Genomic DNA, 288,358 nt, shown 5'->3' with positions numbered 1-288,358 from the left:
TGTGTCAGCAGAATGACCTTAAATGGCCAGAGGCTTTGCCTCCGGTAATGTATGCTTAGCGAAACCGGAAGAATAGGAGTACGGAGCTCACCCCACATGAAATATTGATGGATAGATCAATCACAACAGTGCTGAAGCCCCCGATGCCATCAGAGAAAGTAGCTTTGATCTGGAATGATGAAAAGCCCCTAAAATATGCGCAAACACTGTGTCAGGAGGTGGAAAAGCTACATGGCCAAGTGAGGGATGCCCAAATTCCCCTGACCGAAGGAAATGTGCACCCCTTCAAACCACAGGACTGGGTATATGTTCGAGCTATGATAAAAGATTCTTTCTCTCCTACGTGGAAAGGACCCTATCAAGTCCGGTTGGTCAATCGGACTGGAGTGAAGGTAGAAGGAAAACCTGACTGGATACACGCCACTCGAGAAAGGAGAGGAACAATAGACTTGAGTTCAGCTGCCAAGTAGAGTAAATGGAGCCACACCACCATGTGGTCCCACTCACTGTTAATAACTGCACTATTACCATTGTAATCAGAGGGATCGGCGTTGAATACAAGAATACCTTCCTCCAGTTGGCATATGATTCTGTGAATAGCATTACCAATACAAGCTGTTGGGTCTTTATGGTGATACCGATGCATACCGGAGGAGGAGGAAAGATGCACTTAGTAGCTATACCCTTCGCCAAGAAAGAGGAGGGGAGGACTGATAGGAATTGGATGGGAGGAGCAGGCCCTGTGTTGAGGGGATACAATTTTACCCACAGCGGTACCACCCACAGCGGCCCTGAAGGATGGACACCGTGTCGGCTAGGCAGCAAGGGCACAGGGGAATGGGGAATGGGACTGAGGAGACTAACGGGTCTGCAAAGGGGATCCTACTTCCCATGTTACCCTGACATTTCAGACTCACCCCCCAATGGTAGTAAACAGACAGAGGAGACTCCTGTTGGTGTGAGGAGAATGGGCGATGGAAGGCCGGATGGAGTAAGTGTACGAAGAGGAGACTCCTGTTGGTGTGAGGAGAATGGGCGATGGAAGACAGGATGGAGTAAGTGTACGAAGAGGAGACTCCTGTTGGTGTGAGGAGAATGGGCGATGGAAGACAGGATGGAGTAAGTGTACGAAGAGGAGACTCCTGTTGGTGTGAGGAGAATGGGCGATGGAAGACAGGATGGAGTAAGTGTACGAAGAGGAGACTCCTGTTGGTGTGAGGAGAATGGGCGATGGAAGACAGGATGGAGTAAGTGTACGAAGAGGAGACTCCTGTTGGTGTGAGGAGAATGGGCGATGGAAGACAGGATGGAGTAAGTGTACGAAGAGGAGACTCCTGTTGGTGTGAGGAGAATGGGCGATGGAAGACAGGATGGAGTAAGTGTAGGAAGAGGAGACACCTGTTGGTGTGAGGAGAATGGGCGATGGAAGGCGGGATGGAGTAAGTGTACTGAGAAAAGGAATAATTGGACCCGCCATTTTTGTACTGCCCTTCCCCCTCCCCCTCTGCCAAACAGCACCTTTTGGATCTGTGGGGAGTGAGCTTACCCATGGCTAAAGAATGACTGTTACGGTTGTTGTTACCCCGGGTTTGTAATACCCCCGGTTAGGAAGTGCCCCTCTTTAAGAGACCACCCATATTGGAGGAAGGGGAAAAGCAGAAACAAGAAGAGGCCAATCTCCGAAACTGAGCAATTTTGAATGACAGCAGTTCCTTCTATGGGGTCGTGAAGGTGGCCAGGGAATTGATCAACATGGCCGCTTCCCTGGAGAAACTGGCGTATGCAACAGCAGAGGGGTTAGATGGAAGGGGAGGAGGAAGAGGGTAGTAGTGATAGCCATGATGAGGAGGAATGTCTGAAAATACGCCTCTGTGTTGCCCTTAAGGCATTTATTTGACTTTGTTGGGTCTACGCTTTAAATGATTTGTAAGTAACTATTTTCTAGCTAAAGTTTATAATTATGTTACAGTATAACAAAGGTAAATTCATTGTCTATGGTATATCGCGACGAGTGATGACGTCACCTCCGGTTTCGCCGCGTCTTGGTGTAACTTTCGGTTCGGGAAGGTGTGAAAGCGGGCGCCATGCGTGCGGCATGAGCATGAAGAGCGCCGTCTCCACCCACAAAGAAACGTTATAGAAGCAACGCCATAAGTTCATAAGAATGTATTTGAAGTAAAAATATTAACGCGGTTTCTGTTAGGGAAGCGGCGGTTGGGGCGGCGCGCTTTTCAATTTCAAACGCGGGGTGGGCTCGGGCCCGGCGGCGGTTTGACGCGACCCCGTCGCCCGCTACTCGGGGCGGCTGGAGACACTCGCTAAAAGAAGAGAGCACGCCTGGTCTCCAGAATGAAACAGACGCTGTATGTGTTTATGTTTTTATCAACAGTTTTCGCCATACGATGCTAATGTGGAAGTGTGAACAGTAAATGGTTAACCTTACTACGACTCTGTCTTCGTTGGCTCCGGTTTAACTTGGTGTTTAGTCAGAGTTTCAACACGCTGCGCCAGAACACTACAGCCTCTTTCCTGAGGGACAAGGCCCCTTTCCCAGAGGTAGATCATTGAGAGAAAAATGTGAAGAGGGCAAACGATATGACTGTTGATCTAAAAGGAGGAAAGGGGCTAATAAGCTACGTGACTGGGGACATTGTAGACTAAAGCAAAGACCCTTGTGTGCAAATAGAAGACAGTACGTGCTAGCTCTTGCAAGATAAGGTATGAGTCTAATCTGCTGCAACCACAGCAACAGGAACTTATGTGCTGAGCTCTGCAAGATAGTTTATCATGTAACTGCTCCTTTAAGTTGTTTTTAGTGAATGGTAACATTGCTAGTGTGGTAATGTTTCTATACAATGATTGGATATATTATACTAAGTATTCTGTTACTGTACTGAACTGTATAAAAAGACACTATTGTAACAAGAGAGCAGAGTCGGTGCTGGTGGAGACCAGTTCTCTCTCTCTCCTTGGTACCAAGTAAAATAAAGATCCCGAAATGAGACTCGGCAGTCAAGCATTCTTTTCACCTGAATAAGGTCAAATTTCCACGACAGGGATGAAGAATGTAATGCTTTATGCTCCCAACGACAAATGTCAACGTAAATGAGCACATCCCTTACATTAAACTGAGAGCAAAACTCCTCTGTTGTCCCTAGCAAGCTACTGCAGGAACTCTGTCATGATAACAAACCTGGTTGCATCTGCTCTGCTTCAGAAATACCAATAACAGATCAGAGGTTGGGTATCCCCTGGAGAGTGTCTGACATCTTTCCACCTTTCCTCCATCTGCAATGCCCAATCCAGGACTGCAGTGGCACTCTCTCCACTTGCCTACAGTGAGTGCAGCTCCAACTGTACTCAACACTCCTCAGGACAAAGCAGCCATTCACTGTGTGCCATCTACAATATACACCACAGTTACTCACCAACAGCACCTCCCAAACACAGTCCATCGTCACTCAGACTAAATCCTGGAACTGCTTCCCAAAAGGCACTGTGCGATCACCTTCTCCAGAACAACTTCAGTGATCTCATTGGCTTGTCACGTGGCCTTGGAGCACTTGGACAATACTAATTCTTCTGTCAGGCTGATGTTTATTGACTACAGTTTGGTGTTTAACACAATCATTCCTACAGTACTCATCGAAAAGCTCCAAAACCTGGGCCTCAGTACCTCCCTCTGCAACTGGATCTTTGACATCCTCACTGGAGGACCACAGTCAGTGCAGATCAGTAATAACATCTCCACCTCACTGACACACCTCAGAGATGTGTGCTTAGCCCTCTGCTCTACTCTCTCTACACCCACGACTATGTGGCTAGGCACAGATCAAATGCCATCTATCAATTTACTGATGACACAGCTATTGTTGGCAGAATTTCAGATGGTGACAAGAAGGCATCCAGGAGTGAGATAAATCAGCTGGTTGAGTGGTGTCGCAGAAAACAACCTTGTTCTCAATGTCAGTAAGACTGAAGAATGTCAGTGGACTTCAGAAAGGGTAAGATGAGGGAACACACACCAGTGTTTAAAGGTGAACAATTTCAAATTCCTGGGTGTTAAATGTCTCTGAAGATATAGATGCAATTACAAAGAAGGTGTGACAGTGGCTATATTTCATTAGGAGTTTGAGAAGAATTGGTATATCATCAAAGATATTTTCAAATTTCTACAGATGTACTGTGGAGAACATTTCAACTGGCTGCACCATCTGCTATGGGGGGTGGGGACACTGCACAGAATTGAAATAAGCTGCAGAAAGTTGTAAACTCAGTCAGCGCCATCACAGGCTCTAGCTCCCCAGCAACCAGGACACCTGCAGGGAGTGATAGCTCAAAAAGGCAGCGTCCATCATTAAGGACCCCCAGCACCCAGGACATGTCCACCTCATTGTTACCATCAGGGAGGAGATACAGAAGCCTGAAGACACACACTCAGCGATTCAGGAACAGCTTCTTCCCCTCTGCCACCTGATTTCTGAATGGACATTGAACCCATTAACACTACCTCACTACTTTTTTTTGCATCACTTATTTAACTATTTTATTTATATATACATACACACAGATTATTTTGTTTTGCACAATAAATCTCACAACATATGCCAGTGACATTAAACCTGATTCTAATTCCAATTTGGATTTGGATTCGGATTCTGAGGCAGCTCAGGTCTACCTGTCATGTGAAATCAATGAGTGATCAATCCTGGCCTTGCTCCAAGCTCCTTGTTAACCTGATTCCATATCAGGATATTGATCAGTTACAGATACGGGTGGAGAAATGGTAGATTATGTTTAATCTGGCCAAGTGTGGGAGCACAAATGTAAAGGAAACGTACACAGTGAACGTTAGGAACCTGAACCGCATTGGTAAACGGGGATTTTGCGTCCAAGACCGAAGCTCTCGGTGGCAACACAAGCAGATAGGATGGTAAAGAAGGCATGTTTGCTTTCCTTGGTTGAGGTATTGAGTATCAGAGTGGGGAAGTCACATTGCAGCCAAATAAAGCATTTGTTAGGCTACATTCAGAGTATTGTGTATGATTCTGGTCACCACACTGCAGGTAGTATGTGGAGGTTTGGCACAGTTTACCAGGGACTGCCTGGATTACAGGGTATAAGCTACAAGGAGATCAGGCAAACTTGAGATGTTTTCTTTGGAGTGTCAGATGCTGATGACAGACCGATAGAAGGTTTAAAAGTTATGAGAGACATAGATCAGGTTGACAGAATTTTTTTTCCAAGGGTAGAAATATCAAAAACTAAAGTACATGTATTTAAGGTGAGTGGGGGAAGATCTGAAGGTCTTGTGCAGGGAATTTTTTTTATACAGAGTAGTGGGTGTCTAGAATGAGCTGCCAGGTAGTGGTGGGACCAGATACTGTAAGAAACTGTTAGATAAATTCATGGATTTTCAGAAGGCCTTTGACAAGGAGCCACAAATGAAGCTGCTGAACAAGAGTCCATGGTATTACAGGAAAGATATGAGCATGGATAAAAGATTGGCTGATTGGCAGGAGACAAAGAGGGGGAATAAATGTGGCCTTTCTTTGTTGGCTGCTGGTGACTAGTGGGGTTCCGTAGGGATCTGCTTTTGGACGATTTCTTTTCAAATTATATTCCAATGAGCTGAATGATGGAACTGTTGGCTTTGTGGCTAAGTTTGCGGATGATGCAAAGATGGGTGGAGGGGCGGGTAATATTGAGAAAGCAGAGAGACTGCAGAGGAATTTGGACAGGTTATGGCTTGCAGAGAGATCTGCATCAGCTAGAAAAATGGGCTGAAAATGGCAGCTGGAGTTTAATGCAGACAAGTGTGAGGTTTTGCACTTCAGTAGGAGCAACCAGGGAGAGTGCTAGCGCACTGAGGAGTGTGGTAGAACAACTTGATCTGGGAATACAGGTCCATAATTCATTGAAAGTGGAGTCACAAAGGTAAAAGGCCTAGAGTTCATCTCAAAACTTTGCAATTAGCCAAAGAAAAGGGGGGATGAGGTCTACCTTCTCTTAAAGATTACTATTTTGCAGCATAGTTGAATGCTGTGATATGTTGGTGCGACCCATCATATGACGCTTAATGGAAAAACATTGAGGAGAGGATACTTTCCATCCCCATACAGGCAATTTTGGCTGATGGCAACCTACAAAGTTACATAAATAATATTGACAACCCATGGGTGAAATGGACTCTTAAAATATGAAAAACTATTATAAAAGAATATAAACCAGAGAGGGACATTGTAATCCTTAAATGGTGTGCATATGACTCGGATTTTACACCGAACAAACTGGATGCTAGATTTAAGGACTGGACAGCTAAAGGAATAACAGCTATTTGCAATATAATGAAAGAAGGAACACTGTTCAGTTTTGAAATGCTCAAAGAAAAACACTTATTAGAAAAACAAGACTTTTATCAATATTTACAGATGCGACAGTATGTCAATAGGACAGTTAAAAATGTAACCAAGGCAAGTACACATTTGAAAGAGCTATTTAGAAAAGTATATAACTCAGATAATGGTAGTAGAATAATTTCAAGCGTGTATAAGGGTTTGTCAAATCTTAAAACACATTCGACTTCATACATTAAAACAAAATAGGAGAAGGAAGGAGGGATCTGAGGAAGACTGGACAATAATATGGAGGTATCAATGGAAGTGTACCAGTTCACAGAAATGGAGGGAGTTCAGGTGGAAAAACTTTGTAAGATATTTTATTACACCCTCTCAGAAATCCCATTATGATAGTAACCTCCCTGTTTGCTGGAGAAACTGTGGAAATCAAAATGTAAACCATTATCATATTTTCTGGAAATGCCCTGTTATCAAAGACTATTGGAGTGGAATACACAATGCCCTACAAGACATCTTTAAATGTGAAATACCGTTAGAAAGTAAGACCATATATTTTGGGTATATACCTCAAGAATGGTTGAAAAGAGATAAATATTTAATGAATATACTGCTGGTGGCTGCTAAAAAGACCCTTACCAGGAAATGGTTATCACAGGAGAGCCCAACTTTAAATGTATGGATGGAAATTACAATGGACATTTACAAAATGGAGAAGATAACAGCATCTGTTAATCATAAGTTGGAACAATTTGATTTGTATTGGGAAAAATGGTTTAACTACATAACACCTCATAGGCCTGATTTTATTCTCACAAGTCAATGAATATGTTGTAAAAAAGATCACTCCCTACTCTGTACATAGTTTTCTTCTTTCGATTGTTCTTTCTTTCCTCTCCTTTCTATAAGCGTATACCTCAGATAAATATTATGTGGAGATTTGTGACAAATATGACTATATGATATATATGTACAATATCTGAAATACATCTTATGGAAATGTTTGTTTGCTGATGAACTTCAATAAAAAATAAATTACCAAAAAACAGAAAGTGGTGTCACAGGTAGATGGGTTTGTAAAGAAAACTTCTGGCATATTGGCTTTCGTAATTCAACGTATTGAGTACAAGAGATAGGATGTTATGTTGAGGTTGTATAAGACATTGTGGAAGCCTAATTTGGTGTATTGTGTGCAGTTTTGTTTACCTACCTACAGGAAACATGTAAACAAGGTTGAAAGAGTGCAGAGAAAATTTACAAGGATGTTGCTGGGTCTGAGGGACCTGAGTTAGAAGGAAAGATTGAATAGGTTAGGGCCTTTTCCTTGGAACGTAGAAGACTGAGGGGAGATCTGATAGAGATATACAAAATTATGAAGGGTATGGATAGGGTAAATGGAAGAAGATGTTTTCCACTGAGGTTGGGTGGGACTACAACCAGAGGTCATGGGTTAAGGGAGAAAAGTTTAAGGGGGACATAAGTTTAAGGGTAACTTCTTCACTCAGAGGGTCATGAAAGTGTGAAATGAGCTGCCAGAACAAGTGATGAGCTCAATGTTGACATTTAAAAGAATTTTAGAATGGTACATGGATGGTAGGGGTATGGAGGGCTATGGTCCTGGTGCAGGTCGATGGGAATAGGCAGTGTTACGTACCCCGTAACTGGGTTGCCAAACCAGCAGAAATGGATCACTTAGTTGGAGTCTAGATTACTGGAACTAAGAAAGTTTTATTAAAGAAATAAGCAACACAGTACTCTAATCATAAGGATATAAATGCAACAGGTTAGCAATGGTAAAACACACATGTACACAGAACTAGGATAATAGGATCAATCAAGCTCTTTCGCAGTCTAGGGGTAAAATGATCAGAGTCAAGTGACACAGAGTTCAGTTCAGTTTAGTTCAATTCAGTTTAGTTCAGTTCGCTTCGCAGTAATCGCTGTTGTGCCGTTGGGGAGAGAGAATGAATATGCAAATCGGATTCAGACCGACCTTTGTTCTTCGCAGTTAGCTTTCAGTGTGAGCCCTTTTTAATGTCTTCTGAGGTCACCGACTGTGACCCCTCCGTTCCGGATACAATCGTTCTTCTGCAGTGAACCCGGCACCCAGGCAAGGGCGGATACACACACCAGATTCCCGCCGATCGTACCTTTTCACCCTGTGCGTCTATGGTCGGTCCCGCGACCAGACCTCCATAACCCCCACCAACTTGTGGGGGGGGGCACCGCACTTCCAGGGTCTCGTTACCTCGTTGTGTCGTGGTGTCCCTTGCCTTAGCGAACCTGTTCCTTTTATCCCCCTGTTGGGGTATCGCCTGTCCATCAAACTTCAAACAGTTCAGGTTCAAAGCAACCGGTCTAAACAATACTCGGAACTGTGTCTCTTTTCGTTAATCTTTCCCGTCTCTCTCTTATTAGCATTTTGAATCTTTCCCCCATTTGTCTCTCTCCTTTCCCTCTTATCGGCATCAATCTTCTGATAACTTGGTCATTTGGTCACAGCAGTTTAAATGTTTTTGGCATGGACTAGATGGGACAAAGGGCTTGTTTCTGTGCTGTACTTCTTTAAGACTCTATGAGATTAGGAGAAGGGGCAAAAGGTGGCAAATAAAATACAGTGTCAGGAAATGTATAGTTAGGCACTTTGGTAGAAGTAATAAAGGTGTAGACTATTTTCTAAATGGGGAGAATATTCAGAAATCAAAGGGACTTGTGAGTCCTTGTGCAGGATTCCCTAAAGGTTAATTTGCAGGTTGAGTTGGTGGTAAGAAAGACAAATGCAATGTTAACATTCATTTTGAGAGGACTAAAATATAAGAGTAGGATATACTACTGAGGCTTTATAAGGCATCAGTCAAAGTAAAAGTACATTTACTATCAAAGAATGTATAAATTATACAACCCTGAGATTTGTCTGCTTACAGGCAGCCACAAAGCAAGAAACCTGTAGGAATCCAATTTAAAAAAAAAGACCAACATCCAAAGTGCAGCAAAAGAGAAAAAAAAACACAAAATATGCAAGCAACAGCATTCTGAACCAAATTGAGTCCTTAGATCCAAATCCCCAGAGCAGTGGAGTGGGCCCAAAGCCTTGGTCTCACTTCATCATATTAGCAGGGCAACTGGCCGCAAAGCTCAGACATGGAGCTAGGACAGTCTCACAGACTCAGCACCGTGGAAAGAGAAAACAACGCAGGAGAGGGGTGAAATCAGCCTGACCCTCGCCTCCAGTCCCGCCACCCTGTCGTTCCAATCTATTTGGGCCAGAGTTTAAATTGTCCCAACACTGGGCAATTGTCAGACCACTCGGAGTATTGTGATCAGTTTTGGGCCCCTTATCTAAGAAGTGTTGACATTAGAGGGTCCAGGGTTCACAATCATTATTCCAGGAATGAAAGGGCTGATGAAAGAAGCATTGGAAGGCTTTGGGCCTCTGTTCACTGGAGTTTAGAAGAATAATGGGGGATCTCATTGAACTCTATCAAATATTGAAAGGCCTAGTTAGAACAGACGTGGAGAGCATGTTTCCAATGGTGGGAGAGTCTAGGACCAGAAGGTGCAGCCTCAAAATGCGAAGATATCCTTTAGAACAGAGATGAGGAGAAATTTCTTTAGGCAGATGGTGGTGCTGCTGTGGTTGTGGAGGCCAAGGCACTTGGTATATTTAGAGCAGAGGTGTATGGTTCTTAAACAGTAAGGAATCAAAGGTTATGGGGAGAGGGCTGGAGAATGGGGTTGAGAGCAAAATTAAATCAGACATGTTTGAATGACAGAGCAGATTTGATAGGCCAAGTGGCCTAATTCTGTTCCTATGACTCATGGTTACATAAAATGCTTGAATGAAGAGATATGGATAATGTTCAGGCAGTTGGGATTTAAATTAATTCGACATTATGTTTGGTACAGACCTCCTGGGCTGAAGGACTTCTTCCTGTGCTGTACTCTCCTGTTCTAGCATCTGCAGCCATTTTTATTGCTGGCAAGTCCAGTGTTTACTGCCCATCCCTAATCAGCACCATTTTGAACTGCTGCTGTCTCAGTGAAGGATTGAATTGAATTGACTTTATTACACATCCTTCATATACGTGAGGAGTAAAAATCTTTATGTTACGTCTCTGTTCAAATGTGCAATTATAGTAATTTATAATAAATATTATGTACAAGATAGTCAATATAACATAGAAATACAGTTGCGTCAGCATGAATTAAGAGTCTGATGGCCTAGAGCCTGTTGGTCCTCACTTTTATGCTGTGGTATCGTTTCCCGGATAGTAGCAGCTGGAATAGATTGTGGTTGGGGTGACTCAGGTCTCCAATGATCCTTCGGGCTCTTTTTACACACCTGTCTTTATAAATATCCTGAATAGTGGGAAGTTCACATCTATAGTCGCGCTGGGCTGTCCGTACCACTCTCTGCAGAGTCCTGCAATTGAGGGAAGTACAGTTCCTGTACCAGACAGTGATGCAGCCAGTCAGGATGCTCTCAATTGTGCTCCTATAGAAAGTTCTTAGAATTTGGGGGGCCATACCAAACTTGTTCAACCGTCTGAAGTGAAAGAGGCAGTGTTAATGCCTTTTTCACCACACTGCCGGTATGTACGGACCACGTCAGATCCTCAGTGATGTTTATGCAATGAACTTAGGGAGAGAGTTCCAGGAGTTTCGAGCTAGTGCTGACAAAGGAACAGTGATATATTTCCACATGAGGATTGGAGGGCAACCTGTAGATGGTTGTGTAGTTATGGTCCTTTTGGCCCTGTCCCACTCGGTGTAGAGGTTACGGGTTTAGGAAGTACTACTGGAGAAGTATGTGTGAGTAACGGAAGTGCATTTTGTAGATGGTACAGACTGACATCTTGGCCTGACACGTCAACTGTACTCTTTTCCATAGATGCTGCCTTGCCTACTGAGTTCCTCAGTATTTTGTGTGTGTTGTTTAGATTGGTGGTTGGGATGCCAATCAACTGGGCCAGCTGGCATTTAGCTTTAAAAAGTAGTTGGAGCTTCACTCATCTGGGCATGTGGAGTGTGTCCCACTACTGGCCATTTTAGTTGCTATTGCAAACCCCAGACAAGAACACCACCAAGTCTGGCCAGGTCAGATCCATAAATCAGCATTGCCATGAAGAACACCAGTGAAATCAAGTGAACTCCGTAAAATACATGCAACACACATCAAATTTGCTGGTGAACACAGCAGGCCAGGCAGCATCTCTAGGAAGAGGTACAGTTGACGTTTCGGGCCGAGACCCTTCGTCAGGACTTGGCCTGAAACATTGACTGTACTTCTTCCGAGAGATGCTGCCTGGCCTGCTGCGTTCACCAGCAAATTTGATCTGTGTTGCTTGAATTTCCAGATCTGCAGAATTCCTCATGTTTGCGTCTGTAAAATACATCCTCATTTTTCTCAAATCTTACTCTTCCAGTTGCTGAGATTCTTCATCTACCTCTGGGAAACCCTCTCTCAGTCACAGTTTTGAGTCGGATGCCTTTGATCCAAAGGGTTTGTCATCACAGACATCATTATCTGTATGTTGCAAATGTTAGTGGAAATAAATGGGAACTTTCCCCGGCAGTCAATCACCAGGAGCAGAGCTTCATATCAGTTCAAAATACTTCCCCAGCACTTGTTTCAACCGATATTTTAAACAGTTTGGAGGAACAAAACTGTCAAACATACCAGAGTGAGGGAGTAACATCCCAACATCAGAGTGTAGGTGGTACCAGGATTGTGAGAGTTCCCTTCCTGAGAACTGTCCCCAAGCCAATTCTGTACCACAGAGAGCATCCGATCGGGATGCTCACAGCTTGGTATAGTAACTGTTCTATGAAAGAAAGTAGAGAGAGTTGTGAACACAGCCCAGTCCATCATGAAAATCAGCCTCCCCTCCATTGACTCCTTTTCTATTTCACACGACGTCAGCAAAGCAGCCAGCTCTCCCAATGCACTCATGCTCTCTTCTCTCCCCCTCCTATCAGGCAGAAGATACAAAAGCCCGAGATACAAGGTTCAAGGACAGCTTCGATCTTACTGTTACCAGACTCTCGAATGAACCTCTCAAATGCCAGTGGATGAACCCTTCATCTCCGAAGGTGGTCCTTGCACTTTCGTTGTGTATCTACAGTGCACCTTCTCTGTAACTGCAACACACAATTCTGCATTCTCTTTTAATACAACTATCTGACTATGCTTATGTATGGACCAATCATCTGGGTGGAGCACAAAACAAAAACTTCTCACTATATCTTGGTACATGTGACAATGATAAATACCGAGAAATTCTGCAGATCCTTGAAACCCAAAGCAACAAACACAAGATGCTGGAGCATCCATGGAAATGAATAAACAGTCAACATTTCGAGCCCAGACCTTCATTGGGACTGAAAGGAAGGGGGGAGATGCCAGAATAAAAGTGGGGGGGGAGGGCAAGGAGGATAGCTAGAAAGTGATAGGTGAAGCCAGGTGGGTGGGAAAGGTAAAGGGCTGGAGATGAATGAATCTGATAGGAGAGGAGAGTGGACCACAGGAGAAGAGCAAGAAGGAGGGGACCCTGGGGGAGTTGATAGGTGGGTGAGAAGAGGTGGGCCAGAGTGGAGAATAGAAGTGGGGAGGGGGAGGGAAATTTTATTTTACTGGAAGGAGAAATGAATATGCAAACAAAGACGAGGAGTCATCAAAGATTTCTCTCATTGCCTTTTAAATAATATTTTTAATTTTTGAAATTTTATTTATAAAATCAGAAAAAGTTTATAGAAAATTTCACTATGAATGGGAACAACTATTTCATGTCCATAAAAATACATGAAAAACTATACTTGGAAAAATTTCTTAATGATAATTTTCATTCAGATACAATCATTTCTTTCTTCAAGTGTTGCAGTCACCAGAAAAAACTTAGGAAACAAACAATTAAAACAGAAGAATGGTCGGTTCTTCATCGCTGATCAAAATTGACTTCTCTCCGTTGTAAGATGAAGGATATCAATTAATTGGTTCATTGACTATGTACTGACATTCTGATTTGAAATTAGTGATCTAAGATGGGCCAGTGATAATGCCTTTGGATTACCGTTTCTCTCCAATGGTGGAAAAGACCGGAGTAAAAGTGCCCAATGAAAGTGGACTAATGAACTCCACAAAGAAATGATTGTGCTACTAATCTGCACTGATTATTCTTACCCATCCTAATTTAATCACACTTGAGAGACTAAAGTTGCTGCACCAAGAAGTTACTCAGAAACAAAAAATTCTACTTTTCAGTTTTGCTAAATAATAAAACCAGAGAAATCACAACAAAATAAAACAGTGGAGGCCAAAGACCCCATCATCATCCTCATGAAAACAGTATCAAAAGAAAACTTGGCCCAAGTATTTTAACAGGAGGACAATATTCCTTACTAAACCACAGGCAAAGCTCAGTCACTTTACTCCCCTGATGTGGAACAGAAATCCTAATTTCCCCAGAAAAAGCTGAAACAATGCTTAAAACGATTCAAACACTGCGTGCTTCTTCAAGCACAATATACAGTATGACACAGTTACTTTCTTGATGTACTATGTAGGGATGGGTCAGTGTACATACGCCTATGGAGGTAGATATTAATTATCTTCACTCGTTGCCTTGTACGCAATCCCAGTGTAGCTGAACACCAGCTGAACAAACTAGACCCTGAGAACATATGTACAACATTTTTATCAAATGTAATTTGCTTTGATCAGTCACTGTGCTGTTCTGATTTAAATATTTTATAGGACTTCAGTACCTCTGTTTTGCATTTAATTTTAATACAGAACTTGGAAGAAAATGTGTCAACTAAAGATATCTGAGATGAGGTATTCGATTTGCTCCTACTTAGTCATTGGTATTTTGACTATATTCTATATTCTCTGATAAATTGGAATAAATTTGGAATGTCTTCTCCAGCTTTTGATGCATTTATTTCAGATTTTTAGCATTTTTTTGATTTTTTTTTACCTGTCGCCAGATAATTTACCTGCATCTTGATTAGTTAAGGACGTCGAAGGTTACAGGGAATGGGCAGGAGAATGGGGTTGAAAGGCAAAATTACTCATTCATGATGAAATGATAGAAACATAGAAAATAGAGCAATTCGATGGATCAGATGGCCTAATTTTGGTCCTACATTATTTCTTAGGTCTAATATAAACCAATATTTTGAAAACATTATTAACTTCCCAAAAACATTCATGAAAATAGAACAAAAATCTGCAGATGATGGAAATCTGAAATAAAACAAACACTATTGAAACACCTGTAGAGAGAGAATTTGGTGACAAATTTACACAATTGGATTCCATCATAAAAATGGAGTTACACATTCTATAGTAGGAGGATAGAAAAGGTGTGCAAGGCAATGTTATTGCCAGAACTCAAGGCCCTGTGTTGTAGAGTTAGTTTGAGCAGGCTCAGACTTCATTCACTGGATGCCTGTATAGAGGTGTAGTAAATCATGAAGAACATAGATAGGGTGAATGCACACGTTCTTTCTTCCAGGGTTGTGGAATCAAGAACACGTAGGTTAAGGGTGAGAGGGATAATATTTAATAGGAACTAAAGGGACAGCTTTCTCACCCAGAAGGTGGTCTGTAAATGGAACAAACTGCCAGAGGAAGTGCGTGGAGCAGATCCAATGACAATATTTGAAAGACACTTGGCCAGGAAAGGTTTAGAGGGATATAGGGAAAATATGGAGAGATGGGACTAGCTTAGATCAGCATCTGGGTCAGCATCGACCAGATGGGCTGAAAGGCCTGTTTCCATTGCTGAACGAGTCTGTGCTCTGCAGAAAACAGAAATAATCATCTCTAACTCTCTTACAGCTGGGTATTTCCATCACTTTTGAATTTATTTCAGATTTGTCACAGTGTGGTCGCTACTGTCTTATGGTCTGAAATTTAATGTGGTTTGATGAGTTTGCACAAGCAAAGTGCAAGGGCAATGGAGACTGAAGTACATCTGCACACACTGGCCCAACATACCACACCCTCTAATGCCACTACATCTGAAAACCAGACGACGGCTGACTTTGTTACTTCAACAGCCACTAGCACAAGAGAGGATGCTAAACAGGCTCCTGTTTTGACTTGTCGTGCAGGAGCAGATAATTGAGCTTAATCACAGTTGTAGCAAAATCCACAAGTTCCACAAAGTCTGAGGTGATGATATTGACACCATTGATGCCCGGCTTCTGACATTTCACCCAGTTCATTATCACAGGAAGGTTTCTGTAAGAACAGAATCAGTTATGTGAATGTTTGTCAGCATTTAATTCACAGATCTTCACCAAAACAGTGGAATGGCTAAGGGAATTTAGCACGCTGACCCTCACCATGTTACACAGCTGACGGACCATGGAAAACATCATACCTGGGTGCATCTCAGCTTGGCATGACAACTGCTCTGCTGAGAGAGAGAGTCTTTGTCACAGCCCAATCGATCATGACTACTCTCCATAGACTACGCCCACACTTCTCACTGCCTCAGAAAAGCAGCACACCCCTCCCACTCCAGACTTTCTCTTTTCTCCCCCCTCCCAGCAGGCAGAGGATACAAACACTTGAAAACATGTACCACCTGCTGAAGAACAGCTTCTCTGCCACTTATATAAAAGCTTATAAAACTATTGAACAGGGATCTTGTATATGAGAGATGAACTCATGCTCTCAGTCTACCCCATCATGGCTCTTGCAATTTCTTTCAAAATTCACTGCACTTTCCCCAAAATTGCAACATTCTATTCTGCATTCTGTTCTTGCTTTTCCCTTTGTACAATTGGATTGAATTGACTTTATAACTTACATCCTTCATATACATGAACAGTAAAAACCTGTACGTTCCATCTCCGTTCAAAAGTGAAATTATGGTAATTTATAATAAACATTATATACAGAACAACAGGACAGTCAATATAACAGAAATACAGTTGAGTCAGTCTGATGGCCTGGTGGAAGAAGCTGTCCCAGAGCCTGTTGGTCCTGGCTTTTATGCTGTGGTACCGTTTCCTAGATGGTAGCAGCTGGAACAATCCAATCCCGATTTACTGATGTTTGAAAATAATCTGTAAGGAACTTATGCAAAACTAAGCTTTTCACTGTATCTTGGCATGTAATAATAATAAATTAATTTTAATGATATACCTTAATCATAACATTCACATTCACAAATCCTTCCTTTGCCACCAATGTAATCAGAATCAGTTCAGGGCAATAAGTAAAAAATCATAACTAAAGAAACCTATATTTATATACAGTGGATTCTGGTTAATTGGGACAGCCAGTTATTTGGGACAATTCTTAAAGAGCAAAAACTAATTGAGAAAATAGCCGGGATTCCCTTCGTTTATTTGGGACATTATGTGCTTAGTTGGTAGAGAAGACTGTTGCCAAAAAGCAAAAATTAAGAAGTTGTGTTTATGGGTTCAATGCCCATTCTGAAATCTGAAGGCAGAGGGGAAGAAGCTGTTCCTAAAACATCAAGTGCATGCCCTGGGTGACAGGGGTCCTTACTGATGGATGCTGCCTTTTTGAAGCACCACCTTTTGAATATGTACTCGATGCTCGAAGGCTGTGATGGATCTGGCTGAGTTTGCAACCCTCTGCTGCTTTTTCCAATCCTGTGTGGAGGGCCCTCCATATTAAATGGAGCTGCAACCAGTTAAAATGCTCTCTGTGGTACATCTGTAAAAACTTCCTAGGTTTTTGGTGACCTACCAAATCTCCTCAAACTCTTAATGAACTATAACTGCTGGTGTGCACTCTTCATAATGGCATCAACATTTTGGGCCCAGGAAAGATCATCAGAGATGTTGGCACCTAGGAACTTGAAACTATTCATTTTTCCACTGCTAATTGCTTGATGAAGACTAGTGTGTGTCCCTCGATTTCCCCTTTCCAAAGTCAACAATCAATCCCTTGGTCTTACTGACAATGGGTGGAAGGTTGTTGTGACACCACTCCACCAGCTGATCTGTCCCACTCCTGTACACCTCCTTGTCCCGGTCTGAGATTCTGTCAACAACAGTTCTGTCATCGGTTATTTATAAATAGCGTCAGAGCTGTGTGTAGCCACGCAGTCGTGGGTGTAGATGGAGTAGAACAGTGGGTTAAGCACCTCATTGAGGAGCACTAATGTTGATTGTCAGTGAGGTGGAGATGTTATTTCTAACTTGCACTGATTGTGGTCTCCCAATGAGGAATTTCAGGATCCAGTTGCAGATGCAGTTATGGAGGCCCAGGTTTTAAAACATTTTGAATAGCATTAAGGGTATGATGGTGCTCATCAATAAACAGCAGCCTGATGTAGGTATTGCTATTGTCCTAGCCAAGTGGAGAGCCAGTTAGATTGCATCTGCTGTAGACCTATTGTGATGGTAGGCAAATTGCAGTGGGTCCAGGTCCTTCTTCAGGCAGGAGTTAATACTGGCCATGACCAAACTCTCAAAGCACTTCATTGCAGTAGATATGAATGATCTTGGGCGACAGTCGTTGAGACAGCTCACACTACTCTTCTTGGCACTGGTTTGACTGACGCCCTTTTGAAGCAGCTGGGAACCCCCGACTGCAGCAGTGAGAGATTGAAGATGTCCCTGAACACTCCTGCCAGTTGGTTGCCACAGGTTTTGAGACAAGCAGGTACACCAGTGGGGGCTTTCATCTTACGAGGGTTCGCTCTTTTGAAAGACTTCTGATGTTGGCCCCCGAGACAGAGACCACAGGGTCACCAGATGCTTCTGGGAATTTTGCAGAGATGTAGTTTCACTCTCCTTTTCAAAGTGTGCATAAAAGGCATTGCGCTCATCTGGGAGAGAAACATCATAGTCATTCATGACGTTAGGTTTTCTTTGTGGGAAGTAATGGCCTGCAAACCCTGCCAGAGCTAAGGTGCATCCAATGCCGTCTCTAACTTCAATTGGAATTGTTTTTTGCTTTTTAAATCTGACTTGAACAGCTCTTCTCATCACCACTCAGGCAAGGCCGTGACATTTGTAAGATCTGGCAGTGAGGTATGCTGCCAAGGATACAGACAGTCAGCTCAGGGAAACTCCCCACAATATTGAAAGGCCTGGAAAGAGAGGACATGGAGAGAATGCTTGCAGTAGTAGGAGAGTCTAGGACAAGAGGGCATTAGCATTGATAGGATTGCAGGGCTGAAGGGATCCCAGGAAATGACTGAAGCGAAGGAAGAGATTGCTGAGCCTTTGGCAATGACGTTTTGCATCCTCACTAGCCACAGGTGGCTTGCAAACATTACCCCTTTGTGCAAGAAAGGGAAGAGCGATAACTCTGGGGATTATAGACCAGTAAGTCTGATTATAGACCATTACAGAGACTTGGCTGGCACCAGGGCAGGAATGGATTCTCAATATTCCTGGATTTCAGTGCTTTAAAAGGGATAGAGATGGGGGGAAAAAGGGGAGGAGGGGTGGCATTACTGGTCACGGATACTATTACAGCTACAGAAAGGATGGGCAATGTAGCAGGATCCTCTTTTGAGTCAGTATGGGTGGAAGTCAGGAAGAGGAAGGGAGCAGTTACTCTATTGGGGGTATTCTATAGGCCCCCTGGTAGCAGCCGAGATACCAAGGAGCAGATTGGGAACCAGATTTTGGAAAGGTGCAAAAATAACAGGGTTGTTATGATTAGTTCCAATGGTTTACACGGGGCAGAGTTTGTTAAGTGTGTCCAGGACGGATTCTTGTCACAGTATGTTGACAGGTCGACTAGGGGGAATGCCATACTAGATCTAGTATTAGGTAACGACCCGGGTCAGGTCACATCTCTCAGTGGGTGAGCACCTGGGGGACAGTGACCACCGCTCCCTGGCCTTTAGCATTATCATGGAAAAGTATAGAATCAGAGAGGACAGGAAAATTTTTAATTGGGGAAGGGCAAATTATGAGGCTATAAGGCTAGAAATTGAGGGTGTGAATTGGGATGATGTTTTTGCAGGGAAATGTACTATGGACATGTGATTGATGTTTAGAGATCTCTTGCAGGTTGATAGGGATAAATTTGTCCCGGTGAGGAAGATAAAGAATGGTAGGGTGAAGGAACCATGGGTGACAAGTGAGGTGGAAAATCTAGTCAGGTGGAAGAAGGCAGCATGCATGAGGTTCAGGCAGCAGGGATCAGATGGGTCTATTGAGGAATATAGGGAAGCAAGAAAGGAGCTTAAGAAGGGGCTGAGAAGAGCAAGAAGGGGGCATGAGAAAGCCTTGGCGAGTAGGGTAAAGGAAAACCCCAAGGCATTCTTCAATTATGTGAAGAACGAAAGGATGACAGGAGTGAAGGTAGGACCGATTAGAGGTAAAAGTGCCTAGAGGCTGTGGAAGTGAGCGAGGTCCTCAATTAATACCTCTCTTCGGTATTCACCAATGAGAGGGAACTTGATGACGGTGAGGACAATATGAGTGAGGTTGATGTTCTGGAGCATGTTGATATTAAGGGAGAGGAGGTGTTGGAGTTATTAAAATACATTCAGATAGGTAAGTCCCCGGGGCCTGATGGAATATCCCCCAGGCTGCTCCACGAGGCGAGGGAAGAGATTGCTGAGCCTCTGGCTAGAATCTTTATGTCCTCGTTGTCTATGGGAATGGTACCGGAGGATTGGAGGGAGGTGAATGTTGTCCCCTTGTTCAAAAAAGGTAGAAGGGATAGTCCAGGTAATTATAGACCAGTGAGTCTTACGTCTGTGGCGGGAAAGCTGTTGGAAAAGATTCTTAGAGATAGGATCTATGGGCATTTAGAGAGTCATGGTCTGATCAGGGACAGTCAGCATGGCTTTGTGAAGGGCAGATCGTGTCTAACAAGCCTGATAGAGTTCTTTGAGGAGGTGACTAGGCATATAGATGAGGGTAGTTCAGTGGATGTGATCTATATGGATTTTAGTAAGGCATTTGACAAGGTTCCACACGGTAGGCTTATTCAGAAAGTCAGAAGGCATGGGATCCAGGGAGGTTTGGCCAGGTGGATTCAGAATTGGCTTGCCTGCAGAAGGCAGAGGGTCATGGTGGAGGGAGTACATTCGGATTGGAGGGTTGTGACCAGTGGTGTCCCACAAGGATCGGTTCTGGGACCTCTACTTTTTGTGATTTTTATTAGCGGCCTGGATGTGAGGGCAGAAGGGTGGGTTGGCAAGTTTTCAGACGACACAAAGGTTGGTGGTGTTGTAGATAGTGTAGAGGATTGTCGAAGATTGCAGAGAGACATTGATAGGTTGCAGAAATGGGCTGAGAAGTGGCAGATGGAGTTCAACCCGCAGAAGTGTGAGGTGGTACACTTTGAAAGGACAAACTCCAAGGCAGAGTACAGAGTAAATGGCAGGATACTTGGTAGTGTGGAAGAGCAGAGGGATCTCGGGGTACATGTCCACAGGTCCCTGAAAGTTGCCTCACAGGTAGATAGGGTAGTTAAGAAAGCTTATGGGGTGTTAGCTTTCATAAATCGAGGGATAGAGTTTAAGAATCGCGAGGTAATGATGCCGCTTATAAAACTCCGGTTAGGCCTAGTTCTGGTCACCTCACTATAGGAAGGATGTGGAAGCACTGGAAAGGGTACAGAGGAGATTTACCAGGATGCTGACTGGTTTAGAGAGTATGGATTATGATCAGAGATTAAGGGAGCTAGGGCTTTACTCTTTGGAGAGAAGGAGGATGAAAGGAGACATGATAGAGGTATACAAGATACTAAGAGGAATAGATAGAGTGGCCAGCCAGCGCCTCTTCCCCAGGGCACCACTGCTCAATACAAGGGGACATGGCTTTAACGTAAGGGGTGGTAAGTTCAAGGGGGATATTAGAGGAAGGTTTTTTACTCAGCGAGTGGTTGGTGCGTGGAATACACTGCCTGAATCAGTGGTGGAGGCAGGTACAATAGTGAAATTTAAGAGACTACTAGACAGGTATATGGAGGAATTTAAGATGGGGGTTATATGGGAGGCAGGGTTTGAGGGTCGGCACAACAATGTGGGCCGAAGGGCCTGTACTGTGCTGTACTATTCTTTGTTCTATACTCTATGTTTAAGTCTTACTTCAGTGGTGGGGAAATTATTGGACAGTATTCTTAGAGAGAGATTATAGAAATAGTTAACATGGTTTGGTGAGGGGCAGGTTATGCTCAAGCCTGATTGAATTCTTTGAGGATCTGACAAAGCACAATGATGAAGGTAGAGCAGTAGATGTGTTGTACATATATATTTTAAACATATGCATACATATACATACATATATATATAATATACACACACACACACACACACACAGGCGCGTGCACACACACAGGTTTCCCCCGCCATCCGAAGGTAGAGCGTTCCCATGAAATGGTTCATAAGCCGCAATGTCGTAAAGTGAAGAAGCAATTACCATTTATTTATATGGGAAAAATTTGTGAGCATTCGCAGACCCAAAAATAACCTACCAAATCATGCCAAATAACACATAAAACCTAAAATAACAGTAACATATGGTAAAAGCAGGAATGATATGATAAATACACAGCCTATATAAAGTAGAAGTACTTTTCCACAATTATTGCCGCACTGTCCACCGCAGTGAAAATCTCACGCTCTCGGCAAAAGCACGACGCAAGCGCTCTCCAGTAACCTTTAAGCTATGAAGCTGCCAAATCATACCAAGTAACACATAAAAATACACGGCCGATATAAAGTAGAAATAATGTATGTACAGTGTAGTATCACTTACGGGAATCGGGAAGATAGCGCAGAGCACACTGATGGTGGTGTGTTCGGCTGAGTCGTCAGAGGTTGGGGTGGTGCAGGGCCCCCATCCTCCGGGCAGCGAACCGATACTGATCCGCGAAGCATGCAGGGGTACAGCGGTAGCCGGGAGGCACCCAGCACATCTTTAAGAAAAAAGCCCAAATAAACAAGCTAATTAATTAGGTTCCGCCTGGCACGTAGATGTCGGCCCAGATCAGAGGCGATGCAATTGGCAATCACCTCTGATCTGGGCTGACATTTACGTGCCGGGCGGCACCTAATTAGCTTGTTTATTTCGGCTTTTTTCTTAAAGACGTGGTGGATGCTTCCCGGCTACCGCTGCATTGTCCACAAATAGGTATCTGTCCGCGGCCCGGGGATTGGGACCATTGAGGTGGTGGTACACGGGGGTGTCATCTCATCGTCGATCAGGGCAGGCAGGTCTTCTTCTTCTATGTCTGCCTGCCTCGATGTCGAAGGTCAAAGTCCGTCGTCTGCTGTGGCTGATGTGGAAGGCTTGAAAAATGACAGTACGCTTGACTGCTGAGCCTCGCGCATTTTTCTATCATACAGTTCTTTGTAAGCACTCAAACCATTCGGTCCATTTGGTTTCGATTGTTATCCTTTCCTCTTTCAATTGCATCAGCTCTTCATCTATCAGTTCTTGGTCATGGGATGCTAAACCTCTTCAACATCATCTTCGTCAACTTCCACAAGCCAAACTCACTTTGTCCTGACTTCGTTCACCGTGATCGAAACACTTAATTATGTCTAGTTTTATGCTAAGTGTAACACCCTTACGAGCTCTTTCAGGCTTTTCCAATACCATCTTGCTAACGGCTGCTCACAGGCATGTGTTTAAGCAATGCCGGCAAGAATGCCGTTCCGAATCCGGGGGACAGCGGCTGCTCGGGGCGCGCGCTGCCTTTTTTCGTAACAGTGAAAACACCTTCTGTTAGCAAAAACCTGGAACTAATGTAGGTCTTTCGTAACAGTGAGGTTTCGTAAAGCGAATGTTTGAAAAACGGGGGACACCTGTGTGTGTGTGTGTGTGTGTGTGTGTGTGTGTGTGTGTGTGTGTGTGTGTGAATATAAAAATATATATATATAAAAAAATATTAGTAAAGCATTTGATAAAGTTCCCCATGGTAGGCTCACGTGGAAGGTCAGGAGGCATCAGATCCAGGGAAACTTGTCTGTGTGGATTCAGAAATGGCTTGTCTACAGAACACAGAGGGTGGTTGTACATGGAATGTTTTATTTCGGATACTGGGGTCCCTGTCTGTAGCTCACTGAAAGTGGTCACACAGGTAGACAGGGTAATAGAGACAACATACAGCATGCCTGCCTTCACCGGTCAGCCCTCTGAGTGTAAGAGTCACAAAGTCATGTTTCTGCTGCGTAAAACTTTGCTCAGGCTGCACTTGGAGTGTTATGTGCAGTTCCGGTCATCTCCATTACAGGAAGGAAGTGGAGAGGGTGCTGAGGAGGTTTACCACGATGTTGTCAGGGTTAGAGGGTTTCAGCTTAAGGAGAGATTGGACGAACTTGGGTGGTTTCTGTAGAGAGTCATAGACTTGAGAGAAGTCGATAACTCTTCAAGAAGGCAACATCTATAAATGTCATGATCCGGTCTGTGAGGTCCGCATTCCGGTTCACAGTCCAGTCCGTCAATTCCTTATTCCGGGTGTTCCAGTTTTCCCTTGTTCCATTGGCCTTAATTGAGGCACCTGATTTTCGTTTTGAGCTGGCACATAAATACCTCACAAACCAAGGATTCCCTGCTGGACTGTTCCCTTCCCCTACCTTATGAAGCCACGCCTGCATCCCCATCCAGTTCAACCGCTGGAGTGAGACCAGAACCTTGCCATGCCAAGATAAGGAACTAGAGTTTGGAACTACCTCTTTGTGTCCCTGTGTTTAGTGTCCGTGTCAAAGAAGAGTCCCGGCCCTAGATCCTGTTCGCAAGGAGGGGTCCTGACTCTGTGTAAAGCGCCGGCCCTAAGTCCTGTTGCCAAGGAGGAGTCCCGGTTCTGTGTTCCTGTGTTCCAAGTTCCAGGCGCTGTGTTCCAGTCCTGTCCGAGTCAAGGCTTCATGTTCTTGTCCTGTCCAGTAGTCCCTCATCCGGTCCAGGAGACCCTCAGCAGTTTACTTCAGCAGTTCCTCGGCAGTCATCCCGGCCCTGCGTCTTAGAAAGGGTCCCAGCCCTGCGCTTCAAGAAGGAGTCCCGGCTCCGTACCCAAGAGCCGAACCAAGCTGAGTCCAAGAGCCGAGCCAAACCTAGTCCAAGAGCCTCATTCTGCCCTGGAGTACCTTGTCCAGTCCACGTCCAAGGCTCTGTGTTCCTGTGTTCCAAGACCAAGTCCAGGCACTGTGTTCCAGCCCTATCCAAATCTGAGCTTCACGTCCTCATCTAGTCCGGTTCCTTGCCCTGCCCAGTGCTGGAGATTCCTCATACTGTCCTTGCCAAGATCCAAGTCCCAGCCTAGACCCGGGTTCTGGTTCTGAGTCAAGACCCAGGTTCCGATTCCTAACCAAGACCCAGGTTCCAGGTCCTTGTCCAGGCTCTGGTTCCATAGTTCCGTGTTCCTAGCCCAGACTTCTTGTTCCAAGTTCCTTGTCCCGGTCCCGCTTTCCTAGTCTTAGTCCCAGCCCAGGCCCGGTGTCCTTGTCTCGTCCAGGGCCTGTGTCCATGTCCAGCGTCGTTTCTTCCCGACTTCCCTTGCTATCTCGATAAACCTAGTACTTCAGTGAAGTTCCTAGTACTTCAGTGTCTGTCTCTTGCACTTGGGTTCGCTTCATCGCTCCCTTATGACAATAAAAGATGCCCACCTTCTGAGCCATGCCATCTTCTCATGGGAACCACTGGGCAGAAGGTACAGAAACTTGCAATCCCATACCACCACGTTCAAAGACAACGGCTTCCCCTCAACTATTCAGTTCCTGACTCAACCTGCACTACCACAGTACCGTGACGCTCTGAATGCTTTGCACTACCATGGGCTTTTAGACAGACACAATACAGGATCATGCACAGAAAGAAGAGATTTACTTCAATTCAGCTTGTTGTTTGGCAGAGACAACAAAGGCTGAATGGCCAGGCCTGTTCCTGTGCTGTACTTTTCTATGTATTACTCAGAAAATTTGAAATAATACAATCCTGGAAATGACCATTAATCGAATCCAACATATCATAGAAACATAGAAAACCTACAGCACAATACAGGCCCTTCAGCCCACAAAGTTGTGCTGAACATGTCCCTACCTTAGAAATTACTATGGCGACCATAGCCATTTTTCTAAGCTCCATGGACCTATCCAAAAGTCTCTTAAAAAATCCTATCGTATCCGCCTCCACCACCATTACCAGCAGCCCATTCCACGCACTCACCACACTCTGCGTAAAAAACTTACCCAACATCTCCACTGTAACTGCTCCCAAGCACCTTAAAACTGTGCTCTTTTGTGGCAACCATTTTAGCGCTGGAAAAAAGCCTCTGACTATCCACGCGATCAGTGCTTCTCATCATCTTATACACCTCTATCAGGTCACCTCTCATCCTTCGTCGCTCCAAGGAGAAAAGGTCAAGTTCGCTCAACCTGTTTTCATAAGGCATGCTCCCCAATCCAGGCAACATCCTTGTAAATCTCCTCTGCTCCCTTTCTATGGTTTCCACATCCTTCCTGTAGTGAGACGACCAGAACTGAGCACAGTACTCTCAAGTGGGGTCTGACCGGCGTCCTATATAGCTGCAACATTACCTCTCGGCTCCTAAATTCCATTCTACAATTGATGAAGGCCAATACACTGTATGCCTTCTTAACTACAGAGTCAACCTGCGCAGCTGCTTTGAGAGTCCTATGGACTCGGACCCCAAGATCCCTCTGATCCTCCATACTGCCAAGAGTCTTATCATTAATACTATATTCTGCCATCATATTTGACCTACCAAAATGAACCACTTCATACTTATTTGGGTTGAACTCCATCTGCCACTTCTCAGCCCAGTTTTGCATCCTATCAATGTCCCACAGTAACCCCTGACAGCCCTCCACACTATCCACAACACCTCCAACCTTTGTGTCATCAGCAAACTTACTAACCCATCCCTCCACTTCCTCATCCAGGTCATTTATAGAAATCACGAAGAGTAAGGGTCCCAGAACAGATCCCTGAGGCACTCCACTGGTGACTGACCTCCATGCAGAATATGACCTGTCTACCACCACTCTTTGCCTTCTGTGGGCAAGCCGGTTCTGGATCCACAAAGCAATGTCTCCTTGGAATCCATGCTTTCTTACTTTCTCAATAAGCCTGGCATGGTGTACCCTATCAAATACCTTGCTGAAATCCATATACACTACATCTACTGCTCTTCCTTCATCAATTTGTTTAGTCACATCCTCAAGATCTTCAATCAAGCCCGTAAGGCAGGACTTTCCCTTGACAAAGCCATGCTGACTATTCCTAATCATATTATACCTCTCCAAATGTTCATAAATCCTGCCTCTCAGGATCTTCTGGATCAATTTACCAACCACTGAAGTCTCACTGGCCTATAATTTCCTGAGCTATCTCTACTCCCTTTCTTGAATAGGGAACAACATCCACAACCCTCCAATCTTCCAGAACCTCTCCCGTCCCCATTGATGATGCAAAGATCATCACCAGAGACTCAGCAATCTCCTCCCTCACCTCCCATAGTAGCCTTAATATCTACATGCTCAAGCTTTTCAGTCCACTGCAAGTCATCACTACAATCACCAAGATCCTTTTCCATGGTGAATACTGAAGTAAAGTATTCATTAAGTACCTCTGCTATTTCCTCCATTTCCATACACACTTTCCCACTGTCACACTTGATAGGTCTTAATTCTTTCATGCCCTATCTTTTTGCTCTTCACATAAATATATATCCTGATATATATTTATAGTATTTACAAAATATCAACATAACGTCACTCAGTGATGAGCTTGAGAATGCACTCCTGCCTCGACATATCAGTGTCACAATATTTCCTACACAGGATTGTTTCTGTCTCCCTCTCCACCGGATCAGCTGTGCCCATCTGCACCACAGAATGGCCGCAAACAGTGCATGACCTCCTCCTGTTACAGATGGTGAAGGCATTTGAAAGACTTTGGATCCTTTATTTTCCAATCTTGTTTTATTAACGGCTTGCATTCTATCTAATGGAGACAGGAAGAACTAACGGCCTAAGAGAAAACACAAGAGATTCTATAGATGCTAGAAATCTGGAACACACAAACTGTTGGAGGAACTCAGCAGCATCTGCAGAGGGAAATGAAGGGCCGATTTTTGTGGGCCAAGACTCTTCATCAGGACGAGAAAGGACGCAGTTAGAAGTCAGAATAAAAGGGTGCAGGAATAGGGAAGAGCACGAGCTGGTAAGTGATAGCTGGATCCAGGTGAAGGGGGAAGGCTGGATGGTGGCAGAGGATGAGAAAGGGAATGATGTGAGAAACAAAGCGAAAGGTGGAAGAGGCAAGAGAGGATAGTGGATCGTGAAATGAAGGGAAAGATGTGGGGTAGCAGATGGAAGGGTTGGCAAGTTTTGAGGGCAGGGTGAGGGCAAGAGAAGGAGTAAGGGGCAGGAGGAATAAGGGAAAACAAAGGCAAGGAGAGCAGGGAACAGAGGGGAGTGGCTACTGGAAATTGGAGAAATTGATGTTGATGCTTCACCAATGTGCACTTTAAGAGCCAAAGCTTAATTAGGAACAGTTAGCATGGCTTTGTCAGAGGGATTTTCTATTTGACAAATTTTTTCCAGAAAGGTAGCAATGTCTATTGATGAGGGCAGTGCGGTAGATATAGCCTACATGGACTTAGTAAAGCCTTTGACAAGGTCCCACAGGGTCTAACAGGTTAGAGCTGATGGGACACAGGGCGACTTGTCAAATGGGACCCAAAATTGCCTTTGTAATAGGACTTAGAGGGTGCTTCTGTGATTGGAAGCTTGTGACCAGAGGTGTACCACAGGGAATGATGCTTATTATTGTTATGTACATTCATACTTAGGATATGAAATAAGCAATATCCACAGTCACTTTTCAGGTGGTATGAAAATGGTGGTGGTGGTGATGTTGTTAGTGATGAGGATTGTCTAAGGTTAGAGAATGATGTTGGGTAGAGCAATAGTTTATCCCTCCAAGTCTTTCCAGGTTGCCTAACGAAGCTCGTCCCATTTGCCTGAGTTTGTTCATTACCTCCCTGAACCTTTCCTATCAATGTACCTATCCACAGGTCTTTGAAATGACGTAATTGTACCCACCTCAATACTTTCTTTTGGTAGCTCACTCCCTATACCCTGTGTGAGGTTATGCATTTGACTGCGCTAATGAGGGTAGAGTATACACTATGAATGGTCAGACCATCGGGAATACTGAGGAACAGAGAGACTTTGATGGACTGGTCCCAATTTCTTTGAAAATAATAACATGGGTATTTAAGGTGATGAAAAATATTTGCATTAATTAGCTGAGGTACAGAATACAAGAGAGACAGACATTATCATACAACAGATGAGGAAACAGATGAAATATTGTGTGCATTTCTGGTCACCAAACCACTAGAAGGATGTGGTTGTACTGGAGAAGATGCAGAGGAGATTCTCCAGGATGTTGCCTGTGATGGAAAATTTCAGTTACGAGTAGAGACTAGATATATTTTCCTTGGAACAAAGGAGACTAAAGGGAGACTGAACAGAGTTCAAAATGATTTAAGGCATGGATTCTATGGATGTTTGGAGACTTTACCCCAGGGCAGAGGTGTCCGAAACCAGAGAGAGGGGGTTTGGGGTAAGAGTAAAGATGTTTGGAGGAAAACTGAGGAGGATTCTTTATACCCAGTGAAAGGCTGCAATGTGGGAAGCACTGCCAAATGGCGGAGGAGAGGGGTGCATCCGAGATCTGTGAAGCATTTCGACAAGCATTGAATTACCAAGGGACAGAAGGCTGAGGGTTGAGAGCTGGGAAATTTGTTTAGTGCAGATTAGAAACTGATAGTCAGCATGGAGACAGTGGGTTGAAAGACTTGCATCACTACTATATGATGCTTATTTTTCCTTGTAATACAGAACAAAACGATTAATGTGAGCACCAAAAAGACAATTAAAGCCAACCTCACAACCAGAGAGTCCCGCAGTCCAACAATCAATCCCCGGATGACAGTTTTGGCTTGTGGAGTCAAGATGGCCTGTGAGACGTGGAAGGTCCCGCGCTTTGCTCGCTCACTCAGGGTCGTCTCCAGGAACTGCACCAGTTTCTGAGCATCGGTGGTATTTGCCCAGGGTGCTGGGATATGATGTCCAGGCCAGAGGAAGGGGAAGTCGTAAGCCATCGCGTGGTGATAAAACACCAGCACCTGGAAGTTATTGTGCAAAAGAAAACAGGGGAGTTACCAAAACAGAACATTTGGAAATGGTGTCATCGTTTCTAAGACTGGGTGAAGGAATACTTGCCCCATCTCTAAAACAGAACATTTGGGAATGGTGTCACCATCTCTAAGATTGGGTGAAGCAATACTTGCCCCCATATCTCTAAAACAGAACATTTGGGAATGGTGTCACCATCTCTAAGACTGGGTGAAGGAATACTTGCCCCCATATCTCTAAAACAGAACATTTAGGAACGGTGTCACCATCTCTAAGACTGGGTGAAGCAATACTTGTCCCATCTCTAAAACAGAACATTTAGGAACGGTGTCACCATCTCTAAGACTGGGTGAAGGAATACTTGCCCCCATATCTCTAAAACAGAACATTTAGGAACGGTGTCACCATCTCTAAGACTGGGTGAAGCAATACTTGTCCCATCTCTAAAACAGAACATTTAGGAACGGTGTCACCATCTCTAAGACTGGGTGAAGGAATACTTGCCCCCATATCTCTAAAACAGAACATTTAGGAACGGTGTCACCATCTCTAAGACTGGGTGAAGCAATACTTGTCCCATCTCTAAAACAGAACATTTAGGAATGGTGTCACCATCTCTAAGACTGGGTGAAGGAATACTTGCCCCCATATCTCTAAAACAGAACATTTAGGAATGGTGTCACCATCTCTAAGACTGGGTGAAGCAATACTTGCCTCCCTCTACATATCTCAAAACAGCTGGCAGAGTGTTGAGAGATTTGTTTCCAGATAATTTAACTTGAACTTCTTAAGAGTCAGAGTTGAGCAGCACAGATGCAGGACTAAGGAATTAATTATGGACTTGAGGAAGGAGCAGTTGAGGAACACACACCAGTCTTCACTGAGGGATCAGCAATGGAAAGTGTGAGCAGTTTCAAGTTCCTGGGTGTCAACATCTCTGAAGGTCTCTCCTGGGCCCAACATATTGACGCAATTACAAAGGTGGCATGACAGCAGTCGTATTTCATTAGGAGTTTGAGGAGGCTTGATATGTCACCAAAGACATGCTCAATGCACTATGGAGAGCATCCTGACTGGTTGCATCACTGTCTGTTATGGAGGGGCTGTTACACAGCATCGGAAAAAGCTGCAGAAAGTTGCAAACACAGCCAGATCCATCATGGGCACTAGCCTCCCCAGCATCAAGGACATCTTCAGAAAGGCAGCATCTGTCACTAAGGACCCCCATCACTCAGGACATGTCCACTTCTCATTTCCACTATCAAGGAGGTGGTACAGGAGCCTGAAGACACATACTCAATGTTTTCAGAACAGCTTCTCCCCTCTGCCATCGGATTTATGTCCAGACAATGAACCCATGAACACTAACTACATTTTTTACACATACAATACATACATATACACGTACACATATATATAGCAGAGTTAGGCCATTCAGTCCATTGAAGTATCCTTTGATGCCCTGACCAATCAGTAAACAATCAATTTCCACCTTATATATACCCACAGGCTTGGCCTCCACCACAGTCTGTGACAGAGCATCCAACAGATTCACTACTCTCTGGCTAAAAAAATTCCTCCTTCCCTCTATTCTTAATGGTCACCACTCAATTTTGAGTCTGTGCCCTCTACTTCTGGATACCCCCACCATAGGAAACATCCTCTCCACATCCACCCTATCTAGTCCTTTCTACATTCGGTAGGTTTCAATGAGATCCCCACGAGTTCTTCTAAAATTCCAGTGAGTACAGGCCCAAAGCTGCCAAACGCTCCTCATGTTAACCTTTTCATTCCCAGAATCATCCTTGTGGGCTTCCTCTGGACTCTCTCCAATGACAACACATCCTTTCTGAGATATGGGGCCCAAAACTGTTGTCAATACTTCAAGTGCGGCCTGACTAGCGTCTTATAAAAGCTCAGCATTATCTGCTTGCTTTTATATTCTATTTCCCTTGAAATAGATGCCAACATTGCATTTGCCTTCTTTACCACAGACTCAATTCTATAAATTAACCTTCTGGGCGTCTTGCACAGGACTTCTAAGTCCCTTTGCACCTCTGATGTTTAAACCTTCTCCCCATTTAGATAATAGTCCGCACTATTGTTCCTTTTACCAAAATGCATTATCATACATTTCTCAACACTATATTCCATCTGCCACTTTTTTGCCAATTCTTCCAATTTGTCTAAGCCCTGCTGTAATCACATTGGTTCCTCAGCACTATCTACCCCTCCACCTATCTTTGTATCATCCACAAACTTTGCCACAAAGCCATCAATTCCATTATCTAAATCATTGACAATGTGAAAAGTAGCAGTCCCAATACTGACTCCCGAGGAACACCACTAGTCACTGGCAGCCAACGCTTGCACATTGAAGTCCCCATTACAATGGTGTCATTACCCTTATTACATGTGTTTTCCAGCTCTCTTTGCAATCTCAACCCCACATCCTGGCTACTATTTGGAGGCCTATAAATGATTTCCATAGTTTTTTTTACCCTTGCAATTTCTTAACTCCACCCACAAAGATTCAACATTCTCTGACCCTACGCCACAAGTTCATCCACATTCTGAATACTACATGCATTTAAATACAGCACGTCAGTCCTGCATTCTTCGCCCTTTTGAATTTTGCCTCTATGGTACAATTTAACTCCTTGCTCCATCTACATTTGTACCCAATGTTTGGCTTGTCCTTCCTTACATTCATGTTACACCCATCATGTACTAGTAAACCTGCTGGCTCATCCTCAGCTCTATCACACTGGTTCCCCTGCCATATTAGTTCAAACTCTAGTAAACCTGCCCACTGAATCCCTGTCCCCCATTCCAATCCTTCACCCATACTTTTATCTGCCACCTCATTCTATTCCTATCCTCAGCATTGCATGGCACAGACAGCAATCCGGATATTACTATCTTTGAGGTCCTGCTTCTCAGCTTCCTTCCTAACTCCCTCTATTGTTTTCTCAGGACGGCCTCCCTTTTTCTTCCTGTCATTGGTACCAAAAAGTACTACGGCTGCTCACCACCCCCCCTTGCAGAAATGTGTCCAGAAACACGTCCCAACTCCCCCGAGCCCAAGATACACTAATCCTGCCTTCTAATTCCCCCACATTCCTGATTCTAAAACCTAAACTGACCCTCTAACTCCCTCATGCCCAAGAAACACTAATTCTGGCGTCTAATTCCCCCACATTCCTGAAACACAAATCTGACCCCTCCAACTCCCCTTTCTGAGCCCAAAAAATACTAAAAAAAATACAAGTAAAACTGAGTCATGCCCTCATGGAATTTGCATGACCAAAACCATACCCAATACTCCAAATATGGTCTCACCAACATCTTGTATAACTGCAGCATAATGTCCCAACCCTTACACTCATTGCCATCCTTGATGAAGGCTAGCCTGCTAAGTGCCTTCTTCACCAGCCCATTTTTCTGTGATGCTATTTTCAATGCACTTGAACACCTTTATCCTCAGTTCCACAATGTTCCCCCAGGCCCCCACAATTCACTCCCAAACTCCTACCCCGGTCCGACTTTCCAAGATGCACCATTTCACACTTGTTCAAATTGTACCACATTTACACCCTTACCTAGCTGATCAAGATTCAAGATTCAAAAAACTTTATTGTCATTCTAACCATACATCAGCTCTGCAGGCAGAATGAGACAGCGTTTCCCAGGGGCAGTGCAATCATAACATAACAAACACAACACTAAATAATAAACATAACAATAAATAGTAAAACACAACAGCCACATGTCAGTTAAAATCAGTTATAAGTGTCCAGTGCAAGTTAAAAGTGTCCAAAGCAGAGTCAGGTAGAGCAGCTATTTAGCAGTCTGACTGCCTGTGGGAGGAAGCTGTTTAGTAGCCTTGTGGTTTTAGTTTTGATGCTCCTGTAACGTTTGCCTGATGGCAGAAGAACAAACAGTTCATGGAGAGGGTGTGAGGGGTCTTTAATGAAGAGTGTAATACTTAATGATCTTCTTCATTTTCTACGTTATCACCCATTTTAATATCATCCACACTTTCTGGACATTCACATCCAAATCGTTCATGTAAGTGACAAGCAACAAGGTTGTCAGCATCGAGCCCTGGCGCACCACTAGTTACAGGCCTCCAGTCCAGCAGGTAACCTTTGACTATCACTCTGCTTCTTAGCATCAAGCTAATGATGAATCCAATAATCCTACCCTTACCCTTTCGCTGATTTCCCGACCCGTGCACTGTTACATTACACCTAAAGCACTGCCACTCTATCACATTGCCAAATGACTGTCATTGTGGTGCCAAGACATCACTCTGTGGAAGTAGATTATTACAGCATTCCACTTTGCTGTGTGTTGCAAAATCATAAATAATAAAAAGCTAAAGCAGCAGTGTGCTATAGGGCCACCACTGACAGTAGTCACAATGCTGAGCAAAGCATAAAACAGGAACTCGGAGGAGCAATATTATAAGAAATAAAGCAATCCTGGAGATCGGCAACCTTCAGAGAGACTGGGAAAATGATAATTGACAAAGGTAGAGTCAGACAGTCAGAGAGCATAGATCAGGCGCTTCGGCTCATCAAATCTGTACTTGGGTATCCGTGTACGTCAGTCCTATATCAGGCAACACACATAAAAGTTGCTGGAGAATGCAGCGGGCCAGGCAGCATCTCCAGGAAGAGTTAAGAGTCGACGTTTCGGGCCGAGACCTTTCGTCAGGACTATATCAGCCCTGTTTTATTCTCAATGCATTCCTATCACCCAACCCAGATTCTACCACTCACCCATGCATGCACTAGAGTAATCTACAGGTGCCAAATAACCTACCAACACAGAAGTTTTTGAAATGAGGGCAGAAACCCCCGCAGTCATGGGAAGAAGGTGCAAACCCCACACAGTCAGGATTGAAGCCATGTCTCTGGAACCGCGAGGCAGTGAGTCTACCAGTAGCACCACTCTTGCCCACAATCAGTGAGGGAAACAAGTTCCTTCTAGACGGTCATCAAGTCAGCACAGCAGGGGACCATTCAACACATAATCTATGCTGCCCCACTCATCTGGTCCACTTCTACAGCAATGCAAGCTTATTCTCCACAAGAACCTCTTCAGACCATAAGATATAGGAGCAGAAGTAGGCCATTTTGCCCATCGAGTCTGCTCCACCATTCAATCATGGCCGATCCAATTCTTCCAGTCATCCCAACTCCCCTGCCTTCTCCCCATACTCTTTGATGTCCTGGCTATTCTGCCTTAGATGCATCCAATGACTTGGCCTCCGCAGCTGCTCGTGGCAACAAACTCTACAGATTTACCACCCTCTGACTAAAGTAGTTTCTCTACATTTCTGTTCTAAATGGACGTCCTTCAATCCTGAAGTCATGCCCTCTTGTCCTAGACTCCCCTACCATGGGAAATAACTATGTCATATCTAATCTGTTCAGGCCTCTTAACATTTGGAATGTTTCCTATGAGATCCCCCCTCATTTTCCTGAATTCGAGGGAATACAGCCCAAGAGCTGCCAGACATTCCTCATACAGTAACCCTTTCATTCCTGGGATCATTCTCATGAATCTTCTTTGAACCCTCTCCAATGTCAGTATATCCCTTCTAAAATAAGGAGCCCAAAACTGCATGTAATACTCCAAGTGTGGTCTCACGAGTGCCTTATAGAGCCTCAACATCACATCCCTGCTCTCATATTCTGTACCTCTAGAAATGAATGCCAACATTGCATGCACCTTCTTCACCACTGACTCAACCTGGAGGTTAACCTTTAGGGACAAGGGACAAGGACTCCCAAGTAGCTTTGCATCTTTGCATTTTGAATTCTCTCTCCATCTGAATAATAGTCTGCCTGTTTATTTCTTCCACCAAAGTGCATGACCATACACTTTCCAGCATTGTATTTCATTTGCCACTTCTTTGCCCATTCCCCTAAACTTGCTAGTGACTCCCCTGTAATTCCATGGTCTCTTATCTTGCTAAGCAGCCTTAAGTGTGGCACCTTGTGAAAGGCCTTCTAAAAATCCAAGTACAGTTGGCCCTTTGTATCCGCGGATTCAACCAACCGCGGATCGAAAATATTCGAAAAAAATTCCAGAGAGTTCCAAAAAGCAAAACTTGAATTTGCCGCGCGCCGAGCACTACGCTGAATCCACATGAATGAAGTGATGTGTAGGCATCAGTGTTCCCAGAAGAGCTACGATGGTTGCGTCTGTACTGAACTTGTACAGACTATTTTTTTCTTGTCATTATTCCCTAAACAATACAGTATAATAACTACTTACATAGCATTTGCATTGTATTAGGTATTACAAGTACGTTTGTAATCTAGAGATGATTTAAAGTATACCGGAAGATGTGCATAGGTTATATGCAAATACTACGCCATTTTATATAAGAGACTTGAGCATCCTCGGAACTTAATATCCGCGGGGGGTCCTGGAACCAATCCCCCGCTGATACCGAGGGATGACTGTACACCACATCCACTGCGCCTCCTTTGTCTACACTGCTTGTTATTTCCTCAAAAAATTGCAGTAGGTTAGTCAGTCAGGATTTTTCTTTCAGGAAGTCATGCTGGCTTTGGCCTATCTTATCATGTGCCTCCAGGAACTCCGTAATCTCATCCCTAATGATCAATTCCAACAACTTCCCAACCACTGATATCAGGCTAACAGGTCTACAGTTTCTTTTCTGCTGCCTCTCACCCTTCTTAAATTGCGGAGTAATAATTGCAATTTTCTAGTCATCCGGTACAACGCCAGAATCTTGTGATTCTTGAAAGATCATTGTTAATGCCTCTGCAATCTCTCCAGCTACTTCCTTCAGAACCCGAGGGTGCATTCCATCAGGTCCAGGAAATTTATCCACCCTCAGACCACTAAGCTTCCTGAACACCTTCTCAGTCGTAATTTTCACTGCACATATTTCATTTCCCTGACACTCTTGAATGTCTGGTATACTGCAGATGTCTTCCACTGTGAAGATTGATGCAAAATACACATTCAGTTCCTCTGTCATCTCTGTGTCTCTGATTACAATATTTCCAGCGTCATTTTCTATTGGTCCTATATCTACCCTCAACTCTTTTTTACCCTGTATATACTTAAAAAATTGTTAGTATCTTCTTTGATATTAGTCACCAGCTTCCTTTCATAATCCATCTTTTCCTTCCTAATGACCTTCTTAGTTTCCTTCTGCAAGTTTTTAAAAGCTTCCAAATCCTCTATCTTGCCACTAGCTTTGGCTTCCTTGTATGCCTTCTCTTTAGCATTTACTTTGGCTCTGACTTCACTTGTCAGCAATGGTAGTGTCCTTCTTCCATTTGAAAATTTCTTCTTATTTGGAATATATCTGTCTTGCACTTCCCTCATTTTTCACAGAAACTCCAGCCATTGCTGCTCTGCTGTCCTTCCTGCTAGCGTCCCTTTCCAGTCAACCCCGGCCAGCTCCCCTCTCTTGCATTGTAATTTCCTATATTCCACTGAAATACCCACACATTAGAATTTAGTTTCTTCTTCTCAGATTTCAAAGTGAACTCAATCATATTGTGATCACTGTTCCCTGTGGGTTCCTTAATCTTAATCTTTCTTATCACTTCCGGATCATTGCACAACACCCAATCCAGCACAGACAATCCCCGAGTGGGTCAACAATAAGCTGTTCTAAAAAGCCATCCCTGAGACATTCTACAAATTCTCTCTTCTGAGGTCCAGTACTGGCCTGGTTTTCCCAATCTAATGTTAAAATCCGCAAACGATTATCATGACATTGCCCTTCTGACATGCCTTTTCTACCTGCTGCTGTAATTTGTAATCCACATCCCAGCTGCTGTTGGAGGCCTGTATACAACTGCCATTTACCCTTGCCATTACTTCACTCAACCCATAGAGACTCTACACCTTCCAATCCTGTGTCATTCCTTTCTAAATGATTTAATATTATTTCTTATACACAGGGCCACACCACCCCCTCTGCTACTAACCTATCTTTCCAATACACTGTATGCCCTTGGACGTTCAGCTCCCAATGGCAGTCGCCCTTTAGCCAAGTTTCAGAGATGGCCACAATGTCACACTTGCCAATCTGTAGCTGAATTTCAAGATTGACCATTTTATTTCTTATGCTGTGTGCATTCAAATACTGTACAACACTTCCAGTATTTGTTGCTTTCTGTTTTAACTGCACCACACCACTATTGCCCTGCAACTCATCCCACTGGCTGTGATTATGCCTCATCTCCTGTCTGGCCTTTCTATCATCTCTGTTGGACTCTATCTTTGATTTATTTCTGTTTTTTCCTTCCCAGCCCTATCACTCCGGTTCCCATTCCCCTGCCAAATTAGTTTAATTTCAATTTCCTTTCAAATCTTTGATCACGTTTCTTTTCATTATCTTTAGAGACAGTTCTAGGTCAGTAGCAATCACTGAGTAAAGAAGCTCTGTCACATTTTCCCTACATCTTTGCTCTCTAGGCCCTGTTCCCTCAGCTGACGGAAACAGCTGTTCTATATATCTCATCTAAACCTGTTGAAATCCAACACTGCCAAGGAGAATGGTGTCCCCGGTAAAACCTTGTAGCTGAAGCCCTACAGTCTGAGAGACAACCTGGTAAATCTCATCTGTAATTCTTCTGTTCTAAAGAGCAGTGATCAGGCGGGATGCAATGTTCCAGTAACAATAAAGCCAGAGCAAACTTCTGCACCAGATACCATGCACACTGGTTACGGCATTACCAAAGTAACCGGCAAGTTTCCTAATCTCCTACCGCACTCCAATGTCCATGGTGTTATTCACACTCAATGGCCACTTTATTAGGTACACAAGTGGAACCCAGTGCCATCTTCTGTAGTTTGAACATGTTGTGCATTCAGAGATGCCCTGGGGGACATGACTGTTGTGACACATGGTTATTTGAGTTACTGTTGCCTTCCTGTCAGCTTGAACCAGTCTGGCCATTCTCCTCTTGACCTCTCATTAACAAGGTGCCACTCACTGGATGTTTTTCTGTACTATTCTCTAAACTCTAGAGAACATTGAATGCAAAAAATCCTAGGTAATCAGCAGTTTCTGAGATACTCAACTCACCCTGTCTGGCACCAACAATTATTCCACAGTCAAAGTCACTTTAGATCACATTTCTTCCCCATTCTGATGTTTGCCTGAACAACATAACCTCTTGACCATGTCTGCGTGCTTTTATGCATTGAGCTGCTGAACATGATTGGCTGATTAGATTTTTTCATTAACGAGCAGGTGTACAGGTATAGCTAACAACGTGGCAACTGAGTGTACATGAAAAACATGGAGCACTGAGGAACACCACTGTCTCCCAATCCATCAGCCAGGAAAATTAACCCTTTACTGCAAATAAAAATAGGAAATTGCTGAGTAGGTCAGGAAGCCTCTGAGCAGAGTCAAAAAAATTAGTATATCAGGTCATTTCCCTGAGATGTTAGATGTTCCTCTCTCTACAGATGCCATCTGATCTCCAGCATTTCCTTTGATTCAAGATTTATAGGACCTGCATTTTTTAACCCTTTACCATGTCTTGATACTTTCTGCTTCAAGGCAATGTTTTCATTTAAGCTAACTCTAGGACCTCATTTAAAGTTCAAAAGTTTAAAGTAAATTTATTATCAAAGTACACAAAGTCAGCATAAAAGCCTGAGATTTGTTTTCTTGCGGGCATACTCAGCAAATCCAAGAACCATAACACAATCAATGAAAGACCGCACCCAACAGGACGGAGAAACAACCAGTGTGCAAAAGACAACAAAATGTGCAAACACAAAAGTAAGAAACAATAATAATAAATAAGTAAATAAACAAACAATAAATACTGAGAAAATGGGCTGAATAGTCCTTGAATGTAAGTTCATAGGTTGTGAGAACAGTTCAGTGATGGGTCAAATAAAATTGAGTGAAATTATCCCCACTGGCACAAGAGCCTGATGGTTGAGGGGTAATAACTGTTGAGGTGTGAGTTCCTGAGGCTTCTGTACCTTCGTTCTGATAACAGCAATAAGAAGAGAGCATCTGATGGGCGGTGAGGGTCTTTGATGATGGATGCCTCTTTGCTATGACAGTGCTCCATGTAAATGTGCTCAATGGTGGGAAGGGCTTTACCTGTGGTGGACTGGGCTGTGCCCACTACCTTTTGTAGGATTTTCCATTCAAGGACGTTGATGTCTCCATTCCAGGCTGTAATGCAACCAGTCAACATACTCTCAACCTCACATCTATGGATGTTTGTCAAAGTTTCAGATGTCATGCCAAATCATAAGGAAGTCAAAGTGCTGTAATGTTTTCTTTGTAATTGTACATGTGTGCTGGACCCAGTGCAGGTCCTCTGAACTGATAACATAGAGGAATTTAAGGTTTCTAACCCTCTCCACTTTTGATCCCTCAACAAGGGCTGGTTCATGGACCACCACTTTCCTCCTCTTGAAGTCAATAACCAGCTGCTTGGTCTTGCTGACATTGAGTGAGAGGTTGTTGTGGCACCTCTCAGCCAGGTTTTCAATCTCCCTTGAGAATCAGTTGTGTTAACTGTCTCTTTATGTTGCACTCTGTGCTTCTCCAATCCAGTTGAATTTTTCAATGAAAGATCAGAGAAAATTGATGTAGCTAGTACAGTTGTTAGGTGGCTAGCAGATGACAGTTTTGTACACATCATTGACATACTACTCAGTTGAACACAAACTTGTCCAAACAATGTTATTTTTTCCCCTTTGATACTAAAAGTACAATGTTGCCCACATCTAATGCTAACCTCACCATCCAGTAGTTACTTTCATGAGAAAGGGGACATTTTACAACTCGAAAAGTTAACTGAATTTTGGATGGTTGGTTATTTTACTCTAAATTTTGATTGAGGCAAGATTAATTAGTAATTTTAAAAATGGACAATTTAATATGATTGGAAGACTGACTAGTGGTGTATTACAGGATTGTACTGAGTACACCACTAACTGCTGTTTGTATGTACATGAATGATCTGGAAATGACAGGAACACAGGAGGTATGGTTAGTAACTCTGGAGATGAAACAAATATTGGAAGCATTGCAAGGAGGTTCATTTTGCCATATGGAATTTAATCCCTTTCAGTAATGTACTCTGGGAGGACTAATGAAAGTAGAGCACATGCAATGAATGTTTTGGCCCTCCATGGTATTGGGGACAGAGGGATCGATGAAGGTGCAGCATAGGGTGGTGATGTGGCATACTTGCCCACCTTTGCCAAGGCGTTGAATACATCATGTTACAACCTTCTAAAAAGTCATCATACCGCACCTGGTGTTCTGTACACAAAACATAGTATTACTCTTTAGGAAGGATGTTTCAAACAGTCCAGGGTTTACAGGAGATTCACCAGAATGCTTCTTGGCATGATCAGTTTCAGTTAAGCTGGGTTTATTTTCCTTGGGGCAGAGGAGCCTGATAGAGGCTCTGCACAGGACAGGTGCCAAAAACTAGAAGGCAATGAGCATGAGGGTTAGAAATGATCCAAAGAAGAATCATTTTCCACCCGTAAAGTGACTGAAATCTGGATCACGTGCCCAACAGGATGGTGGAGGCAGAGACCGTGACATACCTAGAAGTATCCAGCTGAACACTTATTCTGGCAATTCTGGACAATGTTTCTCACCCTCTGCATGCCACCTTGGCTGAACAGAGGAGCACTTTTAGTAACAGACTAAGACAACTGCGCTACTCCAAATGTTTTTTGATTTCTCAAGTGCTTTCAATTTCATACAGCCCTCATTGTTGGGGAAAAAGCTCCATTCAATGCAGGTTGGCACTTCCATTGTATCCTGGATAATGGACTACCTGACTGGCAGACCACAGTTTGTGCAGCTTCAGAGCTGTGTGTATAAGCAACACTGGGGTCCCACAGGGGACTGTATCGGCTCCCTTCCTGTTTACCCTGTATACCTCAGACTTTAGATACAACACTAAGTCACGTCATCTGCAGAAATTCTCTGATAACTCAGCAATAGTTAGATGTATAAAGGAAGGATGGGAGAATGAATACAGGGTCCTGATGGGGGACTTACAAATGGTGCAAACTGAATTATTTACAGCTCAATATTAGTAAGACAAAGGAGATGGTGATGGACTTTAGGAAGACCAAGCCGGCACTGTCCCTTTTACTATTGATGGTGAGGATGTGGATGTGATGAGGACCTACAAGTACCAGGGGTGCACCTGGATGACAGACAAGTGGAGCACTGACACAGAATCTGTGTACAAGAAGGGCCGGGTCGCCTCTACTTCCTGAGGAGACTGATGTCCTTTGGAGTAGGCAGGTCTCTCCTTCACATGTTCTACCAGTCTGTGGTCGCCAGTACAATCTGGGGCAATGGCACCAACACGGGTGATGCCAACAAGCTCAATAAACTGATTAGAAAGGCTGGCTCTGTTATAGGAGTCAAACTGGACATACTGGAGGCTGTGGTAAAACAAAGGACCCTACGGAAAATCCTGGCAATTCTGGACAATGCTTTAAGAAGCACTTTTAAGAATAAACTAAGACAACTGCACTGCCCCAAAGTGTGCTATATGAGGTCATTCTTACCCTCAGCCATTAGGCTCTATAATGAATCAACCTATAGCAGGGGAAGTGATGACCCTCTTCTGTTAGACTGTTTGTGGTAAATTATTTTTTTTTTATTCTTTCTACTTCTCTTCTAATATTTATACCTGTGCACTTGTAATGCTACTGTGACACTGTAATATCCTGTGGGATCAATAAAGTTTCACGCTATGTATCTTAACTTACCAAGGCATACTGAACACCAGGCCAATGTGCTGATAAATGGGTTATATAGGGCAGACAGGCCTGTGTTTGCACTTTTGGGCTCTAAGACTTGCACTTCCTCATGAAAGTGATTTGTAGTACCTGTATTGGCTGATACTGTAGTGTTCAATTTAAATATAGACAATATATTAACTCCAATCAATAACCAATTAGCTGACAGCATATTGCAACACCTAAGCAATGCCAAGCATATATATTTATTTTTACAAGATATACATTACTTTCAGGAATAAATACTCCACTTCAAAATTGGCACAGCAATGGTGAACAGGATTCATTAAGGCAGCATTAAGAAGCAGCTTATAATGTGGACAATAGGATTAGAGATTGTAAAGCTAAAGAACATTCACTAAATGTGAAGGACATGTGAAACTGATAAACAGAGAAATGAGTAAACTGAAACCTCTTGCAATCTGTTCTTAATAAAAAGCAAGCAATCAGTAATAATTAACGTGGCAGAAAAGGAGATTACAAAAGTGAATAAGCAAAGAGGTTAAACTAATACTTTGGATCTGTCTTCAATAAGGTCATAAAGGACAGACAGGAATGACTGTAAAGCAAGGATCTCATGAAAGGGAAGAATCAAAAGTATGTCATATTAGTAGATCATTGAAAGGAGTGACTGGGGCTTAAAGCTGGCAAACCCCTTGATCTCCTCACCTACATTCTTGGCCTTTCAAAGCACTGGCTACAGAATTGCCTAGATTTTGGAGAGTCTCCATGGAAAGTGGCAAGTGCTCCATGTTCAACATTCAAGAAAGGAGAGGGGGAAATGGAATCAAGAAGTAACTAGTCTGATGTCAGTAGTTCAAGTTTAAAGTCAAGTTTAATACTGGGGGGCAGTACTGACTCCAGCTTGGACGCTGTGCCATACTCTGGTAGAGCACGCTGACTCCAACACCTCTCTCCTGGGTGGCTGTAAACAGGCGACACTGCGGCTTCAGGCCAAGTCCCCTCTACAACCGAGACCACGCAGCTCGCCCACCGACCACCATAAATCAGTGAATCCGACTTGCAGCATTCCACATTAACAGTAACTAAAAAAAGCTGCAATTAGTTACTAAAAATGTGGCACTCCCCCACCAACCACCATAAATCAGTGAATCCGACTTGCAGCATTCCACATTAACAGTAACTAAAAAAAAAAGCTGCAATTATTACCAAAAATGTGGCAAAGTCTATGCAAAATTTCAACATTGAAAATGTGGCAAATTCATGGAGTTAGATATGGGGAAGAGCGGACATAGTAGTTGGATATTCAGAAGGCATTCGATAGTGTTGATCAAGTTAAGCCTCATAAGGATTGGGGCAGATTAAATCTTGGCTGCAGCACAAGGAACAAATGGGATATATTCAAGAGGGCAGGATGTAAATACTGAAATGCCACAAGGATCACTGCTTGTAGTCCTGCTGCCTACAGTCTATGTCATCAAACACGGTGAGGAGACCAGCTCCTCAGCTACTGACAAAATTGGGTGTTACATCAGCTTAGAGAATAAGAAGACACAGGCCATTTAAATGACTGCACGTCGAAGTGGCAGAAGGAAGTTGTGAAAAAGGTTGCTGTGAAATTACAGCAAGAACAAAAACTGTGGTACTTTTGTTAAAAGGCAAGGTGCAAGTACATCTGTGCAGTTGTAGAACATGGAAACAGACCAATCATTCACGTCAATCAAGCTTCCCAACTAAGCAGGTCTCGCTTGCCCACATTGACCAATACCCCTCTAAACTGTTTCTATCCAGGTACCTGACCAAATGTCAATTATATATCTGTCTCAACCACTTCCTCTGGCAGCATGTTTCATATACTCTGTGTGGAAAGGTTGCCCCTCAGGTTCCTATTAAATCTTTCCCCTCTGATCTGAAACCTTTGCCTGCTAGTTTTTGTTTCCCCAGCCCTGGGAAAAAGACTGTGCATTCGTTAACTCTATCTATGCCTCTCATTATTTCCTACACTCCACAAGTCAACCGCCAGTCTCCTGTGCTCCACGGAATAAAGTACCAGGCTGTGCAAGCTCACCCCAGTCCCTCGAGTGGACAGCATCCTCATATTTTCAGTACTCTTTCCAGCCTTATAGCACTTTTCCTCGAGCAGGGTGACTAAAATTGAGCACAAACTCCAAGTGTGGCCTTGCACAACCGTAACATAACATCCTCTCGGCGATACTCAATGCCCAACTGATGAAGAACAGCGTGCCAAAAGAGATCTTCACCACCCTGTCCACCTGTGACACCATTTTCTTGGAAACATGTTTTTAGACTCCCTGGTCTTTCCACAACACAACCCAAGGTTGAGTAGATGGACCAATATCCTCTGGGGTTTAGAAGAATTACAATGTTCCCTTTAAATATTTAACGTTCTTTGAGATTTGAAGGGAAGATGCTTTATCCAGTCTGAACTCTAGTCACTAAACAGGGATAGAATCTGCGGCGTGAAAAGGGGTTGATATCTAACTAATCCGACAGAGAACTATGAGAATTTTCTAACCCTGCAAGCTGGGGTACACAGTCATTGAGAATATTCAACAGGATTTTGGTCACTACAGCAGCCAAGAGAAGAACTATAGGTAGTCCACCCATGCCCTCCACAGCCCCTCGAAGGGGTTGAGCTATTGAGTATGTTGGCAGGCAGCATCCCTTGATCAGCAGCTCATCCCCCTTCTTTCTGTCACTGCACACGTCGTTCTCTCAAAAGGGCCATTTTATGTCGGTCTTCCTTTCTCTCCTTCCCATACCATCCTTCTAAGGACCCATAGGATCTGTATAATCAAACACATCTTAGCCTCTTCAGTACTAGGAAAACCAGGATCCTAAGCCACATTCTACTCTGTTGTTGAGTCAAATTCCTTCTATCCAGGACCAGAAACGCTTAATCTTGCGGCAGATGTTGAGGGATCCAGCCTTTTTGCTGCCTACACTTGTGCAGAGCCTCCACCAGGTTACCCTGATTAACCGCTACAGCTTCTGCCAAAACCGCCTGTAAATCACCCAGTCTCCTGGGCTAGTGCCAGCTCTTTCTGCAGGAGTGAATGCAGCAGTGAAGTTATACAAGGGTTACGTTCGCTCCTCACCTTCATTCAGACTGTGTATTACCTGCACTATTGAATACGCTGATGAAGTTCTCTAGGCTTGTCCCCCAGTCCACGTTTTGGTTCTCTTACAGCTATGGTGCTTAATTGGGCCACATCAAAAGGAGTAGAGTACCATGTCACAGCCAGTCTCCCTGACAACAGTGTCTCTTTCTGTTATCACAAGTGCTACTGGGGCCAGGGAGGGGTGTGTTGGGCACCCTGAGGAAGCCTGACCATAACGCTAATCATCCTCACTACTGTAGTTTGTCGCCTTTGTCTGCCAAATCACCCCAATCGATACCATCATCATTAGTCCTTTCTCAAATACACATATCACTCCTCACTAAGCTGCAGAGCAATCTTACTGTTTTTCTATTCATTTCATACACTGGGTGTGGTCAGCACTTCTCCTCTACTCCAGTGCCAACTCTGCATGACGTTCATGGCAATCCTTAAACCCTGACTCTACCATTTCCATTTCTCTACTTCCATATTTCCCTTTCTACACTCCACACTGAATTTTACTAAATAGCTCCTGCAGCATTTCATTCTGTTTTCTCTTTCTCATTATTTCCTGTAATCACATCTGCTTCCTAAATAACTATACAAGTAATTTCCTATTTTAATATCCAAACCTGCTAACCAACTCCAAACATGGCGCTGGACTATCTCTCCTTTCAAGCCCATCCAGGGATGCCAAATATGATAACCATTAACTTGGTCACTTAAGTTAGGTGAAGAACCATACAAACTAATTCAAACTACTCAGAAGTTTAATATATCAACTTACCAAATCAAATTAAAATATTTGCTTAATTCCTGAATACTACTGTTCCTCATGGACAGATACTCACCCAAACTCACTTACACCAAATAGGGGATGACTTCTTGTCTAACCAACAACTTTTCTTTCTCTTCAACCTAGGCACTATGGTCTTTCATGTGATTGTTGGTCTCCCCAGAGTTCTCACTCGTTCTCACCTCCAAAAACTTTTATTATACTTTTTCCTTCTCAGTTCTACATTGCTCTACTTTGATTCTGTCGACTCGGATTCATCAAGCCAGTCCCTTATTGGCTCTAGCACAAGGCTACAGGTAGCGCCCCTTCCCCACGTACCTTTGATGCCAGTTCTTCATTGTTTTGTCGTGAATCAGACCATTTCACTCTAATTATAGCCTCTTCAAATCAGGCACTAGGCTCTGGCCATTTCAACTCACAGACACAGGCAACTCCTCTTATCAGCCTGTTTTCTTCTGCCTTATCGAGGAGCTTCTACAAATAATTTCTTATTTGGAAATGATCTCTGATTAGCAGATTATTGTTAGGGAATTTGTTATGCCTCCTTCCAAGTGCTTCAATGCTGAAAAAGTAAATTCAGGAAACGACAGCCTCCACTTCTTGCACCACCTAGCGAAAACCAAGATATTTGTTTTGTCCACTGGTCTTGGCATATTCCAGATATCTGTCTTCAGAATTTTACCCAACAGTAGGGTCTGAAAGATATCTGTCTGCAGATTTTTAGCCACTAGAAGGGTTAGAGCCAGGGTTAGACAGGTTAGACATATCTGTCTGCAGATTTTTACCCAACAGTAAGGTTAGACAGATATCTGTCTGCAGATTTTTACCCAACAGTAGAGTTAGACAGATATCTGTCTGCATATTTATACCCAACAGTAAGGTTAGACAGATGTCTGTCTGCAGATTTTTAGCCAACAGTAGGGTTAGACAGGTATCTGTCTGCAGATTTTTAGCCAACAGTAGGGTTAGACAGATATCTGTCTGCATATTTATACCCAACAGTATGGTTGGACAGATATCTGTCTGCAGATTTATACCCAATAGTAGGGTTAGACAGATATCTGTCTGCATATTTATACTCAACAGTATGGTTAGACAGATATCTGTCTGCAGATTTATACCCAACAGTAGGGTTAGACAGATATCTGTCTGCATATTTATACCCAACAGTATGGTTGGACAGATATCTGTCTGCAGATTTATACCCAATAGTAGGGTTAGACAGATATCTGTCTGCATATTTATACCCAACAGTATGGTTAGACAGATATCTGTCTGCAGATGTATACCCAACAGTAGGGTTAGGGTCATAGTCATACAGCATGGACACAGGCCCATCAGCTCAATACATCCATGCTGACCAAGAGGTTGCATTTGGCCGACATCCCTCTAAACCAGGGGTTCCCAACCTTTTTAATGCCATGTACCCGTATCATTAACTGGGCTCTGTGGACCCCTACTTAAACCTTTCCTATCCGTGTACTTGTTTAAATGTCCTTTATACATTGTATTATACTTGCCTCAACCATTTCCGCTAGCAGTTTGTCTCTGTATGCACCAGGCTGTGCGGAAAACTTTGCCCTTCCAGTCTCTTTTACATCTTTCCCTCTCTCCTTAAACCTAAATGCTTTAGTTTTGGACTCCTTTACCTTGAGGGAAAAAGACTGGAAATCTACCGATGTAAAAATGTTGACATGGACTGCAGAACAGCCTAATTATGCTATGCTTTGGCGTCACATTTCTGTGTCTCTACATACCTACATCACGTTGTGTCACAGCTCCACTACTTTATTGCATTATTCATTGCTCAACACTACTCTGCTGTGTGGCTAGACACATATCTGGATGATTTCAGGTTTTAGTACCATACCGTCTGATCGGGCAGAAGACAGAAAGGTCTGTGAACATGTACCACTAGGCTCAAGGGCATCTTTTGAGACACTTTATCAAGTTGACAAGTGATAAAGTTGAACTCTTGATCTCCCAATCTACCCTTGCACTTTGTCTACCTGCACTACACAGTTTCTGTAACACTATATTCTCCACTCTTTTATTGTGTAAGAAATAATCGGGCTGGATGGAACACAAGCAAAAGCTTTTTACTCCATCCTGGTGCAAGTGAAAATTAAAAAAAAAACACAATTACTAATCTACACAAAAGCTGCAAGGACAAACCTGGTACTTGTGTTCCCATAAATACTGAAGTGTTATTTCCTGAACCAGACTGGCCCTGCAGAGTCTGGATCCAAATATCTTTTTAAGCATTTCGATGAGGTATTCATGATTTGAGTCTTCCATTGCGTAATGGTGATTGAAATCCAGAAAGATTACCTCCTTGCTGTGAGATTTCAAAAAATTGTTAATTTCTATCAGTCCATCATAAACCTTGTTGCCAAACAACCCGTGGATGAAATAAAGCTCGCCCTCTTCTCCTGGTTTTGTGGAGACTCGGAGATCAAAGTAGCGGATGCCGGCTTCCAGCTGCTCTCTGAAAGTCAAGCTCTGTGTCACAGACCACTTCTTCATCGTTTTCTTCCAGAGAGAGCGGAAGATTCCAGCCAGATGCCTAACCACAACTGGCTGATCCAGACCAACAGGGGATGTCTCATCAATCCAAAAGCTGAAGGAGTCATGCGATCCTGTGAAGGAAACGAGGAAGATGCAGCTTACTCTTGGTACACAACACCTGGTCTCAATTTAATAATCTTTCATTTTCTCTGTGACCCAAAATCAAAACTCAACATGGACTCAAACTGCAGTAAGATGCTCGACAGAACCCCGCTTTGTCAGAGTCACCTGACTCCAACCACCCCGGAAATTCACTTTTCTCCTCACTCCCATTAGGCAGAAAGCACAAAAGTCTGAAAGCATGTAACTGCCGGCCTCCAACCCAACGTTACACCTTAATGTCTATTAGCACTGCACTTTCTCTGTAACCATAACTCTTTATTCTGCATTCTGTTACTGTTTTATATTGTACGCCTCAATGCACTATTGTAATGAATTGATCTGGATGGATGGTGTTCAAGACAAGTTTTTCACTGTACCCCAATACACATGACCTTATTTGTCAAAGGTCAGTGGAAAAACATAGATGCAGCAACTTGTGGAGTGATGGAAAAGTTGTAGCATATAGAGAGAGCCAAAACCTGAGGTTACACACACACTCAAAATGCTGGAGGACTCAGCAGGTCAGGCAGCATCTATGGAAAGAAACAAAGAGTTGACTTTTCAGGCCGAGACCCTTCATCCGGACCTGTGGTTTAAACATCAGGACAAATTCAGCGAGTTCTACTCTAACTCTCCTCAGAGCTCTGCAGTTCCTTTACCTTTCAAACACTTGTCTATAAGTGTAAACTATGAAAAATAAGTACAACTTTACATATAGTTTGTGTGTACTTATGTCTGACATGTTTGCACTGCACTGTGCTGCTGCAATACAGTAAAAAGTTCATCAGCTGGGTAAGCATGCCCATGACAATAAACATGAAATTGATTTAGATCACTTTTGAAAGCCAAATTCCACTCCTGCTCATTATTGGGTAGCGTCCAGTGGATCTCCTTTCAACTGTTCTGTACAGCACAGAAACAGGCCTTACAGCCAAACTAATTAAGTTAGTGATTAAAAGCTTAACTGAACTAACCTGTTCTGCCTGTGCAGTGTCCATGTATATCTGCTCACATCCCTCTATTCTGTGCACATTCAGCAAACTTTTAAATCCCTCTAGAGTATCTGCCCCCAGCACTAACCCTGGCAGCATATTCCAGGCACCCACCACTCTCTATGTAAAAAATACTTGCCTTTTCAATGTTCCCTCTCTCTCTCTCTCTCACTATCAGAACATGCCTTCAAGTATTAGACACTTGTGTCCTGGGCGAAGGATTCTGCGCTTCTCACATATTACAAACTTCTATCAGGCCTCAGCCTCTGCCACCCCAGAGAAAACAACCCAGATTTGTACAACCTCTCCTCATAGTAAATGCCCTCTAATCCAGGCAGCGTCTTGGTGAGCCTCTTCCCCAAAGCCTCCACATCCTTCCTGTAATAACACGTTTGCCTGTATTAGTTCAACTGTCAGGAGTTGAATGTTACACTCCAAATGTGGCCTAACCAGTTTTATAAAGAACTTATAGAGTTTTGAACTCAGTGCGTCAACCAACAAAGGCAAGCATGCCATATGCTTTCCTTATTATCCCAACGAGCTGTGAGGCCTCTTCTGGACTTAGCTTTATACTGCCACTTCTCATCTTTCTGGACAAACTAGAAGATTTTTTGCATAAAGTTAATCTGCCATTTACCCACCAATCTGCTGCTAAACTCTTGAAGTCGATATACTTCTCACACTCCAATATGCTTCCGAGATTGCAGACGAATATGAAAATAGCATTCTGAATATCCAAGCCCAAGTCATGAAATAACTTGGATCCTGGGGATCCACAACACACTCCTACCCACCCCTTTCAATCCCAGACTGAAAAAACAACCATTCACTGCTCATCTCTTTTTCTCCTCATTCAGCCAATTTTCTATCCAAGTTGCAACAACCTTTATAATCCACAGGCTTCGACCTTTGTAAAAAGAGGTAATGCAACACTTGCAAGAAGATTTTAAGATTAAACTGACTCTCCTGGAGTTGCTGTATTTGAAAATAACATTTTCTTTTTAGCGTTCACGAATTGAATTTCCTTAAATAAAGCCTTCAGGTCAGCAGATTTGAATAAGTAAAAACCGTCAAAAAAATGCTGCCAAAAGTTATTCGAACAGGGAGGCTTTCATCATTGCAATTTGATGACAGAGTATCTCAGTGAGGCTGCACCCCTGATTTAAATCTTCAACGGACAGGAATGGCCATCAGAAAAGGACTTACAAAACCACGGCCTGGAACCAGGAACACAATCAGGCTGCATTTTCCTCATGGAAATATGGTAATATGGAAATAGTATGTAAAACAACTGCAGCCACACTTTGTGTTAACCTACATGAACTGAGGCTTCATTCTGTGTGAAGTTGCCACAACATACAAACATGTACATGAAAATACAGATTACATTTAATTATTTACACCAAGCTGTGCTGCCCAGCAGCTCACCGATTTAAATCTAAGCTAATCACAACACAAATGACCCACTAATCAGTACACCTTTGGACTGTGGGAGGAAACCAGGGTGTTCTGCATTCCTCCCAAATGCAGGTTAACTCAACAATGTACTTGCCCGATGTGTGCAGGGAGTTGATGGGAATGTAAGATGAGTGGTCAGCACAGAGTTGATGTGCTGAAAGGATTGTTCTCATGCTGCACCTCTCTGATTCCACTACCTTTGGAAGGAAGATCCACAACCCATGGAATTCATACACGCGCGCGCACACACACACACACTCGCTAACAAAACATAACTGGCACCTGATGCAAGAGCAACTTTAAACAATTGGAAGATCAGAACGCAAAAAAATAAGAGATTTTGAGTAACATGACAAAATATAGGAATTTGAATGATTGTTTACCTGCTACAAATTATTGCATTGTTTCGAGTTTAAAAACACTGAAAACACACTGACTTTTGATATAAACAGGCTGTGAGTTCAGTCGAACCAGACCAGTGGGACTCAGAGGTCTGACAGAGTGGAGAGAGCCTGGCATCAAGGTAAGTCATTCCCCCTTCTTCATTGGGAATGACTCATCCTACACTTTTTCCAAAAGGGAGTAGATGCCTGCTGACTAAATGTGGCATAACAGGTGTGGATGGTTGAGACATAAGTATTATTCCATGGTCCAGACGCGTTAATTAGTGATTTAAGTGACTGCACATACAAATAATGGATGAATGACTACAGCTGCATATGGAAAGTTTGCACACAGGTTACAAGCAGACACCACCTTACATTTGTCAATGGAATGTAGCCTAATTAATGTGATAGAAAATAACAATCTCACCGGTCTTTATTGGTCCTTGTTTTCTGCAGTTACTGTCTAATAAGGAGTTGGAGAATACAGTGACCTGGTGTCAAACAAAACACATTCCCTCAATGTCAGCAAACCAAGGGAACTGGTCATTAACTTCAGGAAGCAGGTAGGAGTAGACATCTGTCTGTATCAATGCCTTGGAGGTGCAAATGGTTGTGATCTTCAAGTTCTAAGGTGTAAGTATCACTTACAATTGTCCTGGTCCGACAACAAGGATGCTATCTCCAAGAAAGTGTACTAGTCTTTCTGCTTCCTCAGAAGGCGAAGGAAATTTGGAATGTCTCCAATGACCCTCACTAACCTTGCACCACAGAAACCATCTTATGGCAAAACTGCAGTTATTTGCATTATTGTAAGCAAGTTCAGGAAGCTTGCAGACCAGACTTATATTATCACTAAGCACATCAAATAGCTGATCTGATCCCAGCTCTACTCTTTCCTGTTTCTTCACCTCTCCCCCTCTCTGAGTCAGAACGTTCAGTCCTCACCAAGCGCCTTACCCTTGGCCCCCTTCACCCGCATCTTACTGAGTTCCTCGCCCGCCATGATACTGAGTTCTTCCATAGCCTGCATCTCCAAGCCCACTTCTTTGGCAAGAATTGCCCACCCCACACTGATGATCCTTTTTCCCATCTCCAGTCCTCCTCCTCTTAGACACTCCACTCTGACTCCCCGCCTGCTGTGGATATTTTCATCTCAAATGACCAACAAGACATCAACTGATTTGCCTTCAGCACTTCTTTCTCCTCCCCCAAGCCTATCCCCCTCTGAACATACTGCCCTCACTGTCTCCGCACCAATCCTAACCTTACTATTAATCTCATAAACAAAGGGGTAGCTGTTGTAGTGTGCCAGACTGACCTCTACCTTGCTGAGGGCAGGCGGCAACTCTCGGACACCTCCTCATACCTACCCCTCGAAGGGGACCCTCCTCCGGACCATCATATCAGACCTCATCAACTCTGGAGAACTCCTACCCACTGACACCAAACTCGTAGTCCCCTTACCCTGCACTGTCTGATTCTACCCCTACCCAAGATCCACAAACCTGACTGTCCCGGTAGGCCTATTGTCTCCACCTGCTCCTGCCCCACTGAACTCGTGTCCTCATTCCTCGATTCTGCTCAATTCCCCCTTTGGTTCAGTCTCTTCCCACCCACATCCGCGACACTTCTCATGTTCTCCATCCCCTCAGTAACTTTCCATTCCCTGGCCCTGACCGCCTCATTTCATCATGGATGTCCAGTCCCAATACACTGGATACCCCATTTAGGCCTTGAAACTCTCCGCTTCTATATCAATGAAAGAACCAACTGGGTCCCCTCCACCACCAGCCTCCTCTGTCTGGCAGAACTGGTCGCCACCGTCGACAACCAACGCAGAACCGGTCCCCACCCTCGACAATGGTCACGGAACCGGTCCCCGCCCTCGACAACGACCACGGAACCGGTCCCCACCCTCGACAGGGATCGCAGAACCGGTCCCCACCCTCGACAATGGTCACGGAACCAGTCCCCACCCTCGGCAATGACCACAGATCCGATCCCCACCCACGACAACGATCACGGAACCGGTCCCCACCCTCGACAACGACCACAGAACTGGTCCCCACCCTCGACAACGACCACAGAACCGGTCCCCGCCCTTGACAAGGATCCCTTTGGCTCCTCCCACTTTCTCCAGACTCAGAGGGTAGCCATGGGTCCCAGATATGTCTGCCTTTTTGCTGGCTACGTACAACAGTCCTTGTTCCAAGCCTTTCCTGGTAATGTTCCCCAATTCTTCCTCCACTACATTGTTGACTGCATTTGTGCTGCTCCATGCACCCATGCAGAGCTCGTCAATTTCATCAACTTTGCCTTCAACTTCCACCCTGCCCTTAAGTTCACTCGGTCCATTTCTGACACCCCCCTCCCCGTTCTCGATCTCACTGGCTCCATCTCTGAAAACAAACTGTCATCCAACATCTTATACCACAGTTATCTTGATTATATCTCTTCCCACCCCATCTCTTGTAAAAATGCCATTCCCTTTCGTCAATTTATTCATCTCTGCCGCATCTGTTCCCAGGACGTGGCCTTCCATTCCAAGGCATCAGAGATCCCCTTCTTCTTCAAAGAACGGGGTTTCCCTTCCTCCATCATTGATACTGTCCTCACCCACATCTCCTCCATTTCCTGAACATGGATGCCCACCCCACCTTCATGCTGCCTTAATGGTGATTGAGTTCCCCTTGCCCTCACCTACCATGCCATGAGTCTCCGGATTCAACAAATCATTCTCCACAACTTCCGTTGTCTCCAAAGGGATCCTACCACCAAACACATCTTTACCCCTCCACCCCTCTGCTTTCCACAGGGATTGCTTCCTCCGTGATTCCCTTGCCCCTTTCTCCCTCCCGGCACTTATCCACGCAAGCAGCCAAAGAGCAACAACCTCCTTCACTTCCATTCAGGGCCCCAGACAGTTCTTCCAGATGAGGCAATACTTCACCTGCGACTCTGCTGGCATCATCTATTGTATCCAGTGCTCCCAATCTGGATTGGTGAGACCCATCATAAATTGGAGGATCTCTTCATCAAGCATCTATGCTCCATCTGCCAAAAGTGGAACTTTCTGGTGACCAAACTTTTTTTATTCCCGTTCCCATTGCGACATGTCCGTCCAAGGCCTCCTCTTGTGCCACGGTCAGCCCACCTTCAGGAGGAGGACCAACACCTTATACTCCATCCAGGTAGCCTCCGACCAGATGGCATGAATATCAATTTCTCCTACCGGTAAAATTATTTTCCCTCCCCCCCCCCTCCTCCTTCTATTCCCCAATCTGGCCTCTTACCTCTTCTCTGCTGCCTGTCACCTTCCCCTTGGTCCCCTCCTGCTTCCCTTTCTCCTGTGGTCCATTCTCATCTCCTATTTGATTCTTTCATCTCCAGCCCTCTACCTTTCCCACCCACCTGGCTTCACCTCTCACCTTCTAGCTATCCTCCTTCCTCTCCCCGTCACCTTTTTATTCTGGCATCTTCCCCCTTTCTTTCTGTTCCTGAAGAAGGGTCTTGGCCCCAAAAGTTGACTGTTCATTCATTTCCATAGACACTGCCTGACCTGCTGAGTTCCTCCAGCATTTTGTGTGTGTTGCTTTGGATTTCCAGCATCTGCAGAATCTCTTGTGTTTATGAACTGTGAATCGTTGGGGGGATTTCAGAACTCAGAGAGTCAACCCTCACAATAATCTCAGGAGTCTGGATCTGTGTCCTCAGAACTTTTAAGAATATCTGTGTGAATTAGTTTGTCCAGGACAAAGGCGTTTACAGAGGTGTCTATCGATTACAACATGTTTCCACTGTAAACATGTTCCTCAAAGGAACAATTTGTATCTATGGTAATTGTATTGGATCACCTGTCATACCTTTGATCTTAAGGGTATAAGAATGTGATATATGTTGAGTTTGGGAGAAACCATCAAGAAAGTCTCCAAGAGAATGTCTGTTTGTTGTGATGAATAAAGACTTTCATATCCACCAGCTTCTCCAGTGACTTACTCACAGTCACAACACTTCATGTTGCCCAAGATAATCAAGGATCAGCCCCACCCAGGTCATTCTCTCTTCCGCTTCCCTCCGCATTGGGCAGAAGATACAAAAGCTCGAAAACACATACCACCTGGCTCAGGACAGCTTCTATCCCACTGTTCTCAAACTCCTGTGCAATGAAAATGAACACTTCATCTGCTAATCTACCTACTCGTGGCTCTTGCACTTCATTTGCCTAACTACACTGCATTTTCTCTGTAACAGTAACACTCTATTCTGCGTACTGCTTTCTTCCCTTTTATACCACCTCAGTGTCATTTATGGAATAGTCTGTCTGGAAAAAACACAAACAAACAGCTTTTCACTGTATCATGGTAGGTGTGACAATAGTAACCCAATACCAATGACTGACTGGTAGGCTGTACTGTAAGTGTCTTAATTATGAGAGACAGTTTACAACTCAGATTGACTGAACCGCAGAGACGAAAGCCTACAGAGACACCTTTCTATCTATTACATCACCATTCAGGCTTGGCAATTATTGAGAACTATTAGCTGTAGGATTGTGGCTAACCCTTCTTGTTTTGTTAAAAGACCATTGACCTGAAAATTAAACTCAGTTTCTTTGTCACACCTGCTGAAAATTTCCAGTTTTTTAAAATCTTATACTTATCAAATTTGGTTGTGAAGTTGTATTATTGTAGAACATGTAGATTAGAAAACTGACTAACCTCAAGGAGGATACTGGCTCGTAGAGTTTAAGTTGAGGTACCAAACTGAACTAGGAGTAAGTACAGACATTTAAAGTTCACAATGGAAATGTGGGAGGTTATTTCGAGGGGACTTGCATAGGGTTCTGGACAGGTTTGTCCCACTGAGGCACAGGGTGAAATCTTCGGAAGCAAAAATTGGCCATGGGTCTGGGGTTACAAAGTAGCTAGGAAGAAATTTCACAGTACACCTAGGAGAGCTAAAAGGGGGCAGAAGTACGATTAAGGACACCACAAAATGTCTTACATGTATGTGAAGAACGGAAGAATGACTAGAGTGAGGATATGACTGATCGAGGATAAAAAAGAAAATGTGCCTGGAGTCAAAGATGATAGTGGAAGTCTGTAATGAATACCTTGCTTCAGTATTCATCATTGAAAGGGACCTTGACATTTGTGAGGACAGCATAAAGCAAAATGATATGCTAGAGCAGGTTGCTGCTGAGAAGGAGAATGTACTAAATTCCAGGGCTGAATAGGAGATGCTCCAGGTTACTACAGGAGGTGAGGGAAGAGGTTGCTGCACTTTTGGCAATGATCTTCAGTGGATTCATTGGTTCCATTTAAATTCAGAGAATGTAGACAGAATACAACCTGAAATTCTTACTCTTCACAGACATCCACGAAACAATAAAAACCCCCGAAGAATGAATGACAGAAAAACATTAGAACCCCAAAGGCTTGTGTCCTCACTGGTCATAGGAAGATTGGAGGGTAGCAAATGTTATTCCTTTGTCCAATAAAGGGGATAGGTATAACCCTGGAAATTACAGACCAGTGGTGGGCAAATTATTTGATTAAATTCTTAGAACAGGGTTTATGAGCATTTGGAGTAGCATAGTCTGATTAGGAGTAGCTTCAAGAGGGGCAGGTCATGCCTTTGAGGTTGTGACGACGCATATCGATGAAGGTAGAGCAGTGGATGTAGTGTATATAGATTTTAATGAAGAGTTTGATAATGCTTCCCATGGCAGGTGCATTGAGAAAATCAGGAGAGGTGCGATCCAGAGAAAATTGGCTGTGTGGATTAAGAATGGGCTTCTCATTCAGACAACGGTAGTAGAATAATTTCAAGCGTGTATAAGGGTTTGTCAAATCGTAAAACACATTCAACTTCATACATTAAAACAAAATGGGAGAAGGAAGGAGGGATAATAATATCTGAGGAAGACTGGACAATAATATGGAGGTATCAATGGAAGTGTACCAGTTCACAGAAATGGAGGGAGTTTGGGTGGAAAAACTTGATAAGATATTTTATTACACCCTCTCAGAAATCCCATTATGATAATAACTCCCCATTTGTTGGAGAAATTGTGGAAACCAAAATGCAAACCATTATCATATTTTCTGGGAATGCCCCATTACCAAAGACTATTGGAGTGGGATACATAATGCCCGACAAGACGTCTCTAAATGTGAAATACCCTTAGAGAGTAAGACCATATATTTTGGGTATATACCTCAGGAATAGTTGAAAAGAGATAAATATTTAATGAATTTCACCAGCTGGTAGCTGGTAAAAAGACCGTTACCAGGAAATGGTTATCACAGGAGAGCCCAACTTTAAATGAATGGATGGAAATTACAATGGACATTTACAAAATGGAGAAGATAACAGCATCTGTTAATCATAAGTTGAAACAATTTTATTCATACTGGAAAAAATGGTTTAACTACATAACACCTCAAAGCCTGATCTTATTCTCACAAGTCAATGAATATGTTGTAAAAAAGATCACTCCCTACTCTGTACATAGTTTTCTTCTTTCGATTGTTCTCTCTTTCCTCTCCTTTCTATAAGTGTATACCTCAGATAAATATTATGTGGAGATTTGTGACAAATATGACTATATGATATATATGTACAGCATCTGAAATACATCTTATGGAAATGTTTGTTTGATGATGAAATTCAATAAAAAATAAACTATAAAAAAAGAGAATTGGCTTCTCCATAGAAAGCAAAGGGTGATGTTAGATTCTGTCTGGAAGTCAGTGATCAGTTGTATTTCTCAAGGATCTGCTCTGGGTCTCCTACTTTTTGTGATTTTTATAAATGACTTGGATGAGGAAGTGGAGGCTGTGTTAGTAAATTGGCAGCTGACACAAAGTTTGGCAGAGTTGTAAATAGTGTATAATGTTGTCATAGGTTACAACGAAACATGGGCAGAGATTCAGCCCAGAAAAGTATTTAGTGATTCACATAGAAAGGTTGAATTTGAAGACAGAATGCAAGGTTAATGGCAGAATCCTCAGTACTGTGGAGTAAGAGAGGGATCTTGGGGTCCATGTCCATGGATCCCTCAAAGTTGCCGCACAAGTTGCTTAAGAATGCATATGGTGTGTTGGTTTTTACTAATAAGGGGATTGAGTTGAGTCATGAGGTAATGTTGCAACCCTATAAAACCGTGGTTAGACCACACTTGGAATATTGTGTTCAGTTTTAGTCGCCGCCTTATAGAAAGGCTGTGGGAGCTTTAGAGAGGGTGCAGAGGAGATTTACCAGGATGCTTCCAAGATTCCAGGGGAACCTGGCTGTGTGGATTCAGGATTGACTGCCCACAAAAGGCAGAGGGTGATAATAGATGGAGCCTGGGATGGAACTACTGATAACCAAAAATAGGAAAGCCTACAAAAAGTGGTGGATATAGCCCAGACATCACAGGAAAAGCCCTCCACACCACTGACCACATCAGAAGAGGCCCAGCCACAAGAAAGCAGCATCTATCAAGAAATTGATCACCCAGACCAGGCTGTCTTCTCACAACTGTTATCAGGAAGGAGGTACAGGAAACTTAGGTCCCACAACATCAGGTTCAGGAACAGTTATCACCCTGCAACCACCAGGCTCCTGAACCAGAGTGGATAACCTCACTCACCTCAAATTGAACTGACTCACCAAGGATGTGACACCTCATGTTCTCAGTATTATTTATCTATCTATTGATTTATTTATTTACACTTTGGTTGTTTGTCACTCTTTGGGCTGATTCCGTTCTATTTCTTTGTTCTACTGTGAATGCCTGCAAGAACATGAATCTCATGCTAGTATTTGGTGACATATACACACCTTGATAATAAATTTGTTTGAAAATCACTGACGAGTGGCATTCCAGAGATCTATTCTCAGACCCCTGTGCTTTGTGATTTTTATAAATGACCCGTATGAGGAAGTAGAGGGCTGGGTTAGTAAGTTTTCAGATTGGTGTTGTTGTGGATAGTGTAGAAAGTCATCATATGTTATGACACAGACATCCCCCCCTGCAAAAACTCATTTCAGGGAGGTAGCACCATCAATTTGCAGGAGACACCCGGAACTTCCGGGAGAGGTGGGATGTCTGCAACAGATGTTAGCAGCTAGCCAGCTGGTTTAAATAACGTTAGCTATGCTAATGAACGAATGACACCCTGTTAAACTCACCTCAACATGTCTCTTACAGTCATTTAGGCAATAAAAATGTCACTGTTGCAAACAGTGCAGTGAGCAACACTGTCACTATTTTGACCTCTATTAGGCAGGGGCACACTTTAGTGTAGTCTGGGGTGACGTATGTTTTATATTTTCTTTTTTTTGGAACACTCTGCCATGGCGCGCTCTTGCTCGCGCTCTCTCTCTCTCTCTCATGGTCACTCTTGCGCTCCCTCTCTCTCTCGCTCGTGCGCTCGCTCTTGCTTTCTCTTCTCACTCACTCTCAAAAAAATTGATTTCCGTGATATTGTATATAATCTGCAGGCATCAGGGAGCCACTATTAATATGCGGGAGACTCCCAGAACTTGCGGGAGACTCCCGGAACTTCCGGGAGAGGTGGGATGTCTGTATGACAGGACATTGATAGGACACGAAGCTGGGCTGAGAAGAGGCAGACGAGTTCAACGAAAAAATGTGAAGTGATTCACTTTGGAAAGTCAAACTTGAAGGCAGGATACAGGGTTAATGGCTGGATTCTTAACAGTGTGGAGGAACAGGGGATCTCGGTGTCCATGTCCATTGATCCCTCAAAGTTGCCATACAAGTTGATAGGGTGGTGAAGAAGGTATATGGTGTGTTGGCCTTCGTCAGTCAGGGATTGAGTTCAAGCGTCACAATGTAATGATGCAGCTCTCTAAAACTCTGGTCAGACCACACTAGGAATATTGCGTTCTGTTCTGCTTGCCTCATTATAGGAAGGATGTGGAAGCTTTAGAGAGGATGCAGAAGAGATTTACTGAATGCTGCCTGGAGCATATCATATGAGGATAGATTGAGTGAGCTGGGGCTTTTCACCCCAGAGTGAAGGGTGAAACGTGACTTGATGGAAGTGTAGAAGATCAAGTGGATAGCCAGAAACTTTTTCCTCAGGGTGGAAATGGCTAAGAAGAGAGGGCATAATTTTAATGTGATTGGAGGAAAGTATGAGGGGGAGGGAGGGGGGAGGGATTAGTTTTTTTGGAAACACAAGGGAGTACATGTAAGGTGCTACCTGGGGTAGAGGTAGAGGTAAAGGTAAAGACTCCTAGCTAGAAACATGGATGATAAACAATGGAGGGCTCGGTGAAAGGGAAGGGTTATATTGACCTTGGTGTAGCCCATCACTGTGAGCCAAATAGCCTGTACTGTGACGTACTGTTGTGTGTGTGTTCTATTTGATGAGTATAGGCCCAGAGGCATCAAACTCTCCTCATGAGTTAAACCATTCATTCCCGGCTCATTCTTGTTGATATCTGTCCTTCCCCTCCCAGCAATGAAAAAGTTTACCTTTGACCCCACCAGCTCCCTTTCTGTCATCTTGAAGGAGATTCCACAATCAGATCTTCCCCTCAGATCAACAATTACACTATCACTATCAGATCTTCCCCTCAGATCAACAATTACACTATCACTATCAGATCTTCCCCTCAGATCAACAATTACACTATCACTATCAGATCTTCCCCTCAGATCAACAATTACACTATCACTATCAGATCTTCCCCTCAGATCAACAACTACACTATTCACTATCACAGGGGTAAGCAACCTACGGCCCGCGGGGTTATTTTGACCAGCCCACCAGCAAATACTGTATTGGGATACTATGCTTATCTGGCCCGCGAGCGATTTTTCCTTATTCTGAGTGTTTCACGCGACCACACTGATGGACATGCATGGCATCTTGTTACACTGGCCCCAGGTTCCGTTTTGTTCCAAACCAAACACTGATATATACGAATGACGGGAAGGCAGACTACCTTATTAATATGTACTAGACACAATCTGTGCATGAGGGAGTTAGATATGGCCCTTGTGGCTACAGGGATCAGCGGGTATGGAGGGAAGGCTGGGGCAGGGTTCTGAGTTGGATGATCAGCCATGATCATAATAAATGGCAGTGCAGGCTCGAAGGGCCGAATGGCCTACTCCTGCACCTATTTTCTATGTTTCTATGCGCATGTGTGCCTAGAAAATGTTGCTGTGAAGAAGGTGGCGAATATCAGGCGACATTACAAGACCTGCCATAGTGGAAATTTAAACAAATTTACTAGGCAAGCAAGGAAAGATGAAGCTGAGCAAATGAAAGCTAGTTTCGGAAAACAAACGTCATTTTTTGCCAAGAAAAGCAGTGAAAATAAAGGAAATACCCGTACCAGCTACGAAGTCTCAAAACGTATTGCAGAAAGGATGAAGCCTTTTACAGGTGGAGAGTTTGTCAAAGAATGTTTACTGGCAGTGGTGGATATTGCTTGTCCTGAAAAGAAATCTTTATTTGCATCTATCAGTCTGTCAGCAAGAACGATCACACGGCCAGTTGAAAGTTGTTTAAGGGATGCTTGCAAAGAATTGCAATTTTTTTCAATTGCGCTTAATGTGAGCACAGACTTGAGAGACACTGCTCAACTTGCAGTGTTTGTGCAAGGAGTAACCTCAACTTTTCAAATTTTTGAAGAGTTTATTCAATTAATTCCTATGAAGGACACGGTTACTGGAGCAGACATTTTTGAAGCTTTGTTGAAAATGATGTCAGAAATGAAACTTAATGTGTCGAAACTAATTGGCAACTGATGGGGCACCAGCAATGGTGGGACAGAAAAAAGGCATCTTCGCATTGCTGCAAAGACAAATGGAAAACCTTGGAATCGCACAGACACTGGTTAAAATTCATTGCATTATCCATCAAGAGGCATTATGTGCCAAGTCTTTGAAATTAAAGGATGTTATGGACATGGTTGTGAAGGCAATGAATTTGATCCTATCTCATGGATTGAATCATTGCCAGTTTCAGCAGATTTTGTTGGATACGGAGGCAGAATATGCGGACCTGGCTTATTTCTGCAATGTACACTGGCTTAGCTGACGGTCAATGCTGGAAAGAGTATTTGCATTGCATGAAGAGGTGGCAATATTCCTTGAAAGCAAAAATGAGGATGCTTCACATTTTCGTGATCCTGATTGGCTTGCAACCTTGGCATTTTTTGTGGACGTTACATCTCATTTAAATAACTTGAATTTACAACTTCAAGGAAGAAAATCAGCTGATACATGAGATGTATGGTCACATTGTGGCCTTTGAAAGAAAGCTGCAAATGTGGGAGTGTCAACTTCAAAAAGGAAATTGTGCACATTTTCTCACTTTTCAAAAAAGTAAAGATCAAGATCCAGGCATTTTTGTGAATATGGTCCAAGAATTGAGAAAAGAGTTTTCATCTCGTTTTTTTAAAAACGCAAACATGAGGAAATCTGCAGATGCTGGAAATTCAAGCAACACACATTAAAGTTGCTGGTGAACGCAGCAGGCCAGGCAGCATCTCTAGGAAGAGGTACAGTTGACGTTTCGGGCTGAGACCCTTCGTTAGGACTAACTGAAAGAAGAGCCTCCCCTCAGATTAACAATTACACTGTCCACCATCAGATCTTCCCCTCAGATTAACAATTACACCATCACTATCAGATCTTCCCCTCAGATTAACAATTACACCATCACTATCAGATCTTCCCCTCAGATTAACAATTACACCATCACCACCCTCTCCAAGTCATTCAGCCTCTCAGTCACTCCACCACACACAATGTTTGTTCTCTCTGTGTTTCCACTTTTCTGCTAAAGTATGCTCAGTTTCTAATGTTTCTCCGTTGTGATGAAACATTGACTATTTCTCTCTCTGATTGTGTTGCCTGACCTGCTGACTGCTTCCAGAATGTTCTGTTTTCAATTCCAGATCCAGTATCTGCAACATTTTCCGTTTAACTCTTGCTGGGGTTGTATAGGGTTCCGATGTGGCCACACTTGGAGTACTGAGCGTAGTTGTCTGTGAGTTCCTACAAATATACAGCAGTGCTATTTTGCTTGGAATGATTTCTACGAGAAAAGACTGACGATGGTCCGACAACAAGGATCCCCTCACTGCATACTAAAAACATACTCCAATGATCCCACAGGTCCTGTAAATTATATCCTGTGGTCTCAGTAATCAGCTCTAGCACCTCCAGGGTTGCTTCTGAATTTCAATCCCATTAAAATGAGTATTAATAAATATTAAGGCCATGTATTGAGGTGAGGGAGGGCAAGTTCAAAGGAGATACATGGGACAAGTTTTTTAAATAAAACACAGAGAGGCAGGTGCCTGGAATGTGTTGCCAGGGGTGGTTGTGGTAAAGGCAAATGTGATAGAGGCATTGAGGAGGCTTCTAGACAGCCACAGGCAGAGAATGGAAGGGTATGGAAGGGATTAGCTTAGTCAGGCATTTAAATGATGAGTTCAGCACACTGTGAGTTTTGTACTATATTCTACACTTGTCCTTTAATCGTTGTCAGTTTTAGGAAATGTCATCAATTGGAATGTGAACCTTCCCTCTCTCTCCACAGACACTACCTGACCTGCTAAGTATTTCCAGCATTTTCTGCCTTTACCTGAGCAGGAATTCCTACTTTTGCACAGGTTGCAAGGACACACGTACCACTCGGCTTCTAATTAACTGGTACATCCTCATGTTTACCAACCGCATTCATTAACGAGCACAAGATCAATCCGCACACAAACACCCACTGTTTCTCAACAGTTCCTTCAAATGAGTTCCATGGGGGACAATCAGTGTTGAAACGAGGAGGTGACTGACTGCGACCATCTGTCGGAAGGGAGCAGGACACAAAATACTAACGCGATCTAATTAGTTATCAGTGTAAAACTGATACCTGTGACAGACGACACCGAAAAACAATCTCTGCCCCTTACCTGAATTACTTAAATAATCTGAAGAATACTGCAACGCGTTCCAGTTGATCGCATACCGTCAGTACGAAAGTTCAGACAAATTTAACATTAAAAATGTCACCTTATTGTGCTGTCATTCGTGTTTGCTTGCAAAATATTTAACAGGTAAGTACCTGAAACATTATCTTTATTAAAAATGTGTATTAAAAGTGCAGGCTCTTTGCTGGTCAATAATTTTCTACTGCTGAGGAACAAGTTCTAATATGAATTAAGGAGTCGGTCAGAGATGGTGTAACCCAGAAACACACTATTTACCTGCAACAGCGACACGAAACAACGGTGCCAGCAATAAGGCAATGCTCTCAAAGTTAGCACGGAGCAGAATAAAACTAGAGAAGTGGCAGTAAACCTAAATAGAACATTGGTGTAATGGTTGTAGATTGCACAGTCTGGAACAAGAAAGAGCCACGGGATAATTCATAAAGAAGATTCGCCAGATAATACCAGCACAGGCAGGATATACCAATCAGCAATAATTCAACTGCCTAGCACCTTTATCCCCACAGAGCTGAACTGATCAGATGCATTTTAACACTGGACAAACACCTACAGCTAACGCTGATAAACTGAAGCTAATAAACAGCTACATACAATATACTACAATACACAATGGCACGCAGGGGTAGACGGTAGAAACGCAGGCTGGATAATGTAGAGACACAGACAACACGCAGCACATACATATTAGCAAATGTAACTGCTGTGTCCATAGTGACAGGTTACACGTAATGCATTGTGTGGGTGCTGGTCTGCACAGGCTGTACACGGTACATACACTGCGCAGAGCCAGTTTAATCCCAGTCTAGACTCGGTCACCAGGCAATATCGGAACCTCGCCTCCGGCAGACACTTACCGGGCACGGCCAGATTGGCGAGGGGCAAGGCACAGAGCGCCGGCGGGAGGCAGCCCATCCAGTCTGCATGCGGTTTCCCCGAGCTGGGCACCGGCCGCACTAAACGACCCCAACCATCCAGCAGCCTGGCCGCCATCAACTCGCCGCCGGCACACTGGATGGGGAGGGGGAGGAGCCACCAGTTTCCGGGGTAATCCGACACGGCCGTCATCACGACTCAAGGGGCGGGCGTGGATACACACACAGAGCAACACAGTCACCTCCTTACACACCACAGAGCTATATAGTCACTTCACTATACACACAGTACAGTTACACACCCACAGAGCAACACTCACTTCACCATACACACACACAGTGCAGAGTTACACACCCACAGAGCAACACAGTCACCTCCTTACACACCCACAGAGCAATATAGTCACTTCACTATACACACACAGTAGAGTTACACAGTCACCTCCTTACACACCCACAGAGCAACATTCTCACTTCACTATACACACAGTACAGTTACACACCCACAGAGCAACATTCTCACTTCACTATACACACACAGTACAGTTACACACTCACTTCACTATACACACACAGTACAGAGTTACACACCCACAGAGCAACACAGTCACCTCCTTACACACCCACAGAGCAACACAGTCACTTCACTATACACAGACAGTACAGAGTTACACACCCACAAACACTCACTTCACTATACACACACAGTTACACACCCACAGAGCAACACAGTCACCTCCTTACACACCCACAGAGCAACACAGTCACTTCACTATATACACACAGTACCGAGTTACATACCCACAGAGCAACACAGTCACTTCACTATACACACAGTACCGAGTTACACACCCACAGAGAAACACTCATTTCACTATACACACACAGTACAGAGTTACACACCCACAGAACAACAGTCACCTCCTTACACACCCACAGAGCAACACAGTCACCACTATACACACACAGTACAGAGTTACACACCCACAGAACAACACAGTCACCTCCTTACACACCCACAGAGCAACACAGTCACCACTATACACTCACAGTACAGAGTTACACACCCACAGAGCAACACACTCACTTCACTATATACACACAGTACCGAGTTACATACCCACAGAGCAACACAGTCACTTCACTATACACACAGTACCGAGTTACACACCCACAGAGAAACACTCATTTCACTATACACACACAGTACAGAGTTACACACCCACAGAACAACAGTCACCTCCTTACACACCCACAGAGCAACACAGTCACCACTATACACACACAGTACAGAGTTACACACCCACAGAACAACACAGTCACCTCCTTACACACCCACAGAGCAACACAGTCACCACTATACACACACAGTACAGAGTTACATGCCCACAGAGCAACACACTCACTTTAGTATACACACACAGTACAGAGTTACATGCCCACAGAGCAACACACTCACTTTAGTATACACACACAGTACAGAGTTACACACCCACAGAACAACACAGTCACCTCCTTACACACCCACAGAGCAACACAGTCACTTCACTATACACTCACAGTACAGAGTTACACACCCACAGAGCAACACACTCACTTCACTATACACACACAGTACAGAGTTACACGCCCACAGAGCAACACACTCACTTCAGTATACACACACAGTACAGAGTTACACACCCACAGAGAAACACACTCACTTCACTATACACACACAGTACAGAGTTACACGCCCACAGAGCAACACACACACTTCAGTATACAGACACAGTACAGAGTTACACACCCACAGAGCAACACAGTTACCTCCTTACACACCCACAGAGCAACACAGTCACTTTACTACACACAGTCACCTCACTACACACACAGTACAGTTACACACCCACAGAGCAACACAGTCACCTCCCTGTACACCCAGTACAGAGTTACACACCCACAGAGCAACACACTCACCTCCTTATATACCCACACAGCAATACAGTCACCTCACTACACACAGTACAGTTACACACCCACAGAGCAACACAGTCACCTCCTTACACACCCACAGAGCAATATAGTCACTTCACTACACACACAGTACAGTTACACACCCACAGAGCAACACAGTCACTTCCTTACACACCCACAGAGCAACACAGTCACTTCACTATACACACACAGTACAGAGTTACACACCCACAGAGCAACCACTCACTTCAGTATACACATACAGTACAGAGTTACACACCCACAGAGCAACACAGTCACCTCCTTACACACCCACAGAGCAACACAGTCACTTCACTATACACACACAGTAGAGTTACACAGTCACCTCCTTACACACCCACAGAGTAATATAGTCACTTCACTATACACACACAGTAGAGTTACACAGTCACCTCCTTACACACCCATAGAGCAACACAGTCACTTCACTATACACACACAGTAGAGTTACACAGTCACCTCCTTACACACCCACAGAGCAACACAGTCACTTCCTTACACACCCACAGAGCAACACAGTCACTTCACTATACACACACAGTACAGAGTTACACACCCACAGAATAACACAGTCACCTCCTTACACACCCACAGAGCAACACAGTCACTTCACTATACACACACAGTACAGAGTTACACACCCACAGAGCAACCACTCACTTCAGTATACACACACAGTACAGAGTTACACACCCACAGAGCAACACAGTCACCTCCTTACACACCCACAGAGCAACACAGCCACTTCACTATACACACACAGTAGAGTTACACAGTCACCTCCTTACACACCCACAGAGCAACACAGTCACTTCCTTACACACCCACAGAGCAACACAGTCACTTCACTATACACACACAGTACAGAGTTACACACCCACAGAATAACACAGTCACCTCCTTACACACCCACAGAGCAACACAGTCACTTCACTATACACACACAGTACAGAGTTACACACCCACAGAGCAACACAGTCACCTCCTTATACACCCACAGAGCAATACAGTCACCTCACTACACACACAGTACAGAGTTACACACCCACAGAGCAACACACTCACTTCACTATACACACACACAGTGCAGAGTTACACGCCCACAGAGCAACACACTCACTTCACTATACAGACACACAGTGCAGAGTTACACACCCACAGAGCAACACAGTCACCTCCTTACACACCCACAGAGCAACACGGTCACTTCACTATACACACACATTACAGTTACACACCCACAGAGCAACACAGTCACCTCCTTACACACCCATAGAGCAACACAGTCACTTCACTATACACGCACAGTACAGAGCTACACACCCACACAGCAATACAGTCACCTCCCTATACACACAATACAGAGTTACACACACACAACAGTCACTCCCCCTATACACACACATACACAGTCACCCCATACATGCACACAGTACAGAGTACACACACACACAGTTATCAACTCCACATATATACAACACTTGATTAAATATTGCTGGATTAAAAAAGACAAAACCTATTTACTCTGTTGGAGGAAGAATTTAAAATCTGGTTGCTTAAGGGTAGCAACAATTGCACTTCCTTGAAAAAATTGTCTTACTTATGACGTAAAATTATTTGCCCCTGAATTGCAGAGGCTGGGGTTCTATTGTGTGGGCATGATAATGGTGAAAAAAACACAGTGGATAGATGCAATGAGCAGTAATGGCAATGAATGTCAAACAGACAGAATTGTTTAGTCAGTGTAAGAAAATCCATGCAAAATTCCACCACCTGGTGTGATCACCTAATGATCCAGACAAGAAAAGTTGAGAAGTGCAAAGCTAATTTGTAACATCAATAGTGTTTCAGAGCAACATGCTGCCTTTAGAATTTGGAATACTTACGGTAGATGGTGAATAATGTATTGAAAAGCTAAAGCATGATAGATATCAAATGATTCCTCCAGGGAATCAGTCCAACTGGGGGTACTTTACAGTCAGAAGTTGGTTAGAACGTGGAAATTTCTATCTCATGGAGTGACTGAAGAGACCACCAGCAGGGAGGGAAACCAGCAGCTTCTGGCTCTAGATAGAAGTGTTGCATGTTCTGAGCAGGTTAGGCAGCATTATTGGAGGAAGGAACAGCTGATGTTTCAAATCAATCTTGAGTAAAAGGATGTCCCTTTAAAGGACAGATGAGGTGGGATTTCTTTGTCCGTCAGTGGAATTCATTGCTGTGGAGGCCAGATGTTGAGTCTATTGAAAGCAGAGGCTGATCACCATCATTATGCTGTGCCGTGTCGTATGATGTGCGTGAACATGGTCTTTGACCATGATTATTCTTGGCAAATTTTACATGATGGAATGGTGGAGCAGATTCAATGAGCCAAATGGTCTAAATCTGCTCCTATCCCTTATGGTCTTACAGTGATTAAAGGTCTTTCACCCTGTCTATATCAACGGTGTTGAAGTTGAGAGCTTCAAATTGCTAGCTGTGAACATTGCCAATAGACCGTCCTGGTTCTATCACATTACGGCCAAGAGAGCTCACCAATGCCTCTACTTCCTCAGGAAATTCAGCATGTCCTTGTCGACTCTTGCCAATCTTTACTGACACAGCGCAGAAAGTATTCTGTTTGGATGCATAATGGTTTGGTATGACAACTGCTCTGCATGTGACCACAAGCAACTGCAGAGGGTTGTGGACACAGCTCAGCACATCAAAGGAACCAGCCTCTCCTCTGCAGAGTCTATACCTCGCACTGCTTTTGTAAAGCAGGCAGTATAATCACACACCCCACCCACTATGACATGCTCTCTTCTCCCCTCTCATCAAGGCAGAAGATACAAAAGCCTGAACGCACAGGCTCAAGGACAGCTTCCATCCCTCTGTTATCAGACTCTTGAACCGACCTCTCAAACAATAATATAGACTCTTGGCATCACAATCTAACTTGTTAGGAACACACATCAAAGTTGCTGGTGAATGCAGCAGGCCAGGCAGCATCTCTAGGAAGAGGTACAGTCGACGTTTCAGGCCGAGACCCTTCGTCAGGACTAACTGAAGGAAGAGTTAGTAAGAGATTTGAAAGTGGGAGGGGGAGAGGGAGATCCAAAATGATAGGAGAAGACAGGAGGGGGAGGGATGGAGCCAAGAGCTGGACAGGTGACTGGCAAAAGGGATATGAGAGGATCATGGGACAGGAGGCCTAAAGAGAAAGACAAGGTGGGGGGAACCCAGAGGATGGGCAAGGGGTATATTCAGAGGGACAGAGGGAGAAAAAGGAGAGAGAGAGAAAGAATGTGTGTATAAAAATAAATAACGGATGGGGTACGATGGGGAGGTGGGGCATTAGCGGAAGTTAGAGAAGTCAATGTTCATGCCATCAGGTTGGAGGCTACCCAGATGGAATATAAGGTGTTGTTCCTCCAACCTGAGTGTGGCTTCATCTTTACAGCAGAGGAGGCCGTGGATAGACATGTCAGAAGGGGAATGGGATATGGAATTAAAATGTGTGGCCACTGGGAGATCCTGCTTTCTCTGGCGGACAGAGCGTAGGTGTTCAGCAAAGCGGTCTCCCAGTCTGCGTCAGGTCTCGCCAATATATAGAAGGCCACATCGGGAGCACTGGACACAGTATATCACTCCAGCTGACTCACAGGTGAAGTGTCGCCTCACCTGGAAGGGCTGTCTGGGGATAGTCCTTTTTATCCACGGCCTCCTCTATTTTATATTGGCGAGACCCCACACAGACTGGGAGACCGCTTTGCTGAACACCTATGCTCTGTCCGCCAGAGAAAGCAGGATCTCCTGTCCGCCAGAGAAAGCAGGATCTCCCAGTGGCCACACATTTTAATTCCACATCCCATTCCCCTTCTGACATGTCTATTCACAGCCTCCTCTACTGTATTACTGCGTCCGGTGCTCCCGATATGGCCTTCTATATATTGGCGAGACCCGACGCAGACTGGGAGACCGCTTTGCTGAACACCTACGCTCTGTCCGCCAGAGAAAGCAGGATCTCCCAGTGGCCACACATTTTAACTTCACATCCCATCGCCTTCTGACATGTCTATCCACGGCCTCCTCTACTGTATATACTGCATCCAGTGCTCCTGATGTGGCCTTCTATATATTGGCGAGACCTGACGCAGACTGGGAGATCGCTTTGCTGAACACCTACGCTCTGTCCGTCAGAGAAAGCAGGATCTCCCAGTGGCCACACACTTTAATCCCACATCCCATTCCCCTTTCTATCCACGGCCTCCTCTACTGTAAAGATGAAGCCACATTCAGGTTGGAGGAACAACACCTTATGTCTGAGTAGCCTCCAACCTGATGGCATGAACATTGACTTCTCCAACTTCCGCTAATGCCCCATCTCCCCCTCGTACCCCATCCGTTATTTAGTTTTATACACACATTCTTTCTGTCACTCTCCTTTTTCTCCCTCTGTCCCTCTGACTATACCCCTTACCCATCCTCTGGGTTCCCCCCCCCACCTGTCTTTCTCCCTGGGCCTCCTGTCCCATGATCCTCTCATATCCCTTTTGCCAATCACCTGTTCAGCTCTTGGCTCCATCCCTCCCCCTCCTGTCTTCTCCTATCATTTTGGATCTCCCCCCCCCCCCCGCCACTTTCAAATCTCTTACTAACGCTTCCCTCAGTTAGTCCTGACGAAGGTTCTCGGCCTGAAAAGTCGACTGTACCTCTTCCTAGAGATGCTGCCTGGACTGCTGCGTTCACCAGCAACTTTGATGTGTGTTGCTTGAATTTCCAGCATCTGCAGAATTCCTGTTGTTAGCTAACTGGTTAGGATCTTGCACTTTATTGTTTACCTGCACTGAGTTTTTTTGGTAGCTTTTACTTTATTCTGCATAATTATTGTTTTATCTTATTCAATGATTTGATCTGTGTGAACAGTATGCAAGGCAAGCTTTCCACTGTATCTTGGTAGATGTGACAATAATAAGCCAATACAGTTGTCACTAGATTATTGAGAGACCAACATAATACCAGAGGATTTTTTCCCTTGATTCTGGATCATACAAAAAGAACTTTGGTTAGAAATTTGGAAGAATTACACATTAGTTACACGTAGGAACATTGAAATCAAGTCATGCACAATGTTCCCTTTTGCAGAAATAATTCTAGTGTTCAAAGTTCAAAGTTCAAAGTACATTTATTATCAAAGTATATGTAACTGCAACTTTGAGGTTCGTCTGCCTACAATCAACCACAAAACAAGAAAACTGAAAGAACCCGATTTTTTAAAAATTGATTTGAGCATTTATTAGGTATCTTGGACAATTGCCTAATATGGGTTTCAACTACTATTCCCCGGCTTGAACTGAGGACTCTTGGACTAAGTGGTATCATGGTACCAGTGACACAAATGCTGAAGGATCATTGGCTCCTTTCTTTTGCTGGAAACAAATAGTCAGAAGGGCAGCCTGGTGCTTCAGTGCCATTTAGCCTGAGGAAACGTTATTCTCAATATCCATCCAGTGGACTATCAACTTTCCCCATAATGTGGCTCCGTAGTGATTTGTTCTGGGTGTGGGAGTGGGAGGATGCAGTACATTCACTGACAGTACTGGAGTGACCAGTTGCTTAATGTGTAACATTGGCAAAAGAGGCAGGCATGAACCCAGCGGTACAATGAATCCATAAGGGACATGGAGTGAAATACATTGCAGTCACAGTAAGAAAGAGCTGAATTTTATGATGTCACTGGTAGGTGACATGTACTGTCCCTTTAGCTGAGGAGAGAAAGGAAAGATTGGCAAAACTCATGGGGCTTCACAAGGCTCATCTCCATTGGCCTTATAAACTCATTTACCTGCCATGTACCATCTCCCACAGACAGGTAAACAACTAAAACATTTAAAAGACATTTGGATATGTACATGGATAGGAAATCTTTAGAGGGAAATGGGCAAATGATGTTGCCAAGTGGAACTAGCTTAGGTGGGCGCCTCGGTCAGAGCAGAAGGGGTTGGATTAAAGGGCCTGTTTTGTGCTGTATTACTCTACCACTCTAGCAGGGTCACATGCCCCAGGGTCTGTTTGTCTCTCTCTCTCACACACACACACAATCGTATAACACATGATCACACACACGCACACCACATAGAATCTCTACACATAACATACAGTATGTTCTCTCTCACACAGACACACACAAGAAACACTGGGTTATTCACCCCTCCCCTCCCCTCCCACACACACAATACGGGGATTCTACTAACTGTTACTGATCTGCGCTTCCCTTATCCCCGGGACCCTCTCTGCTCTGGGGACAGGGGAGGGAAGAGAAGAGATGGTGAGCTGGGAGACGGTGTGGAGCTGCGGCCGATTTTGAATTTGCGTTGCGTGTTTGTCCTCGGCGGCCGCCGTAGGTAGAGCGGACGGGCTATCCTGGGAGGGAGTTCGGCGGAGACGGTGAGTGCGGGACGGGGCCCGAGCACCGCAGGCCGGTTGCTGGGTGTGGGAGTGTGCGGTGCTGTGGAAACGCTGTAGGTGAACGGAGGGGGATTTGTGCAGTAGGGGACTTGTGGAGTCAGCAGCGGGACCTTGTACACCGACAGCTGCATTGGTGCGAGAGTTCCAGTTCCATATTACTGGCACCTGGACAGGGCTATGTCGACAGGAAAGGTTTAGAGGGCTAAGGGTCAAACGCAGGCAAATGGGACTCGTTTGGATAGGCACTTTGGGCAGTACGTAGGACGCGTTTCTGTACTGCATGACTACGAGCGAAGGAAATATTTCATGCCATGCAGTGCGGCGAGTGAGGGGTATAACCTTCATTATCATTGTAATCCAGACAACGTCTTCTACAGCCTCTCCAAAGCCTCCACATCCTGTAACGAGGTGGCCAGAACTGCAATTTCCAAGTGCAGCCTAACCAAAGTTTTACATAGTTGGCTATAAAAGGGTGCATGGAGACTGGAATGTGTGCCACAGGCGCAGTGGGTGAGGGCAGTATCCCAAACATTGCAGGTCGGCCACTGTGTAACTTGGTACCATTTCTTCCAGGTTGTGGGAGTGGGAAGGTTGCACACACTCCTGGGACTCGTTCCAATGCCTGTGTTTGCACAGAGTAACAGAGAAATGAAAGGGGTCCTCAAAGTTGATCAGGTAATGCTCTTATTTTGTAGTCTGGTAATATTGATATGTTCTTATTTTGTAGTTCAAAGTAAATATATTATCATAGTACTTGTATGTTGCCATATACAACCCTGGGATTTATTTCCTTATGGGCAATCACAGTAAATACAAGAAACACAATAGAATCAGTGAAAGGCCACACCCAACAGAATGGACACCAATGTGCAAAAAAACTCTGCAAATACAAAAAGAAAGAGAAAAAATAATATGTCAACACAAGAAATTTCAAAAATAAATAATAAATGACTAACAAATTCTGGATGATAAATGCAGAAAATGTCAAGAGAAACCAGAAACAATCCAACAGATTATAGGATTGAGCAGCAGTGTAACTCAGTCTGATTATTTACACCGGCACAATCAAATGCAAACGTCATTCACCAAATCGTAAAATACAAACACATAAACGACTGTAAATACAAGCCTGATCCAGTTTTAGAGTTAGAGTCCAAATTATATTATGACCAAAGTATTAATACAGATAGGGTAATCCATAATAACCATCTGGATATAATATTACAGGATAAACGAGCAAGAACAACTTACTTAATAGATATAGCCATTCCAAACACACAATTTGCAGAGATCAATAAGTGAAAAACCCCAGAAATATGCTAAAATGAAAGAGGAAATTGAAAGACAGTGGAACATGACAGGGGATACATTGTCCCAGCAGTAATATCTACAACTGCTATCCTCCCAAAGTCACTACACAATAGCATTAAACAATTAGGCCTACACAACTACATTTATGTAAATCTCCAGAAAGTTACAACACTGAACACCACTAGAATAGTCCAAAATTTCCTAGCAATTGAGAAATAAATGTGCTTCACACTGCCTGTATCTCTGGTTTTACCAGCTTGAGCTGAGGAATAAAATAATAAATAAATAATGAAGAGCATGAGATGAAGAGTCCTTAAATGTGACTCCTGTTCAGTGATGTGTGGTACTCTGGTTCAAAGGGCTGATGGTTGAGGGGTAATAACTGCTAACACTCAAATAACAAAGACAGCTTTTTATTTTGTTTAAACTTCCATCGTCTCCGATCAATACAAGAGAGCCACCATCTTGTACTCATGATTCCCCTTCACCTATCGCATGCATGCCCATAGCGGATAAAGTGCGCGTGCTGACTAAATGCTGACATAACCCAAATGAACAGAACCGACAATAACTGTCCCTGAACCTGGTGGTGTGGGTCCTGGGGTTCCTGTGCCGTCTTCCCACTGGCAATAGCCAGAAGAGAGCATGGCCTGGGTGGTGGGGGTCCCTGATGATGGATGCTGCTTCCTGCGACAGCGCTCCATGTAGTTGTGCTCAATGTGGGGAGAATAATAGTTCAAATGGACCAGGCAAGCCAAAGGGCCAGTTTCTGTAATGCAGTGCCCTATCATTTTGAATCACGTTGTTCTCTAGAGCATCGTAGCAATTAACACCGGGAATTTAATTTACACATTCACACTCCAGCTTTATGCAGAAGAAGTGCAGTTTCTTGCTCTCAAACCAAAGTCCGCTTAGTAAACTGTGCCCCTTTCTTGACTCTGAGGGCCACGCTTTGAGCATTTTTCAGCTGAATCGGGGAAAGCTTGCTCTGTGCTGAGAGAAGTTCCTGTGATGTTCCTGTTGAGGATCAGTAAGAAGTGCTGGGCCATTTAACCATGAGGAGAGTGTCAGCTGATTAGCTTGGAGCATAATCAGCCAGGCCGAGATCAGTAGGAACATAGTTCTATTGGCTCTTCTCAATTGATCGCCTGATGTGTGAAATGTTGGATCCTATTACATACAACACTGAGTTGAAGCTTTGGTATGGTGAGTTCTGGTTTGGGAGAGGCTTTGCCTTTCCCAGAATGAATCTAATTTCATTCAATCCAGCAGCTTCTGTGCAACAGCAGCAAAAGTTTTAGATGACGCATCACAGAAGCTGCAGACCTCTTTCTTTAGGGCTGTAGATGGTGGAATTGTTCTGCAGGTTCTTGGAATTTTCAGACCTTTAAGATGCTGAGGGGAAGAACACCACTGCTGCCACTCTTTAGGGAGCGGGACATCCCATCACAAGTGTCTGAGGTCAACTCTCCTAACATGAAGCATCCCTGCTTACTGACTGGAGCAGCAAATCAAGAGGATCAAAGAGGCTGTTGATGGCCAATAGCACACCATGGTGGGTAATCTGGAAAGTAAGGGTGCCAGTGAGGAGGTCCCATCCAAGGCCCGGACTATGCTGCATAGAAGGCAGGTCCAGTCCAAGATTGGGATTCTGTAGACCTTTGGCCAGATTTTCAGATGGGAAGGGTTGCATGACCTCAGTACTGTTGGATGTGATTTTATGCGGTCCGAGGTTAGATAGTCAACGTGTTTTCAGTGCATTGACTGCTTCTTCTGCATTAGAAAATGATTTCAGACCATCTTTGAAATAGAAATGCCTCATTGTGTACCTTCGTGCTTCAGTCCGAATTCATTCTGTTCCTTGATAGCGATCCTTTTCAGGCCATAGATGGCCACAGCTGCTGTGACTCACTTACCAAATACATGAGCTCTTGCGGGTACTTCTGAGTATTATTGTCCATTTGCTGGTCACGAAATCACAAGAGTCTGAGGTAGTCTCGATGATCCTCTTTCACTGGGAAGCTATGGAACATTTGCTCGATGTCTGTCTTCACTGCGATAGACTCAGTTCTGAAATGCATGAGGACCCGGAGCAGACTGTTATTGGGGTCTGGACCCCATAGGAGCATATTGTTCAGTGATAACCCTTTGAACTGCACACTTGAATCAAAGACTGTTCATATTTGTGCAGGTTTCTGTGAGATTTCTTTGCTGGAATCTGGTGGAGGCGATAACTCAGCATCATTGTTCCTGAAGAGTCAACTCCACATAATCTTTCATTCCTGGTTTCCTCCTTAGTGTGTAACTGAGGGACATGAATCGACCACGGGCAACTCCATATAATGATCTTTCATTCCTGGTTTCCTCCTCAGTGTGTGACTGAGGGACATGAATCAACTAAGGGTCTGCTCTCTGTTGTTTGGTAGAAGTTGTTGTGGAGCGCAGAAAGGATGGGGAGCTGCCCAACTGTTTGACTCATCCCTGCTAAACTCTGTTCATGATTCAAAGGAAGAACGCATCTTTGGTGGAAGATGCCAGCTTTTCGTCTGGCTTCCCTAAATCTGGTTAAGCAGAGGTCAGTATGTCAGTGTGAGTATGTAAGTATGTGCTTGGTTTGCTTTCCTGCAGTCTTCTGTTTCATATAAATTCTGCACTCACAGGATCTGAAATGACTTCGACACTTGTTCTCTAGGACATTAGTCTTAAATGTGCTGACAGTGGGCTGATGAGCCCCATTGAGGGAGGCCTCACCCACTATGACCCAACCCAGATCCAGTCATTGGGCTTAAGGCGCACTGTGCCAACCGTTCCTCTGTTCATGTACCTTATGTGCACAGATGGTGTCTCTGGTCTCTGCCAAGCAAGAGGAGAATCTCAGCAGAAGGGTCAAGTGGGAGGATCTTGTCAGCTGCAGCCTTAGGATATGAATGACCGGAGGACTTCCGGGTCATCAAGGGAATGGCGGCGTAAGGAAAAGGTCTCTCGACAAAAAAGAAGGTAAACTGCCCCGAAATCAAATTTAGACAAATACTTAATATTGCATAACTATATTAATAAAAGGAGCAAGGATGATGTCTAAGAACAAGATTAAAAAGTCCACTCCAAAGGCTGATAAACATAAAGAGACGCAGCAAGGCGACGGGCCTAGCTCCCCCACGGCAAGCCAGGACGGAGATAATGAGGGGGAATCAGTGACTCTGTCTTTGATTCTCGGAGAGATTCGCGAGTTCCGACAAGATAACAACAAACAGCTGGAAGGTATTAAAGGAGAAATAGTAAAAACTAACTCGCGGATAGATGAAGCCGAAGCGAGGATTGTTGGAATTGAAGAGAAGCTACAAAACGCCGAGGAAGTGATAGCAGAAATGCAGAAGCTGCAAGACCAGCTCCAGTGGAAACTAATAGATCAAGAAGGCCGCTCAAGAAGGGAAAATGTGAGGATTTACGGAGTTCCCGAAGGAACCGAAGGTAAACCCGGATTGATGATTCCCTTCATAGAGAAGCTGCTTAGAGAGAACCTTGATATACCGGCCGCAAAAGACCTACAGATAGAAAGAGCTCACCGCACGTTGGCACCACAGCCTCCAGCAGGTGCCCAGCCCAGATCGATTCTGGTCAGATTTCTCAGTTACAGAACGAAGGAAGAGGTGCTTAAAAGGGCATGGCAAAATAAAGGTTTCATGTGGAACAACTGTAAAATCAGTTTAGACCACGACTACGCACCGGGCATTCTTGCCAGACGGAAGGAATATACGGAAACACGGAGAGTCCTGGAGGAAAACAACATCAGATTCCAGACCCTGTATCCAGCTCGGCTGAGAGTCTTTTACGACGAAGGGACAAAAACTTACGCTACGGTGGAGGAGGCAACGTCGGACCTCGCTGACCGGGGACTACCTATTAAAGTTATCACCCAACCGGAGTCGCTACTGGAGAGGATTCGGCAGAAGTCGTGGCAGTTAGTGGGGCGAGGACGCTCCACTCCAACCAGAGTGTCAAACTACAAGGAAAAGCTGCAAATATTCAGACGTGAATGTACAGAGAATACAGATTGATTAAGAGAAATGACTGAAAAGAGTAAATCGGACTTAAAGGTAAAATGAAAACTGGTAACTGAAAATAAACTAGGCGGAATAACTTGAATGATAGCAATTTGGTCGAGACATAAATAGGAGAAAATTCTCTATGATTATTCAAACTGCTGAGGGCCCTCTAACACAGGGTGAAGATAGAGGTTATCCCTCTGAACTGAGGCAGGTCGGTGCTCAGGCCTCACTGTGGGAAGTCGGGAAAAATTTTCAAATGTTACACGTTCAAAAATGTCTAGGGTGTGGTTATATGTCTTGGTTTACTGTTGAGAAGGGATTGCTTACTGTTTGGTTAGAAAAGGAGAGTTTTTTTTTCTACTAGAGAAAAATGCAAACTGAATTGGTAAAAATAATTTCCTATAATGTTAATGGGGTTTTGAATCCAATTAAAAGAAATAAGATTATGTCTAAATTGAAAAAAGAGAGGGCACAAATAGCTTTCCTCCAGGAAACACATATGAGCCAATCCGAACATGGAAAATTAAAAAGAATGGGCTTTAAGCATGTATTTTATTCATCATATAAATTGAGTCACAAAAGAGGGGTAGCTACTTTAATATCAAGTACTCTTAATTATGAACATATTTCAGAGACTAAAGACAAAGAAGGACGGTTTGTAAAAATCACAGGAAGAATAGAAGGTACAGAAATAACATTGCTGAATGTTTATGCTCCTCCAGGTTGTGAATGGTCATTTTATAGACACATTTTTGACCTAATGGTCAGGTCTCAAGGGGTAGTAATTTGTGGAGGGGATTTTAATATTAGATTAAATCCTGTATTAGATTCTTCAAGAATAGTTACTCAGAATAAACCTCTGACTCGGAAAATGAATTCATTGATGGAGGAGTTGGGAATTATAGATGTCTGGAGGGAATTACACCCTACTAGTAAAGATTATACACATTACTCTTTCCCTCATTCAGCCTATTCAAGGATAGACTATTTCTTTATCTTTAATACAGATAGACTCAGGATAAAAAACTGTAATATTGCAACAATTGATCTGTCGGATCATAGCCCAGTCTCTATGTCTCTAATCCTGGAAAGGAAAATGAGGAAAACACTATGGAGGCTAAACTCACATATACTCAATAACCCAGAAGTAATGGAGAGATTAAGGGGAGAAATCAAAGAATATCTAGACCTTAATGACATTGGAGAAACATCACCAGTGATCTTATGGGATACATTGAAAGCTGTACTGAGAGGGAAAATTATTTCCATTACCACTCACATGAAAAAAATCAATGCACAAAAATTAGCAGACCTTCAAGGAAAATTAAAACAACTTCAAGTTGTGGATAGCAACAAAAGTAATTCAAATCGAAAACAGGAAATTAGGAAATTGCAAAGTGAAATTGAGGATATTTATACGTTGGAAACTCAAAGAAATTTTCTTTACCTGAGACAAAAGAATTATGAAGTAGGAGGTAAATCAGCTAGATTATTAGCATATAAATTACGAAAACAACAAGCAGATAATACAATTCATAAAATAAAGAATCCAAAGACAAAGCTTGTGGAGAGTACAATAGGGAAAATTCAAGAGAGTTTTGAAACATATTATCGAGAGCCGTACTCCCAACCCCGGGCCCCCAATGAACCCTATATAGACAGTGTATTGAAATTTTTAGATCTACCTAAATTTACAGATTTACAAAATGAAAGTTTATTAGAACCAGTAACTGTCAAAGAACTGAACGTGGCCATCTCTAGGTTAAAGGCTGGAAAGTCCCCAGGTTCTGATGGGTTTACCTCAGAGTGGTACAAGTCCCTGAAGATACAGTTAGCCCCATTACTACTTAACACCTTTAATTGGATCTTACAGAGAGGAGAAACTCCACCTTCCTGGAGAGAAGCGATTATTTCAGTTATTCCTAAAGAGGGTAAAGATAAACTAGAATGTGGCCATTATCGGCCAATTAGTGTTCTTAATTTAGATTACAAACTATTTACATCTATATTAGCGCGCAGATTGGAAAAGCTTTTACCTGGCCTAATCCACTTAGACCAGACTGGATTTATTCAACAAAGACAAACACAGGACAACATAAGGAGAACTCTGCACATATTAGAACAGGTTAATAGGAACGAGACAGAGACAATGGTAGTCGGATTGGACGCTGAGAAAGCTTTTGATTTGGTTAGTTGGGCATTCCTATACAGGGTGTTAGGAAGATTCGGCTTTCAAGAAAAGTTTATTAAAGTAATTCAGACTCTATATGACAGCCCTACAGCCCGAATTAAGATAAATGGGGACCTCTCTGACTCCTTCATCTTAGAGAGAGGCACTAGACAGGGATGCCCAATTTCTCCTCTCCTTTTTGCGCTATATATTGAACCGCTTGCCCAACTAATAAAACAGAGCGAAATCGTAAAAGGTATCAAGGTGACAGGGATTGAACAGAAAGTGGCGTTATTCGCAGATGATGTTTTGGTCTATCTGAGTGAACCAGAAAAATCATTTATAGGATTGTTTACACTGTTGGATGACTTTGGGAAAATATCAGGTTATAAAATAAATGTAAAGAAAATGCAGGTTATGTCCCTATACACCATCCAAAAAATTACAGGATACATATGATCTTAAGTGGGAAGCTAAATCATTAAAATACTTAGGAATAACCCTGCCGAAGGATCTTTCAATACTGTCACAGGTAAATTATTGGCCATTAATCTCAGAGATAAAAGCAGATATGCATAGATGGAATCTTATCCCCTTTTTAAGTTTAAATTCAAGGATAAATACTATAAAAATGAATATTCTTCCTCGGTTATTGTATCTTTTCTGTACTTTACCGGTGGAGGTGGATGATAATCAATTCAGGGAATGGGACAAATGGATTTCCTGCTTCATTTGGCAAGGAAAGAAACCTAGAAGTCGATATAACACCTTACAGTTAGGGAAGGAAGGAGGAGGTATGGTTCTTCCTTGCCTGAGAAATTATTTTTATGCCTCACAGATAACCCCTCTGTTATATTGGTGTAATAGGGAATATAAGGCTAGATGGAAGGAAATAGAATTTGGATTAGTTGACAGTTTTCCTCTACAGGCCTCAATAGCTGACAAAGGATTGATGGCCCAGTTGGAAAAATTTAAAAACAGTTGGATAAATCTTACATTAAAAGTATGGCAGAAGGTGGTTAATTCATGTGGAATTAATAACATGTTAAAACTCTTTAGGTGGTGTGCATATGATACCGAATTCCTTCCCAACAGAGGAGATAAAAGATTTGAGCTATGGATAAAGAAAGGTCTTACAACCTACCTCTCATTTATAGATAAAAGAGTATTACAAAGTTTCCAAATCCTGCAGGACAAACATGGCCTAGAACATAATGACTTTTTTTGGTACCTTCAAGTACGAAACTATGTTAACCAGAGTTGTAGATATACAGACCTATCAACAGTAGAATTAGAATTTTTCAAGATTCTGAATTCGGCTTGCAGTTCAATACCTAGTAAATCAGTTTCTCGATTACATAATGCACTCTCCCATGCTAAAAATGTAAATACACTGTATATTAAAGAGAAGTGGGAGAAAGAAGCGGGGTTGGTACTTTCAGAGGAGGCTTGGGGGAAAATCTGCAGCTTTCAATGGTCCTCGACTAATTCTTTGACTTGGAGAGAACATTGTTGGAAAAACATTATAAGATATTTCAAGACCCCATATCAGGAAAAATATAAAGATACAAACGTGACGTGTTGGAGAAGGTGCGGCTCCAAGGAGGCAAATCGTTTTCATATTTTCTGGGATTGCCCTAAATTAAGTCTATATTGGGAAGGTATTCATAGAACATTAGTTAAGGTACTTAGGTCCCAGATACCTCTGAACTTTGAGACGCTCTATTTGGGGCATGTATTGTTTCTTGAACAGAAGGAAGATATAAAGTTGCTGCTGGCCTTCTTAGCGGCAAGTAAGAAATCAATCACTGGAAAGTGGCTAAATCCAATACCACCTACATTAGAAGATTGGCACGAAATTACCTTGGAAATATTTAAAATGGAAAAGTTGACTTACTCCCTGAGAATTCAACAAGAAAAATTTTATCAAATCTGGAATAAATGGATTGAATATATAACCCCAATGCGAGCAGACTTTAGATGACTCTCCTAATGATTTATACTGCTCTTCTCATCAACACAGTAATATTGCTAACGTAAGCACCCCTAGTCTAAATGTCTTTTTTTTTTTGTTTTCTTTTGGAAAATAGAGAATTAACACAAGTAAAGGGAAAGATTTGGGAAAGGGATAAAAAAAAATGAAAAAATTAAGTAAATAAGTACATAGGGATTGGATAATTATGTCTGCAGGCAGGAGCAAGCATGAACGAATTAGGATATAAACACCTACAATGGTTGATACATAGGCTTATATACAACATTTTGGACCAGTGGAAATGGTCCAGAAGAGTTATATGGAAACTATTATTACCATTTTTCTTAACAACTAATACCATTACTTAGCCTAATAGATTAGAATTACCACAGTACATAATTATCTATTTAAGTGTCTAATTTCCTTTTATATCATCTCAATGTGAATTATTTGTGAATTCCTTTTCCAAATAAAAATAAAATTTAAAAAAAAGGGATATGAATGACCATGTGCAGCTTCAGGAGCTGGCATTTCCTCTGCTGTTGGGATTATGGTCGCAGTCAATGAAACATGGCAAGGGTAAGCAGACCACCCTTCCCACTGGCTCTATGACAAATCCATGGCTCTTCGCCTGGCAACTTCTGATTTTCCAGACTTGTCTTCAGCACGCAAGGGGAAACAGAACTTTGAATACTGAATGGGTCAAAGAATGTTGACTTTGCCAATGACATATTGCTGTGATCTTCAATATCACATATGCCTTTATTTTTTTGCTCAGGATGTCCTTTTAGGTAGATGTTGACTCGACATATTTTAAAGCAGGATTTGTGTTGGAAGCCTTTCCCGCATACCTGTGTGCATGAGGAAGTAGATGCACCTCATGGATGGTCAGCTGGCTGACCACCGTGACCTGCGGGTCCCTTTAAACACACCAGGCCCTGTTTCCCACACTCCCTTTCAACTCAACAGGGACCCATTTCCCACACTCCCTTTAAACTCACCAGGTTCCCGTTTCCCACTCTCCCTTTAAACTCACCAGGGCCCTGTTCCCACTCTCCCTTTAAACTCACCAGGGCCCTGTTCCCACTCTCCCTTTAAACTCACCAGTGTCACGTTTCCCACACTCCCTTTAAACTCACCAGGGTCCTGTATACAACACTCTCTTTAAACTCACTAGGTTCCCGTTTCCCACTCTCCCTTTAAACTCACCAGGGTCCCGTTTCCCACACTCCCTTTAAACTCACCAGGTTCCCGTTTCCCACTCTCCCTTTAAACCCACCAGGGTCCCGTTTCCCACACTCCCTTTAAACTCACCAGGGTCCCATTTCCCACTCTTCCTTTAAACTCACCAGGTTCCCGTATCCAACACTCCCTTTAAACTCACCAGGGTCCTGTATACAACACTCCCTTTAAACTCACCAGGGTACCGTTTCCCACACTCCCTTTAAACTCACCAGGTTCCTGTTTCCCACACTCCCTTTAAACTCACCGGGCCCCGTTTCCCACTCTCCCTTTAAACTCACCAGGGCCCTCTTCCCACTCTCCCTTTAAACTCACCAGGGTCCCGTTTCCCACACTCCCTTTAAACTCACTAGGGTCCCGTTTCCCACACTCTCTTTAAACGCACCAGGTTCCCGTTTCCCACTCTCCCTTTAAACTCACCAGGGTCCCGTTTCCCACACTCCCTTTAAACTCACCAGGGCCCTGTTCCCACTCTCCCTTTAAACTCACCAGGGTCCCGTTTCCCACACTCTCTTTAAACGCACCAGGTTCCCGTTTCCCACTCTCCCTTTAAACGCACCAGGTTCCTGTTTCCCACACTCCCTTCAAACTCACTGGGCCCCGTTTCCCACTCTCCCTTTAAACTTACCAGGGCCCTGTTCCCACTCTCCCTTTAAACTCACCAGGGTCCCGTTTCCCACACTCTCTTTAAACTCACCAGGGTCCCGTTTCCCACACTCCCTTTAAACTCACCAGTGTCCCGTTTCCCACACTCCCTTTAAACTCACCAGGGTCCTGTATACAACACTCTCTTTCAACTCACCAGGTTCCCGTTTCCCACTCTCCCTTTAAACTCACCAGGGTCCCGTTTCCCACACTCCCTTTAAACTCACCCCCTTTAAACTCACCGGGTTCCCGTTTCCCACTCTCCATTTAAACTCACCAGGTTCCCGTTTCCCACACTCCCTTTAAACTCACCAGGTTCCCGTTTCCCACTCTCCCTTTAAACGCACCAGGGTCCCGTTTCCCACACTCCCTTTAAACTCACCAGGGTCCCATTTCCCACTCTCCCTTTAAACTCACCAGGGTACCGTTTCCCACACTCCCTTTAAACTCACCAGGTTCCTGTTTCCCACACTCCCTTTAAACTCACCAGGGTCCTGTATACAACACTCCCTTTAAACTAACTAGAGCCCCATTTACCACACTTTGTTTAAACTCATCAGGGCTCCATTTTCCATACTCCATTTGTAGGTAAGCAGGGAGCTGTGTATTTAATATTTCAGTAATATTTGAGTAATATTGTAAATATAATGTTTGATTCGTCATTGTGGTTTACATAATGCATTGTGGGTTATATGTAAAATTACATAAATGGCACTTGTCATCATGCTGTCATGGCATACACGCATGCCTCTCTGAAAGTAAAAACGAAACTCAGACAAGTTCTCCTGCACTCCCGTCTTTTTGCTTTCAGTTAGTTGGAGTTACAAAATATAACGATTGGAATTAATGTTTCTTCAGTAGAGAATGAGAGAGAGTGGGCCAGTAGAATTTGATTCTCGATTGATTCAAGGTAATGGGGAGATTGAGATAATGGTCTTTTGGTCGGTTTGTTGCAGGATTACAAGGAATGTGTTGGGCAGTGGGATAAATGTTGGATTAATATAGCAATATAGAAGGTAATTTACATTGGTAAGTTTATCACATGGAATTGGTTGCATTAATTTTGCTTTTGCAGCCTTTGAGGAGAATAACTCAGTGGTCTATACCTACTGTAGCCACGTTCCATCCTTGTTTTGCAGTTGTCGCTTTATACAACCCCAACTAAAACCTCGCACTTTGAGGAAGCAAAACCAACTCAGCTTGAAGAGAGCATCTCTGTTTTACGAAAGTCAGCAGAACCGTACATCACTCAGTATCAGGTATGGCAAACATTTGGACTGTGTCCTTTGAGAAGAATGTGGTTCAATTTGAGTTATCTGATGTTCCCTTCAGACTTGGGAGAGGTTTCTAGCTGCTGGGAACATTGGTTTCAGGATCATCTGAGCTACTGGCAATTCTCTTGTCATTTTTTTAAGTTGTTGGATTGTTACTGTTATTCTTTGGATATGTTGTGTATAGGTCCAGGTCCTGATTAAGAGAGTGCTCCATTTCATAACAACCCCCTAGGAATGGGTTCCCATTTGAAGACAGACCTGGATTCTTCAGGGGTCTTGTCAAACATGGCCCTAAAGCACTCTTGTCTTGCTTCTCTTTGGCTTGCAGGTGGGCACGTGTCTAAAAGAGTACTCTGTTATCTAACAAGCATTCCTATTGTATTGCTGATAAGGCTGTCATAGCATATCGCCAATCCTTTTCATAAATGGAAGATCTTGACTGAAAGATGTTAGAACAGAACAGGAATAGGCCCTTCAGCTCACGATGTCTATGCCGAGCACAATGCCGAACTAAACTAAATCTCTTTTGCCTGTACTTGATTCATATCCCTCCATTTCTTGCATATCTAATAGCCTCTTAGATGTCACTATTGTATCTGCTTCCGCCACCACCCCTGGCAGCTCATTCCAGCCACCCACCATTCTCTGTGTAAAACAAAACCTGCCCTGCACGTCTCATTCGAGCTTTCCCCCCTCACCTTAAATGCATGCCTTCTAGTATTTGCCACTTCTACCCTGAGGAAGAAAGGATTCTGACTGTCTACCTCTCAAAATCTTATAAACGTATATCTTATCTTCCCTCAGCTTCTGACACTGACCAAACTCTCCTTATAGCTCATACCATCTAATCTAGGCAGCATCTTGGTAAAACCCTTTTTCATCCTTTTCAAAACACCACATCCTTCCTTTTGCTCTAGACTGCCCAATAACAATAGTGTTTCACCCTACATTGTCTTTCTGTGAACTGCTCTGCCCACACTGCCCAGTGCACATCTTGCCTTGAGCTCACTGAAACACATTTGTCCGCACTGCTTTAATTCGTGCTCTTGCAGGAATCCATGTAGCCAGTGAACAAGGCGAGTGAGCTAAGGTTGGGGTGTGATTGGAGGCTGTTCAGACAAGCATTCACGGAGACTGGAGATATAAAACCATGGAAGCTGATGCAGAGGAGATTTAAGGATGTATACAAGGTCTTGATGGATAAATAGACAAAAACTGTTCCATTAGTGGACTATTCAGGAATTGGATGAATGATTTACTGTGATGGGCAGAAAGATACAGGGGGCAAGTTTTCTTTATGCACTGTTCAGGGCCTGGAATTTTCAGCCAGCTGAAATTTTCAACCTGAAACGTCAACAATTTCTTTTTTCCCCATAGATGCTGATCAACCTTCAGAGTTCCCCTGGCAAGTTGTTTATTGCTGGAAATTCCAGCATGTGCAATCTCTTGCATCTCCAGTAGGCTCTGGAATTTCTGTCTTTCAGGGTAGTGTCATCAGTTGAGGTTTTCAAAACAAATTAATTAGGCACAAGAGAAACTGTTGAAGAGACATTGTTGAAGAGAACAAGAGACTAGGACTGACTGGACTAGTCTATGAAGATCTGGCACAGACCAAGTCTGGACAACTTGCAATGGAAATGGTGGCCAGGTTACTGAGTTTGTGGCAGGAACCAAAAGCACTGGCTTCATTCTTCTCCATATTCAATAGCAGGAAATTTCTTTCGTCCAGATAAACACTGTGAGGAATTTGAAATGACCAGTAGTCAACATAGAATCAGTAAATGGTGTTAAGTATAGTTTGTACATTTATTTCTGTTATTACATGAATTGTATTTGCCTGGTCAAACTGGTCTGTATCCAGTCATAGTCATACTTTATTGATCCTGGGGGAAATTGGTTTTCGTTACAGTTGCACCATAAATAATAAATAGTAATAAAACCATAAATAGTTAAATAGTAATATGTAAATTATGCCAGTAAATTATGAAATAAGTCCAGGACCAGCCTATTGGCTCAGGGTGTCTGAGGAGTTGTAAAGTTTGATGGCCACAGGCAGGAATGACTTCCTATGACGCTCTGTGTTGCATCTCGGTGGAATGAGTCTCTGGCTGAATGTACTCTTGCACACAGTCTCCCACTCTACTGCAGTTCCAATCATCAGTAAGCTGTCTGTGGGGAACAGACAACTTAAACACTGAAGATGAACTCTTAATCTCTCAGTCTAGCACACCATACTCTTCAACTGGGTCTGCCTCCACTGCACTCCTCTCTAACTCACACATTATATTCTGCATTTTCCATTAGGACTACCTCGATGTATCTAAGTATGAAATTATCTACCTGGGTAAACCAAATACCAGTTGCAATTCTGATTATATTTTTCAAATATAGCCAAGTTCAAGTTCAGTTTATTGTTATTCAACCGTACAGCTAAGTGAAGCAAGGTTCCTCCAGACGAGGGTGCACAACATAGTACCTATAGCTCACACATTATTTATTACCACAAATAACAAGAGCATTTCTTTCTTTCTTTTTCAATCTTTTTATTAGTTTCATAAAATAAAAACATAACAATAATACAAATAGTAGGAGATACATTGTTGTACTTAAAATGAGTAACTAAAAGACCAAATAGTACAAAACTCCCAATCGTGTAGGATAACAATGGATAATACAGGACAAAAAAAAACTGAAGAAAAATCATGAAAAAGAAAAAAAATAGAAAAAAAACAAACCCCATCACAAAAAAAAACTAAACTAAATAGAATTAGTCAACTAAACTAAAAGACTTGGGCAATTCTAACAACTTAAAAATGGAAAAGAAGAAAACCTTAGTGTCGACGACTCCATTCCTCTCAACCAACAGTACAGAGAAATAAAATAAGTTTGGGAATGGTCAAATTACATCATATGAAAATGCTGAATGAATAGCCTCCAAGTTTTTTCAAATTTAATGGAAGGGTCATAAACCGCACTTCTAATTTTTTCCAAATTCAAACGCACCATAGTTTGTGAAAACCAGTGAAATAGTGTAGGAGGGTTAATCTCTTTCCAATTCAGCAAAATGGATCTTCTGGCCATTAAAGTAAGAAATGCAATCATCCGGCGTGCTGAAGAGGTTAAATAATTTGAGTCTATCATTGGTAATCCAAAGATAGCAGTAATTGGATGAGGTTGTAAGTCTGTATTCAAAACCGTTGAAATAATATCAAAAATATCTTTCCAATATTTTTCCAACAAAGGACATGACCAAAACATGTGAGTTAAAGAAGCTATCTGGAAATGACATCTATCACATATTGGGTTAATGTAAGAGTAATAACGAGATAGTTTATCTTTGGACATATGAGCCCTCTGCACTACTTTAAACTGTATCAACTCATGTTTGGCATATATAGAGGATGAATTCACCAACTGAAGAATTTTTTCCCATTTTTCAATCGGTATAATAGTCTTAAGTTCTCTTTCCCAATCAGTTTTAATTTTATTGGAAACATCAGGACATAAATTCATAATTATATATAATTGCTACAATACTTTTCTGAGAGAGATTTAGATCTAAAATTTTTTCCAAAGTGTCCATTGGATATAAGTGTGGAAAATTAGGAGAAACAGTAATTAAAAAGTTCCTAATCTGTAGATATCTAAAAAAGTGAGATCTGGGTAAGTTATATTTATTAGAAAGTTGATCAAAAGACATGAAACAATTATCCAAAAATAAATCACGAAAACATACTATACCTTTGGTTTTCCAATCAAAGTAAGCTTGATCCATAGTGGAAGGTTGAAAAAGGAAATTAGATATAATAAGACTTGCTAAAATAAATTGATTAAACCCAAAAAATCTTTGAAATTGAAACCATATACGTAAAGTATGCTTAACTATTGGATTATTCATTTGTTTATACAATTTAGAAGAAGTAAAAGGAAGTGAAGTTCCTAAAGCTGAACCCAAAGAAGATCCTTGTAATGAATTACATTCAAGATTTACCCAATGTGGATTTAAAGATACATCCAAATCTCGTAGCCAAAATTTTAAATATTGAATATTAATTGCCCAATAATAGAATCTAAAATTCGGGAGGGCAAGCCCCCCCCTCCTTTTTAGATTTCTGTAAATACCTTTTACCTAACCTAGGATTTTTGTTCTGCCATATATATGAGGACATTTTTGAATCAACATTATCGAAAAAAGATTTTGGGATAAAAATTGGAACCGATTGAAATACATATAGAAATTTGGGCAAAATAATCATCTTAATAGCATTAATCCGACCAATCAAAGACAAAGAAATTGGTGACCATTTAGTAAACAAAAGTTTAATCTGATCAATTAAAGGTAAAAAATTAGCTTTAAGTAAGTCTTTATACTTTTTCGTAATTGTTATCCCTAAATATATAAATGAGTCAGTAACCAATTTAAATGGTAAACGTCCATAAATAGGTACCTGCTTATTTAGGGGAAATAATTCGCTCTTCTTAAGATTCAATTTGTAACTAGAAAAATTAGTAAATTGAGCCAACAAAGCTAGGATAGCAGGAATTGACTTCTCCGGATTAGAGATGTATAACAACAAATCATCTGCATATAGTGATAATTTATGTATTTCATTTCCGCGGGTAATACCAAAATATTGGGCGAGTCCCGGATAGTAATTGCTAAAGGTTCAAGGGCGATATTGAATAGTAAAGGACTGAGAGGACATCCTTGCCTAGTACCACGAAAAAGATGAAAAAAGGGAGATCTATGATTATTAGTACAAAACGAGGCTACTGGGGAGTAATATAACAATTTAATCCAATATATAAATATCAAACTAAAATTAAATTTCTCAAGGACACTAAATAAATAAGGCCATTCGACTCTGTCAAAGGCTTTCTCAGCATCTAAAGAAATAATACATTCCGGGGTAGTAAGTGAGGGGGTATAAACAATATTCATTAACCTCCTAATATTAAAGGATGAATAACGGTTTTTAATAAATCCGGTTTGATCTATAGATATAATTTGAGGTAATACCTTCTCTAACCTAGTTGCTAAAATTTTTGAATGTACATTCATGATGCACAATCAGTAGGATCTTTATTCTTTTTAAGAATTAAGGAGATAGAGGCTTCGTAAAATGATTTTGGTAATTTACCTAAACTGATTGCTTCTTTGAATATTCTAGACAACCTCGGAGAGAGAATAGAGGAAAAGAATTTTAAAAATTCCACTGTAAACCCTCCGGACCGGGTGCTTTACCAGAATTCAATGATGAGATTGCAGTTATTATTTCTTCCTCTGTAATAGGAGTTTCTAATGATAAGCAATCTTCGGATGATAATTTCGGAAAATTCAGTTTACTTTAAAAAATCATGCATGATATTAAAATCATGAGGAAAGTCAGAGTGATATAAAGAGGTATAAAATTCTTGAAAGGTTTTGTTTATCCCATCATGATCAACTGTCAAAGTATCATCATGTTTGCGAATCTTAGTAATTTGATGTTTAACCAAAGCAAATTTCAATTGATTAGCCAATAGTTTACCCGATTTATTACTATGAATATAAAAATCACTTCTAGTTCTCATTAATTGATTTTCAATCGAGGATGTTAATAATAAGCTATGTTCCAATTGAAGTTCAACTCTGTGTTTGTACAGCTCCTTACTGGGAGAAATAGCATATTTTTTATCGATTTCTTTAATTTTATCAACAAACAAAAGTATTTCATTCTTAACACGTTTTTTCAAACCAGCTGAATAGGAAATAATCTGACCACGGATATAAGCTTTAAAAGCATCCCATACTGTTCCACTGGAAACTTCTGCCGTAGTATTAGTTGAAAAGAAGAAATCAATTTGTTCCTTTATAAACTTGACAAAGTCCAAGTCTTGAAGCAAAATAGGGTTAAATCGCCATTGTCTATTAGTACAAGAAGTATCCATTAACTTGATAGAAAGTTTCATTGGAGCATGATCTGAAATGGCGATAATGTCATAATTACAATCAACTACAGATGGGATTAATCGAGAATCAATAAAAAAATAGTCAATTCGAGAATAAGAACAATTAACATGTGAAAAGAATGAGAATTCTTTATCGTTTGGGTGTAGAAATCTCCAAATTTTTGAAATCCCAGAATCAAACATAAAAGAGTTAATAAGAGTAGCTGACTTATTCGGTAAAGCCGAACTACCTATGGATCTGTCCAACATGGGATTCAAACATAAATTAAAGTCACCACCCATTATCAACATATACTCATTTAAGTTAGGAAAGGAAGTGAATAGGTGTCTAAAAAATTCAGGATAATCCACATTCGGAGCATAAACATTAACCATAGCAACCTTTTTGTTAAAAAGTAACCCAGTGATTAACAAAAATCTGCCATTAGGATCTGAGATAATGTCTTGATGAATAAATGTAATTGAGGGATCTATAAAAATCGAAACGCCTTTAATTTTGGCTTGGGCATTTGAGTGGTATTGTTATTCTTTCCAAAACTTAAAGAAGCGTTGATTATCTTCTTTCCTTACATGAGTTTCTTGTGCAAAAATAATATGAGCATTCAGTCTTTGGAATACTTTGAAAATCTTTTTCCGTTTTATTGGATGGTTTAAACCATTTGTATTCCAAGAGACAAAATTAATAATGTGAGCCATAATTTAAGATTAACCCTTTGGTGAGTAAAGAGTTAACCATAATGTGAACTCATGAAATCGGAAGAGGAATACATGATCAGAGAGGAACCGGAAATCTCGACACTGCAGACATCTTTGTAGTTCTAAATCAGCCCAATAGAAAAAATTAAAAAAGAAAAAGACTACCCCACCCACCGTCCCCAAGAACCCCGAACTAAGCCAGAGAAGGCTGAAGAAAGCACTAACTAATACTAACTCTAACCCCATTTCTGCAGGAGGCAACTCCAAAGATATATGTTATATAGATGACCCCCCGGAAAGTGATATATATATATATATATAAGAAAATTAAACACTATACTAAAGTAATCTACATAGTATAATTACTAAAATATATAGGTAAGAAAAAGTTAGTATCAATACGTATGATTAGTTAATTATAAATGAGTAAGTAAAGTATCACTTCCAAAAAAGAAAGGGGATTATGGGAAGAAGAAACATAAGAACATGGCGTCCCAAAAAGAACAAAGGTGATTATGCAAAAAGAAAAACAAATCGCCATTTTAATTATACGGAAACAAAAATAAAGAACATAAAACTAAAAATGATCGTCAAATCAAATCGTTAGTAATAATATCGAAAAACAAAGTTAAGGAAAAATTAACTAAAAGAAAATAACATTATTCACAAGAAATAACTATATATAAGTTGTAAAGTAATAACTATAGTAGTAAGCACAAAACAAAAATCTTGAGCTTATAAAAAACCTTCATCGTACGGTAGTGGAAGGTTTATTTTTTTAAAAAAAAACACCAGAGAAAAAAGCTGGTACTGAGAGCACAGGACATTAATTAAAGGGCGGTGTCTGCCTCAGATGGGTAGTTAACATCCAAAAAGCTTCGAGTGGCGGTTATGAAATGGAAGACACGACGAGATCCATCAGAAAGAGAAATTCTGAGACGTGCAGGGTACAATAATGCTGGTTTGAGATTTCTTTGATAACATTCCGACATTAGAGGTTTAAAAGTCAGTCACTCCTTCATCATCCTACCTGTCCAGCTCTTGGCTCCATCACTCCCCCTCCTGCCTTCTCCTATCATTTTGGATCTCCCCCTCCCCCTCCAACTTTCAAATCTCTTACTAACTCTTCCTTCAGTTAGTCCTGACGAAGGGTCTCAGCCTGAAACGTCGACTGTACCTCTTCCTAGAGACGCTGCCTGGCCTGCTGCGTTCACCAGCAACTTTGATGTGTGTTGCTTGAATTTCCAGCATCTGCAGAATTCCTGTTGTTTGCGCTCCTTCATCACTTGGGGGCTGTAATCTTGAACTATCCTGAAGGAATGCTGGTGATACTTGATCATCCCTTGTCGACGAGCAGTCTGGAGAAGCTGTTTTTTAACATTGACATAATAGAAACGAAGAATAATTGGTCTCGGTGTAGATACAGCCGATGTCGACTTTGTCCATGGGCACGGTCAAGTAATGGAGGCTCGTTGGGAAAAACTGAACTGAATGTATCCTTTAAAAGTTGAGCAAAGAATATTAAAGAGTCTCCAACCTCAACGTCCTTGGATAGACCAATTATACGTAAGTTTTGTCTTCTCGATCGATTTTCAAGATCGATGACTTTGGATTTAAAGTGTTTCAGTTGTTTATTAGTCGAAGCTAAATTCTTCTCTAAGTTCTCAACTTTTGAATCCGTCTTCTGAGATTTAATATCCAGTTCAGAGATTTTACCTCAATGTTTTTGAACTTCACAATCCAGGGATTCCAGAGATTCCATGATTGATTTTAAACCTTCATTAAGGCTTTGTTGTTCAAATTTATCAGATAAACTTTCAGATAATTTTTGCCGTTGTTCCTCGAACTTTTCCTCTAGACACTTCATCATAACCTCATAAGATAGTCCCGTTTGTTTGGAATCACCTTTCTTTTTTCGTCCGTTCCCGTCAAGAGTCTTTCCCATCTTTGGCTTTGGATCTCGTACTCATTTCTTTAAATTCCAGAGTCGCAATTTAAGAAAAAAATCAGTAAAATCAGTAAATCAGTAAGATAGAATAAATCTTCTGGTGTGGATAAAATTAATTAGATCAAGGAGATCATAGGTTAAAAAAGATAACAGGAATGGAACGAAGCCAGAGACGACGTCACTCCATGAGCACTCCCTGCAGAATCAACAAGAGCATTTATAACACAATATGAAAGGTAAACAATGTACCATAATGGCACTTCCTGCATGATGAGACCTGGTGGTGGCAGGTAATTCAGTAGTCTTACAGCCTGGGGAAGAAGCTGTTTCCCATCATAATGGTATAGAGCTAATACTCTATATGGTCAATCCTTGTGAAATTCAGCAACAATTACTTTTTTTTTTGTCTTGCTTAAGCGACTGTTCACTCTGCCAATCGGCAGAAAGATTACAAAAGTCCTGGAGAATACATCATCATTTTGTACTGTGTCATATGACATGGGTGATCCTGGTCTTCCATCTCTCTTTAATCCAAAGCTCTTCTCAATGTTTTCTCTATCCATGAACATGATTGTTCTTGGCAATTTTTTCGACAGAAGTGGTTTGCTGTTGCCTTCTTTTGGGCAGTGTCTTTACAAAATGGTGAGCCTCAGCAATGATCAGTATCCTTCAGAGAGTGTCTGCTGGTATCAGGCAGACAATCTGAAGAAGGTATATATACAAAGTTCACCCTACGGAGCTGTGTAGATGATTTCTATGGGTAACTGGGTCATGTGGTTCAGATCTGCTCTGTAAAAGACAAGGGCCCCATTCATAAACTGACCCTGAGAATATTTATTCAGGTCTGTCAGGGATAGGACTAAAAAAAAGTTCTTCAAATACAAATAGAATCTTTTAACTTTAGTGTATGCTCTTGAGGACTCTGTTCTTCATTGAATACAGACCTTACTTTGATTTATTTCATTTTTCTCTCTCTTAAGGGTGTTTACAAGGATCTTAAGCCTAAAATAGAAAAAACTGTTCAGCTTGGAAAAGGTAAGAATCTATCTGAGTTTGTCATCCATTTCTGTATGGTATAAGAAATAAAAACAGAATTACACCATTCACCCCCTCCCTCAGGCCAGCTCTCCCATTAAAGACTGATCTTTTATCTTGAGGCTGATTCAACTTTAGTTAGCTGCAAGTCCATTTTTGCCTTGAATGTACTGAACTGCAGACGTTAACCACTCTTCGTGTGAATTAATTTATTCTATCGCCTGTTCTGTATGGCCACCCTCTTACTTTACCCATAAAGTGGGTTTTAGATACCTCATCCAGGGAAATCATCTACCCTGTGATGTCACAGAAGTAAGTTTTGATGAGATCACCTCTCTATCTTATGAACTTTGGAGAATATGAATCCAATCTGCATAATCTCTCCTCAAACCTACCATATCAGTGACCCTTCTGGTGAACCTTTGCTGCAGTTTCTCCATTGCAAGTGTATCTTCTTTGGGTATGCAGATCATACCTATGCACACTATTCTAGCTGTAGTCTTGGTAGGATGCTATACAAATAGAGCAAAGTTTCTACACGTATTCAAATTCCTTTCAAACCGAGCCCTTTGGAGTTATTTTTACTGAACTTGTGCATTAGATTATGAAGACACGCAGTCCTCTTTTATTGTCACTTAGTAATGCATGCATTAAGAAATGATACAATATTTCCTTCGGTATGATATCACAAAACACAGGACAGACCAACAGTGAAAAAACTGACAAAACCACATAATTATAACACATAGTTACAACAGTGCAACAATACCATAACTTGATGAAGAAGTCCATGAGCACAGTAAAAGTTCAAAGTCACTCAAATGTCCCACATCTTACGCAGACGGGAGAAGGAAGAAAAACTCTCCCTGCCATACCCGACCACGGTCCGACTCAGTCATCCGAAAACTTCGAGCTCTGATCAGCTTTCCGACACCGAGTACTGAGCGCCATCCCTGTCCGAGCGATTTGACCTCCATCTCGGTCACCAACAGCAGGCAAAGCCGGGGATTTTGAGGCCTTCCCTCTGAAAGATTCCGGACCACGCAGTAACGACAGCGGCGAACGAGTGTTTCAGAAATTTTTCCAGATGTTCCTCTGTGTTTTCACGGCCATCTCCATCAAATCAGAATTGTCCACGGCCCCTATTTAACGGATACGATATCATTTTTCACTGGAGGGCTGCGCACACGCGACGCGCTGCTTTCTCTCCTCCCGCCTTAGTCCTGGCACCCAAGTGTAAGGGCACTGGGGCACTCTAAACACCAGTACCTTCCAGTTTCTGACCATTTAAGATATTGAAGCAATGCTCTGCTTACTCAGCCTCTGCTGCTTCGAGCACTGCCTCTTCGTCATTGGGAGACTACGGATTTGGCGAGAAGGGAGGTGTATGAGGTTGAGTAGCATCCGGGATTTGCCATGATGGAATGGCAGAGCACACTCGATGGGCTGAATGGCCTGATTCTGCTCCTATGTTTTATAGTCTTATGGACCACAGTCAGAGCAGATCAGAAGTAACACCAGATGTGTCGAGCTGCAGCTCCTTAGGGACTGTGTTAGGGAGCTGGAGCTGCAGCTCGATGACCTTCGTCTGGTCAGGGAGAGTGAGGAGGTGATAGGAAGGAGCTATAGGCAGGTAGTCACCCCAGGACCACAGGAGACAGAGAAGTGGGTAACAGTCAGGAAAGGGAAGGGCAAGACGCAGGTGCTAGAGAGTACCCCAGTGGCTGTCCCCCTTAACAATAAGTACTCCTGTTTGAGTACTGTTGGGGGAAGACAGCCTACCTGGAGGAAGCAACAGTGGCCGTGCCTCTGGCACGGAGTCTGGTTTGTGGCTCAGAAGGGTAGGGAAAGGAAGAGGATGGCAACAGTGATAGGGGACTCTATAGTTAGGGGGTCAGACAGGTGATTCTGTGGACGCAGGAAAGAAACACGGATGGTAGTTTTCCTCCCAGGTGCCAGGGTCCGGGATGTTCCTGATTGTGTCCACGATATCTTGAAGTGGGAAGGAGAACGGCCAGAGGTCGTGGTACATATTGGTACTAACAACATTGGAAGGAAAAGGGAGGAGGTCCTGAAAACAGACTACAGGGAGTTAGGAAAGAAGTTGAGAAGCAGGGCCTCAAAGGTAGTAATCTCGGGATTACTGCCTGTGCCACGTGACAGTGAGTATCGGAATAGAATGAAGTGGAGGATAAATGTGTGGCTGAGGGATTGGAGCAGGGGACAGGGATTCAGAATCTGGATCATTGGGACCGCTTCTGGGGCAAGTGTGACCTGTACAAAATGGATGGGTTGCACTTGAATCCCGGGGGACCAATATCCTGGTGGGAAAGTTTGCTAAGGCTATTGGGGAGAGTTTAAACTAGAATTGCTGGGGGGGTGGGAACCGATCTGAAGTGACGGAGGAAAGGGAGGTTGGCTCACAAAGAGAGAAAGTTTGGAGACAATACAAAAGGGAGGATAGGCAGATGATAGAGAAAGGATGCACTCAGTCCAATGGTTTGAGATGCGTCTATTTTAATGCGAGGAGTACCATGAATAAAGCAGATGAGCTTAGAGCGTGGATCAGCACTTGGAGCTATGATGTTGTGACCATTACAGAGACTTGGATGGTGCAGGGGCAGGAATGGTTACTTTGAGTGCCAGGCTTTAGATATTTCAGAAAGGACAGGGAGGGAGGCAAAAGAGGTGGTGGCATGGCACTGTTGATCAGAGATAGTGTCATGGCTGCAGAAAAGGAGGAAGTCATGGAGGGGTTGTCTACGGAGTATCTGTGGTTGGAAGTTAGGAATAGGAAGGGGTCAATAACTCTACTGGGTATTTTTTCTATGGACCACCCAGGGACATCAAGGAGCAGATAGGGAGACAGACTGTAAAGGAGTAATAATAACAGGATTGTTGTAGTGGGAGATTTTAATTTCCCAAATATTGATTGGCATCTCCCTAGATTGAGGGGTTTAGATGGGGTAGAGTTTGTTTGGTGTGTTCAGGAAGGTTTCTTAACACAATATGTAGATAAGCCTACAAGAAAAGAGGCTGTACTTGATCTGGTATTGGGAAATCAACCTGGTCAGGTGTCAGGTCTCTCAGTGGGAGAGCATTTTGGAGACGGTGATCAGAATTCTATCTCCTTTACCATAGCATTGGAGAGGGATAGGAACAGACAAGTTAGGGAAATGTTTAATTGGAGTAAGGGGAAATATGAAGCTATCAGGCAGGAACCTGGAAGCATAAATTGGAAACAGATGTTCTCAGGGAAATGTACGGAAGAAATGTGGGAGATGTTTGCGTGGGGTTCTGAATAGGTACGTTCCAATGAGACATGGAAAGGATGGTAGGGTACAAGATCCGTGGCGTACAAAGGCTGTTGTAAATCTAGTCAAGAAGAAAAGAAGAGCTTACGAAAGGTTCAAAAAACTAGGTAATGATAGAGATCTAGAAGATTATAAGGCTAGCAGGAAGGAGCTTAAGAATGAAATTCGGAGAGCCAGAAGGGGTCATGAGAAGGGCTTGGCAGTCAAGATTAAGGAAAACTCCAAGGCATTCTACAAGTATATGAAGAGCAAGAGGTCAATACATGGGAGAATAGGACAAATCAAGTATGACAGTGGAAAAGTGTGTATGGAACCGGAGGAAATAGCAGAAGTACTTTTTGAATACTTTGCTTCAGTATTCACTATGGAAAAGGATCTTGGCGATTGTAGGGATGACTTGCAGTGGACTGAAAAGTTTGAGCATGTAGTTATTAAGGAAGAGGATGTGCTGGAGCTTTTGGAAGCATCAAATTGGATAAGTCACCAGGACTGGACGGGATGTACCCCAGGCTACTGTGGGAAGCGAGGGAGGAGATTGCTGAGCTTCTGGTTATGATCTTTGCATCATCTATGAGGATAGGAGAGGTTCCAGAGGATTGGAGGGTTGCGGATGTTGTTCCCTTATTCGAGAAAGGGAGTAGTGATAGCCAAGGAAATTATAGGCTTACTTCAGTGGTTGCTAATTTTGTGGAGAAAATACTGAGAGGCAGGATTTATGAACATTTGGAGAGGTATAATATGATTAAGAATAGTCAGCATGGCTTTGTCAAAGGCATTGCCTTTGTCATGCCTTACGAGCCTGATTGAATTTTTTGAGGATGTGACTAAACACATTGATGGAGGTAGAGCCGTAGATGTAGTATATATGGATTTTAGCAAGGCATTTGATAAGATACCCCATGCAAGGCTTATTGAGAAAGTAAGGAGGCATGGGATCCAAGGGGACATTGCTTTGTGGATCCAGAACTGGCTTTCCCACAGAAGGCAAAGAGTGGTTGTAGACGGATCATATTCTGCATGGAGGCCGGTGACCAGTGGTGTGCCTTAGAGATCTGTTCTGGGACCCCTACTCTTTGTGATTTTTATAAATGACTTGGATGAGGAAGTGGAGGGATAGGTTAGTAAATTTGCTGATAACACAAAGTTTGGGGGTGTTGTGGATAGTGTGGAGGGCTGTCAGAGGTTACAGCGAGACATCGATAGGATGCAAAACTGGGCTGAGAAGTGGCAGATGGAGTTCAACCCAGATAAGTGCGAGGTGGTTCATTTTGATAGGTCAAATATGATGGCAGAATATAGTATTAATGGTAAGACTCTTGGCAGTGTGGAGGATCAGAGGGATCTTGGGGTTTGAGTCCAAAGGACACTCAAAGCTGCTGCGCAGGTTGACTTTATGGTTAAGAAGGCATACATCAATCAAGGGATTGAGCTTAAGAGCCGAGAGGTAATGTTGCAGCTATATAGGACCCTGGTCAGACCCCACTTGGAGTACTGTGCTCAATTCCGGTCGCCTCACTACAGGAAGGACGTGGAAACCATAGAAAGGGTGCAGAGGAGATTTACAAGGATGTTGCCTGGATTGGGGAGCATGCCTTATGAGAATAGGTTGAGTGAACTCGGCTTTTTCTCCTTGGAGCGACGGAGGATGAGAGGTGACTTGATAGAGGTGTACAAGATAATGAGAGGCATTGATCATGTAGATAGTCAGGGGCTTTTCCCCAGGGCTGAAATAGCTAGCACGAGAGGGCATAGTTTAAGGTGCTTGGAAGTAGGTACAGAGGAGATGTCAGGGCTAAGTTTCTTACGCAGAGAGTGGTGAGTGCATGGAGTGGGCTGCCGGCGGTGGAGGTGGAAATGATAGGGTCTTTTAAGAGACTCCTGGATGAATACATGGAGCTTAGAAAAATAGAGGGCTATGGGTAAAGCCTAGGTAGTTCTAAGGTAGGGACATGTTCGGCACAGCTTTGTGGGTCGAAGGGCCCGTATTGTGCTGTATGTTTTTCTATGCTTAACATCTCCTCCCCGCTGACGATCTACGCAGGTGCACCTGAAGCATGCATGTTTGGCCCACTGCTCTACTTTCTCTACACCATGACTGTGTGGTTAGACACAGCTCAAGCGCTATCTGTAAACTCACTGATAACATAGCTATTGTCGGCAGAATCTCAGATGGTGACAAAGGGGCATATAGGAGTGAAAGAGATTGTTTGGTTGAGTGGTGTCACAACACGCTTGGCACTCGATGTCAGTAGACCAAGGAATTGATTATGGATTTCAGGAAGGGGAAGTCAGGGAACACACACCTGTCCTCATTGAGCGGCCAGCAGTGGAAAGGGTGAACAGTTTCAAGTTCCTGGAAGTCAACATCTCTGAGGATCTATCCTGCGCCCAACACATTGATGCAATTATGAAGAAAGCATGTCAGCAGTTGTATTTCATTAGAGGAGGTTTGGAAAAATCACCAAAGACTTCAGCAAATTTCAACAGATGTGTCATGGAGAACATTCTGACTGATTACGTCACTGTCTGGTATGGAGGGGCCACTGCACAGGGTCGGAAAAAGCTGCAGAAAGTTGTAAATTCAGTCAGCTCCATTATGGGCACTAGCCTCCCTAGCATTGAGAACAACTTCACAAGGCAGTGCCTCAAGAAGGCGGCCTCTATCAGTAAGGACCCGCATCACCCAGGACGTGCCCTCTTCTCATTGCCACTGCCAGAGAGGAGGTACAGGAGCCTGAAGTCACAAACCCAACACTTTAGGAGCAGCTTTTTCCCGTCAACTATACGATTCCTGAACAATCCATGAACTCACAAATACTACCTCGCTATTTCTGCTCTCTTATTGCATTATATATTTCCTATTGAAATATAGAGTATATTTTCTGTGTTGCACTGTACTACTGCCATAAAAGAACAAATTTTACGACATGGGTCGTGATAATATAATTGATTCTGATTCTCATTCTCATGCTAAAGTGCTTTATGTCAAGCTCTTAGTCGTCGTGTATCAAAGACCAAACCCTTATCTTGAGGTGATTCACTGCTGCTCAAGGTTTCTCATATACACATTTTATTCTGCTTTTAATTTTGGTAGCCCTGTAATTTGCTGTGAAATTTTGATACTCTAATATCAATATTGGGAAAGCGTGCGTTGTAAATGTAGCTTCATAAAGAATCACATGGGCTATCCAAATCATGGCTTTCCTTCTGCAGTCTAAAGCCAGTTAAAAGTGCAATAAACCAAGTAAATGTACATTCCCTACAGTACAGAGGTCAGCCTATATATATTTAGGCTTTACCTGAAACACAATATTTATTCCCATATTAATGCTAACATACAGAGATTCTGATTCTCCCGTTTTATCTTTCAACACTACATTCTACATGCACCACTGAAAGAAGCAAAAGAGTTGTCAACATGAACCTGATGAAGTGCACCCTTTCTGGCTATTTTATCATCCTGAGCTTAGTTCTTCTGATCAATCCCCTCCCGCCCCATTACCTTCCACCAGCTATTTTCCTTCTGTGCACAGAATTCTTCTGCCTTTTCCCTTCTTTTCTGTTTAAAAAAACATTGGCCATAAGTCCATAAATACAAATATATTCCAAGGGTGAGTTCACTCAAAATCTCATTCTGGATCTATTGGGCTGCCAGAACGTTGAGGTACCTGGGCCACATTGGGTATTGAGCCCAATGGATTAATGGTCCCAGGCTTGTCATTACATCTGTAAAGTTGTTCTGATCACTTGGAATGCTAACTAAATCTACCTGTGGCAATGTATGGACAGCACACTATTCATTATCCAGGTAACCAGCAGCAAATGGTTCAATAAAAGAAAAATATTGAGATGAATAGATGGATGGAAGTTGTGTTGGTTAAATGCTTTTTTTAAATTGTTCCGACAGATGGCTATATCTTTCTGAATAATCCTCCACCTGGATTCTACCCACGGACTGGAATCATTGCACTTGCTGGAGTGGCAGGTCTTCTGCTTGCTGGAAGGGGTAGGAACAGAAGGAAGCTTTTGTTTCAGTTGCAGTTTGGTGTTTTATCCGGTGTAGCCCATGTGAGCTCAGTGATGCAGTCACAATGGTCAAATTCACAGGCTTCAGTCTGCAACCCTCTAGCACAGGCAAAAACTACTACCTTGAACCCAAAGGCACCCTTGAACTAGAGCTATGGATTGAGATTGTACAAAAAGAACAATTTAGGAGCTAAATGCCGCCCCTCTATGTCAGATCATACCACCACCCTACTACAGCACCAGATCCAGTTAGATATTGAACCGTTGTTTACAAGCAACACAAATACTGCAGGATCTCAATGGGTATTGCAGCACCTATGGAGGGAAATGGACAGTCAAATTGTTGGGTTGAGACCCTTCATCTGGACTGAAACTCACGGGGAAGTAGTCAGTGTAGAAGGGGAAGGAGTGAAGCAAGAGCTGACAAATGATAGATGGAGGGGTGATGGGCAGATGGAGGAGGAGAGAGTGAATCTGACTGAGTCTGCAAGGTGATGGGTGGAAGTGACGAAAGGCTAAAGATGATGGAATGTGATGGGAGAGGAAGATGGAGCGCGGAACAAAGAGAGGGAAGTGGGAGGGCAGATGGGAAAATGGGAGAGGGTAACAAAAGTCTCTAAATAAGAGATTTACTTCAGATACTGTTTCTCCATTCTGTCTGTCATTTGTTTAATTTGAGTATTTTTATTTTGATCTAATTACAGGTTCCCGTGTAAGGAAAGTGTTTTACTCATGTGGGTTTGTAACTGCTTGTGCCTCTCTGTATTATCCTCAACAAACTGTTGAAATTGCAAAGGTGAGTGCTTTATTGGAACCTCAGTTGTACAGAGGTTGTACCTCATTGGGATATTATAACTTTAATAATTAATGTTATGGTGTTTAAACATTGGAATTACTAGAAGTTGATTTATACCTGCCTGAGAATAAATTTAACCCTTCAACCCAACTCCTCCATGCTGAGCAAGGTCCTATTCACTTGCGTTTGGCTTATGATTTTATAATGTCTACAAAGTCAACCCTCAGCTTCCTACAATCCAAAGAATAAAGTCCTAGCCTGCCCAGTCCTTCCCATCACACAGGCCACCAAGTCATGACAACATTCTCTTAACCTTCCTTTGCAGTAATGCTGTTTAAAGAATATCCCACATAAAGCAATGAATTAATTAAGCCCCTTGCAATTATGGATTGTCAAGAACTCCTTTACAGGTTTTCCTGTTGTAGGAAAATGCCACTGGGTTGTGTATTGTAATGGTCAAAGCATCTGCTGTAGTTGTTGGTGGAGAAAAGTCACTCACTGCTCCTGGAAATGCTGCCACGTCCACATCAGTAGATAGCCTAGATGTAGTGAAGCTTTCAGAAGGTAGTACCCATGACAGTATCCATGGGCTGCTGATGAGAATATTTCAGTTAGCTGATTGAATTTATCTGACCAGCTAATCTGCTGCAGTAATCCTGTTCTTACCTTCATCTGATGTCGATGTTGTCGGTAAATCCAGCATTTACTATCCATCCTTAATGGTCCCTGAACTGAGTGACTTTGACTATTTCAGGTTATGTGTCAAAGACATTGGCTCTGAGTTCCTCACAGTAACAACATTTCTGAAGCAATCAGCATTTAATATTTATGAACTTTTTAACAACATGATAGGGCTGTAATTTTAGGGTGATCGGAGGGATGTTGGAGATATGTTTTTCATACAGTGTGGTGGGTGCATGGAATGCACTGCCGGAGTGGTGATATAGTCAGATACATTAGGTACATTTAAGAGATTAATCTTAGGCACATAGATGAAAGAAAACAGAAGGCTATGTGGGTGGGAAGGTTAGAGAGAGGTGATCTTGGGAGTAGATGAAAAGGTCAGCATAACATAGTGGGTTGAAAGGTCTGTAGAGCTGTGTTTTATGTTCTATGTTTTTAATTACGTGAATTAAAATTTCTGAACGGCTGACGTGGGATTTGAATACCAGTCCAGTAACTTCACAAATGCACCAGGTTATCAGTCTGACAATTAGTTATTGGCCAGGGCATAGCTGAGTGGAATTAGGGTGGGTGAAGTGTTGAAGGGAGATGAGTGGGACTTGATTTTATCACCAAAGACTCCAGCAAATTTCTACAGATGTTCTGTGGAGAGCATCCTAACTGGTATCAAGGGGCCACTGCACAGGATCAGAAAAAGCTGCAGAAAGGCGCAAACTAGCCAGGCTCCATCATAATCAGGACATCTTTAAGGAGCGATGCCTCAGAAAGGCTGCATCCGTTATTAAGGGCCCCCATCACCCAGGGCACGACTTTTTCTCATTGCTACCATCGAGGAGCAGGCACAGGACTCTGATGACACACACTCAACATTTTAGAAATAACTTCTTTCCCTCCTCCATTAGATTTCTGAATGGACAATTAACACATGTACTATACCTCACTGTTTTTGCTTTCTCTTTGCACTATTTATTTAATATGAATTATCTATATACCCAGTATACTTTATTACTGTAATTTCTAAGGCTTTTTATTACTATGTATTGCAATGTACTGTTGCTGCAAAACAACAAATGCCTGTGATATTAAACCTGATTCTGCTTCTGACCATGAGACCTTAACATGTAGAAGAAGAGTTCGGCTATTCGGCCCATCAGGTCTGCCCTGCCTTCAATCATGCTTGATTTTTTGTTCGGGGGGCCAGAATATTCCAGCTGGAGACATTGGAGTTTGGAATTTAATTCTGGCACCATCTGTACATTCTCCCTGTGACCACGTGGGTTTCCTTAGTAGGTTAAAGAGTCATTGTAAATTGTCTTGTGAGTAGGCTCGGGTTAAGTCGGTGGGTTGCTGAATGACATGGCTCATTGGGCCTGAAGAGCCTGTTTCATGCTGTATTTCTAAATAAAATAAATAAATGTTTTTAAATATCCACTATCTCGCCATAACCTTAGCCTCCTTACCAATCAGGAGCCTATGAATCTCTGCCTTACTTGGCCTGCGTTGCTGTCTGTGGCAATGAATTCCACAGAGTCACCACCCTGTGGCTGAAGAAATTCCTCCTCATCTCTGTTCTGAAAGGTTATCCCTTTATTCTGAGGCTGTGCTCTCAGATTCCAGTCTGTCCTAATGGAAATGTCTACTGTATCCATATCTCTCAGTATCCAGTGAAATCATTCACTTAGATTTGAGGTAAAAGGTACAGCCGTGAGCAGTGAGACAGGAAGGTTGATGTTAAACGGGGGGAGGTCTGGTGAAAGCACGAGCAGAGATAAATGGGCTGATGCACCTTGCTCTGTGCTGTATACACAACCGTTTCTGCTTGGTCTTTTTGAGGTGCCACTGAGAGTTTTGATTCAAGGCTAGTTAAAGACACTGTGTAACTCTGGTCCAGAGCAGAGAGGGAGGGCAATAATTCATTAAAAGAATCAATGTAAGTACTAATGTCATGATGATTTGTGATATGTAGAGAAGGTATGTGGCTAATTACTGTGCTTTCCTAAGGCAACTGGTTCATCACTTTATGAATTGTCCATGCAAACATATTTAACAATTGAATCGCTGTGGAAGAAATTCAGAGATCAGAAGCCAGAAGCTTCCCCAATACCAGGGAATACTCAGGTACTGCAGCTTTTTCTCTTATCCAGGCTGTTATGCACTCGGGTATGTTTTCCTGTTTCTAAACACAAGAGATTCTGCAGATACTGGAAATACACAAAAAATGCTGGAGAAACTCAGCAGGTCAGGCAGCATCTGTGGAAGGGAACGCAGTCGATGTAATAGGCCAAGGGTCTCAGCCTGACTTGTCAAGTGTTTATTCCCTCCATAGATGCTGCCTGACCTGCCGAGTTCCTCCCATTGATTTTCTTTACAATCTGACACTTATACTCCATAATATGTTATAAGAGGTTTGTACGACACCATATACTACACAAATAGATTTGTAAAGAATGGTATTGCACCACATTTTGTTCAGATAGATTGACTCATTGTGAAACACTTGCATTGCAGCATATGTCTATACAGATCATTAAATACTCTCACCTCTGATACATGGATTCCATTAAGAAGGGTTTGTGTGACAGTCCACTAACACCGATTTATTGTCACATTATAAAAGAATTGCCCAACTCTGACCGACTATACAGATGGTTTGTCTGACTTAACTCCATCTCCCCACACACATCATGCAGAAGAACTTGTCTCTACAAACTACTTCAAGAAATGGTATGCAAGACAATGGTGCTTAATGTTAACTCGTGGATGATGACTACTTAAACATTATCTATGTTTGTTCTATATCTCTTTTTGAAAAGCATTTATTGACAATTTTTTTTTAAAAGGTTACTGAGGTTCAAATATCAGATGCAAAAAGTTCCTCTTAAAAGTGCAGGTAGGCATCATTTGCTTCTTCCTGTCCTCAAACAATGTCTTTGATAACTGCTTGACAGCACTCACAGAGAGAGTGAAAAAGGGGAGATGGAGCTTGCTGGAAGAAGGGGAGGCTGGAGGCTGGAACCTGGAAGGTAATGTGGTAACAATAAAGGGCTGCAGTTGTTGGAATTTGATAATTGAGAAAGGTGGTGAGTGGCACTAGATAAGGGAGAGATGATGGTTGGGCATAATTACTTTATTATCACATGTACCAAGATAGGGTGAAAAGCATTTGTTTATGTGCTATCCACACATAAGCACATCGAGTTAGTACAAAAGGACAGTAAAAGAATTGAAAATACTATTACATTTGCAGCAAGTGCGATGCACAAAGACAAATAAGGTTCAAAGACAGGTGAAAAGGACAATGGGGGATTTCCAATGCAGGTAGATTGGGAAAAGCAGGTTGGAGCTGAATCCCGAGAGAGGGAATTTGTATAATGACTACGAGATGGCGTTTTAGAGCAGCTTGTGAATGAGCCCACTAGGGGAAAGGCAAATCTGGATGTGTGTTGTGCAATGAACCACATTTGATTAGGGAGCTAAAGGAACCCTTAGGAGACAGTGATCATAATATGATAGAATTCATCCTACAATTTGAGAGGGAGAAGCTAAAGTCAAGGGATCGGTATTGGGGTGGAGCAAAGGTAACTACAGAGGCTTGAGAAAGGAGCTGGCCATAGTTGATTGTAAGGGGACACTAGCAGGGATGATGGCAAAGCAGCTATGTCTGGAGTTTCTGGGAGAAATTCGGAAGGTGCAGGATAGATGCATCCCAAAGAAGAAAAAGTATTCTAAAGATAGGATGGCATAACCGTGGCTAACAAGGGAAGTCAAAGAAGGCATTAAAGCAAAAGGGTAAGCTATATATTTACAACATAGTAAAAACTAATGGGGAGTTAGAGGATTGGGGAGCTTTGAAAAACCAACAGAAGGCAACCATAAATACGATAGGGAGAGAAAAGATGAAATATTAAGATAAGCAAGCCAAAATAATATAAAAGAGGATACCAAAATTTTTTTCAAATATATAAAAAGACAATCATGACTGCTGGAAAATGATGCTGGAGAGATAGTAATGGGGGACGAGGAAATGGCAGACAAACTCAATAACTGTGTTGTGTCAGTCTTCTCTGTAGAAAACACCAGCAGTATGCCAGAAATTCGGGAGGGTTGGGACAGAATTGTGAGTAATTGCTGTTTTTAAAAAGAAGGTGCTTGGATAGATGAAAGATATTAAGGAATATGTATTTCACCTGGACCAGATGGACTACACCCAAGGATTCTGAAAGAGTAGCTGAAGAGATTGTGGAAGCATTAGTACTGATCTTTCAAGAATCACTAGATTCTGAAAGAGTTCCAGAGGACTGGAAAATTGGAAATGTCACTCTATTCTTCAGGAAGGGAGGGAGCCAAAAACAGGAAATTACAGGCCAGTTAACCTGACTTCAGTGGTTGAGATGATGTTGGAGTTCATTATTAAGGATGAGGTTTCAGGGTACTTGGAGGCATACGATAAAATAGGCCAAAGTCAGCATGGTTTCCTTAACTTGAAATCTTACCTGACAAATCTGTTTGGAATTCTTTGAGGAAATAACAGACAAATTAGACAAAGGAGGGACAGTAGATGTTAAATTTTCAGAAGGCCTTTGACAAGTGCCGCACATGAGGCTGGATTCCCTAAAGGTTAACTTGCAGGTTGAGTCAGTGGTGAGGAAGGAAATGCGATGTTTGCCTTCATTTCAAGAGCACTCGAATATAAAAGCAAGATGTAATGTTGAGACTTTATGAAGCACTGATGAGGTCTCACTTGGAGTATTGTGAGTGGGTCTTAGAAAAGATGTGCTGACGTTGGAGAGGGCTCAGAGGAAGTTCACCAGAGTGATTGCATGAATGAATGGGTTACCGTAAGAGGAGCGTTTGATGACTCTGCTGCGCCTGTACTTATTGGAATTTGGAAGAGTGAGGGGGAGCCCCTGAAACCTATCAAATGTTGAAAAGCCTGGATAAAGCGGATGTGGAGAGAATGATGGGGGAGCCTGGGGCCAGAGGGCACATCTTCGGTATAGAGGGATGTCCATTTAAAATGGAGATGACGACGAGTTCCTTTCGCCAGGGGAATCTGTGCAATTCATTGCCACAGGTGGCTGTGGAGGCCAAGTCATTAGGTGTATTTGAGGTGGAGGCGGATAGATTCTTGATTAATCAGGGTGTGAAAGGTTACGGGGTTGAGAGGAAGATGGATCAGCCGTGATGAAATGGTGGAGCAACTCGATGAGCTGAATAGCAGAATTCTGCTCCTATCTCTTACGGTCTAAACAAGAGCCCATGATAGTTCAGGAAAAATACTAGCATGGACAGAAGAATGGCGGACTGGGAGGAGGCAAAGAGAGAGAATAAAAGGAGCCTTTTTCTGGATGGCTGCTGGTGACTAGTAGTAGGTTGTTGCTGGAACCTCTTCTTTTCACATTATATGTCAATGATTTAGATGACAGTATTGATGGCTTTGTAGTTGTTTGTGAACGATCCAAAGATAGGTGGAGGGGTGGATGACATTGAAAGAAGCAGGGAGACTGCAGACGAACTTGTATTAGGAGAATGGCAAAGAAGTGCCAGGTGGAATGTAGTGTAGGAATGTGTATGATTATGCACTTTGATAAAGTAATAAATGTGTAGGCTATTTTCTAAATGGGGATGTAATTCAGAAATCATTGGTGCAGAGACTTGGGAGTCCCAGTGCAGGATTCCCAAAAGGTTATCTTGCAGGTTGAGTCGGTAGTAAGGAAGGCAAATGCCATGTGAGCATTCATTTCGAGAGGGCTCGAGTGAATAAGCAAGGGTGTATTGCTGAGGTCTCACTCGCAGTATTGTGAGCAGTGATGGGACTCCTATCTAAGAAAAAATGTGCTGGCATTGGAGAGGGTTCAGAGGAGGTTCCTGTAGGAGGAGTGTTTGGCTCTGGGCCTGTACTGACTGAATTTTAGAAGAATGAGGGGGGGATCTCATTGAAACGAATATTGAAAGGGCTACATAGATTGGACGTGTAGAGGATGTTCAGCCGTGATGGAATGGTGGAGCAGGCTTGATTGGCCGAATGGCCTAACTCCACTCCTATGTCTTATGGTTTTATAGCTGTGATGAGGCAGATTTAAAGGTCAAGATTTTGTGCATATGGTTTGAGGCTTGCGAGAGTTTTATAACAATGGCAGAGAATGGTATGTGTTCTCAAGCTGTTCTATCTTCTGCATGACAGAAGAGGAGAGAAGACAAAATGATTAGGGTGAGAAGGATCTTTAATTAGGCCGGCAGCTTTCTCCAGATAGCGGGACCAAGAGGACAGGAGACCGAGTGGTGTAACAATGTGCCTTTATCTCTGTGCTGCTTTGTCTCTGCCCATCAACCATCACCCGCTGTCTCCCTCCCTCCTTCCCTGACAGCTGACTGCATCTTCCCATCGTCCCCTTTCTCACCTGGTTCCACCTATTACTTACCACCCCCCCCCCCCCCACCCCTACCTCTTTATACCAGTAGTCCTAATACCGGGTTTCAATCTTAAACAATTGACTACTCTTTTACCTCCACAGATGTTGCCTGACCCACTGAGTTCCTCCAGTAGATTGTTTATGGCTCCAAATCCCTTTGTGCTAAGACAGCCCCAGAGCTTCAGGCAATGCCAGCCAGAGGAGACAGACACCTCCGCCACAGGTGGTTGACAGTAACCCAGCTCTCGCCTCTCCTGCCTTGTGAACAGAATTCTTCAACCTAATTTCTCCCTAATACTGATGGTCGTAGGACCTACAGCAAGTGCTCTGTGGCAGACAAGTGTCAAGTGAAACTGGGCTTTCCAGTGTCACCTGAATCCTCCTCAACCTGCCACTGGCACTGGCACCTAACCTGCAAAGAACTGTCTGATACTTTCAGAAAGATACTGACCCCAAATTATTTCCTGATGGGTGGACTAATTTAAATAGTTTATTTCAAGGAACAGAGCTATGAGTGAAGCAGTATTTCTTGTGAAGCAAAATAAGCCTGAATGATTGTTGGTTAATTAATCATACCTTATTGATGAGTTAAATAATCAGAGATTTATTTTTGCTTGGAAATGTGTATATTCAATATAATCTAATAAAACACAATTAAAGAGTGAGTAATATGGGTGAATATTTTTATGATAACTGTATGTGCACCCACGATCAACTTTGTACCTGGGTCTCTGGTGCTGTGAGGCAGTGGCCTCACTATAATATCTGACTGGGTGAGTAGAACTTCAAAGATATAGAAGCAGTTCTTGCTTCGTCAGGGTAAAGCAGTCTTCTCGACTAGGGCCTGTTCGCCACCTATATCATTCATTTCCTGCACTATACACTGGAGGGGATTCACTCAGGAACTCCGAAACCCATAATCTCTATATCCAAGGGACAAGGAGAATAGGTGCAGAGAACCCTGCTGCATACACAGTCTCCTCTGACACCACCATTGTTGGCCAAATCAAAAGTGATGAATTGGCATATAGGAGGGAGATTGAAAGACTGGTTAAAATGGTGCCACAGCAACAATCTCTCACTCAATGTCAGCAAAATCAAAGAGCTAATTATTGGCCACAGCAGGAAGAAGTTGGAGGTCCATGAGCCTGCCCTCGGGGGATCGGAGGTGGAGAGGGTCAGTAACTTTAAATTCCTTGGCATTACCATATCTGAGGATCTGTCCTGGGATCAGCATACAAGTCCCATCACAAAGAAGGCATGGCATGGCAGCTTGCATAGATTGGGCATGTCATCTAAAACTGTGGCAAACCAATACAGGTACACAGCAGAGAGAATCCAGACTGTGTGCATCACAACCTGGTATGGAAACACCAGTGCTCCGGAACAGAAAAAATCCACACAAGGTGGTGGAGGCATCACAGGCAAAGCCTTCCCAACCATAAGCACCTTTACAGGGAGCTTCCACAAGAAAGCAGCATCCATCATCAAGGCCCCCACCTTCCAGGCTATGCTCTCTTCTCACTTCTACCATCTGCCAGGAGCCTTGGGTCCCACACCACCAGGTTCAGGAACAGATAATGCCCAACATTCCTGAACCAGCGTGCAAAACTACACCACCTCAACTTTGAACTGAGTCTACTATCGACAGACTCACTTCAAAGGAGGACCCTACAATTCATGTGTTCAGAATTATTTATTTTTTACTTGCACAATTTGTCTTTTGTACATTGGTTATTTGCTTATCTATGTATAGTTTTTCATAAATTATATTTATTTATTTATGTTCTTGTGAACGAATCCCAAGCAGTGTATGGTGACACATAGTACCTTATTAATAAATTTACTTTGAAGTCACAAATCATCCAGACTTTCATCTTCACTGAGGCTCCACCCTGGAACTGTCTTCCCTGCACCGTGGGAACTCCTGCAGCAGATCAAGGGGATATCTGGCTCTCACCTTCTCAGGGGCAATGCCAATGAGAGATGGGGGATAACTGCGGCCTTGCTGCTGATCTGGGTCGGGTTCATCCCGGTCTCAGCCACCGTCCGGAGTCCCGTCCTGTCCCTGTGGCCGTCGATATTTCCCTGCATGCTCCGACTTCCCCTCTCCTCCCAAAACCGTGCGGGTTATTGATAAGGTGGGTTAAGATCGTTCTGCGAGGGGCCCGCACGGACTTTCTGGGTCCAATGCATTTTCATAGTATTTTAAGTATAAATTTACATCTGTATAAAACCATTAGATTTCCCTTACCAATATGGCCACCGCCTTGGGCAGCTTCCACTTTACCAACATGGCCGTCCGGACGCAATGATGGCCGCCGTTGGGGTGACGTCACCTCCTATTTGTCTGGCCATTTCCGGTGTGATGGTGCCGGCAGCGGCGGTTTTGGGCCCGGTGGGTTTTTGGTGCGTGCTGTGTCTCGCCGACTCGGCGTTTAAGGTGAGGCGGGTAGACGCGAATCCTGTCTCAGTCACCACGGGCATGGCAGGGTTGCAGCCCCATCTGTGTCTCTCCCCTTTTCTGCTGTCCCGCATCCATCACTCTCCCGTACCTGTTCCCTCCGTGAAAAACACCGCTCAGACTCCCCGCCCTCTTATCCCCACCCACTCAGAATCTCGTGTACCAACTGCATTGACCTCACCCCCAGGCTCCATCCCACCATCCTTCCGCACTAAGCGAGGAGCTCAATGGGATCGCGGGCGTTTTTGGGCCGAAGAGCCTGTTTTCTTGCTGTATGACGCTATGACCGGCCCCTAGTGTGACCTTGGTGGTCTTTCATCCACACGCAGACTGGGCAAAACAAGTCATTCCCCGTGGCACAGCGGCTGAGCAGGTAGAGGTGCTGCCTCAGCTCAATACCAACCTCTGATGATGTCTGTATGGAGTTGGTATGTTCTCCCTATCATTGCAGTGGGTTTCTCCCATATCCCATAGCCATTCAGATTGGTCGGATAACTAGACGCTGTAAATTGTCCCTAGTGTGTATATGAGGGTTAGAATCTGGGAGGAATTGATTGGAATGTGGGTAACGAGGTTAATATAAATTACTGAATTTCATCCATTTGTAGACAGTTTCTCATACTGTGCACTGATGAACACTCGGGTCTATAGAAATGCTTTTGTAGCCTTTTCTAGCTTCACGCATCTTTACAATTCTAAGGGCTTCTGAAAGTTGTTTTGCACATAAACGGATCTCTCTTGAGAAGAGCAGGCTCTGTCAGTAACCTGACTTCTTATGTCTTTTTTTTAATATAGCGCAGGGCACCTCTGCAACCCACACATCCAATCTCATTTCATTGATAGAAACACCTGACACCAAATAGCTTTTGTAGAAGGCATTACCCCAGAGGTTCACATACTTTTTTGAACTTTGGATGTGATGTTTAAATGGTGTACTTAATATTGATTGTTTAATACTTAATACAGTCGTTTTTGTGTTATTAGTTTAGGCAGATTGTGTTTGTCTATTATTGTGACTTAGATGAAGATCAGACCACGTTCTATGAGTAATGCAGAAAAACAGGTAATTGCAAGAGGTTCACAAACTTTTTCTTGCAACTGTGCTATCTTCTCAACCCATACTCCTGCATTCACCCCGTGACCATAAGATACAGAATTAGGCCATTCGGCCCATCGAGTCTACTCTGCCATTTCTTCATGGCTGATCCATTTTTCCTGTCAGCCCCAACCTCCTGCCTTCTCCCTGTATCCCTTCATGCCCTGACCAGTCAAGAATGTATCAACCTCTCAAACACGAGGAAATCTGTAGATGCTGGAAATTCAAACACACACAAACAATGCTGGTGAACGCAGCAGGCCAGGCAGCATCTATAGGAAAAGAGGTACAGTTGACGTTTCAGGCCGAGATGTCGACTGTACCTCTTCCTATAGATGCTGCCTGGCCTGCTGCGTTCACCAGCATTGTTTGTGTGTGTTGCAGATATCAACCTCTGCCTTAAATACACACAAAGACTTGGCCTCCACAGCAACCTGTGGCAACAAATTCCACTGATTCACCCATCTTTGGCTAAAGAAATTCCTCTCCTCATCTCTATTCTAAAAGGACGTTGCTCTATTCTGAGGCTGTGCCCTCTGGTCCTAAACTCCAGCCACAGGATACATCCTCTCCACATCCACTCTATCAAGGCCTTTCAGCTTTCGCTAGGTTTCATTTAGGCCACCACACATCCTTCTGAATTCCAGTGAATACAGACCCAGACCATCAAATGCTCTTCATATAACAAGCCATTCAATCCTAGAATTATTTTCGTGAACCTCTCCAGTGTCAGCACATCCTTTCTATGATGAGGGGCCCAAACTTGCTCTCAGTACCCAAAGTGAGGCCTCACCAGTGCTCTATAAAGCCTCAGCATTACATCCTTACTTTTGTGTTCTAGTCCTCTTGAATTGATTGCTAACATTGCATTTGCCTTCCTCACCACAGATTCAACCTCCAAATTAACCTGCACAAGGACTTCGAAGTCCCTTTGTGCCTCAGATTTTTGAGTTTTCTCTCCATTTAGAAAATAAGTCTATCTACCCTCTTATTTCTTCTACCAAACTGTGTGACCATACACTTCGTGACACTCCATCCGTCTGCCACTTCTTTGCCCATTCTCCTTCTGTAGCCTCTCTGCTTCCTTCTTGGCATGCTCTTTTTTATCTCCTGTTGTAATTTCCAGGCCACATCCTTACTATTGTTTGAGGGTCTGTATATAACTCCCATACATGCCAATCTACAACTGTGCTGCAAGTTCATCTCCCTTATTCTGTATACTGAGTGTATTCAAATACAACACCTTCAGTCCTGTATTCACCCTTTTCGATTTTGTTCACCTTTTACATTGCAGCTCATCTTGTTGACTGCAATTTTGCCCTATCATCAGCCTCTCCATGTTAGGAGTTTGATTACAGATTGCCTCTGTTTGTAAACCAACTACCTCATCCTCAGCACTATCACTCCTGTTCCCATCCTCCTGCCAAATTAGCTTAAACCCTCCTGAACAACTCTTTATTTTTATTGAAGGAATGACACAATACAGAATATATAATGGATTACATTTTCCTCCATTTTGCTTTTATATCATACCCCCAAACAAACCTCCCCCACCCGCCCTCCCCGAACATATCATGGCAGCTAATATATTTACAACACAACAATTCACAGATACAAGCACGGACATTTCACAACCATACCCCCACACTACTTCAAGACGATGGCTCACACACATCTGCAACATGTCAGATGATCCAAAATACACTCATATTTACAATTCATCAACCACCCTGTGAGGTAAATTATAAGCATGTTAAATGAGAGGCAACTTTCCGAGTACAATCAAATGCCCTCAACTAGTAGGTAATTCCTTAAGACTCCCAAAATATGATAAGAAAGGTCCCCATTTCGAATAGAACCTTTTCACAGGCCCCCCCCAAAGTAAATTTAATCTTTTCTAATTTCAGAAAAAACATTACATCTTCGAATCAAGCAGCAGCCGTTGGGGGAGTGGCAGATTTCCAAACCAGCAGAATTCTCCTACGGGCCAATAGCGATGTAAATGCAATGATATTCGACTGGCTTGCATTTAAACCCAAATCATCATCTGCCACACCAAATACAGCTATAAGCGAGCAAGGTCTCAATGTCACCCCCAAAACCTCACTGATAATTTTTAAAACCAGTGTCCAATAGTTATCAAGCTGAGGGCATGACCAAAATGCATGTACTAAACCAGCCGGAGAGAAGGAACACCTGTCACAGTCAGCGTCTGCCCCAGGGTATATGTCTGCCAGTCTGGCTTTACTTAAATGTACCCTGTGTAAAACTTTAAATTGTATGAGCCCCAGTCTAGCACATGATGATGAGAAATGAACCCTATTCAATACTTTTGCCCAATATTCCTCCGCCAGATCCATACCGAGGTCATCCTCCCACCTACTCTGAGTTTTGTTTAGATCTTGAACTCCCAAAGACATCAGCTGAGAGTATAGTTCAGAAATCAGCCCTTTATTGTTAAAGCTAAGAGTGAGTTTTTCCCATAACATAGCAGGTGGTAGATCAGGAAAAGGGGGAAATTTTTCCTTGACCAAGTGGCGAATCTGCAGGTATTTTAAAAAATGATTATGTGGAAGGCCATACTTACTGCACAGGTTATCAAAACTATCAAATATGTTATCAGTGTACAAATTCTTAATGCGTGTAAGACCGTTCAAACCCCATTGTCTGAAAGCTGAATCGAATGTGGAGGGAGGAAATAAATGTTTTTTATGAATGGGGCCCAAAACTGAAGCTGATATGAACTTATGGTTGCAGTGAAATTGATTAAAAATTTTGAGGGTAGAAAGCACGACCGGGTTAGGTGTGAATTGAGAGGATTTCAATGGTAAGGAAGAATACACCAAAGCTGGGAGAGGTGAGGCGTGGCAAGACCGTGACTCAAACAGGCACCAGATTATATGTGGCCGGTGAAGCCAAAATAATACTTTTTGAATGTTCAATGCCAAGTAATAATGAATAAAGCTGGGAAGACCCATTCCATCTATGTCATGACCTCTTTGGAGAGTGTGCTTATTAACCCTTGGGACCTTATTTTCCCAAATAAAGGAGGTTATAGCTTGGTCGACTGATTTAAAAAATAACTTAGATAAGAAAACTGGCAAACACTGAAACAAATAAAGAAATCTAGGAAATATAGTCATTTTCACTGATTGAATTCTCCCAGCTATAGTAAGGGGTAAACTGCGCCATCTCTCGAAATCAGCCTTCATTTGGCTAACCTGAGGCCTGTAGTTAGCTTCAAACAGAGATGTAAAAGAGTGAGTAATATGTATTCCTAGGTATACAAAACCATCTTGAGATAAAGGAAAAGGCAAAGATTCCTGTTGGATCTGTAGGGCCAAGTTATTAATGGGAAAGCATTTGCTTTTTTGAAAGTTCAGTTTATAGCCAGAGAAGGCTCCAAATTGACCTAATAATGACACAATATCAGGACTACTACCTACAGGGTCGCTGACATGAAGTAAGAGGTCATCAGCATATAGGGAAACACAGTGTTCCATGTCCCCTCTTCTAACACCTTGAAATAATGTAGTTGACTTAAGTGCAATAGAAAGAGGCTCAATTGCAATTGCAAAAAGAAGAGGGGACAGTGGGCAGCCTTGGCGAGTGCCATGTGTTAATGGGAAATAGATCGAAAATAATTTGTCTGTGTACATGCTAAAGGCGAGTGGTATAATAGCCTAACCCAAGCTACAAATATTCTGCCAAATCCAAATTTCTCCAAAACACTAAACAGGTATACTCACTCCACTCTATCAAACGCCTTCTCCGCGTCCAAGGAGATAACAACCTCTGGACTTGGAGAATCACTGGATGAATAAACCACATCAGCCAGTTGATGGATATTAAAAAAAGAATGGTGATTTTTAATAAAGCCTGTTTGATCGTCTGAAATTAGCTTGGGAAGGGGACGTTCTAAACGGCATGCAAGCACTTTAGCCAAAATTTTCACATCTACATTCAAAAGTGAGATGTCCTTGTCCTTTTTAAGATGTAGTGAAATAGCTGCCTGTGAAAGAGAAGGGGGTAAGGAGCCATTCTCCAAAGATTCCTGAAACACTTCTAGAAGGACTGGTATGAGCTTATCCTTAAATTTCTTATAAAATTCTATTGGATAACCATCAGGACCTGGGGACTTACCACTCTGCATAGCCATAATGGCATTATTAATCTCTTCCTGCCCAAGAGCCTGATCTAGGTTCTCCACCTCCTCTGGTTCAAGAGTTGGTATTTCCAAATTATCTAAAAAACGTTCCATATTTGTTTTATCTGAGGGGAACTCTGAGGCATACAGAGAGGAATAAAAAGTGGCAAAGATGTTATTAATCTCTTTTGGATTGCTTGTCAAGTTTTGGTCTCTTATCTGGGGAATAAGTTGTGATGCAGCTTGACGCTTCAACTGATGAGCCATAAGCCGGCTCGCCTTGTTACCATATTCATTATAGAGGCCACGTGTCTTAAGAATTAATTGTTCTGGTAGGTTTGTAGATAGAAGATTAAACTTCGCTTGCAAATCAACCCGGCTTTTATATAATTCCGCAGTGGGTGCCTCAGAGTATTTTCTATCCAGGTCCAAAATAGATTGCAATAACACTTTCATTTCCTTGCTATGCTCTTTATTGGCATGTGAAATATAAGATATTATTTGACCCCCCAAGAAAGCTTTTAAAGTTTCCCAAAGTAAAGAGTACGATACCGACTCAGTTTTGTTAGTCTCGAAGAATGGTCAATGTTAGCCGATATATAACTACAACATTTCTCATTAGAAAGCAAAAGGGGGTTAAGTCTCCACAGAGGCTGTTCTCTAACGTTTAAAGGAAAACATAGGTCCAGTTTCACGGGCAAGTGATCAGATATAACTATAGCAGTGTATTCAATTTGTCTAATCATTGGTATCAAGGAGTGATCTATAAAGAAATAGTCTAGCCTGGAATAGGAGTGGTGAACATGAGAAAAGAAAGAGAATTGCCTAATTGATGGATTCAAAAATCTCGAAGGATCCATATCACCATTTGTTGCATAAACATCAAGAAGGCCTTTGCCATACCAGAAAATGTTCCCCTAGGGCAAGACCCATCAAGCAGTGGGTCAACAACACAGTTCAAATCTCCGGAAAAGATTAGCTTATGTGTATTCAGGATAGGTATTAAAGACAAAACCTTATTTGCAAATTGGACATCGTCCCAGTTAGGGGCATAAACATTTACCAAAATAACAGATATCTGAAAGAGAGAGCCAGAGTCTATAATAAAGCGACCATTAGGGTCACTGATTACATCAGATGGTGTGAACTGCATTCTTTTGGTGATTAATATTGCCACCTCCCTGGACCTACTATTAAATCTGGAATGAAAAACCTGACTAATCCATGCTTTACAAAGTCTATTATGGTCTTCCACTCTTAAATGTGTCTCTTGTAGAAATAGTATATCTGCTTTTAATTGTTTCAGATGAGAGAAAACTTTAGCTCTTTTAACCGGACCATTGAGCCCCTTTACATTCCAAGAAATAAACCTCACAGGGTGGCCTCCAGCAGCAGCACTCACGTGAACCATATCAAAAGACACACAGGGCCTACAATCCAAAACAGTGCGAGGGCATAAGTTGCACACAATAACGCACAATGAAAAGAAAGTCTGATCAATCCATAACATACAAAAGAATAAACTGCCATGGTAATCCCCCAAAACACTCCCCCCGCCTCTTTTCACAAACAACAAAAAAACCCAATTAACTCCCGAAACCTAGATCTACCTCCCCAATTGAGGATGATCGCAGGCAGTACCCAACAAAAAACTTCCAAGGCGTTCCCCATGCAGCCCAACTTTCAATCTAATCTAGGGCGGCTCCCCTCCTTAACATTTATCCTATCACTTATACTACCTTTAATATAACATATAGGCTAAAGATGACCCAGGTCAAGCTAAGCATTAAAAACAAAAAAAAACACTAGGCAACTTAAACGCCCGAGATACAAATCCCAAATATTTACATTTTGCTGGTTGAAAGTTTTTGTTAATCAGTTTCAGCAGCATAGCAGTTTGACCCGATCGCATTCCACAAATTAAACTGGAAAAAATGAACAAAGAAGTGGATTGTGAAAATTAACAGTTTGCCTCAGCATGAGGTCCCTTCCATGCTACATGAATAACCTAAAAAAAGTCATTGTTCTTCTCGTTCTTCTTCTCCCCAGCGCGAATGGTGAAACTCTTTGGCGGCCTCTGGTGTATGGAAATAATGCTTTTTACCTTCATGCATGATCCGGACCTGGGCAGGATACAAGAGGCCAAACCTGACCCCTTTCCCGTAAAGCAGGGATTTCACCTCCTTGAAAGCTGCTCGTTTTCTCCCCAGCTCCGCACTGAAATCTTCATAAAAAAACACACGGTGTCCGTGGAAATACAGCTCCAGTTTCCATCTATTGATGATGCGTTGCTTATCTTGAAAGGAGTGAAAGCAAACCAGGAACGTTCTTGGTCTCGTTTGCTTGGCTCCAGAGACACCGGATGGTTTACGTCCGACTTGGTGAGCACGCAAAAGTACGAGAGGCCTTGGGAAAAAATTTGTCCCCAGCACTTCGTCAAAAAACTGGGTCATAAATTTAACAGGGTCCGAACCTTCCAAATTTTCAGGAATGCCGACCACTCTCAAATTGGATCTCCGCGACCGATTTTCGAGGTCATCAAGCTTTCCCTTCAGAAATGCGTTTTCGCTCTGCAATGCTGCATTGGCGGCTTCGGCGCTTACCAGTCGGTCACTGTAATCATTCAGGCCGTCTTCAACCCCACGAATGCGTTCGTCATGCGACTCGTAAGAAGACATAATTTGTTCCATGGTAGCAGTCACTGGTGATAAAGCATCTTCAAGTTCTCTTTTTAGGGCAGAATGCACCGCTTGCATCATGTCAGTAATAAGTACTAAACGAAGCCTCTCCCAGTCATCAGGTAGCGCAGGTCCAGGTCCAGCAGCGTGAAACGGCGCCATTACTGTAACATCAGCCTTCTTGCTCGAGGCTTCACTATCTTTTTCCCCAGTTTTACTTCGAAGGTACATTCTACTTGCCATTTAAATGTCCAGCTATGTCCCGCGTTGTTCACAATGGTAAATATTCAGTTATCTCGAACATACAGCAAAGATAAACAGGTAGATTTTCAATAAAAAAACGGGAGCCACACTCACACGCACCGACTCACGCCATACTCAACCCCTCCTGAACAACTCTAACCAACTTGCTCATAAGGATATTGGACCCCCTTGGGTTGAGGTGAAATCTGTCCCTTTTGTACAGGTCATACCTTCACCAGAAGAGATCCCAATGATCCCTAAGTCTGAACCCCTGCCCCCTACGCCAGTTCCCTGCCGTTTACCTGCCAAGCCATTCAGTCTTGCCCTCACCAACCTTTGACACCTTTACTGATCAAGAACCTATCAATCTTTGCTTTAAATACACCCAGTGACTTGGCCTCCACAACTGTCTGTGGCAATGAACTCCGCTGATTCTCTACCCTGTGGCGAAAGAAATTCCTCCGTTCTAAATGGACGTCCCTCTATTCTGAGACTGTGCCTCCCCCACTGTAGGAAACGTCCTCTCCACATCCACTCTATCTAGGCTTTTCAATATTTGATAGGCTTAAATGAGATCCCCGTCATTCTTCCAGACTCCCAGAGCCATCAAATGCTCCTCATACATTAACCTTTTCATACCCAGAATCATCCTTGTGAACCTCCTCTGGACCCTCTCCAATGCCAGCTCATGTTTTCTGAGATAAGGGTCCCGAACCTGCTCACAATGCTCCAAGTGCGGCCTGACCAAAGTTTTACAAATAAGAAGTTGATAAAGGGAGCAAAGTAGCATATGAGTTGACTTGTGAGAAGCATGAAAACAGGGTAAGAACTTTCAATGTAGGTGAAAAGGAAAAGATTAGCAAGGGCAACTTTGTACCCTTAAAGCAGGAACAGGAGAGCTTATAATGGGAGATAAGAAAATGGCAGAGAAATGTGAGTGTTTATTAAAGAAGGCACAGAAATCCTCCCTGACATACAGGAGAGCCAATTGTAGAATTACCACTGAAGAAGTTATTGGTAATTTCCAATGACTACAGTACTGTGCAAAGTCTTAGTCATGTACCTATTGGTCGGGTGGCTAGGACTTTTGTACAGTACTGTATTTGTTAACGTGGAGCAAGAACGAGTTTGTAAATCTGGTGGGACCAAGGAATGTTGGGAATGGTGAGGGTGGAGCACTACGGGAGGGGTGTGAGACTGCTGGTGGAGAAGAGTGCCGGGGCAGGAGGTGGTGCAGATGCAGACGCACCCTGCCCTGAGACACAGGCAAGATCATTTGATTCTAAACAATTGGTTTATTGATCATTGAATGTCTCTGATAGTTCCTGCTCCCTTCCCCTTTTCCGAACCATGAGTCCTGTCTCCCTGTCCCTTTCCCACTCTCAGTCCGCAAAAGAGACCCATATCAGAATCAGGTTTATCATGAAATTTGTTTTTTATTGTGGCAGCGGTGTAGTGGAATACTTAAAATTACGACAGTACTGTGCAAAGGTCTTTGGAATCTTGACTATGGATATGTGCCTGAGACTTTTGCACAATGCTGTATATCCCAGAGTTGTTAAAGGTGACTTTGAAAATAGTGAATGCTCAGATTATCAACTTCCAAAGCTCTATAGATTCTGGGATTGTTCCTGTGAATCGGAGGGGGGCAAATATGATTGTACTATTAAAGGAAAGAGCAGGGAGAAAATGGGGAATAACAACTTTCTAGCATTGGAGTTACCTAATAGTTGGGAAACCACAGGAATCAACAATAACAGATTGATAGCAAGATGAAGTGTCCCAACCCAATGTATCGACTGTGCACTTCCCTGCATTGTTGCAGCCTAACCTGCTTCGTTCCATCAGCAGGTTCCAGCATCTGCACCTATTGATAGCAAGACACTTGGAAAAGAGTAATTGGATTGAACAGTATGAATTAATGAAGAAGACTCGTGTTTGAATACTCCATTGGGTTTTTTGATGGTGTATCTGAATCTGGTTAATTTGGATTTACAGAAGTCCCACATCAGAGGTTGATGGCATGGATTGAGAGCTGGTTAACAGAGATAACAAAATGATTTTTGCCAGGCTGTGCCTAATGGGGATTGGTCTTTTATCTCTACTGTTCCCTACTGTAGCACTCACATCTACAGTAATGAAATGCTTTGAGAGGTTGGTCATGACTAGACTGAACCACCATCTCAGCAAGGACTTGGACCCATTACAATTTGCCTATCGCCACAGTAGGTCAACGGCAGATGCAAATTCAATGGCTCTTCATACGGCCTTAGACCACCTGGACAACACAAACACTGAAAAATTAAGTTGAAGAATTGTGCTTGTAAGGAAGGAGAGGCGGGAGCTGGGTTTCTGTCAACCACCTGTGGCGGAGGTGTCTGTCTCCTCTGGCTGACATTGCCTGAAACATGATGCTGTTTATTGACTGTAGCTGAGCATTTAATACCATCATTCTCACAATCCTTATTGAGAAGTTACAGAACCTGGGCCTCTGTACCTCTCTCTGCAATTGGAACCTCGATTTCCTAACTGGAAGACCACAATCTGTGGAGATTGGTGATAACATCTCCTCCTCGCTGACGATCAACACTGGTACACCTCAGGGGTGTATGCTTAAACCATGGCTCTACTCTCTCTATACCCATGACTGTGTGGCTCGGCACAGCTCAAATACTACCTATAAATTTGCTGACGATACAACCATTGTTAGTAGAATCTCAGATAGGGACGAGAGGGCGTACAGGAGCGAGATAAACCAACTAGCGGAGTGGTATCGCAGCAACAACCTAGCATTCAACTTCAGTAAGATGAAAGATCTGATTGTGGACTTCAGGAAGGGTAAGACAAAGGAACACATACCAATCCTCAGAGAGGGATCAGAAGTGGAGAGAGTGAGCAGCTTCAAGTTCCTGGGTGTCAAGATCTCTGAGGACCTAACCTGATCCCAACAGATTGATGCATTTATAAAGAAGACATCAACTATACTTAGTTAGGAATTTGATAAGATTTGTCATGTCAACAAATACACTCAAAAGCTCTTCTATGGAGAGCATTCTGACAGGCTGCATCACTGTCTGGTATGGGGGTGGTGGATAGTGGGCTACTGCACAGGACTGAAAGAAGCTGCAGAGGGTTGTAAATTTAGTCCGTTATATCTTGGGTACTAACCTATAAAGCACCCAGGACATCTTCAAGGAGCGGTGTCTCAGAAAGGCAGCGACCATTATTAAGGACCTCCAGTACCCAGGGTATGCCCTTTCTCACTGTTACCATCAGGTAGGAGGTACAGAAGCCTGAAGGCATACACTCAGCGATTCAGGAAGTTTTTTCCCCTCTGCCATCAAACTCCTAAATGGACATTGAACCTGTAAATACTACCTCACTTTTTTAATATATATTTCTGTTTTTCTGCACGATTTTTAATTTATTCAATATACGTACACTGCAATTTATTTATTTGTTTATTTTTTTCTTCTCGATTATATATTGCATTGAACTGCTGCTGCTAAGTTAACAAATTTCATGACACATGCAGGTGATAATAAAGCTGATTCTGATTCACTATGTACTGTATATGGAAGAGGATCAAGTATAACATTTGCTGATCACATAAAACTAAAAGTGAGTTTGAGGGGTGAGGAGAATGCAGAAGCTTCAAATGGTAAAGACTAACAGTGACTGGTAACATATGGCAGATGGAGTACATAGTGGAAATATATGAGTTTGTCCACTTCATTAGAAACTTGAGGTGTGCTGCGTATTTTTTATCGGTGAGAGATTGGGGAATGTTGATACTCAGACAGACCTGCCTGTTCTTGGACAGCAATCTGCTGGAGAACTCAGTGGGTTCAGCAGCATCAGCAGGGGAAAAGGAATTGTGACATATCTGGTTGAAATCATACACCAGAACTGAGAGAGCCTTTCTCCCCATCCCCTTCTCTCCCTCCCTCCCGCCTCTCCCCCTCTCTCTCACCATCCCATCATCTACCTGCTACTGAATCCTAGCTCCACAGTACCATCTCCCCAGCCTGTCGCAACTTGACTGTCATCTTCCGCTCCTAATCTGTCAGTGAGTGGTAGAATCTGGGGAGAGCTTGTGTGGAGAATAAAATGGGTTCAGTGTAAGTGGGCGTAGACTAAATGTGTGGAGGGTCTGTTTCTGTCTGTATGACTCAATAAAACTGATGCCAGTCTTCTGATTCTGCAGTCGTCACCTAGTCTCAAGGTGTGGTACGAAGAATGCCTGACAAAACTTGGAATCAGCATTGCCCCTTTTCACATACGTTGGCAGTCAACTTTCTTCAATCGCTTCTTTTTAAAGATGGGACGATGGAAACCTCAGTTCCTGTACTTGTGGTAAGTTGAGTTACAGGTTTCCCCCGCCATCCGAAGGTAGAGTGTTCCTATAAAACGGTTCGTAAGCCGGAATGTCGTAAAGGGAAGAAGCAATTACCATTTATTTATATGGGAAAAATTTGTGAGCGTTCGCAGATCCAAAAAATAACATACTAAATCATGCCAAATAACACATAAAACCTAAAATAACAGTAACATATAGTAAAAGCAGGAATGATATGATAAATACACAGCCTCTATAAAGTAGAAATACTTCTCTACAATCATTGCTGCACTGTTCTCCGTAGCGAAAATCTCACACAAGCACTCTCGGCAGAAACACTCTCTCCAGTAACCTTTAAGCTATGAAGCTGCCAAATCATACCAAATAACACATAAAAATACACAGCCTATATAAAGTAGAAATAATGTATGTACAGTGTAGTATCACTTACCGGAATCAGGAAGACAGCACCGAGCACACTGATGATAGTGTGTTCGGCTGAGTCATCGCAGGTTGGTTTGGTGCAGTGGCCCCCACCCTCCAGGCAACGAGCTGATACCAATCCGTGGAGAATGCAGTGGTCCAGCGGTGGCCAGGACGCACCCAGCACATCTTTAAGAAAAAAACCGAAATAAACAAGCTAATTAATTAGGTGCCGCCCGGCACGTAAATGTCAGCCCAGATAGAGGCGACACAATCGGCAATCACCTCTGATCTGGGCCGACAATTACATGCCGGGCGGCACCTAATTAATTAGCTTGTTTATTTTGGCTTTTTTCTTAAAGATGTGTTGGGTGTGTCCCGGCTACCGCTGCAATGTATCGGTCCACGGCCAGGGGTTGGGGTGGTGGGACACTGGGGTGTCATCTCATCATCGTCTGTTTCCATCAGGGCAGGCAGGTCATCATCTTCTATGTCTGCCTGCCTCGATGTCGAAGGCTGAGGTTCGTCGTCTGCTGTGGCTGATGTGGAAGGCTTGAAAAACGACAGTATGCTTGACTGCTTAGCCTCGCGCATTTTTCTGTCATCTCATGCAGTTGCTTCATGTTCAGTTCCTGAACGACTTCACTTTCGGTCCATTCACTACTGCATTCGGTTTCGATTGTTATCCTTTCCTCTTCCAATTGCATCAGCTCTTCATCTATCAGTTCTTTGTCACGGGATGCCAAAACCTCTTCAACATCATCTCCGTCAACTTCCACAAGCCAAACTCACTTTGTCCTTACTTCGTTCACCACGATTGAAATGCTTAATTGCGTCTAGTTTTACGCTAAGTGTAACACCCTTCCAAGCTCTTTTAGGCTTTTCCGATACCTTAGAACTCATCTTGCAAACAGATGCTCAAAATAAATCGACATAAAGCACAAATACTCACAGGCACGTGTTTAAGCAATGTCGGCTAGAATGCCGTTCCGGGGGAGGAGCTTGGCTGCTCGGGTTGCACGCTGCCTTTTATTGCGCGCTGCCTTCGTAACAGTGAAAACACCTTCTGTTAGCGACAGCAGGTAACTAATGTAGGTCTTTCCTAACAGCGAGGTTTTGTAAAGTGAATGTTCGAAAAGTGGGGGACACCTGTATAAGGTTTCTTTTGAAATTAAGGCTGGCTGGATTGTTTTTTTGTGGAAAATTCAGCTCATCAGTACTGATCTGCGACTTCTCTGTTAAATTTCAAGTGTGAGCCGAATGTGTTAATTGTATGAAGTTATACTGGAGTAAAGACTGAGAGCAGTGGTGTTACAGAAATCCACGGCAAGCAGGAAGATGGAAAAACAACCACTGAGGGTAGTTTCTCTTGCATTCATTCTGGATCCTGGTTAATTGGGCCATCGCTTAATCAGGGCAGTCACTTATTTGGAACAATTCTTAAAGAACAAAAACACATTGAGAAAATATCCTGTATTGTCTTCATTTATCTGGGTCACTATGCTGGTTAATTGGGGCTGCAGATTGTTGCCGAACAGATTCTAACTAGTGTCAGTTGCACGCCCTTGTGTGGCTGTTAGCTGCTACACTGTGCTTAGAGTGAACAGTTTTAAGTAGTGTCAGTTGTATGTGTTTGTGTTCAAAAAATAGTGAATTTTGTCACAGATAGTTAGTGAGTAGTAAACAGGAAGACAATTCCAAATAGTTTTGCTCACTGCGGTTTCAAGTCTGCAAGCTTAGAGATGCCAGAAAAGGCCACAAGTGAAAATGAAATGATCTCACCTACTTCAACAGGTTAGGATCTACGAAGAATTTAAAGGTATCAACAGTCATCTCAGATGTTACAGTGTAAATGAAAATTTGGAGGATGCAATCATAGTGTTGCATGAAGGCACTAGGTGTCTGTATTGATTTTGTGGATTAACCCCTCTGTTGATTACTATTAGAAATTAAAGCACAATTTTATAGTACTGTAATACTATTGGTAGTATTCTAATTTATTTTGCATTTCATTTAAATACATGATTTGTTTCTCAGTTTGTCTCCTTCATGCCTTTTTAACTATTTCCATGAAACTAGCTGTTTGGGGCAGCTGCTTAATTGGGCCAAAGTGTACTGGTCCGAATGTGTCATACACACACACACACACACACACACACACACACAGACAGACACACACACACACACACACACACACACACACACACACACACACACACACACACACACGTGCGTGCACACGCAAACACAAACACACAGAGACACACACACAATATTCCGGTTAATTGGGACACATCGGTACCAATACATTTTGGCCCAATTGAACAGCTGCCCCATTTAGCTGAAGTTTCATGGTGAGGTTCTGAAATTTTTTAGTCAAAATCAAAATAAACAAAAATCACTGCTTTTTGAATCATTGGCCATTGACCCAAATGTATAGCATAACACAAAAACATGTAAGTGATGCTATTTGAAAACTGTTTGCTCTAAACATGGTATAGTGTCTAATAGCCACACAAGTGCACAGAACTGACGCCAGTTAGAAACTGTTCGCCAACAGTCTGTGGTCCCAAATAAATGAAGCAAATCCCAGCTATTTTCTCGATTAGATTTTGTTCTTTAAGAGTTGTCCCAAATAAACGGCTGATCAAATGATGGACCAGTTAACCAGAATCCACTGTGTTTACCTCTTGCATTACTATGGAATTGTCTCTGATTGTGATTTTGCTTGCACTGCAGAGTATAGTTTTCTCGTCACTATCTTGTATAATTTATATTCTGACTGCTGTCTAGGAAGCAGATTGAGGGTGCTACATACATAAGGAGAAGATCAGAAAATTTAGTACTCTATTAGTTAACATATTGGCAAAGGTACAGGGACCTTAATGTTTTCAAAAACCTCAGCACAACAATATGCTTGAATAATTTTCTTTGCACTAGAGTTTTGAATTTGGCGTCATATATAAATATTGAATAATTTATGTTCTGTGTGTGGTCTGAACCTATGTGCTTGTGATGCTGCTGCAAGTTTTTCATTGTACCTGTATCTCACTGTACTTATGTACACAACAATAAACTCCCCTTGACTTCTCCTTCCAAGTCCCATTGTTGTTGTCCAGCAGTATGGGACAGCAAACTCTTTACACATTCTTAACTATCGTGTTGTAGCTAGTAAAATATCAGGCATGATTTCTCCTTTCATCTCCTCAAAATTAACCTCTGGTGTTCCTCAAGATCCTATCATAGAAGTCGTATGGGCTTTTTGCTTACTTAATAAACCTGAAAACCTAATACCCTTCAGGAATGTGTTCTGAGAGGGATGCAGTCATTTACTTCACTTATTGTGCCTTGCCCATCACTGAAAGATGCACTGGGTCACTGAGTGTTTCTTGATCTCTAGGTTCAGTCTTGGGATGGGATTTGGAGTGGTCTTCATGTTTATCTCAATAATACTTCTAACGAAAACCCTGGCACAGACATTGGCGGTGATGTCAGCTGACGGGACAGTAGCTGAGAACAAACGCATACTGCAAGTTGTGGTAAGTGACCCAAGCCTGGGGGATGTAGAATGACTATCATTGTTGGGGTTGGGGGGAGCAGAACGAAAATACAAAATGCCCAAAAAAACCCTCAAAGTCTTGATCAAGGAAGAAATAGTCAATGTTTCTGGTCCAAGACAATTAATCAAGTCAGCCTCAGATGATTAATTTACAAAGCATCTCAACAAGCACTTGAATGCATAAAGCTGATGCAGCTGAATGGGTTAACTAAGGCAGGTACATTGGGCAGTACAGACATGATGGGTAGAAGTACCTATTTCTGTTCTGTATGACTAAGCACCGGAGATTGTTGAATTCCTTGTCCCTGGTCCCATGGCTTGGTTGGAACAGTGTAGGAACCACGTTTGAATGAGACAGAGAACTCAAGTGAGAAGCTTTGAGTTATTTGGGTGTCCTTCAGTTGGAGCTTGGAAGAGGGATGAGTTGTGGTGCAAGAACAACTAGAAAGCCACATGACTGGTTGTCTCCACTCATCAGTGAAAGCATAATGTAGGAATGAAAAGATGAGAATATGACAATGAAGAGGTTAGAAAAGAAGAGTTTACTCAGGAAGTGTTGTAGCTTTAAAGGGCAGAGCTGTCTGTCTGTATTAGAGGACTGAATTGTTTGTGATACAATCTTGTTACCGTGCCTATCAGTATATTATTACCTCTATAAACTTGTGCTTTTTCCATGTTCTTGTACACCTTAATTGTTTTATTTCTCATCATTGGGCCTATGCCTTCATCTGAGAATGAGGCCGCATCAAATTCAGTATATGTACTTCTGATAATTTCATTTGATATGTATGGCCGAGATTGTTTTGCAGAACTCAACTTGTCTGTCAGTATGACCACTCTGCCTAATATGACGTGACAGCTCTGTGCCTGAAATGAACGATGACCATAAAGGGAGTATGAACAGAGGTAGACTGACGATGGAGGATCAGCTGAAAGCTTTGTGCATTGTTCCCATCTCTTCGAATGGGTGAGGGATGACAGAAGAGCCACGTGTCTGCGATACCACTAAAGAACAAAGGTGTAAAACACCATTTCTTAAGATACTAGTGTGGAAGAATATGATCCATATGGTTGCAAGAGGGTTAATGATTGACTACATATGCTTGCTGCAACACCACCAAATCTATCAAAAATCTATAAGCCCTTGAAGAAATTGATCCTTATGCAGTTAGGGTTGAGTGTGTTTTTAATCATTCTCTTTATCTGCCTCCTTCCTCTATGTAACCAAGCAGAGATCATGGAGAGTTACTGAACAAGAGAAAAATCTATAAAAGGAAATTGTAAGAAAGGGGTTTTGAGCCAGTTTGGTTGAAATCTGTTTTCCCTTAAATGTTCCCTTGGTCGCAAGATGATAAAAGGATTTTGCTGTTTAGCAGTTGGTGTGCTCGAGTTATTTACAACACTCATCTGAAAAAGTGAAGCAGTTTTAAGAAGCGGATGCCTTGACTTTCACCCGAGTTGCCAGATACTTGACCCACATGCATTTTCTCCATGTAGCAGTCAAATCAGAAGAGATTTGTTAGTTGTCTGCAGCAGGGTTCTGATGCAGAGTCTCGACCCAAAACATCGACTATCCGTTTGCTTTCAGATGCTGTCTGAGCATCTGTAGTCCCTTGTGTGTCCAATGAACTAATGGTGGTTGATGTTCATTGTAGGTCAAGGCACAGACACTGAATATTGCTGAATCGTCCCCACAGCAACCCAGTGCTATATAAGACTTTACAGACCATTTGACTTTGGAACAATATATTTACTACTTCTTTATAATATCTACAGGTGCCTGGTGTTAACCTACCTGCGAGCCAACTGGTATATTTTTTCACTGTGATTCTGATCAGTGGCATTATTCACGAAATAGGCCATGGGGTGGCTGCAGTCAGGTATTGTCTCTACTGATTCACTTTGCTCCAGGGATTCACAGTACAATTAGATGAAATGTTTTTCCTCTTTTGGGGGATGTGTTTTCTAGTTTTATTATTTTCATTTGTCTTTGGTCTTCCTGTGGGAACAGTGGGTTGTATTGGTTGGCATGTGCTTGGAGAGTAACTTTAAGGTGGTGTTTCTTCATGTTCGTTATCATTCACCCAACTAGTGGTAGATCAGTACGAGGCCCAGATTCTGTAGGCTCCCACAATTCATGAAAGGATTGGGAGTTGTGGAGGGAATATGTCTTTTTGCTGAATTTATTCTCTTGGTCTGAAAATGAAATCAGTGTGCATTTACCAAAGGTGAAGGGCTTGCTAGATAGTAACTCAGAACTGTGTGCCTCAAACCCAGCTGCTATTCATCAGTCCTGTGTAGCATGAGTTTTAAGCCGGACTTTGTACTCAGGGGCTATAAAAGTCACATAGTTACTCAGTTAGACAAGGTTAATGATGAAAAATATATTTGAAAGTGGTCTTGGATTTATTTTCTTTACTTGGACTTCTATCCATTGGAATGCTTTAGAGACAATTACAACCAATGGTACTTGGAAAGTTAATTGATGCAAAACACCGAAGCTGTGTATTCAGTGGACTAAGCTTTTTACTGTCCATATCGCAAGACCTCAGCCATTCTTAGTGCAGTGTAGTTTGCTAGAAATTGATTTCAATGCTTGTCAAGCAGTAATTAGTCTGGTATTGAATTGAAATTTTTTTTTACTGTGTGCAGGGAGCAAGTGAGATTTAACGGCTTTGGAATGTTTATTTTTGTTGTCTATCCTGGGGCATTTGTTGACCTCTACACAAACCATTTGCAGTTGATTTCCCCACTCCAACAATTACGAGTATTTTGTGCAGGTAAACCATACCTCTCCAAATATTTTGATTGAGAAGAGTTAAGAATGTATTTAAAACTGTCTTCATTTTTGGACTGCAAATTCAAACAGTATTAATTGTTCCACTCTCTTTTGGCAGGTGTATGGCACAATTTCATCCTGGCCTTGATGGCTCTGCTCATCCTGTACTCATTGCCACTCTTTCTCCTTCCCTTGTACTACACTGGAATTGGGGCACTGGTTACTGAAGTCACAGAGGTAATTAATTCATCTCGGCTAATGACAGACGTGTCTAATACTAGATGGCTTAGGTTTAAGATGCAGAGTAAGAGGTTTAAAGAGGATCTGAGAAAGAATGTTTTTCATTCAGAGGGCAGATGCAATCTGGAACACACTGCCTAAGAAGGTGGTGGGTTCAGATGTCCTGCAACATTTAAGGAACACTTGAAACACTAAGGCACAATAGCCTATGGAACAAGTGTTGATTAATCGGGCAATTGACGGTCTCATGGTCACACTGTGCCGAAGGGTCTGACTCTAAAACTAGCGATGACTTGCCATCATATCTGAATATCAAGTGTAATGGGATTATCCCTAAAATTACATTTTATTGCTTCAAACAAGGAATGTTTAATAGAGCTGACAATAACTAAAATGAACTTAAGTCCAGACCTAATCAGTTCCCATCTACCACTCTGCTCCGTCTAGCAGAATTAGTCCTTACTCTTAATAATTTCTCCTTTAGCTCCTCCCACTTCCTCCAAACTAAAGGTGTAGCTATGGGCACCTTCATGGGTCCGAGCTATGCCTGCCTCTTTGTTGGCTTTGTGGAAAAATCTATGTTCCAAGCCTATTCTGGTATCTGTCCCCCACTTTTCCTTCGCTGCATCGACGACTGCATTGGCGCTGCTTCCTGCACGCATGCTGAGCTCATTGATTTCATTAACTTTGCCCCCAACTTTCACCCTGCCCTCAAGTTTACCTGGTCCATTTCCGACACCTCCCTCCCCTTTCTAGATCTTTCTGTCTCTATCTCTGGAGACAGCTTATCTACTGATGTCTACTATAAGCCTACTGACTCTCACAGCTACCTGGACTATTCCTCTTCTCACTCTGTCTCATGCAAAAATGCCATCCCCTTCTCGCAATTCCTCCGTCTCTGCCGCATCTGCTCTCAGGATGAGGCTTTTCATTCCAGGACAAGGGAGATGTCCTCCTTTTTTAAAGAAAGAGGCTTCCCTTCCTCCACCATCAACTCTGCTCTCAAATGCATCTCCCCCATTTCACGCACATCTGCTCTCACTCCATCCTCCCGCCACCCCACTAGGAATAGGGTTCCCCTGGTCCTCACCTACCACCCCACCAGCCTCCGGGTCCAACATATAATTCTCCGTAACTTCCGCCACCTCCAGCGGGATCCCACCACTAAGCACATCTTTCCCTCTCCCCCCCTCTGTTTTCCGCAGGGATCGCTCCCTTTGCGACTCCCTTGTCCATTCGTCCCCCCCATCCCTCCCCACTGATCTCCCTCCTGGCACTTATCCTTGTAAGCGGAACAAGTGCTACACATGCCCTTACACTTCCTCCCTTACCACCATTCAGGGCCCCAGACAGTCCTTCCAGTTGAGGCGACACTTCACCTGTGAGTTGGCTGGGGTGATATACTGCGTCCGGTGCTCTCGATGTGGCCTTCTATATATTGGCGAGACCTGACGCAGACTGGGAGATCGTTTTGCTGAACACCTACGCTCTGTCCGCCAGAGAAAGCAGGATCTCCCAGTGGCCACACATTTTAATTCCACATCCCATTCCCATTCTGATATGTCTATCCACGGCCTCCTTTGCTGTAAAGATGAAGCCACACTCTGGTTGGAGGAACAACACCGTCTGGGTAGCCTCCGGCCTGATGGCATGAATATTGACTTATCAAATTTCACTAATGCCCCACCTCCCCCTCGTACCCCATCTGTTATTTATTTATATACACACATTCTTTCTCTCTCTCTCACTCCTTTTTCTCCCTCTGTCCCTCTGACTATACCCCTTGCCCATCCTCTGGGTTCCCCCCCCCCCATTTCCTTCTCCCTGGGCCTCCTGTCCCATGATCCTCTCATATCCCCTTTGCCAATCACCTGTCCAGCTCTTGACTCCATCCCTCCCCCTCCTGTCTTCTCCTATCATTTTGGATCTCCCCTTCCCCCTCCCACTTTCAAATCTGTTACTAGCTCTTCTTTCAATTAGTCCTGACGAAGGGTCTCAGCCCGAAGCGTCAACTGTACCTCTTCCTAGAGATGCTGCCTGGCCTGCTGCGTTCACCAGCAACTTTGATGTGTGACGCTTGAATTTCCAGCATCTGCAGAATTCCTCGTGTTTAGGTCATGTTTGATGGTTTCTCTCCTTTTTCTTCTTTAACTTCAAAGCTGATTCATTTTAAGGAATAAAAAAGAACTTGCTTCTGAAATGCGTCATCAGGCCAAAAAATGTTAACCTGGTGATGTTGAAAGCAGAATTAGAGATATAAGCTGCTACGCTCAGCAGTGCTTGATAACCTAATAAACACTTTATTGATCCCAAAGGAAATTACAGCATCACAGTAGCATTACAAATGCACAGGTATAAATATTAGGAAATAACTAAGAAAGAAATTTTTAAAAAGTTACCCCAAACAGGAGGGGATCATCACTTCCCTGGGTATAGGTTGACTCATTATAGAGCCTAATGGCTGAGGGTAAGAATGACCTTATATAGTGCTCTTTGGAGCAGTGCAGTTGTCCTAGTCTGTTACTAAAAGTGCTGCCCTGTTCAGACAAGATGGCATGCAGAGGGTGAGAAACATTGTCCAGGATTACGAGGATTTTCCATAGGGTCCTGTGTTCTACCACAGCCTCCAGTGTGACCAGTTTGACTCCTATAACAGACCAAGCCTTTCTAATCAGTTTATCGAGCCTGTTGGCATCACCCGTGTTGATGCCATTGCCCCAGCACACTACTGCATAGAAGGTTGTATTGGCAACAACAGATCGGTAGAACGTGAAGGAGAGGCCTGCATTCTCAAAATGACCTCAGTCTCCTCAGGAAGTGGAGGTGAGTCTGGCCCTTCTTGTCCACAGCCTCTGTGTTGGTGCTCCACTTAAGTCTGTCATCCAGACTTGACTGAACTTCTGGGAAGTAGGAAATATGCAATTTTCTTCTTTCTCTGAGGGGTCTTAATTTAATATCTTGTCAGAGACACGGCACTCCTATAAACCTTGTTGCCTCAGCAGTGAGCTGGTGAGCTTTGTTTGGACGTGATTTGAGTTATAAAGCATGGAGACAGGCCTTGTGACCCAACTCGACTATGCTACCCAAGCTTCCTGAGCTAGTCCTATTTGCTGGCATTTGGCCCACATCCCTCTAAGCCTTTCCTATCCATGTATCTGTCCTAATGTCTTTTAGATATTGTAATTTTATTCATCTCTACCACTTCTCCTGTCATGGAATGACAATATTGGAGGTCACGATTGTGCCTGGGTCACTGTATCTGTACATCCATGGAATTGTTAATGCCACCTTTGACAATCTTTTGCTATTACTAATACCACACACCACTACTTCATTGTAGTAGTAGTGTGTTGGTGCCTATCATCGAGCCAGTTTAGTGACTGGGCCATTTATTGTGCCTGTCCCTGAATCAAGCCTGTGTTATTCAAAAACACAGAGTAGGAATTATCTCCAAAAGTGAATTCAATGAAATTGCAGAATGTTTCATCCTTCTTTGCCATCTCCTTTTTCTATGGAAACATTTCTTGCTTTTGCTGTTGGGAAGGCAAAGTGTAAGTTTCCATTGCATGAGGGTCTGCCTCACTGATCAGTCATCCTGGGTCCACACTCACACTTCAGTGTTGCCCTTCAGACTTTTGAAAGAACACCAGTATCAGCGTTAAATGGTAAACCTTTCAGCCTGTTGGAGGCCTCAAATTTGATAATAATGCAATCAACTTAATCAACAGTTTTCCTAGTTTGTTGTTAAACTAAATATAATGTTTCCTTGGCGTGGTTTTGAGCAAATTAACAGATTTATGTGGAGAAACCAAATGACTATCTGTAAACCTCTGTTAACCCAGGGGCTGAAACATCTTTTGAGTGAGTATATAATGTTCTTGCTTGCGATTTATCTGTACAGGTAAGTGCAGGGTAATTGCAATCTGTACAGATCTTTGGTACCATCTTCACAACTCACCTCTGCCAGTCAAGTTGTTCATCTGGTTGTCCCATTTGCTTGAGTTAGACCCATGTCCCTCTAAACCAGAGGTTTTTAACCTTTTTTTATGCCATGGATCCCTTTGTCAGTCTGGAGAAGTCTATGGACCCTTCTCAGAATAATATATTTAAATCTGTAAAATAAAATACAAAATAAACCAATTATATTGAAATCGGAATCAGTTATATTATCAGTGGTGTGTGTCATGCAATTTGTTAACTTAGCAGCAGCAGCTGAATGCAGTACATGATAATATAGAAAGGAAAAAATATATAAAATAAATCAGTAAATCAATTACAGTAAATATATATGTGTATGTTGAATAGTTTAAAAATTGTGCAAAAACAGAATTAATATATATCAAAAAATGAGGTAGTGTTCATGGGTTCAATGTCCATTAAGGAATCGGATTGCAGAGGGGAAGAAGCTGTTCCTTAATTGCTGAATGTGTGCCTTCAAGCTTCTGCACCTCCTTCCTGACAGAAACAATGAGAAGAGGGCATGCCCTGGGTGATGGGGGAGGGGCTCCTTAATAATGGGGATCGCCTTCCTGAAGCACCGCTCCTTGAAGATGTCATATGTACTACAGAGGCGAGCACCCAGGATGGAACTGACTAATTTTACAACTTTCTGTACCTTCGAAAGATCCTGTGCAGTGGGCCCCACCCCAACACCCACCCCATACCAGACAGTGATGCAGCCTATCAGAATGCTCTCCATAGTACACCTATAGGAGTTTTCGAGTGCTTTCGTTGACAAATCAAATCTCTTCAAACTCCTAATGAAATATAGCTACTGTCTTGCCTTCTTTACAGCTACATCAACGTGTTGGGGCCAGATTACACCCTCAGAGATCTTACCACCTAGGAACTTTAAATTGCTCACTCTCTCCACTTTTGACCCCTCTATGAGGACTGGTTTGTGTTCCCTCATCTTACCCTTACTGAAATCCAAAAACTGCTCTTTTGTCTTACTGACGTTGAGTGGCAGGTTGTTACTGCGGCACCGCTCCACTAGTTGGCATATCTCACTCCTGTACGCCTCTCATCTCCGTCTGAGATTCTTCCAACATTGGTTGTATCATCAGAAAAATTATAGATGGTATTTGAGCTATGCCTAGCCACACAGTCATGGCTATAGAAGGAGTAGAGCAATGGGCTAAGCACACACACCAGAAGTGCACCAGTGTTGATCGTCAGCAAGGAGGAGATGTTATCACTAGTCTGTTTTAATGGTTACAAGTATTAAAACTCAATGTTTTTGTATGCTCTTTAAGTAATTTGTTTGATAAATTTGCAAAGAACTAAGTAATCGGAATGTTAATTAAGTGAAGTGTAAGATATTCAAGAAATTTGTATGCCAAGTAATAAGGCAGGTTATACAATTTATCCAAAGTGTTAACACTATTAATGGCTTTTAATTACATGGATAACATCAGTAGTTTAGGCTTCATGTCCTTCCTGGAATTCGGCTATTGTTGCATATGGAGTTACGTGGTATTACAAAAGGCTGCATGGCCTCATGGAGTGTTAAGAATTCTGTACAGTTTTGCAAAACATTAACAAACAATAAAACCGACTCACCTCCTTCTATACATTGATAAACAAGCAATTGTATGAAGTGAATGCAATTGCTGTTACTAGGAAAGAAGGGCTTGGGAAGCTGAAAGATCTGAAGGTAGATAAGTCACCTGAACCAGATGGACTGCACTCAGGGTTCTGAAAGAGGTAATTGAAGAGATTGTGGAGGCATTAATAATCATCTTTCAAGAATCTCTAAATTCTGGAATGGTTCCAGAGGACTGGAGAATTGCAAATGTCACTCCACTCTTCAAGAAGGGAGGGAGACAGAGGAACGAAGGTTATTGGCTGGTTAGCCTGACCTATGGTTGGGAAGATGTTGGAGTCAATTGTTAAGAGTGAAGTCTCAAGGTACTCAGAGGCCCATGATAGCATAGGCCAAAGTCAGTATGGTTTCCTTCAGGGAAAATATTGCCTGGCAAATCATTTTCATTTTTAAATCTTTTTATTAATATAATCTTCTACAGCTATAAAATACAGAGATTCAACCAATTAGTATATACATAATTAATAAAGCTGAAGAAAAAAGAACATATATATGCTAATGAAAAACAAATTATAAAAGAAAAAGAAGGAAAAAAGGGAACCCCAGCTAACTAAAAAAAACCCCACTAACTGTAAAACAAAAAAAAGGAAAAAAAAACCCATTAGGAACCAACTCCCAGTGCGATACATCTTACAATCATTTATATATATGTATATATACACAAAAGAAAGACAACAACCATCAAATCACATTTATATAACATAAAATTGGAAGGAAACCATGTAAATTGTTTCAAATTAAATGATAATATTTAACAACAGAGCCCCACCTTCTCTCAAAATCAAATCGGGGATCAAAAGCTCTTCTTCTAATTTTTTCCAAACTAAGACATAACATTACTTGGGAAAACCATTGAGTTAGTGTAGGAGCAGAGGTATCTTTCCACTTCAATAAAATAGCTCTTCTTGCTAACAATGTAACAAATGCAATTACATGTTGGTTTGAAAATGAAATACCCTGAATATGATGTGGAACTATTCCAAATAGAACAGTCAGTTCTAAGTTTGTAAATTAATTTTCAAAGCTTTAGAAATTGTAGAAAATAAAGATTTCCAAAAAGGTTTCAACAAGGGACATGACCAGAACATATGTGACAAAGTAGCTACTTCATTTTTGCACCTATCACAGTAATTGTCTAAATTAGGAAATATTTTGGATAGCCTCTCCTTTGTTAAATAATAGTGGTGAACAATTTTAAACTGAATTAAACAATGATTGGCACATATCGAAGAAGAATTAACCATTTTCAAAACTCGCGACCAGTCTTCATTAACAAAAGTCATATTAAGTTCTCTCTCCCAGTCTTGTTTAATCTTTAGTGAGAGGTTATCTTTTTGTAGTAAAAATAAATTATAAATTCTACCAATGGAACCTCTCACTAAAGGATTCATATTCAAAATAGTGTCCAACAAATCAGATTCTTGCATATTTGGAAACGTAGAAACATATTTCTGTAAAAAATGTCTGACCTGTAAATATTGCAAGAAATGTGTGTGAGAGAGAGAATACTTAGTAATTAGCTCTTCAAAAGACATCAATCGACCCTCACTAAATAAATCTGCAAAGGAACAAATCCCCTCATTTCTCCATAAAAGAAAAATGGGATCAGTAATTTAAGGTTTAAATAGCAAATTTCGAAATACAGGACTAGACAATTTAAATTGTTTGAAGTTAAAAAAAGTTGCGAAACTGAAACCAAATCCATAAGGACTGTTTAATAACAGGGTAAAAATTTAAGTTGGAAATTTTAGCAAGTTGTAAAGGTAATGAAGCTCCTAATAATGAAGTTAAATAAAATTGATTAATAGCTTTGAATTCTGAATCAATCCAAGCTGGTTTTTGGTTCTTATCGAGCCAATATAACCAAAAACATAATTGTCGAATATTAACAGCCCAATAATACAATCTTAAATTAGGTAGTGCGAGTCCACCTTTTTTAGGTTTTTGTAAATGAAACTTATTAACTCCTGGTTTTTTAGTCTTCCAAATAAAGGACGAAATAATAGAATCAATTTGATCAAAAAAATTTTTAGCTTGAAAGATAAGTATATTTTGAAAAAAATATAAAAATCAAGGTAAAATCATCATTTTCACGGCATGAATACGACCTATTAAAGAAAGTGTAAGAGGATTCCATCTAGAAAATAATAGTTTCATAGAGTCCAATAAAGGAACTATATTAGCTTTATAAAGATCTTTATTTTTTTTGTAATGATAATTCCCAAAAATTTAAAAGAATTCACAATTCTAAATGGAATGTCCTTATATATAAAAACAAGAACATTTAAAGGGAACAATTCACTTTTATTTAGATTAAGTTTATATCCTGAAAATTTTCCAAAATTATTCAATAATTCGAAAAGGTTAGGAATAGATTCTTCAGGATTCGAGATGTAAACCAAAAGATCATCTGCATAAAGAGAAACCTTATGTAATACCATGAATATTTTTAGCTTCGCGAATTGTTATAGCCAAAGGCTCCAATGCAAGATTAAATAATAAAGGACTTAATGGACACCCTTGTCGAGTACCTCATGAAGGTAAAAGGAAAGGAAGACCTAAGATTATTAGTAATAACGGTAGCGATAGGGTTCTTATAGATCATTTGAATCCACTTATTAAAATTATTACCAAAGCCAAATCTCTCTAATACATTAAACAAATAAGTCCATTCAACTCTGTCAAATGCCTTTTCTGCATCCAGAGAAATAACACATTGGGGTGTTTTGGATATTGATGAATATATAATATTCATTAATCTCCGAACATTAGAAAAAGAGTAACGGCCTCTAATGAAGCCTGTTTAATCCTTAGAGATGATTTTAGATGAAATGTTTTCCAAACGGTTAGCCATTATTTGGAAAGAATTTTAACATCCACATTTAATAGCAAAATAGGTCTATAAGGTGAGTATTCAGTAGGATCTTTATCTTTCTTAAGGATTAAAGAAACAGAAGTTTCATAAAAAGAAGGTAAATTGCCTTTCTCAAAAGATTCATGAAATATTTCCAAAAGATACGCAGAAAGTAATTTTTCAAATTTTTTGTAAAATCCTACCGAATAACCATCGAGTCCAGGAGCTTTACCTGATTGCATTGACCATATAGCTTTCTGAATTTCATGCTCAACAATTGGAGCATCAAGGGTCTGTTGATCTTCAGCAGTGATTTGAGGAAATTTAATCTGATATAAAAAAGCTTTCATTTCAGAGAGATCTGCTGGAAACTGAGATTTATAGAGATCTGAATAAAAATCCTGAAAGATATTATTAATATCATCATAGTTACTTACTATATCTCCATTATCTTTACAAATCTTTAAAATTTTTCTTTTAGCTTTAGCAGCCCTTAATTGGGAAGCTAATAGCCTATTATTTTTATCCCCAAAAATATAAAACTGTCTTTAATTTAAGCAACACACACAAAAGTTGCTGGTGAACGCAGCAGGCCAGGCAGCATCTCTAGGAAGAGGTGCAGTCGACGTTTCAGGCCGAGATCCTTCGTCAGGACCAACTGAAGGAAGAGTGAGTAAGGGATTTGAAAGTTGGAGGGGGAGGGGGAGATCCAAAATGATAGGAGAAGACAAGAGGGGGAGGGATGGAGCCAAGAGCTGGACAGGTGATAGGCAAAAGGGATATGAGAGGATCATGGGACAGGAGGTCCGGGAAGAAAGACAGGGGGGGGGGGGACCCAGAGGATGGGCAAGAGGTATAGTCAGAGGGACAGAGGGAGAAAAAAGAGTGAGAGAAAGAATGTGTGTATAAAAATAAGTAACTGACGAAGGGTCTCGGCCTGAAACGTCGACTGCACCTCTTCCTAGAGATGCTGCCTGGCCTGCTGCATTCATCAGCAACTTTTGTGTGTGTTGCTTGAATTTCCAGCATCTGCAGAATTCCTGTTGTTTGCGTTTTTAATTTAAGCAAATATCCTTCAATATGATAAGTTAATAATAAATTATACTGTGATTGTAGTTCCACGCTTCTTTTAAATAATTCAACGTTTGGAAAGATTGCGTTGAGATTATCTAATTCTTTAATTTGTTTAGCAATTTTATCTAATTCTATTTTTGTCTGTTTCTTCAACTTAGCTAAATAAGAAATAATCTGACCACGTAAATAAGCTTTTAAGGTATCCCAAATTACTAACATTGAGATGTTTCCTGTATTGTTAAAGAGAAAAAACTCTTCTATCTGAGTTTCAATAAACTCAACAAAATCTGAACTTTGTAACAAATGTTCTGGAAAATGCCAAGGTGGTCTTGTTGAAACAACATCTTTCAAATCAAATACTAAATTTAAAGGAGCATGATCAGAAATAACAATTGCATCATATTCACATTTCTGAACATTAAGTAGAAGTCGAGGGTCGGCTATAAAATAGTCGATTCTCGAATATTTATGAACATGTGAAAAAAAGGAATATTCTCTATCAGTAGGATACATATGTCTCCAAACTTCGATTAAGCCATAATCAATTTAAAAGGAATTAATAAGTGGTGCAGAACGATTAGGGAGTTGATGTCTAGATGATGATTTATCTAACAGGGGATTTAAGCAAATATTAAAATCTCCACCAATTAATAGCATATATTCATTTAAATCAGGTAATAGAGCAAAAATATTTTTAAAAAATGAAGGATCATCAGTATTTGGTCCATATTTATTAACCAAAACCATTTTTTAAATTTTAAATGGTTCCTTTAACAATCAAAAATCTACCATTGATATCAGATATAATATCCTCCTGATTAAAAGGAATATTGGAATCAATAAAAATGGAAACACCCCTAATCTTACTTTGAGAGTTTGCATGAATCAGAGGGCCCTTCCAAAATTTAAAAAATCGATTGTTATCACATAACCTGACATGTGTCTCTTGTACAAAAATTATATCAGGTTGGAATCGATTAATAATTTTAAATGTTTTCTTACACTTAATAGGATGATTCCAACCACGGACATTCCAACTTAAAACATTTAACTGTTTAACTAACATCATGAAACTTTATATCTAAAGAAAGCAGTTAAACACATGTTAGGATAAAGAAATTTGAAATGGCGATAATAAACACAGTAATAATAAATTGTATATGCTCCGGAATTCCATAATGGGAATAAAAAATAGAAATAAAAAAAGAAAAAAACCCACCCAACCTACAAAGCCCAGAAATGAGTCGATATTAATTGATGCAAACCCCAAGAAATGCATAGAAACAATTCTGAACTCCACCTGCCAAGGTAAAAGGTACAAATAAAAAAAGTAATCTGTCTCCCTCTCCCAGATATGCAACTCATTACAGTCGACATAGAAACCATTACAATTGAATTAGAAAAGACAGTTAACAGAAACGGCCTTCGATTTGGAAAATAACTTCCATAACATTAGATAAGAAAAAAAGCACTTCCAAAACAAATTCTTGAAATATTTGCACAGGAAAGAAAACATCGCCATCTTTAAATTTTTACATCTAACTATAAAACGTAAAAGAAGCCCGAATAGTAGTTAAGAGTTCTTAACAAAACCATACAAAGCAAAAAGAAACAATTAAATCGTATATATAGCGAACAGAAAGAAATTCTAAATGGTTTAAAATTTCTACAGTCTTCCAATAGATCTCATAAAATATCTTCTAAAGTTAAAACCGTCCAAACCAGTCTATCTCAAAAATAAAGGTATTCTTTAATACCAAGACTTTCTGTATTTCTCAATTCTTCCAATCTCATCATTCCTTATGTCGCAAAACAATCAAATAGTTGAAGTCTTCAGGCTTCGGACTCATCCGAGATAGAATTAATAAAACGCAATGCGTCAGCTGGATCTTCAAAGATACGAACCCCAGAGTCTTTAGCGAAAAACCTTAGTTTAGCTGGATAAAGAAGAAAGGGATGCACCTGCTTTTGAAAAGCCATTCGCATTACGGTCGCGAATCCAGAACGTTATCGAACAACTTCGCGTGGAAAATCTTGAAAGAAATTAATCTCAGAGCCTTGAAATTTGAACAGTCTTTGTTTTCTTGCCAGTTTAATAACACGATCTTTGTCTCAAATACGAAGGAAACGCACAATAACATGACGATCTTTACCTTCTTTTGGAACTCCAATTCTGTGAGCTACCTCGATATCGGGCAATTGTGAAAATGCCTCAGGAAATAGAGATTGAAACATTTTAGCGAAATAGTCCAATATGTCGGCAGATTCTGATCTCTCTTTCAATCCAATAATTTGAATGTTATAACGACGAGAACGAGATTCCAAATCAACAATCCGACATTGTGCTTTTTCCAAATGAGAAGAAATGTCAGCCACATTACGGGTTACTTCTTTAAGATCCGAGATCAAAGAATCAATTTTTCCCTCCAAAGGAAGAAGATTTTCTTTTTGTTGAGTTATTTCAGCGACAATAGAGCTCATTTGACTTTCTAATCTATTAACCCAGGCTGGCTCTTCAGAAGCTTCGTCAGTTTTTTTTAGATTTACCATTACCAGTATTTGGAATTTTTTTTTGAGCTTCTCAAGGTAGCCATAGTTATAATTAACATTTTGAAAGATCCGACTGAATAAAGTTAAAATTTCAAAATTTAAGTTGGGAAAGGAAGAAATTAAAGGCAGACAGAAAGATGCTGTCTTACATGTTCACAGGCAGAAGGCGGAGTTTGCCTGACAAATCTTTCGGAATTCTTTAAAGAAATAACAAGCAGGATAGACAAAGGAGAATTGGTGGATGTTGTGCACTTGGATTTTCAGAAGGCCCTTGACAGGGTGTCACACACGAGGCTATTTAAACTAAGAGCCCATGGTTTAACGTGGATCGAGCATTGGCTGATTGGCAGGAGGCAGTGAGCGTCAATAAAGGGAGCCTTTTCTGGTTGGCTGCCCATGACTAGTGGTGTTCCACAGGGGTTGATGTTGGGACCACTTTTTCTTACATTCTATGTCAATGACTTGGATGACATGAATTGAAAAGATAAGATAAAACTTTATTCATCCTGAAGGAAATTATTGTTGCAAGGTTGTTCAGTCAGAAATATATATTTTAAAATACAAAATGTAAGCATTGGGGTACAAAAAATACAAAATATGCATTAAAAAGTAATAGTGCAAAATACAGGTGTGCAATGAAACCATGTACTTCAGGAGGAAGAGTTGTAGAGTCTTATAGCCACAGGAAAAAAGGATCTCCTGTGGTATTCTGTGATGCACCTCGGTGGAATCAGTCTGTTAGTAAAGGTGTTTGTCAGGTATTAATGGGTTTGTTGCAAAGTTTGCAGACGATATAAAGATAGGTGGAGGGGCAGGTAGTGTTGAGGAAGGACTTAGATTAGGAAAATGGGCAGATGGAATATAGTTCTGGTCATACACTTTGGTAGAAGAAATAAAAGTGTAGACTATTTTCTAAATGGAGAGAAAATTCAAAACTCCAAGGTGCTAAGGGACTTAGCAATTATGGTGCAGGATTCCTTAAATTTGCAGGTTGAGTCGGTGGTGAGGAAGGCAACGGCAATAGCATTTATTTTGAGAATATATGGATGCAATGTTGAGACAACACTTGGAGTATTGTGAGCAATTTTGGTCCCCTTATCTAAGAAAGGATGTGCTGACATTGGAAAGGGTTCAGAAGAGGTTCACAAGAATGATTCTGGGAACAGAAAGATTATTGTATGAGGAGTGTTTGATGGCTGTGGGCCTGTACTCATTTGAGTTTAGTAGATGAGGAGGGGATCTCATTGAAATCTATTGAAATGTTGAAAGGCCCAGATAGAGTGGATGTGGGGAGGATCCGATAGAGTCTAGTACCTGAGGGCACACCCTCTGTTCATTCAGAACAGAGATGAGGAGGAATTTCTTTAGCCAGAGGGTGGCAAATCTGTGGAATTCATTGCCACAGACAGCTGTGGAGGCCAGGTCATTGGCTGTATTTAAGGGAAAGGTTGATAAGCTCTTGATTATTCAGGGTGTGAAAGATTACGGGGAGAAGGCAGGAGAATGGTTCAGCCATGATGAAATATCAGAGTAGACTTCGATGGGTCAAATTGCCTAAATGTGCTTCTATGACTTATTGGTATTATTAGTGTAGAATTCTCTCAAGCCTAACCTTTGTACACTTTCCTGAGAGGCAGTGCCCAGAACTGAACAGGATATCTCAATTTTGTCATGACCAGAGCTTTATAACACAAAGTAACTCCCTTTCCTCTTAATTCAAGCTGATTATTTTACTCCAGGTTTAATTGTGCATATTCTCTGTTTCCCAGAATTCACCGGCCAGTGGACCCAGAGGACTGTTTACCGGCGATCTTATTAAGTATGTAGAAAGATGTTCAGTTCACTGTGTGGAAGATTGGCACAAGTGCATTGAAGAAATCCATCAGAAACCTCAGACTGGATACTGTGTTAATGAAGTGACCCTGCAGCACCTCAGCTCTGTGGCTCGAGGTACAGATAATACTCTTTGGAAGTAGATGCTGAAAATGTCAGGCAGAGACTGAAAATTAGTTAACATTTGATACTGAAGAGCATTCAACAAACTGGGAAATAGTAGGAGGTGTCATATTTTAAGCAGATGTAGAATCTGGGGAAGGAGGTTAGTGATTAGTTGGCACAGGAAGCTGAAAATGTAATGACATTGAGACTGTTACTGAAATGACGTGTCTCCTTTGGAACATCTGGGAGAGAGAAGATTCCAGTGGTGGGAATGGAGTAGAAGAAAGATAGGGATTGGACAATTATTTTTTGTGTTTAATGTCTTCGTATTTTAACCACCTCTCTGGTTTATTTGACAGACATATACATTATTTATCCTTCAGAGAATTATCTGGTCCTTTGCCATTATGGGATTTTGCTGTGTGGAGCATTTCCCAATGTTGAAGTAGTTCTAGAGTAATTGATGGGCTTGATTCGTTCTGGGGCTGTGGCCTGTGTAATTTGTATTTTAAGTGGACGTGAGGGAGAATGGAATAGAATTCGGTAGAGAGAAGTAACTAGTTTTGGACACCTCTGCTATCAGGAAACATTTCATTTAAATCTGTCCTATCTCTACCCCTTGTAATTTGTTGGAATAGAGTATGAGCAAGACTAAGCAACCGAGGCCCAAACTAGATGGAGTGAGTTGGGTTCAGTGAAGAGGTAACGAGTCCTCAGAGTTGGCTGCAGTGTGGGTGGTGGACTACAGACAACAACGAATGTTCATCAAGACATGGGAGTTAATTCTACAGAATCTACACCTGAATGGATGGTGGAAGCAGATACTCTCACATTTAATGTACAGTATCTAGACATGAAGTTGAACCACATTCCATGCTGGTAAATGGGATTAGTGTACTTAGCTACTTATTGGACTGTAGGGCCCGTTTCTGTGTTGTATGACTCTGACCCTGTAACTCCGCTCTTGATTGATGATAATCTCTGAAATAACATTGGACATGGCAGAAATAGCCGAAGCAAATGCAAATTAATTTATTGTCATGTGTACCTAGATACAGTGAAAAGCTTTTTGTTTTGTGTGTCGTCCATACAGATAATGCTGTGCATAAGTACATTGAGGTACTAAAAAACAAAATACATAATATAGTGTTAGCATTACAGGGGAAGTGAGTGCAGGTAGACAAATAAAGTGGAAGGTCCATGATGAGGCAGGTTGGAGCTTAAGAGTTCATCTTTTAACATATGAGAGGTCTGATCAAGAGACTAAGAACAGCCGATAGAAGCTGTCCTTGAGTTTGGGAGTTCATGCTTTCACATTTTTGTACTTCTACCCAATGGGGAGAGGGGTAAGAGAGAATGACCAGGGTAGGGAAGGGAATATGTTGTCTACTTTCCCAAGGCAGTGGGAAGTGTGGATGGAGTCAGTGGAGGAGAGGTTGATTTGCATGATGGACTGGTTTGCATTCACAACTCTGCAATTTCTTGCAGTCTTGAGCAAAGCAGTTGTCATACCAAGATGTGATGTACAGTTGAAGTCAGAAGTTTACATACACCTTAGCCAAATACATATAAGCTCAGTTTTTCAGAATTCCTGACGTTTAATCCTCGAAAACATTCCCTGTCTTAAGTCAGTTAGGATCACTACTTTATTTTAAGAATGTGAAATCTCAGAATAATAGAGAGAATGATTTATTTCAGCTTTTATTTCTTTCATCACTTTCCCAGTGGGTCAGAAGTTTACATACACTTTGTTAGTATTTGGTAGCATTGCCTTTAAATTGTTTAACTTGGGTCAAACGTTTTGGGTAGCCTTCCACAAGCTTCTCACAGTACATTGCTGGAATTTTGTTCCATTCCTCCAGACAGAACTGGTGTAACTGAGTCAGGTTTGAAAGCCTCCTTGCTTGCACACGCTTTTTCAGTTCTGCCCACAAATTTTCTATGGGATTGAGGTCAGAAAATATGTCAAGTCTGGTTCATCCTTGGGAGCAATTTCCAAACGCCTGAAGGTATCACGTTCATCTGTACAACCAATAGTACGCAAGTATAAACACCATGGGACCATATTTAAGTTCCAGATATTTCCATAATCATATTAGGAGATCTTAAGTTTCCCTGTGGAGCAACCGAGAAATATTACTTTTTCTTCTCTGCAGCGTACAAGAGGCTTGATGGAACCACTGAGTGTTGTAGCAACAACAGCCTTGTGGATATTTGCTTTTCTTACCATAGCAACTTGCAGATGCCCCAGGTGAGCCTCACCACACTTAGTTCTCACACGACTAATTCAGTGTTTAACAACCATAAAAGTCCTCCCGTCTTTATGCAAAATTAAACACAAGAGATTCTACAAAACACATTGTTTCCGTGATCTGCGCTTGATGAAAAGCAAAATATTTGAACTGCTAACTGGGAAATAATGATAGTTTTGTTACAACTAATGTTGACGTCTGGATCAACCTTTTCTGACCATTATAATCCAGCAGAAACCCGTTTAATGAAACGTCACATTAAACAATGGAACAAAATCTGAGGTTTTTACCGTACGATATTGTCAGGGAAACAATAGGTAGAATACTTCGTTTGAATACTTCATTTTTCCACCTTCAGCGGTTTTTAGCCACTTTAATTTCCTTTCCCACTTCAACTTCTCTGCCCCCTCCACTGCCAGGATGAGGTAGAATGTAGATTACATGAGCAGCACCTCGTATGCTGCCTGGATAGTCTACAATCTGCACATGAACTTAGAATTCTCTCATTTCAGGTTACCCAACCCCCTTTTTCTCTCTCCTCCTGATCTACCTGGTTTCTCCTACATCCACCCCAATCATTCTGTTCCTTTCACATCCTTCTCTGTCCACCTGCTCATTACCCACAAATTTCTCTCTTTTAGGTCCCCTCCGCCCATTGTTCCAATCTTCCTTCCCACCTCCCTCAGTTGAATCCGTGCACATCTTTCCTCTTTTACCAGATTCAATCATCTGAAGCCTTTTGTGGTGGCCACCTATCACAACCCAGCCTCTATTGCAGTGTCTACTCTCCCCTTGTCCATTTGTCTATCACACCTCCTCAAATGGATCCAGCTATCACTTGCCAGCTCCTGTTCCCCTCCTTCCCCCACCTCTTCATACCGGCTACCTCCCCCTACTCTCAGTGCAGATGAAGGATCTCAGTAGCTGCCCATTTCCCTCCATTGATGCTGCCTGAGTTCTTCCAGTGCTCTAGATTCCAGCATCTGTAGTCCTGTGTGCCTCTATGTATAATTTGATACCCTTCCTACAGTTTGGAATAATAAGTGTAAGTTGCTGTTTATTTATATTGTATTTTTTTTAATCTCTCTGTGGCTGTGGGCTTTGCAGGCTGAGCCCTCATTTAGTTCATCTTCATCACCATTATGTGTGATGTGGGTGATCATGGTCTTTGACCATGATTGTTCTTGGCAAATTGTACTGAAGTGCTTTGCCATTGCCTTCTTCTGGGCAGTGTCTTTAACTACCTCGACTATACCTCTTCCCACCCTGCCACATGCAAAAATGCCATTCCCTATTCCTAGTTCCTCTGTCTCCACCGCATCTGCTCCGAGGATGAGGCTTTCCATTCCAGGACATCTCAAATGTCCTCTTTCTTTAAGGATCGTGGTTTCCCTTCTACCGTCATCAATGATGCCCTCACCCGCATCTCCTCTATTTCCCTCACTTCGGCCCTCACCCCATCCTCCCGCAACCACAACAGGGACAGAGTTCCCCTTGTCCTTACCTACCACCCCACCAGCCTCCGGATCCAGCATATTATCCTCCGCAACTTCCGCCACCTTCAACAGGACCTCGCCACTAAGCACACCTTTCCTTCTCCACCCCTCTCCGCTTTCCGCAGGGATCAGTCTCTTCACGATTCCCTTATCCGCACGTCCATCCCCACGGATCTCCCACCCAGCACTTACCCCTGTAAGTGTAAGTGCTACACCTGTCCCTACACCTCCTCTCTTGCCACCATTCAGGGCCCCAAACAGTCCTTCCAGGTGAGGCAACACTTCACTTGTGAGTCTGTTGGGGTCATCTATTGCATCCGGTGCTCCACTCCGTCCATCACAACAGGCAGGATCTCCCGGTAGCCACCCACTTCAACTCTGCTTCCCACTCCCATTCAGATATGTCCATACATGGCCTCCTCTACTGCCATGATGAGGCTGAACTCAGGTTGGAGGAGCAACACCTCATATACCGTCTAGGTAGTCTCCAGCCCCTTGGTATGAACATAGAATTCTCCAACTTCCGGTAATTCCCTCCCCTTCCTTTCCCCTATCCCTATTTCACTCTGCCCCCTCCCCCAGCTGCCTATCACCTCCCTCTTGGTTCCGCCTCCTTCTACTACCCATTGTTTTCCTGCCTATGATGTCAATGCTTCCCCTCCCCCACCCCTTTGTCTTTCAAATTACTGGTCTTTCAACCACACCTACAAGCATTCTTCAAATCCTTCCCCCTCCTTCATTCTTCAGTCCTGACGTAGGGTTCCGGCCCGAAACGTCGACTCATCATTTCCACTGATGCTGCCCAACCTGCTGAGTTCCTCCAGCATACTGTAAGTGTTGCTTTGATCCCAGCATCTACAGATTATTTTGTGTTTAGTGTCTTTAGAAGACGAGTGACCCCAGCCATTATCAATAGCGGAGGGAAAGAAGGCCTTATGCCTCATTTGGTGGAGACATATCTCCACCACACCACCCAGAGCATTTAATTAGCATCCCTAAATGCCCTTAAGAAGATGGTGAGCTGCCTTCTTGAACCACTGCAGGCCTTGAGGTGTGAGTGTACCTACAGTGCTGTTAGGGACGGAGATTTTCCAGGATCCAGCAACATGGTGGAATGGTGGTATACTTCCAACTCAGGACCTTATGTGGCCTGGAGGGCAACTTCCTGCTGCTGCTGTCCCCTTGGTTTTGCTGCCCTTGTCCTAGCTGGTAGATATCATGGTTGGAAGTGCAGTATAGAGAGTCTTGAGCTATCAATACTGTCCTGAGAAGTGATCCACATCCTGAAAAAGATGTTTGAAATAAAATGAATATACATTGTTAAAAGCTGTCCCCCTAGAATTCATCTTGTGGTATATTAGTAAAGTCTTTCTTTCAGAAAATGATGTATTTCTACCTTCTATGTTCAATCTGCAGACAATTGGATACTAATGTATAACTCCAACTCCAACACAAAACACGATACTGTTGTTGGAGATTAAATTAAATAGCCGGATATTCTCAGTACATCAGCCAGCATCAACAGAGGCAGAAAAACTGTCAGCAGTTCAGGTCAATAATGATTTATCAAACTCTGTTTCCACCCATACCCCCACCATTCACCCTGTCCCTCCTCTGTCCCACTGTGTCACTGACTTTCCAAACATACCCTGTCACTTCCTCCTCCCCATCCATTCCCCCCGCCCCCACCCCCACCCCATCCGACCATATCAGCTCAAGTTTCCCAGTTTGTCAGTGTGTTTGGTCTCTCTGATTCCAACTTGACCCCTAATCTCTCCTCTTCATCCCCCAATGTCTTCCCATCCCTCCTCTTTTCGTGCCCGGGTGAGCTGCCTGAATGATTATAGCTTGGTAGCACTCACGTCTACTGTGATGAAGTGCTTCAAGAGGTTGGTTAGAGCTAGTGTTAACTCCTGTCCAAGTAAGAAGCCACAACGCATCTACAGCAGACACAATCTCACTGGCTCTCCACTTGGCTTTGGGGCACCTGGACAACAGCAATACTTACATCAGGTTGCTGTTTATATCGATTATAGCTCACTATTCCTCTTGGGCACTATTTATTTATTTATTGTAACTACTAGTAAGTTTTTATGAATTGCACTGTACTGCTGCCACAAACAAATTTCACAAAGTGTGTCATTGATAATAAACTTAATTCTGATATTGATTTCTGCTTCATCCCTCTTGCTCCACTCTTTTGCCAGCACCTCCTACTCTATCCAAGGCTCCATTTCTGCCTTTACTTCCTTATTTCTGCCTTTACTTCCTTATTTCTGCCACACAGATGTCACCTCCTCCACTGCCCCTCTTTCATCTTTTTCCACAACTCCCACCCCACTCATGCCTTCTCATGACTGGCTGTCTCTCAGCCCCTAATTATCCCTGGTCTCTCACTGTCTACTCTTGCTATTCCTGCATGCTGTCACCATTCCACTTCCTCCTTCAGTATGGTTGCACTCCCTGTATCCTCTGACTTTGAACAATGGTGTTTTGCCACTGGTAGCAATGCCATGACATTTGAGCCCAATTAATTAATGAAAAATTTCACTTCCTGTTGACACATTTACATTATACCTTGAGAAACAAAGCCTGTATGATATCATTTCCATCTTTAGCGAGGGGCAATGACTTTCTTTCCTCCGGTCTTCTTGGTTAGCACGAACCAAATTGTCCTTCAGGACAGTGTTCTCCTGTGTTATAGTAGTCCAAGTAACAGAAATTCACCTATGGGAAGTTCACAAAACAAAGCCAAAAAAAGTTGAGGAATAGAGTGGAAGTTCACACTCATGGAACTTGTCAGTAAAATAAACACAAAATCGGGAAGAAAAAGCCAGATTTTGTCAATGCTTCACCTTGCAGAAAAATCACAACATGGATAGTTTTCTAAGAATATAACTCTTCCTTGACATGCAGGTATACTGTACTCAGAAACTTTCAAGAAGCATATGAATGAATTTAGTCCACACCAAAGTCACAGCTCTCTCCCCACACTTCTCTTTTTCACCCTTCACCCTCCCCCCTCCCCTACAACCCATCACCACCCTCCCCAAACTTGTACCTCAACCTCCAGCACACAGAGCTTTGATATACCCATGAGGTTTTGATTTTGCTGAAATTTAAAATACTCTGCAATCCTAAGAACTAATGGGAAAAAAACAAGAAAAAATCTGCAGACGCTGGAAATCCAAGCAACACACACAAAGTGCTGAAGGAGCTCAGCAGGCCAGGCAGTATCCATGGAAAAAGTACAATTGACATTTCTGGCTGAGACCCTTCATCAGGACTGGAGAAAAAAAGATAAGGAGTCAGAGTTAGAAGGTGGGTGGAGGGGAGGGAGAAACACAAAGTGACAGGTGAAACGGGGAGTGGGGAGGGTAAAGTAAAGAGCTGGCAAGTTGATTGGTGAAAGAAATACAGGGCTGGAGAAGGGGGAATCTGACAGCAGTCGACAGAAGGCCATGGAAGAAAGAAAAAAGGGAGGAGCACCAGAGGGAGGCGATGGGCAGGCAAGGAGATACGGTGAGAGAAGGAAAAGGAGATGGGGAATTGTGAAGCGGGGTGGGGGGGCATTACCAGAAGTTCGAGAAATCTCAAACCTGAGTTTGACCTCATCACGACAGTAGAGGAGGCCATGGACTGGCATGTCAGAATGGGAATGGGAAGTGGAATTAAAATGGGTGGCCACTGGGAGATCCCACCTTATATTCCAGCTGGGTAGCCTCCAACCTGATGGCGTGAACATCGATTTCTCAAATTTCCAGTAATACCCTCCTACCCCTCCATCCTCTTTTCCCTCTCTCACCTTATCTCCTTGCCTGCCCATCATCTCCCTCTGGTGCTCCTCCCTGCTTTTCTTTCTTCTGTGGCCTTCTGTCCATTCTATCAGGTTCCCCTTTCTCCAGCCCTGTATCTCTTACCATTCAACTTCCCAGCTCTTCACTTCACCCCTCCCCCCGCCTTCTAATTCTGACTCATCTTTTTTTATCCAGTCCTGCTGAAGGGTCTTGGCCTGAAATGCAACTGTGTTCTTTTCCTTAGATGTTGCATAGCCTGCTGAGTTCCTGCAGTATTTTCAAGATTCAAAAAAGGATTCAAAAAACTTTACTGTCATTCTAACTGTACGTCAGCTCTGCAGGGCAGAATGAGACAGCGTTTCCCAGGAGCAGTGCATGCCACACCAGAACTCGTCAGTTTTTCCGACATAGTATGCCCTGATGCTAACGAGCATATTCCGACTGTATGTTATGCGTCCAGGACAAACAGAACAAACACTATATACACTTATCACTCCCCGAGGGGCCACTGCGTCAATGTGCACCGCCTTCTTAGACCTAGTGAGATTTTGTGTAACTGATGGGAACAGGAGGCTGTCAGTGAGTAGGTGTTTAATTGTCATTCAACCATACTTGAATACCCATGAATACAGCCGATTGAAACAGTGTTACTCCAGGGACAAGGTGCCGAGCACGGCACCAACAGTCACACACAGCACAAGGCATGTATAGCACATGTAGTCACACAAGAAAAATATAATATAGCCTAAGTCCCTAAGTTGCCTCGTAGATTGATGGAGCAATATGTTTTCAGCAAGAACAAGCCCTCAGTATTCTGCAGACGAATGCACCCAATCCCACTTGTCTTCCATCGAGCGAACAGTGGAGGGGATCATTGGTGGGACCAATCCAGCATGGATGTCGCTGCACACTGCCTCTGGCAGCTGCGATAGGTGACACTCCGGAACGAGGCCTAGCCCTCACTACAACCAAGGCCACGCAGCTCCCCCGCCATCTGTCTTTTCCAATTAACCAGTGAACAGAATTTCCAGTATTCTACGTTACCAATGTTCAACAGACAAGAAAAATGTCCAAATCCATCACTCACTGGTAGGCTGCATACTGCCTTCACGCACCAACTCTGAGGCCGTTTTGTAGTAGGCAATGACACAGTCCGCACCAAGACTAGTTCCTCCGCAATCGAGCAACACGCTGTTGAGGTAGACCTGCAGTACTTGAAGTCTTTTAATGTCCAGCAGTGCCTTGCGATTGTAAAAGGACTTTTAAAGAAGAGAAAAACACCTTTTAAATTTTACTAGCAGCTTGGAGAGTTTGTGTTAAAAATGTGCTGGGCTTGATAGAACCTCCACAGCTTGGAATACAGCTTGTATTACCCTTCTCGAGTGCTGTATACGACTTGGTATTTCTCGAGTGCTATATACCAGGGGTCCCCAACCTTTTTTGCACCGCGGACCGGTTTAATATTGACAATGTTCTTGCGGACTGGCCGACCGGGGGGGGAGGTGTTCAGGTAGGGTTAAACTCACCTCAACATGTCATTTACAGTTAGGGTTGCCAACTTTCTCACTCCCAAATAAGGGACAAAAGTAGCAGTCAAATACGGGATGCTTGTGTTTACCTCGAGAAAGACTACCATGATCATGAAGCCTTGCGCGGGGCACCTGTGTGCACATGCATGACGTGTGCATGCGCGTACGTGCCGATTTTTTTTTCCACAAATCGGTTTTGGCTTAATCTTCCCGACTACCCTGTACATACATTATTTCTACTTTATATAGGCTGTGTATTTATCATATTATTCTTGCTTTTACTATATGTTATGTTATTTTAGGTTTTATGTGTTATTTGGTATGATTTGGTCGGTTATTTTTTGGGTCTGGGAATGCTCAAAAATTTTTCCCATATAAGTTAATGGTAATTGCTTCTTTGCTTTACACCATTTCGGCAGAAAAGGTTTCATAGGAACGCTCTACCTTAGCGGGGGAAATACGGGACAAGGGCGGTCCCATATGGGACTGTCACAAAAGACTGTGGGTCAATTGTTTAAGAAAAATAACCAGATGGCTTGAGTCACAAAAATAGATTGAGGTGCTTTTGTTTATCTCAAAACAAGAAAAAAACTGGAAAAAAATACAATATATATATATATATATATATATATATATATATATATATAGCCACCCACAGACTAAACACAAAAGAAAAAAAACCCAAAGCCTTGGTAACCTGAGGCTTATAACTGCTAAGCCCCTCCCCCCCCCCACCAGATCAGCACACCTGTGCAGGTTGCTGTTGCCTTGATATGAGACACCTCCATGCAGCAGCTCTGTTTCAGACCCAGTCACTATTACTGCTGGGGATGAGTGTTTTACTGAGTGTGTCATGTGCCGTCCGTAATCAGTGACGGGCCTTCGTCACAGGGACAAACCAATTTAGTCCAATATACAGGATGTCCTGGCTAATACAGGACAGTTGGCAACCCTATGTTCAAGTTCAACAGTGGGCGTGACAGGGAATGAGGAAAGGTGCAGCTGACTCATATCGTTTCCTCGCGGTCCGCTACCAGTCCATGGCCCGGTGGTTGGGGACTGCTGCTGTATACGACTTGGTATGCCTCACTCTCTTTTGTTCATTTGTTTGGTTTTGTAGCATGTTTGTCTGCCAGCCAGGAAAACCATTGAATCTAGTCAGTTGTGTCAGCGGAATGCAGACTGTCAGAAGGAGTTTATCCGTAGCCTGTGTGCAAAGCCTTCCATGGAAAACCAAACCAGGCTGATCAGAGTCAAGCACTCGTCTGACATGGATATGTTATTTGTTGGGCACCCTGTACATCTTCAGTATGCAGGTATGTGGCAGTGTGGTTCTATAGACAATTGGCTGCATTGCATTGAGTCAAGATTCACATCAAGTTCACTCTCTTCTGGCTGGGCTTCTGCTGCCAATGATCATGTGCCAGTTGAAATGGCAGGTGAGCAGAGAAATGGAGTCATCCTGTGCCAGATTCACTCTTGCATCTCAGTGCTCTGTGTGAGATCCTGGAGCTGGGGTGGGAAAACATACCTTAGAGATCAGTGATGTTCGTGGAACAGCACAGAATGTAACAGTTTCTGGGTCAGTACCTCAGCTCAGATATTGTTACTTTATTTTCATAGCTTTGGGACATTGATAGTGGCACACAATAAAAAGAACACAGCTATCCATGGTTTGATTCTACCCCCAGTATCACTATCTCTCCCTCCTCTGAGCTTGCATACTTAGCTGCACTTTATATTGTTTCATTATAAAGCAGATATTTTGCTACTTCCTTCTTCTCAAAGTCCAAAGCCATCATCTTGAGCCTCCACCATGGAATCTTTTCTCTTACTACTAAACTCAGTCCATTTTATTAAAACCTGGCCCTGTTTTTGATCCCCGACCTGAACACATTGACCCTACTTGGGTCATGTTGCCAGGTTTGGCTCTCTATGGCCACCTCCTCAGGCAGATTGCCCATTTCTTTCAACTGGCCATGGAGCAGGAGAATCAATGCAAAATTCCATGTCGAATATGGAACCTCTCGCCTTTGGTTAAATCCACTTTCTCACTACATTGGTACCTGACCGTTTTGCATCCTTTTAACAGGGGCATGCGGCATGGGGTAATCGTTTTGTGTTCATTTGAGGAACATTTTGCTTAACCGAGTGATGTTTCATTCTTAAAAAGAAATGTGAGAGTATTAGGACATAGCTGTTCATTAACTTGCCAGTTACAGATAAAATGGAGTGAGAATTAACAGATGTAGGGACAGAGAGAAAGCAGTATTGGAATATTATTTTGCACTGATATTTATGAGGGAGGTGAAACAAAAGGACATTAGATGATGAGATGGGTAATGAGATTTGAACTTAAAATCTAATCTAGGAAAGAATAAAAGAGGCAATATCACGTATTTAATAATTCAATAGAAGAAGGTGACATACCAGATTGCTGATGGATGTCTTACCTGTACTTAAGGAAAGTAGGATGTGTCATGCTAGTCAGCATAACATATGTAGGTGGTAGGAAAAATGAAGTAGAGCAAAGGACACACAGAGATGAGTTAACAAAGGAGAAAAAGGCACATAGAGATGAAACAATGGATCATCAGCTTGGGTTTGAAAACAAGAAAATCTTGCTTGATCAATTTTTAAAAGTTACAATATGTAGACAAATATATTACTATAATTAAATAGCTCTCGTTTTATATAACCTACCCAGGTTTTTGAATGACCTTGGTATCATGTATAAATGCTGTCACCATATTAAGAAAAGAGCACACTGGCTGTGGAAAGGGTGCAGAAAAGGTTCATAAAGATGATACAAGAAATGGGAGAGTTTCAGATCAAGAAGGGTGAACAGACTGGGTGCTCTTTCTTCAACAATATTGGGTGACTTAATACAGTAGAAATCTTTAAAACAATAGTAGGCTTTCACAGAGAGGATCCGGAGAGACAAACACTTCCACCTTGGGGAAGAGCCTAACTGGAAGCCATCAACAGAAGTTGTTCACCATAAAATACAATAGGGAAATCAGTAGAAACAGGAGAGAGAAATACCCTTTTCACCCAGTGGTTGATGGTCGTCTGGAATTCACAACCTGAGGTAGAAACCTTGCCCACATTTAAAATGTACCTGTGAATGATCTGGGCCTGTCGCCCTGTGAGTCACAGTCCTCCAGCTGCTGGAAGGGTGGGATACAGTCGGGTAGCTGCCTAATGACCAGGAGGAACACAAGAGTAATAAATTTTTAATGATTCTGTAGCCAAAGTGTGGTAAAAACAAATTGGATATGCTGCTAGAGGAAATGATGAACCAAATGATGTTGATGGTTTTAAGCTGATGCTAGCAAGCAGGGGAGAGAGAGAAGAATGAAGGCCACACTGAAGATAAAGAGAAAGATTAGCTTTATTTGTCACGTGCAAATCAAAACATACAGTGAAATGTGTCTTTTGTGTCAAAGTCCAACACAGTCCAAGATGTGCTGGGAAGCAGCCTGTAAGTGTTGCCATGCTTTGCTTCCGCTGGTAACATAGCATATCCACAACTTACGAACCCTGAGCCAGATGTCTTTGGAATGAGGGAGGAAACCGGAGCACACTGAGAAAAGCCATGCAGTCATGGGGAACATAGAAACTGTTTGTAGACAGCGGTGAGAATCGAACTCCAGTCTTACAACCGCTACGTTAACATGCTGCTGATTCAGTTAGACAAAGGGGATATAGAAGGATCAACACCAACATAGATGGAGAACTCAATGGCCTGTTTTATGCTGTAAGATGTATAATTAGGACATTATGGAAAACGGATGCGATGGTTATCTTCATGATTACATCGTATCTGAAACCATTAAACCCAGCAGAATTTTCTGCTGCAGTTTCAAATAACTTCACACTTTCTACAAATCTTCTGATTGTGAACCCTGTTTCCTAGCGTGACCACATCAACAGGTGATCATGTCAACAAACTTTGCCCATTTCCCCCAAGGCAATGAGTGGAGCTGGACCTTCCATTTCATTGAGCAGATATTTCTCACCTTTGGAAATGCTTTATGCAAAACATGTTATAAAACGACGTTTTGACCCAAGGCCCTTCATCAGGACTGGAAAGGAAGGGGGAAGATGCCAGAGTAAGGAGGGGGAGGTGAAGGAGTGCAAGCCAGAATGTGATAGATGAACCAGGTGTGTTGGGGAGGGAAATGAGGTAAGAAGCAGGGAGGTGATGGGTGAAAAAGGCAAAAGGCTGGAGAAGAAGGAATCTGATGTGAGGAGAGTGTATCATGGAGGGAGGAGGGGCACCAGGGGCAGATGAAAGGCAGTTGAGAAGAGGTAACGGGGGGGGGGCGCGGGGTGTCCAGAGTGGAGAATTGAAGAAGGTGGACAGGAAAATTCCCGGTGGCCAACCATTCCAATTCCAACGTGCCGGTCCATGGCTTCCTCTACCTCCATGATGAGGCTACTCTTAGCAATATCTCATGTTCAGTCTGGGTAGCTTCCAACCTGATGGCATGAACGTCGATTTTTCAAACTTCCAGAGTTGCTCCTCCAATCTGAAAGTGGCTTCATTGAGGTAGTAGAGGAGGCTGTGGAGCAGCATATGGGAATGGGGGTTGGAATTAAAATGATTGGGCACCAAGAAATCCTGTTTTGTGCGAATGGGATGAAGGTCCTGGACAAGACAGTGCCCCATCTTTGTTGGGTCTCACCAATGTAGAGAAGGCCTCACTGGGAGCACCAGATAGACAACCCCAACAGATTCACAGGTGAAGTGTTGCCTTGCCTGGAAGGACTATTGGGACCCTGAATGGAGGTGCATTGATCTGTTAATTTTTTTTATGATTTTGTGGCCATGTTCATAAGCTTGTGGACTAATATGTTTTATGTGCCTTTGATGGGCTTCTGATATGTATTTTTTTGGTTGCAGTGAGTCTTACCAACTACATGCCACGCTTTGGTTTCCTACACTTGAACATCCCGGTTGTAATAGAAACTTTTTGCAAGTATCCTTTTCCTGTTGTCAAGAAGGTTGATGGAAGTCTCTCTGCGAGAGGGGTTGTCACATGCTGCCAAGGTTATGGCTGTCATAAATTCCCAAGAAGTAAAAACCTTCTTTCTAAGTTCACCCTTTCTGTTAAAATAATTTTTGTTGGAGCTCCCTCAACCTCTCTGCAAACTGCCCAGCTTCTCTTTGCCTCTCCTCTTCACCATTTCACCACAGCAAGGTTTGCCATACTTCCATCCACCCAACCCCTACTTTGTTTACACCATCCTGTGAGCTGTTGTACCATTCTCTGCAATGTGGCTTGTAATTTCCCACCTTGAATCTCTGCACTGTAGGATAAAATGATTGGTTTTGACTCGTAGTCTTTGATCTGCTTGTCAACTAGAGCTGCTGTCACTATTTCTCCTCTACCTTTTACTTAGTTCCCCTCTGTCTCTACAGTTGTTCTTCAACTCTAACAGTGTCTTTCAAACTTCTCAGCCAATGCTAGTTTTTGGTACTGGCAACCATCCCAGTGCATGAATTTATACAACCTACTCTGGCACCACCTCCCCATAACATGTAATTGGTTTATTATTGTCACATGTACTGAGATAAAGTGAAAAACTTTTGCTTGAATGTCATTGAGACAGATTATTCTATACACAAGTACATCAAAGTCTTGTAAAAGAAAAACAAAATGCAGAATGTAGCAATACAGTTACAGAGAAAGTGCATTGCAGGTTGGCAAAGAGATCCAAAAGCTAAACTAGCTTCAACTTTACTGTACCCGTGCTACGATCCTGATCCAATCAAACACTCTGTCCATACCGCATCCATTTAATGAGTGGGTGGTGGGACTTTCAGCTTTGAAATGGAAGCGGTTCTTCAAGAATACATCATCATCATCGTCATCATCATCATCGTCATCATCATTATGTGCCATGTCATATAATGTGGGCTATCATGGTCTTCCATCTATCTTTAATCTGATCGTTGCCTGTGGAGAAGACCCCCTCATGCTGTTGTTTTCTCTATCCATGACCATGACCGTTTTGGAAAGATTTTCCACAGAAGTGGTTTGCCATTGTCTTCTCACAAACAAGAGAAAATCTGCAGATGCCGGAAATCCAAGCAACACACACACAAAATGCTGGAGGAACTCAGCAGGCCAGGCAGCATCTATGGGAAAGAGTATAGTCGATGTTTCGGGCCGAGACCCTTATATCAGGACTGGAAAAAGAAAGATGAGGAGTTAGAGTAAGAAGGTGGGGGGAGGGGAGGAAAAAACACAAGGTGAGAAGGAGGGGTGAAGTAAAGAGCTGGGAAGTCGATTGGTGAGAGAGATACAGGGCTGGAAAAGGGGGAGTTTGATAGGAAAGGACAGAAGGCCATGGAAGAAAGGGAAGGGGGTTGAGCACCAGAGGACGGTGATGGGCTGGTAAGCAAATAAGGTGGGTGAGGGAAATGGTGAATGGGGGGAGGGGTACAATTACTGGAAGTTCAGGAAATCGATGTTCATGCCATCAGGTTGGAGGCTACCCAGAGGGAACGTAATGTGTTGCTTGTCCCACCCGAGTGTGGTCTCATTGTGACAGTGGAGGAGGCCATGGACTAACATGTCAGAATGGGAAATGGAATGGATGGCCTCTGGGATGGTGGAAACAGGATCAGGTTTATGAAAAGTGCAAGGAATGGGGCAAACTGAGCTGGGATAGATTTGATGGATAAATGGAGAGTATGATTCCAAGATTTTAGGATAAATGAAATACATAGATTAAGAAATCCACAGAATATCAATTTTAGTCCTACCATGACAGTAATGTAAAAGAATGATCACATCGGTACATCGAGGTAGTACAGGAAAAAGCAACAACAGAATGCAGAACAAAGCAATACAGTTATAGAGAAAGTGCAGTGCAGACCAACAATAAGATGCAAAGCCATGTCAAGGGAGAAAGTGCTCAAAAAGCTGAAAGACCTCAGGAGACATAAGTCACACGGACCAGTTGAACTGCACCCTAGGGTTCTAAAAGAGGTAACGGTAGAGATTGTTGAGGCATTAGTAATGATCTTTCAAAAATCATTGGACTCTGGCATGGTGCCAAAGGGCTGGAAAATTGCAAATGTCATTCCACTCTTTAAGGAAGGAGGAAGGCAGCAGAAAGGAAATTATAGACCAGTTAGCCTATACTCAGTGGTTGGGAAAATGTTGGAGTCGATTGTTAAGGATGAGGTTATCCAGTACTTGATGACACAGGACAAGATAGGACAAATTCATCTTGAGTTCGTTAAGGGAAAATCTTGCCTGACGAACCTGTGTTGGAATTCTTTGAGGAGATTACAAGTAGGAAAGATTAAAGGGATGCAGTGGATGTTGTATATTTGAACTTTCAGAACACCTTTGACAAGGTGTCACACATGAGGCTGCTTACCAAGTTAAGAGCCCATAGTATTACAAGAAAGTTACTGGCGTGGTTTGAGCATTGGCTGATTGGTAGGAGGCAGTGAGTGGGAATAAAAGGATCCTTTTCTGATTGACTGCCAGTGACTAGTATTGTTCTACAGGGGTTGGTGTTGGACCGCTTCTTTTTATGCTGTATATCAATGATTTAGATGATGGAATAGATGGCTTTGTTGCCAGGTTTACAGATGATACGAAGATTGATGGAGGGGCAGGAAATGTTAAGTAAACAGGTAGGCTGCAGAAAGACAGACAGATTAGGAGAATGGGCAAGAGTGGCAAATGAAATACAATGTTGGAAAATGCACGGTCAGGCACTTAGATAGTAGAAAAAAATGTGCAGACTATTTTCTAAATGGGGAGAAAATCCAAATATCTGACATGCAAAGGGACTTGGGAGTTCTTGTGCAGAACACCTTAAAGTCTAACTTGCAGTTTGAGATGGTGGTGAGGAAGGCAAATGCAATGTTCACATTAATTTCAAGAGGTCTGGAATACAAGAGCAGGGATATGATACTGAGGCTTTATAAGACACTAGTGAGGCCTCACCTTGAGTATTGTGAACAGTTTTGGGCTCCTCATCTAAGAAAAAGTGTGCTGCATTGGAGACGGTTCAGAGGAGGTTCACTAGTGTGATTCCAGGAATGAAAGGGTTATTATACGAGGAATGTTTGATGGCCCTGGGTCAGTACTCGCTGGAATTTAGAAGGATGAGGGTGATCTCAATGAAACCTTTCGAATATTGAACTACTTAGATGTGGAAAGGATGTTTCCCATGGCGAGGGAGTCTAGGACAAGAGGGCATAGCCTCGGGATAGAGGGGTGTCTATTTAAAACAGAGATGCAGAGAAAATTCTTCAGCCAGAAGATGGTGAATTTGTGGAATTTGTTACCACAGGCATTTGTGGAGGCCAGGTTGTTGGGTGTATTTAAGGTAGAGCTTGATTGGGTCTTGGTTGGACACAGCATCAAAGGTTGACCTGCGGATCATTCGGGAGAATGAGGAGATTATAGATGGCTACTGGGAGGTAGTTACGCCAAAGGAGCAGAGGACAGGAAATTGGGTCACTGTCAGGCGAGGGAAGAGGAAAGGGCAGGCAGAGCAGGGTTCCCCGTGGCCATTCCCTTCAACAACAAGTATACCGCATTGGATACTGTGGGGGGGGATGACTTACCTGGGACAAGCTGCAGTAGCCGGATCTCTGGCACTGGGTCTGGCTCTGCAGTGCAGAAGGGAGGGGGGAAAAAGAGGAGAGCAGTAGTGATAGGGGACTCGATAGTTAGAGGTGCAGATAGGAGGTTCTGTGGTCGTGACAGAGAATCTAGGATGGTTTGTTGCCTCCCGGATGCCAGGGTCAAGGATGTTTCTGACCGCTTGCATGATATTCTGAAGCGGGAGGGTGATCAGCCAGATGTCGTGGTGCACATCGGTACCAATGACATTGCAAGGAAGAGTGAAGAGGTCCTGGAGAGTGAGTATAGAGAGCTTGGTAGGAAGTTGAAAAGCAGGACCTCGAGGGTGGTAAACTCAGGATTGCTACCTGTGCTACGTGCCAGTGAGGGTAGGAATAGGATGCTCTGGAGGATGAACAGGTGGCTGAGGAACTGGTTTAGGGGGCAGGGTTTCAGATTTCAGGCTCATTGGGACCTCTTCTGGGGCAGGTGGGACCTGTACAAGAGAGACGGGTTACACTTGAACTACAGGGGGACCAATATCCTTTCAGGGAGGTTTGTTAGTGCTATTGGGGAGGCTCTAAACCATATTTGCAGGGAGATGGGAACCAGAGTGCCAGAGCTGACAGTGTGGCTGGGGTGAAAATAAATGATGTTAAAAGTTCAAGCAAATCCGCTGATAGAAAGGTTGCGAGTGGTGGTAAAAATCTTCTGAGGTGTATATATTTCAATGCTAGGAGTATTGCGGGGAAGGCGGATGAGTTGAGGGCGTGGATTGACACGTGGAATTATGACGTTATAGCAATTAGTGAAACTTGGTTACAGGAGGGGCAGGACTGGCAGCTTAATATTCCAGGGTTCCGATGTTTCAGATGTGATCGAGGCAGAGGAATGAAAGGTGGGGGAGTAGCATTGCCTGTTAGGGAAAATATTACAGCAGTGCTCAGGCAGGACAGATTAGAGGGCTTGTCTACTGAGTCCTTATGGGTGGAGCTGAGAAACAGGAAAGGTATGGCCACATTAGTGGGATTGTATTACAGACCACCCAATAGTCAACGAAGAGCAAATCTGCAGAGAGATAGCAGGCAACTGCAGAAAACATAAAGTTGTGGTGGTAGGGGATTTTAATTTCCCATATATTGATTGGGACTCCCATTCTGTTAGGGGTCTAGATGGTTTAAAGTTTGTAAAATGTGTTGAGGAAAGTTTTCTAAATCAATATATAGAGGGACCAACTAGAGGGGATGTAATATTGGATCTCCTGTGAGGAAAAGAGTTAGGACAAGTGACAGAAGTCCGTGTAGGGGAGCACTTTGGTTCCAGTGATCATAACACCATTAGTTTCAACTTGATCATGGACAAGGATAGATCTGGTCCTAGGGTTGAGGTTCTGAACTGGAAGAAGGCCAAATTTGAAGAAATGAGAAAGGATCTAAAAAGCGTGGATTGGGACAGGTTGTTCTCTGGCAAAGGTGTGATTGGTAGGTGGGAAGCCTTCAAAGGAGAAATTTTGAGAGTGCAGGGTTTGTATGTTCCTGTCAGGATTAAAGGCAAAGTGAATAGGAATAAGGAACCTTGGTTCTCAAGGGATATTGCAACTCTGATAAAGAAGAAGAGGGAGTTGTATGACATGTATAGGAAACAGGGAGTAAATAAGGTGCTTGAGGAGTATAAGAAGTGTAAGAAAATACTTAAGAAAGAAATCAGGAGGGCTAAAAGAAGACATGCGTTTGCCTTGGCAGTCAAAGTGGAGGATAATCCAAAGAGTTTTTACAGGTATATTAAGAGCAAAAGGATTGTACGGGATAAAATTGGTCCTCTTGAAGATCAGAGTGGTAGGCTATGTGCGGAACCAAAGGAAATGGGGGAGATCTTAAATAGGGTTTTGCGTCTGTATTTACTAAGGAAACTGGCCTGAAGTCTATGGAGTTAAGGGAAACAAGTAGTGAGATCATGGAAACTGTACAGATTGAAAAGGAGGAGGTGCTTGCTGTCTTGAGGAAAGTTAAAGTGGATAAATCTCCGGGACCTGACGGGGTGTTCCCTCGGACCTTGAAGGAGACTAGTGTTGAAATTGCAGGGGCCCTGGCAGAAATATTTAAAATGTCGCTGTCTACAGGTGAGGTGCCGGAGGATTGGAGAGTGGCTCATGTTGTTCCGTTGTTTAAAAAAGGATGGAAAAGTAACCCAGGAAATTATAGGCCGGTAAGTTTAACATCGGTAGTAGGTAAGTTATTGGAGGGAGTACTAAGAGACAGAATCTACAAGCATTTGGATAGACAGGGACTTATTAGGAAGAGTCAACATGGCTTTGTGCATGGTAGGTCATGTTTGACCAATCTATTGGAGTTTTTCGAGGAGGTTACCAGGAAAGTGGATGAAGGGAAGGCAGTGGATATTGTCTACATGGACTTCAGTAAGGCCTTTGACAAGGTCCCGCATGGGAGGTTAGGAAAATTCAGTCGCTAGGTATACATGGAGAGGTGGTAAATTGGATTAGACATTGGCTCAATGGTAGAAGCCAAAGAGTGGTAGTAGAGAATTGCTTCTCTGAGTGGGGCCTGTGACTAGTGGTGTGCCACAGGGATCAGTGCTGGGTCCATTGTTATTTGTCATCTATATCAATGATCTGGATGATAATGTGGTAAATTGGATCAGCAAATTTGCTGATGATACAAAGATTGGAGGTGTAGTAGACAGTGAGGAAGGTTTTCAGAGCCTGCAGAGGGACTTGGACCAGCTGGAAAAATGGGCTGAAAAATGGCAGGTGGAGTTTAATACAGACAAGTGTGAGGTATTGCACGATAAACCAAGGTAGAACATACAGGGTTAATGGTAAGGCACTGAGGAGTGCAGTAGAACAGAGGGATCTGGGAATATAGATACAAAATTCCTTAAAAGTGGTGTCACAGGTAGATAGGGTCATAAAGAGAGCTTTTGGTACATTGGCCTTTATTAATCAAAGTATTGAGTATAAGAGCTGGAATGTTATGATGAGGTTGTATAAGGCATTGGTGAGGCTGAATCTGGAGTATTGTCTTCAGTTTTGGTCACCAAATTACAGGAAGGATATAAATAAGGTTGAAAGAGTGCAGAGAAGGTTTACAAGGATGTTGCCGGGACTTGAGAAACTCAGTTACAGAGAAAGGTTGAATAGGTTAGGACTTTATTCCCTGGACCGTAGAAGAATGAGGGGAGATTTGATGGAGGTATATAAAATTATGATGGGTATAGATAGAGTGAATGCAAGCAGGCTTTTTCCACTGAGGCAAGGGGAGAAAAAAACCAGAGGACATGGGTTAATGGTGAGGGGGGAAAAGTTTAAAGGGAACATTAGGGGGGGCTTCTTCACACAGAGAGTGGTGGGAGTATGGAATGAGCTGCCAGACGAGGTGGTAAATGCGGGTTCTTTTTTAACATTTAAGAATAAATTGGACAGATACATGGATTGGAGGTGTATGGAAGGATATGGTCCGTGTGCAGGTCAGTGGGACTAGGCAGAAAATGGTTCGGCACAGCCAAGAAGGGCCAAAAGGCCTGTTTCTGTGCTGTAGTTTTTCTATGGTTATGGGGAGACCGCTGGAGTCTGGGGCCGAGGAGGGGTAAAAAGGATCAGCCACTATTGAATGGTGAAGAAGACTCGTTGGGCCAAATGGCCTATTTCTGCTCCTATGTCTTATGGTTTAAGGTAGATTTATTACCAAGAGTTTATAACCCATTATTATCCATATTGTGGAATAATTGAATATAAAGATATTGCTTGTCAAAAGTGTAGATGAAGGCATTTTATAACTTATTGCTGACTAGCTTCCTTGATGTTACTGTCCCAGATACATGCTTTCTTTATCAGGAGCTCTCGCGGTAATAAATGCTGTGCCGTGTTTTGCTCTGGATGGACAGTGGATATTGAATTCCTTCCTGGAGGCCACGTTCAGCTCACTTATTGTAGAGAAGAATCATCGGGATCTCATTGGATTTTTTATCTTGCTTTTTGGCAGTGCCCTGCTGGCTTCCAATGTGGTTCTAGGTCTTTGGATGGTAACAGCTAGGTAGTACTTTAAGCCTGATAGCTCCCATTTATGCCTCTATATCATAGTCCTCACTGCCTCCAATTCCACATTGTGGAAACTGCTGAGCACAATCCTAAGATTTTAAAGGACCCTTGTTGGACTGTGACCATGTAATTTTGTGCCAACTATTCAGTTGGGCAAGCCTCCTCTGGAGCATGAAATTGGAAATTATATTGGTTAGGGCACCTTCTATCATTCAACTGTTGTAGCTTTGAGTGGAATAGGTTCAGTTCTGTCTGTTTAAATTAGGTGCTGGGGACCATCATCAGCGGCAGAAATGTTCACTATGTCAATCTGTAACCTCGTGGCCTGGCACATCTCTCCCTCCATCATTAATATCAGGCCAGGCTCCATAATGCAAATTTGGGTAAGCACCAGGCATGCCCAGTAAAGCTACAACCCAAGTCTGTAAGCATGCTGACAACATTATCAGCATTTCATAGACATTTCACTACAGATTTGATCAAAACTATGCAGCTCTATCCTGTCTGGTTATGAGCAGTGCTGGAGAAGGAAGTTGTTCAAAAGAATGTTCCCTTTCTTGCCAGCTGCAGGGCCCAGAACACGAGTCTGAAGTACTCAGGTGCATGTTCAGCCAGAAGTGCTGAGTGATGCTCCATCCTCCTGAGGTTCTCTCTGTTAAAGAAGCCAGTTCGATTCAGTTCATGTGATATTAAGAAATGGTTGAGCGAGCTGGATACAGCACGCAACAACTCACTGTAATACTGAGGAGCGTCAGGGCAAGCTGCACCTCTAGCCAAGTTGTTCCACTACAGTGACAACAGAGGCATTGTCATTGGTTTGACAATGTGGAAATATAGTCTGGTATTTTCTAAAAAAACTGGGGCAAATTCAATCTGGCTAACCACCACCCAGTCTGCTGTCACTCACTGGAAGTGTGAAGAAAGTTTTGTTGACAGTGCTGTCAAGCAGCACTCACTTACCAATCACTGGACCACCAGACCTCAGTTTGGTTTTCGCCAGAACCAGCTGGCCGCAGACCTCATCACTTGATCCATAATTGGACCAAAGAGAGGTGAGAGTTACTGCCCTTGATATTGAGGGTGCATTTCACTGAGTGCAGCATCAAAGGACCCTGTTTAATCTGATATCAGTGGGATTCAAGAGTGATTGGAGTCATAATACCTCATACAGAGGAAGCTAGATGTAACATGCACAAAATGTTGGTGATTGGATATTAATCCTATCTCTGGTACATCACTGCAGGAATTCCTCAGGGCAGTATCCTTCTCACCACCAAATTCAGCTGCTTCATCAATAATCTTCCTTTTGTCATTAGCAAAGAGTGGGATTGTTTGCAACTGATTAATCAGAAACAGCTGGAATAGTAAATGTGTGGCAGCACAAGCAAGGAAGAGACTAGATATCCTGTGATGAGTGACTCATTTGATACCATAAGGCTCTTCTAATATCAACAAGACACTTGCTCGGAGTGTGATGGAATACTCTCATTCAGCAAGATGAGTGTAGCTTAGTAACACTTATGAAGCTTGGTCATCCAAAGTTCAAACCTTGAGGTTCTTCTCCTTACAGTCTACGACAAAACAAGAAACCCAAAAAGAACCCTTCAAAAAAGAGCAATAAACCCCCAATGCACAGAGATAGAGAAAAAAACACAGATTGTGCAAACAATAAAAGCAAGCAACAGCATTCAGAACAAAAGTGAGTTCTCAGACAAAGCCCAAGGTAGCCAGAGTAGGCCCACAGCCTCTTCCTCAGTGCAGCAAAGAGTGGAGCAGACGTCACAGAACAGTGAGCAGAGCTGGCCCATCCATCATCTCCCCCTGGCCCGACATTTAAATCATCCAAACATCAGGTTGTACCTTGCTCAAAGAATTGGGCCCTGTTGCATCAATAGATTCTGGGCCTGGACTGTGCTGCCACATTCCAGCCCGTAACGGAGCTTTCCAAATTGGCTTGACAGGATGGTGTTCCCCTGTACTTGAAGCCCTTTCCTTCCTGGTGGCGGAGGTCATGGGTTTTGGAGATGCTGTCAGAGCTTAGATCGATGAGACCTCGCTCTCTGTTTTGGCATCTGGGCTCCAAAACTCCTTCGCTTCACATGTCCTGTCTCCATCTCGACCTCGTTCTGACTTTGCACTGCACTCACACAGCTAGACCCTCAAGTCAGCCTCACCTTCACTCGCCTCTTCGTTGTTAGCAGTGAATATTACTTTAACTTTTTACAGAAAAAGTGTTATTAATGAAGTATCTAGGACAAAACACCCCCAACCCCCCTAAGCATTCATTCCCTCCAGAATCATAGAACTGCATAAAATGTACTTAGTTGCTGATGCTGCTCTGACAGCATCTCCAAAACCCATGACTTCCACCACTAGGAAGGAAAGGGCTTCAAGTATAGGGGGACGCCATTGGTTTCATGTGCCCACCCCCCCAAGCCACACAGCATCCCGTCTTGGGAATGTTCTCACCAACCCTTCATTGTTGTTGGGTCCAACTCCCTCCCGTTGCAACAGTTCAAGAAGGCAGCTTATCACTCACGGGCATTTAAGAATAAGTAATAAAACAACCAGTTCCCAAAAATAAAAAAAAAACTGTTGTAAGTTTGTATAATGATTTTAAATTACAAGTAATATTTGTGTTGATGCTTGCCACTTCCTTTTCAGTTTGATTTAATTTGGAAACTGATAAATTCTGGTGAATGTCATCAAGTAATAAATTCTCATTTTGGTGTCCAGATATCAAGACAAAAAGAAATGCTTAGTTCTGTTGGAACCTTTGAATAAAGTGGCCCCTCTTGGAGAGAGATATTGGTCTAACATGCTTTTTGATCTGAAGTGTGCAGCAACACACAACGGCATTGGAGTAACTCAGCAGGTCAGGCAGCATCCAGGGAAAGAAATGAATAGCCAATGTTTTGGGTTGATCCTTCATCAGGACTGGAAAGAAAGAGATGAGATACTCCTCCCCACGCCTTTTTATACTGGCTATCTTTTTCTTTATGGCCTGATGAAGGATTTCAATCTGAAACATTCACTGTTCATTTTCCTCCATTGATGCTGATTGACCTGCTGAATTCCTCCAGCTCCTTTGTGTGTTCTCCAGATTTCCATCATCTGCACTCTGTGTCTTGATCCTGTTTTTTTAGTTTGACTCAAAAGTGACGCTGATTTATAGCACCTTCCAGCAGTAATTGTTTTTCTGCACATATTTTATTTACCCTTAGAAGACTTACTGGGTCCTTTGATATTAAATATAACCAAAATTAAATCATGTTGAAGAAGAGTCAATGCTTTCAGAGCATGAATAGAAAATAAGTTGGAAGTAAGCCTGATTCCACATTAAGTCAGAAGGTTTTCCTTGGAAGAATAGTGACGAGGCCTATGTGCTGTACCAGTTCCACACACGTTTTGCATGTTCCAGGTGTGGTGTCTCACTGAGAATTTGATGATTCCATTTGTATGTTGTTCTTCATTGCACAGCAATTTCTTCTCTCTTGCCTTAACAGTTTAATTTTTCTTAAGTTTCTAAATGGTGTCTTCTCTGTTTCTGATTGTGACTGCACCGAATGGGTTGCACTAACTGCTGATGCTGGTGGACCTGTTGTGCCTCTTCCAGTGCAATGGAATTGAAGCTGTTCTGGATTCTACCATTCTTGTCAAACATTTTCCTATATAAACAAGAGACCTCATGATGACAACCATCTGGCACAAAGAGCTGTAACTTTATGCATATTTTGATAATTTTATTTATTGAATTACTGAGTGCTGCAGGCAGATTAACCTTTGTTTTGTTGATGATTTGGGTTTGGATTAGTCAAGATGCACTTGTATTTCCTCTTTTTTTAAATACTAGCTGCCTGATAGGTGTTCACTGATAATTTCTAATATCCAGCAGCAAAATATAGTCCATTCCAATGAAGTAAGGAAGGAATTATTCCTCCCTCTGTCCAGCAATGAACTGTTAAAGAAACAGCAGATGAAATTATTCGTATATCAAAGTAGGTGGAATATTATCCAAAGTCCTGTGGATTTTAACAAAATGTATTGGATGACAAAATTTAATTTTTGTGTTGTCTGTATTTGCCTGAAAAGTAATCCTGTGTTTTGTAAAGTTGTGTCCATGTAACTTTTTTGCTGCAATATCTGGAAAATTTTGAGATTTTTTTTGAAGTAAAAATATATATAAACAAAAAGGCTTTGTGCATTATTTGGCTTCACACTTTCTTTAAGGATATTGAGAGTATATTGCAGATGTACTAGTAGTTAGTTTGAGAATTGCAAAACTTCTGAGCAATTGAAGGAAGAACAACAAAGATTTGAAAGTAAAATACTTCGAGAATGAGGAGAACTTAACTGTACAGAATTGAAACTGGGAGTCAGTCCCAATCTTGGGTAAACTATGCCAGCTTTCAATTTACTTTGTCCAGATGAGTAAGTGACTGAGTACTGTATAAGTAAATGTGATGAAAACTCTTTGCTTATTAGGCAAACTGCAAATCTGTATTTTTGCTTTGTAAGCTTTCAAAATTGTTATGATCACAAGCAGAAAAATAATTATAATTAATATGGATGCAAACTAGATTAAACGTTGGGTTGTTTGAAAATTGATTGAATGCCATACATTTAAACCATTGGTTGTAGTGAAAAAATATACATCTTCATACATTCAAAAAGGATGATCTTAAATTCAGACAGCTTGGAATCACTCCCTGAAAGTAGATTGCGTGCAAAGAAGGCATATGGCATGATTTCCTTCATTAGTTGGAGAACTGACTATGAGTAAGGAAATCTTTGGTTATGCCACACTGTGTGTTTCTGGTCACCTTATTAAAGAAATAGTGGAGGCTATAGAGACGGTGCAGAAGTTAACCAGGGTGCTGCCTGGATTATAGGGTATGATCTAGAAGGAGAGATCATAAGCTGTAGGAGGGGAATTAGGCCATTCGGCCTATTGAGACTTCTTCGCCATTCCATCATGGCTGATTTACTATCCCCAACAACCCCATTCTCCTGCCTCTTCCCAAAACCCTGGACACCCTGACTAAACAAGAACCTCTGAATCTCCACTTTAAATATACCCAATGACCCAGCCATCTGGTAATGAATTCCACAGATTTACCATCCTCTATCTAAAGAAATTCTTCCTCATCTATGTTCTAAAAGGATGTCCTCTATTCTATAGAGTCAGTGCCCTCTTGTGCTAGACTCACCCACTATAGGGAACATCTCCATGTTCACTCCATTTAGGCCTTTCAATATTCAATAGATTTCAATGAGATACTCCTCATTCTTTTAAACTCTAGTGACTACAGGCCCCAAACCATCAAATGCTCCTCATAAGTTAATCCTTTCTTTCCCCAGAATAATTCTCATGAACCTCTTCTGAACCCTCTCCAACACCAGCATATCTTTTAGATAAAGTGGCCCAAAACTGCTCACAATACTACAGTGTGACCAATGCTTAAAAAAGCCTCAGCATTACGTGTTTGCTTTTATATTCTTGTCCTCTCAAAATGAATGCTAACAATGCTTTCACCTTCTTTACTACTGATTCAACATACAAGTTAACCTTTAGGGGATCCTGCACAAGGACTCCCAAGTCCCTTTGCATCTCTGATTTTTGCATGTTCTCCCTAATTAGAAAATAGTCTATGCCTTGAATCCTTTGACTAAAGAGGATGACCATACACTTCCTTACACTATATTCTGTCTGTCACTTCTTTGCCCATTCTCCTAATCCATCCAAGTCCATAAGACCACAAGACATAGGAGCAGGATCAGGCCATTCAGCCCATCGAATCTGTTCCACCATTCCATCATGGCCAATCCCAGATCCCACTTAACCCCATTCCCTTTTCACCATATCCATTGATACCCTTACTGGTCAGGAAACGATCAACCTCTGCCTTAAATATATGCACTGACTTGGCCTCCACCGCAGTCTGTGGCAGAGCATTCCACAGATTTACTACTCTGGCAAAAACAATTCTTCCTTACCTGTGTTCTAAAGGGTTGCCCCTCAAGTTTGAAGCTGTGGCCTCTCTTCTGGATAACCCCACCATAGGAAACATCATCTCCACATCCACCCTATCCAGCCCTTTCAACATTCGGTAGTTTTTAATGAGGTCCCCACGTATTCTTCTAAAATTCCATTTAGTACAGGCCCAAAGCTGCCAAACACTCCTCATAATACCCATTAAGTTCATCTCATTTTTTGTCTCCCCTTACTACTTCAGCAGCATCATTTTCCAATAAGCCAATATCAACTCTCACCTCCCTTCTACTCTTTATATAACCTTATACTCTTTATATATCCTGGCTATTTATTATTGGCTAGTTTGCCTTCATTGTTCAACTTTTCCCTTCTTATGGCTTCTTTAGTTGCCTTTTGTTGAATTTTAAAAGCTTCCCAATCAACCAACTTCCCACTCACTCTTGCTACCTTATATAACCTTCCCTTGGCTTTTAGGTAGTCCTTAACTTCCTTTGTCAGTCACGGTTGCCCACCCCTGCTATTTGAGAGCTGCTTCTTCTGTGGCACATATCTATCCTACACCTTGAGAACTATGCTCAGAACCTTCAGCCATCTCTGCTCTGTCGTCATCCCCGCCAGTATTCTTCTCCAATCCACCTGGGCAATATTCTCTCTCATATCTCTATAATTCCTTTTATTCCATTGTGATGCTGATACATATGAGTTATGCTTCTCCCTCCCAAATTACAGTGTGAATTCAATCAAATTATGATCGCTGCCTCCTAAGGGTGCCTTTACGTTAAGCTTCCTAATCAGATCTGGATTATTACACAACACCCAATCTAAGATAGCCTTTCCCCAAGTAGGCTCAAGCACAAGCTGCTCTAAAATGCCATCTCATAGGCATTCAACAAATTCCCTCTTGTGATCTGACACCAACTCGATTTTCCCAATCCCCTTGCATGTTGAAGTCCTCCATTACAATTGTGTCATTACCCTTATCCCTTATTACATTCCTTTTCCAGCTCCCTTTGCAATCTCAACCCCACATCTTGGCTGCTACTCGGAGGTTTAGATATTGTTACAAGAATCACCCCTTGAAATAATGATCAGTGAGGCACAGAGAATCTGTATTTACCAACAAGTAACTTATTATTTCAACTAAAAAACACGTGGGTTCACCATCTTATCCACCTGTATGCACCCTACTATGAGTCCCTGATCCTCCATGAACAGTCAATGAAGAGAAAAGGTATTACCCGGGAATGGAGTCCACACTGGCCAGGCTTTCCTCGTGGTCCCAATTTCTGTGTGTCCGTGGGGTCCTCCTTACCCGTGATGGTTGGTCTCTGGCTGCTGGAGAGTTATCGCCTCTGTGTATTTGGAGCTCCTGAGTCTTGTACTGTTCCTCATCAATTGATCTCCATCCCATTGGCTCAAGGTCACCTGACCTACCTGGGTCACCTTCTTACTCGTCATTGTACGGGGCTACGACCAACATTGTTTCTTCCTTTTTTTTGGCCTGTGCGTGTGCATCTGCGTGTGCGTGCGTGTATCCATGCGGTGTTGGCGGGACGATGTCTTTTTCATGCCTTTACAAGGTGCGGAATGAGAGAGAGAGAGAGACTGTGTGGCACGCCACTCCTCACACAGCCACTTAGCAGTATTTTTTTCCCGTTATTTTACGAGGTTGAGTTGCAATCTCGACGCTCAACCTGGCACGGATGGAAAGCGTACTCAGGAGCGGCCCCAACTGGGTTTGAACCCAGGAACCTCCGTTCCAGAGTCCGGCGCTGATGTCATTGCGCCACTAGCCCACCAAACCAACATTGTTTCATGACTCTGCCTAACCCAGCCTTGTATATTTGTGCCTTTACACTGTGACTGGTCCAAACCTGTTAAATGAGGCAATCCAGAGTCTAATGAGATTACAGATTGCAGGTGTGACATTTTATATAATAAGTAGCTATTCCTCTGAGAATGGTCTCCGGTTTATTGCTCTGATTAGATTGTCCCAGAGTCGAAAATCAGTTCGGAGTCCATACCCTGTACATAACAAATAGTTACTTGTTTGAGAATCAACTCAGATTTAGCAGACCTGAAGCTTCCTGTGTCCACATTCAGTTGCTCTGATTGGATTATCCAAGAGTAAGAATCAGTGCAGAGTCCACAAAACTGGGGGGAAACAAAGACAACTGGCTTGTCGGCTTCCCTGCCCTTCATCAGACTGTAGTTTCTTCTGGCCAAGAATATCATTCCCATAACGTTTTTTTTACCCTTGCAATTTCTTAATTCCACCCACAAAGATTCAACATTCTTTCACCCCAAGGCACCTTCTTCTAAAGATGTAATTCCTTCTCTTGCCAACAGAGCCACAGCACCGCCTAAGGCTAAGCCTTCCTGCCTGTTCTTTCGATACAAAGTATGTCCTTTATGTTAAGCTCCCAACTATGGCCTTCTTTCTGCCATGACTCAGTGATGCCCACATCGTCATATTGACCAATCTCTAATTGCACCACAAGTTCATCCACCTTATTCCGAATGCTACGCACATTTAAGTACGGCACCTTCAGTCCTGCATTCTTTGCCCTTTTGAATTTTGCCTCTGTGTACAATTTAACTCTTTGCTCTGTCTGCAGTTGTGCCCAATCTTTGGCTTGGCCTTCTGTACATTCACATTAACACCTATCGTCTACTTGTAAACCTGCTGGCTCATCCTCAGCTCTATCATCCTGGTTCCCTTCTGCACACTCCCTACTTCCTCAACACTGCCTATCCCTCCACCTGTCTTTGTATTGTCCACCAACTCGGCCACAAACCCATCGATTCTGTCATCAAAATCATTGACATCAATTGTGAGAAGTGGTCTCAACACCATTACCCGCAGAATACCAGTGGTCATCAGCAGCCAACAGGAAAAGGCCCCCATTATTCCCACTCTTTGCCTCCCGCCAATGAGCCAATTTTTCCAGCAGTGAGGATGTAGTTACACTCAGACAGATCAATCGGGTAGGCCACATACCTTGCCAGACTCCCAAAGCAGACGCTCTATTCCGGTCTCTGTCGTGGGAAGTGACTACCAGTTGTTCATCAAGCCTCCCTGAAAAGATACAACACTTTTGACCCCTGGGCTCCTCTGGTCTGTTACTATTCAGAGTGGAGAATATAGAACATAGAACATGGAATAGTACAGCACAGTACAGGTCCTTCGGCCCACAATGGTGTGTCGACCCTCAAACCCTGCCTCCCATATAAGACCCACCTTAAATTCCTCCATATACCTGTCTAGTAGCCTCTTAAACTTCACTAGTGTATCTGCCTCCACCACTGACTCAGGCAGTGTATTCCACGCACCAACCACTCTCTGAGTAAGAAACCTTCCTCTAATATCCCCCTGGAACTTCCCACCCCTTACCTTAAAGCCATGTCCTCTTGTATTGAGCAGTGGTGCTCTGGGGAAGAGGTGCTGGCTATCCGCTCTATCTATTCCTCTTATTATCTTGTACACCTCTATCATGTCTCCTCTCATCCTCCTTCTCTCCAAAGAGTAAAGCCCTAGTTTCCTTAATCTCTGATCATAATGCATACTTTCTAAACCAGGCAGCACCCTGTTAAATCTCCTCTGTACCCTTTCCAATGCTTCCACATCCTTCCTATAGTGAGGAGACAAGAACTGGACACAGTACTCCAAGTGTGGCCTAACCACAGTTTTATAGAGCTGCACATTACATCACGACTCTTAAACTCTATCCCTCGACTTATGAAAGCTAACAACCCATAAGCTTTCTTAACTATCTTATCTACTTGTAAGGCAACTTTCAGGGATCTGTGGACATGTACCCCCAGATCCCTCAGCTCCTCCACACTACCAATTATCCTGCCATTTACTTTGTACTCTGCCTTGGAGTTGGTCTTTCCAAAGTGTACCATCTCACACTTCTCCAGGTTGAACTCCATCTGCCACTTCTCAGCCCACTTCTGCATCCTATCAATGTCTCTCTGCAATCTTCGACAATCCTCTACACTATCTACAACATCACCAACCTTTGTGTCGTCTGCAAACTTGCCAACCCACCCTTCTACCCCCACATCCAGGTCGTTAATAAAAATCACAGAAAGTAGAAGTCCCAGAATAGATCCTTGTGGGACACCACTAGTCACAACCCTCCAATCTGAATGTACTCCCTCCACCACGACCCTCTGCCTTCTGCAGGCAAGCCAATTCTGAATCCACCTGGCCAAAATTCCCTGGATCCCATGCCTTCTGCGTTTCTGAATAAGCCTACCGTGTGGAACCTTGTCAAATGCCTTACTAAAATCCATGTAGATCACATCCACTGCACTACCCTCATCTATATGCCTGGTCACCTCCTCAAATAAGTCTATCAGGCTCGTTAGACACGATCTGCCCTTCACAAAGCCATGCTGACTGTCCCTGATCAGACCATGATTCTCTAAATGCCCATAGATCCTATTTCTAAGAATCTTTTCCAACAGCTTTCCCACCACAGACATAAGGCTCACTGGTCTATGATTACTCGGACTATCCCTACTACCTTTTTTGAACAAGGGGACAACATTTGCCTCCCTCCGATCCTCCAGTACCATTCCCGTGGACAACGAGGATGTAAAGATCCTAGCCAGAGGCTCAGCAATCTCTTCCCTCACCTCATGGAGCAGCTTGGGGAATATTCCGTCAGGCCCTGGGGACTTATCCGTCCTAATGTATTTCAACAACTTCAACACCTCCTCTCCCTTAATATCAGCATGCTCCAGAACATCAACCTCACTCATATTGTCCTCACCGTCATCAAGTTCCTTCTCATTGGTGAATACCGAAGAGAAGTATTCATTGAGGACTTCACTCACTTCCACAGCCTCCAGGCACATCTTCCCACCTTTATCTCTAATTGGTCCTACCTTCACTCCTGTCATCCTTTTGTTCTTCACATAATTGAAGAATGCCTTGGGGTTTTCCTTTGCCCTACTCGCCAAGGCCTTCCCATGCCCCATTCTTGCTCTTCTCAGCCCCTTCTTAAGCTCCTTTCTTGCTACCCTATATTCCTCAATAGACCCATCTGATTCTTGCTTCCTAAACCTCATGTATGCTGCCTTCTTCCACCTGACTAGATTTTCCACCTCACTTGTCACCCATGGTTCCTTCACCCTACCATTCTTTATCTACCTCACCAGGACAAATTTATCCCTAACATCCTGCAGCAGATCCCTAAACATCGACCACATGTCCATAGTACATTTCCCTGCAAAACCATCATCCCAATTCACACCCACAAGTTCTAGCCTTATAGCCTCATAATTTGCCCTTCCCCAATTAAAAATTTTCCTGTCCTCTCTGATTCTATCCTTTTCCATGATGATGCTAAAGGCCAGGGAGTGGTGGTCACTGTCCCCCAGATGCTCACCCACTGAGAGCTCTGTGACCTGACCTGTTCGTTACCTAATACTAGATCTAGTATGGGATTCCCCCTGGTTGGCCTATCAACATACTGTGACAGGAATCCATCCTGGGCACACTTAACAAACTCTGCCCTGTCTAAACCCTTGGAACAAATCAGGTGCCAATCAATATTAGGGAAGTTAAAGTCACCCATGATAACAACTCTGTTATTTTTGCACCTTTCCAAAATCTGCCTCCAAAAAGTTCTGTTCAAAAGGTTCAAAGGAACATCTAAACAAGCCTGATGCATTTTGGAAACAAGTCCTGTGGACTGATGAAGTTAAAATATTACTTTTTGGCCGGAATGAGCAAAGGTATGTTTGGAGAAAAAAGGTGCAGAATTTCATGAAAAGAACACCTCTCCAACTGTTAAGCACGGGGGTGGATCGACCGTGCTTTGGGTTTTTGTTGCAGCCAATTAAATACCAGTAAATTCTGGAAGCAAACATCACACCATCTGTAAAAAAGCTGAAGATGAAAAGAGGATGGCTTCTACAACAGGATAATGATCCTAAACACACCTCAAAATCCACAATGGACTACCTCAAGAGGCGCAAGCTGAAGGTTTTGCCATGGCCCTCACAGTCCCCCGACCTAAACATCATCAAGAATCTGTGGATAGACCTCAAAAGAGCAGTGCTTGCAAGGTGGCCCAAGAATCTCACAGAACTAGAAGCCTTTTGCAAGGAAGAATGGGTGAAAATCCCCCAAACAAGAATTGAAAGACTCTTAGCTGGCTACAAAAAGCGTTTACAAACTGTGATACTTGCCAAAGGGGGTGTTACTAAGTACTGCCATGCAGGGTGCCCAAACTTTTGCTTCGGGCCCTCTTCCTTTTTTGTTATTTTGAACCTTTAAAAGATGGAAATAAAAAAGTTTTCTTGCTTAAAATATTAAAGAAATGTATCATCTTTAACTTTATGCCTTTTGAAAATCAGTTCACCTTTTACTCGCTTAGCTATTCACAGTAACAGAAATTTTGACCAGGGGTGCCCAAACCTTTGCATGCCACTGTATCTTTGCTCTGTCGTCATCCCTGCCAGTATCCTCCTCCAATCCAGCTGGACAAGCTCCTCTCTCATGCCTCTGTAATTCCCTTTATTCCATTGTGATGCTGATACATGTGAGTTATGCTTCTCCCTCTCAAACTGCAATGTGAATTAATCAAATTATGATCACTGCCTCCTAAGGGTTTCTTTACGTTAAGCTCCCTAATAAGATCTGGCTTATTACACAACACAAAATCTAAGATGGCTTTTCCCCAAGTAGGCTCAAGCACAAGCTGCTCGAAAAAGCCTGATAATCCACTGTCAGTCTCCTTTTGTGGGTTCCATCTTCAGTCCTACGTGTCTTCACTTCCCTAGTCTTCACTAGAGTAACTTGTGACATGGTTGCCAATTCAGAGTTTGGCATTGTCTCATTGTCCAACGTAGGGAGTGTTTTCCAAGAAGTGTCACTGGCAGAGCCGCCCACCTGAAATTCCTGCCGAGCTTTCAGATACTGCTTCAGTCTGCTTCAAAGCTCCATACAATGCACTTTGATTTGACAAAGTTTCCTGTTATCTGTTCAATCATTTAGTTAAAGCAAAAATTTGCTCTTTAGACTTTTTACTCTGTCTATCATACAGTTTTTGTAGTTTATCACACGTTTCAGTTTTCTTTCCCAATTGATTAGTTCACAATCACATCTTTACTGGCCTTGTTAACTTTTTCACTCACTCACACTTTCAATCAAACTGTTCCTATCTTTAACTCATATATTCCAGTTTGTTTTCCCTTTCCCGCAGGCATTCTCTGGATTTTATCATATGCCTTCTCAAAAGACTTAAATTGATCCTACGTTTCATCTGTTTTTTTTCATTAATTTTATGAAACAGATGTTTCATTCAGGTAAGAACTCAAACACTCAGGCATCCGTTCACCTGTAACTGGAGATTCTTTAGTAGGTTTCACGACTTTGGCCATTGTCTTAATTCAATCTGGTTTAACACTTTTACAAACTTTTATCACTTGGACTGTGATCCAAAATATTACTGGATCTCTTGCAACCAAAATTTTGTAAGATAGCGTCAAAATCTTTATAGAACTCCAGTTAAGTATTTTTGGATTGCAAGCAAAAAATTTATTGGATTGCAGTCAATATTTTATTTTAGTACTACAACCAAAATTCTATCGACTTGCAATTGATATTTTTGGTTTGCCAATGTCAACTTTTCCTTCACTGGATTGCAATCTAAAGTTTTTAAGCACGAGGTTACAACTGGAAAATTTATTCAATACTGCACCAACTTATATGAGCATAATTTCAGTATTATATTAGCTTCAATGTTGGTCTTCTTTCTAAATCTGATTTTTTCAGAATAGCAATGTATAGTAATTTCTTCACTCTTAAGCTTCCCCTACATGGTATATTGAAGCACGAACTGGACAGTTTTCTGGGACAATTTGGAATTATAGAGGAAGCTTTTACCTCCATTTTAAGTTTAGGTACTGAAAGTGTCCACTTGGTCTGGGATTCTTCCACGTTCTTAAATCTTCACACCTGTTCCTCTGACTATGCCAAAAATTGTTCAATTCTGATGCTTTTGCTTGGAGGTTCTTAAGGATTTCAAGAATGAGACATAAAACTTGTTGCTTCACAAAGGTTTTATTAAGCAAAAAGAGAACAAAGGAATTGGAAATGGAGAACAGCAAGCGTCCAGTAACAAGCAGGAAAGAACAAAGGAAAAGAAAGACGGAGAGCCAACATGCTCTGCTCTTTTTATAGTACAGATAACAGACATTCCATTCAAACTCATAAATATGAGTTAATCAGAGAGCCCCTATTCAAATATGCAATACTCAAGAAGCTTCCAGAATTAGACAAAGAACTGTAACCAGTAGGAAACAATTGGATATATATATAGTGCCCCCTCTGTGGAAGATGGAAAAGGGTGGGGAGGAGAAAATGTGACTGGTAGTAAGATCACAAGGCAGCTGCTGGAAATGATAAAGGATGACACGCTGGGTGTGCAGTCTCGTGTGGTGAAAATAAGGGCGGGAAACTCTATCTCTTTTCTGTCTGAGGAGACTGAGAGGGAGCAGAGGTGTCAGAAACAGAGAAGATGTGAGATTCGAGCACAGCAGAAGGGAAGCCATGCTTCCTGAATAGGGACAATACTTCAGCTGCCCCAGAACAGAGGGCCTCCTGTCTTTAGAGCAAATGGTGGCAGAGACAGAGAACCAAGGAGAAAGGAATGGCATTGTTACAAGGACAGGGTGGGAAGTGGCTGTGGGAGTTGGTGTTTCTTGTTAATATATTTATAGTAAATATCACTGGCTTGTTTGTCTCCTGTGATGGAGGCAGTGAGATCTAGAAAAGGAAGAGAAGTGTCAAGCTTTGCTGTACGTTGGAGTGCCTGGTGGGGGGGGGGGCGGGTGGTGGTGGATCATTTCTTTTCTGCTGCTTACGCGTGGGTGGGGGGAGCTGGAAGGGAGGGGCTTTGGGGTTCTAACATTTAACTTTGGGGCACTCCTCTTGTTTTCGTGGATGCTTGTGAAGAAAAAGAATTTCAGGATGTATATTGTATACATTTCTCTGACATTAAATGTACCTTTGAAACCGGTCCACAAAATCTCAAGGAATCTTCTCTTTCCACTCTGTTACTGCCCATCTTCTCTCTCAGTCCTGACTCAGGGTGTGGAATTGGAAATGGTTTATTATCGAGACAGAGTGAAAAGCTGGTCTTGCACACTGTTCATTCAGATCAGACCATGCAGTGAACACTGGTAGTGTAGAGTGGTACAAAATGCTTTAGAACCGCCCAACTACACGGAGAGTGGAGGGGACATGGAAGTCGCTGCTAGGGGTGGTGGTGGAGGCTGGTACATTAGTGACATTTAAGAGACATGGATAGTAGAAAAATGGAGGGCTGGTGGGAGGGAAGGGGCAGATTGATCTCAGATTAGGTTAAAAGGTCATGCAAAATCATGGGCTGTACTGTGCTTATATATTAGCGATGTAGAATAACAGCTGCAGAGAAAGCATGGTTCAGGGAAACAATAAGGTACACGAACATAACAATGTAGAGAGTCCAACTTATCACACTGGGGAACTATCTCAGAGTCTTATAGTAGCTGAGTAGAGATTGTCCTTCAGCCTGGTGTCACGTGCTTTCAGGCTTTTCGAAGAGAACATGTCTGGAGTGGTTAGGCTATTTGATTTTACTGGCTGCTGAAGTTTAGATGGGCCCCATTGAGGGGAGGATGGTTCCCCTGACGCACAGAGCTGTGCCCACAACGCGCTGTAGTTTCCTGTGGCCACCTGCAGAGCTGTCGCCATACCAAGCTGTGATGCATCCAGACAGGATGCCTTCAATAAAATTTTACAAAGATCGATGGGGACATGCCAAATTTGACCCAAAACCTGGATGGTTTCACACCCTCCCCCACTCACCTCCCTGCAGATACTGCTCGACCCACTGAGTTTCCATGGTACATCAGTTTATTGCTCATTCACATATCCCACTATACGAGTTAGCCCCACTCCCAGTTTCCACGGTTAATTAGTGCCACCTCATCATTTACATATCTGTTTCCCTTGCTTAATTAGCTCTGCCTCTGCTCTCATGGAACCTGCCCACGGTTTGGCCTCCTCCCTAGCTTTCTTCTTCTCCTTCTGAGATTTTATGCTGGTTAACAAACAGCTTTAGGGCGCATTACCCAGAAAACGCTGGAGGAACTCAGCAGGCCAGGTAGCATCAGCATCTGCATTTCCATCATCCGTGGATTTTCTCTTGTTTGTGATGCTGCCAGGCCTCCTGAGTTTCTCCAGCATTTGGCGGGTGTTGCTGGGATTTGCAGCATCTGCAGGTTATCTCGAATGTAAGGTGCATTACAGCCGCCTTCTGAACTGGACTGTGGGTCAGAATATTTAAATCATACATATTTATATTTGCATCAAATTCTATTAAAACTTGTATTCTTATGTAACTGCATCATATATTTAAAGTAATAATCCTGTGATCCCTTTTGCAAAATATTGTTAATGTTAAATTGTATTTTACTCTGTGATAGCTTTAAAATCATCCATCCCCTCTCTTGATTGTATCTTGGACACCTCACAAATGTATGCTCAACCACTTCTTGTTGATTACAATACTCACATCTCACATTATTGTATTTCTTCATTAAAAATAATGTACCCTGTGTGACCAAACCTCAATTTTGATATTATCACCTCTTCTCTCCTGCTCTTTCCTGCATTTCTCAACTATTCGGCTTCTTTCCAGATATTATAAAGTTGTCTTCCTGTTTTCTCTTCATCCTAATGTTTTCTCCATTCTTTAACATGTCATTTTTAATGTTTTTCATTTCTCCTTTACTGTAATTTATTTGAATGTCCACTTCTGCTCACCCACTTGCCTCCTTTGCTAATCTATCCCACTTGCACATTCCCTCTAATACAACATGTGCTGGAATCGACATGAAACATATAGATCAGATTAGATTCAACTTTATTGTCATTGTGCCGAGTACAGATACAAAGCCAATGAAATGCAGAGTCCCATCATTTTAAAACTGAATACGGTTTGTATTATCTCACACATAATGTCTGGTCTTGTTTTTGGGTGTAAATCTTTTAGACTCCTGATTGTTGGCTTGATCAGACAATATTATAACTCACATCAATCTGCCTTCCTCCACCCAGCTGTCATTTCACCTGTATACACTGAGAAGCCACCATGCAGCCTCACCTGCTTTTTAATGTTAGTATCAGGCACTCCCAGTCCTACCCCTCATCTGTTACCATTTTTGAAGCATCTGTGTTTATCTATAAATATCCATAATGAAGGCAATGTAACTTCATTGGACATGTGATTAGGAAAGAGGAGTTAGAATGCACGGTAAATATGGGAAAGATTGAAGGGAAGAAAGCAAGAGGAAGACAAAGACAAATGATGATGGAGACAGCAGCCAGAGAACTGGAAATGAATACCAATGAATTGATCCACGACGCGAAACAGGAGTGTGTGGGCCATGGCAGTCAAAGCTCAAACTGGGCATGGCACCTAATGATGATGATGAATGATTATTTACATAAGATTCAATAATCTCTATTTTTCTGTCTCCTTTTGAATAATTTAGGATCCACCTCTGGTGCTTCACAAAGCCATGGCTTCAAATAGCGTACAAAGTACCCAGGACATCTTCAGGGAGCGGTGTCTCAGAAAGGCAGCGTCCATTATTAAGGACCTCCAGCACCCAGGGCAGGCCCTTTTCTCATTGTTACCATCAGGTAGGAGGTACAGAAACCCAAAGGCACACACTCAGCGATTCAGGAACAGCTTCTTCCCCTCTGCAATCCGATTCCTAAATGGACATTGAACCCATGAACACGACCTCACTCTTTTAATATATATTATTTGTTTTTTGCACGATTTTTAATCTATTCAATACACGTATACTGTAATTGATTTACTTATTGATTATTATTATTATTTTCTTCTTCTATATTATGTTAACTTATGCTGCTGCTAAATTAATTAATTTCACGACACATGCCGGTGATTATAAACCCGATTCTGAATCTGGAGCCAACCCAGGAAAGCTTTATTACTAGTGCCTGTCAGAGAGTCATAGAGCACTACAGCACAGAAACACGCTCATCAGCCCATCTAGTCCATGCGAAACTGTTACTCTGCCTAGTCCCATCAACCCACACCTGGATCATTGCCCCCATACCTCTTCCATCTACAGTGGCATCCTTTCTGCTTTTCCATGCGAAACTTCTGCTTTCTTTTTCCAGCACGGATCTGAAAACAGTTCAGTTGCATGATTTTCTCTGCGCCCGTGGCCGGTATCCCCAGTTTCCCTGTGGATCCATTTCCCCCAGTTCCAGGGGCGCCGCCCATTTCCCGAAGGTGAAAGACTCCGCCCACCCCGGCCCGGACGGCCCCGCCCCTTCCCGAGCGCGCATGCGTACCTGGCCCAGTCGGTGTGCGCTCGGCATGGCCAGGAGTTGGAGCCATGGCGGTGCAGCAGTACGTCCTGGACATCTGCCTCTCGGCGCCAGGTGAGTGCGGCCCGGCAGTGGTTGCGCGGGGGAGCGCAGACCGAGCCTCCTCCGACCGAGAGGTGCAGGCGGCGGCAGTGAGTGGGGGCCGAAGCTCGGACCCCGCTGCCGGCCTGTGGCAGGGAACGAAGGGGGTGGTGGTGGAAGAGATTGCGGCGGGCACGGGTTCAGGCCTAGGCAATCGGACACGCTCCCCAGAACCGAGGGACGGCCGTCCCGCTCACCCTGGGCGCCGGCTCCACCTATCCATACTGCGTTGGGTGTGAACTGGAATTCTTGAGGCTGCCCCGTCCAGCCCTTCCCTACCCCGCACTCGGCATGGACCCAGTTCTACGTCGTGGTCAGATGTGGGGGGACTTAATCCCAGGGGTTTTGGCAGACGATGCCAGGCGGAATGGAAGCCCATTCAATGAGGAGCTACATCCAGTGCCTCAGCAATCATGCACAAGCCCTGCCAGGAGGAATTGGAAAGGTGTGTAAAAACTTTGGTTCCCAACTAGATTTCTGGGGAGGTTTGGGCAGGCTACTTGTCGGGAGCAGTGTAGAGCATACTGGAGGCTTATGGCTTGGTAGGTGGACCAAGGAATGCCTTTGGATGGGTTGCCACCAATCGTGGTTTTTGGGCTTTCAGTTCTGCAAAGTCAGAATTGCTAGAGGAAGTTGAAAATTTTTGTCGCAATCTTATAGTTGTGGAGTTGCCAATTTGACACATTGTGCCTGAGCCAGCTTTTAACCTGTTTCTCATACAGTATTCCATGATTATCTTGGTTGGGAAAAAGTATCTTTGGCAACTGTACTTGAAATTGTTTCTGGGTCAGCATTCACCTATGCTAACTTCTGGATCTGTAATTGTAGATAATTACTTTATTCCTGCAGAGGAAAATAAAAGTTACCCAGTATGTTTGTGGATATATTACTAGTGTGTTAACCAGTATATAGCCATTTAATCCTAGGTATTGCAAGTAATTGTTTACTTCACATAAGAAATAGGAGTCGGCCATCTGGCCCGTTGAGCCTGCTGTGCTATTCAATAAGATCATGGTTGATCTGGCCATGGACTCATCTCCACCTATCTGCCTTTTACCCATAACCCTTAATTCCCCTACTATACAAAGATCTATCTAACCTTGTCTGAAATATATTCATTGAGGTAGCCTCCACTGCTTCATTGGGCAGAGATTCACCACTCCCTGAGAAAAGTAGTTCCACCTCATCTCCATCCTAAATCTACTCCCCCAAATTTTGAGCTTGTGTCCCCTAGTTCTAGTTTCACCTACCAGTGGAAACAACTTCCCTGCCTCTACTTTTTCTATCCCTTTCATAATTTTTTGTTTCCATTTATTAGAAATGGAGACAAGTTATCTATGAGGGACATAAGTTAATTTTTAAGCAATGTCCTTCCACTAATCTTCTGTATGAACGCAACTGAATTTCAACGAGATAGTGGAATCAAAGGTTATGGGGATAAGGCAGGAACTGGATACTGATTGTGGATGATCAGCCATGATCACAGAGAATGGCGGTGTTGGCTCGAAGGGCCGAATGGCCTACTCCTGCACCTATTGTCGATTGAGGTAAGTCGTAGCCCCCTCATAATGGTTTAGCATTTGGTATGGTTATTGGTTTATTGCCTAGTCATCCTTCCTGTATATCTTAATTGCTGTGGTATCAAGGAAATATCACTGAGTAAATTTGGAATTTGAGGTAGAATTTTGGAATTTCCTCTGAAGTAACTGAAAATGTAGGGTGACACAACAATGGCAATATTTCATTGGGAGTTTGAGGAGATTAAATATATCACCAAGGATACTTGCAAATATATACAAATGTACTGTGGAGAGCATTCTGACTGGTTCCATCACCGTCTGGTATGGAGGGCCCACTGCACAGAGTTGGAGCAAGCCACAGAAATTTGTAAGCATGAGAGATCCTGCAGATGCTGGAAATCCAGAGCAACACACAGGTCAAGCAGCATCTGAAAATGAATAAACAGGCAACATTTAAGGCTGAAACCCTTCTACAGGTTGTAAATTCATCCAGACTTATCATGGGCACTCGCCTGTCCAATATCCAGGACACCTTCAAAAAAGCCAGTGCTTCAAACAGGTGCATTCATCGTTAAGACCCCCCATCAACCAGAACATGTCCTCTTCTCATTGCTACCATCAAGGAGGAGGTACCGGAGGCTGAAGACACAAATTGAACATTTCAGGAACAGCTTCTTCCCCTCTACCATCAGAATCCATGACCACTGTCTTAGTATTTACAGTATTGTGCAGCTTATATTTTTAATATTAATTTTGTTTTAGATGTTTATTTTTTGTCCTCTGCATTAGTGTCTGCAGAAAAGCACAAATTTTAAATTTCCTAACATTCATTTTCCAAAAAAATTAAAGTTATAGAACTTACTGAATTTCATTAAATAAAGTAATAAATTAAGTAATAGACCACATTTCAAATACAAAATTTGACTACTTTGTAGGTATATAGCTCAATGAGTAATTAAGCAAATAACATTTATCATGCTGATGACATAATGAGTGGCATGAACTAAACTGATTAACTGAAACAGAAACTGTTGTAAAAACAATCAGACTGGATGAAGCACAAAGGTGAGGATGTGGCAGATGTAAAAGTTTAACCTTCAAATCATCAATTCTTACACCATGGCAAGGGTGAGCATAGAAACAGGACACAAGGTGCTAATCCTGCATCAGCAAGGTTGACCATAAATGTCGTGGTCGGCCATAGAAACTGCAGCAGATGAGAGAGACATCAAACTGATGTCCCTTCTAAATCGGAAGAAGTCCAGTATTGCTATCAGCTCTGAACTCAGAATCAACTTGAACCCAAATCCACCCCTCTACAGTCTGAAGAAGTCTTGTCAGAAGTGATCTTCATGGAAGATTTGCTGTCAAAAGGCTTCCTCCAAAGTGGAAACAAATCCAAGAGATGCACCTATGCACAAAAACACAAACACTGGGGTGCTGAACAATGGCAGCAAGTGCCATGGACTGTCGAGTCAAAATCTGAAATTTTTGGCTCAAACATGAGGCAGTTGTCTGTAGAAGAGCTGGAGAGCGCTACATGGATGAATGTGAAGCACGGTGGAGGTTCCCTGCAGGTTTGGAACTGTTTTTCTGCCAATGGAATTGGTGATCTGGACCGTAATCCTCAATACTGGCAAGTACAAGCAAATTTTCATCTATCATGTAATGCATTAAGGGAGACGTCTGATCAGTCCCAACTTTATTTGGCAGCAGGACGATGACCCCAAGCACATGGCCAAGGTCATAAAGAACCATTTTCAGCGATTTTCTAGCCGTTTTCTTATAAAACTGCTGGACAGGACACCACGACAGTTTTAAAGGCATAGGGTGGTCATACCAAAGACACTCAGACCCTGCTTGACGCTGAGGATGAGGTGGAGCACTGTGTAAATAAGTGCTATGCGGGGTCATGACAAGATTGCATAAATTGACACGTGTCTGATTTTTAAAAAATCAAACTGGAAATATATGATCTATTATGTATACACAGTAATTTGTGGAGCTACAAACACGAAAGTAGACCTAACCAGTGGAGCAGCAGGACATTGCAGCTTCAGTGGAGGGAAGTCAGTAGTGGTTACATCTTAAAGGAAGGACCAGGCTCTGAGTTTTCCTCTAACTTTGTCTTCAAGTGTCGAGATTTGACTGCCTTTTCTTAAGTTTCCTCTCACGAAGCAGTTCTTGGTAGCAGGAAATCATGTCAGGAATACCTCTCTTTGTCTTACTGTTTCGTTCCCAGTCGCGAATGGTGAATTGGTCCCATGATTTGTATAATCGTGGTGATGCTGGTGCTGAGGAATTTTGTGATGAGGTTTTGCCCAAGACTTTTTGTACAGTACCATGTGTCAGTGATAATTAATCAGATTCAGACTGTGACTCTGAACTGTGTGTTACACTTCCAGTAAGTTGTGCACTCTTCACCCACTGTACGTTGGTTGCTTAACCCAATGACAGGGCTGCACAGTGAAACATATTGCTCAGTCCTGAATGGTTGTGAGGTTCTTATTTGTTCCATTTGGAGCCACTGGGAGATGTCAGTTTAGATACATGGAGTTGTGTTGATGAAGAAATGAATGACATTGCAGTCATCTTCATTGGTTGTCATCCTTTTCATTAAGACAAGTTTTACATCATGTAAATTTGAGTGATATTCCATAGAAAATATTAAGTAAAGACAATGGGTTCCTGCCATGCGTCTGTCACCTGGGAAAGTTTTATTTGTGGATCTTATGAATTTGCTGGACAGGATTGCGTCTAATATATTATTTCCTCTAATATCGGAAAGACTTCACAAAGTTCTACAAATAGATTTTTTTTACAGCATGCTAATTATACTGAAATTTGTTTGTTTTAAATTTGTGCATTTCCTTAAGATATTGCTTTTGATATTTAAGTAAATAAGATGTCTGCAGACTGCTGTAAGTGGATAGAAATTGTCAGACATGTATAATAGTAAATGTGAAAAATCAGCAATATAGTCCTATTATCTTTGTCAATGTTGGCTTTCTTTTTCCTTAGCTGATGGCAGAACTGTTATTGAAGCATTGGAGCCAATTTTTCAGGAGCAACGAATGACCAAAACAGTTCACAATTTGGGAGAAAATGGTTTCTTAGTAACATATATTTCAGAGTCTGGCAGGTATGAGAACTTTCTGTAAGGGGTTTCTTTTTTTATGTCACTGCGTAGTCTAAAATGGCTTCTTTGTTATGTTATAATTGAAAGGGCTTCTTTGTTATGTTAACTGCTGAGAAAGTCCTTCCCGCTAGTAGTGTGTTTTGGATTATCTATCGACAAGAGGACGAATGAACCAATTGCGATAGTTGTTATGCTTTGGTGTGTTTGTAAGATATTGTATGTGCGGGGTTTTGGGGATGAAGGCAAGAGAGAGAGACAGAGGATGGACCAGGTGCTGTGAGTCCGCTAACGGGGTCGGACCCCGAGTGGGGCATTCGGCGAGGAGAGGAGATGGAGACGGACTCGTTTGGAGCGTCTGGTCAACCACCGTTGTTGGTCCCAGGCAGCCGGTTGAGGTGGTCCGAGGGGTCGCAGGGTGAAGAAGAAGGGTCCTGAGCTCCAACTGTTTGTGCACGAAGAAATTGAACTTTGATAAGTGTGGCGCCTTTTATTTTCCTTTTATATTTTATTCTCTATTAATTATATAGTTCCAGTAATATCTATAAACTGTAAATCATTTAATCGTATCTGGTGTATTGTCTGTTATTTGGGCGGGGTGGGGTACATCACACAGCATCCACACAAACTGATTACCCAGTTTGGCGGGGCCGAGGGCCGTCTCCCTAGACGACAGTGAGCAGAGCGACCCTGAGGCTGGCCAGGGGGGCTACATTGTGTGGGCTTTTGTCCGGGATTGGATCTACTGGTATGCTGTGTGGTGGCCCTGTTTAAATCCGTAATGTGTGTCTCTGTGGGTTATTTGCTGGTTATTGCTGTATGCGTGGTGGGTGAGGTCTTTGTTGGAGTTCAGACTAGCATTGACGAGTTGGAGGTGGAACTCGGGGCTGTCTATGCTGTTGGGAGAGAGAGGAAAGAGTGGTCTGATTTGGAGGTAGTGTCTGTGAATAAATGTTCTGGCTCTGGCAGGCTCCGCCTGGCATTTGGGTTGGTGTCCGCCCCAAGAGGGGTGGAGACGTGGGCGGAGCGGATCTCTCAGTTGTTAGATGACTGGCAGTGCTCGGTTGAGGGAGAGCGATGGGGATTGGTTGAAAGTTTGAGTAGGCGAGCTGTTGACGGTGTTAGAGCTGTCAGATTCACTTACACCGTAGTGACAGCTGTCAGTTATTTGAAAGAGGGGGGTAAATTTTCAGTGTGTCTTCTCTGGCTAGGAGGGAGGCTAAATTGCTTGCGGTGCCGGGGGATCGTTTCAGGGGATCAGCCCCTCCTTCAGTTGTTCAGCTGATCAGAGGTGTCGGGAAACTTAGTGGAGGCCCAGTGGGGGAATGGCTTGAGGTCTCTGGAACATTGCTGAGAACATTGCATGTTCCCAGCAATGTACCAATGAACTTCCGAAAGGAAAAGACCCTATTCCTGAAGACTTAGAGAGACCACACCCCAGGGTGTCATTACAGATAGGGGGAAACGATGCTAAAGCCATCCTCGACCCCGGGGTGCAGGTCAAGTTGTTGTACAGTTCGTTTTACAACTGGTGTCTGAAGCATTTACCCTTGACAACTGCAAGGGCACTGGAGATTTTGGGTACCAGTGCCAGTAGTTATCCAGAAGAGGATGATTGGTTAATGACCCTGGAGTTCATGGGAGCCTTGTCTGGGCGCCCAGTGTGTTGTGTTCCTTCTGAGGACGTGTGAGGACTTGAGCCGGTACCAAATTTAAACGAGACCCAGCGGTGTTACAGCCTGGGGAAAGTAGCTGAGGGTGAGACCCTCTTAGTAGACGCTCTGAACTACCACGAGGGAGGGGAGTTAACTGCTGAAGACACCTGAGTCGCGGCAACTGGACCCTGGCACCGTTCGAGGAGTGCGGCTGTTGAGCAGAAGACGGCCGTTATTTGTTCCCTAGGATTCTTCCGATCCGAAAAGATGCCCAAGGGCATATCCGGAGCCCCTGCATCCGTCCCGCGGGGCATGAGGAAGACCATGGGGGAAGTGAAGGTGTGTGGAGTTTTGGCCTATGTGGATGACCGCCCAGAGCTTGGATTCGCCTGGGGGGACTATGAAGTGAGGCGAGTGGCTGAGCCCGGGCGACAGAAGCGAAGTTTCAAATGTGGAGGAGTTTTTGGCCGGAGGAGTTTGGTGCAATGTGAGAAAAATGACCCAACATACCAGTTGAACTTCCTGGTGTTGGAACAGATGGTGGTGGACCGGGGGATGGAAACCGAGGTCGTCAATCTGAATGAGACACGGGAGAGAGGGGATTTGCACCACTGAACTGAGTGTTCAGAAATGCCGGCCGGAGACTGAGTGCTGTATTTGTGGGACGACCATTGCAGACTTGGAATTCACGCTCGTCAAAGTGGAGAAGGAACAACGGAATTCCGAGCCGACACTGTGGTCATGTACTGGTGAATTAATCCAGCGAGGAGAAACAATGACCCACCTTCGAAGGAAACTCAAGACGTCGATTCAGAAAAGATTGGAAGACTTGCAAGTTGGGGGAGATCAAGGAAGTGTTCTGACTAAGGCCAACAGAAAACCGAGAGCCCAAGGAGGGGAGTTTAACTACACTCCCGAGGAGGTGAAGAAATGGAGGACAGATCTCGGAAAAGGGAGGCGGACACTTGAAAGGAACCTGAAGATGACTATTGACAGTTTAAATGAAGTGGAAAAACTGAAAGTTGACCTGGAAGACGTCATCAGGAAGCAAAAACTGGAGGCTGAACATCCTTTAACTGCTGCTTTTCAGGTCAGGATGGAAGAAGCTGGTGGGGTAACTGCGTCCCAGATTGAGATGGGCCAAGAACCGTGAGTCAGAACTGCTGAGGCTGTGGCAAGAGTTGAAGGAGTCCCCGAAGAAGCTGACGTCTCGACTGCAGGAGGCTGAAGGAGTAGCCCCGGCTAAGTGTTTCAGTGTGGAGAAACTCAAACAGCAGCTACTGATCGAGGGAATGAGGAAAAAGGATGATGTGCTGGACATGTGGTACATGCTGCCTTTCGCTAACTTCCCCGTGATTGAGGAAGAGACCTTTGGCCCTTCTCCCACTGAGTCAGGTGTAGTGGGGAGGGCTAGCTGTGGGCAGTCTAAGTTACAGCAGGACCAGGAAGGAAAAGAAGTGGGACACGGGACAGGGGGCTCCGAGTTGTAATAGTGGCCTAAGTGAGAGAGGAGTTGGCAAGCAAGCCCGAGGTATCCCTAGTAGTGTCTGAGCCTTTAGGGTTTAGGTGAGGGGGTACGGAGGTCTTGGAGGATTAGGAAGCTCTCGGATAGGTTGGCCTATGTAGTGCCCGTGGACGGGCGGAAGGTCCACTGTTTGGGGAGTAATGTCACTGTGTGTATTTGGATGGGTTTCTGTATCTGTAGGACTGGTTGGCAAGTTATTTAGAAGTCATGAGGATATGACTTTATTTGGTGGGGGGAGAGTGTAAGGGGTTTCTTTTATGTCACTGTGTAGTCTAATTAAAATGGCTTCTTTGTTATGTTATAATTGAAAGGGCTTCCTTGTTATGTTATCTGCTGAGAAAGTCCTTCCCGCTAGTAGTTTGTTTTGGATTATCTATTGATAAGAGGACGAATGAACCAATTGGGATAGTTGTTATGCTTTGGTGTGTTTGTAAGATATTGTATGTGCGGGGTTTTGGGGGAGAAGGTGGGAGAGAGAGAGAGGGACAGAGGATGGACCAGGTGCTGTGAGTCCGCTAACGGGTTCAGACCCCGAGCGGGGCATTCGGCAAGGTGGGCAGAGAGATGGACTCGTGGAGCGTCTGGTCGACCACCGTTGTTGGTCCCAGGCGGCCGGTCGAGGTGGTCCGAGGGGTCGCAGGGTGAAGGAGAAGGGTCCCGAGCTCTACCTGTTTGTGCACAAAGAGATTAAGCTTTGATAAGTGTGGCACCTTTTATTTTCCTTTTATATTTTATTCTCTATTAATTATATAGTTCCAGTAATATATATAAACTGTAAATCATTTAATCGTATCTGGTGTATTGTCTGTTATTTGGGCGGGGTGGGGTACATCACACAGCATCCACACAAACTAATTACCCAGTTTGGCGGGGCCGAGGGCTGTTTCCCTAGACGACAGCGAGCTGAGCGACCCTGAGGCTGGCCAGGGGGGCTACATTTCAAACCTATTTTTTTAAAATTAGAATTATGGCACAAGATTAAATTCTACTGAAACTGGACCTTTGCATTTGCAAACGTACCTGGGGGTATATGTGTTACTTGGTTTAATGCCACACTGGAAGGAGAAGGTTGTTTGGCGTCTTGTAGAGTTGGTGCATCACACTGTCAGTGATTTAGGTTCATAGAAAACTTAGAAAACATAGAAAATAGGTGCGGGAGTAGGCCATTCGGCCCTTCGAGCCTGCACCGCCATTTATTATGATCATGGCTGATCATCCAACTCAGAACACCGCCCCAGCCTTCCCTCCATACCCCCTGACCCCCGTAGCCACAAGTGCCATATCTAACTCCCTCTTAAATATAGCCAATGAACTGGCCTCAACTGTTTCCTGTGGCAGAGAATTCCACAGATTCACCACTCTCTGTGTGAAGAAGTTTTTCCTAATCTCAGTCCTAAAAGGCTTCCCCTCTATCCTCAAACTGTGACCCCTCGTTCTGGACTTCCCCAACATCGGGAACAATCTTCCTGCATCTAGCCTGTCCAATCCCTTTAGGATCTTATACGTTTCAATCAGATCCCCCCTCAATCTTCTAAATTCCAACGAGTACAAGCCCAGTTCATTCATTCTTTCTTCATATGAAAGTCCTGCCATCCCAGGAATCAATCTGGTGAACCTTCTCTGTACTCCCTCTATGGCAAGGATGTCTTTCCTCAGATTAGGGGGGACCAAAACTGCACACAATACTCCAGGTGTGGTCTCACCAAGGCCTTGTACAACTGCAGTAGTACCTCCCTGCTCCTGTACTCAAATCCTCTCGCTATAAATGCCAGCATACCACTCGCCTTTTTCACCGCCTGCTGTACCTGCATACCCACTTTCAATGACTGGTGTATAATGACTCCCAGGTCACGTTGCACTTCCCCTTTTCCTAATCGGTCACCATTCAGATAATAATCTGTTTTCCTATTTTTGCCACCAAAGTGGATAACTTCACATTTATCCACATTAAATTGCATCTGCCATGAATTTGCCCACTCACCCAACCTATCCAAGTCACCCTGCATCCTCTTAGCATCCTCCTCACAGCTAACACTGCCACCCAGCTTCGTGTCATCCGCAAACTTGGAGATGCTGCATTTAATTCCCTTATCCAAGTCATTAATATATATTGTAAACAACTGGGGTCCCAGCACTGAGCCTTGCGGTACCCCACTAGTCACCGCCTGCCATTCTGAAAAGGTCCCGTTTATTCCCACTCTTTGCTTCCTGTCTGCTAACCAACTCTCCACCCACACCAATACCTTACCCCCAATACTGTGTGCTTTAAGTTTGCACACTAATCTCCTGTGTGGGACCTTGTCAAAAGCCTTCTGAAAATCCAAATATACCACATCCACTGGTTCTCCCCTATCCACTCTACTAGTTACATCCTCAAAAAATTCTATGAGATTCGTCAGACATGATTTTCCTTTCACAAATCCATGCTGACTTTGTCCGATCATTTCACCACTTTCCAAATGTGCTGTTATCACATCCTTGATAACTGACTCCAGCAGTTTCCCCACCACCGACGTTAGGCTAACCGGTCGATAATTCCCCGGTTTCTCTCTCCCTCCTTTTTTAAAAAGTGGAGTTACATTAGCCACCCTCCAATCCTCAGGAACTAGTCCAGAATGTAACGAGTTTTGAAAAATTATCACTAATGCATCCACTATTTCTTGGGCTACTTCCTTAAGCACCCTGGGATACAGACCATCTGGCCCTGGGGATTTATCTGCCTTCAATCCCTTCAATTTACCTAACACCACTTCCCTACTAACATGTATTTCGCTCAGTTCCTCCATCTCACTGGACCCACTGTCCCCTACTATTTCTGGAAGATTATTTATGTCCTCCTTAGTGAAGACAGAACCAAAGTAATTATTCAATTGGTCTACCATGTCCTTGCTCCCCATAATCAACTCACCTGTTTCTGCCTGCAGGGGACCTGCATTTGTCTTTACCAGTCTTTTCCTTTTTACATATCTATAAAAGCTTTTACAGTCCGTTTTTATGTTGCCTGCCAGTCTTCTCTCATAATCTTTTTTCCCCTTCCTAATTAAGCCCTTTGTCCTCCTCTGCTGAACTCTGAATTTCTCCCAGTCCTCAGGTGAGCCACTTTCTCTGGCTAATTTGTATGCTGCTTCTTTGGAATTGATACTATCCCTAATTTCTCTTGTCAGCCACGGGTGCACTACCTTCCTTGATTTATTCTTTTGCCAAACAGGGATGAACATTTGTTGCAGTTCATCCATGCAACCTTTAAATGCTTGCCATTGCATATCCACCGTCAATCCTTTAAGTGTCATTTGCCAGTCTATCTTAGCTAATTCACGTCTCATACCTTCAAAGTTACCCCTCTTTAAGTTCAGTTGTGACTTCTGTTGCTGTCTGAGGAAACTGCATGTTCCAACAAGGTTTCCTTCTCGCATCTGAAAGATGTGGATCGGTGTTTAATTGGGCATGGTAATTTGCCTGCTAGTGTTAATGGGTGGAAGAATTCTTGGGGATGTGGACAAGCTAAGTTAGGGAATGGGAATTCTCTGAGAGCTAGTATAAATTTGATGGACCGAAATGTCTTCTGTTGGAGCACTACAGTACAGAAACAGGTCCTTCAGCCCATCTACTCCATGCTGGCCTGGTCTCCCTCTTAGACCCATCTACCTGCACCTGGACCAAAGCCCTCCATATATCTCTCATCAATGTACCTATCAAGATTTAAATGTTACAATTGAACTCACATCTACCACTTCTACTGGCAACTCTTTACACACTTGCACCCCCCTGAGTGAAGAAATGGTCCTTCAGACTTATCTTAAATATCTCATCTTTCTCTGTAAATTTATTCTAATCTCACTCAACCTGAATGGAGGGGTGAGTGGGGGGAAGAATGCCTACAGCACCCCTCTTAATTTTGCATATCTCTATAAGATCTCCCCTCATTCTCCTGCGTTTCAGTGACTAAAATCCTGATCTCTTTAACCTTTCCTTGTAACTCAGGTCCCAGCAACACCCTTGCAGTTAGCATTGATGTTTCTGTGCTATACAGATCGTTGATGCTTAACAGCATTGATAGAGAAGGTTAAACACCCTTTGCTGAGGATATATTTCTGTGGTTCAGCCCAGATCTTGTTGTGGCAGTGGTGAAAAAGTGAGGACTGACAATGGGGGCACTGGGTTTCCATGTACACACCTGTGGGCCCCTACAGTGATGGGGTCAGTGCTGATGTTTATGTGGCAGATCACACATGAAGCAGGGATTGAATGTCCCTGAACAGAGGGAGGACTGTAATGTTCTCACCTTCTTTGGAATTGGTCTTGGTTATTAGTTCCTGGAGGCTCCATTTGAGGACTAGAGATTTTCCCCTGGCATACTGAGAGAAGATGGAGAGTGTGGGTGTCTGTACAACCTCTGCCTAGAGGATCATGCACCGTCACCTGTAATTTCCCTGCAACCCATAAACCCCCTTAGGACACTTACCCACTTCAGCCTGCTATGACACAACTGTTGGCAGAATTTCATATGGCGATGGGGTGGTTTCAGGAGTGAGGTACTTCAGCTGGTTGAGTGGTGTCACAACAGCAACCTCTCAGTTAACATCAGTAAGACATTGAGGACTTCAGGAAGGGAAAGTCAAGGGAATACACACCCTCATGGAGGGGTCAGCAGTGGAAAGAGTGAGCTGTTTCAGGTTGCTGAGTATCAGCGTCTCTGAAGATCTTTACTGGATCCAACATATTGGTGCAATTACAAAGAAGGCACAACAGTGGCTGTGTTTCATTAGGAATTTCAGGAGATTTGGTATGTCACTAAAGAGTAGCTAATTTCTACAAACGTAGCATGGAGAAAATCCTAACTGGTTGCACCACCGTCTGGTATTTTGGGGAGGGGGTGGTATGGCACTACACAGAATTGGAAAAAGCTGCAGAAGGTTTTAAGCTCAGCTAGTTTCATATGGTCACTCCCCTCACCAGCAGTGAGGACATCTTCAAAAGGCAGTACCTCAAAAAGGTGGCATCAGTCATGAGGACCAGCCAGACATACCCTCTTCTCATTACTACCATTAGGGAGGAGGTACAGGAGCCTGAAGAAACAGTGTTTTACGTACAGTTGTTTCCCTCTGCCAATAGATTTCTGAATGATCACGAACTCATGAACACTACCTCACTATTCTTGCTCTCGTTTTACACTACTTTTAAATATTTTTGTAATTTTTAGTACATTTCAAGTCTTGCACTGTACTGCTGCAAAACAACAAATTTCATGACATGTCAGTTATAATAAAACTGATTCTGATCCACGGGGTCAGTAGGGAATACCTCAAAACAAATACTTGGAGCCAGTTCTCAAGCTGCATGTCCATGGTTTGTCAAGGCTTTCATTTCTGTGTTGGATTCTGCACTGTCTTTACACTTAGTCACTTTCCAGTGCTCATACTAGGACACTGGTTAAAACCCAGTGACCCAGCATCAGTTGGAAGATAAACAGTGTTTAATCTTCAATCTGTTAATCCTCCATCAGAACTGGGAAAGATAAAGCAATTTAAAGTTGAGAACATGAGGGAAGGAAAGATGGGACAAAGGAAATACTTCTGATCTGGAGAGGACAAGACTTGCATGGAGAAGTTCGAGGTCATCAGATTAATAGGGGTAGTATGAGAAAATCAATACGATGAGAAAAGTTGATTTCCATTTTTATGAAAGGGAACTTGATGACAGTGGGGACAATGTGAGTGAGGTTGATCTTCTGGACCATCATTAAGGGATAGGAGGTGTTGGAGTTGTTAAAATACATTAGGACGGATAAGTCCCCGGGGCCGAACGGAATATTCCCCTGGCTGCTCCACGAGGTGAGAGGAGAGATTGTTGAGCCTCTGGCTAGGATCTTTACGTCCTCATTGTCCACAGGAATGGTACCGGAGGATTGGAGGGAGGCGAATGTCCTCTTGTTCAAAAGAGGTAGTAGGATAGTCCGGGTAATTATAGACCAGTGAGCCTTACGTCTGTGGTGGGAAAGCTGTTAGAGATAGGATCTATGGGCATTTAGAGAGTCATGGTCTGATCAGAGACAGTCAGCATGACTTTGTGAAGGGCAGATCATGTCTAACAAGCCTGATAGGGTTCTTTGAGGAGGTGACCAGGCATATAAATGAGGGTACTGCAGTGGATTTGATTTGCATGAATTTTAGTAAGGCATTTGACAAGGTTCCACACAGTAGGCTTATTCAAAAAGTCAGAAGGCATGGGATCCAGGGAGGTTTGGCCAGGTGGATTCAGAATTGGCTTGCCTGCAGAAAGCAAAGGGTCGTGGTGGAGGGAGTACATTCAGATTGGAGGGTTGTGACAAGTGTCCCACAAGGATTGGTTCTGGGACCTCTACTTTTCGTGATTTTTATTAATGACCTGGATGTGGGGGTAGAAGGGTGGGTTGGCAAGTTTGCAGACAACACAAAGGTTGGTGGTGGTGTGGATAGTGTAGAGGATTGTCGAAGATTGCAGAGAGACATTGATAGGACGCAGAAGTGGGCTGAGAAGGAGCAGATGGAGTTCAACCTGGAGAAGTGTGAGGTGGTACACTTTGGAAAGACAAACTCCAAGGCTGAGTACAAAGTAAATGGCAGGATACTTGGTAGTGTGGAGGAGCAGAGGAATCTGGGGGTACATGTCCACAGATCCCTGAAAGTTGCCTCACAGGTAGATAGGGTAGTTAAGAAAGCTTATGGGGTGTTAGCTTTCATAAGTCGAGGGATAGAGTTTAAGAGTTGGGAGGTAATGCTGCAGCTCTATACAACTCTGGTTAGGCCACACTTGGAGTACTGTGTCCAGTTCTGGTTGCCTCACTATACGGAGGATGTGGAAACATTGGAAAGGGTACAGAGGAGATTTTCCAGGATGCTACCTGGTTTAGAGAGTATGGATTATGATCAGAGATTAAGGGAACTAGGACTTTACTCTTTGGAGAGAAGGAGGATGAGAAGAGACATGATAGAGGTACACAAGATATTAAGAGGAATAGATAGAATGGACAGCCAGTGCCTTTTCCCCAGGGCACCACTGCTCAGTACAAGAGGACATTGCTTTAAGATGAAGGGTGGGATGTTCAAGGGGGATATTAGAGGAAGGTTTTTTACTCAAAGTGATTGGTGCGTAGAATGCACTGCCTGAGTCAGTGGTGGAGGCAGATACACTAGTGAAGTTTAAGAGACGACTAGACAGGTATATGGAGGAATTTAAGGTGGGGGGTTATATGGGAGGCAGGGTGTAAGGGTTGGCACAACATTGTGGACCGAAGGGCCTGTACTTTGCTGTACTGTTCTATGAAAGGCATAGACTTTAATTCAGTAACAAGGAAATGTGGTATTAAGTACTCAGCTGGCCAAGCAGAATCCATGGAAAGAGAAACGCTTGGCTTTTTAGGTTGAAGATCCTTTTCAGACTTGCTGTGGACCTTCTTTTAATATACGGGTTTCCCCCGCTATTCCAAAGGTGGAGCGTTCCTATGAAACCGTTCATAAGCCGAAATGGCGTAAAGCGAAGAAGCAATTGCCATTAATTTATATGGGAAAAATTTGAGTGTTCCCAGATATCACATAAAATAGCACATAAAACCTAAAATAACACTAACATATAGAAAAAGCAGGAATGATATGATAAATACACAGCCTATATAAACTAGAAGTAATGTATGTACTATGTAGAATCGGGAAGATTGAGTCAAAACCGATTTGTAGAAAAAAATCGGCACGTACACGCATGCTCACATTACGCATGTGCGTGCACCTGCCCACGCAAGGCTTCATGGTCATGGTAGTCTTTCTCGGGGTAAACACAAGTTTAAAGCAGGCGTCTTTTTTCGTAAAAGCGAAAATCCTCTTCCGGTTAGCGAAAACAGGTACTAATGTAGGTCTTCTGTAAAAGTGAAATGTCATAAAGCGAACGTTCGGAAAGTGGGGTCACCTGTATTCAGATTGGGTAGTTCAATTGGTGCTTGTCCTGTTTTTTCTCATTATAAAGGTTTTGCTGATTTCAAGTGGTCATTAAATAATTTCCATCATTTCACACCAGCTTGAGATGCAAAAGGGGAAAGTTCCTGCTTTCAGATGTACAGGACAGGAACAGGCCTGGACCTACAATCTCAGTCCTGATCACGCTATAAAATTAAGCTAATCCCTTCTGCCTGCACGTGATCAATATCCCTCCATTCTCTGCATATTCATGTCTCTATTTAAAAGCTTCTTAAACGCCACTGTCATATCTGCTTCCACCACTATTCTTGGCAGCACATTCCAGGCACTCTGTGTAAACACTTGCAATGCACATCACCTTTAAACTTTTTCCCCCTCTCATCTTAGATGCATGTCTTCTCAGTATTTGGCATTTTTAATCCTGGTATAAGAATTCTGTGTGGGCACGTGGCCAAGTGGTTAAGGCATTGGACTAGCTACCTGAAGGTTGTGAGTTCGAGCCCCAGCCAAGGGAACGTGTTGTGTCCTGGATCAAGGCACTTCATCACACATTGCTCTGCGACAACACTGGTGCCAAGCTCTATGGGTCCTAATGCCCTTCCCTTGGACAACATTGGTGTCGTGGAGAGGGGAGACTTACAGCATGGGCAACTGCTGGTCTTCCATACAACCTTGCCTAGGCCTGTGCCCTGGAGAGTGAAGACTTTCCAGGCGCAGATCCATGGTCTCGCAAGACTAACGGATGCCTTTATGATAAGAATTCTGACTATCTACCTTATCTATGCTTCTCATAATTTTATAATCTTCTCTCAGGTCTCCCCTCAGTCTCCAATGCTAGAGAAAACAGTTTAACATTGACCTACATCTCTTTGTAGGCAGTATCCTTGTAAGCCACCTCCGCACCCACTTCAAAGCCTCTCCATTATTACTGTATTGGGGTGACCAGATCCGCATATAATACATGTTTTGCATGCATACAGAAATGCAACCTAACCAAAGTTCCATACAATGTGTTTACTTTTTGTTTTACTTCACGTAGTAGCTAATTGTATCAGTCTATCTATCTGTTGTAAATGTAGGGAGGAACATTTTATTGAACGCTTGCATGGTATTATTTTGTTACCTACACAACGAAACAAGCTACGCTATCCTAGAAATACATTCAATGTAAATGTTTGGGATTTGTGCTTTCCTGCTTTGTCTTTATGCATACTGCCACTCCTATGCTCTGCTTATCAATTTTAAGATATAAACAGTGCTGTATTGTGCTCTTTTTCAACCACTGGAAAGAAAAGACTTACAAATACTACCTGAATTTCATACACATTTTATTTCAAACCAATTAATTTTACTTGCAGCTTTGCCACTCTAAGAATGTACACAGATAAGCTCATGACATTTGACTTCCATAGCTATGAATTGGACAACAAAGGGCGAGCAACAGTTGAAACGGTAAGTGTTATGCTTCGGAGTATATTAATTTGCAGAATTTGCACTGAGGTATATAAAGGTAAATGGGTATTATTAAATGGAGCAAAAGTAGTCTTTAGTTCATATGCAGTCATGGTAGTTACACAGCAGGTGCCATGACTTTCTAATTTTGTTTTATAAGAGGGATGCAGAAATATTAATGAGCATATATATTAAGCATATTGGCTGTTACCACCTGAAGTCTGATGACAAGCTAGTTGACAGCTTGTACTGAAGGTAATCAGCTGATTGGGTCAGTTTAGAACTTGAAGCAAGGTTGAAGAGCCTGTGGATTGTGAAGACACAATATAGTTAAGATTTTGTAGAATACAATAAGTGGAGTCTTGATTTGTCAATGATTGATATTGACCCTACTGCCATAAGTGGAGAATTAGATTCTTTTGATTCAGCTGCTTAAACATTAATTGAACAGGCTTACAGCACAGAAGCGGGCAGCTTGGCCGACCTTATCCTCAAAAACCAGCAAGCGCACATTACGTCAATCTCGCATTACTCTCTCTCAACTCCCCTCCCTGCATCGGCAGTTACAGTGACTAGTTAATCTACTGACCCATATGTGAAGACAGTGATGCACTCGGAGGAAACCCATGCAGGAGAATTTAAAAGGCACACAGACAGCACCAGAGGTCAAGATTAAACCTTGATCCCTGGAGCTGTGACGCTGCTGCTGTAACTAATTGTACTACTGTCTTTCAGGGAAAAAATTGTAAGAACCTAACTAGTGCATATTTAAACAACAAGAGGTGTTCTTTTTACATTAAAGACAGTGTAAATTAAAACATTAGCATCTAGGAAGACTATCTTGCAATCATTGTACATTTCAGTATAGGTCATTGAAGATAATAAGTATAATTGGTCTTTCCCTTATTATGAGTGGATTTAATGGTAAATCCAAGGAAATTAAACAAATGTATTAAACAGTTGGTTATTCCTTATCTGGAATATAATGACCAATCTGGGACACTTTTTAAGAAGAGTCTTGGAGCAGTTTTGGACCAGAACTGGGAAGTGGGATTTTGCTTTTGGTTAATGAATTCAAACATCGCAGTTTTATCTTGCATTGCTCCTGGTTCTTTAAATAATCTTTCTGAATGATTTACTGAAGTGTTAAAGATGAACTGTTTTAATGGAATTAACCCTGAGAAACTCTTCTTTCCCAGGCTCATTAACCAGTATAGCAGGTTTAAGATGAACTGGAAAAGTATGCAGAACAAACGCCAATAATCAGGCATCCTTGATAATTTGGTCATGCCAGATTAGCAGATGTTCCAGACTATTGGATATTATTTTTATCAATACACTTTCACAATTGAAGTTTACTTTTTTTTTGCAATTAGACAATATGAAAATAGATTTTTATAGTTGACCTAGTCAGTCTGAAGAGGTATGTGAGGCCAGAATGTAGAAACATAGAAAACCTACAGCACAATGCTGTGCCGACCATGTACTTAATTTAGAAATTACCTAGGGTTACCCATAGCCTTATATTTTTCTGAGCTCCATTTGCCTATCCATGAGTCTCTTAAAAGACCCTATCGTATCCGCCTCCACCACCGTCGCCGGCAGCCTATTCCACGCATTCACTACTCTCTGTTTTTAAAAAAAACTGACCTTTACTCTGTACCTACTTCCAAGCACGTTAAAACTATGCTCTCTCGTGTTAGCCATTTCAGCCCTGGAAAAAAGCCTCTGACTATCCACACGTTCAATGCCTCTCATTATCTTATTCACCTCTATCGGGTTACCTCTTGTCCTCCGCCACTCCAAGGAGCAAAGGCCAAGTTCACTCAACCTTTTCTCATAAGGAATGCTTCCCAATCCAGGCAACATCCTTGTAAATCTCCTCCGCACCCTTTCTATAGTTTCCACATCCTTCCTTTAGTGAGGTGACCAGAACTGAGCACAGCATTCCAAGTGGGGTCCTATATAGCTGTTACGTTACTTATCTGGGTTGAACTCCATCTGCCACTTCTCAGCCCAGTTTTGCTTCCTATCGATGACCCACTGTAACCTCTGACAGCCCTCCACACTATCCACAACACCCCCAATCCTTGTATCATCAGCAAATTTACTAACCCATCCTTAAATTTCCTTATCCAGGTCATTTATAAAAATCATGAAGAGAAAGGGTCCCAGAACAGATCCCTGAGGAACACCACTGGTCACCAGCCTCCATGCAGAATATGACCTGCCCACAACCACTCTTTGCCTTCTGTGTGCAAGCCAATTCTGGATCCACAAAGCAATGTCCCCTTGGATCCCATGCCTCCTTACTTTCTCAATAAGCCTTGCATGGGGTACCTTGCTGAGATCCATATACACTACATCTGCTCTACCTTCATCAACGTGTTTAGTCATATCCTCAAAAAATTCATTCAGGCGCATAAGGCATGACGTGCCTTTGGCAAAGCTATGCTGACTATTTCTAATCATATTATGCTTTTCCAAATGTTCATAAATCCTGCCTCTTTGGATCTTTTCCATCAACTTACCAACTACTGAAGTAACACTCACTGGTCTATAATGGAGATGTCAGGGGTAGGTTTTTACGCAGAGAGTGGTGAGTGCATGGAATGGGCTGCCGGCAATGGTGGTGGAGGCAGATACAATAGGGTCTTTTAAGAGACATTTAGATAGGTACATGGAGCTAAGAAAAATAGAGGGCTATGGGTAAGCCTGGTAATTTCTACGGTAGGGACATGTTCGGCACAAGTTTGTGGGCCAAAGGGCCTGTATCGTGCTGCAGGTTTTCTGTGTTTCTATCTATATGCTCAAGCTTTTCAATTTGCTGTAAGGTATCCCTACAATTGCCAAGATCCTTTTCCATAGTGAATACTGAAACAAAGTATTCATTAAGTACCTCTGCTATCTCCTCCAGTTCCATACACTCTTTTCCACTGTCACACTTGATTGGTCCTATTCTCTCACGTCTTATCCTCTTGCTCTTCACATACTTGTAGAATGCCTTGGGTTTTCTTTAATCCTGCTCACCAAGACCTTCTCGTAGCCCCTTCTGGCTCTCCTAATTTCATTCTTAAGTTCCTTCCTGCTAGCCTTATGATCTTCTAGTTCTCTATCATTACCTAGTTTTTTGAACCTTTCATAAGCTCTTCTTTTCTTCTTGACTAGATTTTCAACAGCCTTTGTACACCACAGTTCCTGTACCGTACCATCCTTTCCCTGTCTCATTGGAACGTATCTATGCAGAACGCCACGCAAGTATCCCTTGAACATTTGCCACATTTCTGCTGTACACTTCCCTCAGAACATCTGTTCCCAATTTATGCTTCCAAGTCCCTGCCTGATAGCTTTGTATTTCCCCTTACTGCAATTAAACACTTTCCTAACGTGCCTGTTCCTATCCCTTTTCAATGCTATGGCAAAGGAGATAGAATTGTGATCGCCATCTCCAAAATGCTCTCCCACTGAGAGATCTGACACCTAACCAGGTTCATTTCCCAACACCAGATCAAGTACAGCCTTGTAGGCTTATCTACATATTGTGTCAGGAGACCTTCCTGAACACACCTAACAAACTCCACCCCATCTAAACCCCTTGCTTTAGGGAGATGCCAATCAATATTTGGGAAATTAAAATCTCCCATCATGACAGCCCTGCTATTATTACTCCTTTCCAGAATCTGTCTCCCTATCTGCTCCTAGATATCCCTGTTACTATTGGGTGGTCTATAAAAAACACCCAGTAGAGTTATTGATGCCTTCCTGTTTTTATCTTCCACCCACAGAGACTTAGTAGACAATCCCTCCATGACTTCCTCCTTTTCTGCAGCTGTGACACTATCTCTGATCAGCCATGGCCCCACCTGTTTTGCCTCCCTCCCTGTCCTTTCTGAAACATCTAAAGCCCGGCACTCTTAAGTAACCATTCCTGCCCCTGAGCCATCCAAGTCTCTGTAATGGCCACAACATCATTGCTGCAAATACTGATCCACGCTCTAAGCTCATCCACTTTGTTCATGATGCTTTTTGCATTTAGAAAGACACATCTCAAACCATCGGTCTGAGTGCATCCATTCTCTATCACCTGCCTATCCTTCCTCTTACACTGTCTCCAAGCTTTCTCTATTTGTGAGCCAGCCACTCCTTCCTCTATCTCTTCAGTTCAGTTCCCAACCCCAGCAATCCTAGTTTAAACTCTCCCCAATAGCCTTAGAAAACCTCCCCGCCAGGATATTGGTCCCCTTGGATTCAAGTGCAACCCATCATTTTTGTACAGGTCATGCCTGTCCCAAAAGAGATCCCAGTGATCCAGAGATCTGAATCCCTGCCCCCTGCTTCAATCTCTCAGCCACACACTTATCCTCCACCTCACTCTTATTCCTATACTCACTGTCGCGTGGCACAGGCAGTAATCCCGAGATTACTACCTTTGAGGTCCTGCTTTGAACTTCCTTCCCAACTCCTTGTAGTCTGTTTTCAGGACTTCCTCCTTTCTCCTACCTATGTCATTGGTACCAATATGTACCACGACCTCTGGCTGTTCACCTTCCCACTTCAGGATATCCTGGACATGATCAGAAACATCCCAGACCCTGGAACCTGGGAGGCAAACTACCATCTGTGTTTCTTTCCTGTGTCCACAAAATCGCCTGTCTGACCCCCTAACTATAGAGTCCCTTATTACTGCTGCCTTCCCTACCCTTCTGAGCCAGAGGCGCAGCCACTGTTGCTTCCCCCAATTAGACTACCCCGCTCCCCCCAAACGGGAGAACTTCTTGTTAAGAGGATAGTCATAGAGGTACTCCTTAATATCTGACTCTTGCCCTTCCCTCTCCTGACTGTTACCCACTTACCTATCTCCTGAGGCCCCAGTGTGACGACTTGCCTATAGCTCCTCTCTATCACCTCATTTTCCCTGACCAGACGAAGGTCATCGAGCTGCATCTCCTGTTCCCCAACACAGTCCCTAAGGAGCTGCAGCAAATGTATTTAAAATAAGGGCAGAAAGGCAGGGAGCATGAGGTACAGGGCTTTGGTGTTTAGAAACAATGAGAAACAGAGCCCAGAGAGTTTAAAGGGAGGATGGGAAATGGGGCTCAAATCAGTTTAAATGGAGATGGGGTCCAGAGGGTTTAAATGCAGAATGGGCAACAGAGCCTGATCAGTTTATAAGGAACAGAAAACAAGAGTTTAGTAAGTTTCAAGGGAGCATGGGGATGTGGCACTGAAATGTTGCTATTTCTGAGCATTAACATACAGAATTATTCGTGTTTTTTGTTTGGAGAATTGGAATGTTCTAAAAATATGCTGCTAACAGATTCTATCATACTTCCTGGTGAATACTGCATGTGTGTAGGCCTGTGGGAAAGCAGTAGGGTTATAGGACTAATTGAATTGTTCTTTGAAAGAGTCACAAAGATATTTGGACCAGATGGGTACCCGTAACATATGATTGTAAATGGGCATTTTTTCAGTGTGTTCTTGTATATAGTTTTGTGGAATGTTAGTGCAATCTGTCGATGTTTGGAAACAAATGTAGTGAAATAATAATCCACAACTATTTGAGATGATTGAGGTATTTATTGGGTTTGACAGATCCCAAGCTGAGACTTTATAATCTCTCCTCTTTGCTTTATGTACAGAGCCCAAGGTTTTATTTGTTATTTAACAGGCTTAACTACTCTATTTGTCATAGCTGATGATATTTGTATGCTCTGTCCTGCGCCATACAGGGTATTACCATTGTAGGTCCCTTCTGATTTTACTTACCAAGCCTATCACCAAGCTTCAGTACAGTGTGCTGGAATGAACCTGTCCTATTTGTACTTGATCCATACTTGATCATTCTGTCCCTGTCCCAGCTTGCCAAAGCCTTGGTTTCAGCTAGTAAAGTGTTTCCCCTTGATTCCCATTCTACACAGTGTTGAGCCAGATTTTGGCCATGGTAGCATAGCCGATATTACAGCTCGAGCTGTCAGAGTTCAAATCTGACATCATCTGCAAGAAGTCTAAGTCCTTCCTGTGGAATGTTTGTCTTTTCTCTGGGTCTGCTAGTTTCCCCCACAGTCCAAAGACATAACAGTTGGTAGGTTCATTGGTATGTAAAATGTCCCATGATTAGGTTAGGATTAAATCAGGTCGCTGAGCGGTTCCAGGGGTCCGCAACCTTTTTGCCTCTGTGGGCGGGATCACGTATTAATGAGCGGACGGTGGGCCAGATAAATGCCATAAAAAACTTGAAATATGGGAATTATCCAGTTAAATACATCTAGTTATGTTTTGCCTCAAGTTAATGAATAATGCATGCTAGAAAATCACTTGTGCTTAAGGTTGCCTACCCCTGGCCTATTCCATGCTGTATCTCAATAAAGTAATTGTGTCCTTCCTCTTCTCCAGATGTGTGATGCTTATGTGAGAATGCTGTTCTTGGACTATAGTTCAGCATTCAACACCATAATTCCCTGCAAGCCTTCACCCTGCCTTGTGTACCTCGACCCTGCACTTCCTGTCAGATTGCCGGCAGGTGGTAAGGGTGGGCTCCCTCACCTCTGCCCCTCTGACCCTCAACAGGGGTGCCCCTCAGGGCTGTGTCCTAAGCCCCCTCCTTTACTCTGTATACCCATGACTGTATCACCATGCATAGTTCCAATCTGCTAATTAAATTTGCTGACAACCCTACACTCAAACTCAGTAATGAGGCAGCCTACAGAGAGGAAGTCATCACCCTGACACAGTGGTGTTAAGAAAACAACCTCTCCCTCAATGTCGCAAAAACAAATGAGCTGGTTATGGACTACAGGAGGAATGGAGACAGGCTCCCCCCATTGATGTCAATGGCTCTGGGGTTGAGAGGGTGAACAGCTTTAAGTTCCTCGGCATAAACATCACTGAGGATCTCACGTGGTCTGTATATCCTGTCTGTCTGCATCACTGCCAGGCAAGAGAACTGTACTTCCCTCAGTCGCAGGACTCTGCAGAGAGTGGTGCGGACAGCCCAGCACATCTGTAGATATGAACTTCCCACTATTCAGGACATTTAAAAAGACAGGTGTGTAAAAAGGGCCTGAAGGATCACTGGGGACCCGAGTTACCCCAACCAAAATTGTTTCTGCTGCACCATCTGGGAAATGGTACCCACAGCATAAAAGCCAGGACCAACAGGCTCTGGGACAGCTTCTTCCACCAGGCCATCAGACTGACTCAACTGTATTTCGATGTTATATTGACTATCCTGTTGTACATAATTATTATAAATTACTATTGAATTACATTTGAATGAAGACATAATGTAAAGATTTTAACTCATCTATATGGAAGATGTAAATCATAAAGTTAGTTCAATTCAGTTGATTCTATAGTGATTTAATTCAATTGAAGCTACTCATTTATATTTCAGCTCTGTAACAAACTGGAACAGAAAATGAAAGACCTCTTTCAGGGAAATATCAAAAGGCTAAAAAGGTAGGAAATAAAATAGATCATCCAATTGGATATCGTGTTAACTGACCAACTTGAGTGGCTTCTCTCAATCAATTGTTTGTTGAAAGTATCCTGCACGTTAGTAATCGGTTATTCTGTTCTATTTTTCATTCTACATGTATTAAGCTGAGTTATTTGCTCTATCAAGTGGAGAACTTGATAGAGGGTAGTGAAGACCAAAGACATTGAAGCATTGAAATAAACATACTTTATACTTTATTGTCGCCAAACAACTGATACTAAAACGTACAATCATCACAGCGATATTTGCTTCTGCACTTCGCGCGCCCTGGAGTACAAATCGATAGTAAATATTAAAAATTTAAATTATAAGTCATAAATAGAAAATAGAAAAATGGAAAGTAAAGTAGTGCAAAAAAAAACCGAGAGGCAGGTCCGGATATTCGGAGGGTACGGCTCAGATCTGAGTCAGGATCCGTTCAGCAGTCTTATCACAGTTGGAAAGAAGCTATTCCCAAATCTGGCCGTACGAGTCTTCAAGCTCCTGAGCCTTCTCCCGGAGGGAAGAGGGATGAAAAGTGTGTTGGCTGGGTGGGTCATGTCCTCGATTATCCTGGCAGCACTGCTCAGACAGCGTGCGGTGTAAAGTGAGTCCAAGGACGGAAGATTGGTTTGTGTGATGTGCTGCGCCGTGTTCACAAACTTCTGCAGCTTCTTCCAGTCTTGGACAGGACAACTTCCATCCCAGGTTCTGATGAGCTTCGGCAAATGTTTATAGTACATGTTCCTCCTTTGAACTGTTCAGATGTAAGTAATTTGTTAACTCATTGAGCAATTTATATGATAAGTATTCAATTATCAGTCAGCAGAGTGAAATGCTCCTTTTGCAGGATGTGGGAACGCAGGGAGATATCTAATGTCCCTGACAACTACATCTTTGAGAAGTGCATCCAAGTGCAGCTGCTTAGAAACCATGTTAAGGAATTAGATCTGGAGCTGGATGAACACTGGATCATTCATGAGGCTAAGGGTTGATTGACAGGCTATAGAGTTGCACCTACTGTGCACAGGTAACTGGGTCCCCAGGGGAGGAGGGGATAGGCAGCCAGTGCAGGGTACTTCTGTGGCTGTCCCTCTCAATAATAGGTATTTCACTTTAGATACTGTTAAGGGGATGACTTAGCAAGGGGCTCTCTGGCACTGAGTTTGACTCTTTGGCTCATAAGGGAGAAGAGGTAAGCTACAGTGATAGGGGATTCAATCTCAGGAGGTTCCATGGAAGAGAATGAGATTCATGGGTGGTATGCTCTCTTCCCGCCCCACCCGGGTTCAGCTAGGAAAATGGCTGAAAAACAGCAGATGGAATTTAATCAGACACATGGAGAATATGCACGATGAGCAGTACGGCACAGAGGAGTGTGGTAGAACAGAGGGATCTGGGAATACAGATCCATAATCCCTTGAAAGTGACATTATAGGTAGATAGGGTCGTAAAGAGAGCTTTTTGCACATTGACTTTCATAAATCTAAGTATTAAGTACAGGAGCTGGGATGTAAGTTGGTTGTATAAGACATTGGTGAGTTCTAATTTGGAGTATCTTGCAGTTCTGGTCACCTGTCTACAGGAAAGTGATCAATATGATTGAAAGAGTACAGAGAAAAATTTACAAGGATGTTGCTGGGACTTGAAGACCTGAGTTATAAGGGAAAGATTCAATAGCCTAGGACTTTATTCCTAGAATGTCGAAGAATGGGTAGATTTGATAGACGTATGCAAACTTATGAGGGGTATAAATAGGGTAAATGCAAGCAGGCTTTTCCCACTAAGGCTGGGAGCAACTAGTGATAGAAGTCATGGGTTAAGTTTGAAAGGTAAATTATTTAAGTGAAACATGAGAGGAAACTTCTTCACTCAGAGGGTGGTGAGTGAGGAACGGTCTGCCAGCGGAAGTGGTGGATGCGGGTTCATTTAAATATCTAAGAGAAATTTGGATAAGTACATGCATGGGAAGGATACAGATGGCTATGATTTGGGTGCAGGTCATTGGGACTAGGAAGCATAATAGTTTGGCATGTACTGGATGGGCTAAAAATGTTTCTGTGCTGTCATGTTTTGTATCTGGGGCTCCACGGGGGACTGTCTTGTCTCCCTTTCTCTTCACCATTTACACCTCGGACTTCAACTACTGCACAGAGTCTTGTCATCTTCAGAAGTTTTCCGATGACTCTGCCATAGTTGGATGCATCAGCAAGGGAGATGAGGCTGAGTACAGGGCTACGGTAGGAAACTTTGTCACATGGTGTGAGCAGAATTATCTGCAGCTTAATGTGAAAAAGGCTAAGGAGCTGGTGGTAGACCTGAGGAGAGCTAAGGTACCCGTGACCCCTGTTTCCATCCAGGGGGTCAATGTGGACATGGTGGAGGATTACAAATACCTGGGGATACGAATTGACAATAAACTGAACTGGTCAAAGAACACTGAGGCTGCCTACAAGAAGGGTCAGAGCCGTCTCTATTTCCTGAGGAGACTGAGGTCCTTTAACATCTGCCGGACGATGCTGAGGATGTTCTACGAGTCTGTGGTAGCCAGTGCCATCACGTTTTCTGTTGTGTGCTGGCGCAACAGGCTGAGGGTAGCAGACACCAACAGAATCAACAGACTCCTTCGTAAGGCCAGTGATGTTGTGGAGATGGAACTGGACTCTCTCACGGTGGTGTCTGAAAAGAGGATGCTGTCTAAGTTGCACGCCATCTTGGTCAATGTCTCCCATCCACTACATAATGTACTGGGTGGGCACAGGAGTACATTCAGCCAGAGAATCATTCCATTGAGATGCAACACAGGGCGTCATAGGAAGTCTTTCCTGCCTGTGGCCATCAAACTTTACAACTCCTCCCTTGGAGGGTCAGACACCCTGAGCCAATAGGCTGGTCCTGGACTTAGTTCATAATTTACTGGCATAATTTACATATTACTATTTAACTATTTATGGTTTTATTACTATTTATTATTTATGGTGCAACTGTTTGAATCTTGCCAGTGTTTTGTGTTTTACTTCTGTTTATGGAAGGCATTTTAATATTGATCATTATATTTGCACGATACAGAGCTGGCATTTCCAATATTGTCAAGTGAAAGTCACAGAACTGCAGATCGTGGAGATCGAATGTAAAATGAAAAAAGCTAGAAATATCCAGCAGTCGGGCCGCATTTGCAGGAAGAGATAGTTAAATACCTGAGTATTTACAGCATTTTCAGTTTATCATATAATTTTCCTTCCTCCTTTGCCTGTATTACCTCCCTGAGCTGTATATTGAATTGATTTGCCTTCTCTCTTCAGAAATCATTTACTTCAGGTGCAATTACACTATCTTCTTGTTACCATATAGCCATTTGACTGACCGATTATGTTCACCTCAATACTGAACGAGCAACTTGAGTCCCTTGCTGTGCTTAAACGTGTATGGATTGGGTCAAATGGAGAACACATGAATGATTAGAGAAACCAGACTATCACCACTTTGAGCAATAGTTTTTTCTCTAATTCTGATTTAGGAGCAGAGTGCACAGTCTCAGCATAGAGGGACATCTATTTAGAATAGAGCTGAGGAGGAATTTCTGTAGCCAAAGGGTGATGAATCTGTGGAATTCATTGCTGTATATAGCTTTGGAGGTCAAGTCAATGGGGATATTTAAAGCAGAGGTTGATAGGTTCTTGATTAGTTAGGGCATTTGCTGTAATGGAGACTAGACCTTTTAAGGTGTCATATTTGGTTTTGGAATTACAGATTAACTACAGCTAGAATTTTAAAATCCCAATTAAAATTTTGAATTTAAAGCAACACCGGTCAAATCAAAGTACTTAATTTGTTTGCAGAATTTTGTACCATAAATCCTACTTCAGAGCTGAATATTGAGGGAGAGATAAGAGTGAGAAATACATTCTGTCTATAGCCTTGTTAACTTCATTAAGGAGATGTGTCTACTAATATTCTTGCACATTAACTGCCCTTATAAGGAGGAATGTAAATGCAGATTTGTTCATTCACCCAATATTGCCCTACACAGGTTACCTGCGATCATCAGAGGGGGGACCATTGATAGATACTGGCCTACTGCAGATGGCCGGTTGGTTGAGTATGATATTGATGATGTTGTTTATGATGAAGATTCTGCATATCAGAACATCAAGATTCTTCATTCAAAGCAGTTTGGAAATATTCTCATCCTCAATGGTGACATTAGTAAGTATTTACTGGTTTTCTCATCTTCTTAACAGTTGATTAGTTTATTTGTTAATAAACATTCAAGAGTGGAATTTTATTTGTTCTTGTGTCTTGTTTCATGCAATCTTCGTTGCTTTGTTTTTTTTTTGTCCATTGTAACCTGTTTTGAATGCTGATCTTTGCCAAGCTCTCTTAATATCCACTGACAATCCATAGTCTAAGGACATTATAGGTGGCTTAGAGAAGGAAAGGAGGGGAAAAAAAAGGATTCCTTGTACATAATTTAAAGGTGTGAATTGTTTTTGAGTCCCACTCTTCCTTGTTGGAACTGAGTCCATGATGTAAATGCAAGCTTACAACAAAAACTAAAAATCCTGGTAATGCACAACCGCTCCTTTAGTGCTGTGGAAGGGATGAGGGCAGGGTTGAACTTGGGCTTTTTTAAAATCTGCCTTATTGTTTTAGAAGACCTGCGTCCAATTTCCTACATTCTGCTCTGTAAAATAAGATATATTTATATGTAAACCACCTCCTAAAAATGTTCCTGCATTTGAAGTAATGAATTGATAAATGCCAACATCTGTGAAGAGGGAATGATGTCGCTTGTTTTTAAGTCCATGTGGAACAGTTCTCAAGCACTGGATAAGACGGGGGTAAGGCTGGATCTTTACCACCTTCTGATAGTGCAAGAGCCCTACCAGTGCTCCTTAGGACTTAAACCTCCTTTGTCCTTGAAATTACTGTTGAGCCTGTTGCATTTAATTCCTTACTGAATGATGTAGTAAACAATATATATTTCTTTGTTTCAGATTTGGGAGAAAGTGACCTCCCATATACACAGGCTATAATGGGCAGTGGAGTAGAGGACTATACAGGGAAAGAGATTCTTATCTTGGGAGGAGGCGATGGTGGAATCCTGTGTGAGCTGGTTAAGTTAAAGCCAAAGATGGTCACCATGGTGGAAATATCCTTTACCCTTGCCTGAATTAGTAGGTAAATGGTGTGAAATGGCTGGCTTAAAGCTGGTAGGATTTACAGGAATACTGTCTAGTCATTTTGAGTGGAGAAGGAGAGAGTTACAATATATTCTCTAGGTTTTACTGCAGATGGTGGAGTAAGGTTCCAGCTTTTAGTATTAATCCTCTGCTGACAATTAAATGTTCACTTACTTTTTGTCCTCTTGTTCTAGATTCTCCCATAGTGAAAATGTCCAGATATCTACCCTTCAAGCTGTGTAAGAGTTCCTGATGGTAAATTGGTTTAATGTCATGTGTACTGTGGTGTAGTGAAAAATTTTATTGCTGAATTCATTCTTCTAAAACTTAAAACAGTATAGGCCCTTCAAGGACAGCAGCTAAAAACTCTCTCTCCCCAACCCCCCACATCGATTCCAGAAATCAATCTAATGAACCGTGATTACACTGTCTCAACGCAAGTGTCTCTTGCCTTCAGTATGGATACTATACCTGTTCATTATATTCCAGATGCTGTATCACCAGAAATATGTACATTCTTTACTGAGATCCTCTTGCAGTCCAGGTCAAGAAACGACGTAAGAAAGTAAGGGTGGACCATATGGACCCTCAAGTCTGCTCAGTAGATCGTTGCTGGCCTAATATTTAAGTCTATTCTCCCACAATTTTCTCATAATGCTTAGAGAAAAGTATACACCATTTGACTTGCATGCCTATACGTTAACCTCGGGTGACTTATGTACAAGAACATGGAGGTCCTTCTATACCTCAAGTTTTGTTCTCTTACCATTTTAAAAAATCAGTTATATAGCTTGGGCAGGCCCATGACCCACTGCTTGTGCTCCTGTGCTGGTTGTCAAACACACATCTGAACTAAATCATTTATTTTTCATTCAAATTATCATCAGCTCTGCTATCCCATACCTTTTTATTCCCCATGTTATACTTCAGCAGCCAGGCTTTGCCCATTCACTACTATAAAGATTCCTAAAGACCCTCTGCATTTTCTTCAACAACCCATACTGCCCCCAGTTTCATATCAGCAAACTTGAACATAGCATATTTAGATCCTCATCCAAGTCAGTGATGTGGATTTTGAACAGATGAGTCCCTGCCCCAGCCCCACCCCTTGAATTCCTGCGACGTCCCAGTCATCTTAAGTGTCCATTTATTCCTACTGATTTCTCCCTCTTTGGCCAGCTTGTGCGCGCTTTCCATCTATGCTAGGTTGAGCCTAAGCCTTGTTTAAAAAAAAGCAGACAAATGCTATAAGCAACAGCAAGGTTGCAGCCCAATGCACTACAAGGTGCGAAGAAGAAGAAGAACAACAAAAACATATCTCCCTCTTAGCCAGTTCCATTGTATTGCCCGGAATCATGAGTCTTTTTTAAGAAAAAATCTCCAGTGAGGCACTTCATTAAATAATCATCTGAAAGTGTAGTTTATTTCTGGTTCATCCTCAAGAAAATTAACAAATTGATTAAGTATTTTCCTTTTCATAAATTAACTGTCCAATCTGATTATTTTTATTAATACCCTAGTGCACTCTTAACACTTGATAATTTTTCCATTTACTGACATTGGCTAAACTAGTTGTAGTTCTAGTTTTTTCCTTGATTAGTGAGGTTAGTTTCGTAGCTTCCAATCATGGTATCTCTATTCATTGGAATTTTGGAAAACATCTATAGCTATCATCTGTTTAAAAACCTGGGATGCAAGCCATCAGGACGTGGGTATTTGTGTGCTTTTACTGCTATTGCTAATTTCTTCTGGATCTTTATTTCCTCTAGACTTGTTGATCTCCACTTCCTGGAGATTTTCAAGTTCAAGTTTAATTGCCATTCAGCCATACACATGTAAACAGCTAAAAGAAGCAGCTGTGCCTTCCATGGAGGTGGACATGCAAAGTGTTCCAAAGTTAGATTAACAGCAAAAGGTTCTCTTGTGTTCAAGGCCCTCAGGTTTTGAGAGAGGCTAGGGATGAAATTGCAGAAGCCCTTGTAGAGTTATTTGCTTCGTCATTTGCCACAGGTGAAGTACCAGAAGACTGGTGGGTGACTAATGTTGTTCCATTGTTCAAGAATGTTAGCAAGGACAGCCCAGGAAAATACAACATGGTGAGTTTGATTTCATTTTGTAGGGAAGTTACTGATAGCCTCAGGATGAGGCTTTCTTTTCAGGAGCATCTTAAAATATCTTCCTCCTTCAAAGAATGCTGTTTCCCTTTCTCTACCACTGATCCTACTCTCATCCACATCTCCACTTCCCAGACATTTGGCCTCACTCCATCTTCCTGCTGCCATTGTAGGGATAGAGTTCCTCATGTCCTTCCCTACCATTCCTGGGCCTCCAAATCCTGCACATCATTCTTTGCATCTCCTGCATTTTCAACAGGATCCTATCACTAAACATATCTTTACCCTTTTCCTCCCCATGCACACCCCACCCTCATCTCTCAGAATTGCTCTTTCCATGATTGCCTTGTCCATTCATCTCTCCTCACTGATCCCCCTTCTGGCACTTGTCGCTGTAAGTGCCACAAGTGCTACCACCTCCGTCAGTGCTGTTCAGGGCCCCAAACAGTCCTGCCAGGTGCGGCAGTACTTCAGCTGCAATTCTGTCAGGATCATCCAGTGCTCTTGGTGTGGCTTCTATATAGTAAGACCAAGTGTAGATTTGGGCACTGCCTTGTCAAGCACTTTGGCTCAGCCAATCGCATCAGGTAGAATTTTCCAGTGGCCAACCATTTTAATTCCACTCCCCATTTCCATTCCGATGTGTTGATCCATGGCTTCCTCTGCTACCACATTGAGGCCACTTCCAGGTTAGAGGAGCAACACTTCATATTTCATTTGGCTACCTGTTGGTATGAGCATAATTTTTTTTCCTAATGTCTGATTTCTTCCTTTGTCCTTTGTTCCCCTTCCCCCATTCCAGCTCCTCCTTTTCTCCTTCACTTGCCTCACCTGCCTGTCACCCCTCTCTGGTGCGCCCCCTCTCCCTCGCTTTCTCCCAGGGTTCTCTCTCCTATCAGATTCTTTCTTCAGCCCTTTACCTTTTCCACCGATCATCACCTCCCCCCTCCACCTACTTACCGTCTCCCTCACTCACCTTGCTTTACCCATCACCTTCCAGCTTGTACTCCTTCCCCTCCTCCACCTTTTCATTCTGGCTTCTACCCTTTCTTCTACAGTTCTGATGTAGGGTCTTGGCCTGAGATGTTGACTGTTAATTCCACTCCATTGATGCCTGACCTACTGAGTGTCTCCAGCATTTTGAGAATTACTGGAAGGAATTCTGAGGAACAAGATCTACCATCACTTGGAGAGTCAATGCCTAATCTGAAAAAGCATAATTTTGTGCATGGGAAGTCATGTCTGATTAATTTATTTTTGGAGTTCTTACTGAGGGGATGAATGAAGGCAGGGCACTGGATGTTTATATGGACTTCCGTAAGGTCTTTATCGTCTTAATTGGAATCTTAGGTGCATGGGATTCAGTAAGCTAGTGAAGTGTTTTTTTAAAATGAGTTCAGCGATGGGAAGCAGGGGGTTGAAGGTTGATTCTGTGAATGGTGGGGTAACCTCTTGTTATTCATGTAATGGATGTGTATGCAGATGGAGACAATTAGCAAATTTAGTGATGGTGCTAAATTAAGTGATCATTTTGCAGGTGAAGTAGGTTGCAATGAATTACAAAGAGATCTTAATCGTTAGGGAGATGGACTGAGGAATGGCAAATTGATTTCAACTTGGGTAAGTGTGAGGGTAATGCATTTTGGACATTCAGTCCAGGGTAGGATCTATACAGTGAACAGCAGGGCACTGACAACCTGGGAATATAAATACACAGCTGTGTGTGTATACTGAGTGGCATGTTGGCCCCCATCAGTCATGAGGATGCTGCTTGGACTTGGGGGCCTGCAGGTTGGCCATGCTGAATGTTTATTCCCTAAGGTGCAGAAGAAAGAATCAGACTTGACCAGTGTTTGCATCACTGACATAAGTCATGAAATTTGTTGTTTTGGGGGCAGCAATATAGTGCAGGCATAACAAATTACTGTCAGTTACAATTATGGTGAAGTAGTTAGTGTTCAGAAATCTGATGGCAGAGGGGAAGAAGCTGTTCCAAAAACATTGCGTGTGGTCTTCATATTTTGTACCTCCTTCCTGATGGTAGTAATGAGAGGAGGGCATTTCGTAGGTGGAGAGGGTCCTTAAAAATGGATACCACCTTCTCGAGATACTGCCTTTAGAAGATGTTCTCAATTGGTGGCGGGGGGGGCGGTGTGATCTCAGAGAAGTTTACAAATCATGAGGGGTATGGATAAGTTGCATGGTCGTCTTTTCCCCGCAATTGGGCTGTACAAAGTTAGAGAGCACAGATACAAGATAAGATGGAAAATATTTAATCAATAGGTACATTTAGTGTCAGAGAAGTGTATACAATATACATCCTGAAATTCTTTTTCTTCGCGAACATCCTTGAAAACAGAGGAGTGCCCCAAAGAATGAGTGACAGTTAAACGTTAGAATTCCAAAGCCTCTCCTTTAATGCACATGCAGCTGCAAGGCAACAACCCCCCCCACCAGCAAAAAAGACATCAGCGCCGAGCACTCAATCATGCTGCAAAGCATCATTAAAGAAACAGATTTGCAGTACTCCACAGACTGCTGGTTCACGTGGTAATTTGACGTACCACAGGCTCGCGCTCTCTCTCTCTCTCTCTCTCTCTCTCTCTCTCTCTCTCTCTCTCTCTCTCTCTCTCTCTCTCTCTCTCTCTCTCTCTCTCTCTCTCTCTCTCTCTCTCTCTCTAATAAGAGAGAAAGAAGTGTCCCTGTTTCACAGCGAGAAGGGAGAGAGACATGACAAAACAACTCACTGATTTATAATGTTAAAAGTCTGTTGTGTCACCTTTTTCCAAGCACTGCACCCAGCGAGCTCAGGTCTCTGGACACCCAGCCAGCAGCAGCCAAACTGCTGCTCCTGATGTTCCGTGTTCTCCCGCGACACCTCAGTCAGGGACACTGGCCTTGAATTAGCCCATCTCCAGAGCCACGAAAATCCGGTACCCTGAAGGCGTGCTAGTCTGCCAGGCTGCATCCTTGAGATATCAGAAAGTGGAAAGCAGCTGGCCATGAGACCCTGAGAGCAGATCCCATACTCGCAAAGAACCGAAGTCAGAGTGTTACTCCAGGTCAAGCTCTTCAAAAGAACCTTGAAAAAGAAAAAAAGTCAAAGTTAGGAATCAAGCCGTTTCTGAAGATGCAAACAAAGGAGTTGCTGTCTAGCACCATCTTGACTTTACTCCACCCTTCGATAGAAGAGAACTAAGAGGCAACTTCTTTAGAGGGTAGTGAGTACTGGGAGTGAGCTGCCAAAGGAGGTGGTTGAGGCATGTACAATTGTAACATTTGAGAGGCATTTGGATGGGTACGTTAAGACTAAGACGATGGAAATACTAAAGGACCCACAAGTATTTGCTAATTTGTTCTTTTTACATACACATAGAAACATTTACTGTGTTATTGCTAGGTTAGTCTGACAGCTTCCTTTGTTTATTTGTTAGCGTCTTTGTCCTTTACCAAAATCTACATTTTTCTCAGTTGTATTGATCACAGGTCCTGTTGTAGTTTGTCTCAAAAGATTTGTAAATATGTTTATTGGTAACCTTTACATATTAAGTGGCCAAGTGGTTGAGGCATTGGACTAGCGACCTGAAGGTAGTGAGTTCGAGCCCCAGCCAAGGGAATGTGTTGTGTCCTTGAGCAAGGCACTTAATCACACATTGCTCTGCGACGACACTGGTGCCAAGCTGTATGGGTCCTAATGCCCTTCCCTTGGACAACATTGGTGTCGTGGAGAGGGGAAACTTGCAGCATAGGCAACTGCTGGTCTTCCATACAATCTTGCCCAGGCCTGTGCCCTGGAGAGTGAAGACTTTCCAGGCGCAGATCCATGGTCTCGCAAGACCAACGGATGCCTTTTACATATTAATTTACCCTTTATTATATAGTACTAAATCCAAATTAAATGATTTGTTGATTTTTCAATATACTGATCTGGAAGCCCCTTAAGCACTCCATGAGTTCACTCTCTCAAACTGTCTCTGCTTAATTGGTTTGTCCAGTCCACATTTAAAATCTTCTGTAATTATTGAGTAACACTTGTTACTCAATAATCTTCCCCTGCTTTGGTGCTGCATTACCAGTGTTGTTTGAGGAGTGTACTGACAACACCCAGCATTGTTTTCTGTCCCTTGCTGTGGCTCTACCCAAGTTGAGAACTCTATTTCTTGAGCTATGATCTTTTATTTCCACTGTCTTCATTTTTCCATTATGAGTGCTCTCCTCATTGATTTTGTCCATCTCTTCTAAAGGCGTGGTACTGTGGACTGTTTGCTCCCAGTTTTTAGTCTCTCTGCACAACTGTACTGGCTCTGAGACAGTCTCTGCTTAATTCCAGAAATATCATTAATTCATTTATCTTGTTTTGAATGCTGAGTGTAATCAGATTAAGTACTTTTAAAAATGTTATCCTGATGTCATACTTCCCTGCTCCGACTAAAGTTGTTCCATCCTGTTTCTCTGCTCTGTCCCTTCCTGACAGACTGTTCTATCCATTACCTAGTTAGTTGTAGAGCACTACAGCACAGAAACAGGCCATTCAGTCCATCTAGTCTATTCTGCCTAGTCCTATTGACCTGGACTAGTCTCTATATTCCCCCTCCCCCACCCCCAATCCACATAGTTATCCAAATTTCTCTTGGGTGTAGAAATCGAACCCACATCCACCACTTCCAGACTCTTGCTATCCTAAGTGAAGGAGTTCCCCCTCAGGTCTGCCTTAACTATTTCACTTTTCACCCAACGGCTGACCTCTAGTTCCAATCTCACCCAACGTCAGAGGAAAAATCCTGCTTGCGTTTATGCTATCTATACCTCATACTTTTGTATACCGCTCTAGTCTCCCCTAACTTTCCTATACCCCGGGGAATAAAGTCCTAGTTTATTGAATTTTCCCCCATAATTTGGGCCCTCAAGTCTTGTCAACTTCCTTATAAATTTTTTCTGTACTCTTTCAATCTTACTGGTATTTTCCTTTAGGCAAGTGACCAAAACTGCACATAATACTCCAAATTAGGCCTCACTAACGTCTTGTACAACTTCAACATGATACCCAGCTCACTACATTGATTTAAGATGACCTCTGTGCCAAAAGCTTTTTCTATGACCCTATCTACCTGTGACGCCACTTCTAAAATAATTTTGGATCTATATTCCCAGATACCGCACTCGTCAGTGCCCTCCTGTTCACTATGGAAGACCTATTCTGGTTTGTCCTCCCAAAGTGCAACTTCACACTTGTCTGCGTTATATTGGTATTGCCATGGCTGCCCTGGTAACATGACAGTATTGCAACCTGAGGCATTTTGGAGTTCAGTTCCTGCGCTGTTCAGTAAGGAATCTATATGTCCTCCCCATGGAATACATTTTCCCCCAGGTGCTCTGGTTTCCTCCAACAGACATACCAAGTAGGTTAATTGGTTATTGTAAATTGTTCCGTGATTAGGTTAGGATAAAAACGAGGTCGTGGAGTTACTGGTACGTGCTATATCGCTGAATAAATAAATAGACAGATTCTGCCTGCTGCTTTTCAGCCCATATTTCTAACTGGTCCAGATCCCACTACAAGTTTTGATAGCCTTCCTCGCTGTCCACTACACCCCCAATCTTGGTGTGGTCCTCAAATTTGCTGATTCAGTTCAGCACGTTATCATCCAGATCATTGATAAAAATGACAAGCAACATCAGACCCAGCAACAATCCCTGTGGACGCCTCTGGCCACAGGCCTCCGGTTGGAAAGGCAACCTTCTACTACCACCCTGTTTTCTCCTGTCAAGTCAATGTCAAATCCAATTTACTACATCATCCTGAATGCCGAGCGATTGAATCTTCTTGATCAACCTTCCATGCGAGAACTTGATAAAGGCCTTGCTAAATTTCATAGGGGTAACATCCACTGCCTTCGACTTTCCTGGTAACCTTGGAAAAACTCTTAAGATTGATTCCCTAAACTTGTTATCTTTGTCTTTTATTCTGACAGGAGCATAATTCTATAATCTGAAAATTCCACTTTTGAAGGCTTCCCACTTCCCAAGTATACCTTTGCCAGAAAACAACCTGTTCCAATTTACACTTGCCAGATCCTTTCTGATTTTCTCCAATTTAGAATCTGAACCCAAGGACCAAACATATCCTTCTGCATAATTATCTTGAAACAGAATTATGATCATGAGATCCAAAATGTTTAGCTACACGCAACTTCTGTCACTTGCCTTGTGTCATTCCCTAATAGGAGATCCAGTATTACGCTCCCTCTAGTTGGGATCTCATTAAATTGATTAAGGAACCTTTCTAGTACATACTTTACAAACTATGCCACTCAGCCCTTTTACAGAATGAGAGTCCCAGTCAGTGTGTGGAAAGTTAAAATCACTTAGTTTCTCCCTTAAATCCCACTGATGTAATATAATATAATCCAATTTACAAGATCATAGTTTTCTTATTCCTCATTTCCACCTTACACTCGGTAGATGAGTCCTTCAGTCTATCCTGCCTTTCTCTGACTAGTAATGCTATCCCTCCCATTCTGTCATGTCTAAGACAACAGGAACCTCAGAACATTGAGCTGCCAGACCAAGTCTCACTAATGGCTACAATGTCATAATTGCGCATTCTTATCCATGCCCTAAGCTCATCCGTTTTATCTACAATACTCCTTGTATTGAAATACATGCAACTCAGAACATTATTCCCGATGTGCCCAACTTTGTTTTCTGTCTTTGTATGTGGGTGTAACAAAATTTTTCCCCATAACCACTCCACAATCTGCCTTGGCACTCTGGGTCCCAATCCTCTGGAGTAGAAATGGCAAACCTTCCCACGAGGATACTCGTCTCCCTTCAGCTGAGGTGCGAACAATCCCTTCTGTACATGTCCCAGCTTCCCAAGAAGTGAGACCAATGATCCAAAAATGTGAAATCCTCCCTTCTAACCCATCTCCTTATGCCAGAAACAGGAAAATGTGGCTGTGTACAGGTAGCGATCATGAGATCACAAACGTGGAGGTCCTGTCCTTTAACTTGGCACCTAACTCCCTGAATTCACTTGGCATTGGTACCATACGACATCGTAGCAGAATTAGGCCCATTGCGTTTGCCCCACCATTCCATGACGGCTGATATATTAGCCCTCTCAACCCATTTCTCCTTCCTTCTTGTAACCTTTGACGCCCTTACTAATCAAAAACCCATCGACCTCTGTTTTAAATACACACAATAACTTGGCTTCCAGAACCATCTGTGGCAATGAATTCCTCAGATTCACCACCATCTGTCTAAAGAAATTCCTTCTCATCTCTTTTAGAAAGGGGCCCTGCTGTTTCGAGGCTAAGCCTTGTGGTCCGAGACTCCCCACAACTGGAAACATCCTCTGCAGTTTAGGCCTTTCAGTATTTGATGGCTTTCAATGAAATCCTCCTTTGTTCTTCTGAACTCCAGCGAGTACAGACTCAGAGCCATCAGATGCTCTTAATGTTAACCCTTTAATGTTATTGATGTGGACTACACCCTCTGGCTGTTCACCCTCCCACTTAAGAATGTTATGGACTTGGTCCGAAATAGCTCTGACCCTGGCATCGGAAGGCAACATACCATTTAGTTGTCTCTTTCATGTCCACAATACTTCCAGTCTGTTCCCCTAACCCTTATCACTACTGCTTGCTTCTTCTCTCCACCCCCCCCCCCACCGCTTCTAAGCCAAAGAGCCAGACTCTACTTGCGTAACAAGAAATAAAGTTACCAGAAAAACTCCTTGGCTACCATCTCTCCTTGCTGAATCCTCTTGAGCAAGAGCCTCAAACTCTCCACTCTTGACATCATCCACTCACAATGGCTGCTCTGCTTAAATCTCACTTTTTATTGGCTTTTGTCAAATAGCTAATTATCTAATGATTTCAAGCGCACAGAATATACTGACTGGACCTACTTGCTATTTCAAAACTTGCACAGAAAATCCACAAGGCAACTGCTCTGCTGATCTCAAACCCATTTTTCAGAGTTTTCCCCCTCAAAGGTGTCTGAGCAACACACTCTAAATGCTAGAGAAACTCAGTAAGTCAGGAAGCATTTATTTAGGGGAATAATAATTTGATATTTCAGGATGAGAACTGGCCCTGTTTATTCCAATCCATAGGTGCTGCTTGATTTGTTGAGTTCCTCCAGCATTTCAGTATGTGTTGAGCAATGATAAAGCTTGTGCTGTTAAAAAGAGAGACCAGAGTAGGCTAGTTAGCCTGTCAAGCCTGCTCCACTGTCAGTACGATCATGGCTGATCTGCCTCAGGCCTCATTTTCTCTTCTGTGCCAGGCAAACAAAAGTCTTGCTGGGATTTGAATTGGAACCTCGTACATGCTCTGCATTTTAAACTCCAAACCTCTTGACCAACGAGTCCATTCCCAATGTGATTGATGGAATAGAGTTGAGGAGCCAAATGCCCTCCTATTGCTTTTTCTAAGGACTGTGTTTGGTGCTATTGCCATAGCCAAGCAGTGTGGAAATGATTGGATAAGCCTGTCATCAACCATGATAGCCACACTACCATAGTGAGAATGATTCAATGTATATCATTTGGGTGCTTAATCTTCAGTTCCTGTACTTTCTGGAGAAATTGTTTTGCGTTTACTGGAGAAGTAGCTGGAAACAGCTCTCTAAATAGGGTTTCAAATGAATTGACTTTTGTGCAGTCTTTTACACTTTCAAAGATCTTGTTTTGTGAATGCCCGAACAACTGGTTTATTTAACTTGACAGCTGACTTGTACTTGTAGATTTATCAGAGGTACAAGCAGTAAAGAAGGTCTTGTGCTTTTTTTTACAGTTTTAATTATACCGTATGTCTGGGGAATGCCTGTTTTGGGATAGCAAAATGGTTATGGACCTACGAAACTTCCTCTTGCCGGGAAATATTATTTGCAAATCATAATGTTTTTATACCATCAGATTTTATTCAACTATAGGTTTTAATTTATTTTGCAAAAGTGTTTTCAAATCCCTTAACTAATTTCTACATTGACCAAATGGTGATCGACGCATGTTGCAAACACATGCGCAAAACCTGTGGAGATGTTCTGGACAATCTGAAAGGAGATTGCTACCAGGTATAAATGTTCAAAAGCTCTGGGTTAAATCATCAATTGTGCATGACAAATATTTTCAGAGCTGCCTTCCTAATTTTCAAGAATTAGTAACAGAGCTCTTCATTTTGTCTGACATTTAACTCATATTATTAATCCGGTTATGACTGCATGGCAAGCTCTGTCAACTCCACTGCTTTTGTTCAGGTTTTGTATTCTGATTCTCTGTCTCAGCACTGGTTGCTTCCAATGCATTCTATTAATTCCTTTTGGTTACTCATCTACAATCTATACTATCTTGATACCAGTTTACTCAGAGCCTCAGCCTATTAATGCTGCAAATGTAAACTGCTCTGTGCCTGAACACAACCCTTTCTTTGAAATTTAGCTGCTCTTTTTGCAATGTACCTTTTGGTTTGTTCAACATATTCATAATCAATTAACCTTTTAAAGAACTGCACTGGGGCCTCACCTAGCATGAGCTCTGAGCCTCAAGTGATAATTAGTTCCAAAATGGGTCGTTAGGTGCTGCCAATGCAAAACAATAGTCACATTTGGCAAGCTGTCTGGATACATTTGGGAAGCTGGTAAATTATTAGCATTACCTTTCAGTAATGAGTATTCCCCCCCAAACCCAGTGTGCATGATAGCATGGAATGTGTTGCTCTTGAAAGAGCAAGTGCAGGCCTTTCACCCCCTCTCACCTGCTCTGCCATTCAGTAAAGTCGTAGTTTATCAGCATAACCTTCCAGTGTTAACCCCTAAATCTTTGATCCTCTAAAATTGACCCCTCTCATTGGTTCTGTAAACCCTTTCTAGAGCTTCATCTTTTCATTCCTGTGGTAGTGGTAGAGACCTTTTTACTCACCACCCCCATTTTGGTCAATATCCAGTCTTTCTGAGTACTTATAACTGCTCAAGCTCCTTCATTTCCTACGTTCCAGTCATTTGAGAACTTTCCTCACAAAAGTGTTTCTGTGCAGTATTACTTTGTATCTTTTCTCAATTGGTGTACTGTCATTCTTTTTTTTTATTGTGCAGGTCTTAGTGGAAGATTGTGTTCCAGTACTGAAGGCATATGCTGAAGAAGGAAGGCTATTTGATTATGTTATTAATGACCTAACAGCTGTTCCTATCTCTACATCTCCGGAAGAAGGTAAATACTGTGACTTTTATTCATTTTCAAGAATTGGGTATGGCTGGCAAGGTCAGCAGTTGCTGCCCATCCCTGTTTTACCAAGGAGCTTGCTTAGGGAACTGGATGTGGTTTCATGATAATTTAGCAGTTTTATGGTTCCCATTAATCCTTTAGATTTACTTTTACTTTGCTTTACTTAATTATCTTCATTTAAATTCCTTTGTAATTCTTGAGCTACTGTGTGGAATTTGAATTTGTGCGTAGCATCTGTCATTTTGTTCCCTAGTTACTACTTCATTCCTAGTTACCAAAATCACTAAGAACCAACTCTGATGTCATTGCTGTGGATCCACTGCACTCCATTTGCCAATTCGTACAACTCTTATTTTTTGTGAAAACACTAATTTTATCTGTATTTAGGTTGAAAACTTGTTGCTGAAGGATAGTGTGAGTAATTTCTGATTGCTATGGCAAGTCTGCAGAGAGATAAAGATAGGTTAAGTGAGTGGGCAAGGTCTGGCAGATGGAATACAATGTTGGTAAATGTGAAGTCATCCACTTTGGAAGGAAAAATGGAAGAGCAGATTATTATTTAAATGGTAAAAATTGCAGTATGATGCTGTGTGGAGGGACATGGGAGTACTTGTGAATGAATCACAGAAGATTGGTTTGCAGGTGCAGCAAGCTATCAAGAAGGCAAATGGAATGTTGGCCTTCGTTGCTAGAGGGATTGAATTTAAGAGCAGGGAGGTTATGCTGCAACTGTACAGGGTACTGGTGAGGCTGCACCTGGAATACTGCATGCAGTTCTGGTCTCCTTACTTGGGGGGTATACTGGCTTTAGAGGCAGTGCAGAGGAGGTTCACTAGGTTGATTCCAGAGATGAGGGGGTTAGACTATGAGGAGAGATTGAGTCGCCTGGGACTGTACTCACTGGAATTCAGAAGAATGAGAGGAGATCTTAAGGAAACATAAAAATATGAAAGGGATAGAGGCAGGGAAGTTCTTTCCGCTCGTAAGTGAGACTAGAACTAGGAGGCATAGCCTCAAGATTTGGGGGAGTAGATTTAGCACAGATGAGGAACTGCTTTTCCCAGAGAGTGGTGAATCTGTGGAATTCTCTGCCCAATGAAGCAGTGGAGGTGGCCTCAGTAAATATATTTAAGACAAGGTTGGTTAGATTTTTGCATAGTAGGGGAATTAAGGGTTATGGGAAAAGGCCAGTAGGCGGAGATGAGACCATGGCCAGATCAGCCATGATCTTATTGAATGGCAGAGCAGGCTTAACGGGCCAGCTGACCTACTGCTGCTCCTATTTCTTATGTTCACTATGTACATTCTCTCTTCTGCACTCTCCATCAGGCAGAGATAAAACTAGCCTGGAAGCTTATATCACCAGACTCAAGGATAGCGTCTGCCTTGCTGTTGTAAGATTGTTGAATGGTTCCCTAGTATGATAAGATGGACTCTTGACCTCATAATCTTCCACTTGCACTGCTCGCTGTATCTGCTGTTGCATTTTGTTATTGTTTTACCTTGTTGTACCTCAATGCGCTGTTGAATTATTTGATTTGTAAAAACAGTAATGCAAAACAAATTTTTCACTGCACCTTGGTGTATTTGACAAAAATAAGACAATTTCAACGCAATCTAAGACAATTTTAATGGTTCCATTCCAAAAACAAACCTCATGCATGCTATTTATGTTCATAGTCTACTTTTCTTCAAACTTTGGGCCTTTATGAAGCAGGAAATGAGATGGCATGTACATCAGCGAATGAAAGAATCACTTCCTAAATCATCCCATTAAAGGATAATCAGGAGGAAAATTAGATCACTACCGTAAGATATGCAATGGAATGTTCAAATGTGGATGGCTCAGTTAAATATGATGCTGTGTGCTTTTGAACTTGTTTCATCAGTTACCTAGAATAAAACTACTAACCAAAACTCTCTAATTGCTGCAATGCCCTTTGAGTCAGAATTTTGACGCTATACACAGTTGCTGACCATGTATATCTGTAATGCAAGATAGACTAAATAAAAGCTTTGTATGTGCACTGATGACATTTGCTTTAGTGGTGTCAAATAGGATCGGATGTATCGATACTGATTAGAGCTGTTTTTGATGAGGCCGGGCTTTACTTCCCAATCCAAATTGCTCTTGAGAAGGTTGTGATCAGTCTCTCTGTGTTATTGGATACCTTTTGCTGTCCAGCAGTGATGAGGGAAGGTTAAGGTCCAAACCCAGAATTTATACCCAAAGCAGATACAGTATCTCCAAGATAGGATAGGATGGAATATAAGAAGTGGGATTTACGTCTATCTTTTACTCATGTCTTTCTAAGTTAAAGTTGAGTTTATTGTCATTTACACAAGTGCAATGAAAAACTTGCTGCATCATATGCACATAACATCAGATAGTCATCATTCATAGGACAACATAAACAAATTAGAGCTTGCTTATTTAGCAGATGGATGGAAGGCAGCCTTTTGTACCATTTTTTAAATTTTATCTGTGTAGCTGCAGTGCATTTTGTGGATATATTTTTATCACGCTGTGCTGGTGGCTGAGGGAACAAATGTGTGGTTAATAAAATGGTCCATTTTGCTTTCGAACCTTGAGAATTGTTAGAGATGTACTCATCCTGATAAATGGAGAGCATTGCTTGCATTCCTGACTGACGTTATGGGTGGAAAAGCACTTAGCAGTCAGGAGGTGAATCACCTGTTGTAACAGCTCAGTTTGTTCTATAAACAAAGACAGTGGGGAATTTGGAGAAGGTGTTGAATGTAACGGAGGGTAGTTGGCCCCCCTTTGGATGACACGTTAATGAACTGTTGGATTGTTGTCCAGGTTCTGCTTCAGCTATATAGTTTTCTGAGAAATAACCAATAGAATTGTGGATTGTACAATTATAAGTGAGCCTTCACCTGGATGTGATAGGAAAAAGCACTGCCTGTGATGGAAACAGATACAATAGAGGCTTTAATTGGATGAACAGGCTCATAATTTTATGGCATAGAAATAGACCCTTGGGCACACTGTGTCCATGCTAATCTTTTTGCCCATCTGCTCATCCCATTTGTCTGCATCAGGACTGTGTTGTTCTGTTTTTTTTCATATTTAAGTGCCTGACTAAATGTCTTTTAAACATGGTGATTATATATGATTTTACCACCACTAGCAATATGTACCAGATATCAATCATCCTTGGTTTAAAAAAACTAACTTCTCCGACCCTCTTAAATGTTTTCCTTTCATCTTAATCCTGAGTGCTCTTGTTTTTCATACCCACCCACAGGAAATGATTTTGGTTACCTACCCTATCTGTGCCTCTTGTATAACCTCGTACTTGGATTACTCCTCCAGCTTCCTTTGCTCCAAGGCAAATGAGCCCAGCTTGTCCATTCTCTCCCCATGATGAAGTGCTTCCAATCCAGGCAACAATCTGGTGAATCTCTGCACTCCCTCCAGCATAGTCACATCCTACAGTGTGCAGTCAGAGTTGCACATGGTACTCCCAAGTGTGGCCCAACTGGTGTTTAGTTAGGGTGCAACATTACATCCCAACTGTCTGTTTGTCCACCGACCAATTAATACAAGCGTGTCAAATACCATCTATACCCACCCAGGCAGAAAATATCGCAGAGACTTGGGCAACGAATGATGGAATGAAAATAAGTGAATAAAATAAATAGATTGCTTTTTAAAGGAGCCAGAACAGGAAAATAGTAATATACAGAAGGGGCTAAGTTGGATCCTTTTGAGAAAAGCATTAAAAATTGTTCTCAGTATACAGTTATTATAGGGTGTGTAAACTTGGATTTCTCTGTTCGATATGCCTCTTAATATGAATAAGGGAACTGGACTAATCAGGTTACCATATAAAGCCGATGAAGTGACACACATAGAAGTTGCTGGTGAACGCAGCAGGCCAGGCAGCATCTCTTGGAAGAGGTACGGTTGACGTTTCGGGCCGAGACCCTTCGTCAGGACTAACTGAAAGAAGAGCTAGTAAGAGATTTGAAAGTAGGAGAGGGAGGGGAGATCCGAAATGATAGGAGAAGACAGGAGGGAGAGGGATGGGCCAAGAGCTGGACAGTTGATTCGCAAAAGGGATATGAGAGAATCATGGGACAGGAGGCCTAGGGAGAAAGAAAAGGGCGGGGGAGCCCAGAGGATGGGCAAGAGGTATAGTGAGAGGGACAGGGGAAGTAAAAGGAGAGAGAGAAAAAGAATGTGTGTATATAAATAAATAACGGATGGGGTACGAGGGGGAGGTGGGGCATTAGCGGAAGTTTGAGAAGTCAGTGTTCATGCCATCAGGTTGGAGGCTACCCAGACAGAATATAAGATGTTGCTCCTCCAACCTGAGTGTGGCTTCATCTTGACAGTAGAGGAGGCCGTGAATAGACATATCAGAATGGGAATGGGACATGGAATTAAAATGTGTGGCCACTGGGAGATCCTGCTTTCTCTGGTGGACAGAGCGTAGGTGTTCAGTGAAACGATCTCCCAGTCTGCGTTGGGTCTCGCCGATATATAGAAGGCCACATCGGGAGCACCGGACGCAGTATATCACCTCAGCCGACTCACAGGTGAAGTGTCGCCTCACCTGGAAGGACTGGAAGAAGCTGATGAAGATTCCTTTGCCTTCCAGTTGTGTAATGATTCTATGATTTTTTGAGTTGAGTAGAATTTGCATTGTCCACTTCTAGCCAAAAGAATTAGTGGAGTGTTTCTGGCAAATCGATAAAGTACAATTTTATCATTGAAGGTCCCTACTACTGCCCAGTTAGTACTTAGAAATCCAGCTTCTGAATGGCTGCAGCCTGGTTGTGTCTTCTGACCTGCAGTTTCCTATTTTCATGTTAACAAGTTTTAATTTTTTTTCTGTTATAAAAATCTGAATGGAAATTAAAGATGAACTTATTAAAGTGAATTGTTTATTTCTTTCTGCCCCCAGAATCAACTTGGGATTTTTTGCGACTTATTCTTGATCTTGCTCTGAGGGTTTTAAAGCCCACTGGAAAGTATTTCACACAGGTGGGTCAGTCTTTTCACTGTTTATTCTGAATATGACAGTAATAAAACTTCATAAATATTGCACCATGAATTCCATGCAAGTGAGATTTCAGAGGGAGATGTTCCATGAGCCTTGGTGAAATGCATCTAGTCTGCACCTTAGCAGGTTTTCCAGTTGAGGGAATTATGTTTACATTCCATTTGAGTTATTCGGAAGGTTCTCCAAATCACTGGACTGTATTTTGGGTATCACAGATGATGGTACTTGTGAACTTGGTGTATGAGCAACGACAAGTTAAGATTCTTGGAATCCTATTTCAATTATATTGGATCTTTATTGGTTCAGGAACTTTTGTTTCAATAATAAAAGTGATGACTTTTTTTAAGAAGGAAAGTAGAGAGAAAATGGAGAAATGTTGACGAATGAAGCTGACTTTTGATGTAGAGAAGGTGTTAATTATGTTGAGAATAAAGTGAGCACTTGGAAAAACATCAGAACACAAGAGATGGGAGGACAGGCAGGCAGGCCATCTAACTGGCTCTGCTCCAGCATTCATTGATAGCATGGGCAATCTTCAATCTCTGTTCCTTGTTTCGTGCTCTCCCTATATTCCTTGATTCCCTTAATGCCCAGAAATCAATCGATCTTTTGTTTTGAATGTTCACTGAGTTTTCACAAATGTAGAGGGTAGAGATTTCTCTCACTATCCTCTGAGTGAAGAAACTTCCACTCCTGAATGAGCTCCCTGGTTAAAGATGGTGAGTGTGAAATATAGAAATATGCTGATTATCAAAGTGTACTCGGACCAGATTTTCACTGTTCCTTCTGTTTTTAAATAGTGTTTTCCTAGTTTCTTGGCCACAGTCAGTGGCAAATTATTTTAGATGGGAACAGGCAGTTTTAAAGAGAGAGTGATGGAATAAAGCATTGAATACTGCAGCACAGAAGCTGGATCTACCCATCTATCTTCCACTGTTGGAGTTTACAATAACTTAGGTGTTTGTCAAGATGCTTAAATGTTGTGCGAGTTCTTAACTCCACCACTCAGGTGAGTGAAGTTAGACTTTCCCATTTACCTGAGGTGAGTACATCAAAGTCAAAGTGTTTGGATTTAAACTAGGGAAGTACAAGATCAAATTTTGGTTGATGAAGTATTTTTCTCAATGGTGTCTTTATAACTTGGACAGATACAAAAATGATTCAAAGGGCCATGAACGTTGATTTTATCCCTAGTTTACTGCAGTGCAAAAGGATAGAAGATATAAAATTGGACCGAGTTGCAGTCGTACTGCACCAATAGTGCAGAGCAAAGGTGGAGAGGTCAAGCTAAGATGCAGATCAGCCATGATCTCACGATTTGTAGAGTAGGCTGATTTCTGTTGGTGTCCTTTCAATTCCTGTATTTAACTGCAACCCAAATAAAGTTGTGGGTCCAAGGGTGTGGGTGGGGTAGGCACTCTAAATGAGACTTGCATAACCATAACCTTCCAAGGAAAATCTCAGGGGTGATCTGTTGTAGAATAGTTTACTTTGATCTTTTTTTTGAAAAGTGCAAGTGCGTTTAGAGATGAGGAATTTTCTTGCTTTCTTGTTTTACACTTACTTCCTCGCCTAATTTTGTTAATCAGTGGAGGTTGTTATACTTGTGATCCTGTTGACCTTGCCATCTAACTGTTGTAGCAGTCAAGAGGCAGGAATCTGCTTCTTCAGAGAATCTTGTGTCGAGGCAAGGAATGGATCGGGTAATTCACTCATGTCCCAAGTGTGCCCCATTCATGTTCTTGTTATTCCTGATCCCGGAACACAATGATTAATGCCTGCAGAGTATCCATAAATGGAATACCTTATTCAAACTCAGCAACATCGCAATATTTCTTACTGGGAGCACCAGAGGTGCAATGCTGCTAGTGCACACCAGGTGGCAACACATATACGTGCAGTTGCTGGAAAACAGTTGGGATTTAGAATGGTATGTACAGTTCTGCTTGCTTTGATTTCTTAATAGCTGTTTAGGCACATGACTGATATGCTTTATCAGTTTTCTTGCATGTTAGATTATGTGGATGGTAGACAAAGCAAGTATTGTAAACTATGAACAGTAAAAGCTTTAATAATCATCTGGTTAGTCTTGTGGATACTACATGGCTGTGTCCCAGCCTGTGAGGATTTGAAAGAACTTCTGGCACTGTGTGAAGAACAGAGGAGTTCTGGATTCCTGGATGACATTTGGTCTGCAGGCAATGTGTATTAAATCATTATCTTGTTATAATCTAGTTCTTTGAAGTGAGACTTTGGGCCTAAATTGGCTGCCATGTTTCTCTACCTTACAACAATGACTGTATTTCTAATGTACTTTCACAATTGTGAAGCACTTTGCAACATAATAAGAGATACACTGGGTGCTGCATCAATAGGGAACTCTTTACTATGTGTACATTAATCCAGAGTTGTTTAGAAATTGTGTAGAGCTGTTGCACATTCATTTCGAAATTTAAACAAAAACAGACATGGTTATATCTGTACAGAGTTAAACTCCAGCTTCCAGTTGCTCACATCCACGCTGGCCTGGCACCTGGTTCGGTCATTTGACAAGAGTGTGAGCTTGGGTCAGAGTGCAGCCAGCATGTGTGACCAGTGCCAAGAGTCCAGTTTGTGGTAGGACAGAGTTCACAACACTGGGGGTCACAATACCGGCAACTTTGTGGCTAAGAGCTGAGTGGGTAAATGTATATTTCCTGCTCTCTTTAAAATCAACAGGTGACCTCACCTGGTCCCTTAACGTCATCTCCCTGAGCGAGAAGATACGGCAACACCTCCACTTCTTGAGAAAATTGGGCAAGCAAGGCTCTCCCCCGCCCCCCCCCCCCCCACCCCCAGTGCTTTTTACAGGAGCACCATTGAGAGCATCCTGACAAGCTGCATCTCCATCGGGTATGGGAGCAGTCGAGCATCAGACTAGAAGTCCCTACAGAGGACTGTGAAAAGATCAGAGTGGTGTCACCATCATCCAGTGGGGACATTTATCAGCAGTGCTGTGCATGCATTAGTAAGGATGCCACCCATTCATCCAGCATCCTCTTTGACTTCCTACCATCAGGCAGGAGACTACGGTGTGTAAAAACAAGAATGGTCCGGATGAGAGACAGTTTCTTCCCCTTATTCCTTATCTTCCTTATTCTGAACTTGCTGGAGTTTCATTGCACTATGTAAATAGGCATAGAGGTTGTGCCTATAGTAGTTTCATCTATATTCAATGCAAATGTGTAAGAAGATAATGTACTCTTAAAACAAACTCACAATGCAAGTGTAGGTTCTATGCCTGTAGGTTGGGAATTAAATTTTTTGCTCTGTAATCAGTGCATTGGCTATTAACTAAACCATCTTGATTTGCTTCCCTCAATATTCTGTTCTTGGGAGACTATTCTAATTTTGCCAACCTCTGGTAACACTTAAGCAAATATTGTGTCCTTTGAAAGATCTTCCTTAGTTTTTCTTGGTGCTGTGTCCATACTTACTCTGAATATTCCACCTGAGGCCTATCCTTTAAGATCTAGTGTCATCATTTTGTGTTTATAACGTATTTATAACAAAATATCCCTTAAACTTCCTTAATACCCTTACTGGTTTGAGTATATGGACACTAATATGTAAACTTTTCAGATTACTTTAACATGATGGTGTAGCAAGTAGGGTCACTGTTTCACAATTTCAGAGACCCAGGTTTATTATTGTTACTGTTGTTATTTGTTATTTTTTTTATTAAAGGGAGTAAAAATCTTCGTGTCTCTGTCGTAATGTATAACCAATAAGAAGGGAAGTGTGAGAGGACATTGTCCAAACACTAAAATTGTAAACATAATTATTTTGTATACATGTACAGTCGATTCAATGCGTAGTCAATTCTGATGGTCTGGTGAAAGAAACTGTCCCGGAGCCTGTTGGCCCTGGCCTTAATGCTGCGGTACCGTTTGCCAGATGCTACCAGCTGAAACAGTTGGTGTGGCTGGTGTCCCTGATAATCCTCCAGGCCCTTTTTATGGACAGATGTGCTGGGCTGTCCGCACCATTCTCTGCGTGTCCAGCGACTGAGGGTGGTACAGTTCCCGTACCAGGCAGTGATGCAGCCAGTCACGATGCTCTCCATTCTGCCCTTCTAGAAAGTCCTGAAGATTTGGGGATTCATTCTGAAATTCTTCAGCCATCTGAGGTGAAAGAGGCACTGTTGTGCTTTTTTTCACCACACAGCCCGTTAGAAGGGCCTTCCTGAAGGTAGATCCAAGGAAGGTGATGGGCCCAGATGGCGTCCTGGGACGGGTTCTCCGGCCCTGTGCAAGCGAGCTAGCTGGAGTGTTTGCTGACATCTTCAACTGCTCCTTGCTTCAGTCTAAGATCCCCTCGTGTTTTAAAAAGGCAACGATAATCCCAGTGCCGAAGAAGAGCAAGGTGGCATGCCTGAATGACTATCGACCTGTGGCTCTGACATCAATTGCTATGAACTGCTTCAAGCGATTGGTTATGGCACACATCAACCACAGCCTACCGGTCAACCTCGACGCTTTGTAATTCGCCTACCGGAGCAACAGGTCAACGGCAGATGCCATCTCTCTGGCCCTACATAAAGATGCATACGTAAGGCTTCTTTTCATTGTCTACAGCTCTGCCTTTAATACCATCATTCGAAATAAACTGATTCCTAAACTCCGGAACCTGGGCCTTAGCACTCAGATCTGCAGCTGGATCTTCAACTTCCTCACAGACAGGACCCAGGCTGTAAAAATAGGGGACAAGCGCTCCTGTACAATCACTCTGAGCACCGGTGCCCCACAAGGCTGTGTATTTAGTCCCCTGCTGTACTCACTGTACACCCATGATTGTGTAGCCAAGTTTCCATCAAACTCAATATATAAGTTTGCTGATGACACAATAATTGTAGGTGGTATCTCAGGTAATGATTTTGAGTACAGAGAGGAAATTAAGAACCTGGTGGCATGGTGCGAAGACAATAACCTATCCCTCAATGTCAATGTCAGCAAGACGAAGGAATTAGTTGTTGACTTCAGAAGGAGTAGTGGACCGCACGACCCAACTTACATCGGTGGTGCGCAAGTGGAACAGGTCAAAAGCTTTAAGTTCCTCGGGGTCAATATGACAAATGACCTGACTTGGTTCAACCAAGTAGAGTCCACTGCCAAGAAGGCCCATCAGCGCCTTTACTTCCTGAGAAAACTATTTGGCCTGTCCCCTAAAACCCTCACTAATTTTTATAGATGCACTATAGAAAGCATTCTTCTAGGGTGCATCACAACCTGGTATGGAAGTTGTCCTGTCCAAGACCGGAAGAAGCTGCAGAAGATCGTGAACACGGCGCAGCACATCACACAAACCAATCTTCTGTCCTTGGACTCACTTTACACCGCACGCTGTCTGAGCAGTGCTGCCAGGATAATCAAGGACACGACCCACCCAGCCAACACACTTTTCATCCCTCTTCCCTCCGGGAGAAGGTTCAGGAGCTTGAAGACTCGTATGGCCAGATTTGGGAACAGCTTCTTTCCAACTGTGATAAGACTGCTGAATGAATCCTGACCCGGAGCTGGCCCGTACCATCCAAATATCCGGACCTGCCTCTCGGTTTTTTTGCACTACTTTACTTCCCATTTTTCTATTTTCTATTTATGATTTATAATTTAAATTTTTAATATTTACTATCGATTTGTAATCCAGGGAGTGGGAAGCACAGAATCAAATATCGCTATGATGATTGTACGTTCTAGTTTCAATTGTTTGGCGACAATAAAGTATAAAGTATATAGTCTAGTTGAAACCCTCAGTGACATGTATACTGAGGAACTTGAAACTACGCACTCTTTCAATACAGTCCCACTGATGTCATAGTTCTATGCATTTCAGACCGTCCAATCGACTGCAGTTACAGTGCCTACAACAAGGTCATAGTTCTATGCATTGACCCACGCTCTAAGTTCATTGCTCTTGACTTGCATTAAAAAAAAAAGCATTTCAGACCGTCCAATCGACTGCAGTTACAGTGCCTACAACAAGGTATTCACCCCCCCCCCCCCCAGAAGTTTTCATGTTTTATTGTTTTACAACATTGAATCACAGTGGATTTAATTCGGGTTTTTTGACACTTCCATGTCAAAGTGAAAACAAATTGATTGCATAATTACTCACCCCCTTCAAGTCAGTATTTAGTAAATGCACGTTTGGTAGCAATTACACCCTTGTGTCTGTGTAGATAGTTCTCTATCAGCTTGGCACATCTGGACACTGCAATTTTACCCCATTCTTTACAAAACTGCTCAAGCTCTGTCAGATTGGATGGGGATCGTGAGCTCTTTTCAAGTGCAGCCACAAATTCTCAATTGGATTGAGGTCTGGACTCTGACTTGGCCACTCCAGGACATTAACTTTGTTGGTTTTAAGCCATTCCTGTGTAGCTTTGGCTTTATTCTTGGGGTCATTGTCTTGCTGGAAAACAAATCTTCGCCCAAGTTGCAGTTCTCTTGCAGACTGCATCAGGTTTTCCTCCAGGATTTCCCTGTATTTTGCTGTATTCATTTCACCCTTTACCTTCACAAGCCTTCCAGGGCCTGCTGCAGTGAAGTATCCCCACAGCATGATGCAGCCACCACCATGCTTCAGAGTAGGGATGGTGTGTTTTTGGTGATGTCCAGTGTTTGGCTTATGTCAAATATAGCATTTAGTTTGATGATCAAAAAGCTTAATTTTGGTTTTGTCAGACCATAGAACCTTCCAGCTGACTTCAGAGTCTCCCACGTGCCTTTTGGCAAACTCTAGATGAGATTTCATGTGAGTCTGTTTCTCAACAGTGGCTTCCTCTTTGCCACTCTCCCATAAAGCTACAACCAGTGAAGCACCTGGGTAACAGTTGTTGCATGCGCAGTCTCTCCCATCTCTGCCTCTGAAGCTTGTAACTCCTCCAGATTTTTCATAGGTCTCTTGGTGGCCTCCCTCACTAGTCCCTTTCTTGCAGTCACTCAGTTTTTGAGGACAGCAGATTAACAGCTGTGCCATATTCTTTCCATTTCTGCCACGTCGTCTGCCACATCATCCTATTCTTGCCCTCACTAGTGCACACCACAGGCAGCATTCCAGAGATTAAGACGCTTGAGGTCCTGCTTTACAGCCTCCTACTTGCTTCCTAAATATTTTCTTCAGGACCTCATCCTTTTTCCTGCCTCTATCATCAGTATCAATATGTATCATGACTTCTGACTTCTCACTCTACCCCTTTAGAATGCTGTGGATCCAATCGGAGATGTCCTTGACACTGTTTTTGTTCACTTCTAACTTCTGAACAGTTAAGGCTGTGAGCAGTTCTCAGGAATGGTAACCTGAGATCTTGCTGAATAGTATTTTTTGTACTAAATTATACTATATTTAGTTATTATTGTTTTAAATAAATAGTATCTTCCGAGCTACTGAAGTTGCATTACTTAAGTGACATATAACATTCGATCTTGATCTTATTGAATGTTGATCAGAATCAATGCCTAAATAGCTACCTTGTTCTTATGTTCACATAAGTGACACTGTGGGCTATCTCTTGAGAACGCTGTCCATTTTGATTCAAAATGCCATTATTCTCTTATTCTTACACTGACTGTGTCTTAGAAGGGGATGGGAGTTGTCATCAGTGAGCTATCATTAACCAGAAAATTAACTGGCTCACAAAAGGAGGTTAAAGGTTGTAAAAAGTGACTGAAATCAGTATTTCTGCCTGCACCATCTCTTAGGTGCAAAATAAGATCAAAGTCAAAATAAAATGTATTATTCAAGTACTTGTGTTTCCCCACATACTGCCTTGAGGTTCATTTTCTTGCACATATTTACAGGAACATAAAGAAAAGCAATAGAATTTATGAAAAACTATACACAATGACCGATAGACATCCAAAATGCACCAAATGAATACAAATTGTGAATATAGAAAACATACTGAGAACACGAGTTATAAAGAGTCCTTGAGAGTCTAGGTTATAATGAGCGAAGTTGTACATAGTAGTTTTGGAGCTTGATAGGAGTAAATGAACCTGGTTGTATGGGACCTAAGGCTCCGTGCCTGCTTGTAGTTGCAAGAAGAGAGCCTGGAAGTTACCTGGAATTGGACAGTTGCATGTTGATGTCTGGCATGCTCCTTGAGATTGCAACCAGAAGCTCACTTTAGTGAGTGGTAGGACCAGGTGGGAAGTTGAGATGGCCACTTGGAAGTCATTGATTACTGTCAAATCTGTTTTTTTGTGGTTTGTGTTGCTGCCTATTTCCAGATCGGTAATCTTTATCCAAAAGTCAAGTTTTGTAAAAATCTGGATAATTTTTTCCTCTCTTTGAAGTGCCTAACATCTGTTTGTTTTTCTCTTTGTAGGGTAATTGTGCAAACTTAACAGAAGCACTAGCAACGTATGAGAAGCAGCTGAACAAGCTCTGCTGTCCTGTGGAATATTCAAAGAAAGTTGTTTGTGTTCCCTCTTATGCAGAATTGTATCCTTTCTCAAATTTGAAGTATTTATTTATGGAAATAGGTTAAGTTCTTTCCCCAAATGAGTGCTTCCATAGGTAATTCAGTCACTCCCAACATACATGTAGTTAATTGGGAGTGTGCCTAGTGAAACAAAAAAAAACTGGACTGGCAGATGATTTGTATCTAATACCAACTTCAGGACAGTGAAGGTGAGTACACTCAGCCCTCCTTATCCGCGAGTTCCGCATGCGCGAATTCAACTGCAAATCGAGAAAACCCGAAAGTGCTCTTCTAGCACTTGTTGTTCGAACATGTACAGACTATTTTTCCTTGTCATTATTCCCTAAACAATGCAGTATAACAACTATTTCACATAGCAGTTACATTGTATTAGGTATTATAAGTAATCTAGAGATGATTTAAAGTATACCGGAGGATGTGCGTAGGTTATTGTGGATTGGGATCGAAAAAAAAACGGAAGTTCTCTTACTAAGTAAGTTGGAACAGGTACATCTGGTATTATTTAGCGTCAGTTAGTCAAACGTTTGTCCTGGTATATAGTATATATTTTACCTTTCTATGCATATAAAACACTTAAGAAATGTATGTTTCAGCGCCGGGCTTGGGAACGGAAGTTCCCGAGTTCGATCCACTGACAGATTGTTCCCGGGTTCGATCCAGTGACGGACCACTCCCGAGTGCGCTGTCCATCCGTGCCGGGTTGCTGTGGAGGATCAAAAACTCAAAACCCCAAAACCCAATAGTTAAACCACTTCATTGCTTGGTAATAATTGTAGTTTTAATCGGGCAGGGCCTTTCTCATTTTATCCTTTAAAGTTGTTCCGATCGTTGACCGACTGTAGCCTAACGCTTTTCCGATGACCAATGGCGTTTCACCTCTTTCCGATCGCTTTATTATTTCCACTTCATTTTAAATTGTGATCGTGATTATTTTCGTGAACAGAAACACTGCGGATTCAGAGCTCCACCGCCAGGTCCTAATGTCCACCGCACTGAGACAGGTTAAATAAGGTCCGGCATTCCGCTGGGTCCTAAGGTCCACCGCATTGAGACAGTTTGAATAAGGGACTTGAGCATCCACTTTTTTTGGTATCCGCAAGGGGTCCTGGAACCAATCCCTCATGGATAAGGAGGGCCGACTGTATTTAGTACGAGTGGTAAGATGATTTGTTTCAGCAACTCCTCACATTTAAATTTCTTCCAAGTTGCACTTGGATCCTTGAATGGTCGGGTTCTTCCTTGCGTCAGTATCCTCTTCCAGTACTATTGTGCATTTCTCTAATGCTGGCCGTCCACTGTGTATTATTTTCAAATAGATTCAAAGTTTGTCTGATTCATGTACCTGTGAAATACATAGATCCATGTTTATTATTTAAAAACACATAAATGCAAGTTATTGGGATGCAATCTGTGAAGTAAAATGATCATTGTTATTAATAACATCATTAGGACTAAATTTCTCGGACAACTGTCACAAAGATTAAACACAGCTTAGTGAGGATTCAAACATTAAATATTGGAAATGCTGTCAGATTTCATCTTGGGAAGGGGAAGCTTATAAAGATATCAGTGCAATAAAAGCCAATCTAAAGGACAAAGTGACAAATTGAGGAGATGCCCATAAAGAATGTGGCTATGGAAAATTAGCCGAAATCATTTAATTTATAAACATCTGTGGACAACATTTGAAAGTGTTGTGGTACATGCAATCCCCTTAGAAGCTCTGTAAATAATAACAAAGTTAAAGTAACCCACTGGAAAATTAGAACTTAGTGTTGATTTTAGCAATAGCTTTGGCTCATGAGTTCAGTGAACTGATGATCTTGGCTCTAGATCACGATTATTTGATTCTGCATGGAAAATGAATACATTGTCAGGCTTTGTCCCAGCTGGCTCCCTATAGTTTGTTTAAAATCATGAAATATTTCCTCATTTTAACCATAACTGCATCAGTCATAAAAATACATAAGCCGTTGGGCTCTACCCTCAGATGGTTCTAGAACATAGAAAACTTACAGCACAATACAGGCCCTTCGGCCCACAATGCTGTGCTGAACATGTACTTTAGAAATTACCTAGGTTTACCCATGATCTTCTATTTTTCTAAGCTCCATGTACGTATCCAGGAGTCTCTTTAAAGACCCAGCCGTATCCCCCTCCACCACTGTTGCCTGCAGCCCATTCCATGCACTCACCATGCTCTGCGTAAAATAAAAACTTACCCCTGACATCCCCTCTGTACCTATTTCCAAGCACCTTAAAACTATGCCCTCTCACGTTAGCCATTTCAGCCCTGGGAAGAAGCCTCTGACTATCCACACGATCAATGCCGCTCATTATCTTGTACACCTCTATCGGGTCACCTCTCATCCTCCGTTGCTGTAAGGAGAAAAGGCCGAGTTCTCTCAACCTATTCACATAAGGCATGCTCCTCAATCCAGACAACATCCTTGTAAATCTCCTCTGCACCCTTTCTATAGTTTCCACATCCTTCCTGTTGTGAGGCGACCAGAACTGAGCACAGTACTCCAAGTGGGGTCTGACCAGGGTCTTATATAGCTGCTCTTGGCTCCTAAACTCAACCCTGCAATTGATGAAGGCCAATGCACCACATGCCTTCTTAACCACACAGTCAACTTGCGCAGCAGCTGTGAGTGTCCTATGGACTTGGACCCCAAGATCCCTCTGATCCTCCACACTGCCAAGAGTCTTACCATTAATACTGTATTCTGCCATCATATTTGACCTACCAAAATGAACCACCTCACACTTACCTGGGTTGAACTCCATCTGCCACTTCTCAGCCCAGTTTTGCATCCTATTGATGTCCCGCTGTAACCTCTGACAGTCCTCCACACTATCCACAACACCCCCAATCTTTGTGTCATCAGCAAATTTACTAACCTATCCCTCCACTTCCTCATCCAGGTCATTTATAAAAATCAAGAAGAGTAAGGGTCCCAGAACAGATCTCTGAGGCACACCACTGGTCACTGACCTCCATGCAGAATATGACCCGTCTACAAACCACTCTTTGCCTTCTGTGGGCAAGCCAGTTCTGGATCCACAAAGCAATGTCCCCTTGGATCCCATGCCTCCTTACTTTCTCAATAAGCCTTGCGTGGGGTACCTTATCAAATGCCTTGCTGAAATCCATATACACTACATCTACGGCTCTACCTTCATCAATGTGCTTAGTCACATCTTCAAAAAATTCAATCAGACTCGTAAGGCATGACCTGCCTTTGACAAAGCCATGCTGACTATTCCTAATCGTATTATACCTCTCCAAATGTTCATAAATCCTGCCTCTCAGGATCTTCTCCATGAACTTACCAACCACTGAAGGAAGACTCACTGGTCTATAAATTTTACCTTGGAGGAACACTGTTTTGCTTGGCTGAATTCATGTGTATGATTGAATGCCAATTAAACTTAAACTCACTCTCTCCACTGAGGAGCAAGCCTGCACCTTTCTAAAGTCCACATCATCTATTCAGACTTGTCCGTGTTGGGATTCAAGTTGTGCTCTAGCAGCTGCTCTACCTCCTCTTTGTGCACTCTCATCATCGTGATGAGGCCAGTCACTGTTGTGTCATCAGTGAATTTGATTCAGTTTGAACTTGATCCAACAGCACAGTGAACAGTCGTGGGCTGAGCCCACAGTCAATACTCAGCGTGATAGAGCTAGAGATGTTGCTGCCAACAAGGGCCGGTTGGTCTGTTGGGAAGTCCTTGGTCCAGTTACAGAGAGAGGTATTGAAAACCAATGAGTACAGTTTACCTACCAGCTTCTGAGGGATGATTATATTAAAGGCTGAGCTAAAGTTGGTGAGCAGCATTCCTGCATATGAGGCATCATTTTCCAGGTGGGAGAGGATGGAATGGAGTGCAGATACTATGGTATGATCAGAGGATCGAATTCCACGATGATAAGCAAACTGCAATGGATCCAATGTAGCAGGAAGATGGGATTTAATGAGGTCCATAACCACCTGCTCATAGCATTTCATTATTGTTGAGGTCGTTACTACTGGACAGTAGTAATTAGGGCAGGTTACTGTTGCAGCCTTGGGTGCCAGGAAATGGTGCTGCCTAGAATCCTGTGGGGGCAGTAGACTGTTCCAGAGAGATGTTGAAGATGTCTGTTGCCTGGGCTGTGCAGTCCCTTGACACCCGACCAGGTATGTTATTAGGCCCTGCAGCTTTATGTGGGTTGACTTGGCTAGGGTCTTCCTCACAACAGCTGCAGCCAAACAGAGTGCCTGTTCCTCAGGTAGGGGTGTGTGTGGTGGAGTTAGGGAATCTTCCTGTCGGTACATCATTCCGTTCGTAAAGACATCCAGCCTCTTAGGAAGAGAACTGTTGCTGTCATTGACTTGTATTCTGTTATGGTCTGAATGCTCTGCCCAATGTGCCTCTTGTGTCTGGATTCACAGAAATGGCTACATACTCTCTGTGAATAATCCCATTTTGCTTTCCTGATGGCATGGGAAAGCACAGCTTTTGATGACCCCATTCTGAAGGTATCTTTAATGTCAATATTTTATCACTCCTTTCATGCAAATATGGACTCAAAATTCTTATTCAGAACTGCATGTCTTTATTGATCTGATATGTTAACTCTCTTTCTTTCTCCATGGATGCTGCCTCGCTTGCTGAGTATTCCCGGCATTTACAGTTTTAATTTACAATGAAAATAATAGCACTTAAAAAGTGACACATCCCAAGATTCCTGCTGCTCCTTGAAGGCCCTGGGATGATGCATGGTCAGAGGCCAAGTGATGATTTACCTCCTTGTGTTGTAAGGGAAATTGCCTAAAGTGGAGTGATTGGTGTTGGTGGAAGATTGGATGAACAAGTCATAAAGGACAATCCCTTCAAAATGATAAATGGAAATGGGAAGATTGACTGGTGGTATATAATTTTTAAAAACCTATTTGTCAGAATATTACAAATTTTCATTTTGGTTCAGAAGTGCATTTTATAAACTATATGTGCATAAATTCAATGTGTTTGCTTTCCTTAAGCTCCTTGTTCAGATGGGTGTTTTACACAATATGGAAGAAGTAAAACCTGCCTTTTCAATGCAAAAGTTGTTATAATTTTAGGAAAATCAATAAAATTCTTAATCATAAGGAAGCCAGGGCAATGTGATGCATGATGCTTTTCAGCTTGCTCCCTGGTGCATGTTCTTTCTCAAACAAGAAATGCTGCATACTTAACAGTTAAGAGTGTTGGCCCAAAATGTCTTACATTGTGCTGTGACATGACTTGTCTTTTCTTGAAAAAGACAATGCGTATTTTGCTGCATTTTAAAAAAAAAAAATTATTTCTGGTCACTTGTATTTTGAATGAAAGTGGAAGGAAAATGCCCTTATTCAGCTGAACTACTTCAAATTGGTGTAAATGTGAACATGTATCTACTGTGTGAATGGCAAGCTCACAATTTGTGTATTCATCCAAATGTTTGCATTGTAACTTTCAAATTATGATGCAAACATTTTGACCATAAAACAGGAAATTAAGTTTTTAATTTATTTGCTAATTTTCCTTTGAATCAACACAAAAAAAGTTGCTATTTTCGTAAAGTTACTACTGTAGTCCCTTGAAAGGACTAATGGGAGATAAAGAGCTTAGATTGCTTCAGGGATGGAAAGTGGAAATCAATTGTTCAAATCTCTTTTGTCATTTTATGAATGTTTTTCCAGGCATGTTGCTAATATTAGGGTGTTATCTTTGTCGTTTCATTAATCATAGCAGAATTGTTTTCCTTTCCGGTTGAGTGAAAATGTTTCACTTATTAGCACTGAGAACCAAGCAGCTTCTGCCATTATTTATTCTGACTAGGATATAAATGAGCAATAGGTTGCAAAGGCATCTGTGTAACCATTAATTTACTTTGAAGGAAAAATGCACAATTGATGCTTCTGTAGACATAGGAATAATAATCCTTGGTAAGTTCCAAGCAAATAAAAACAAGTCTTTGATATTTTAAACTGAGTATGGGGAAACCTTTCAGATTAATCATTCCTTGTATTTGATAGTGTAGTTCAATTATTTCCAGCAGCTGTGTTCATTGGAAAGAAGTCAGGACAAATGGACATTATTAATATTGTCAGCTCCTAATTGCAACATATATGTGGTTGGAGATTCATGCTTTATGTATTTCTATTGCTAACCAGCTTTTAGAAAATGGTGGAATTTCAGTGGTGTTTCCTGAGAAGTAAATATTAGTGATTATTTCCCTTTGGTAAATAGATACAAGGAAGGATCAATCAGCTAGCTGTTAAAATTCGGAAGATTTTCGTTAAATTAACTTCTTTCCCTTGTTTAAGCATTCAATTTAACTAGATTAACATCAGTCCAACAAGGAAGCTGATGGGAAATGACAGGATAGAGGCAGCACATTTATCCTCATATTGCTTTAGTAAAGGCTCCACTTATTACAGCTGTATATCTTTTGCATCCTATTGTTCAAGCTCTCTCAGACACTGACCTTCCTTTGTAGTGTAGTGTGAGATGGTTACATCTAAGTAGTGCAGCCATACTTCGAACCTGGAAGACTTTTCTGCATGTCAGACATTGGCAACTTCACACATAACAGCCTTTGCACTAAATGCTGCTCCCATTGTGTAGAACATTGGTCAGGTACAGTAGACGGGAGTATTGTAAAGGATTTATCGATGGTGATTTAGTTCTGTAGTTAAAAACATGCAGTAGTGCAGCAAACCTTGCAATAAGGGTTTAACTTAAAACATTTAGCTGCTTGTTTTAAACTCTTGAAATGTTTTGTGTTTGTAAACATTAATGAAAAGGTACAAAGCTGCCTGCATCATTGTAAACATTGTACCCCCATAAACTCTTATTTTTAAAATAAATTCTGGAGTCTTTATTTGTTCCTTTCCTGCATTACCTTTCTTTGTGTTGGTTTGAGGCTTGAGATATGCCATTGTGGAATTGGTATTATCTCAACCCATGTTCCTCCAGGAGCTCTTGCCTCTGCTCCTTATGTTGTTCTAATCCATCTTTAATGGAATGGATTCGCCCGCTGCTCTAAGTCAACATTGTGTGGTTTAAGTTTGATAAATTTGCCTTTGAAGTATGGGCACTCTGAAATATGGATGTGCTTATCAAAATAGATGTAAAACAGGTTGACACTACATTAGTGGAAATCCTAACTATCTTGTTCAACATTATTGCATAAAGTCAAAATTATCCTGTTGATTTTTCAGGTAATATCCAAAGTGTTTCTATGCTTCTGTGGCTGTTGAATAGTGAGGGGTTTAGTATAGTTTTGCTTTTCCTGTGACAGGACTAGCTTGGCTTATGTCTGCCTTTATTTGAATGAGCCGTTGACTCCTCTTGACTTGTCTAATCTCAGTTTAGTCCCATTCCTCTGATTCACGTATATACAGCATTGGAAACAGGCCCTTCAGCCCATCTCATCAGTGATGACCAATGTGTTTCTTGAGCTAGTCCATACCCCTTAAATTGTTCCATATACCCCTTACCTGCCAGAAAAACTTACCCCTTGGGTTTCCTTTATATCATTCCCCTCTTAGCTTAAGTCTATTGCTCTAATTTTAGGCTCATTTTTCCAAGTGAAAAAGACTGATTGACCTTCATCTCTGTCCCTTCTGGTTTTATAAAACTTGTCAGGAAGAACTCAGATCTGCAAATCAGCCTACCTGAGACAGTTTCCAGATGATAAGCATTTTATTCCATTATGTAAAATTGGCAAGCTTGTAGAAACAACAGCCTGTGATCTGAAATAGCCTGGGCCCAGTATTTGGCTGAACTTGTCTGAGTTAGAAAGGAAGTTACCTGAGGTACAAGTTTGGGGAAAGAGCAATAAAGTAATACTACTTGTGGCCTTGGGCCAGGTCCAATGAGAAGCTGACAAAGCTTGAACCAGTAAAATTCTAACAGGTTGAAATGAGAAGGAAAAGGTTAAGAAATGGAGGATCTCAAGTACAGGCAGCAATACCTCTGTGGAGATGAAACATCGTAGGAGTAATGATGTCACGTCGGACATGTGGAAATTACATCAGCGTCACAATGAATGCCTGGCCTGCATAGACACCCTTTTCTGAGTATTACCTTCTTGATTCTTCAACTTCATGGAACTCTAGTGGGTGCATGCACAAGTATTTAGTTTTGTAAATTGACATGCTTGTTAACTGAACCAATATATAGATTCTTTCTGTGCCTAACTGATCATTACTGTTGAGTAATACCTGTGACAACTCTACAAGAATACCCCTCAGCTGCCTCCTCCAGAGGAAAGAGTTCCAGTCTATTTGCTCTCTATAACTTAAGCCATCTACTGCCAGCCATGGCCATGTGAATGTTTTCTGCCCTTTCTTAATCACATCCACCCTATTATGTAGCAAACAGAACTGAGCATAGTCATACCAGTGATAATAATGCCTCTAATATCTTGGGAAGGTTTTGTAGCATGATATCCTTAAGACTGCCAACGTCTTTTTTCATAATGTCAATATGTTTCAGAACATTAATTTTCTCGACCTTGAATTCCCTAGCTTCCATGAGCTTGATGGTAAGTAGACACGAGAAGTATTCATTGAACATCTCACCCATTTCATGTCACCCCACACATAGCCACATTGATCTTTAAGGAGTTGTATTCTCTTTTTTGGTTACTCTTTAGTTCTTGACAAACTTGTAGAATTTCTTGGGCTTCTTGCCTTATCTATATCCCTTTTACTCAGGCTTTGTTTGATTCCAGCTGCCTTTTTCTGAGGGAAAAAAAAACTTCAATATCCCTCATCAACCAGGGTTCCTTAATTCCATCCAACTTGCCCTTCACTCGCTAACAGAGAGTTCAGGGCCAGTATGTCCCTGTTTCACTTTTGAAAGTATCTCAATTGCTGTTACAACCTATCCCAGTCAACCATTGCAAGTTCTTGAGAAAATTACCCTTGGTAAAACTTTAAATTGTGGACCAGACCAATTTTTTTTCATAACAATTTAAAATCTATGTGAATTACGGCCGGTGTTCCCAAATTGCTGTCCCACTCGAACTTTGGCCACTTGCCCTGCCATACTGCCCAGTACATGTTTTTTTCTAAATTGAGATTTAGTTCTTCCCCTCCCCAGTGTCACTTTATATTCGTGCCTAATACTTGTGGTACGGGTTGACCTTCAGTAATCTGGCACCATAGAAACTACAGCACAGAAACAGGCCTTTTGGCCCTTCTTGGCTGTGCTGAACCATTTTCTGCCTAGTCCCACTGACCTGCACATGGACCATATCCCTCCATACACCTCCCATCCATGTATCTGTCCAATTTATTCTTAAATGTTAAAAAAAAGAACCTGCATTTACCACCTCTTCTGGCAGCTCATTCCATACTCCCACCACTCTCTGTGTGAAAAAGCCCCCCCCCTAATGTTCGCTTTAAACTCCCCCCCCCCCCCCCCACCCTTAACCCATGTCCTCTGGTTTTTTTCTCCCCTTGCCTCAGTGGAAAATGCCTGCTTGCATTCACTCTATCTATACCCATCATAATTTTATATACCTCTATCAAATCTCCCCTCATTCTTCTACGCTCCAGGGAATAAAGTCCTAACCTATTTAACCTTCCTCTGTAACTGAGTTTCTCAAGTCCCGGCAACATCCTTGTAAACCTTCTCTGCACTCTTTCAACCTATTTGTATTCTTCCTGTAATTTGGTGACCAAAACTGAACACAATACTCCAGATTCGGCCTCACCAATGCCTCATACAACCTCATCATAACATTCCAGCTCTTATACTCAATACTTTGATTAATAAAGGCCAATGTACCAAAAGCGCTCTTTATGACCCTATCTACCTGTGATGCCACTTTTAAGGAATTTTGTATCTGTATTCCCAGATCCCTCCGTTCTACTGCACTCCTCAGTGCCTTACCATTACCTGTATGTTCTACCTTGGTTTGTCCTTCCAACGTGCAATACCTCACACTTGTCTGTATTAAACTCCATCTGCCATTTTTCAGCCCATTTTTCCAGCTGGTCCAAGTCCCTCTGCAGGCTCTGAAAACCTTCCTCACTGTCTACTACACCTCCAATCTTTGTATCATCAGCAAATTTGCTGATCCAATTTACCACATTATCATCCAGATCATGATATAGATGACAAATAACAATGGACCCAGCACTGATCCCTGTGGCACACCACTAGTCACAGGCCCCACTCAGAGAAGCAATTCTCTACTACCACTCTTTGGCTTCTACCATTGAGCCAATGTCTAATCCAATTTACCACCTCTCCATGTATACCTAGCGACTGAATTTTCCTAACTAACCTCCCATGCGGGACCTTGTCAAAGGCCTTACTGAAGTCCATGTAGACAATATCCACTGCCTTCCCTTCATCCACTTTCCTGGTAACCTCCTCGAAAAACTCCAATAGATTGGTCATACATGACCTACCACGCACAAAGCCATGTTTACTCTCCCTGATAAGTCCCTGTCTATCCAAATGCTTGTAGATTCTGACTCTTAGTACTCCCTCCAATAATTTACCTACTACCGATGTTAAATTTACTGGCCTATAATTTCCCGGATTACCTTTCGATCCTTTTTTAAACAACGGAACAACATGAGCCACTCTCCAATCCTCCGGCACCTCACCTGTAGACAGCGACATTTTAAATATTTCTGCCAGGGCCCCTGCAATTTCAACACTAGTCTCCTTCAAGGTCCGAGGGAACACCCTGTCAGGTCCCGGGGATTTATCCACTTTAATTTTCCTCAAGATAGCAAGCACCTCCTCCTTTTCAATCTGTACAGTTTCCATGATCTCACTACTTGATTCCCTTAATTCCATAGACTTCATGCCAGTTTCCTTAGTAAATACAGACGCAAAAAACCTATTTAAGATCTTCCCCCATTTCCCTTGGTTCTGCACATAGCCGACCACTCTGATCTTCAAGAGGACCAATTTTATCCCTTACAATCCTTTTGCTCTTAATATACCTGTAAAAGCTCTTTGGATTATCCTTCACTTTGACTGCCAAGGCAACCTCATGTCTTCTTTTAGCCCTCCTGATTTCTTTAAGTATTTTCTTGCACTTCTTATACTCTTCAAGCACCTGATTTACTCCCTGTTTCCTATACACTTCATACAACTCCCTCTTCTTTATCAGAGTTGCAATATCCCTTGAGAACCAAGGTTCCTTATTCCTATTCACTTTGCCTTTAATCCTGACAGGAACATACAAACCCTGCACTCTCAAAATTTCTCCTTTGAAGGCTTCCCACCTACCAATCACATCTTTGCCAGAGAACAACCTGTCCCAATCCACGCTTTTTAGATCCTTTCTCATTTCTTCAAACTTGGCCTTCTTCCAGTTCAGAACCTCAACCCTAGGACCAGATCTATCCTTGTCCATGATCAAGTTGAAACTAATGGTGTTATGATCACTGGAACCAAAGTGCTCCCCTACACAGACTTCTGTCACTTGTCCTAACTCATTTCCTAACAGGAGATCCAATATTGCATCCCTCTAGTTGGTCCCTCTATATATTGATTTAGAAAACTTTCCTGAACACATTTTGCAAACTCTAAACCATCTAGACCCCTAACAGTATGGGAGTCCTAATCAATATATGGAAAATTATAATCCCCTACCACCACAACTTTGTTTTCTGCAGTTGCCTGCTATCTCTCTGCAGATTTGCTCTTGCAAGTCTCGTTGACTATTGGGTGGTCTGTAATACAATCCCACTAATGTGGCCATACCTTTCCTGTTTCTCAGCTCCACCCATAAGGACTCAGTAGACAAGCCCTCTAATCTGTCCTGCCTGAGCACTGCTGTAATATTTTCCCGAACAGGCAATGCTACTCCTCCACCTTTCATTCCTCTGCCTCGATCAGATCTGAAACATTGGAACCCTGGAATATTAAGCTGCCAGTCCTGCCCTCCTGTAGCCAAGTTTCACTAATTGCTATAATGTCATAATTCCACGTGTCAATCCACGCCCTCAACTCATCCGCCTTCCCCGCAATACTCCTAGCATTGAAATATATACACCTCAGAAGATTTTTACCACCACTCACAACCTTTCTATTAGTGGATTTGCTTGAACTTTTAACATCATTTATTTTCACCCCAGCCACACTGTCAGCTCTGGCACTCTGGTTCCCATCTCCCTGCAAATCTAGTTTAAAGCCTCCCCAATAGCACTAACAAACCTCCCTGAAAGGATATTGGTCCCCCTGTAGTTCAAGTGCAACCCGTCTTTCTTGTACAGGTCCCACCTGCCCCAGAAGAGGTCCCAATGATCCTGAAATCTGAAACCCTGCTCCCTACACCAGTTCCTCAGCCACTTGTTCATCCTCCAGAGCATCCTATTCCTACCCTCACTGGTATGTAGCACAGGTAGCAATCCTGAGATTACCACCCTTGAGGTCCTGCTTTTCAACTTCCTACCAAGCTCTCTATACTCACTCTCCAGGACCTCCTCACTCTTCCTTGCTATGTCATTGGTACCGATGTGCACCACAACATCTGGCTGATCACCCTCCCGCTTCAGAATGTCATGCAAGTGATCAGAGACATCCTTGACCCTGGCACCCGGGAGGCAACAAAACATCCTGGATTCTCTGTCACGACCACAGATCCTCCTATCTGCACCTCTAACTATCGAATCCCCTATCACTACCGCTCTCCTCTTTTTCCACTCTCCCTTCTGCACTGCAGAGCCAGACTCAGTGCCAGAGATCCAGCTACTGCACCTAGTCCCAGGTAAGTCATCCCCCCCAACAGTATCCAATGCGGTATACTTGTTGTTGAGGGGAATGGCCACAGGGGAACCCTGCTCTGCCTGCCCTTTCCTCTTCCCTCGCCTGACAGTGACCCAATTTCCTGTGCTCTGCTCCTTTGGCGTAACTACCTCCCTGGAGCTACTATCTATAATCTCCTCATTCTCCCGAATGATCCAGAGGTCATCCAGCTGCAGCTGGATGCACTTCTTGCAGATGTCGTTGTCAGGGACACCAGAGGGCTCCCTGACTTCCCACATCCTGCAAGAGGAGCATTCCAACATCCTGCCTGGTATTCTCTCTGCGCTAGACAATCTGAATAAACAACTTACCGGAACCGACCCTAGCCTCTGCCTGTTCTTGCCGAAGCCTGTTTGAGCCAAAGCCGCCCCACTCTGACTCAGTCCACTCCGACGATGGCCGCTGTATATGGTGTTCTGCTTTTTAAACCTTGGCGCGCTACATCACGTGCCTGCGCAGTGCTGACCCTTCTCCCCGAGCAGTGTTTAAAACAAAAAGACTTTTTCTACCCGATTTCTTCACTCCCTTCTTCTTAGCTGCTTGCTTCGACTGAAATCATTGGGACCTGAGGAGTGCTGGATTAGTGAAAATGCTGAATTACAGAAGGATCACAATTAAGCATGATCAGTTCCGGATTATCGAAGGAACCAGGTTACAGGTAGTCAGGTTAGTGAAGGTCGACCTGTATTATAAACCCCTAATTGCACATTTGGATGTTGGAAGCCTGTTGTGTGAAACTTTTCAAGGCCGGCTGGAAGTCGCAACACCCCAAGTCTATTTGGAAAGTTGTGTGAGTTGGTTGGTCAGTTGCTGCTGCCTGAATTGTGTATTGCTAAATTGCTATAGCTTCAGTACTGTTTGTTTACTGATCAGTGTGAGGTGGAGTCTATGGCCCTTCTGCCAGTACAAATATCGAGAAGCATTAACACATGAAGTAGACTTAAAATGGACACTATCTTTATTTTCTATGCACAGCGAGGGATAAGCTTGGTCCACTTGAACACAGCATGTTGACCAAAGCCATATATGATGGAGGAACTCAGCTGTAGGCAGCATCTATAGAAATGAATAAACAGTTGATGTTTTGGGCCAAGACCCTTCTTCGTGACTTTGGGGGGTGGGATGCGAAGAGGCTAGCTGGAAGGTGATAGGTGAAGCAAAGTGGATAGGAAAGGCCAAGGGCTGGAGAAGAAAGAATCTGATGGAAGAGGACCATAGGAGAAAGGGAAAGAGGAGGGGACCTAGGAGGAAGTAATAGGCAGGTGAGAAGAAGTAAATGGTCAGAGTGGGGCATAGAAGGGTGGGGGGAAATTTGTTTATAGCAAGGAGAGATCAATATTCATTCCATCAAGTTGGAGGATACCCAGAGAGAATATAAGATGTTGCTCCTCCACTGAGGGTGGCCTCATCTTGGCACAAGAGGAAGCCATGGACCAACGTGTCAGAACAGGAATGTGCGTTAAAATGTTTGGCCACCTTGTGGATGGTGATGAGCTCCCCCAATTTATGACAGGTCTCACCAATGTGGAAGAAACCACTTCAGGACCACTGGACACAATGGGTGACCCCAGCAGATTTTCAGAAGTGTTGCCTCATTAGTTCTGTTTGAAGCCCTGAATGGAGGGGAGGGAGGTGGTGAATGGGCACTTGTCACACTGAGGCTGCTTTCAGGGATAAATTGAGGCGGGGGGGAGGGACGAATGGACAAGGGAATTGCGTTGGAAATGATCCCTGCGGAAAGTGGAGGGGAGATAAAGATACCATAAGACCATAAGACAAAGGAGCAGAAGTAGGCCATTCGGCCCATCGAGTCTGCTCCGCCATTTTATCACGAGCTGATCCATTTTATCCTATTTAGTCCCACTGCCCCTCCTTCTCACCATAACCTTTGATGCCCTGGCTACTCAGATACCTATCAATCTCTGCCTTTAATACGCCCAATAACTTGGCCTCCACTGCTGCCCGTGGCAACAAATTCCATAGATTCACCACCCTCTGACTAAAAAAATTTCTTTGCATTTCTGTCCTGAAAGGGTGCCCTTCAATCCTGAAGTCATACCCTCTTGTACTAGACTCCCCCATCATGGGAAACAACTTTGCCACATCCACTCAGTCCATGCCTTTTAACATTCGAAATGTTTCTATGAGGTCTCCCCTCATTCTTCTAAACTCCAAGGAATACAGTCCAAGAGTGGACAAACGTTCCTCATATGTTAATCCTCTCATTCCCGGAATCATTCTCGTGAATCTTCTCTGTACCCTCTCCAATGTCAGCACATCCTTTCTTAAATAAGGAGACCAAAACTGCCCACAGTACTCCAAGTGAGGTCTCACCAGCGCCTTATAGAGTCTCAACATCACATCCCTGCTCCTATACTCTATTCCTCTAGAAATGAATGCGAACATTGCATTCTCCGTCTTCACTACTGACTCAACCTGGAGGTTAACTTTAAGGGAATCCTGTACGAGGACTCCCAAGTCCCGTTGCATCTCAGAACTTTGAATTCTTTCTCCATTTAAATAATAGTCTGCCCGTTTATTTTTTCTGCCAAAGTGCATAACCATACACTGTCCAACATTGTACTTCATTTGCCACTTCTCTGCCCATTCTTCCAATCTATCCAAGTCTCTCTGCAGACTCTCCGTTTCCTCAGCACTACCGGCCCCTCCACCTATCTTCGTATCATCAGCAAACTTAGCCACAAAGCCATCTATTCCATAATCCAGATCGTTGATGTACAATGTAAAAAGAAGCGGCCCCAACACTGATCCCTGTGGAACACCACTGGTAACCTGCAGCCAACCAGAATAGGATCCCTTTATTCCCACTCTCTGCTTCCTGCCAATCAGCCAATGCTCTATCCACGTATGTAACTTTCCCGTAATTCCATGGGCTCTTATCTTGTTAAGTAGCCTCATGTGTGGCACCTTGTCAAACGCCTTCTGAAAATCCAAATATACAACATCCACTGCATCTCCCTTGTCTAGCCTACTGGTAATTTCCTCAAAAAATTGTAATATGTTTGTCAGGCAGGATTTTCCTTTAAGGAATCCATGCTGAGTTCTGCCTATCTTGTCATATGCCTCCAGGTACTCAGTAACCTCATCCTTGACAATCGGCTCCAACAACTTCCCAACCACCGACGTCAAGCTAACACGTCTATAATTTCCTTTTTGCTTCCTTGCCCCCTTCTTAAATAGCGGAGTGATGTTTGCAATCTTCTAGTCTTCCAGAACCATGCCAGAATCTATCGACTTTTGAAAGATCATCGCTAATGCCTCCACAATCTCCACAGCTACTTCCTTCAGAACACGAGGGTGCATTCCATCTGGTCCGGGAGATTTATCTACCCTTAGACTATTCAGCTTCCTGAGTACTTTCTCTGTCATAATTGTGACTGCGCACACTTCTCTTCCCTGCCACCCTTGAGTGTCCGGTATCCTGCTGTCTTCCTCAGTGAAGACTGATGCAAAATACTCGTTCAGTTCCTCTGCCATCTCCTTACCTCCCATTACAATTTCTCCAGCATCATTTTCTATCGGTCCTATATCTACTCTCACCCGTCTTTTACTCTTTATATACTTGAAAAAGCTTTTTGTATCCTCTTTGATATTATTTGCTAGCTTCCTTTCATAGTTAATCTTTTCTCTCTTAATGACCTTCTTGGTTTCCTTTTGTAAGGTTTTAAAAACTTCCCAATCCTCTGTCTTCCCACTAATTTTTGCTTCCTTGTATGCCCTCTCCTTTGCTTTAACTTTGGCTTTGACTTCTCCTGTCAACCACGGTTGCATCCTTTTTCCACTCGAAAATTTCTTCTTTTTTGGAATATACCTGTCTTGCACATTCCTCATTTTTTGCTTAAACTCCAGCCACTGCTGCTCTGCCATCTTTCCCGCCAGTGTCTCTTTCCAGTCAACTTTGGCCAGTTCCTCTCTCATGCCACTGTAATTTCCTTTACTCCACTGAAACACCGACACATCAGATTTCGGCTTCTCTTTTTCTAATTTCACAGTGAACTCAATCATGTTATGATCACTGCCTCCTAAGGGTTCCTTCACCTCAATCTCTCTAATCACCTCCAGTTCATTACACAATACCCAATCCAGTACAGCCGATCCCCTAGTGGGCTCAACAACAAGCTGTTCTAAAAAGCCATCTCGCAGACATTCTACAAATTCTCTCTCTTGAGATCCAGTGCCGACCTGATTTTTCCAATCTACTCGCATGTTAAAATCCCCCACAATTATCATAACACTGCCCTTCTGACAAACCTTTTCTATTTCCAGTTGTAATTTGTAGTCCACATCACTGCAGGTGTTTGGAGGCCTATAAATAACTGCCATCAGGGTCTTTTTACCCCTGCTATTCCTTAGCTCAACCCATAAAGATTCTGCACCTTTCGATCCTATATCACCTCTTTCTAACTATTTAATATCATTTCTTACCAATAAAGCCACGCCTCCCCCTCTGCCTACCTTCCTATCCTTCCAATACACCGTGTATCCTTGGACGTTCAGCTCCCAGAGACATGCATCCTTAGCCAGGTCTCAGTGATGGCCACAATATCATACCTGCCAATCTGTAGCTGTACAACAAGATCATCCACCTTATTCCTTCTGCTGCGTGCATTTAAGTACAACACCTTAAGACCAGTATTTGATACTTTTTGCTTTGATTTCACTGCGTTTAGTAGTAGAATCTCTGGAGATGCTGGAGTTTACAGAGGGTAATGTGTTGGATGCAGAGGCTGATGGGGTGCTAGGTAAGGACAAGAGGGACTATCACCTTTAAGGTGGAGGGAAGATGGGGTGAGCGTGGATGTGCTGGAAGTGGGAGCATGTGGGTGAGGACAGTACCGAGGGGGAAAACACCGTCTTTTAAAGGAAGAGGACAGGAAAGCAACGACCAGGGAACAGATGTGGTGGAGACAAAGAAACAGAAAGGGGAATAGAATTTTTACAGAAGGTAGGGTGAGAAGAGGTATAGTTGAGATTATCGTGGGAATCAGTGGGTTTATAAAAGATGTTGGTTGACACTGAGGTAGACCAAGTGAACTTAAGGGCACTGTGGAAGTTAGAGGCAATTTTCCCCCATACTATACAAAACTGCTCAAGCTTTGTCAGATTGCATGGGGATCGTGGGCGAACAGCCCTTTCAATTCCAGCCACAAATTCCCATTGGGCTGAGGTCTGGACTCTGACTTGGTCACCCCAGAACATGAACTTCGTTGTTTTAAATCCATTCCTGTGTAGCTTTGGCTTTATGCTTGGGGTCACTGTCTTGCTGGAAAACAAATCTCCCAAGTTGCAGTTCTCTTGTGGACTGCATCAGGTTTTCCTCCAGGAGTTCTCTGTATTTTGCTGCATTCATTTTACACTCTACCTTCGCAAGCCTTCCAGGTCCTGATGCAGCCACCACCGTGCTTCACAGTAGTGATGGTGTGTTTTTGATGATGTGCGATGTTTGGCTTATGCCAAACATAGTGTACAGTCTGATGATCAAAAAGCTCAATTTTGGTTTCATCAGACCATAGAATCTTCTTCCTTCTGACTTCTAGAGTTTCCCTCATGCCTTCTGGCAATCTAGGTGAGATTTCATGAAAATTTTTTTCAACAGTGGCTTTATCTTTGCTACTTCCCCATAAAGCTTCAACTGGTGAGGCACCCGGGCAACAGTCTCTCACATCTCAGCCACTGAAATTTGTAACTCCTCCAGGTCTCTTGGTGGCCTCCCTCACTAGTTCCTTTTTGCACTGCCACTCCGTTTTTGAGGACGGCCTGCTCGAGGCAGATTTACAGCTGTGCCATATTCTTTTCATTTCTTGATTGACTTAACTGTACTCCAAGGGATATTCAGTGTCTTGGAAATTTTCTTGTATCTGTCTCCTGACTTGTGCTTTTCAATAACCTTTTTGAGGAGTTGCTTGGAGTGTTGTTTTGTCTTCATGGTGTAGTTTTTGCCAGGATACTGACTCACCAGCAGTTGAACCTTCCAGATTCGGGTGTATTTTTACTACAATCAATTGAAACACCTTGACTGTACACAGATCTCCAAAAACGTATCTCCATTTAACTAATAATGTGATTTCTAAAACAAATTGGCTGTACCAGGGATGATTTGTTGTGATATATTAAAGGCGGGGGGCGGGGGGTGGGGGGGTGAATACTTATGCAATCAACTTTTTTTGTATTTGTGATTAATTTAGATCACTTTGTAGAGATCTGTTCTCACTTGGTTAAAAAGTCTTTTTCTGTTGATCAGTGTGAAAAAAGACAAATTAATACCACTGTGTTTCAATGTTGTAAAACAATAAAACACGAAAACTTCCAAGGGGTTGTGAATACCTTTTATAGGCACTGTATATCACAGATTTGGATGATGATATTAACTGGATCAACAAATTGGCAGACGACAGCAAGATTGGAGGTGCAGTGAACAAAGAGGAGGCTATCAAAGGCTGAAGTAGGATCTGGACCAACTGAAAAATAACGCATGGAATTTAATGTATACAGGTGTGAAGTGCTGCATTTTGAGAGGACAAATCAGTGAGGTATGCAGGGAGAATAGTACTGCACTGAGGAGTGTGGCTGAACAAAAGGGTCTAGGAAAACAGATCCATAATTCCTGGAAAGTGAAATCACAGGTGGAGAAAGCCATAGAGAGTTAGGTACATCAGTTTTCATGAATCAGAGTATTGAGAACAGGATTTAGGACGTTGTGTTGAAGTTGTATAAAAGATGGTTGAGGTGAAATTTAGAGTATTGAATGTAGTTCTGAGCACCTTCCTACAGGAATTGTATCAATGAGATCGTAAGAGAATAAGATTGAAGGCAACATTTACAAGGCCATTTCTGATTTGAGTACCAGAGTTATAGAGAGAAGTTGAACTGGTTGGACATTATTCCCTGGAATTTAGGAGAATGAGGGAAGATTTGAGATTCAAAATTATGAGGGGTATAAATAGGATAAATGCAAGCAAGCTTTTGCCACTGAGGTTGGGTGAAGCTGGAACTAGAGGTCATAAGTTAATGGGAAAAGGGAAATATTTGAGGGGATAGAGAATGTGAAAATTATAAGCATAGACCCAGTAGGTCAGAAGGAACCTTTTTTCCTGGTAGCTGTCAAAAACTACAGTAAAGGAGAATGAGATTTACTGGCTTCTAGTTATAATGTTTCATTGTCACCCTCTGCCTCCTATCACCAAATGTTTTGGTACCATCTCCTGTGTGGAACAATGTTGAAGATTTTTATTAAAGTCCATATATTGTAGAGTATATTAACTGCGAAGTCCTTATCAAATATATTAATCAGGATCTCCAACTGAGCTGTATGCTGACTATCCCTGATCAATTCCTGCCTTTTCAATTATGGATTAGACCTATCCCTCAGAATTTTTTTTTCCAATTCTATCCCTACATTGGGCTTACTGGCTAGTAGTTACTTTATCTATGCTGCCCTTCTTGAATAAAAGTGCCATAGTTACAGTCCTCCAGTCATCTGGTGCCTCATCCATAGCCAGAAAAGTTTTAAATATCTGTCAGTGCTGTGGTCAACTCCCTTGCCTTCCATAGCAGCCTGGGAAATGTCTCATCAGGCCCTGGGTATTTATCCATCCTTATGCCTTTTAAGACATCTTAATTAGTTCTGAACATGTTACAGGATTTCTTACAAAGCCTCTCCTCCCCCTCCCTAAATGGTTCACCTATAATGCCCCTCTCTTAAACACAACTAAGAAGTATTCATTTAAGACCTCATCTTTTTGGTGAAGGCATTGATGAAGATCTATGTAGTACAAATGTGGCTGACACGTCAAAGCTATTGCAAAAGAAAGCATTCAACAAAGCAAAAATTAGTGGGGAAGATAGAGGATTGGGAAGTTTTTAAAAACCTACAGAGAGCAACTAAAAAAAAATCATTAGAAAGTAAAAGATGAATTACGAAAGCAAGCTAGCAAATAATATCAAAGTGGGTAGTAAAAGCTTTTCCAAGTATGTTAAAAATAAAAGAGAGATGAGAATGGATATAGGACTGCTAGAAAATGAAGCCAGGATAATAACAGGGGACAAGGAGATGGCTGATGGACTAAATGAGTATTTTGCATCAGTCTTCACTGTGGAAGACAATATCAGTATGCCTGATGTAGTGTGTGAAGGAAGAGAAGTGGGTGTAGTTACTATTACAAGGGAGAAGGTGCTTAAGAAGCTGAAAGACCTGAAGGTACATAAGTCACCTGGACCAGATGAACTGCACCCTAGGGTTTTGAAAGAGGTAGCGGTGGAGATTGTGGTGGCATTAGAAATGATCTTTCAAAAATCATTGGACTCTGGCATGGTGCCAAAGGACTGGAAAATTGCAAATGTTACTCCGCTCTTTAGAAAGGAGGAAGGCAGCAGAAAGGAAATTATAGACCAGTTAGCCTGACCTCAGTGGTTGGGAAGATGTTAGAGTCAATTGTTAAGGATGGGGTTATGGAGTACTTGGTGACACAGGACAAGATAGTATAAAGTCAGCATGGTTTTCTTCAGGGAAAATCCTGCCTGATGAACCTGTTGGAATTCTTTGAGGAGATTACAAGTAGGATAGATAAAGGGGATGCCATGGTTGTTGTATATTTGAACTTTCAGAAGGCCTTTGACAAGGTGCCACACATGAGGCTGCTTACCAAGTTAAGAGCCCATGGTATTACAGGAATGTTACTAATATGATTAGAGCATTGGCTGATTGGTAGGAGGCAGCGAGTGGGGAATAAAAGGATCCTTTTCTGGTTGGCTGCCAGTAACTAGTGGTGTTCTGCAGGGGTCGGTGTTGGGACCACTTCTTTTTATGCTGTATATAAATGATTTAGATGATGGAATAGATGGCTTTGCCAAGTTTGCTGATGATGCAAAGACTGGTGGAGGGGCAGGTTGTGTTGAGGAAACAGGTAGATGCAGAAGGACCTGGACAGATTAGGAGAATGGGCAAGAAAGTGGTAAATGAAATACAATGTTGGAAAATGCATGGTCATGCACTTCGGTAGTAGAAATAACTGTATGGATTATTATCTAAATGGAGAAAAGTCAGGAATCTGAGATGCAGAGGGACTTGAGAGTCCTTGTGCAGAACACCCTGAAGGTTAACTTGCAAGCTGAGTTGGTGAGGTGGTTAGCATGCATTTCAAGAGGTCTAGAATACAAGAGCAAGGATGTGATGCTGAGGCTTTATAAGACACTGGTGAGGCTTCACCTTGAGTATTGTGAACAGGTTTGGGCCCCTCATCTTAGAAAAGATGTGCTGGCATTGGAGAGGGTCTAGAGCAGGTTCACAAAGATGATTCCAGAAATGAAAGGGTTATCATTCGAGGAATGTTTGATGGCTCTGGGTCTCTACTCACTGGAATTCAGAAGGATGAGGGGGGATTTCATTGAAACCTTTTGTATGTTGAAAAGTTTAGATAGAATAGATGTTGTAAGGATGTTTCCCATAGTGGGAGAGTCTAGGATAAGAGGGCATAGCCTCAGGATAGAAGGGCGCCCTTTCAAAACAAATGCAGAGAAATTTCTTTAGCCGAAGGGTGGTGAATCTGTGGAATTTGTTGCCACAAGCAGCTGTGGAGGCCGGGTCGTTGGGTGTATTTAAGGCAGAGTTCTTGATTGAACATGGCATGAAGAGTTATGGGGAGAAGGCTGGAACTGGGGTTGAGGGGGAGATAGAAAACAGGATCAGCCATGATTGAATGGCAGAGAAGACTTGATGGGTGAAATGGCCTAATTTGATGGTCTAAGATGGAGATGGGCAAGTACGGTGAACAGAATGTGAAATTCATAGGAAGAAGTGGAGAAACATTGGCAATAATATACAGGAGCTGGAAGAGTCATGGAGGGATATACAGTGCCTATAGAAAGTATTCACCCCCTTCACCCCCCTCCCCGGAAGTCTTCATGTTTCATTGTTTTACAAGATTGAATCATAGTGGATTTAATTTGGCTTTTTTTGACACTGATCAACAGAAAAAGACTTTTGTCAAAGTGAAAACAGATTTCTACAAAGTGATCTAAATTAATTACAAATATAAAACACAAAATAATTGATTACATAATTATTCACCTCCTTCAAGTGAGTATTCATTGGATGCACTTTTGGCAGCAATTACAGCCTCAAGTCTGTGTGGATAGGTCTCTATCAGCTTTGCACATCTGCAATTTTCCCCTGTTCTTCTTTACTAAAAAGCTCTGTTGGATTGCATGGGGAATGTGAGTGAACAGCCCTTTTCCAGTCCAGCCGCAAATTCTCAATTGGATTGAGATCTGGACTCTGACTTGGCCACTCCAGGACATTGTTGTTTTAAAGTCATTCCTGTGTAGGTTTTCCTCCAGGAGCTCACTGTATTTTGCTGCTTTCATTTTACCCTCTACCTTACAAACCTTCCAGGGCCTGCTGCAGTGAACCATCCCCCCACCATGATGCAGCCATTACCATGCCTCACAGGAGGGATGGTGTGTTTTTGATGATGTGCAGGTTTTGGCTTATGCCAAACATAGTGTAGAGTCTGATGGCTAAAAAGCTCAGTTTTTGTTTAATCAGACCATAGGACCTTCTTCCAGCTAACTTCAGCTTCTCCCATATGTCCTCTGGCAAACTCTAGCCAAGATTTCATGGAAGTTTTTTCATCAGTGGCTTTCTCTTTGTCACTCTCCCATAAAGATGCGACTGGCAAAGCACCCAGGCAACAGTTGTATGCACAGTCTGTCCCATCTCATCAGTGTCAAATGATGGCTGTGTTAGCTCTGTTGGTCTGTGACCCCATGAATTGATGGCTACATGAGTCTATAATGCCATGTCTTTATTTCTCTATAAATCAGTGGTTTATGGCTCTGAGGCTCTATAGCTTGATGGTATGGCTCAGTAACTCTACAGGTCTGTGAAGAGCTTATGGTTTCTATAGCTTTATTGGTCAGTGAGTTTTGACATCTTGATGACTTTATCACTGTGACTCTAAGTGGCAGAATGCTCCAACTTGTTTCTTTGAAGATACCCGCCTCATTGCAAATCAAACTAACCAGTCATAAACTGTCAAAAACTGACCTAACAGTCCCTGCAATGTAATTATTCACTGGGAAACTGTCTGATTTTTCAGCAGACAAAACCTTTGCTTTTCCACCTAGCTTCTCATTTCATCCCACCTCCTCCAGACCCCTTACCCTTCACTTGGCTTCACCTATCACCTTTCACCTTGTACTCCTTCTCCTCTACCCACCGACTTCTTCCCCATTCCTTTCCAGACTTGAGGAAGGATCTCGGCCAGAAATATGGACTGTTTATTCCTCTCCATGAATGTTGCCTAACCTGCTGAGTTCCTTCAGCATTTTGTGTGTGTTACTCTGGATTCCCAGCATCTGCAAAATCTCTTGTGATGACATTTCAAGTTGCACAACTTGCCAGGAGTTATATGTTTGGAGTTGGAGTTTCATTAGGACTGACGTTTGTGTACATCCCTGATCATTGCAAGCTGGATAAGGAATTGCTGCAGTGACAGATATAAACTAATACATTAAAACTAACTGCTGGCTCATGCAGCAGACACGTTAGTGGCTGCACTTAAACTGAGATCTACAATCTTCCGAGTAGCGTACAGGGGAGGGAGAACAGCCACTGTTCTTTCTCTGAGAGGGAGGACAGGTTGTGCATAGCACTCCTGCCCGTAAACAGAAATTTTTAATCAACTCTGGAGGACTGGTTTTTCCATAGAGAAGGAGAGGGACAGGAGGACTTTTTGGACATCATGCAGATGGAGGTGTTGGAGAATGCAAGACCGACCATGGGAGGACATCGAAAGAAATGGTTGAAAGTAGCTCTCTTTATCTCTGCGGCTGTAGCTGTGGCTCTCGGTATTGTTCTGATACTGGGTAAGAGGTGCAGCGTGCTTTTTCTAACTCTACTCAAACTTATGTTGTAAGTTTCCAAAGGTTCAAACTGATGTTGTAATTTTTGCACAGGGGTTTAAGAACTGCACTGTCATCAATAGAGAAAGCTCTTCCATGTTTTGAAAATCTGCATGAGTTGGAGTTGGGTCTAGGGAATTGCTCTGTGTGAAATCTGGGTGAAAAGCCTGTTGTGTCATGAAATTATCCCCAAATGGAGTGATACATAACATTTTGGGTCTCATCCCATTTGTGGCAATTCAGCTCCTGAATCAGTAGACAGTAGGTCCCATCTAACTTAGCTCAGGTTGAGACACCTGTGCTATGCTGATATTGGAAAGGGCTGTGTCTCATAAGAGGTGTGGAGGTATGGGTGGATGCAAGGAAACCCCAGAGCAGTATTCAGCCAAGAGTAGGGTCTATCTCTTTAAGGTCAATAGTTATGCCAAGCAGCATCAGTGATATGGCTCCTGTTCTCGTTTATCTCAGTGCTCTGTGTATCATTGCTTTGTGCTCACCTTGAGCCACCATCAACCTCCTATTATTTTTAAAAATGATTAAAGTAGAGTTGGTTTTGGCTGTGAGGGACCTTTTGCCGTTTTTTTATCTGCTTCTCACTTTACTGGACTAGTCAGCCACTGTCCTCCTCCCCGTGTGCCCTCTTTCTCCTGCGCACCAGTCTCTGCCTTGCCTCCCTGGCTGTCCACACTGTGTTTGGGGGACCCAGTGACTAAGGTGGTATGGCCCGATGCTGCTGGTGATCTCTGCAGGGCTGTTCCAGAGAATTTCCCTGTGGAATAAGCGCAGCAGTTTCACAGAAGATTCTTCATGCTCACACCCAGAAGATCAGGGTGGGGCTGGCAAGGATAAAAAGTACACCACACTCAATCCCACCCACCATCCCCAGGAAAGTTGGAAAAATGGATCCAAAATTAACTTGATAATGGGAAGTGGAGGATGATGGTGGAGACCTCTTGTATTTGAAAGTCCATGACCAGAAATTAATGATGGGTACTTTACCGATTGTCATATGCAACCATGATTTGAATGTGTGAACAAACTTGCAGTTGACACAGAGACTGGTTATGCTGGCTGTGGTGTTGATCATGAGGAGGATGGATCATCATACAGAATGATATTGGTAAGCTGGGTAGAGCAATGACAGACAGAATCAAATTCTGATAGTGGAAGGTGATGCATTTTTGGGTGGTAGAATAAGGTAGGACAGTGACCATGAATGTTTGGGCCTTAGAGTTTTGGGGGATAGAGGAAGTTGGTGTACAAAGTTCACAGATCCCTAATCGTGGCAGCTCAAGTTGATAAGAAGGTGAAGAGACATTTGGGAGACTGACTTATTAGCAGGGGCAGTGGATATAGAAGTATGTAGGTCATGGTGCAGCTTTATGAAACAATGCCACAGCTGCAGTACTGTGCAATGCTTGCTAGTGCTTTAGGAAGATGTAACTTCTCTGGAGAGGCTGCAGTGGAGATGTGCCGGGATGTTGCCTGTGACGGAGTTTTTCCAGGTATGGGGAGAGACTGAATAGGGTGGGTTTGTATTCCTTGAAACAGAAGGCTGAAGGTGGGTCGAGGAGAAACCTGAAAGATGTACTGTGTTATGAGAGATGTATATCATGCTGAGATAAATCTTAGGATGTCCAGGGGCACACCATCAGTGACGCAACCTGGGTCAACAGGTGTTTCAGCTCTTTCAACATGAGGTGACCCAACCAGGGTTGATCAGGCCCCAGCTTGTGTCCCAGCAGCGTAGGTCCACAGGTCACTCCTCTTGATCCACAGCCATCTGGGGGCTCACTCAGCAGCCTCTGTGACAGTCCTGTGGCTCTTTTCTTTTCAGCTCTATAAAGGTTAGTGAGAAACTTCTTCCCATAATGGAAACATCTAAAAGCAGAAAGCACAGGCTGGATGTAGGGAGTAAGCAGGTTTTGAGAGAATCTGAGGAATTTATTTGCAGACCTGGGTTCTGGGGATGTTGCTGTGGAGGGTCCTGCAGCCTGACATGGTTCTGGGAAGGGGACCGGACGTCTGATTGATGACCAGAAGGGTACTTCCACAAGATGCTTGTCAGTATGGGCAGCCAGAGTGATGAGGCTTTCAAGGCTGGTGGGCATCTCCCAGGTAGACAGCTTATCTTTCAAGCCCCGCAAGATGCTGCAATAGTAATAGGTCACTGGACTTCCATGCTCCAGTGGCACTCCACTGTGATGGTCCTGAATTCATTGGTGTAATCCAGCACTGAGCGTAAGGCTTGATGCAGGCAAAGTATCTGATCAACTGCTTCCCAAATGGTCAAAAACCCAGTGCATCTCAGCAGTGAAGTCGTCAAATTTATTGCAAATGGGGGGTCTTATTGTCCCAATTAGCAACATCCCAGGTCAGAGCTCATCCAGTCAAGAGAGAGGTGAAGGAGGCAATCTTGGCTCAGTCCATAGAGTACGGAGATGGCAGGACCTCAAAGTGTAAGGTGCATTGGGACAGAGTTGCAGTATTAGGTTGGGGGCTCATTGCAGCATTTGGGCATTGAAATCCAGGGCTTCGAGGAGGAGGTTGATGGGTGTGGTGTATCAAGACGGACAGCTGGTTGAGAGTGGTGAGCAACTGATCAATGGTTTGCTTCTGGATGTGTCGATGGACAAGTTTCTTTAGGCAAGCAAACTCTGTTGGGTGAATCGTTGGTTCACTCATCCCGTAACGCAATGTCGAAGAGGCTGGACCTAAAAGCAGAGTGGTGAAAATGATTTAACAGCGAGCGATAAGCTTAAGAGTACACTGCAAAATAATAAACTACAAGGGCCACAAAATGAAAGAGAGAACAGGTACTAAATACCACAGGCAACTAGGTAACTGAAGGCGAGGAGCAACTGGTTGAGGCTGGTTGTTTTGATGAGTGAACAAGGGCAGTGGTTGAGAGCAGGGTTTAAATAGGCTGCAGGTGATGAGTTGGAAATAAGAGGCAGGTGACTCCTGTGAGCTGAAATGAGACTGGGAAGTGTTTGCTTGGGCAGGCCTGACAACAGAAGGTGTTTGGAATCTGCAACACACTGCCAGAGAAGACGGTGAAGGCAGAGACTCTATTGACATTTATAAAGTATCTGGATAAGCACTTGAACTGCCAAGGCATAGAAGGATATGGACAAGTACTAGTATATGGGATTAGTGTAGATGACATGGACAGAGAGAGCTAAAGAATTGCTTTCTGTGGAGTATGACCCAATGATTACATCCACAGATTTTCCTCCATTTCTGCTTGCTGAATTTACAGATTTGTCAAAGAGTAATTACCTTCTGTAAAATGTGTCGACCTAGTTTTATTATGTTAAGGTTGTTGGCATGCCTAGGTACTTCATCTTGAATATAGACTCTAAGCGCCTTCCCAGTGACAGATGTCGGTAAGCTAACAGGCCTAAAGTTACCCACATTCTCCCTTCATGAACAATGGAGTCACACCTGCAGCTTCACAGTCCTCTGCAGCTTAACCAATGGCTCCAGCATCACTACGGCCAATTTCATTTAAACCTTCATGTGTGGCGATCAGAGCCCACTGGCTTGACTGATTTTAGTCCAATTAATTTTTCTAATATCCTACTACCAATGATAGCAATTGTCACAAGTTCTTTCTACCCACCAGAAACCTGTAGGATATTAGCAGTGGCTTACTGATGCAAAATATTGATTTATTTGCCATTTCTTCATTTTATGTTTTAATTTCCCAGTCTCACACTCCAAAAACCTGACACTTACCCGAGCTAACCTTTTTTATTTTACACACACACATATATATATACACACACACACATATATATATCTCAAAAAGTGCTTGTTGTTTGTTTTCATAATAGAACATAGAATAGTACAGCACAGTACAGGCCCTTCAGCCCACAATGTTGTGCCGAACTTCAAACCCTGCCTCCCATATAACCCCCCACCTTAAATTCCTCCATATACCTGTCTAGTAGTCTCTTAGATTTCACGAGTGTATCTGCCTCCACCACTGACTCAGGCAGTGCATTCCACGCACCAACCACTCTGAGTGAAAAACCTTCCTCTAATATCCCCCTTGAACTTCCCACCCCTTACCTTAAAGCCATGTCCTCTTGTATTGAGCAGTGGTGCCCTGGGGAAGAGGCGCTGGCTATCCACTCTATCTATTCCTCTTATTATCTTGTATACCTCTATCATGTCTCCTCTCATCCTCCTCCTCTCCAGAGAGTAAAGCCCTAGCTCCCTTAATCTCTGATCATAATGCATACTCTCTAAATCAGGCAGCATCCTGGTAAATCTCCTCTGTACCTTTTCCAATGCTTCCCATCCTTCCTATAGTGAGGCAACCAGAAGTGGATACAGTACTCCAAGCGTGGCCTAACCAGAGTTTTATAGAGCTGCATCATTACATCGCGACTCTTAAACTCTATCCCTCGACTTATGAAAGCTAACACCCCATAAACTTTCTTAACTAACATATACACCTGTGAGGCAACTTTCAGGGATCTGTGGACATGTACCCCGAGATCCCTCTGCTCCTCCACACTACCAAGTATCCTGCCATTTACTTTGTACTCTGCCTTGGAGTTTGTCCTTCCAAAGTGTACCACCTCACACTTCTCCGGGTTGAACTCCATCTGCCACTTGTCAGCCCACTTCTGCATCCTATCAATGTCTCTCTGCAACCTTCGACAATCCTCTACACTATCTACAACACCACCAACCTTTGTGTCATCTGCAAACTTGCCAACCCACCTTTCTACCCCCACATCCAGGTAATTAATAAAAATCACGTAAAGTAGAGGTCCCAGAATAGATCCTTGTGGGACACCACTAGTCACAATCCTCCAATCTGAATGTACTCCCTCCACCACAACCCTCTGCCTTCTGCAGGCAAGCCAATTCTGAATCCACCTGACCAAACTTCCCTGGATCCCATGCTTTCTGACTTTCTGAATAAGCCTACCATGTGGAACCTTGTCAAATGCCTTACTAAAGTCCATATAGATCACATCCACTGCACTACCCTCATCTATATGCCTGGTCACCACCTCAAAGAACTCTATCAGGCTCGTTAGACACGATCTGCCCTTCACAAAGCCATGCTGACTGTCCCTGATCAAACCATGATTCTCTAAATGCCCAGAGATCCTATCTCTAAGAACCTTTTCCAACAGCTTTCCCACCAGAGACGTATGGCTCACTGGTCTATAATTACCTGGACTATCCCTACTACCTTTTGAACAAGGGGACAACATTCGCCTCCTACCAATCCTCCGGTACCATTCCCGTAGACAACGAGGACATAAAGATCCTAGCCAGAGGCTCAGCAATCTCTTCTCTCGCCTCGTGGAGCAGCCTAGGGAATATTCCGTCAGGCCCCGGGAACTTATCTATCCTAATGTATTTTAATAACTCCAACACCTCCTCTCCCTTAATATCAACATGCTCCAGAACATCAACCTCACTCGTATTGTCCTCACCATCATCAAGTTCCCTCTCATTGGTGAATACTGAAGAGAAGTATTCAATGAGGACCTCGCTCACTTCCACAGCCTCCAGGCACAACTTCCCACCTTTATCTCTAATCGGTCCTACCTTCACTCCTGTCATCCTTTTTTTTCTTCACATAATTGAAGAATGCCATGGGGTTTTCCCTTACCCTACTCGCCCAGGCCTTCTCATGCCCCCTTCTTGCTCTTCTCAGCCCCTTCTTAAGCTCCTTTCTTGCTTCCCTATATTCCTCAATAGACCCATCTGATCCTTGCTTCCTAAACCTCATGTATGCTGCCTTCTTCCACCTGACTAGATTTTCCACCTCACTTGTCACCCATGGTTTCTTCACCCTCCCATTCTTTATCTTCCTCACCAGGACAAATTTATCCCTAACATCCTGCAAGAGATCTCTAAACATCGACCACATGTCCATAGTACATTTCCCTGCAAAAACATCATCCCAATTCACACCCGCAAGTTCTAGCCTTATAGCCTCATAATTTTCCCTTCCCTAATTAAAAATTTTCCTGTCCTCTGATTCTATCCTTTTCCATGATAATGCTGAAGGCCAGGGAGCGGTGGTTGCTGTCCCCCGGATGGTCACCCACTGAGAGATCTGTGACCTGACCCAGTTCATTACCTAGTACTAGATCTAGTATGGTATTCCCCCTAGACGGCCTGTCCACATACTCTGACAGGAATCCATCCTGGACACACTTAACAAATTCTGCCCCATCTAAACCTTTGGAACTAATCAGGTGCTAATCAATATTAGGGAAGTTAAAGTCACCCATGATAACAACCCTGTTATTTTTGCACCTTTCCAAAATCTGCCTCCCAATCTGCTCCTCTAGCTCTGCTGCTACCAGGGGGCCTATAGAATACCCCCAGTAGAGTAACTGCTCCCTTCCTGTTCCTGACTTCCACCCATACTGATTCAAAAGAGGATCCTGCTACATTACCCACCCTTTCTGTAGCTGTAATAGTATCCCTGACCAGTAATACCACCCCTCCTCCCCTTTTTCCCCCTCTCTATCCCTTTTAAAGCACTGAAATCCAGGGATATTGAGAATCCATTCCTGCCCTGGTGCCAGCCAAGTCTCTATAATGGCCACTACATCATAATTCCATGTATGTATCCAAGCTCTCAGTTCATCACCTTTGTTCTTGATGCTTCTTGCGTTGAGGTACACACATTTCAGACCTTCTACCTTACTGTCTTTACACCATTTATTCTGCTTCTCTTTCCTCAAAGTCTCTCTGTATGTTAGATCTGGCTTTACTCCACGCACCTCTTTCACTGCTCTTCACCGTCACATAGCACTGGCAACAATCCTGAGAACGCCATCCTTGAGGTCCTGTTCTTCAGCCTTCTGCCTGGTTCCCGAAACTCACACTCCAGGACCTCATCCCTCTTCCTGCCTATGTTGTTGGTCCCAACATGTATCACGACTTCTGGTTGCTTTCCCTCTCGTACCAGGATGTCGTGCACCCGGTCAGAGACATCCCGGACCCTGGCACCCGGGAGGCAACAAACCATGCGGGTGTCCTTTGCACTTCCACAAAATCTCCTGTCTGCTCCCCTGACTATAGAGTCTCCAATGACGACAGCTCTCCTCTTCTCCGTCCCACCCTTCTGTACCACAGGGTCAGACTCAGTGCCGGAGGCCCTGCCACCGTGGCTCACACCTGGTCGGTCGTCCCCACCAACAGTATCCAGGACAATAAACTTATTATTCAGGGGAATGGCTACTGGGGTGCTCTGCACTACCTGTCTGCTCACCTTCACTTTCCCCACTCTGACTGTCACCCAACGACCTGCTTCCGACAGCCTAGCTGTGACTACCTCCCTGTAGCTCTCATCTATGACAGCCTCATTCTCCCTTATGAGTTGAAGGTCATCCAGCTGCTGCTCCAGATTCCTTACATGGTCTTCCAGATCGCCCAGCCGCATGCACTTCTGGCAGATGTGACTCTGCATGAGAGGCACGTCACCGGTTCAGGAGGCATTGTGAAGACTAACTGCGAGCAAGCTTGTCCCCCGCTTCTTCTCGTCGAAGCCTCTCGAGTGAAAGCCTCAAACCTCCACTCCTTCACTGGCCCACTCACGCTCTGGCCGCCTCGCTTGAGCTATCCCTCTGTTTATCTGTTTGAGCTTTTCAAAATGCTTGGTCACCTGACCTCAATTGCCCAATCAGCTGCTTTCTGCTGCGTCTGAGCTATTCAAATCTTGATTGTCTAATCAATGGCTTTCTGCTGATCTATTCAAATCTTGATTGACTTGATTGCACAGACCAACTGCCAAAACTGCCAGAATCTCTCGGGTCAAAGCTCCACTCCTTCACTGGCCCACTCACTCACTGGCCGCTTTCCACAGTTGCCTTAATACTTGCCAGTTTTCTCTCATATTTAAAATAAATCTTATTAATGTTTTAGTCTCTTGCTGCTGGCTCTTCTAAAATTCCTAGACCTCTTGTCTAACACTAGCTCTTGCTATCTTATATGCTCTAGTCTTTGATTTACTCTTTTTTCCTTGACTTTCATTTTCAATCACAAATCCTTTTGTGATCCTTTTTTTCGAATTCAGATAAATTTCTGCTGTGTTATGAATGAGCTGTTTAAATGTCTGCTCTTCCCATCCACTTAACCTATCCCTACAGGAAAGGGTTGGGGTGGGCTCTACGTAAATGTCTGTAAGGACCTCTCCCCGGTGGCGCCCCCTTCTGAACTGTTCGGTCGATCACTGGCCCAACTGCTGAAAAGGGCCCAGCTCCTCAGACTCGGGGTGACTGCTTTCAGATGCCGTGTGCAGTCTGAAATGCCATCGAAGTGGTGGAAAAGTTTATTTACCCAGCTCACTCCAGCCAACGACTCCTTCAGATCATTGCAACTGCTGTTCTTTGAGGACATTGAGTGTATCCAGAAGTCCAACACATTGTGATCACTGCTCCCTGGAGAATCTTTAACCACAAGGTTTTTAATTAATCCTGCCTCATTATACATGTCAAACCTTAAACAGTGTGTGACTAGGTAACATACTGCTCTGAAGAATAAATTCCTCTTCTTCTGCACCCTTGACAGTTTGATTTCTTGAATCAAAATTAGTCAAATGTAAAAGCATATCTGAAACTTCTTACATGTCTTTACTGTTCTCCTGTTTGAGGTCTTCTTTTGAAAAACCACATCTTGGGGACCTATGGACTGCTTCCAGCAGGCCTGTCTTTCCCCAATTCCTTAATTCCAAGCAACCCAATTCCACATCACTGCTCGGGTTCTTTCCTTCATGAACAAAGCTATCTCATCCTCTTTACCTTTCTTCAAAACAAAATACACTACAGTCAAACTAACCCCTTTTTTGAACACTGTTGGGAATGTAACAGACTATGTGCCGAGTCCTACAAACATCACAAAGACAAAAGCTAATATTAAATGAGTCTATTGGGGGATAAATATTGGCCGACAAACTAGAGAAAATACTGTGTTTTTTCATTAACCGCCATGGGAACTATGACGTGAGTATGGTAGGAACAGGCAGGGCCACAGATTTAACATCTCCTTCACCTGGTTGTTCTATTTCAGAGTCTAATCTTCTCATACTGCGGGAGGAAGGATATATCCAGAAACTATAGCCAGTCAAATTAATCTCTGTTGGAAAAGCTTTCAGAAGCATTGATCCGAGGCAGACACATGGCGGAGGAAGTTGAGTGTGGAGAAATGAGAAGTGATGCACTTTGGTCGGAAGAATTAGTTGCATAAAGGATACTTTCTAAAAGAGGTGCAGGAGCTGAAGAAATGACTGTATCTGTACACTACTCACGCATAAACTTTAGAGTAATAAAAGCAAGGAAGTCATGCAGAACCTTTATGAAAAGCAATTGTCTTCAACTGGTTTCACATTATAGGAAGGATGAGGCAGTTTTAAAAGGTCTAGAGTAGTTTTATTAGAATGGGTCCTGGCATGGGGGATCACGGCTGTGAAGATAGGTTGGAAGTTGAGGGAGAGTTTTGTTTGGAGTAGAAAAGGCAGAAGGGAAGTGTGATATACGTCTAAAATAAAAGGAGTGAAGGAGCAGAAACCTCCACCAGCAGCGTGAGATTGGAACCCGGAATGCACTGTCTGCGGATGAAAATCAGTTCACTATAGTTAGATGTATGGAGGTGCAGTGAAAACTTTGTTCTGCATGCAGTCATTTCAGATCATTTGATTCCATCAGTGCATTGAGATAGTGCAAGGGAAAGCAACAAGAGAATGCACAATTACAGAGACAGAATAAAGTGCAGTACAGGCAGACACAAAGGCACAAGACTACAACCTGGTCGACTGTGAGTGCATCTTTTCGTATTGGCAACCATTCAGCGGCAGAATAGAAGCTGTCCTTGAGCCTGATGGGAGATTGGAGAAGAGAGGATGTGAAGGGTGGGATTACCTGGCTGTTTTACTGAGGCGGCAAGAAGCACAGATGGAGTCCAGGGACGGGAGGCTGGTCCCTGTGATGTGATGTGTCCATAACCTCTACAGTTTCTTACGGTTACGTGCTGAGCAGCTTCCACCATGGCCTTCAGAAGGGAACAGAATGAATATATGGTGAAGAGAAGTTCTGCGAGGCTGTGAAGAGGGGGGCTGGTGGGTGGAACTAGTGGAGGGCCAGTGTGGATGTAATGGGCTGAATGGCCTCTTCTGCATGGTCATTTTATGATTGTGTAACTAGAATAGGACGTAAGTCTGGAGATAAAGGTGCTATATTGACATTGAGCCACAGGTTTTCCAGAATGAGGTCCATTTCAACAATGCACTAATTGGCATCAATGTCACTCATTAATCATGCACTTCAAACTGGAACATGTGCAGCTTCCAAACTTCCATTTCTCCACATTCCAACTTAATTGAGAAGACACAGCCAAACTACAAGAAAAAACATCTACGGCTACAGCTATGCTCTCAGTCCTGTGTCAGGTTGTTTGTGCCAGACACTAAAGAGGGACATCTTCATTGCGACGTTACAGCTCTCAGATGGTGCTGGGTTTGACTCTTTATGCACTGCAGTGAGTAGCTGTTAAGCAGGAAGCCCTGTAGCCCCACCCTCAAGGCTGCAGCTTACTGACCAGGTATAAGTGATGGAATTACAATTGCTTTTCTCTGAGCTGGGGAGGGTCGTCACGGTAATGTATCCAATATGTCAGGGTACCAGCTGCCAGGGAACTGGATTATTCGCCTCGAGCCATCAGCTCAAATCGCACCCTGGCATCTGAGTTCAGGTTATTAAACCAAGTCTGGAACATTGTTGAAAGCTGGTCTCAGTAATGTTAGCCATGAAAATAAGAGAGTGTCATTTCAAAACAAGCTGCTGGCACAGTAGATGTTCAGCACAGGGGTAAGACGAGCAGATCTGCTACTCACAGCCCAGTGACTCGGGTTCCATCTTGGCCCTGGGTGCTGTCGGTGTGAACTTTGCACATTCCCCTTGTGTCCATGTGGCTCCCACCCTGGGGCCCTGCTTCCCTCCCACGTCCCAAAGACACGCAGGTTGCTGGGTTTGTCTCTGATCCAGGCTGGAGCTAGCGTGTGAGGGAAGGATTTGCAGTGGAATGGGTGGGGCAGTGGGGTTTGAAGGAATGGCTCTGAGGCAGTGGTCTCCTATGTCCTATGAGAATCTGCTGCTCTTACCTGGTCTGGTGTACAGCTGACTCCAGACCCACCAAGCTGGCTGCTCCCTCAGTGTAGGGGCAAATAGGAATGAACAATAAATGCTGGGATTGCTAGTGATATCCACGTCCTGTCAGTCAATAACACAAAGCAATAAGTTTAAATAAAAAAGATGTGCTGAGATATACTATTAGGTTTCTGGTCATTTAAATACAGTGAGACTTGGAGTCATAGTATTGTATGGCACGGATACAGTCCTACAACCCAACATGTCCATGTGGATCATATGCCAGTGTTCAGCCCATTTCCCTATAAACCTTTGCGATCCACGGTAAACTCTCCTCCCTTCTGTAAGGTCACCCCCTCACTCTTCATTCCAGGGGAAAAAAGGTCCCAAAAGCCTATCTGTTATGTCTTGCAACTCCAAAGCATAAAATTAATTGAAAGAAGAACACGGAATCAGGATAACTTGTATACATTCTTAGTTTTACTTTTAGCGAGACGTGTACTTATGAGGTGGTGACGTGATGACGTATGCCATCTACGTACTTTTACTTGTAACCCGCAATGCTTATTTAAATAACAAAGAGTGCTCTTCTGGGAAAACGGCTTTCCTGACAAGGAGAGTCACTGGACTTGCGGCTGTGAAACAACCTCAGGCTCTGGGACCTCCTCTGTGGTGAGACTGCAGGAGGTGGTTCTGACAGCTCTGGACACGTTTCTTCTCTTAACAGTTGGTCCTGCTCTCCTCAACTGATCAATGTATCATCTCCAGATGATATCAAACGCAATCTCCTCTGTGCAGGTTAGTGGCCCAGGCTTGTAAAATTTTCAAGTATTTCCTTTTTCTAGGGTAAATAGGACAATCCATCAGCATTCCTGTGATTAGTTGTCCTCTTAAATTTGATCTCGTGATTGTGTCCTCCAACAAAGAAAGCCCATCTCTGCTTTTGTGTTGCTGCTGTTCGTGGAACACTTTTCTGCGGACTGAAAATGCACAGTCATGGTTGATGATCAGTAATGAGGGTGAGTTCTCTCCCAGACAAGTACTGCTTGAAATGTTTAACACTCCAAACCAGAGTCAAGGCTTTTCTGTCAATCTATGCATAATTTGAACATGATACAAAGACTATGGGACTTGGTCAAGGTGGGCACAAGTAGACTTAGACAAAATGGCACCAATGAACTTGGGCGACATCTTGCAGAAAGTCAACTACTTCTCTTTTCCTATGCCTTCCACTGAAGTGTTTCTTGGAATCTGTGACCTACAATTTGGAGTTTGATCACATGATCTAGTGCTCTGCTGTCCCTGAGAAAGTTCCAGAAGAAGAGAGTAAACATGAGCTGCCTTGAAGAGAAGCTCAGAATCGGTGCATGGCATCATGATCAACTTCATTTCTTGATGATTTAAATGTCGAGGAAGATTGAAACATTGGGGTAAATGGAGAGGAGAACCAGCGGTCGCTTTCTACTGTAGACCTCTCTGCTGATGGAGGATGTTATAGAAATACTGAGATTTATGTGATCATTGGTGTGGACTGTAGTTCATATTGGGTTGGGATTGGGGTCTGATGTCCTCATTACCATTTTCTGGGGAGGGAGTCGATCTGTTAGTTTTTTTCTGCGAGGGAGGGGTTCGATGTTCTTGTGTTTTTCTGTGTGGGCGATCTGTTAGTTTTTGTGTGAGAGAAGGTGTTTAGGGCTTGGGTTTGCCAACAGGAAAGTTTTAAGCAAAGCCAAGACAATTACTTACCTGATGAAGTGCAGCGAGACATTCATGGAAACTTAAAACTAGTTGAAAGAAAAGTCTGGAGCCAGAATAACTTGTGTATGTTCTTAGCTTTAGTTTAAGTGAGATGTGTGGTTATGACATGGTTGTGTGATGATGTATTCCATTTACATACTTTACATATAACCCATAATACATTATGTAAACAAAGAATGCCTAGTTACAATATTACTGAAATATTAAATACACAATACTGTCCAGCTTCATTCCTCCCCGACCCAATAAGGAAAAGGTGAGGGCAAATACTGGAAATTCAAGAAATCAATGTTCAGCTGTCACATAGAACATAGAATAGTACAGTACAGTACAGGCCCTTCAGCCCACAATGTTGTGCCGACCCTCAAACACTGCCTCCCATATAACCCCCCACCTTAAATTCCTCCATATACCTGTCTAGTAGTCTCTTAAATTTCACGAGTGTATCTGCCTCCACCACTGACTCAGGCAGTGCATTCCACGCACCAACCACTCTGAGTAAAAAACCTTCCTCTAATATCCCCCTTGAACTTCCCACCCCTTACCTTAAAGCCATGTCCTCTTGTATTGAGCAGTGGTGCCCTGGGGAAGAGGCGCTGGCTATCCACTCTATCTATTCCTCTTATTATCTTGTATACCTCTATCATGTCTCCTCTCATCCTCCTCTCCAAAGAGTAAAGCCCTAGCTCCCTTAATCTCTGATCATAATGCATACTCTCTAAACCAGGCAGCATCCTGGTAAATCTCCTCTGTACTGTTTCCAATGCTTACACGTCCTTCCTATAGTGAGGCGACCTGAACTGGACACAGTTGGCCTAACCAGAGTTTTATAGAGCTGCATCATTACCCCGTGACTCTTAAACTTTATCCCTCGACTTATGACAGCTAACATCCCATAGGCTTTCTTAACTACCCTATCCACCTGTGAGGCGACTTTCAGGGATCTGTGGACATGTACCCCCAGATCCCTCTGCTCCTCCACACTACCAAGAATCCTGCCATTTACTTTGTACTCTGCCTTGGAGTTTGTCCTTCCAAAGTGTACCACCTCACACTTCTTCGGGTTGAATTCCATCTGCCACTTTTCAGCCCACTTCTACATCCTATCAATGTCTCTCTGCAATCTTCGACAATCCTCTACACTATCTACAACACCACCAACCTTTGTGTCATCTGCAAACTTGCCAACCCACCTTTCTACCCCCACATCCAGGTCATTAATAAAAATCATGAAAAGTAGAGGTCCCAGAACAGATCCTTGTGGGACACCACTGGTCACAATCCTCCAATCTGAATGTACTCCTTCCACCATGACCCTCTGCCTTCTGCAGGCAAGCCAATTCTGAATCCACCTGGCCAAACTTCCTTGGATCCCATGCCTTCTGACTTTCTGAATAAGGTAATGTGGAACCTTGCCAAATGCCTTACTAAAATCCATATAGATCACATCCACTGCACTACCCTCATCTATATGCCTAGTCACCTCCTCAAAGAACTCTATCAGGTTGGGGAGACACGATCTGCCCTTCACAAATCCATGCTGACTGTCCCTGATCAAACCATGATTCTCTAAATGCCCAGAGATCCTATCTCTGAGAATCTTTTCCAACAGCTTTCCCACCACTGACGTAAGGCTCACTGGTCTATAATTACCTGGACTATCCCTGATACCTTTTTTGAACAAGGGGACAACATTCGCCTCCCTCCAATCCTCCAGTACCATTCCCATGGACAATGAGGACACCCAGATGGAATGTAAGGTGTTGCTCCTCGAACCGGAGTGTGACCTGCCTCATTGCGGCAGTAGAGGAGGCCACGGACTGAAATCCGTAAGGCATAGGAGCAGAAGTCGGCTATTTGGCCCATGGAATCTACTGTGCCATTCAATCATGACTGATCTTTTTTTCCTCTCCTCAGTCCCACTCCCCGGCCTTCTCCCTATAACCTTTGATGCCATGTCCAATCAAGAACCTGTTAATCTCTGCCTTAAATACACCCAGTGACCTGGCCTCCACGGCTGCTTCTGGTAACAGAGTTCTCAAATTCACCACCCTTTGGCTGAAGAAATTTCTCTGCTCCTCTGTTTTAAATGGATGCCCCACTTCCTGAGCTTGTGCCCCCTTGTCCTATACTCCCCACCATGTGAAACATCCTTTCCACGTCTACTCTGTCTAGGTCTTTCAACATTCCAAAGGTTTCAATGAGATCTCCCCCTCATCCTTCTAAATTCCAGTGTGTACAGGCTATCAAATATTCCTCATATAATAACCCTTTCATTCTTGGAATCATCCTTATGAACTGCCTCTGGACCCTCTCCAATGCCAGCACATCTTTTCTTAGGTGAGGAGCCCAAAACTGTTCACAATACTCAAGGTGAGGCCTCACCAGTGCCTTACAAAGCCTCAGCATCACATCCCTGCTCTTGTATTCTAGACCTCTTGAAATGAATTCTAACATTGCATTTGCCTTCCTCACCACCGACTCAACCTGCAAGTTAACCTTTTAGGTTTTCTGCACAAGGACTCCCAAGTCCCTTTGCACCTCAGAGTTTTGGATTTTCTCCCCATTTAAAAAATAGTCTGCACATTTATTTCTATTATCAAAGTGCATGACTGTGCATTTTCCAACATTGTATTTCATTTGTCACTTTTTTGCCCATTCTCCTAATCTGTCCAAGACCTTCTGAGCCTACCTGTTTCCTCAACACTACCTGCCCCTCCACCAATCTTTGTATCATCTGCAAACTTGGCAACAAAGCCATCTATTCCATCATCTAAATTATTGATATACAACATAAAAAGAAGCGGTCCTAACACTAACCCCTGTGGAAGACCACAAGTCACTGGCAACCAAGCAGAAAAGGATCCTTTTATTCCCCACTTGCTGTCTCCTACCAATCAGCCAATGCTCTAACCATGCCAGTAACTTTCCTGTAATACCATGGGCTCTGAACTTGGTAAGCAGCCTCATGTGTGGCACCTTGTCAAAGACCACCTGAAAATCCAAATATACAACATCCACTGTATCCCCTTTATCTATCCTACTTGTAATCTCCTCAAAGAATTCCAACAGGTTCATCAGGCAAGGTTTTCCTTGAAGGAATCCATGCTGACTTTGTCCTATCTTGTCCTGTGTCCCCAAATACTCCATAACCTCATCCTTAACAATTGACTCCAACATCTTCCCAGCCACTGAGGTCACGCTAACTGGTCTATAATTTCCTTTCTTTCCTTCCTCCTTTCTTAAAGAGTGGAGTGATTCATTCAGAAGCAGCTTGGGCTCATCGGGTGCTGATCTGGCTGGGAACTTCAACACGACTTAGCCAAAGAACCATGAAAATACCAGGGCAAATTATTTCTTGAAATACGAAATGTGACATCTGATAAGTTTGTGTCTGCTTTATCCACAGCTGCTCATCGAGTGATCAGACTGCACTCCGAGGAGTATTGCATGACAGTTGAATGTGCTGAGGCTGGTAAGTGGCAATTTTTATTCCTCCTTGAGAATGAGGTTTGTGGGATGCAGACAACAGGACTGTGGTTTGTTCCATTCCTTGTTACTTCAGAAGCTGGGATCAGAACATTGCTTTAAATCACAGCTGTGGGGTCTGATGCAACTTAGTTTTCTGTGAGAGAAGCTGTATTTATGGGCCTTGGACAGGGCAGCAGTTTAATTTTTGTTCCAAAAGGAAGCAATTCTGAGAGGACACTCACAGGAAGAATGACAAGTACCATCTCTGCAACACACAAAATTCTGGAGGAACTCAGCAAGTCAGGCAGCATGTATAGAAATGAATAAACAGTCAACATTTTGGGCTGAACCCTTCCGCAGGACTGGAAAGGAAGGGGCAGAAACCACAATAAGAAGATGGGAGGAGGAGGCGTAAGGAGAGAGAGGGGAGAAATTACTGGCAGGTCAGGAAATTGATGTTCATGCCATCAGGTTGAAGTTTACCCAGAGGGAATCTTCGGTGTTGCTTCTTCAACTTGAGTTTGTCCTCACCATAGCAGTCGAGTCCTCACCATGTACAGATATAGAAATAACTTGGAAAATGGGCAGTTTTGGTGATTGATGATTGGTTAGGTTGAGTTGCTCTCTGAACTTGGCAATCCGTTTGTAAACTTTTCATCACCATACGAGTAGACATTCCAGCGCACTGTTCACTTGTGTGTACTCCGAATGCTTGGTCTTAAACTTATCAATCAGCTGATTGGCTGTCATTACGGAAACTCATTGTGACAGAGGTCAATGTGCAAGCCAACACTTAGCGTGCAAGATAATTCCTAGAAGTATGGTTTTACGCAAACAACTCTGCAAACTTGCATGTTATTTATCAATTCTATTTATAAGCTAATTGGGCAAAACTCCAGATTATGCGACCAATCAGCGATAAGACCCCTCCCCACATCACAACTGAGTTTCCATAATGACAACCAATCAGCTGATTGATGAGTATTATAAAGGCCAAGCATTCGGAGGGCGCACCACAAGTGAAAAGTGTACTGATTATGTCTCATATGGTGACGAAGCATCTGCAAATGGATTGCCGAGACTGAAGAACAACTCAACCCAACGATGGACTGATATGTCAGAATGGGAATGGGAAGTCAAATTGAAGCCAGTAGCCACCAGGAGATCCAGCGTTGTGTGACAGGTGGAGAGAAGGTGATTGGCAAACCAGTGTCCCAATCAGTGTTGGGTCTCACTAATGTTGGAGGCAGCTACACTGGAAGCACCGGACACAATAGATGACCTTCACAGATTCCCAGGTGAAGTGTTGCCTTACCTGGGAAGGGCTGTTTGGGGCCCGGAATGGTTGTGAGGGAAAGTGTAGGGACAGGTGCAAAACTTGTCGCACTTGCAGAGATGAGTGCCGGGAGGGAGATTAGTAGCGAGGGACAAATGGACAAGGGAGAACGATTCCTACAGAAAGCTGACTGGAGAGGTGGGTAAGATGTGCTTAGTGATTCTATCACAGATGATGATGCTTAGTAATTCTATTATAGATGGAAGAAACTACGGGGAATTATATGCATATCAATGCAGCTATAAGGAAGGCAAGATAGCAGCTATATTTCATTAGGAGTTTGAGGAGGTTTGGTTTGTCACCTAAAACACTCCAAAACTTCTACAGCCATCCCATGGAGAGCATTCTGACAGGCTGCATCACTGTCTGGTATGGGAGGGTGGGGTGGGGGGGCTACTGTACTGGATCAAAAGAAGCTACAGAAAGTTGTAAAATTAGTCAACTCCATTTTGGGTACTAGCCTGCGTAGTATTCAAGACATCTTCAAGGAGCATTGACTCAGAAAGGTGATGACCATCACCCAGAGCATGCCCTCTTCTCATTGTTACCACTAGGTAGGAGGTACAGAAGCCTGAAGGCACACTCAGGAACAGCTTCTTCCCCTCTGCCATCTGATTCCTAAATGGACACTGAACCCGTGAAAGATTTGTTGTTGCTCAGTCGTTTAGTCGAGTCCGACTCTTCGTGACTTCATGGCGAGATATGGAAGGAGATTGCCAGGCCTTTCTTACTGCTGCTGCCCAGGTTGGGATCCGGCGGGGTCTAAACTCAGGACCATCCGCCGTGAAGTCCAGTGCTGATACCACCACACCACGAGCTGGCCTCAGTTTTTATTTCTGTTTTTGCATTATTTTTAATTTAACTATTTAATATACACATATATGCTTACTATAATTAATTTACTGATTTAATTTTCCCTATATTATCATGTATTGCATTACGTGCACCTGCTAAGTTAACAAATTTTACGACACATGCTGGTGATATTAAATCTGATTCTGATTCAGAGGTGTGTGAGGTAGTGGGGAAGAACAAAGGGAATGGGAGGATGGGGTGAGGGCAAATGTGGGAAATTGAGGAGATGTGGTTAAGTGCAGCACTAATGGCAGTGGAAGGGAAGCTCCTTTCTTTGAAAAAAGAGGACATCTCTGATGTCTGGAATGGAAATGCTCAACCTGATGACAGACATGGCAGAGACAGAGGAACTGTGAAAGGGGAATACCATTTTCACAAGTCTTGGAACATGGTCATTTCCACGACTAATAAAAAGGCTGGGATAGCTGGAGCCCATACGAGAGTCCATTGTTACACTTTTGGTTTGGTGAGAGTGGGAGAAGTGGAAAGAAAAGTAATTGAGGTTAAGAACCAGTTCCACCAACGAAGGAGGATAGTGGTGAATTGGCACTGGTGAGGTCTGTTGTCCAGAAAGAAGTGGAGAGCTTTAAGGCTTTCCTGATGGGAAACAGAAGTGTATAGAGATGGGCCAGGGAACTGAAAGTTACTGAAGTATCACGGATGTAGGGAGGAGCAAGGGAAACCAAAGGGAATATGATGGAGTTGAGGTATGTGGATGAGTTCAGTGCAGGAGCAGGCAGAAACAGTGGCTCTACTTGAACAGTTGGGCTTGTGGATCTTGGGTAGGAGGTAAAAACAAACAGTGTAAGATACAGGAACTCTGAGGCTGGTGTCAGTGGATGGTAGATCTCCAGAACCAATAAGGTTGAAGATGGTGTGGGAGACAATGGCCTGATGCTCCTTAGTGAGGTCCTTTTGAAGGATTAAGTAAGAAGACATGTCTGAAAGTTGACCTTGATGGTGAGGTGAGGGTCGGTTCTGAGAGACTGGAGGGCAGTGATTTCAGAGGGGGTGAAGTTCGAATAGGAGAGGGAAATGCTGAAGTTGAGACGTTTGATGTCCCACTGGCTGTCAGAGACGAAAAGATTCAAAGAGGGCAGAAGGGCATTTAAGAAAAGGACGAGTGTTGAAGACAGGAGAAGGGATCATTAGAGGGGTGGGGCGAGTGGTAGGGAAATCCTTGCCAGAGAATTAGATTCAAAGACAGAGGCGATGGAAGAAAAGCGGCTGCGGAACTCACTAAGGCGCTAGCCCAGGGGGACAGAGGCAAGACCCTCGCTGAGGACAGGATGATCCATCTCAAAGAGGGGAAGGTTGGATGGAATGGTGAAGACATATCAGGGTTGGAACTGGGATCAAGTGATGGTAGCGGGTTGGAAGGGTCACAGGACAGCGGAAGGTTGGGGTGTTTAGGGAAAGTAGTGTGGGAGAAAGATGAGGGGCAGAGGGGAGTCTGTTGATGGGTGGGATCGTGGTGGAAGAGGAACAGCAGTAGCATCCAGTGGCTATGAAAAAGATCTATCATGGTCCCTTCTGGCAATACCCCATCTTGCTATTTACCTCAGGAA

The 288,358-nt window shown here is 42.8% G+C and overlaps 4 protein-coding genes across 5 annotated transcripts; 3 read left to right on the top strand and 1 right to left on the bottom strand.

Moving 5' to 3' along the window:
* Positions 1 to 13,066: 13,066 nt before the first annotated feature.
* Positions 13,067 to 65,686, bottom strand: plcxd2 (phosphatidylinositol-specific phospholipase C, X domain containing 2). Its single transcript, XM_072262354.1, has 4 exons — positions 65,537 to 65,686; positions 48,365 to 48,828; positions 29,237 to 29,478; positions 13,067 to 15,603 (listed from the first exon to the last, which is right to left on the bottom strand). The coding sequence occupies exons 1-4, from the start codon at positions 65,670 to 65,672 to the stop codon at positions 15,441 to 15,443; spliced, it is 1,005 nt and encodes a 334-aa protein (XP_072118455.1). The 5' UTR covers positions 65,673 to 65,686; the 3' UTR covers positions 13,067 to 15,440.
* An 8,295-nt stretch (positions 65,687 to 73,981) lies between these two features.
* LOC140199213 (MICOS complex subunit MIC26-like) lies at positions 73,982 to 112,191 on the top strand. The gene is made up of 9 exons (XM_072260897.1): positions 73,982 to 74,052; positions 74,573 to 74,674; positions 86,528 to 86,647; positions 96,239 to 96,293; positions 103,515 to 103,613; positions 104,338 to 104,429; positions 107,115 to 107,231; positions 107,954 to 108,003; positions 111,629 to 112,191. The coding sequence occupies exons 2-8, from the start codon at positions 74,618 to 74,620 to the stop codon at positions 107,993 to 107,995; spliced, it is 582 nt and encodes a 193-aa protein (XP_072116998.1). The 5' UTR covers positions 73,982 to 74,052; positions 74,573 to 74,617; the 3' UTR covers positions 107,996 to 108,003; positions 111,629 to 112,191.
* A 1,698-nt stretch (positions 112,192 to 113,889) lies between these two features.
* On the top strand, positions 113,890 to 173,419 carry mbtps2 (membrane-bound transcription factor peptidase, site 2). Of its 2 annotated transcripts, XM_072260894.1 has the most exons (12): positions 113,893 to 113,969; positions 121,283 to 121,899; positions 126,362 to 126,510; positions 130,317 to 130,455; positions 132,252 to 132,355; positions 133,128 to 133,255; positions 133,373 to 133,491; positions 147,347 to 147,527; positions 149,672 to 149,766; positions 157,710 to 157,905; positions 161,499 to 161,574; positions 169,023 to 173,419. In XM_072260894.1, the coding sequence occupies exons 2-12, from the start codon at positions 121,288 to 121,290 to the stop codon at positions 169,243 to 169,245; spliced, it is 2,022 nt and encodes a 673-aa protein (XP_072116995.1). In that variant the 5' UTR covers positions 113,893 to 113,969; positions 121,283 to 121,287; the 3' UTR covers positions 169,246 to 173,419. The 2 variants fall into 2 exon arrangements, with proteins under 2 accessions (XP_072116997.1, XP_072116995.1); XM_072260896.1 differs by lacking the exon at positions 121,283 to 121,899 and having other exon boundaries at positions 113,890 to 113,969.
* A 14,216-nt stretch (positions 173,420 to 187,635) lies between these two features.
* Positions 187,636 to 250,402, top strand: sms (spermine synthase). Its single transcript, XM_072260893.1, has 11 exons — positions 187,636 to 187,731; positions 192,300 to 192,420; positions 204,899 to 204,992; positions 212,389 to 212,453; positions 216,503 to 216,678; positions 217,470 to 217,626; positions 228,766 to 228,853; positions 229,871 to 229,985; positions 234,938 to 235,017; positions 243,405 to 243,520; positions 248,564 to 250,402. Exons 1-11 carry the CDS (start codon positions 187,686 to 187,688, stop codon positions 248,592 to 248,594), a joined length of 1,089 nt encoding a protein of 362 aa, XP_072116994.1. The 5' UTR covers positions 187,636 to 187,685; the 3' UTR covers positions 248,595 to 250,402.
* The last annotated feature ends 37,956 nt before the right edge of the window (positions 250,403 to 288,358 follow it).

The sequence above is a fragment of the Mobula birostris genome, chromosome 6, assembly GCF_030028105.1.
Source record: "Mobula birostris isolate sMobBir1 chromosome 6, sMobBir1.hap1, whole genome shotgun sequence".
NCBI classification, from domain to species: Eukaryota; Metazoa; Chordata; class Chondrichthyes; order Myliobatiformes; family Myliobatidae; genus Mobula; species Mobula birostris.
The sequence above is the reverse complement of the archived record's forward strand: the minus strand, read 5'-3'. Positions and strand labels throughout refer to the sequence as shown.

Bases quoted from the DNA above. Each gene is read 5' to 3' on its own strand.
- plcxd2 (XM_072262354.1), bottom strand. From the start codon at position 65,672: ATGGCGGCCAGGCTGCTGGATGGTTGGGGTCGTTTAGTGCGGCCGGTG. The intron at 29,479-48,364 runs GTTTGTCCTTGC...AATAACTTCCAG, and splicing joins TATGGGAACACAAGTACCAG to GTGCTGGTGTTTTATCACCA. The intron at 15,604-29,236 runs GTTGGCTTTAAT...CTGTTCTTACAG, and splicing joins CGGGACTCTCTGGTTGTGAG to AAACCTTCCTGTGATAATGA.
- sms (XM_072260893.1), top strand. From the start codon at position 187,686: ATGGCGGTGCAGCAGTACGTCCTGGACATCTGCCTCTCGGCGCCAG. The intron at 216,679-217,469 runs GTAAGTATTTAC...TCTTTGTTTCAG, and splicing joins CATCCTCAATGGTGACATTA to ATTTGGGAGAAAGTGACCTC. The intron at 235,018-243,404 runs GTGGGTCAGTCT...TTCTCTTTGTAG, and splicing joins CTGGAAAGTATTTCACACAG to GGTAATTGTGCAAACTTAAC.
- LOC140199213 (XM_072260897.1), top strand. From the start codon at position 74,618: ATGCCTGTGTTTGCACAGAGTAACAGAGAAATGAAAGGGGTCCTCAAA. The intron at 96,294-103,514 runs GTAAGAATCTAT...TTGTTCCGACAG, and splicing joins AACTGTTCAGCTTGGAAAAG to ATGGCTATATCTTTCTGAAT. The intron at 103,614-104,337 runs GTAGGAACAGAA...ATCTAATTACAG, and splicing joins TCTTCTGCTTGCTGGAAGGG to GTTCCCGTGTAAGGAAAGTG.
- mbtps2 (XM_072260894.1), top strand. From the start codon at position 121,288: ATGGTGAAACTCTTTGGCGGCCTCTGGTGTATGGAAATAATGCTTTTT. The intron at 157,906-161,498 runs GTATGTGGCAGT...TTTTGGTTGCAG, and splicing joins TGTACATCTTCAGTATGCAG to TGAGTCTTACCAACTACATG. The intron at 161,575-169,022 runs GTATCCTTTTCC...TTACTGTCCCAG, and splicing joins GTAATAGAAACTTTTTGCAA to ATACATGCTTTCTTTATCAG.